At 33.2% G+C, this 248,181-nt stretch overlaps 14 protein-coding genes and 1 long non-coding RNA gene across 44 annotated transcripts; 7 read left to right on the top strand and 8 right to left on the bottom strand.

The window, feature by feature from the left end:
- Positions 1–21,526: 21,526 nt before the first annotated feature.
- On the top strand, positions 21,527–75,914 carry Sans (SAM_USH1G_HARP domain-containing protein Sans). 2 transcript variants are annotated; one of them, XM_077444192.1, is made up of 9 exons: positions 21,527–21,644; positions 71,174–71,317; positions 72,463–72,684; positions 73,043–73,272; positions 73,345–73,502; positions 73,579–73,775; positions 74,432–74,548; positions 74,620–74,765; positions 74,836–75,914. In XM_077444192.1, the coding sequence occupies exons 1-9, from the start codon at positions 21,595–21,597 to the stop codon at positions 75,099–75,101; spliced, it is 1,530 nt and encodes a 509-aa protein (XP_077300318.1). In that variant the 5' UTR covers positions 21,527–21,594; the 3' UTR covers positions 75,102–75,914. The 2 variants fall into 2 exon arrangements, with proteins under 2 accessions (XP_077300318.1, XP_077300319.1); XM_077444193.1 differs by lacking the exon at positions 21,527–21,644 and adding an exon at positions 68,590–68,922.
- A 1,614-nt stretch (positions 75,915–77,528) lies between these two features.
- Positions 77,529–132,274, bottom strand: LOC143921067 (uncharacterized). 4 transcript variants are annotated; one of them, XM_077444190.1, is made up of 8 exons: positions 131,974–132,237; positions 111,720–111,846; positions 97,154–97,162; positions 84,042–84,147; positions 83,767–83,909; positions 82,198–82,295; positions 80,614–80,779; positions 77,556–78,883 (listed from the first exon to the last, which is right to left on the bottom strand). In XM_077444190.1, the coding sequence occupies exons 1-8, from the start codon at positions 132,097–132,099 to the stop codon at positions 78,780–78,782; spliced, it is 879 nt and encodes a 292-aa protein (XP_077300316.1). In that variant the 5' UTR covers positions 132,100–132,237; the 3' UTR covers positions 77,556–78,779. The 4 variants fall into 4 exon arrangements, with proteins under 4 accessions (XP_077300315.1, XP_077300316.1, XP_077300314.1 ...); XM_077444189.1 differs by lacking the exons at positions 80,614–80,779; positions 97,154–97,162 and adding an exon at positions 81,813–81,978 and having other exon boundaries at positions 77,529–78,883; positions 111,717–111,846; positions 131,974–132,274; XM_077444188.1 differs by lacking the exon at positions 97,154–97,162 and having other exon boundaries at positions 111,717–111,846; positions 131,974–132,274.
- A 1,701-nt stretch (positions 132,275–133,975) lies between these two features.
- LOC143921326 (uncharacterized) lies at positions 133,976–135,130 on the bottom strand. The gene is made up of 2 exons (XM_077444574.1): positions 134,957–135,130; positions 133,976–134,750 (listed from the first exon to the last, which is right to left on the bottom strand). The coding sequence occupies exons 1-2, from the start codon at positions 135,062–135,064 to the stop codon at positions 134,289–134,291; spliced, it is 570 nt and encodes a 189-aa protein (XP_077300700.1). The 5' UTR covers positions 135,065–135,130; the 3' UTR covers positions 133,976–134,288.
- A 5,104-nt stretch (positions 135,131–140,234) lies between these two features.
- LOC143920864 (uncharacterized) lies at positions 140,235–143,242 on the bottom strand. 2 transcript variants are annotated; one of them, XM_077443859.1, is made up of 3 exons: positions 143,023–143,239; positions 142,618–142,751; positions 140,235–140,929 (listed from the first exon to the last, which is right to left on the bottom strand). In XM_077443859.1, exons 1-3 carry the CDS (start codon positions 143,232–143,234, stop codon positions 140,901–140,903), a joined length of 375 nt encoding a protein of 124 aa, XP_077299985.1. In that variant the 5' UTR covers positions 143,235–143,239; the 3' UTR covers positions 140,235–140,900. The 2 variants fall into 2 exon arrangements, with proteins under 2 accessions (XP_077299985.1, XP_077299986.1); XM_077443860.1 differs by having other exon boundaries at positions 140,236–140,929; positions 143,015–143,242.
- Positions 143,243–144,362: 1,120 nt separating this feature from the next.
- On the bottom strand, positions 144,363–147,466 carry LOC143921074 (uncharacterized). The gene is made up of 3 exons (XM_077444199.1): positions 147,305–147,466; positions 146,494–146,871; positions 144,363–146,411 (listed from the first exon to the last, which is right to left on the bottom strand). Exons 1-3 carry the CDS (start codon positions 147,410–147,412, stop codon positions 144,657–144,659), a joined length of 2,241 nt encoding a protein of 746 aa, XP_077300325.1. The 5' UTR covers positions 147,413–147,466; the 3' UTR covers positions 144,363–144,656.
- Positions 147,467–153,955: 6,489 nt separating this feature from the next.
- Positions 153,956–157,621, top strand: LOC143920863 (nudC domain-containing protein 3). Its single transcript, XM_077443858.1, has 4 exons — positions 153,956–154,206; positions 154,426–154,946; positions 155,020–155,211; positions 155,336–157,621. The coding sequence occupies exons 1-4, from the start codon at positions 154,097–154,099 to the stop codon at positions 155,602–155,604; spliced, it is 1,092 nt and encodes a 363-aa protein (XP_077299984.1). The 5' UTR covers positions 153,956–154,096; the 3' UTR covers positions 155,605–157,621.
- A 1,266-nt stretch (positions 157,622–158,887) lies between these two features.
- LOC143921762 ((E3-independent) E2 ubiquitin-conjugating enzyme UBE2O) lies at positions 158,888–168,518 on the bottom strand. Its single transcript, XM_077445146.1, has 19 exons — positions 168,186–168,518; positions 166,743–166,970; positions 166,409–166,666; positions 166,086–166,329; positions 164,598–165,741; positions 164,070–164,205; positions 163,911–163,997; positions 163,623–163,830; positions 163,420–163,544; positions 163,261–163,350; positions 162,858–162,999; positions 162,272–162,775; positions 162,070–162,190; positions 161,160–161,249; positions 160,501–160,670; positions 160,199–160,377; positions 159,928–160,125; positions 159,706–159,856; positions 158,888–159,636 (listed from the first exon to the last, which is right to left on the bottom strand). The coding sequence occupies exons 1-19, from the start codon at positions 168,474–168,476 to the stop codon at positions 159,254–159,256; spliced, it is 4,749 nt and encodes a 1,582-aa protein (XP_077301272.1). The 5' UTR covers positions 168,477–168,518; the 3' UTR covers positions 158,888–159,253.
- A 1,536-nt stretch (positions 168,519–170,054) lies between these two features.
- TBC1D16 (TBC1 domain family member 16) lies at positions 170,055–175,920 on the top strand. 2 transcript variants are annotated; one of them, XM_077444402.1, is made up of 7 exons: positions 170,055–171,272; positions 172,431–172,627; positions 172,706–173,207; positions 173,344–173,488; positions 173,563–173,669; positions 173,742–173,923; positions 174,539–175,920. In XM_077444402.1, the coding sequence occupies exons 1-7, from the start codon at positions 170,419–170,421 to the stop codon at positions 174,736–174,738; spliced, it is 2,187 nt and encodes a 728-aa protein (XP_077300528.1). In that variant the 5' UTR covers positions 170,055–170,418; the 3' UTR covers positions 174,739–175,920. The 2 variants fall into 2 exon arrangements, with proteins under 2 accessions (XP_077300528.1, XP_077300529.1); XM_077444403.1 differs by having other exon boundaries at positions 173,742–173,990.
- Positions 175,921–176,344: 424 nt separating this feature from the next.
- LOC143921207 (transmembrane protein 104 homolog) lies at positions 176,345–180,985 on the bottom strand. 2 transcript variants are annotated; one of them, XM_077444404.1, is made up of 5 exons: positions 180,795–180,985; positions 180,475–180,687; positions 180,124–180,404; positions 179,454–179,659; positions 176,345–179,376 (listed from the first exon to the last, which is right to left on the bottom strand). In XM_077444404.1, the coding sequence occupies exons 1-5, from the start codon at positions 180,828–180,830 to the stop codon at positions 178,601–178,603; spliced, it is 1,512 nt and encodes a 503-aa protein (XP_077300530.1). In that variant the 5' UTR covers positions 180,831–180,985; the 3' UTR covers positions 176,345–178,600. The 2 variants fall into 2 exon arrangements, with proteins under 2 accessions (XP_077300530.1, XP_077300532.1); XM_077444406.1 differs by having other exon boundaries at positions 176,507–179,376; positions 180,124–180,382; positions 180,471–180,687; positions 180,795–180,830.
- Positions 180,986–182,340: 1,355 nt separating this feature from the next.
- Positions 182,341–189,817, top strand: LOC143921365 (mutS protein homolog 5-like). The gene is made up of 17 exons (XM_077444619.1): positions 182,341–182,460; positions 184,792–184,931; positions 184,999–185,067; positions 185,189–185,423; positions 185,499–185,727; positions 185,815–185,985; positions 186,572–186,710; positions 186,812–186,874; positions 186,944–187,048; positions 187,134–187,230; positions 187,314–187,504; positions 187,593–187,638; positions 188,452–188,590; positions 188,663–189,029; positions 189,092–189,304; positions 189,383–189,538; positions 189,619–189,817. Exons 1-17 carry the CDS (start codon positions 182,361–182,363, stop codon positions 189,706–189,708), a joined length of 2,550 nt encoding a protein of 849 aa, XP_077300745.1. The 5' UTR covers positions 182,341–182,360; the 3' UTR covers positions 189,709–189,817.
- On the bottom strand, positions 189,707–193,795 carry Uba5 (Ubiquitin-like activating enzyme 5). Its single transcript, XM_077444620.1, has 9 exons — positions 193,532–193,795; positions 193,324–193,459; positions 193,043–193,239; positions 192,780–192,966; positions 192,551–192,662; positions 191,270–191,367; positions 191,068–191,194; positions 190,927–190,997; positions 189,707–190,859 (listed from the first exon to the last, which is right to left on the bottom strand). Exons 1-9 carry the CDS (start codon positions 193,666–193,668, stop codon positions 190,746–190,748), a joined length of 1,179 nt encoding a protein of 392 aa, XP_077300746.1. The 5' UTR covers positions 193,669–193,795; the 3' UTR covers positions 189,707–190,745.
- Positions 193,796–198,963: 5,168 nt separating this feature from the next.
- cd (peroxidasin homolog cardinal) lies at positions 198,964–213,251 on the top strand. Of its 5 annotated transcripts, none has more exons than XM_077444614.1 (14): positions 198,964–199,105; positions 199,800–199,985; positions 203,710–203,855; positions 204,755–204,989; positions 205,065–205,276; positions 205,349–205,519; positions 205,658–205,828; positions 206,048–206,269; positions 206,356–206,553; positions 207,837–207,973; positions 208,574–208,741; positions 210,123–210,349; positions 210,723–210,892; positions 210,997–213,251. In XM_077444614.1, the coding sequence occupies exons 2-14, from the start codon at positions 199,843–199,845 to the stop codon at positions 211,257–211,259; spliced, it is 2,463 nt and encodes an 820-aa protein (XP_077300740.1). In that variant the 5' UTR covers positions 198,964–199,105; positions 199,800–199,842; the 3' UTR covers positions 211,260–213,251. The 5 variants fall into 5 exon arrangements, with proteins under 5 accessions (XP_077300740.1, XP_077300743.1, XP_077300742.1 ...); XM_077444617.1 differs by having other exon boundaries at positions 199,009–199,128; XM_077444616.1 differs by having other exon boundaries at positions 199,009–199,193.
- A 3,294-nt stretch (positions 213,252–216,545) lies between these two features.
- LOC143921173 (dnaJ protein homolog 1) lies at positions 216,546–222,177 on the bottom strand. The gene is made up of 3 exons (XM_077444344.1): positions 221,235–222,177; positions 219,345–220,170; positions 216,546–218,511 (listed from the first exon to the last, which is right to left on the bottom strand). The coding sequence occupies exons 2-3, from the start codon at positions 220,164–220,166 to the stop codon at positions 218,278–218,280; spliced, it is 1,056 nt and encodes a 351-aa protein (XP_077300470.1). The 5' UTR covers positions 220,167–220,170; positions 221,235–222,177; the 3' UTR covers positions 216,546–218,277.
- Positions 221,462–224,864, top strand: LOC143921174 (uncharacterized). The gene is made up of 3 exons (XR_013261412.1): positions 221,462–221,581; positions 222,552–224,014; positions 224,084–224,864. It is a non-coding gene; the product is annotated as an uncharacterized LOC143921174 (long non-coding RNA).
- Positions 224,865–226,495: 1,631 nt separating this feature from the next.
- Positions 226,496–247,867, top strand: LOC143921134 (uncharacterized). 19 transcript variants are annotated; one of them, XM_077444265.1, is made up of 18 exons: positions 226,496–226,693; positions 230,071–230,262; positions 230,340–230,712; positions 231,849–232,034; positions 233,087–233,231; positions 235,426–235,536; positions 235,784–235,894; positions 236,126–236,236; positions 236,431–236,541; positions 238,621–238,704; positions 240,767–240,937; positions 243,071–243,241; positions 243,967–244,137; positions 245,354–245,423; positions 245,522–245,683; positions 245,803–245,931; positions 246,023–246,234; positions 246,309–247,867. In XM_077444265.1, the coding sequence occupies exons 2-17, from the start codon at positions 230,159–230,161 to the stop codon at positions 246,201–246,203; spliced, it is 2,391 nt and encodes a 796-aa protein (XP_077300391.1). In that variant the 5' UTR covers positions 226,496–226,693; positions 230,071–230,158; the 3' UTR covers positions 246,204–246,234; positions 246,309–247,867. The 19 variants fall into 19 exon arrangements, with proteins under 19 accessions (XP_077300391.1, XP_077300394.1, XP_077300393.1 ...); XM_077444266.1 differs by lacking the exon at positions 226,496–226,693 and adding an exon at positions 240,590–240,673 and having other exon boundaries at positions 230,228–230,262; positions 230,358–230,712; XM_077444268.1 differs by lacking the exons at positions 235,784–235,894; positions 236,126–236,236 and adding an exon at positions 240,590–240,673 and having other exon boundaries at positions 243,068–243,241.
- Positions 247,868–248,181: the final 314 nt, after the last annotated feature.

The raw sequence follows: 248,181 nt of genomic DNA, 5'->3' as shown, positions 1-248,181 counted from the left end.
AAACAGCAGTAAGAACAATATTCTTAAATACATTAAATATGGTTACATTCATATGTTCCGTAATATGTAGGCCATTGTGGCGCATTACGTTCTTCCTGTAATGCCACAATGGTCCAAAACTATAATGAATAAAAATGAATGTACATATGTGACGTGTCGGAGCAGCAGCAACCGGTACGATCTATTCATATTATACAGCAGTACACGTCACCGAAACGAATCAGCAGAACTGTTTTTTTGGCCACTGTGGAAATATTCACGCATGACGTGATGTCATAATACCGAAAATATTTATTTGAATACTTTAAGAAATGTCATATTCTAACAATATTGACTCTGCAAGGTATAGGATGTACATGAGCCGATTTTGTCTTTCACTCGTCATAAACATGTATGAACGTGCTGAAAACGGGTGGTACTGTATAGTATGAATAGTAGTATGGCGTGTAGTGCCGCATAATATAAACGGACCTTTATGAGAAAAAAATATTGAATTGGTTCAATATTTCATTAAAAAATGTTATTATGGTTCAATATGAAAGTACAGAATTTACATAATACCTTTCGAGCCTACATTTATGATAATTGTTTTATGTAAATTTTGTTAGTGTGAAGTGTAACGGAATTGTTATTGAGAATAATATTATAATTATGGCCTAAATGAGACATCCATCATTTTAAATCTAAAACACCAAAAAAACCCTATAATTATTTCAGTGAAATTTTCAAAGAGCAGAAATTAAATATCTAGTAGATATAATATACAATTTACTAGTAGACGCTTAAAATGGAATTTAGACCATGATAATTACTTTAGTGAAAATTTCTACATCTGTAAATAATAATATATTCATGTACGAGAAAATTTCATCAAAAGAATTATCCCGATATCAATAGCTCGATTCTAAAATTATATCATTATATCCACGATTTCGTTCAAACTATTACATATGTATATGTATATATATGTATACATATACATACATATTTATTAACAGAAAATGATAATTTATTTGATATACACGAAATATCGACATCCAATTTAGGAAACTCTGTTTAAAAATATCGATAGAACTGTACACGTTTCGACACAAATCGACCTACACGTCAATCGATAAATGGTCAAACCGCAAATAAATAATTTATCCACAACACAATACGCTCTAATAAACGACGAAATTGTTTATTTATCTTGTATTCAATTGGAAAAAATAATAAAGTTGATTTCGGATACATTATGAAAAATGGCCGTCGTTCGTTTTCGTGTCGTCGATAACGATGTGAGAATTTGTCATTATCGGATAATCCCTGAAGGCCATAATCAACACTTGATGCATGGGAAACATACTCAAGATTAATTTGCACCATGTCATCAATGACACCAAACATGTATGCTTATTAAATATTCGAATAGAAGACATATTGTACATCGTAAAATAAAACACACACACATACATGTACGTATGTATATACACACTTCAGTGTCGGAAAATAATATTATAAAAAGATTGTCGATCTGAGATCGCAATGCATTGAAAAAAAAATAGTGAGAACTATTTTTAAGACGTATCAAAAACGGACTATAAGTGCAATAAATAATAATGTTCACGAAATTAATAAATTTTATACATAATGAAATTTCTTAGTGCTTATACATATGTACGAGTTCATGAACATGTTTGTGTGAATAAATTGATGTAAATAGGAAAAAAGGAGTATCATTGATTGATAAGTATCGTTTTACCTGTAAAATTATACGAGCAGGTATTTTTAAAAGTGACGCACTCATGTAAATGTTCGATATTGTTTTTTTTGCAATCTTGTATAATTAATATATGTATATAAAGAGTTTTTGTTGAATTTTGATTTCATGAACTTGAATATTTTATTGTATCAAATTCAATGTTTACAAAAAAAAGAAAGCAATATTTATATTAATATATCCTTTCGACGCATTTAATAGTGAGATAATTAATTTATACAAATACAGATGTTCCATGTTAATTTATAATATAATAATATTTTATTATTTCAACTATATATTTTTGTGCCATTCATTATTTTCGTTTCTGATTATAAAAAAATAATATTATCATAAAGGCGTCTTTTTAATTATTTGTATATACAATACATATTGTACTTAAAAAATGAAGAAATATCAATAATAGATTGTGTAAAATATATCAATAAGCTTTGTTATATAATTTACACAAGTAAGGGACTATGTAATTATTTATTTATATAAATGATTAAGTTATTTTAAAAAAATAAGTTAAATAAACAATACACCTATACATAGATAGATAATGAAGTTATAGTGTAAGCGCATAGTTCATAATTCAAATAATGAATAAAATAAATTATTCTTTCCACTTCGTTTAGTGGAAAGTAAATTTGCGTCATGGGTTTCGATTATGTATATTTTGGAAGTTAATTGAAATATTATAATCAACTACCAATTTATAAGAATCGAAACCTAAACTATATCAAATGTACTTTCCTCTAAGAGAAAAGAACATGTCGATCTATATACATACTTAATTGTAACGATATCATTGAAAGATAAATTATAAATGAATAAATTAAACAAAAATACAATATTAGCCTAGTAGTCGTAATGGAAATCAATTAAAATTATTTATTAAATGAACATACTAAAAATTATCCAATTGTTTAATTTTAACCATCCCTTCACAACCCTATTTTTATATACTTCATATATGTATTATATAAAACATTAAAAAATACTCACACTTTACATAATCAACGACAATTTGTATTTATAAACGAAAAGTTGATTTAATAATAATTTACGATCAACGAAATTGTCATCACCTTTGTTAAGTTCAAGATTTATAGTTACAATCGGAGCTTGCGAAATTTTTGACAGGTAATATTTTGGAAGCTTTGTAACGTTTCAGCATTTAATAAATTGTCGATTTGTATTAAGTTTAAAAAATAAAGTATATTTATTACTTATCGAATTTATTAAATGCTTCATTGGAAATTTTACGATCGATTGAATTATAGTAAAATTCATTCATAATGGTAAATAATATTGTTAGTGGGTACAAACATACATATGTAAATGTAAATCTCAACATACAAATTAAAAATCTAATTGCGAATCTAATTTTGACTTATTTCAACTCAATCTTAGTTTCTTGATACATATCATTGTCAGCGTCAAGTCAGTAGATGATTGAACACACAAATATTATGATTTAAGTAATTGACACGTAATGAACGAAGGATCAAAACAAACGTATAAATTTTACAATCTCAAAATGATGACCTAAATTTTATAATTGCATATGCAGTAAAACCTATCAGTATTATCCACTCATTAGAACGTTATTACGTGCATTTCGTCTCGTTTCGCATGCTAATCAAACCGATAATCTAAACACATTAAATTACACGTTTTTTCATCGTCATTTCACCGTTGTGAATTCGACATAAGCACACCGTTATTGCAGCATGCCGAAAATGCATCGACATGCAACTTGCATGTGTGTGGATTCATTTAATTGCAATACGGAACACTGGCGAGTGAGTTTCGCGAGAAACCATAATTGTTTTATGTGCCGAGACGAATCGCACGTCTTTGTTCCAAACTCGACAATAGAGGGTACACCACACGACTTTTAGTATGCATTTAATATATTCACATGTAATAATATTCTAGACGCACGCTAAACGCCGAAGATAATATCTCAATTGAGAACGGGACATTTTTCAAAGGAAAATTCACTCGCGTTTGAAGTGCGTTGCGAATTTTGGCCCCTACACACACCATGCAATTGTGTTATTTTTAGATGAAGCGACTATACATACATACATTAATTTAACGATTGTTGATGACTATTTATACATACAACAAAAATCAAATAAATCTATAAAATAATCAACATTATACATAAGTAAAATAGCTTGAAAAGCATTTTCGCATTTTCATATTGCGTTTGGTAGATAAAAAAACAACGCCACTTAGAAATTGACTTTAAATTGTATTTAAATATTTTCTGGAATTCATTCCATAAGAGAAAGAAATTAGACTATGATACTTTCACCTAATGATTTGAACTTATCTTAGAAAAACAAAACAAAATTGGAATTTTTGGCAAAACAAGAACCTACGCGTCATGGTTTTTTCGTAAAAATTTATCAGAACCATAATATTTATAGCTTAAAAATACCCGTACACGCCTGCGTGGACTTGGTCCATTTTTTCAAAGGTATGCGTGCGTTCGTATTGTTTTTTCGCATGTGCGATAATCGTTTAGTCACGGAATACTTACGTTTGAACGTTATTTTTAACGTTTTCACACATCGCTGTGTGTAAAACGACTGTAAAACTTTTTTTTGTATATTTATTTATTTCGAGTATGTGTACATTTAAAATACGCATGAAACCTTATCGGTTACTATCGGAAATTTGCAATGCATTAATTAAAAAATGCACTGTAAATTGCAACTGAGCACAATCAAATATTAACTGCAAAGGTGCACAATGAATTATTTTCACTGTACATATAATTGACGCAGTGAAGAATTATATTTGCAATATAAAGAACTGACTGAGTTACATTAAAAATATCTTCTTTGTATATAGAGAAGAGATGGAATATTTGGGTGAAAAGTATGACAAGGATAGTAGATATATGTACACAGTGAAGAGAGTGAAGACATTGAAATTGCAATGAACGGATCACCGAACTAGAAGAATGGATGAAATATAGACAAAATAAGTGCTTGAATGGTACCCGAGAGAATCTAAAAGAGTGAAAGGAAGGCCGCAAAGAAGATGGATGGACGAAATTACGAAAATGTGTGGGGTAAATGGATGGGAGTTGCGCAAACCAAAGACAATTGACCTTCATCTAAGTAGTGGATGGTGAGTAGCTGTAGATGATGATAAGTTATATGTAGATGAGGAAAAATTAGCCTAAGATACATATTGAAACCATAAAAAGTGACATGAAATATTAAACTCAAAAACATTTATGAAAATCCTAATGGATATATACAATGTTTTGAACATCAAATTTAAGCTTCTTGATAAGATTTCAACGACTGTGTTTAAATGAAAATACAGGAGTTGCTGTTTTATAAAGATTAATTTATTTCGTTTATTCACCACAGTTTTACACATTTACTTTGTAAACATTTTTTAACTCATAACTAATTATTATTATAACAAAGCGCCATTCTTGCTCTATGATATTACACAAATATAAGTATTTTATGTGAGACATAATCTCGGGTTTTAAACGATTTTTAAGGAAAGTCAGCCATTAAAGACAAAACAGCATCGTAATATGTATCAATCAGTTCGAAACCATTACACAATTAATTAATAAACATTTTTAAAACATAACATATGTACATACACACATATCTATCAGGTGCAGTCCGTGAAAAGTTCTATATACAAGACCATGCGGTCAACTGATTGTGCGTAGCCTTGCATTTTGTCCGCATTTGATTTTGATTTTTAAATGCTTTTTATTATTACGAAATTATGTTCACAATACATCTTATATCTATTTTAATAGCTACTGATCTACTGATCATTTTCTATTTTACAATTTAATTTAATTTGGTTAGTAATCATAGTATTATATTATTCTAATGTTAATCTACAGCATAATAGAAAAAAAAGCTCAAAAACCTATTTAAAATCCTTATAAATGTTCATAATACATCTAATACATAATATTAATTAAAGAGTCTCTAAAGTCGATGACCTAAAGCAGATTGTGTTTAGGTAATCTGTGTTTATACCTGAAGGGTATAGACATTTTGTTGTAATCACCGAGACCCTTCACAAGTGTGTTAGTATGGTTATTATTTTGTCCGCATACATACGTATGTACATAAGTAAGATGAATTTAGAAACCTAACATACAGGTGTGTCTCAGTCACTTGCAAGTTTGAGAAGCGCCGATTTATTGGAGGAAAAGTGAGGGGAAGGAAGGGGGCACGCGTCGCGTGATTGTGCCCTCCTCGGTCCCGGGTACACAAAGGGCCGCTGAAAAAGACATTAGCGGCGGCTAATGTCACACCCGCCACTGGCAAAACGCCACTTAATCATTCCCTGAATCCGTGCCGTGTGAAAAAAATACAGGTATGTGTAGACGCCTACCTGTTCAATTTGCACCGCCACTGATGTTTCGGCGGAGTACAACTATAAAAAAGTACTGTTCAAGCGAGAAGCTCTTCTATGTACATATGTACATATTAAAATAAGAGATCAGATGTTTTGGATTTGATTCATTCATTCAGCATTTCCTTTATTTCCTTCGTAGATTGCCTGATGGAAGCAATTCATCAAATCACAAGCTGTCGCGCTCTCATATTACCCGTATTAGCTTATGATGCTACACCCAGTGGTGTAGCATCATAAGCTAATACGGGTAATATGAGATAGTACGCTTGATTTTGCACTATTTTGCATTATGCAAGAAATGTATCGAGTGTATCCTCAAAGCAATCTTCGGGCGATGAATGCATCCTTCATTTCATGACACGAAGCCGTTTGTTTGTTCATCGCAGTCCCTGAGAACGCTACCTACCCTCATGTATCGATAGCACAATTAAACATCCACCCTAGACAATGGTTTGAGCCATCATACGCGAAAAAAAGGTCCAGAACCCAATTATGTCGTTAATGGCTCCATGAATGGGGACCAATATTTAACTGTGCTAAAGACACATTTGGTGCCTCACATAAAGCCTGGTGGTATCCTTGATCCTGACAGCATTTTTATGCATGACAGCGCTCCTTGTCATCAAGCTTTGGTGAAAAATATTGCAAAAGTAGTGAAATTTTTATGCCGGGTCGCATACCGGTGCCGATAAAAGGTGGTGGGGCGCTGTAACGTCGCGTACCGGCTATTCTACAACCCTGGCTACACCTGTATGGAATAATGCTTCTAATTCTAACCAAGCAATCCAAAATAAAACATTTATTCTATCTTGAATATATGTATATATACTAACTAACCAACCTGTAGATTCTGTATATTACAGAATCATTAATTACCATGCTAATACGCCTGTGAAAAATCTCAGTGATTATAAAAAGATGGCTATCCCCTTCTGGTATAAACACAGATTACCTAAACAAAATTAGTTTTAGATCGACGACTTTATTTTGAAGACGATGACGTAGTTAAATACACACATACTAATGACTCAATTAATGACTCAACTAATGACTCAACTAATTAATCATAATTTCTATTCACTTAAAACATAGATTACTTAAATACAATTTGCTTTAAATCAGATAAAGAGTTTAAAAACAATAAACGTACATTAAATGTATTATGAACATTTAAAATAATTATTGTTAACAGATTTTTGATTTTTTTTCTATTATGTTGTACACAATAACATTAAACTAAAAATGCTCGAGCAGGGACCGTTCGTGAGTGAGGCAAGTGGAAGCTAAAGCTACTCCCCCCCCCCCCCCCCACCACTTAATACATTTTACTTTGCACTTAATATATTTTGGTAGGATTTTACCCAAGAAAAATTCATTTTCTTTTTACAAATTATCGACTTCGTTCATTATGTGTTCTAAAAAAATAAAAAAAGGATTTAAAAAAAAATAGTTGATGATAAAAATGAAAGAGCCGACATATTGTAATTGACAACTTGAGCATATCTGGCAAAATATGTATAGTTAAAATGTCGAAAATCAATGACGGAGTCGTGTATTTCGCAATCGTATAGAAAATATAGCCGACCGGGGTTGACATATTCTGCCCCAAAGAGACCTTTACGCAGCCAACTATAAGCGACCCTCTGTACAGAGAAATGTAATATCAATAGAAGTAGTTTTAGGTGTTCTTTTGTTGTCAAGTGACATTCTGTCCACGGACAGATCTAAATAATTTTAGCATCAGTCGTATTTGACGCTTGGTAATCGACGTATGTCCGATAAAAACTTCTCTGTTTGTTTATATTACTCGCAAGATGGGCAAGCATCGGTAAAAATTGCACAATACATTAAAAAACACACAATAAACAACATGGGATACATTTTTACAAGTAAATTGATCCGATTGTATTCCGTGCGATGTAGCGTATTTATAGAGACGTACCGCGTAAAATTGACAACAATTATTTATTCGTAAGGGCCCCTCTATTCTTATTAGTAATAATAATAATAAGTTATTACATCTCTCTGCCCTCTGTATACGGAAATACGGATTATTTTTCTCTGCTTCGATTGATTGTCTACAAACAGTAACACTCGCAAGTTATTGCTTTTTTAATATTATTAACGTGAGTTATCTCATGAAATGAGAAATCGTTAACTGAGTATCAGGCAAACCGAAACTGGCGACCACGGGACGATGCAGAATAAAGGAGGTTTGTAAAAACGACTCTACACAGTGTAGACTATACAAAACACAGTGTGGACTCTAAAAAACCGACTCTACAAAAAATCTATACAGTGTGGCGCTTGCTTGAGAACGCCTGAATCACAACAATGCAAATAAAACAGAAATAATTATAAAAAGTAGGTACATGCCGATTTTGCCATTTGTCAAAAACCAACTAACTCAAAGTGTTTCGTGTGAAAGTCTTTCTCGGAGAATACGAAAATAAATAAAACGAAAAGATATAAATCACATAAATTAAAATCGAATTTGTCACACATAATTCAACGAACGCATTTTTCAACAAAATAAAAAAAAATCTAATATTATTTGTAGAGCATTAAGAATGTTCCACAATTTGTGTACGAATTCGTCATAGTTCGCTCTTTGTACGAAGGCACACTATAAAAATATTTTATTATTCGCTTTGAATTGTAAATTTCGGAAGCGTGAACTCTCTTGATGCGAACGGACTATGATTCCTAACCCCCTATGCGAGTGTGTGGGTGTATGAAGTTTGACATTATTATTAGGGACAGCTAATTATATATTTGTTACGCATTCAAAATAACATTTCAACTCAGTTTTGATACAGAAGCTAGATAAAGCGCATTACCGACGTAGTGGCGAGTCAAATGTAATAATTCATGTTCACATTTTTATTATGCTTAATTATTAATTACGTCTAGATTGAATGGTGTTGAAAATTCTACTGTGACATTCTAATTGATCTCACAATAAACGAATTTGAAAAAAACTTCGACTTCATACGAATATATTACATACTTGTATTATTCATATGTTCATACATATGTACATATACACATTGGCAAAAAAAAATATTTAACATTTTATATGTGTATGTGAAGAGAAATGTTATAATTATACATTTCTCTGCGTATGTGTGTATATTATTTTTATTTAAATTTTACTCACAAATTTATGTAATTGTGAAATAAATAGACAAACATGTACTATTTATTTATTATATACGTTCATACATATATAATAGAGACAAAAATAATATTTTTAAATATTCTATATGGCTGATTTTTAATAATTATATTATTCCGACCAAATTTAAACTACACGCTGACGATTTCATGTTAAAAAATATTTTAACCCAGTCTTGGATTTTTTTGACTCCCTTCTAATAAAATTGCGTGTGCATTTCTTTTAAATTAGAATAATTAAAATTAAATTATGTCATGCCGTTCTCTACCCTCCCCTCTAGTGTATTTCTTTATCTTGATTGATTTATCAAAGCTACCGGCTTTTACACGAAGGGCTCATTTAACGGCCTGAAAAAGCTCATCAACGAAGATTGAAGAATTAAGTGGTGAAAATGTACATACATATCCCTATAGATACATTTTGAATTTATTTCAATCCATTATTTTGAAATGAATTATGTGTGATGTATTTAAAATAGTTTACTACCTAAAATTAGTATACATATAAAGTAACTTACGTACATTGTTTCAAAAGTTTCTTCGTATGTTTCATTACATTCACTTTTATAGTACCGAACGAATTTATAGTACCTACATATGAACTAATGTTTAGTAAAACGCAAATCACCTCCATCCTTTAAACACTAATCTACTCAAATAAAACATACACAAAGCGTATTTTATTTGCGCAATTATTATTCATTTTGTTTTTATTTATCGTGCGCGTCAAAATCACAATGGAGATTATTTGTATTAATCCGTCGCAAAGCATAACGGCCAATTGACACAAATGTAACTTTCGTGAATGATTAATGACCGGTTAATTTGTACATTGGGTCCTTTATATTTGGACTGTTCGGTGTGTGTACGACGTCTGTTTATATTTCAAGATTACCCACACTTTTGTAAGCGTTCTAATTTATTGCTCGGTAGAGCAATGGGCATTGAAAAGAAAGTGTGACATTTAGTTTTTTGTTTTTTTTTTGTACGTACGCGTATGTAGAAACAATCAATGATATAATTTAATAGGATAGTTACACAAGTGTACAAGCAATCAAATAAGCTATGATTTGATTTTAATTTGTATTAGATTACTCAACGCCAAAGGCGCTTAAACAATCACTCAATCAAGCTTCAAATGATACCCTAATAAATAATATATTCATATTAAATTTCTGTAATAATTAAATATTGATGCATTGCATAAATGTTATATATTTTACTCTTTTTTTACTATAGAGATCAATTTTTTACAGTAAGCTAAAATTGTCGCCTTGAATTTTGATATTCAGAAATGTAATTAAAATAATATTTTCCGGTTACACATTACAATGATGTATCCTTAATTTGATTTTTCATTAATCAATGTATTAACATATCAGGCTTATTATAATAGAACCAGCAAAAAAAAATCAAATGATTTATTAAATTATCATTTTCACATTATTATACATATCTAACTTTCATCACAAGGTAATATTTTATTTTTATAGAAATTTTCATCAATTCGATGCTATTCGAAGGTTAAAGACATATATGAATTTAATATTTAACAATTTTCATTTCAATTTAAATAAAACGGTAAAAATTTCACATTTTCCCCAACATCAAAACAATGCCGCACTTTCACGCTTCCGGGTCAAATCTGGCAAAAATTTAAACCCATCCCTCACATTAAATCCTGAAATATACACAAGAGTAACGATACATTAATAAATATACAGTTTATTATATTTTTCCCGAGCGACACAATCATTACCGCGTGATTGATGCGTCTCGAGTGCTTTGACCACCATTTGACCATCATCATCACCGATTTCAACGGTCTACATACATATGTACATACATACATACATATTCCAAAAATCCTACCCGCCTACCCTTCATCCTTACGGCTAATTAACGACCCCGGTGCGAAAGAGGGCCGAGGGGTTAATTTAAAAGGCGACGATATTTTTCGCGCGCGCGATCTCATTTTAAATAAATTACCGTACAATTTGCGGCACGTGAAGGGGTTAAATAAAATAAAATTGCAGCGACATTATAATACCGTGTAGTAGGAAAATTTGAATAAATTGTTTTCCATCCGCACACCGAAGATCGCGGCAGTGGTTTAACCCTCTTTCCCTCCCGTTGTACCTTCCAGCGGTTATTTCGGCTTATTTACAAGCGAAATGACTCCATTATTTCCCGGGGCCAAATAATATCGTATTAACATGAAATATGGTGCATGGCCTACGATATAATATAATACACATATAGGTAAGTAATATACTTACTATATACAATGGGGTGAAAATATAATATAACACACAATAGAAGAAAACACAAATAACCCCTGCGAGACTCGCGACCGAATTTTATTGTTGTTGTTGTCCACTTCCTACGTATGCAGGGTACACTTATTAAATTACATGTATATGGAAACTGAAAATGAAGGCTCTTATGTATAATAATCGCCATAGTGGACGTCAATCGTAGTAGCTTAAATGTTTGACAAGAAAATTAAAAAGCAGCATATTGGTTAAAAGTCCAAAGTTTACTATCTATAACTTATGCTATTTCATACTTTGTATTTGTAAATCAATATTCGAAAACATCGTTAGTAAAATTGACTTCATATGAAAGTGTATGCGATTTATAAGAAGAATTGAGGTGAATTCATAGTCAAAATTTCCCTTATAAACACATATGTACATATGTATATTGTAAAATTTTCTATGAATTTAAAATTCAGCACACTTTTAATTAACTTTTTTAAACGAAAACACTATCCAGAACACTATCCCAATAAACATGTTTCAATAAAAATAGTATTAACAGTGGGAAAAAATCATAAGTAAAAATACGTGCTTTTTTTTGACTTTTGATTCGAACTGGACGACTATATATGTAGAGAGATTTGAAAGCTAAAAAGTACTAAAAATAGACTATAGATTCCAATATTCATTTTGAACAGAAAATTGATAAATTTCGAGACATCGACCGAACAACACCAAGATATAGAAAAATCGCGCGATTTAAAAAACACATATATCTCCGAATCTCGAGCCAATCAACATTTTTTATTACGAGATTCGTGTTTACTGGGCATAGATCTATAAGAAAAGTCAACAGTGTAATCGACTAAAATGAGATGCAGTAAAAATTTTAATTCGTTTATTTTTTATTTTATTTTATTTTAAATATATACCAGGAAGGCCTTACAGGTAAACCCCAATGCGCCTTCCTGGCCAATTACAAATTTACAAATTACAATTCAGCATTTTTTTATAAAAATCACTGAATTACAAGACACTGTAAAACTCGTAAATCAATGTTTGAAATTAAGATTTAATTAGATACATAATTTAAAGAAAGATATGAGATCTTCTTACATGTTAATAAATTATTGTTCTTATTATAAAACATTACCTTATATTGATAACTTTATTTAAAACCTAACTATTTTCGACTAAAAATTCAACACATATGAACCCTTTTAGTTTCAAAGCAATCATATTATAACATAATAAAGCGCTCGTGAACGTAACATAAATCCATTGTAAAATACTAATGTCATAATTCACGCGTACATTATAGTTATAGGCCAAAAATGTAATTGACATGCAAATTGTACAAATCGTACAAACTTGGAGCCGAGGGGGGTTGATTGCTTCGAAATTGTCGCTTACCCAGTTTTTGTACTGTTTTTTTTTTTTACTATGTAGGAATATTTTTTTCGCCTCACGTGCCACCGGGCAGTTTAGACTCGGTATTAAAATTGAAAATGTCTTTATCGAAGTGTTGCAGAATCTATTACTGGTGGTGGGGTCACGATCGAGGCAGGTGGGGTAGGAAGGGAGCGAGGGAAAAATACCCAGCGCACGATAGCCCAGTCGTTAGAGTGGTCGACTTACGTGTCGTGCTACATGATTCTTGACCCGTTGTTGGGGTTCATTATACCGCGATTTAGACTTGGACCGCCGTTGATTATGTATTAACCACCCTCAGACACGACACGTCTAACTAGTATGGATATCTATCAAGGGAGCTTAGGTATGTCACCAGTGTGTGAGATTGAAATTCATCGGGTGAGACAAGAAGGATTTGGAATTTTCTCTGGTGGAAATATGGATTTAAAGCTGTGAGATCAAAATTTTAGCAGGCATGGAATGGAAATGAGATGTGACAAAGGTTGGTATTGAAGTGTGGTGGTGGGAAGACGATATTGATATCTGAACATTAGACACATAAAGTGAAACGATTTAAGCACAATGTTAGAAGTGGAACTTGAGATGTGGGACGGTGGTAAAAGATAAGAAGAGATGGTAAAGAATGATGGAAGTGAGATAACAGAAGTGGAAGGGTAGATGCAAGATATAAAATACAAGAAAGGAGTCGGTGGGAGAGTGATGGAAAACAAAACTGGAAGTAAGACATGGGTGGCGACAATTAATAGATGATACTTAAATCTGAGTGGTGATGATATAGGACTAGAAATAGAAAGAAAATTATAGAAATGGTACGAAGCCAAAGGACTATTGCACTTCCACTTAATAGTGAAAGGGACAATTCTGAATGAGAAAGTTATGTATCCTGAGATGACTAGATCTAGACTAGACTGACTGAGATCGCAAGAAGCATTTTAGTCACCATTGAATTTCGCAGAGCATATATATCAGTGGCGTGTGGTGGTATTTATTAAAAGAAACTCGGAATATGCCCTTGTATGGACTGTTAAGAACAGAAACTACACCCCAGTCATGTAGTCCACCCTAGTCATTAAAGATAGTAAGGAAAGGTGACAATGAGATGTAAGAAGGGGGTAAGATAAGTTGAATTATGAAAACTAAACACTCGGAACCAATGAAATAATCCTGAAACAGATTGTAACATTTTAAATGCTAAAAACGAAAGATTAAGAGAATGAGGGAGAATGAAAATCAGAAAACTGACAAAAGATAAAAAAATATATATAAAGATTGAAATATTATAGCAAAAACTGAAAACAGGATTTTTGCAGGTAGACAATGAGAGCAAGATAAAGAAAAAATGTGAGAATTTATTAGAAGAAAAAAATATCATTTAACAGAATTAATGTTTGAATTAGTCATACGAAAATCAGAAAAAAAATTTAACAAGGACGCTCATATGAAGCCATCACTCCAAAGTTATAATCATTTATTGAACTGTATCTTTCCGTACGAAATTGAAAAATTCAAAATTGAGTCATCATCATCAATTTTTTTTCCGCCGAGCTCGACGTGAAATATTTGATCTGCAAATTGAATCAATTCCCCAAATTTGATTTATCGATAAATCTCGGCACGTCAGAGCAGCGCTTCTAAAAATTTCAACCGCTTCGGGCCAAACCCCAAACTAAAACTATGCCAAATTATAGGTTTACATGCAAGAAGTACTTCACCGATACTTTGTATATTACACACTACTTTGCCGACTTCGATTTATTATTATTAAATAATCATTTTTCGAAATTCAACGCAAATTACACACGCGCAAACAACCTCCGCAATACACATACATACATACATACATACATATGTATACATATATGTTTACCAATTCTAGAAATCTGCAACCCGAATACGAAGCTCGCAAATATAATCAGTCCATTACGAACCGATCCACTACGCGGCTAAGCATTCTAATCAAGATGTCGGAACCGAGCTTCAGATTAAATTAAACAACCACTTTGTATAGTAAATACACCGCTAATGATAAACGCAATTACTGCGAGAACAAAATAATTATTGCTGCGAGCGAACTTGCAGTGGCAGTTTTTACACCTGAGGCGAACCGGTTCGCTGAATCGGTCGGCAAAATTTGCAAACATGCAACATTTAAACGGCTCCGGCGACTTCCGATGCTCGCAAACTATAATAAGAACGACGTTTCGGCCCCGATTTGACCGGAATAATATTTTTCCAATTTCGGTCGTTGCCTGTTGGATGGGGTGTATGTGGGTACGGTCGTCAGATGAGAGAGCGGAGGCACCTAATGTGGCAACACCGCGCGTGATGTCTTAATAACTCGACCTGACAGCTAAATTACACTAAATTACAAAACATCTAAATTATTTCTGCCGGCTGCAGCCAAACGCTCCGAGTGCCGCTATAGTCCAACTAGTTTGAGTGGAGTATAGTATAGTCGGACCGATGTGTTTTCCTATGTGTATTTCCCGGGCGATTTTGAAAGAACTTACATACATACGTATGTTTCATTTGAGGATTTTTATGAATTTATATTCGTTTTAATTACCGTATGCTAGCCCTATATGTACATACCTACTGATGTTATAAGAGCTGGCTTGCTTTTTAGTATATATACATAGGTACATATGTATGTATATATGTGAACGTTTTGAATTTACGTCAAATATTATGTAAAAGGACAAAAAACAAGTGCAATTTCAAATCCCTGTACAAACCTAACTGTGTTGAAGAACTGTACAAAGATACAAACATATATTATATTTCTGATACTCGAAGAGAATGTCTTAAAATAAGGTAAGTATATAAATCAGTTTCCGTCCAGTATTTTGCTAACAAAATGGTCACTATTATATTATTAAATGTCTGTATAAATAACAAATTGACAGTAAACATCTGATGTACATTCGCCAGAACAATGCCTGTTGGAAGTAGTACTGGCCATTTGTCAAAATAAAAATTTTGCAAAAATAATATTCATTTGTTTAAATACTGACCATTTAATATAAATACTGACCATTTATTATTCATACTGAACACTTGTATACTGATTGATGGATACTGGCCATTTAATATAAATACTGACCAACTAATATAAATACTGACCTTTCACATTAAAATACTGACAAAAATAAACTGAAATACTTACCAGTAAAATACAAGCCTTAGAACAATAATGGGAACAACAAATAGTCCCATAGTCAAAAAAAATCCCCTATTAAGAGGTCACAATTAATCTGACTGGGTTATAAAATAAAGCTGTAAAAAGTGTAAAAGGTCTATTTATATGTATTATCCAGCTCGGCACAACACTGCACGGGAAAGACTACTTCTATTCATACTATACAGCACCGCTCGTTTTCGGCACGTTCATTCTTATTTCGAACGATTGCAAGGCAAAATCGGCTTACACATACATTACATGGTGCGACGACACGGCGTAATATTGCTTGCGTTTTACCGTCGAGTAAATGTTGTCACAATATAAAAATATTCATACGGGCATGAAAATCACTTGTTAATACGGGTGCACTCGCCATTATGACGTCACGTCATGCGTGAATATATCCACTTGATACGTTTCACTGATATTCGATACTGCTGTATAAAAATAATAGATTGTGTAGGTCACTGCTGTGACTATACGCCACGTACATATTACGGAGCATATGAACGTGTCCATATACATATGTATGTAGAAAGTTGTAAATGAACCGTTATGCAGCATCTCCTGGAAAATATAGAGATGTTGATGCTGCAACCCAACTTTTCAGGCAACTAATTGGGTAATTTATCGTAGTTACAATCGTGACGATATCCGTAGGTAGCCGGTCTCGATGTATGTACATATTATATGTATATATTTGTATAATGTTGTTCTTAATTTCCATCGAAAACAATTCCAACAATCACACGAACACTATTCAAATTATGAATTTGACAAACCCACAACCCCAATTACCCTAATGGACCGAAAAAAAACATCCCATTTGAACCATACTATACCGTACGAAGCAGAAACAATTGCTCCGCTGTCATATTTTGATAGGTGAATGTTTTATGACTTATAAACGCTTCATGCATTTGACGAAGCACGAAACTGGTAAAGGGTTCGAATCCCGTATCGAGAAAATTGTACGTACATTCTCATATACCTACATATGTACATTTAAACAACCATTATCATTACGTTTTGCACATCTATGTGTGTATACCAGAATACCACCCCCTGATTATTATATTATTAGATTATAGTTCAGAATCATCAGTACGATAAAATTTTCACTTTACTTGTGAACAGATCTGAAAATCTCGATGACAAAAAACATCAAGTCTCCTAACACGAGAGCGTGACAGCACTAACAAGTGCATGATGGCAATTTGTCATATATTGTATATATTTTTTATTAGATCACTCAAATGATACAGTGTACCTAACAATCGCACGAGTTAACGATTTTCTAACAAGATAAAATGAAAAAGCACATCGGTAGGTAATGTAAAAGTGTGACCCCCCTCCCACACGTACTAAGTGAAACGACTTCATTATACGTAACGATATTTAAATTGATATTTGAACGATACGAATGAATCACCCAGTCACGATTTAATTTTTCGCCTTTTTTATCCATGGGGTTAAGTATTAATAATGAGTGGATTGGTGTTTGTGAGCTTGCGATGGCGATGTTGTTGTGTTTTATTTCGCGAACGCCCTGTAGAGTGGGGTAGGTAATTACTTGTCCCGGGTAACTCTCGGTTGGCGTGCTTTAAAATTTCAATTTTCCTCTGCATTCATCTATGTTTCCTATAATTACTATCTGTTAGTGTAGAACGCCGCTCGATAGCATTTAGTATACTCAACCAATCAGTGAACATATTTTAGGTTTCCTTTAAAAGGTATCATCACGCTTTATGTCACCAAAAAATACGGTAGGTAACTATATATAGCCAACATTCAAAAACTAAAAATTTATCTGTAATTTATTATAAAATACATATATTTTTTGATATTATTTTATAAAGAAAACTTTTTTTTAATTTCTAGCCTAATCTAACTATAAGATAGAAAACTCACATAGAAATTTGCCTTAACGATTGTTTATCAATAACTTGTTTTCAAACAAATAAGGATTTATTTACATATACAATATAATCAGTCGGGCTATCCTTCTTGTGATGGTCACTGTCTTTCAATATTCAAAATATTATTTTAAAAAATGGACAGTACTTGTTCTCATGATTTTCAGTTCGAAGTATGTATGTAAAATGTAAAACATGTATATGTAAAACAAAGATAAGTTTTTTGGACAGTATAATACAATTGGACAAAAGAGTTTTTAAATTTTTATTTATTTAAGAATACTTCGGAAATGTGGCATAACCGATGGACTAAATGGGTTTGTAAATTCAATTAAACTGAATAATAGAAAAATAACAACAACAAAATAAACACAAAATGGGTGAAAATAAACAATGAAAAAGGAAGCCCATTAATTTTAAGTAAATCATCGAGGCTATTTAAAAAAAAAATAGGTTACTAGAAGTTATCTACTATTCCAAATTTTAACCATTTTTTGACTAACATATATTTGAAAAAAAGATTGTCCACTTATTTTGAAGTATGAGAGTATGGCTTCTCAGGAGAGTGTTTTTGTTAAACGGAATTTTAAATTAAAAAGTTAATCGTTGGAAATTTTATTGTAATGGCTATTTATAATTGTATATGGGTACTTCAATTAGACCACCTCTCATTCTTCTCGTCTCCAAAGTGGAAAGATTCATTATTTTCAAGGCATTTTTGTAATTCAAGGTTGAACCATTTCTAAATAATTCAATATACAATTGACAAAAAATTCTCAGAAACGAAGTCTCTCAATGTGTTTGTCGTAGAATCTGTCGTGGCATCTATAGCTACGACAAATGTCATAGTCCGAAACTTTACAAGAGACTTATGTATCTGCCGACAAATCAATGCGCGAATGCCCCAATCATTATCCAGTGAATCTACATACTGCTACATAATATAAAATAATTCATTGAGCGATTAATACGAAACATCTTCCATCATTGTTCGTCGCTAATAACCGTGAGTTTCATTTAAGACTTAGAAATATGTAACGTCAAACGTACATACATACATAAAGGGAGAAATAATTTTAAAAGGCGATACTCGCAGAGCCAATAAAAAGCCGTATTTAAAAACCGACCGAACGTGTGTTATTAGACACAATATTTTTAATTATACACACGCAGAAGAGACAACGAACGAGCGGGTCTCAATTTTGTTTTCGGTCTCGGACTTAAATTAATTGATGCTCGACAATTAACCAGCGTGGAAAAAAAATAATACATCAGTGTAATTTACACCTCTAGAAAGCCCCCGAGGCTGGGAGAGTACAACTAGACAGAGAACAATACTCAAAGCAAAAACAAAACAAAAAAATCGGTAACCAAAAAACACCCATACATCAGGATATTCAGTTATGTACGTCAAAACTTATTATTGGAAATTTATGTGGGAAACAAAGAAAGATGTTCCTGTTGCTGGTAATTTTCATCACGTTTTTAAACGTTTTATTTTGACAACTATAATTAAATTTTAAAATTCAACCTTGAAATTATACGGATACATATTTTGTAATAAATGATTTTTTTTTAATATTATATTCACAAAAAATATTTGTAAATTTTCAATGTAATATGCAACCAAGTTTTATTAGCAGATACAGTCGTCAAACGAAAGAATTAATTTAAAATACAATATTCAATAAACTTTTATAGTTTTTAGACACAAAATAAAACCTAATATAGTTATAATAAACCTAACCGCATTTTTTATACCTATTAAATGAACCCCAAAATTTGTTTTTACCTGGACCAAATTTCTGTTATGCCCGTTTTACTTAACGTTATTATTATTTCTCACGTAATAATATGTTATATTTCATTACGTGGATCCTAAACAAGCGGATCATATTTATTTTTTTGTTTTATTTTTATACACATTCGATATACACATCCAATTTTATAAACATCCAACATAAGTACATATTTTTATTTTTATTTTTGCACTTCCAAAATCTTAAGCTCAAAAGCAATATGTAAATTATATAATCAAAAAAATGAAAACAAATGCTTTCATTCAACCGATTATAACCTATAAAAATTCTATAATTATTTTTTTTAAATAATTATCGTTCGAATATTTCAATCATAGAAATGGTTATTCATTTTTTACGACTGTTCTATATATTATAAAAGATTCTAGAAATGAGAACCACAAATCGAATAAAAAAATAATAAGAACGAGCCGACTCGGATCCCTAAATCAATTATGACAAAACAACCGCCCATTTTCTTTCTATCCTAATTGAGTTTTCTTCTTTCGTGATCGTTTTGAGTGGCATCGTATAAAATAGAAGAAGGCAAAAACGATGTAAAAAAACATCTACGACTGTTTTAAAACTAATTTGTAACACTTGAAAGTAATTCTATTTCGGTGCTTTGAAATAATTTAATAATTTGGTGACATCGGGGATAAGTTTAATGTGAATTTAATGTATTATTTTTTTATACAAATTATAATACTTATTATAAATTGATCTAATACGCAATCGTGCCTAGACAAATAAAATAATAATCGATCGATACAATCGATATTCAAATCACAAAATAAAAAAAAATCAAAACACTAAAAACAGCCACTTCCATTATTTAGTAGATTAAAGGATGCGTACCGAAAAACAGATATCTATTATACAAATATATTGTATAAATAAAGATATATTGTACAAATAAAGAATACGTACTCGAATTAAGAATAAGGACGGTCAAAGGAAAAAGACCAAAAATACAAACTCTACCTTTTACGTACTCGTTTTTAATTATTTATACAAATTAACTCTGAATTCCATACATTTCAATATTCAATTGAAATTTTCTACATTTATACAATTCGAAATATTGATATCAATATGTACATAGATACATACATACATATGCATATATGTATTAATATTACATTTTGACTTTGCTTTGCTTACCAGTAGATGGTTGACTTTCTTCGCAACCAGTTCCATTGTTGATATAAAATTCATCTGTTTTTATTTAATACATGTGCATTTTGTTTTCTTATTTATTTTCAAATTGAATTTAAATAAAAATAAATGTTAATTATTAAAAAAATTAAATATTAGAAATAAGTATTTGTGGGTATAGTATAAAATCTACATATGTGTGAAAGGTGTGCGTGTAAAATTGTACATACTAATTGGAACATTTAAACAGTAGAATACTTAAATGTTGAATAAATATAATACTATTATTTGTGTGATTTTTTCAATAAATATCGGTAAAATTTTTCAATCGGTAAAATATATTCATAACGTCTACTCATTTATGTCCGTTTTCAAATATTTAATTAATTTTAAATATATTTCCAATATTAAATTAATTGTTTATGTGAATATTTTGAAATATTTAAAAATAGAAATTGTTGTTATTTAATTAAATTTTACGCAATTTGAATAGAAGATGGTTTGGAAAAAACGGTTAAATATTCATATGGACAGCACGCATAATTTGTGAGTTTCGCACATTACATTTCTATTTATAATATATTTGTATAATTTACATACTTATTTGTAATCTAATGTTTATGTTTTTTTTTTTGAGCACTCTACAAAGGTAGGGACTTTATTGTCAATTATTTCATAAGCGATGGTTTTAAGTCGTATTATTTTTTTATTTATTTATTAAAATATAGATAACTGAGCAAGCAATAATATTTACCTTCATTTCGTATAACGGAATTAATCGTCACATCTTAAAAACAATTCCATTATAAAGGATTAAATTTTATTTCAATGTACAAATAACAAATGTTAGATATTTTGTGCTATAGAACGGGGTCAGTTTGATTTATCGAATGAATTAATTGAAAATGTCAGTTTTTTTTTTAAATTACACGGTTTAAATTAATCACAGAGTATATTTAAAACAACATCAAGGTCATATATTTTTTTATATATATATATATATATATATATATATATATATATATATATATATATATATATATATATATATATATGTATTTTATTTTTTTTAATTGATTTTGTTCACGAGTATTTGAGTATATATGTATATGATTCATATAAAATATGTATATGAGTATATGATGTATGTAAATACATATGTATGTCGCATACCATTAAATTTTTGTTAAAAATAATTATAAAAAACAATAACCTGTGATTACCTAGATTTTTAAGCGCTTTTGCAATAAAAAATGTATAAAACTATTTTAATAATTATTTTTGCAATTCATATTCATATATATATGCGTATATAATACAGTCATGTATAATATATAATGAGCGTAGATAATACAAGCATGTACATATATCGGAATTTTGTAACAATAATTTTTCACATTTACTTGTTATGAATGATTAATATTTTCAATCACGTATTATTAATATGTATATGTACATATATGTACGTGTTCCTAATACAAAACAGAATAATCAAAAGAACAATAACACTCATCGACCATTTAACGTTAAACGGGCGTCAATTTCCGTGTAATCGTAATGTGGCTGTCGGGACGGTTTATTAGACTCTTGTATTATTATTTTTATTTATACTTTTTTTTAGTTTTTCACCAGTGCAGTGCCGGCTCGCGCTACAGGCTCTTTATTAATTTATGGCTCATGATTGCTTATTAATTAATTCCCGCGGCGGGCCTACGAGCGTGACGTCATTTCCGAGATAGTATCATCACGCCCGGCTCGCGGCCTAAAAGCGGTGATTTATCTCCAGATTTCGATACAATATATTATACATCTATCACACACATTCGTGAGATTTGATTAAAAAGCTCGAGATCTCGAGAAATTGTATCACCATCAGCGTGATTGCAAAAACACACCTCCGAATAAGAGCTAGACTTCGATCAATTTAAAACAGTCAAATTATTTTATTATACATACTTTAAATATTAAATGCATTTTAGATAGCATATATCCATACTAAATATATATCGTAACACAATTTCCTTCCATATTTAAAATAAAATAGTTAAAAAAATATTTAAACGCTTACGTAAATTGACTTAACCGTTCCGTGTTCGCTTAATTGTTTATTATTATTATTTAAATTGGTCCGATAATATAATATGTCCGACATATTGCGGCTGATATACTTTTCGGCTTTGGTATTGATCCAATTTAGATCAAATACCGGGGAGGAAATGGCAAATTAGAAACTGGGTATACCTGCCCGCGTATACTTAATATATGTTTGTACCTATGTATGCTCGAAGCCGACAGGGCGTGACATGTGTCGGCCATAAACACATTATTAAAATACAAAACTTATATAATTTAACGTGGATATATTGTAAATGTGTACCTGCGACTATAGTGGCCTCAAGACAATCTGTTCCGTCTGTTGTATCTATGCTGAATTCGATTTTAAATAAAGTCAGTGGTATTGACGCACAGTGAGCAGTTTATTAATGAGGTTTGGATTTAATTAATACCATGTTCGATTGATGTTTGCAGTTAGTGCGCATACAACGTTTCTCATTCAATTAAGGAATTAATTGATGTTCGTTAATGGTCGGCTGTTAATTATGTAGGATGAGAATGGAGACATTGATAGCCCACGCTTTGTGCACTTGGGTGTTGTGTGGAAGAAGGACACAAGCGACTTTTCAAAAATGGATTATTTAGTGCAGGGGCATTTTATTATGTCCCACAGGTGTTTTGTTTCCCAATCGAACTTTTTTTTAATTTTTCGTCAAACGGAATACTCTTTACCTCAGTCTACTGAGCCACTTTGTACGTAATCAACCAGTTTATGCGCATAAAATCTACAGAGGCTTCCAGTATTTTGCGATCAGGTCAATAATGTAGGATCATTCGAGGTAAATTACATGAAAATAAACTGAAAAAGAAGAACTATAAAACCCATTTTTTATTTTTTTAGAAAATCTAGTTTATTTTTAAAGAAGCTTAGATTACTAAAATTTACTATTCCACATTTTAACCACTCGTTTGAAGAGTCCGAGAGAATAACTAACCTCTTAGTTTATACTCTAATACTTGGATGAATGCTTTTGCTAAACGTTAGAAGGTTGATCATAAGACAATTTTGGTGGTTATTTATAATTTTGTAAACTTTGATTAGATTTCCTTTCATTCTTCCCAAACATAATTTTTTTTTAAAATCTCATATCGGACGAAAAAAAATTAAATTTGTAAGGCATTTTTGAACCCTTTCAATACTTATAATACACTTTTAATTGCTTTTTATTTTTCATATTTTCAGAATCTTATGTTATAAAAGTATCTTCACATACACATGTAAGTATGTTTATAAAGATTACTCATATTTTAGAACAACCATTATTATTCAACGTATTTCCATACTTATCAATAAAATCTGTAACTTATGTTATATACATACATACATATGTACATATATTCGTCCTTAGAATTATTATAGCACAAGACAACAAATCTAGAAATACTATAATACTACTCTTTGTAAATAATTGTCGCAAGTGTCGTCATAAATAACGTGACCTGAAACTCAATTGGGTAAAGAGAATGATTACTTCAACGTTTCTAGACTTCTTTGGCATATCTACATATAACTACAGTCTGTTTCATGCGTTCAGATTTGGCTTATTCACATATATGTATGTATGTACAATGTATTGCAAGTACATATAGGGAGGATTAAAAGGGCGTATCGATGATCATGCACGGTCGAAAAATTAAAACAAAATAAAACAAAGCGTGTATAATATATGTAGTATACAAAAATGCCAAAACGTGTGCGGTTCAGATCCGTATCTGGAGGGGGCTCACACCGAAAATCGTGCCGTCTGAAATGTTATTGAAAACGTGATCGGCTTATCGCTCGCCCGTTATTGTTGCTATAATTGTTATTAACAATGGCACGCCGTGGGAGGGGTTGGACTGAGAGGGGATGGGAGGGGGGGTTTAAATGATATTAAATAACGAAATTAACGAGGCCGAGTGTGAATTATGGCCACGATCGCCATTTGACTGTGAAAAAAACAACAATAAAATAATGCAGCATGTGCGCTTTGCTCGACCTGTGCAATTTCTCGCACGTGTATAGGTGGTTAATACATTTGCTAATATCTGTGATGGTGATGATGATGATGATAATGATAATTGGGAAAGGGTCACGGTGGAAATGCTGCGAAGAATGCGAAAATTCGTGCCAAAATAAACGCACTATACTCATGCACATATGTACATATAATAGATGCGGTATGAATATAGTAGGAACTTTCGGGTATATGTATATTATATAATACATTTATTTAGATTTAATGCAGCGGTATGCGTGCCAAACGTGGCATGACATATAGTGAAGCATCCCACACAGAAAATCTGCTACCGTTTTGATAGCATCATTACGACTATATAAATTAGTGTCTCAGGAACGAAACAATGTGAGTATACATACATCTTGGCGTTAAACAAAACGTTACACAGAGATACACACGTGCGCGTTCAATTAACAAAACGATCAATTATATACATATCTACATACATACATATGTATGTACATATGTATGTACATGTATGTGCCTACATGCTTATACAGCAGGTGGAATGTTGGGAAGGTTCGGTCCTGGAGCGAAGGTCAATTAGATATATTATCAGAGGTGTCCATGTCTGGTTTTGCGGGCCTTGTTCGAACTAGCCTGCGGGCCCACCTTCACAACACCTGGCACGGGATAGACGAGGGGGTGGGGTGAGGAGAGGTAGGGAAGCATCGCATTGAATACGAAAGGTGTTAACCAAAGAAACAGACCGACAAAATTATTATCGTCTCGGGTCCGAGACACGCTCGTATATTTTTATGCGATGGGAACAAATTGATAATTTTACTTTTAATTTCGTACCGCGGCCCACTCTTAAACTGTTCCCATACACGCTCGATACTATTATATTGGAAAAAATTGCTGGGAATTTTTTCAGCACTTGTGTTCAAGTGGTCTGGTGTTGCGTGCGGTGGTAGGTGTTGATCCTAATTAATTTTTGCATTATTTAACTGGTCAATATGTATATTTTGAATTGATACATGTAAGATAGCAATATCACGGAAAAAGTTTCCGACGGTCAAACTCTTTTGTTTTTGATTTATAAATGTTTTTTTTTGTTCATAAATCATATTCACAATATATCTTAGGTCTCTTCTGATAGCTACTTATCCAGTGATCACAGTTTATTACACATATTATTATTTTTTTTATTTATACTACATATTATCTTATTTGAATGTTATTTTAAAAAAAAACTCAAAAACATATTTACAATTAATAATAAAAGATACATATTAAAAGGTTTAAGCTCTGATAGAATCCATTTGCTTAGATCCATTCCAAGTACATACTTTTTATGAAAATATATTCATTCTACATATAAGTAAATATATCTATTAAATATTCATTATTGTTTTTCTCATTCCTGGAATATCCTTTCCAATGCACCAAATCGGAACAATCAATAAAGAAACGTGAACTTTTCTTAAAATACTTCACTATATCTGTGAGTAAAATTCTTTAATTTTATATTGGGTTTATCATTATGAAAAGAGCTTTGCAGAATTGCTCCATATAATCCTATAAATAATAAAATATTTTTCTCTCTGATATTTCTATCATCCATATGTACATATGTATGTATGAATATATTTAAAAAATTTTATTGTTTTGAGAAGCTATTTTAAAAGATTCAATCTTCTTAGATGAAAATTTCAGCTTTTTCAATTTTTGTGAAAATACTAACATTTTTTATACAGCATTTCAATACATGACTAGATATTCATATACTGTGCATATATTCAACCTTTTGTACCTTTTATCATCAGACCATATAACGCTGAAATTCTACACTATGTGCATATGTATACTGTACGCATATTAATACTTCAATTACGAACGTACAAATAGTAGTCTGACTTATCTAAAATTGTCATCTAACGACCGCACCCCCTTTCGGTCGATTCGAATTAAAGAGGAAATTAATATGTAGAGTCGTACAAAAAAACACAAAACAAAAAGCAAAAAAACGAAAGTGAGCAACAATGTGCAATAATTGCACATTGCACCCCCTTCGAATGCGACGACGATGATGACGATCTCCATTATGTTTTATAGTGCGGAAAGTGAGCAACGGAAGCCGAACAAATGACGAAACCAATGATGCGTCATTTTCAATAGTACGGCACGGCGAAAAAGTTCAGGGATCCGTACATATGTACATATGTATATAAAAATAAATTAGCATGGAAGTTTTGTTTCAAGTTCGATACCGCAGTGGCGCATCTGTCGATCGTAATGGATTGCTTGGTAATAAATATAAAATATTAATTTGATATCTCGTACCATCGGGAGTGGGCAAAGGTGTCTGGCCCAACAAATTCGTGGGCAAGAGCCGATCACACGCTCAACAATGAGGGGGGAGGAGCGGCTTATTTATAAACAACCTATAGATTATACAGGTTGGACAAAAACTCGCTGAAGGATACTGAAAAAATATCTGTGAAATTTGCATGATGTGTGTAGTTTTCCATTAGTGCATACATTTTTTCTGGTAGCAATTTTTTGCTTTTGATCTGAATATAATTATATTTAAATTTACATATTTGATTTATTATCTTTATAACCTTTTGCACAGGATTTTACTACTTACAATTATAATTTTATTTTAATCATACATGTCTGTTTCCAACACTTATGTACATATTTTAGAATTGTATAAATCTTACAGTGCTGCAGTTTTATACATATTCTAAAATAGTATAATCGTTCTTCAATTTAAGTAATTTTGATTTGCATACATATGTCTCCATATATATATGTACTTATATGTATACTGACTTAAAAGTGGGTGATCTTTAGGTTTGCTCATTGTCATCATAAGACAAAAAGCAGTGCTTCCTAGTTTAGTTTATTTTTAAAGAATTAAAAGTTAAATTTGAGTGCAGTATTTTGATCAATTTTTCTTTTTTACTTAGAATTGTTTTCAAAGATCTACTACAAATTGTTCAATTCGCTTACGATATGAGTTTGAAATCTCTGAATCTATATTTCGATGGCAGATTTCTTCAGTGTTACTTTCATATCTGAAACCGAACGTGGCTGCACTTTCAGGTGCGATTTTAAGTGAATGAGAACTTTTTAATCTGTAATTGCTACAGTTATGATTATAAATACATTTTAATATATACTTTTCAAGATATGTACATATGCTTGTATTATTTTAATTCAGATGTATTTTTTATAGGAACTTTAAATCCGTGTATTTTTTGATTGATCAAAACGTATATAATAAGTAGAACAACTTACTATATTTACTTAATTAAAACTTTAACTGAAATTTCATACAGCTCCAATATACCTAATATCAAATCTGAAAAATTTTGTTGTAACTGAAATATTTTGCATTTGCACATTGTACTTAAAATTTTCATAAACACCATTTAAAACTATATACTTATTCATGCACGAAATCGATTCTTAATTAAAATTCGTAATAAATATTCTACATAGCTTCCGATATATTTTTTGCACATTGTTATGAATACTTGCACCCTTCGCATACTATTCGCGTGTCATATATATGCAAAACAGACACCTGCCCAACACCGAAACTGTTAAATACTGTCGTTTGAATATATAAACATGCAAAAAAGACACAGGAGATCAATTACAAGATACTAATAAGAACTAATTTAGTACCATTTTTTCACAACACTAATCCGGAATTTATCTAGTAGAAAGACGAAAAAAATAAACACCTATACATAATTTACGACATGATTGAATAATTTTTCAATTATTTACCATACGGCTAGTCGTTTTTTAATCACCCTGTATATAAGCAATAAGGCGATTGTTGTTCTGAGAAAGATGTCCGAACGTTGATAGCGAGTCGGTATGAGAAATTAATATGAACAGCAACCGTCTCAACTCGACCACAATAACAATATTAGATACCTGCACTTAAGTCTTTTTGTAATTAACCATTTTTGTTATTATTGAATACCCGTTTAATAATGTTCGATACACGATGATAATAATAATCGTATTACTATAAACGCGCGTGTTATTAACACCGAGGCTCCCCCTCCCTCTCACTCGCCCGCTCCACCCACCCATCCAATCGATTCGAATTAAGCTTCGAGAGTTAACACTGAAATGCCGCAAATCTATTTTGATAAATATTAATTAGCCCATGCCAGCCGTCGAATGATGAAATTAAAATACGAATTTATTTATTAATTGGTATATTTATAAAATCCACTTCCCGTTGAATTTATTTTATTAGATATAATAAAATTGTGCAAAATCCATTCCCATTTAGGTATTATTCATAATGATTCCAATATTTACATGAATGTTTCAAATTGATTACATTAAACTTAAAAAACGTCTGAAACGATACCTTCAGAGAATTTCTGAACGCCAATGTATGTACATATTATGTACGTGAAAACTTCAAAATACGTTTAAACTACTCTATATTAATTACGTTAACGTTAAGATAGTTAACCGAAATATTAAAAAATAACAGCCTGTAGCTTTAGAGTGGTTCGAGGATGATATATATTAGCAATAGAAGCAGGGACCTGTAAAGCTTTAAAGTTTAAAATTATGCTAAAAAATAAAACGATTAAATATAAACCCGTTGACAATCTGTACCAAATTTTGGATTCCCCACGGTGGATGGACCTATTGGAAAAGTTTTATATGTATATAAAAAAAAACAATGTTTGCCTGTCTGTCTGTCTGTCACGTATGCGTTTCTATACCATTCAACCGATTGCGATGAAACTTACAAGAGTTATTGTGTGTATGTAAAGAAAAATCGCTCAAAACCGGGAACGGGAATGAGTGGCATTGCAACGCAATAATTTCAAATGTGTTCGTGTCGCCACCTGCGTTGCTAGGGTAAAATAAACAAACAATTGAATAATTTCAAATGTGTTCGCCGCCTGCATTGTTCAGAAAAATTATCATTACTGTAATTTAATTTGATTAGTTAATTAATTTGAAACTGAAACATCTACTTATCGAAACACATCGAGAAACGGGAACGGGAATTGCATGCGTTATTGTGGCATTGCAACGCATGTCGGGTTCAGCTAGTTGATTATATATAATCTCTAATGCCTCCAACCAATCGATTTAACCAAGTGGGTTTTTTCAATTTTTTAAAAATAATTTTGATTTTTTTCTATTTAAATAATAAATAAATGCTTAATAGTATTCTACAAAGCACACCACGTTCATATCTGCCATTTGTATGGCGGAAACGGTATTTTTAGAATATCGTAATTTTTTTCATGTTCCAGTCATTATTTTGAAAAAAGTTGTTCAGAGCTTCCTTGAGTATCTATCTTCATATTAAACACAAAAAATAGCGAAAAAATAAATGAATTTCATGAAATATACGTAGGCCAAAATGTCACATTTTGACTCAAAATATCACATTCACCCAATTAAACAGCAATAGATGACTGACTATTAAGCACTTGCTTTTTAAAAAAATTTTAAATTGAAAGATTTAACAGATAAGCTGCAGTCGAGAAAACGACTGCTTAAAGTTAACATTTCCAAGTCAGTGCAATTTTCAAATTCACTTAAACACCCGCGTATTTAGAGCCACTTTGGATTGAGACGCGGCGTAGGGATGGTTTAATGTGGATTTATGACCATGAGATGGATAAAGACCTTTTAGCCATACGGCATTGAATGTCTGTGGGTGTATGTTTTTGGTTTTTATGAGTCTCATAAATCTGACAATAATGGTAAAGACATCGCGGCGTATAAGTGATCTGTAGGTGCGGTATATACATACATATGTATGTATGTATAATATAATAGTAAGTGCCAGTCTAAAACATGTGTTTAGTCAATACATTTATTACGGTGAGGTTGGCCAGTTAGCGGCTGAACCGAGAGATAACCCGGTGCGCGAGAGCTTCGTAATAAGGCAATAATGACCGCAAGATTGTGCAACTGTACAGCGTGTGATATTCATTTGTGAAAATCAACAGGATGTGTGTAGTCTTATTTCAATCACGACTGTTGGTTTTAGCGTAAGATGCACCCGGTTTCAAATATATTTATTATGTTGGGTATTATTTGAACATTACCCATCTTTTGTAACAGATTCTTCTTGAATCTATACTTAATTGAAACTTCTATACTTAAATACCATTTTTGAAGAATCATTATGGTAAAGGTTTAGCGTGCTCATCTTATATACGATTAGTGAATTTGGTGCACTTATTTATGCACTTGATAATAAGTGAATTTTTGAAATCCACAAAGTGAAAAGCTCACTTACCCGAGATAAAAAAAATCACTTGTCAAACTCGATGGTTGCCACTGTTTCTTCTTATTTCATCTGAAGAGACGTAAACGTGAACTCCAATAAGGAACTACCAAATATGGTGACGACGTTGAAGAAAATTACAAAAACAAAAGAAGAAAATAAAATTGAATAAAATAATATAATAACATCAGCGCATGCGCATTGCCAATCTGTCTGGACAAACAATCGATGAACAATAAACGAGAAGTGTAATATTTAAGCCTTTTTATATACAAAGATGACTGGTGCAATGTAATAGAATGCAAAATGTAGTACAGCTGGACAGCAACACATCCAAAATCATCTCAAACGTTCAATTGGAAGTTACTAAATCGACCTTTGATAGTATGAGCTTAGACGAAAATGAATAAATCCCAATATTTAAAAATATTTTACAGTTGCCAACTTGTCTGTCCTAAAATAGTAATAATCTTTTTCAAAGCTTTGTATATATGTATGTACATAATTAACAAAAAAAATTTTTTCGAGTATTACATTCTAACACACAATCTTTAAAAATCGCAAAATTTTGGACAATCAGTTAAAACTTTAAGTTATTATTTTTTCAAAAGCTATTATTTTCATATATGCCATAACAGGTCACCCAATTGTCACTGTGGCTAGCTGTGTATATGTATATCCAAGCACATTATACAATTTTGGTATATCTACATATATTAATTACAAACCGCAAGCATCAATCAACAAATTTGAACTAGCCGAATGTGCGAGCACCGGTAGGGGGTTGATTCCAATTTTATTGAGACCGTCACAACAATTAAGTTAGATAAATTGACAAATTCTTACAGGAGACGGTCAATCTAGATTAAATAACCGGTAAAAGTCGGAATTCTCGACAGGGTGGACCTTCTAGGCTTGGAATCGAGGCTCAAACGACCCGCTCCTTCCTGTCATTGGTTGCTCTTTGCGAGTACTTCAGTATTAACGTGCCCTGAATTAACTCGACTTTTACCTGATGAAATACTCCGACATATACTGCCTGGTTCGCATATAATTTCGGACGGTTGGGCAGCGTACGGAAATATTCCACATATTGCGAATGGAATATACACGCATTCGTTTGTGGTTCAATACAAATTCATCTAAATATGAATCAAAACGGGCACGCGTTGTGCCAAATTGACGCCTCATCTTTTTTTTCACACGCTTCCACATATTTTCCACATTTTACGTATGTATTTCACTATAATTTGGATCCACGAAATTATAACCACTTTTAACGGAATTCGGAATATTTCCATACGCTGCCCAACCGTTCGAAATTATATGCGAACCAGGCAGTATATGTCGGAGTATTTCATCAGGTAAAAGTCGAGTTAATTCAGGGCACGGCAATACTAAAGTACTCGCAAAGAGCAACCAATGACAGGAAGGAGCGGGTCGATCGAGCCTTGCTTCCGAGCCTAGAGGGTCCGCCCTGTCGAGAATTCCGACTTTTACCAAATAACCATCCAGATGTTGCCAGCAGTGATAGACGCATCGTGTAAATCGAAAAAAAATTACTTACGACCTCTCTACTGAACATTCATTGTATAAGTAAATTAGCGGAAGCTAGAGGGCATATAGGGGATGCAAATAGGGGTGCCGTAGTCGCCACAGTTTGAGCACCTCAGCCGTCCGGTGTAATAAACGGCGCGTTTGATTTGTATCTCGGCATTTCATTCGCCGGCGCGGGGTGCGGGCCACGCCCCCTCCACCTCCCCCTCAAACACCCCCTCACTCCCATCCCCCTCTCCTCATCTCCCCCTCCCACCTCCCTCCTCCCCATCTCTCTCCTCCCCCCCGTTGGCCTCATCTCGCACTTTATTATCGATTGTCCACGCGAACGCACATCATTACCTCGACGCAACTCAAACGTGTACAATGGAGGTAATGCGGGGTAACAAATAATAATCTTGACCGCAGAACAGGCGTATCGTACGCAATGAGGGCGTTTCGCACACACTTACGTTCTTACATGCAACCAACACGCGACTTTATTCGTACAAATTAATTCAAATGTACATATGTATGTATCCACAAATAAATATGTTCATCATTCATTCGCTACACTTCTTATCAAATGATTGAAAAATACGCATGGACTCGTTGGTTAAATAGAGTGGGAAGGACAATATTTTATGTATTTTAAAGTTTGTCTAGTCGCAAGATTTTAACAGAAAATACAAAGCGAAAAAATTTCTGAAAAAAATTCACCTCTGGCGCATTTTTCAATAATTAAATTTGAATAATAAAGGTTTCTTCGTTAAGTACACTCCTTATTAAGACGATTTTTAGGTTTGATAAGTATTGTATGATATGCACTAACCAGCGATGTCCGACAAGGACGGGCGTTGCTCGGAGGCATAAAAGCTAAGAAATAAAATAAAAGCCTTTTAAAACTCGTCTACAGTCTACATTATGGTCAAAATATTTATTAAAACTGTTCCTAAGAAAAATAAATAAAATATCAGAAGCTTGCGCAATGAAATTTAGTCATCAATGTTATATTTCTACACTTTCTACATGTAAAATTTCATATATACATATATACATATATACATATATACATATATGTACATGTACATACATTTTAAAATATTTATCGTAACCGTTTTTAACAAAAACAAAATAAATAAAATTATGTATTATATATACATATATGTATATGTATGTATTTATTATGTATATGATGTGTGTGTAATTGTAATTGATAAGGGATGGCGGCTGGTTTCTATTTGCACAAAAAATGGATTCACTATTGTAAATTTCTCTTGACAACCTTTTTTTTTTGCTCTCTAACTTTAAAGGACAATAGTAATTGACAATAGTCAACCCTCTTTCCTGGGAAATGGAAACGCCACCGCCGAACTCTAGTAATTGGCCAGGAAAGCAAATTGGGTTTACCTGTTACGCCTTCCTGGTATAAATCTATAAATAAAATACAAAAAATAAAAATAAAATTAGACTGGCATAAAAAAGCACATACATATGTACATATGTACTTAGGTATATCAAATTTGATAACATTAGATTGAAAACTATTAATTTGCATAGCGGATAAACATATAAACACATGTCTGACAAAAAGGGGAGGGACAAATTCCCGGGTTCCTATTCTTCTGGAAAACATCAACACAAAAATATATACATATATATATATATATATATATATATATATATATATATATATATATATATATATATATATATATATATATATATATATATAGTGAAAATAACTAATTAAAACCGATCGGAAATAACGAATCTATACTCGCTGGGTATCCCACAATGAAAGACTTTAATTAATAAAAAATTAACTTCTTTTAAGAAAATTTTGTAAAATTAAAGCATAAATTGTGCTTATTTTAACATTTAAATAATATGTAAATTAAGGGTATTCAAAATATTTTTAGCACGTTATAATATTTTATATTTGAAATTCTAAAATAAGTCTCTCCCCCCCTCACAAAAAATGTCCAGAATTATTGTTTTCCTGGAGGCCCGGGTTCACTCGTGACGGCAGATTTTAATGTAAAAAAAAAATTGTACTTTAGAATTGTCTTGAAGTTTATAAACTTATCTTAGTTCAAATTGAATTCTAATCAAATACTTTGTATTTTCCCTGTGTAGAAATCGGTGTTTCGATTTCAATTAATAACAACCCTCACATATTATTGTTCATAAGAATTAATGATAAACTAAACCGATGAATTACGCTTCCTTTTGAATTTAATATTACTATATACCTAAGTAGGTTTTCTACAATTAATTTTAAGTCTACGTATGGTAAAATTAATGCAATATTCTACTGAATTACAATTATTGTACTTCATTAAAAATATTGAATAATTAAATGGGTATTCAACAGTTAAGCCATCTAACGGATAGAGTTGTCAAAAAATTATAATTAAAATTTACCCGACATATATGTATTTAAATGACAGGTGTTATTAGTACAACGCATTTTTCTTCAACTCTTACAGATTGTTTCTTTGAATTTTTTCGCAAAAAGGTGGTTCACATACACACACACATACCTCAATTATTTTTATGATGTGCAATTACAGTCACGAGACACTTTCGCGATCGTAAAATGTATAAATAATAAGCTAGCGGTGCACGTGTAATGGCCGCCGACTTTTGATTGAGATGTATTACACAGATTAAAGCGAACTCCTCGCACTCACAAATGTAACACCTTTACACGTGTAATAGCCACCAACACACACACACAATATATGTTGAGAAAGAGGATTCTGGGATATCACAAGAGCGAGTTTGATTGTTGCCTCAAATTAACTTGTTACTTGACCGATGATGAATGGTCTTCACGGGCAAATAAGAGAGAATCTCGCTTAGAATACGGGTATGTATGTATAGTGAGTACCCGGGGGATAATATTTATTGCTCGTATTAATGTCGATCCATTTGGGTATTGGTTTCTCTCGAAGATGCTTGATTTGATTTTTCACAATTTTGAATAGATACTCAAATTTTTTTATATGTTTGTTTATAAAGGCGAATAAAATATTTGATGATTGAAATTTCAAATATGCATTCCTATTTAAAAATGGTAATCCCAATATTGGCCCGAAAAAAAATCTTCGATCAATGTGTTTTCCCAGTGATGGCATGTATGGATGTAAAACTTGGGTATTGAACGCCGAAATGTTACACAAAACCCAATGCCCTCGAAGAGTAATGAACGCTGTATACTCGGAATAACGAGGTGAGAAGAAGTATGACAAGGGTAGTTGATATAGTGGAGAGAGTGAAGAGATTGAAATAGCAATGAGCGGGTCACGTAGGTAGAATAGTGGACAAAAGAAGTGTTGGAATGGTACCCGAGAGAATGTAAAAGGGTGAAAGGAAGGCCGCAAGGAAGATGTGTCTATGAAATTAGAAAAATGTGTGGGGTGAGATGGATGAGGGCTGTTCAAAACAGAGACGAATGGAAACGTGTTGAAGAGGCCTTCGTCCAGCAGTGGATGGTAAATGGCTGTAAATAATATTTTTAGCCACAATTAGTCATTGAATATTTTGAATATAATTCGTTGTGTTAATTTCCATATTAATATTGTTATCTTTTAGCACTTAGTTTTTATTGAATATGTCAGGCAGCCATTTTGATTGCACAATCTAAAACATATTTTATACTAATCTAACAAACTTTAATTTAGATTGCATGTTCTAAATATAAAAACAATTCTTATTTAAAACGAGTTACGATTTTTTTGAAATTTGTATCGAATTTATGTACAGATGTCACGACAAATGTGATTATTTCATTCGAATAAAAATCGCGTGTTGTTCACATCGCATATTTATATTAGATACATCTAATCTGAGATTGCGACCATATAAATCACTCAATTTTAAAATTAAAACGTAATCTAATAGATTTTCATGGAACGCTTTGAATGGGCTGTGTATTTATTTACGGCTCTCGCGTCGTCGTTGTTAAAATCTTGATTTAACTTTTACGAGTTATTTATGCATATTAAATGCGCGATAATTAAACATTATTAGTTCGCGTATAAATAGCTTAATTAACTCGTATTTCATTAGTGGCAGCAGTTAAGGCTTTATAGATTATTAACATACAATTACGAGATAACAACGTATTGGTTTAAAATCTACTTTCACAAAATTATAAAAAAGAATGAACAGTGCTGCGGTTATAACAAAATAAATGCAAGCTTATGCATAAATATGGGTGGGTTTATATATTGTACATTTTATAGCCTTTTCGATTCGAGCTTTGCGGTTAAATAATAACCATAGAACCATTTAGGGTTAACGCGTTCTCTGAATGCACAATCGAAACAAACTTACGAGCTTATTGAGACGTCACAATATGTTTATGGGGGTACAATAAACCGTGCCCTGTCTATAAAAGCGAGGGGAAAATTGTTGCATCGATATGGTTATTTTCTGTTTTAAGTAGACAGTATATGTATATATGTATGTATGTATTTATGCAAGTGCGGTGCTTAAGTTCTTCGATAAACTTCCAAGAATCTTTCGAAGCGTCTTCATATTATTGTTTGTTAATTCGTTCCGAGTTTTAAGGGTTAATAAAGTGCTATATAATATTTGATTTGCATGGTTTCTGGTTTTCTATGAATTGTTATAAATTATAATATATAAATATATATGTATGTAACTATTAATTTTCTTTAGAAATATTTACCTATTTGCAAGTTTGCCAATATTTAACAATGTCGTTAAACCTTTGCTAACTTTGAGTGATAAATATAAAAATACAAATAAAATATAAAATAAATAGCTCGGGTCATATTTTTCACAACAACTATCCTATCATTAAAACCTCGTAACTTTCAAGAAAAACACTTATCTGAGAGGTCATACTCTCAGACTCCAAGAAGATATTTCTTAAAAACAAATTAGAAATTCCTCCTGCGATTGGTCTACCAAAGGAAATACTAACTTCTAGTAAATAAACTAAACTTCTTTAAAAATAAATTTTGATGATTAATTTTGATGTACATATGTAGGTATTATATTCTGGTTTATTTTTACTGTATTGTTTTTTTTTCATCTAGTTTAGATATAGATTTTATTTTGATCCATTATGTTTGAATTTATTTTATTTTTGTTACTAAAATTCAGGGGTCCCCAACCTTTTCAGGTAATCGACCGGTTCAGAATTTCAAAATATATGGAGGGCTGATGAAAAATAATCATTTTAGAATCCAGTTTGAATAAATTTGCACAATTGTAATAATTTTGCATACGGAATGTATACCTAATGTGTATTATAGTCCATCTGATTTGCATGAGACTTACCAGAACCGAGCATGCTGTCGCATGCGTGCAATGTGTTGTAACATTGTTTAGATAAAATAATTTCTTTATATTTTTAAAATTATTTCTTATTTAACTATTTAATATTATTACAATATGATTCAATGCAAAGTCTTTAATAATATTACTGTAAGTTTTTCTGTCCATAATGACAATTACTTTTATTGTCTAAAAAGGATGAAAATTGCTAACGGGCCAGATCCGGCCCGTGGGCCGTAGGTTGGTGACGCCTGCTGTAATTGACATTCATCTTCCATCTTCCTTAAAGTCCATCGACTATGCCACCTCTCCGATGTATTTTTAAATAAATAAAATGTCACTTTTTGACTGATTGGAAAATCAATCAGTGTTTGTGTCAATCTTTAATTTGTTTGGTTCACATTTTTCGTTATAAAAACCCACCCATCTTCCTTGCGGCCTCTCTTTCACCCTTTCTTCAGCCTTTCAGACTTTCTACCAGGAGAATGGCTTTCTAGGGGGGGGGAGGGGTAAATTATATTAAAAAAGAGAGTATATGAATTTTAACTATTTCTTTGTCATTTTTTTATTTATATATTTTTATCAATAAAATGAATAGTAAAATAATTTTAAAGGATAAACAGGTTTTACAAAATATATTTGGGAGTTAACATTTTTTTTCTGGGAAAAATCGACCTGACCAGTGTTCTAAAGAATTCCAATATTCTATTTTTGTTGGCTTAGTATTTTAATTCAAATTCATAAGAATATATCAACGTGGATAATCCATGCGTGCCCCCCCCCCCCCCCCCCCCCCAAATGACGCCCCTGCTTTCTACCCTTGTCATACTTCTCACCCACGTATTCCGTTTCCTATCTCTCCTCGATATGCCGAGCATACATGTACATATAGCGTTTCATAATTCTTTGAATCAATTACTCTGCATAGCTATACTGATACATACATATGTATGTATAGGTATATACAAAATGTCAATCGGTTTGTATTGTCAAGTATTATATATTTATTTATTTAATAGTAAAATCTACAGTTTTTTTCTTTTCAATTTTACAAAATTGTTAACAAAAAATAATAATTATAACAATAAAAAAAAACCATTATATGTAAAATTTTCACAAATATGTAGGTGAAAAAAAAAGAAAAATTTAAACATTAAGAAGCAAGAAAAAAAAATAACAAGTAAGATAATTATTATTATGTTGATTTTATTTTTGATTCTTACACCATTGTACATTTATTCTTTATTTTATGTATTTTATTTTTTATTTTTCTGTTTTTCATAATCAAATGTAGGCCATTGTGACGCATTAGGTTCTTCCTGTAATGCCACAATGGTCCAAAACTATGTATAAATAAATTGAAAAAACCAAAAAATAAAAATGACAATACATTAAAAATAATAAGAAATAATAAAAATGGAATAAAGTTAATAAAGATAATAAAGTAATAAAAAATAATAAAAATAACACTATAATAAAAAATTTAAAAATATATAAAAAAAAAAAAATAGAATCGCTGTTATCAATTAGAATAATGTTAATCATCAAAAAAACAAATGCGAAGCAATTATTCTAGCTTGGTTCGAATTAATAAATAATAATATGGTAAATAGATCAGTCGGTCAAGATTCTCCTAGTGGTAATTCTGAATTGATGTAAGGAAATATCGAACAGATCAACCTCATTCAGCTCCCCGTTAAACATACGATAAACACGCTGCAGATAAGAATATTTTTGGGAATTGGTATTGAAGGAATTAAGTGAGAAGAGTGCAACGTGTCTAGAATATCTAACTGTGATCCTGAAATCAACCTTACTCAGTAAATCAGAACAATCAATGAAACCATTTATGAGCTTAAAAAATAATGTAGTATCAGTGAGTCGTCGCCTGACAGAAATATTGTAGAAAGATAGGATTTTAAAAATATCGGGAACAGTATGGGTGTATGCAGGAAAAAGATAGCGTAAGGATTTAATAAATTTAAGTTGGACTTTTTCAATACAATTAATATGGGATAAATATAAAGGTGATCAGATAATTGAGGCAAATTCAAGGTGAGACCTTACAAAGGAAAGATAAAGTAATTTAAGTACATAAGGATCATTTGTTGAGCGGAGTAGAAATCCAAGAGATTTAAATTCTTTGTTGGTAATGAAGGAAATATGTTCAAAGAAGTCATATAAACATGAATGCAAATCGATTGTTTTTAGCCAAACATGATATTCCTCGTTTTATAATGGAGCCATAGCAATATATTAAAATGTATTCGAACACAAATCGAATGAATGAAAATAGCGTTAAAAATTAATTGAATTAATTCCAATGAGTTATCCCATTCGGCCCACTGTGCGTCGTACCAAAGAATAAATACAATTTTAATTTCGGTCCGATTGAAGAATCAAGGAAAGTATTTGGAAAAAACGTGATCACAATAAATATGCATATAAGCCTCGCACACATATATGTATGTATGTACATATAATAATGCCCAACGCGTTCATCCGCGATCTTAACACCTTGACCGCGCCCACGCCGACCGCGCCATATTAAATCAAAGTCGCTGGAAACGTAAACGTTGATAACCGGTGATTACGGGTTATTAAAGGATAATTTATATACGACCGGCAGTTAGTTCGTTATTATGGCTAACACCACGACGACGTCTGCACGTAACCAAAAATCCTAAACACGATTTTTTTATTATTATTTTCGTTCCGTTTTTTTTTTTGTATTTTAACAATTTCGTATCATTATCGTTGTAAGCGCGCGTTTCGTATTTCAAAAGTGTTAATTAATCACTCGCACTTTGACCTTTTTCGCATGAAAGTACATGCATATATACTGAAATTTCTCCACTTAAAATCATGCAATAACATTTTTTTTACAAAATAAAAAATCTATACTGCCAATAATTTATGTCAATTAATTATTTTTAATATATTATATTGAACGTTGAAATCAATACAATATAAATAAAAATGTATGCTATATTGTTAAGTTCTATGTGTGTAAATTATATTTTATGGTACGCACTTCAGTCTTGAGCGAAGTGTATACCTATGTATTTAGTACATTAAGTCATTTAGATTTACGATCTTTTTTTTCATATGTGACGTAACAGTAACGCTGTCTTAAAGAAAGTATGAAAAATATTTAAAAAAATGTTATAATCTATGGAATGGCTATTTTGTCACACCAACTGTCCCGTACAGACGTTACACCAACAATGCGCACACACAGCCTGTCATATAAACTGGTCATTTTGTCACACTGATTGTTCATACAGACGTCACAACGAAAGATGCCCAATCTTTTAAAACAGCGCTTACATTTTGTGAAGTGCACGAATGCGTGCACCTGGTTACTATAGTCGAACCGATCTAGCATGAGACATGTAAAATGTACATGCTAACGCATTCACCCCCCACTCGACCCGTGATGGCCAATTACATTTCGTTTCAGTTTCGCATTGCATTTCAATAAAAATACAGCATTGTTCGTGCGTATAGCGGTCGGTAGAATTTTACTTTAATTTTGAGTTCGTGTTTCGTATTTTGAATTATTTACATTTATAATATTTTAATATAAAATACGTAAGTTGTTGATATTATTAATTTATTTATGGAATACGTATATATTTTATAATAATGGAAATTTATATTTTTAGACAATAAAAGTAATTGTCAACGTCATGTTATGGACAGCAAAATTTTCAGGAATATTATTAAAGACCTTTCATTGAATTATGTTATAATAATACTATACAGTTAAATAAGAAATAATTTTACACATTACTTAAATCTCACGCTACAGTATGATATTAAAGACTTGAAACGGTTTGGAATTTTGCATAGTATTGTGTGTAATATCAATATGGTATTGACTTAAGAATGATAAAATAAATTTATATACATATGTCACAGTGAAATTATATTTTCACTGACGTTTCAGTAAAATCATAACCAGTTACATTTTCAGGGTTGGTTTTGTTCATTTAAGATTAGATTGTTAGGGTTGGTATTATTTAAGGGTTAGGATATGTTAGGTTAAGTAAGGGTTGGCCCTATTCATTTAAGATTGGGTTGTTAGGGTTAAAATTTATAGAGTTAAACGTTGTTAATTCATTGTTTGATACATTTTCACAAACACCCGAATAAGCTGGCGATCGACCTACTAGGCGAGCAGATGGATGGCTCAAGACTAAAAAGTATCAGAACATCAAACATACCAAAAAGATTCAAATAGTAAAATAAAAATAAATAAATAAACAAAAAATAATAATAATAATAAAAAACTAAAAAAATAAAAACCGAAATTGGACATTGCCAATGGGTAATTGATACAAACCAAACCGAAAAAGGAAAATCAAAAGTTTTACTCAATGTTTTCAAACAACAGATTGTAAAAAAAATAAAAATAAAATAAAATGTACATATTGTATACTGTTTGTTACCAATATTTTATCTAGGCAAATAGATGACGCTAAGTCTCTGAGCGTTAACCGCGTGCGGATCGAACACAGAACCGACACATTTCTTTTAATTTAAAAACTTAACTTAATAACACCCATGCGATGATATTTCATTGGGTACAACACTAGTGTACATATATATAAAAGTATAAATGTATGTATGTATATTAAAGATGAGTGCATGGAATGCTAAAACTAATAATAAATAAATAAAAAAAATTATCCTTGTTGATCTAATGCAAAAACTGCGTTACGTGTTGATATTTCTATTTTATATATACATATACATACATACATACATACATATGTAGACATATGTACATAAATAAAATTTAAATATTCGCTGATTAACAATTAGCATATGCATTACATATAAATAAATTATAATTCGAAACATATGTAGTATTAAAAAAATATTCATTAAATTAAATTAAAAATTGAGCTGCGTTCATGAATGTTGTGTATTCAAATTTGAATGGCATTCGTAATTTGTATTCAATGGGTTGCAGAAAAAAATTGTAATTTGTATCATAATGGATTTTAGATATATTCAATTAATGTCTATTTTTCAATGACGCCTTTGAACCTTTCAATTTGTATAAACTTTAGATCTCGAAAAAAATAAAAACGTAGATATACATACATTTTCCAATGTACTAAGAACCTCATTAGAACATGTACGTACATATTAAATGAAAGAATCGCCTAAATTTCATACCCAATTCAGCCTTGAGAAAAACAATTCAAATCGGCAATGAATACTTTGTGTATTTTGATAGATACTTCGGCCATAGAAATTTGATACCCAATTTAGTAATCATAACATCAGAATAAATTTTGATAAAGCTTACTAAAAATAAATTAACAAACAGTCATATAAGTGAGTAAGTATCGTTGACTGCATTCACGACTGAAGCAACACAATAAAAATAATTTATTAATGAATTTCATCGGTAGTTTATTAGAGAGAAGGAACACGTGAGAGAAAGAATCACCTATCAAGTACCTGGTGTATTATAAATTACTAAATTAGATCGAATTGTGGAGATAGTGCGTTTTAATTAAGCCCGAACAGATGTACGAGGTGCTACAGGAACACCCAAAACCGAAACTATCACTTAACCCATATATCAATGTTTATATTATTATTTACGACAGAACAGTTACGCCGTGAGTGTGTGTAATTAACTAATTTTTCGCTCTCAACCCATTCCCAGACAACTCGATATCTGGAAAATCATTGCATATCATATCAATTAGAATCAAATTTTCAGCAAAAAAAATTTAAATGGACAAGACTGCTATCTGCCTATCTAATTTTCTTGTTTTTTTAGCTTTGTACATACATACATACATATGTAGTCTTACATACATAGTCATACTATTACATTTCAAAGATTACGTCTCCACTACACTACTATGTAAACAAATGTGACCATCGCAACAAAGAGACCTACTGCTTTTTTACTTTAGTTACGTATGTACAGGGATGGATTTAAGGAGGGGGGGGTGTGATTTTTTGTGATCAAAATCTTCATTTTGTGCTAAGGACGAGTGATATTTTTTTTAAATACTACTCCTATTAAATTTACAGGCCAAGTGGCATATTTATATTGCATATCTTTATTCTGTATAACTATAATATAATAGATTTTTTGTAATTGTTGATTTTTTTCACGCAAATAATTATAATTATTTATATTTATTATCTGAGCATATCTTGTAAATAAACATTTACGATGTATAAATTAATTTTCCTACTGAAATAAAAAAATATTGCTACGTATTATATATTGTTCTATATTAGGGTTTCCAACGGGTCTCTTTTCAAGAGAACTTGTTTTGACAAAATTCTTTTGTTCTCTCTCTTTCGTCAAATATGCTCAAAATATTATCTTTATTCGTTTTAGCCAACTTTTGATGTAATAAGCATTTACCAAAAATTAAAATCTGATGTAACCAATATTTATTTTTATTGATTGTTTATAATTTATGAGTGTGAACTATATAATTTACGTCACACTGTTTTGTAAAACAAAAAGGATTCTCAGTTGATAAGATTTTTCTAATGGTAAAGTGAAAGTGAATGAATCAGCAAACATGAGATTTGAGATTAGAAAAATAAGATTCCAAGACTTAGGCGTTTTTAATATCAGAAATGAATAATTCCTGGATTTACATTGTATGTACATACATATGTACGTAGTAAAATTGGACGAAGTTTTATGATCACTGATCACACCTACATATAATTTTACCTCTATATTTTTTTTATTTTTCATATATTATGTTCACAATACATCTTAAGAAGTTTATTCAAATAGTTGCCGATCCAGTGAATTGGCTAGATTTTAATTTGCTTTTTATCTTACCTATCACATGTAAGAGTGCGGTGCAGGGAGATGTAAAAGGCGTTCCAGTGTTTTCGAATTAAATTTTATCTATCGAATTTTGGCAATCGAGAGGCCAAATGAGCACGATCACACCTCTCTTACAATAAAGACGGACATCATTCGGGACAGGCCTTTGCAACGAGCGGACCGCGGTCGACGGGGGGCCCCCGACCCGCCGTCTCCGGGGGGGCCTTTATTAAGCGGCTATTCTATTACGGAAAGCACCTTTGTGGGAATATTCGTGCCAAGAGAGGGATGTTCAAATGTAAGAGAGATTCAGTTTGTTGATTAAAAAATAGGTGCGATATTTCAAAAATATTACAAAAACTGTATGCACATGTCCATTAAGACATTAGGCACATATCTCTTTATATAAAAAAATTTCACAATCACAATCGTATCAGGATTTCTTGTAAATCATACTATGTGCTTCTTTGATAGTCCATAAAGAGGTTTATACAACTATTTTTATAATATATAGCTAGAAAATTTATTTGCACAACAAATTCACAACCATCACAACCAAATTCAAAATTCACAACCAAACCAAATTCACAACCAAATTTACAATCAGTGGTTAACGTGTAATGATTTCAACTGAGTGGTTATGGGTTCAATCCCTGTCCCGGTACTGCTGGTCAAACCTTGAATATATGTGAGTCCAGGTCGATCGTTTCCTATCAGAGTTTGCCAATTTATCATTGAAACGGTTCCAGCAACTTGTCCTATTCAATTGGCAACTTGTCCTATTATTCAATTGGCAACCTTGTCCTATTTAACTAGCTCAAATTTGCCGATTTATAAAATGCTGCAAAATTTTTCGTCAAATTTATTCATGGATGTATTTATGATGCTCTGTAAACTGCTAATAATTATTGATAGTAAATGAAGGCGTATTGGGTTTAACTTTAAGATCGACCTGGTACAGAAAATACATGTATGGTTCATCTACTTTAATACATGAACTCCACCGGTGTGAGTCGTATCATCATGTCATAATTAATTCGTAAGATTTTATTATTTACACAAGTTTCTCCTACATTTCTTCAAATATGGGAATTACTGTCTAACTTTTGTCAATACAAGGATAAAATGTCACGGAAAACACGCCAGGGGGTGAGACTTGCGAAGGGACGCGGCAGTACAGATTCGGCGTACCAGATTATTTCTAGCGTTTTATTTTTGCATAAGCAAAACTATCTAAAAACGTAAAGAGGGTATTCGAATTCACTACGTGTTGAACGAAATATTTACTAACATAAAATTTAAAATATTGAAACGTGTCGAATGAACCACCTTTCGATTTGCGTCAACAACAATTGCGTCGGGAATTTCGGTTAACAATTTGATTACAGATATAATGCCGAGATACATCCCAACATCTTAATTCATTACAACGACTTTTGATGTCTTTATTTTTTCAACACGAGCAATACGACTACAACATTTATTGGCCCTATTCAGACGCGTATCATCATGGTATCAGAAAATAATTAAACTCATAACATGCATGTATACATATACCATTATACCTAGCATAGTACAAAGATATGCACACTCCAAAGTTAAATCGAATAAACATATTATATTTTGCGTTTGTATGTATGTAGGTATGTATTTACTTCGAGACAGCTTACCACAGTCTGAAAGATCATTTTACTGTAATTATATTTCCAATTTTTACTTATTTTGCCATTCATCTCGCTCGATAATACGACGACATGTGTCCGATGACATATGCTCGACTTTCGCATTTTCTACATTGTACCGCACACAAAATACTGACACAAAAGTGATGTACAAATGTTGACATATGTATTTCGAAGACCGGAACGACAATTTGGAACGTGTTCCTATCTTATCTGTATGACTACAAAGACGCATTCGCACGTGCGAGAATGCAACCGGTACATACATAATACATACATACATATGAATGTACCTAAGTTTCGATCAAGATGAAGACGTCAAGACATTTTATTACTCGTTCGTAATAAAGTTGAGTTATCGAGCGTGTCCATTGTTGGCGATGTTGATTGTTGTTCCATCATCGTCGAAATGGGGAAAAGTTACCGAAGAAAAGTGCCATAATAGACGCTACCGTTCGTAATATGTTGCAGTTAGTATGAAATCAAAGGTCCTCAATTTGTTTGGTTCAACATAAATTATTTGACCTGGTTGAGCTACTGACATCAATTCCTAACACTTTGAATATATAACATACATATTGTAAATAAATATTATTATTTTTCTATAATAGAAACAACCAGATCTGCACTTCCATGATTTATATGTTACGGGTTGCCGTAGTTTTACAGAATTTATTTTTACAGAATGTTAAATTACAGAAAAAGGCGAGGTCAGGTGGGGAGTCATGGGTGGAGTCAACGAATCCCCCGTCATACCCCCCCAGTTCGAAAATTAATTAATTAATTCGAAAAATATTTTCCATTCTCCTAGGAGTAGGAGGTCACGAAGTCTGCATGTGCATATTATATATTTTAGAGAAGCCATACTATCTAAGAGTTAAAAAAATTGAAGATTTTCCTACTTTTCTAAATAATTTTAATGATCAACCATCATCTTATTTTTACACATTTGGTTTACTATTACGGTGTGTATCACAATTAATCAAGAGTTAAATTTTTGTGCTAAAATATCCATTAATGTACGAAAAATCATCATCCAACCGCAACACATTGCAAATGTGAAAACTCGTCATACAAATCACCGTTTGTATTATACTTTCGAGCGAAATAATAATAAGTGTTTGGTAAATTGAGTCAATTACCCCGGTTTTTATCCCTGGGGCAATAACGTCATCTCGGTGTGACTTATAGCCCACATCCAGACGCGAATCACGTACGTTCGTAACTTACAAACTCGGAAGAGTAATTAGCCATCCGATGATTAATAACGAAACGTGCAACACTCACCTATCTACGAGCAAGCACTTGCACATGCACATGCACATGCACATGCACATGCACACGAAGAAAATTCAAGTGCGGAACAATGCAAGGCTTTTTGCACAGGGTATGTCGGAAAGTCACTACCTAAGTAAGTGCCTTTTAATACCCATTTCCATTTTGAAGTTTACGACGCCGCTCGCACAATAATTGAGTGCCGTAAGTGAGCGTCGGCCATTGTGACGATGGCGATGATGGCGACCAAATGAAGATGTCGCTCGGCTTGCTGTAATTTAATATTCATCCTTCATGCTTTTTACGAGTCCTTTGTTGTGTCCGACGCACACTCAACTGTCAATACGTACAATGTGAAAGGTTGCGTATGAATCGACCACTGAGAGCTTTTACTCGGAATGATATTCGTAATCTTATGTACGGCGTGGTGAATGTGCATCGACCTCATCTTCACACAACTTTTTAGCAAAGTCTAATAATGCCAAGTCCAAAATTAATATTGATTTATGGATTTTAAATCGTTCCATATCTTTAAATCGGTCCATCAGGTCTGCTAAGAACATGGATGCATTCCTGCGAGGTACGAAGAGACACCTCTGTGAGGGACAGTACATATAAGTTCATTATAAATTTTAGAGTTAAGTATAATAATTAAGATGTATTTTTAAATTAGCTTGATAGCTAAAATATATATAAATAAATAAAATACATTATTTAATATTATGTTTGATTCGTCCCACGGTCCTAACCAAGCTATAGTATTCTATAGCTTGGACGACATATGTATGTGTGTACATGCGTAGAGTATATTTGGAGAAGCATTAACTTACTGGTTAGTTTGGTGATCAATCCTCAATTTTACAGATTTAGGTTTTAATATCCCCAGCCAACTCAGGCACATATGTACATTAGATTCCGCAGTATATTCTTTTTCCCTGTGCCACGTACCAATTTGATGGTTTCGTCGCTTGTTGGCATCAAGGGGCATCAAGCTCCCTAACCAGATTTCTTTTAACTTTTTTAACTAAATTTAAACATTTCTGTTGATTTTTTCAATCTAAATATGCTGATCTGATTGAGAGAGTGTTTAATTTGAGATCTTAATGTGCTCTATTGTTGTATTTATTTTGTCCTTTATTAAGTTATATTTTCTTATTATTGAACCGTTTTGCTTTTTTTTTGTTAAGCCATAGTGAAGACTTGGAACTACACTATACTTTGATAAAATTGGCAAAATTGACACTTTGGCAAAATTGTAAAATAAATAAATAAATGGGTACCATTTATCGACCCGGCAAAATAGCCCTATTTCCAAACAAATTAGATATTTATCACGACATAATATGTAAATGACCATCTCTAAAACATTTCGCCCTGCAAATAAAAGGGTGCCCCTCTCTAAAATAGCTCGCACGACCCAATCGGGATTCAAACAAACGTCAAATAGGTTGCCAGTAACAAAAAAAAATTTGACCAAAATAAATACCGACAACCTAATCTTAAATGAATAAAACCACCCCTAACTTCACCCTAAACTAACCTTAAATAAATAAGTGTTGGCTGCTAAGATATTCCGATATGTTTGTGATATTACGATACGATGTGTGGACCATGAGGAGAGTGGGAATGGACAGGAGCGGAGCGGCTCGCTATCATCCATCTGTCAAAAATTATAATTCCACTGATAGGGGCCAGTGAAAATGTAGCTGGTTATGATTTCACTGAAACGTCAAATTTTATTTTTGTTACTGGCAACCCATTTGACGTTTGATTGAATCCCGATTGGGTCGTGCGAGCTATTTTAGAGATGTTAATTTGACATTAAATGCCGTTTTGACATATGTCGTGTAATTTATTAGCCGTGCCAAAATTATTATCTCTAAATAAATAATGAAGTCACAAATATTAAAATTTTTAGACTATGAACAGTTTTTCTTAGTTAAGTTCAACTTTAATTGTATCGATATTATTTTTCATTCCCTTATCTTTTCATTGAAAAGCATATTAAAATGGTGGCATAAAACTTGAGTATTGAAAAGTTTCCAAATATAAACATTTTTTTACTATTTATTGTATTTTTCATTTAATTCAATACCTTACAATAATAATAATCTCATACGGTATATTTTTTATTTCAACACACAAGAATAATTGTCCAATTATAAATTCAAAAAACAAACAAATTCCTTATAAGGGATAGCTTTTCAAAACGTCAGTCAACTCTAAGCAAAGTAAATAGCCTTTGATAACATTTTTCGACTTTTTTTTAATTCATTCTAACCTGGAGCGTGAAATAAAATAACACTTAAACCTATTTTACGGATAATATTTGGAGAAAAAATGTGCATAGAGAGTGACCTAACGACGTAGTCAAATTATCATATTAAGCTTTCTCGTCTCTCAGGTCTTATACAGGCCCCATTACTTTACTTTTACATTGGACTTCAGGGTTAAATTAAACGTAACAAAACAGACTTAAAATGCAAATTAATTTGTTTTTCCTTTCATTATTATTAACCCATTTCAAATTGTCAAACAATGTACAGCGCTTTAACGCGTCATACGAATGCTTACTCTACAAAATGTAGCTACGTATGTACATATATTTGTAAAAAATTTACTTTTTTATTATTTTTATTTAATACGAAACGACAAAAGCAACGGTTAAAACGTTATCTGTGGAAAAATTGCCGGAACAAAATAAAACTGGAAAATGAACGTCGTACTATTTAAAAAAAAAATACATACGTATGTTTTGTATATAAACTTTTGCAAAATTTAATATTTTTTAAAGCAGAATGCGATTTGTATTGAATAACCTGTATTATTAATATCATTATTATATAGCATTCAATCGACGATCGGTCCATTTTTCGGTAATCATTCTCCGTCATTGACCGGTTCTAAAAGGAAACATAAATATAGACATTTCGATTTCATGTTGATCAACAAAATTGAGACATTATTATGAACTGTATAAAATCGTCATAAATTTTCGTTCACGATTTCTTCTACATATTTTTTATACTTATATATTAGTACGTATTTCATTATTCGACTTAAACAGTAATACACTTAAAAATTCCCTATAAAATAGTACAATTGTATGAGCCATTTGTGTGTATGGAATGAAATCAATAGTTAGCTGACTATTTATTTAAAAATTAAATTACAAAAATTGAATATATATGAATATGCCATGAAATATATCATCTAGAAATATCCTTTAGTGTTGACGTTCGCTAAATATATGTGTGTAGTTAGCCCTCGATATGTCCCTCAGTCGAATACTTGGCATTTTAATACTCTTCCGTACGCGTTTAAACAAGCCTATTCATTTATTTTTATTATTGAATTAATAACAATATAAATTATCATGTAATCCCCGATACGAATAAACGTCGCCATTGTCCAATAAAAAAGTGTAATAAATTAAACGCGTGGCCGACTTTTTTTACGCGTAGCGCGTATTAATAAATATGTATATTCGGCCATATATTAGACCGGTATTACGGTTTTATTCTATTCTATATTTTCAATATATAGGTGCCTAAGTCTTACGACTTCCTCTACCAAATAATAAATGTCGCATGAGTGAAAAGAAAATCATAATTTTACTGTGCATTTCGAACTTTTCGAGTGTAAAATAAAATAAAATAAAAAATACCGACCGACGCGACGGTCGAAATTCGTGCATGCCCGATCGGATTAAACGTGTCACAAAACGCGGATTTTATATTTGAGACCTCGCAAAAATGAACCAAGTCTAATGGAGAATATATGTATTTTAAATATGTAGATATTTGTCGTAAAAAAATCGCAGAATATTTACGACAACATTTCAATTATTTCTTTCTGACATTTGAACTGTAAAAAATCCTAATATTTCATTGTGTAATTTTTTATATTTATAATTTCGATGCAAAATTATTTATAAGAACTAATTATTAATAATAAAAATTTAAATATGATAATTATGCAATAAAAATTGTACGGATATGCCTGTTATATTGCAGCCGTCTCACTAAACTAAATGCTATATATAGCAAATATGACATTTTAAAAACAAATTTATCGTTAATAAATTGGTAAAACTTACCGAAAAAAAAATGGTACAACACCCCTGCCATTTACGCCTATTCGAATATTGAAGCTTTTTTTGTACGTGTATGTGAATCGAATAAAATAAACATAAATAAAATTCAAAGCACAATGGACAACTCATTGTGTATGAAGATCTCATTTCGTTGTATTGTACATATTGCATTTTTATTTGTAAAATAAGAAACAGTTTCAATTTTTTTCCATGTCAAATTTAAGGTTATAATGTTGTTTATATGTATGGTTAAAAAATATTTCGCCGAGTTATTATTATGCTATGAGATTTTGAGTGATTGAAGGTGAAAGCGATCGATTGATCTCACGACAGCGTCGTTAAATTAACTAGTAAGCGATCGTAAAATGTAATTAAAATTTTATAAATGTTAACAGGAATCTTAATTGAGCTTTAACCTCTTAATTACGACGATGCCTAATTTTACTTTAATGTATTTTAATATAATATAATGTGATAAAAAAAAGCGTAGATTATCAGAACATCCACCCATATAAATTTTACAACGTTGATTGATGTGAAAATAATGACTGCGTTATTTTTTTTTTTTTATTCGAAATATTGCATACTACGCGAAGAATGTATACAACGAATTAAGGCTTAACCTATTGCCGTTCATTTTAATAATTTTTTTATTATCATTAAATGTTCCCCTTTAGATTGCGTTTTACTTTACATTTTAATCCGATGAAAAATGTACGTGTTTTTTCGTCCGCGAGCGTAGGTGTACAATTGTATTTAATTAAACGATACATTTTGTTGTTGAATTTATCACCTGTGGGAAATATTAATAAAGATATTACACAGAATCATAACCGAGCGCCTTAAAAACGTGGAACTAAATCACATAACTAACAGGCTTTACTTGTTAATTTACGCTTTTACATGTGTGCGTACACACTGAAAAATATCAAACACATCACATAAGTATATCACTTTGGTTGACTAATTATTTTTAATATAAAAAATGTATCTAATTAAATAGAATTACTAATAATATAATTTCAAAATATAGGTATGTATGTATGTATACAAAAAAAAAGTTGAATTAATTGAAGTACCTACATACTTTGTTCAAAGTATTTTGTAGGATATAAAAAGGAAACAAACATTTTAATTACGTATAAATGTATTTATATATGAATTTGGTAACCTAATTCAAAAAAAAGTTTGGTATTAATATATACATACATAGGTATATATGTATACATTGTACATACACATGCATATATAGGGGGTTAGGAGATTGAAATGGAATTTATGGGTATGGAATTTAGACATTCAACGCCAAGATGTTGCACAAAGTTTAATTCACCCAAAGGAGTATGGAACGCTGTATGATCAGCCTAACAAGAAGAGATAGGCAGCGGAACACGTGGCTGAGAAGTATGACAAGGGTAGTTAATAGGGTAGTGGAAGAGTGGAGAGATTGAAATGGCGATGGGTGGGTCAAGTAGCTACAGTGAGAGACGAAAAGTGGACAAAATAAGTGCTGAGATGGTACCCGAGAGAATGTAAAAGAGTAAAAGGAAGATGGGTATATGAAATGTGTAGGGTGAGATAGATGAGAATTTTTCAAAAGAGAGACTAATTGAAACGTATTAGAGGAGCCTTCATCTTGCAATGGGTACATAAAATAAGAAATATTAAAAAATTTCAATAATTCATTATCAAAATTTGGTTTAAATAAACAGGCCCCACCGCTATTGAAACATTATAGAAATAAGCTATTTATGTGGTGTGCGCTGGAGATTTTCTCAGTTTCCTCACTACCTGTTCCTGATTGTGATGGCCACAAGCACACACCTGTGTTGAATGTAACCCGTTTAATTTATTTAACACCTATCTCACAACGGATTTCAGAATTGAATATAACAACGGGTTATTTATGGGGTATTTGGGACCTGAAAGGGACAAGGACCGAGATCCGAGCTTATTTAGCGTTTAACACCGTCGAATAAGAACTGGATTTATATCGTGCCGTCTTAAAATATTATAAGACATTCACACATACACATGTACAAAATCAAAAACGTTAAAAAATGATAGATGGTTGTGTGAATCTGTTAACAAAACTGTTTCGGGTAAGTGCATATAAAGTTTTAACTGCCGTAAACACATTCACTGGAACTGTGTGTGAATTTATTCGTTTAATTATGCACAGTTTTAACATTTTTAAGTTCATTAAGTATATATCATTGTATATGACCTTAATAATAAACGTCAATATAATTACAAAGTACTGTTGAATTTAAACGTTCGTAGTGCATGCTCGAAATGACTGGTGAATGTTAATTATTCTTTATTATTTTTATTTATGGATTTTAATATCAAGAATGAGAGAGAGTTTAATACATTTTTGTAATGCGATAGTCTTATATTATAGCGTTACAACCCTTAGCCTACGGAAATAATAATAGTTAATCACAATTAAACATTTAAATTGTTGAAAATACGTGAAAATATACTGTTGGATTTTGTATAACAGTCAAAAAATTCAAAAAATATTATTTTTCAACTTCGTCGTTTTATAATTAAAAGGGGTGATCATTTTATAAAAATAGGCGCTATTTGTAATCATTACAGTAACCTTTTTGTCTAAAATTCAGTTGAAAACATTGCATTAAAAATTATACCAAAATAAATAAGTTTGTTTCACTTTTTATACCTTTTGACTTTTGAGTTATCAATTTGAATCAAGAAATTTAAATTCAAAACACTTTTAGATGACATTTATTTGGTATAAACAAATGATAATTTTTCAAATATATTAATTTTATTAAACAAAATACTATTTACAAAAAAAAATGATAAAAATAAATCAATACATATATTTATAATATTTAGTCCAGTAAACGGATTAACTAATTGCTTTAAATTTAATATTTAAAATCACAATTACAAAATATTTTTACTGGTGAATTTTCAAAGATTCTAGTGTAAAAGTAATTTGTAAAATATTTCGACTTGGTGGAATTAAAATAATTTCAAATAAAGTGATGCATTTCGGACCACTTTATTGCGCAATCATTTTTAATCACACCTATTATGCGACACTTCAGATAATATCAATGCGAGTTTCGCACTCGAACCCCACTGTTCTCGCACAACACCTCGACTAAAGCGATAAATAATTATCATATTATAATAACGGAGCGGGGTAAAAAACGGGCCAGTGCCCCGAAAAGGGCACCGAAATCAATTAAGTTGAAAATCTAATTACGATGGTGGCAGGCCGTCTGGTCCCACAAAATTATTAATATGTCATCATTTAACCCGGCCAGTATTTTGAGTTAACTCGACCGAGCGCGGCGATAAATAACGCCGAAAGAATAAAAATAAAAATAAAACGCATACATATAAATGTGTACGGGCGTTCTAAGACCTCTCTTCGGAAGAGACGCGCGTATAATAAGATATCAGCGTTAAGTGAGCGCAGTCAGAAATTATTACAGAAAAATTGGTGTGGTTTCGTATTTTTTATTCATCTCAATACCGGAAGCCGCCGAACGAGATAATGACTTATAATCGTATACGAATTTCTCGCGGTGAGCATAGCCGCCTATTATAATCGCGGTTTTCTTTCACACCGCCGGATCGATTCTGTACAGTGCGCTCGGAATAAATTGGCAGCGTCCTCGATCATTGTAATAAACTGCAGTCGTATCCATATAAGGTTAGGTGTAAAACGTATACCCAACGATGCATGTAATTAGAAAATTTAGACGATATGTGTATCATATTGTAATACGTATACGGTATTTGAACGTTAACACAATAATATATGTATATTTTTACATTACTTGTATACAGGGCTGACGAGGTGTGGGGGGGGGGGACGAATTCTCATGGCTATTTTAAGGATTCCGATTCTGTAGAACAAGATGTTTAAAAACTAATTAAAAATCGACCGCAAGTAACCCGCTGGGTATACCTCATTGAAATCTTTATTCATTTTTTTTTATATAAAAAAAAAGAATTTTCTTTTGAAAATTTAAATATTCTAATGTCGTGATTATACATTTTATGATAATTATTTAACAAGTTTGAAAGTCTCTTTATCCTTAGAAAGAATTATTATCCTTCCCTAGGCCCGGATTTGCTCCCGGCAGCTCCGTTTTCATGTATGTATGTAAAATCTTAAATTTATATTATTTATACGATGTTAAATTTATCATACCTAACACGTACGACAGTTAAATCGAATTTTTTAATTAAAAAAATTTTGAATTTCTTCCGTCTAGGGAAAAATCCGTGTCCAAACAGCCATTTTTAGACACAATCAATTCAAATTTTTTTTCTAGTTCTCCTATTGATTTTTACAGCACTTTTATTTATAATAACTTGTAAATGTTACAGTTCTATTGTACATTTCATTTGTTCGTGAACATATTAGTTTGTTCATACTCGAATCGATCTAGCCAGTTATTTTGTGCACAAAAGAACAAATTGACGAGCCAGTTTGTTCATGCAGAAACTAATAGAAATAAGTATTCTCAATCGTTTGTCTCAACCTGTATGTACATATGTATATATGCTTACCCTGGGTTGTTATATTTTAAATATTAGCAAAAACCGGAATTAAGGCAACGTTGTTAAGTAATTTCCATAGGATTTTCATTTTAAATATGTTTTGACATGTCAAATGTTTAGATAGCTAAAAGTTTAGAGCGACACCTGGTGAGTCCATTTTAAGATAGATTTTGACTGTTAGCACTTAAACTAAAACCAATAGTTCGTGTATGAACAAACTAGTATGTTCAAGAACGAACCGGAGTGAATACTTGTACTGTAACATTTATAATAATTTAACGTGGGAACATGAGAGAGAGTATCCACTGTCTAAGTGCATTCGTGGGTGAACAATAGATACCCCGGATTAGGTTATTGGGACTCAGTGATAGAGGTAGGATAGTCACAGTGCTATCTATTGTTCGGCAAACCTTTAACAATGCATTTACAACCTTTGAACAATACACGGCCCCCTCAGGCTCCGGTGACTACTCAGTGAGTGCCCGAACAAAGGATACGCTGTAGTTCTCACAGAACAATAGACTCGCCATGGTAGACCTTGACGTGCCTAGATAAAAGATACATAAATGGATCGGGGGAAGCTGTGGTGTGCAACTTGTCTTTTATAAGGAGGTACACACGGTAGATCAGATTATTCTGGAGTGACTATTATTATGAAGAACATAAAGTCAATTAAAGTTGTCAATAATGCATTGCCTTTAGAATCGCATTGGGTCGTACCACTGTATAAGCAGACTATAAGCGAATTACAAATATTTATAACCATCTCACAACAATTGAAATTTTAATGTCAACACGTCTAAAGTACCCTCATTTAGATTTTCTTTTAAACAGTTGACACGCAACCGCGCGTGTTATCAACATATAGGTATCTACTTTAACATGCAAAAACATAATTATCTGCTTATTGATTTGAACCATTCTCTACTATGCCCATTGACTTACATATGCCCATTGAGCTTTGCAGCTTTTGAACGATTCAATGAAAAAGCCAATAGTATGCGAGCCGACTATACTAAATGGTATTGACATTGCACGCTTATTCCGAACTCATGAACGATTCGATTCGAATCAAATCTACGACTATCGATTAATCCGGAGGGGAAAAAATCGGTGTAATTTCAATCGCTCGGAATATGGCTATTATTTTTCACGGTGGATATTGACTGTACCTCGGGTGGAGCAGATGACTGGCGGCAATCCCAAGGAGTTAATACAGAAATGAAATTATCATCGGAGAGCGCGAGGATCCCTTTTTTCACCCCAGGGGGCGACACATTTCGCCTCATAAATCATAGGCATTATCGCCCTCCAATAGAGGCGCATAGCCTTCCTCCGTACCACTGCGGTGCCTTTTCACCTCACACACTTTTTATTTTCCATTTCGTGTTTATTTATTATTTTTTATATGTATTTATATTTTATGTGTGTGTAATATCATTTCGGGCGAGTGTGAGCACACCTTTACGTTGTTCGGTTCACAGTCTGTAAACGAGACAACGCGAGGGGTTCATAGCTGCTAACAATTGACTCCGTACATTTTTTATTAATTGTCTTATTTTTAATGGCGATAGAATACTTCACTTTGATCAAAAAATACACTTTTTACTGTGCAATAGTGTTTTTGAAAAAATATATGTACTTACAAAAGTAATAAGTATAATATATTTCTTAAATGTAATAGGAAGTATCCAATCGAAGTAGTCGAGGGAGTTTTTTCTTACATATATACATCATATTAACCAGCAACATGGACTAGTGCTTAGCATGTAATGCTTTCGAACGAAGTGGTCACGGGTTCGATTCCCACTGGTTGCTGCTGGCGATACCTTGGATATGTGACTCCAGGTCGAACGTTTCCTATCAGAGTTTGCCAATGTATCTGATTTTATTGTTGAAACGGTTCCAAACAAATTGATAACCTACCCTCATTTGTCACCAGTATTTAAATATAATTTCAAATTTATAATAAAGTTCATATGTACAAATTTGGTCATAGGTGTTGCCTTCGGACAAAATCAGTAATGGCACCATGGTAAATATAAATTTTAATTAAAAATAAAGTAACACGAGATTCTGAATAACTCTTTTTTTTGCGATACAGGATAAGCATGCCAATTTGTAAGTACCGGTTCAATGAAAATCTGATAAATTGGTAAACTCTGATAGGAAGCGATAGATCTGGAGTCACATAGGTATATCCAAGGTCTGGCTAGCAGCAACCAGTGGGAATCGAACCCGTGACCACTTTGTTCGAAAGAATTATATGCTTACCACTAGTCTATGCTGCTGGTTAATATAATACAGGGGTCAAGGATTGAGCCCATGACCCCTCAGTTGATTTTTGTTGTTTGCGATCAGTTTTCAATTAGTTATTTTAATATACATATGTATCATATATATTCTTATGATTTTCTCCATAAACGGGGCCCTTCAAATATCACGCCCACCCTGGAATATATCCCCTTCCCCTCTCTTTCGTCAGCCTTGGTTACAACAAAGAAATTGTGCAAATTATTAAAATATAGAATAATGATTTGGTAGTGGCAATTTTATATGATTTCATTTCGACAGTGAGATAAAATCATCTCTAACAGGAGTCGATCGATGTGAATGTATTGTCCAAATGTTAACTATTCAAGATTCTGTCAAGCAGAATGTTTTACTGATAGCTATCACTATAGTTGTTTACATGATGTCTATCAATACAAGTTTATATACTATGTTTATTATATTTCATACATATGTACATATTTACTAAAGGCTAATTTTTATTAATTCATTTGTTTTGTATATTATTATTTTGTTTTACGCCATTTTGATTTTGAAAAACATATTTACATGCAATTGTATGTAGATACTAATGTATAAAACCTGAATAGTTTTCGCATATACATGATTGAGAATTGCCAAAAATGCATCGCATAGTATTCCCAAGATATGCAGTGATGCACCCGAGCGACTCATGCACATTAAGACCTAATACATAAGCGAGTATCCCTCCTCGGAAAAGGTGCATATTAAAAAATGAAAAATGGCCCGTTTCGGTACAACTATATTATTGTGAAGAGACGCGAGACAACACCGCAAAACTCACACACGCCACGCGACACTCGCCCCTATTCACACGTGCCGTAAAGACCAAAATCGGCGAGACGATTCGTCGGCGTATGGTACCGTGTTCGTCTACCACGGTCGCAGTCAATTTCGAAATAAAAACGTGTGTAACAAATCCTCTTGACAGATAACAACGTTATTATTATCGCATTTTGGCGGGCGAACACGTTTCGTGTGGACGCTAATTCGCGTATAATTAATTTTTTCGGACCGAAGCTCAAGTCTGATTGGCGATTATGTTCTGGTGTCACTCTTGTCACTGATCGCAGTGGTCTTTCAACAGCAAGCAGTGAGCTGCTAAATTATGACTCAAGGATCATACTGACCAGTGATCACTTCCATAGGATATTTAGATGAACACAAAGAGTCGTCGTCGTCTCATTTAGTTGAGTGATCCAATAGTTACTATACTTGTTACGTATAAATTATAAGGTTTCAATTGATTACAGGTCGGTCTGGATGCAATTGCATCTCGTTGCGTGTCGGTAATGGTACCAATTGATTCGAAAGTGTTTTACTTTTGTTCGATACAATGTATGCAAGTAAAGTGTTGCACGAGTAGCGAAAATGACGTTGGCCTTATAATTATGTTGTAAATAGAAGAATGCTTCGTCTTGTGTTTAAATTGGTTGTTCTCGAATCTTTTGCATGTGGTTAGTACCTTATATATGTTCGTGAATAATATAATATTATACAATAATGAATAGCCATTATTCGAAGATACATAAGTTGAACGGGGTTGTTGGAATTATCGGAATAAAGAATGTTAAATATTGTATTTTGAGATTGTGGGATTTTTTTATTTTTTATTTACAAAGGTTTTTAGTGTAATTTGTATTTTTGAAAAATAAAATTATATGTATGATTTTTATATTATAGGGTGAGTAGATTTCTTTTTTCAACATCATTTTCACCATCGGTATATGTATGTATGTATGTGCCAGAAGAAAAAGATCTTCGATCAACGTGATTTACCATTGATGTCGTATGTATGTGAAACTTGGACATTGAACAACAAGATGTAGCACAAAGCCCAATGCACAAAAATAAGTCTGGAATGCTGTATGCTCGGCAAAACAATGAGAGATTAAAAACGCAATACGTGAATGAGAAGTATGACAAGGGTAATAGATATAGTGGAGATAGTGAAGATATTGAAATGGTGATGGGTGGGTCACGTAGCTAGAAAAATGGACGAAAGGGGAGCAAGATAAGTGCTGGAATGGCACCTGAGAGAATGTAAAAGGGTGAAAGGACGACCGCAAGGAAGATGGGTGGATGAAATTAGAAAAAAATGTGGGGTGAGATGGATGAGAATTGCGCAAAACAGAGACAAATAGAAACGGGTTAAAGAGACCTTCATCCAGTAATGGATGGTGAATGGCTGTAAATGAATATGATAAGGTGGATAGATCTGATAGATTTATCATGTGAAGCTATAGAATGCCGGATATAAGGCAGAAATTATGTCTATAGCTTTTTAAAAACTAATTAATTTTAAAAAATAATTAATGTAATTAAAATTAATTAACTCAATATGTCATTATCAGACTTAGTCAGCCAGGATGATTTTTACCCACAAAATATGGTTCACTATTGTCCATTACTGTCTCTTGACCATTATGTCAAATTTTTTTTTTGCTCTCTTGCTTTATAGCTATCGTAGCTGCCTAAGTCTGGTTATCATGCCAATTAAAATTTTTAAGTTGAAATTGTTAGCCTGAATATATGTTCTCCCTATAAAAAAGTAAAAGTTACTGCTAAAATTAAAAAAAGTTATTTGAAGATACATATGTATGTATGTATATATGTACATATATCAAAGGGATTTTTTTCCATGTAACGCGGTGGAATGTTGTTCCGGAACCTTTTTGTCTCAGCATTTTTTATGTTTCAAATGAATATTCTATGTAATACAATTTTAATATAATCTTTTCCAATAAAAAAAACTTGACAAGAAGTAAGTCCCGGCACCTTTGTTTTAAAAAAAAAGCCCTGCATATATCCAATCATATCGAATATTTATACCGAAATTTGGTATAAATATTAACTTTTTTAGCATTAGGTCTCATCAATCCTAGATAAAAAGACTTTCGTCAAAACTGTAAATATAATATGTTATATTGTTAATTGTTTCCGGTAATTTGATTGAGAATACGTACATATGTACGTTTACAAGCAACCGGAAATTAAACTCAACTTCTTAACAAAAAAAAAGTGACAACTCAATTGAATGATCGTTCACACATAAAAATTGTAAATTATACTATCAAAACCGTCGGAAATTATTAATACAATTTTTAACACATCAAATCAAACTCAATGGATACCCACACGACATTAACATTATTTAATTAACAGACTATTTATTACAACTTTCAAATTAAAATTCTAACAACATCAAAAAAAATCAATCGATTCAAAACTCAACCGCGCGATTCGAGCTACCTGAATTATTTTATTTATTAGTTCGCCTTCTTTTTAGCGTGTAAAAAAACCTGCAAATAGAGCTCTAAATTCGAACAGAAGAATGAAATCATGTTTGCCTGGTTTTTGGCTGCCTTAATTAATTCAAGTTGCGTGCTAATAAGCGCGAGCTCATAATACATCTTATCACGAAACTTACAAAGGCACGTGCTATGCTTACTGCGAGAATTAAATAAATAAATCCATCTTATATTGAATACATATGTACTTTAATTCGTCAAATCCTTAATTATGAGAACCGTTTTTGAGACAATTGCGAGAGGGAAAAGATTGAGAGTATGATTTTGTTGAAATGATGCGTTTAACAGTTTACGTTAATCCTTTGAGCGGTTAATAAACAACTCCTCAGGCCGACAATGGCCAATAACAATATAAGCGGCGCGTTATAAGGGTTAACAACAATACTTTATAAAATTAATAAAATAAAAATAATAAAATTAGTTCAACTATACCAGTGTACTCGTCGGAACGAATCTGACCAATGAAAAAATAGTCTAAATTAGCTTCGACCAATGGAATACGAGCTCATAGTACGAATCAACCAATGAGAGAACAGGTCGTGTCTAATGAGTATAATTAACGTAGTGTCATTTTATTGTTCGAGTATTCTAGTATTATTTGAAGGATATGATGATTATATCTATATATATAAAAATTAATTTCTGTCTGTCTGTGTGTCTCGAATAGGCTCCTAAACCACTGAACCGATTACAATGAAACTTTCAGAATTTGTTGTATGCATATCCGGGAAGATTGCTGTGAAAAAAAAACGGGAAAAAACTTCTTAATAGTAATATTCATAATTACGATTTTACTGACGCGAAAGTAATACGAGTGACCCGAGTGTGACAATAATCGCGCCACGCCTACCTCGCACTCTTATTGTGGCATTACAACGCATGTTGGGTTCCTTTTACAGTAACAATTACTTTACCTTTAGAATTGACGACTCTAAACTGTCAATGAATTGATATAATTACTGTTACAGTAAGAGCTTCAAATCTCGAATCAGTATACACTGACTAGTAACTGTGTACACTAGCTTTGGTTTTTAGCTAAAGCTTACGACGCTAGATTCCGCAGATACTCTTACTACACAACGTATACACTGACGCGTAAATTCATGCATTTGCTGCTGTGGACTAGTAAATCTGCTAATAAATTAAATTTTAGTGCTCTTCAAATGAATTTTATGCACAATAATATAATTGGTTGTATACAAATAACTAATTTATTGTTGAATTGATACGAAATAGACAATAATTAACAAGGTTAAATTCACTGTAGAAGTTTTACTATTACGTACGTACATTCGTATTACCAACGATTTTAGGTTAGTTTGGGTTAGGTTAGGTAAGGTAAAATTTTATTTTGTTCATTAATAATATGTTCTACGATATAATGTCGCATTCTTCCAGTGTTTAGTATACTTTTTAAGAATGTCAACTTGTTATTCATTTCGTTAACATTGACGGATAGCTAGTGTATGAATTTACTAGTAAACGTGTTCATTCATTCTCCCATGTGTACTGTTACTGGGTGATTTTGATTATGCATACACTTACTAGTCTGTGAATACTGATTCAAGCTTTACACTCTTACTGTAACATTACCAACAAACTAATTTTTAGTGACGGATATAATCTTTCATTTTTTTCGGTACTCAATCCTGTCTCTATAATTATGCTATTTATCCTAATTTCAATATGAAAACTAATTCCAGGATTCAAAAGCTTCATTTCTATATACAAACTGCCAAAACCTTTGCGATATCAAAACTCCAAGTATTTTAAAGGGAAATCCTATGGAAAACACATTGCAATGTTGCTATAATTCCTGTTTTTAATAATATTAAAAATATTGCAACTCTTACATACATAGAGGATAGGACAAACGATTGAGAATACTTAAACTTATGCCTAATAGTTTATGCATAAAAAATCTAGTTCGATGCTCAATTTGTTCTTTTGTGTACACTATAACTGGTCAGTTTGTTTTGTGTATGAACAAACTAGTAAGTTCATGAACGAATATAGATTTTTGTTCTAGTTTTCCTATTATACTTAACATTAATATTATAATAATATAATACTAAAAATACTAACAAAAAAAATAAAATTGTAAAATAGAAAATGAAGATCAGTAGATTAGTAGCTATTAAAATAAATATAAGATGTATTATAATTTAGTAATAATAAAAAGCATTTAAAAATCATGAACGAAGTATACATATGTGTATTTGACATATCTACATACATACGGGCTAATTAATATTCAATCGAATTAATATGTATGTAAACATATTTCAATTGTGATATAATAACAATGAAATGTGGCAGCCCTATTCGCAATACATATATATAAATAAGCAAAAGACGACCGCCACAAAATAAACTAATTTATCTCGCGCCCAGAAAGGTAAGAATGGCACATTAAAACCAATACCCGACTCAACCAATCAATGCGCAAACACTAACAAATTATATCCGTCTTTTTCCAACGCGCTTTTACTACGTATAGCTTTGTCTCACTCGAGAGCGTTTAATTGGCACGAATCGGCAATATGGGTAAAAAATTCGATCGGCAAAACATAATACGATAATTGAAAATGTTACGCTTCGGCAAATCGAAGATTTTATTATCGATAGTTCTAATAATAATACTTTATCCCATATAAATAAATGGTATCACTTTTTTTTACAATATCATTACAACGCGTTAACCCTTTGAAGTTTGTTAAAAATAACCACTAGCGGTCGTCATTTGAATATTTTCGTGCAAATCATTATCTGCGAAACAATGCATCGTTTCGACATTTTTAAACAAAAGTGCAAAACTTGTGTCGAATTTCAATTTAAGCATTCGTCTTCTTTTTGGGCAGCATACAATTATGTATGGGTGTTTTGTCTTTCTTGCAAAATCGAACCGAGGCATCGCTTTGTCTCTCTCCCTTTGAGCTTTCGACGTGCCTATAATTAGTGGGGGAGGCTGGGAGAGTTTTTATTCAATGCATACTTTCCTAAAATCTGAATAAATACTTAGTTTAGTTTATTTAGACCTTGAACATGTGACTCCGAGGTCGATCGTTTCCTTTCAGAGTTTGCCAATTTATCTGATTTAATTGGAAACGGCTCCAACAAATTGGCAAACCTTTCCTATTTCTCTCAAATTAGTTAACAGCATCTCATAATTCGTTGATATTTAAAAATGTTGCAAAAATTTGCCCATAGATGTCTCTATGATGCGGGAATATTGTTTGATGATCGGTGTTTGTAATTGGCTTTGAATAATACTTAGATATGTAAAATGTTGACAATATACATATGTACATGTACATACATATGTCGTGTTAGTAAAAATGGGTGTAACCTGTATAAATAAATAAATTTAATATTATATAACATTAATTACAGTGGATTAGATAGACATTCGATTATAAGAACATTAAAAAAATAAATAAACACGGCACATTTTACTAAAAACGACATTCTAAACATGCACAATGGTTGAAATGTGGAATATTTCACTCTGTATTAAGTTTCACCACAACACAAATTTCAACTATTTATTCGAATTATTTTAATTACTATTCGCCTATTTTTTGTAGTAGAATGGGCAAAAGATTTTGTTTCTGGTGATTGCTTTTCAATTTTTGGTAGAGTTTTAGTCCAAAATAGCATGATAAAACAAGTTCTGTAAGAGATATTTATAATTTGAATCCAAAAATATAAAACTCCAATCTGAGATCTTTCCAATTTAAAGATCAAAACAACTTTCCTTGAGAAAAGTGTTGTGAAACTTAAAAATAATAGTATTTTTTTTCCTCTTATAAAAAACAATTAGCAAAATTGCCTTTTATTTATTTTCCACTTGAAATTTTATAACAATATATACAAGTCTCGATTGCGGCTAGAATCCTCCAGCGTTTCGTGCTTCGAGCGCTTCGAGGTGCGAATAAAGACATCAAACGTCGCGATTCCGTGCAAAAGGCGGGGAACGAGAGAACGATTTTTTTAAATTTTGACCATAAATAAAGAAAACAATGTATATTAAATTCCAATTTGAAATTTTCTACTATACATTATAATATACAGATATAAATATAACGCACATATAAAAATATCGCGTACGAAATGTATGTACATATCTATATCCACATTATATGTATATGTATTTGTCAGTGTTAAATCTAAATAAATAAATAAACTTTTACAACCGATATCATCATTCTACATAATCGTAAACTCAATAATAGATTATCGAGTTGACGATTTAATTTAGAACCGGATAACTCACTATAATTCGTCTCGCTTACGTGCATTCAATAAAACGAATAGTTTAATTAATTTAATGATTATTGCTATTATGACACTGTCATTATGTACATGCCGACGATACGTGTAATAATAATATATTGTTTAAAATCCCATAGTCGGCAAACACACACACGCAAGAGTTTTTATTGAGCCGTAAAAGAATACGTTAATTATAAGAGTCAAGTTATACATACAATACATACATAAAATAACAAAACCTGAAATTCAATTAAGTCGAATAGTCTTTTGTGGTCGGCCCGTGTATACCTGAGAGTGGCTTATTAGATTTATGACGAGGATTTTGTAAAAGGAAAAAAATATAGACTATCATTAATCTTGTGTGCAATATTACACGGTGTGCTTGGAAATTCGGAAGTTTTCATATTTGCAACGATGTAATTTAATTCGAACGTATGAATTTATGTAGGTGTGTAGGTATGTAAAGGTCGACGAACACGTTTGTGAATAATTAGGGAAGTTTGATGAAAACGAGCGAGGGGTAGGCTGTGTTAGGAGGTGGGTTTGGATCGTTTTTGGGGCGCAGGCTCCTGTGCCGCCTGTTCCCTTCCCATCCCTCTGGAATGGTGATGCTGGTGGGTGTGGGAGGAGGGGCCCAGACCGAGCCTAGCGGACATATTGTTTTCCCTCTGGCATTAATTGCTTGGCGAGAGAAGCGACTCCAATTAGCGGGCGTCGGGGGACCTGCCAAGTGTGTGGACCCGATACACGTAGGTATAAGCGCGATTAAATTTGTTCAAAATTGATGTGTATACTTGGGTAAATGGGATTTTTTAATTAATTTTTGAGATTTCCGTATAAAAATAGACATGTGTGTATTCTATCCTTATTTAGTTTATACAATATGTAGGGTAAACTTGTATTGACATTGATTTTGTTTCTATTTGATGTGATACTCGTTGGTCTTAGTTAAACACTTAATATACATGTGTATGAATATTTAATTAAATTTGAAATCCGTTCTAAACATTTCAATTAATTAGAGACATCTATTGATAATTATAAAAAATTATTATATAAGTCAGGATATAAACCATTTCTGAAAGGGTTTTTCCTTCTTTATTTTTCTAATGATATATAAAAATTTGATATTGTGCTCATTACTATATGTAAATATATTTTGATAGCCACTTCATATTTTTAATCATAATAAAATTTTAAAATAGTACATATATAAGTCAAATTTTACTCCGAGGCAAATTTCAATTCAAATCCAAGCTTTTTTTCTTTAAATAAAGATTTTCATTTGTTTTTTATTTAAAATATTTCAATTTACAAATAAGAATTAACAACTGTACTTAAAAACATTTAGTAGCATATGTTGCTGTACATTTTCGCTAAACAATCTTTTTAGTTTTTAGATAAATACATAGATGGCAGTAGTAAGATGTTCTTTTTCAAATTAAATTACAAATATGTACATATTTGTACAATTTACTCACAAACTATACGAGCAATTATAATTAATCTTAAAGTAAAATTAAAATTTAACACCCGTTAAAAATTTCAAATTAGTCAAATACCTATTCAACAATCTTTTCTATGATGATGATTTATCATTTTCGTACATGTACATAATTGAATCAGAAGAGATAAAACAAAAAACGCAGCCGATATAAAAAAACTTAACCCAACCTAACCATTTTTTCTCGAAGGTTTCCTCGTAGAGAAATTTTCCTCGAAGGTTTTTAATTCATTTTTTGCCCTGTTATCAGTTATCATATTAAATTACTATCCGCAATTGCTCTTCGCAATAAAAAAAGTTACAACGCCGTATCACACAGTACTCAAACTCGAAATATTCGAGACCATTGTATAGTTAGACTCTAGCTTATAATTTTTCATCGAGATTGAGCACACCTGTCCACTTTATCGCTCACATTTTTGAGCGGTGTGTGAGAGAGCCACCGACCCAAGTATATTTAATAGTAGTGGGAGGTTCACCTGAACCGGACAGGTGCTGTGCTACAACAGAACAGTTATCCAGTTGAACCGCCAACACAACAACAACAACAACGCTCACACCGATTTGCCTCGTCTTCTGACTGCTTCGAATCGAGTTCAGGACCTGCAGCATCATCGACAGCGACTGTATCGAGGAAATCTAGTGTTTTAACGGCTATTGTGACTGGCTTGGCTCTGCTGCAATGAGCCAGTGAGCAACCGGCACAATGATACACTTTTAATGGTGGCTTCGGCATAGTTTTCAATACAAAATGAGCACGGATAGATTCCATAAGTGAGTATGTAGATAATAATATACGTTCACATTTATAATACAACGATTGTATTATATTTTTAACACGTGTGTAAATCTGATTTGTTAATTGTTTCACATTCGGGGGAAAGGTGAAAATTTTCGGCCCGATAACTTTCAATGCATACATTGTTGTCCAAAATGCGTATGCGTTTCTTTCGTGAGATATATATTATATTTCATATCTTATCGCAGATAAGTGGACGAGTTATCGAAACATCAATTGTTTCGCTATATTAGTCAATGCTAATACAATACGGCTGGTTGATAATCGCATATGAGTATTGGTGAATTTGACAAATTTAATAGTAAATTGCAATAAAAGAGCGACGGAGATCGGTAAACGATTGGCATTATCAGAAAAGATATTCGACGTTTGGTATTTCATAAAAGTAGTACTGATACTTCCGGTTAGATAATTTTAGTTCAATTTTTAACATATCGTCAACCCAACTATTTTCGGTCAAAAACAACATTTTTATGATTTTTTTTTTAAACTAAGTTTTACAAATCCACATCTGTTTAACAATTTTAAAAAATAACTATAAATAAAGTTAAAAAAGGGACGATAAATAGTTTTAATTCTCGTTTGAAAAAATTGTAATTTTGCATTATGTGTATATATTATATATGTATATCGTAAAATATTATAAATACATGATATTGACATTTAAATTTAAATTGACTGCTTTCCACTTTGACAATTTAGGCACTTGATGATTTTAAATTTAAAAATAAGAGAACCTACATATGTACAATGGTTCATTATTAATATGTAGAAATTACTTTATTTTCAACTTTATATAGGTACATAAGTGGCCAATTGATAAACATACATATGTAATACTATTACAGTAATAGACAGATGACAGATGACCAATAAATTACTGTGGTCTATCTTACTTGAACGATGAAAAACTTAGTTTATATTGAATTGTTATAAATATTGTCGAATTTGCTCAAGCTTGAATTACGTATGTTTTGATTCTAAATGAAGCGGATGTTTTGAGCATATTTTACTTTAGAATCATTTTTCTAGGAAATTATTACAACAGCTTTATTATTTATTGCGAAGGAAATTAACACTTTTCAAAATTTTAATCCCATTTAATCATAGATAATCTTCCAATGATTTGATGAGAATTTAGTATAATATAATATTTGATTACTACATAGTTTTTAGCTAAATTGGGAAAATGTAGAAGTGCAACAGGAAAAATGAATTGGCACAGACATTGTTCCCAAAAACAAAACAAAACGTTAACACCTTCAGCTGAAGGCTAAATTTAGACGTTCCATTGAAAATTTTTCCCATTGTAAAAGTTTTTTGTGATAATTCTACGATTTTAATTACCAAAAGGTCATTTCAATGAATGTTAATTAAATTAATTACATATTACATGCATTTTTAAAATTAATGCACAAATTGATTTTTCCGTAGAGGACTGAACTGTTGTGTATATGGAAATTGATCAACCGATATGTTTAACAAGCAGGTGAATTAGCTCAAGCATATTTCCCCTCTTCCTAGTTTTCAACAAGGGCGTTGATCCGAAACACCCTCATTTCCTTCATTATAATGACTCATACATTACAGTAAATTATAAATGAAAATAGTTTATCACAGTTATAAATGTTTAAAATTCCTGCTTTATATTACGTTTTAGTACCATAAATATTTCTCTTGAGCGATGACTAATCCTATGTACATATGTATGTATATCCAATGTTATCAACATTCGGCAATCCCCTGTCTACTGTTCTTATTACAATATATACAGATAAACTGACATACGATGTTTGAAATTAGAATGATTCTAATATAATCGATCAAGTATCGTATTCGGATTAGGTATTGAACATTTTTAGTGGAAATTATTACAATTCGATATGGAGAAAGTTTAATATTACCCATTCCATTACTATACCTTCATAGATACAATTTTGTTGTGAAGAATCAATAAAAATAATTGTTTCCGTTGTATTCTTTTTGAAGTGTAATTGGATATGTGAGACGAATCGTTCTTCACAACGGAAGCGTGCAACTTTCTTAGGCTTCAAATTGAACCTGTGATTACACGTTAGGAGAATAGGGATCGGATTTAGAGCAGTGAAAGTTGATTTGCTGCAGAGTAGTGAGAGGAAGAGTTGAAGATGCCAATGTTGATGTCATAAGATGGACTCGGTAATCGAGGTCAAAACGCTTTAATTTTTTTGCATATTCTTATTTCAGAGCCGCCAAAGATGGCCTGTTGGACGTACTCAAAGAGGCCAACAGGAAAGATTGTAACAATCGAGATGAAGCTGGGATGACTCCAACATTATGGGCATCTTTTGAAGGGAATTTGGATGCACTCAGGCTTCTTTGTGGCAGAGGGTATTAATACTGGTTTCTTAATTTTATTTTTGACTGATTTTCCCGGAATTTTTTAGTCAGAAAGTCAGATGAAAAATTATATTTTGTTTTTGAATTAAAAATCCTTAACAATTAATTTCTAAAAAGTTCTAGTCAAAATTTAAACAATAAATTAATTTGAAATTTTTGAGATGTTGAAGATTTTCTTTGGATATAATTATACCCAGCAATATTTTCCGATTTTGTTCGTTCGTTCAAGTTCGTTCGTTCAAGATATTCGTTCAAGATATACGTTCAAGATATATTCGTATATTCGTTCAAGATATACGTATAATTAACATAAATATTATAATAATAATTGTGAAATGAAAAAAGGGGGAAGAAGTTATAAATAAACAACTGCTTCTTTTGTCTTCATCAGTTCTAATTTTAATATTTTTAGCTACTGAATACGTACATGCAAAAAAAATTGCACAAAATTAATATGTAATTTTGTTTGGACAAATCTAGTCTGTCTATAAAAACTAAAATTTGTACATATATGTGTATTTATCTTACCCTAACTTTGACCATGTAGATGAGTTTTTGTAGGGTTCGGAGCCGTTAGAAAGATTTTCTCCAATGACATCCAACGATATCAGCTAGCATAATATATAATTCTGATAATCAAATGACTACTAAATGTTTAATAGTATTGGGAAATAAAAAATAATAATTTTTGCACTCCAAATATGTTCAAAGATATGATATATGTACATATCTAAGTATGTGCTTCTATTATATTCATCACATATGTATATCTTAAATTTGATTTTATTGACAATAAATTTTGTTATTATAATTGTATAATAAATTATTACAGAAATTAAAGTATAATAAACTATTACAGAAATTAAACATACTTTTTTTAGTCAAGTTTGCATATACATACAATCCAATGTATGTATTGTAAAATTAATAAAAAAAACTGACATTATATGACATACAAGATAATATTCTATACGACGACTCACACAAATCTCCAATTAAAATCCTTCAATATCGCTATTGAAAATTCCAACGACAAAATATATAGATAAGATAAATAGCATTCAATACATAATTACTTCTCCCCGAAATAATTAGAATATTACGTGCTCGAGATATCAAATTAGTGACAATTTCAGGGGTGAACCGGACAAATCCGACCACTTCGGTAATACGGCCCTACATTTAGCTGCAGCCAGAGGACATAAAGAATGCGTCACATTCCTGGTGAACTTTGGCGCGAATTTATTTGCAACCGACATCGACAATCATACGGCACAGGAACTAGCGGCGATCAATGATAGGGAAGATATTCTACGATTCCTTGATACTGCTGCGGCAAAAATGGAAATCAATGACAAGTACTTCATACTTTTTCACATATCTGATTCTCTCTTATTTATGTACACATATCTTACAAAGCTTTATATTGGGTTCTTCATACACTCATAAGTTAAATTAAACTAAATTAAATATCTTTTGACTTTTCTGTATCCTTTTGTTTACCATTTGAGTACTTCTTTTGCCCATCTATCAGGCTATTTATTTGCTCACTTGAAACCTTTCCTCATCTCAGTATGTTACTGTTTTGATATATTATCATTATTCAAATATCTTCTCATGCTTTTTTTTGTGTACAGTTAATTTAGCTCAATATTATATTTCATATTTATTTTTAATTATCAACAAATATTTCAATAATTTGTATGTATTATCAAGGAAAAAAGTAAAATCAATGAAAGAAAAAGCGAAAAAGGAATGTGAAAAGACTTTGAAAGTTTATAATAAGAGACAGAATAAATTTGATGTACAAGCCGATAAAAATATGAGGAAATCCAATAGGGAATGGGAAAATGGTGTTGACGACCACATAAAAATGACTATGCCTCATAGACCAAGCACTGTCTTGACAGCTCTAAAACATAAGATAAGCAGATCTTCCAGTCAAGGTTTAAAAATAAAGTGATTTTATATATTAGGCAATAGTCAAAATTAAATTTTCATAATATATAATGCTTCAGGTAACTTGACTGCCATCGGTGACAATCAGGCACCTCCAACTTTCAGTGCTTTAGTCGGAACCGTATCTGGAGGTCATCGAGGTAAAAGTGCAGTGCAGAAAGCCATAGCTAATAAAATGCGCAATGGTACCGTCAATAAACCAATTGATGACTTTAAGGTAACTTATATTTTATTTACAACTCTAATTTGTTCTGGTTTATTTGAGTGATGGTGTAAATAATGGTATATTTTAGATTGGAGAAGTTGAAGGAGATGGTCGTAGATCGATCAGATCCTTGACAGGATTAAGAAGAGACTCTGAAGTCATGTATGTCGGAACGTTGTCATCTCCTGCCAATCATCAGAGAGGGAAGATTCCAGATGCATTTATTGTAGAGGATGAAGATGCTCAGGACGGTGAAGATGGACCTAGAAAATCTGTCCTTATGAGGTAACTTATTTTACTAGTTTGATTCACTTACATTTATCAAAAATTTATATAAAAAGATTATTTTTTGATTTTTAAATGCTTTTTATTATTACGAAATTATGTTCACAATACATTTTATATCTATTTTAATAGCTACTGATCATTTTCTATTTTACAATTTAATTTAATTTGGTTAATAATCATTATATTATTCTAATGTTAATCTACAGCATAATAGGAAAAAGAGCTCAAAAACCTATTTACAATCCTTATAAATGCTCATAATACATCTAATACATAATATTAATTAAAGACTCAATAAAGTCAATGACCTAAAGCAGATTGTGTTTAGGTAATCTGTGTTTATACCTGAAGGGTATAGACATTTTGTTGTAATCACCGAGACTCTTCACAAGTGTGTTAGTATGGTTATTAGTGATTCTGTCATAGAATCTACTGGTTAGTTTGTTAGTAATGTCTGTAACAAACGGAATATTATATATGGCATGCAGTTTTTTCAAGTTAGTATATATGGGTGTATTATAAATTATTTTGTATTACTTGGAGCTTGGAACGGCTAGTATTCGAGGCCTTATTCCATACAGGTGAAGCATAGGTTAATAATGGTAAAAAAGATTATTTAAATATAACCTTAAAACCAACAAACTTAATTTTAGATCAGTAAGTCAACCTGAATTTTTGGCTGCTGATGACAGTGGACTTGGTCAAGACGTAATGCTGCAGGAACCGGCGAGCATATTCGAAAGACCAGGATTTGGAAGCGTAGCTTTCCGGTACTTTTATATTAACAAAAAATAAAACCATCATAACAATTCAACATATAATGAAATCAATTTCATTTTAGACGTTCTATAACGGCAACATTGAATTCGATGGGACCTGGAGCTGCATCAGTGACTCAAGGCGAAGAGATTTCAATAGGATCGGCTGGATCGCTCGCCGCACGACAACGATCAATCCAACCTCGATGGAACGACGACGCCCTTACAGGTTAACAAATAATATTTTATATTACATTTTTGTTGAATTATTATTTTAATTTTAAATTATCCTTTGATAGAAAGCTCATCGGAATCTTCGGATGAAGGAGACGAAGGTTCTGCAGCAGCGGCTCTTCAGCGATTCCTAGCAGCTTGGGGTCTTTCTCAACTCGCTCCAAAATTACTGCAAGAGCAGATAGATTTAGATTCCCTCATGCTATTGACAGAGAATGATATGAAGTCATTGGGTTTACCGTTGGGACCTTATAGGAAATTGGTGACAGCCGTTCAAGTCAGGAAAAATGGTTTGGCAAATCCTGGAGCGATGATTGACAGTCCACTTTAATTGCATATTATAAGACCAAAAAATATATATTTAAAACTTATAATATTTTTAATTGGACATTTACAATATATAATTGAAAATGTTTACATAATTTGTCAGAATTGTCGATTTGAATTATTGTTACAAAATTCTTTAGAGTTCGACTCTTCCGTATTTTTTTTTTTGTCATTCCTTCCGCCCTTTCTTCATAAGAAAATGTTTATCACATAATAAAAATTTATAATAAGTACTTACTTTAATGCATGGAAAAAAGCTTTTATTTCGATGCATTGCTGTTTGTTTCATAAAAAGATTTGTTACAATATTCACAACAGAAATTGTCAATATCATAGAAAATGGATGACCAAAAGAGTAAATAAAGTAACACTCAAAATTTCTCTAAAAAAATATATATGAAAACGCTCTTCTGTCATAAAATATATGTGTATCAGTAAATATAATATTTATGTAATTATAGTTTCGTGTTTCATTTAATTTATTTGCCAGATTATAACTATTTTTGTCTATTTCTCGACATATTTTATCAACTGACAATTTAATTTCCACATTAATCCTATGATACCATAAAAATTATCAAAATTTAATATATCTTCAATAAAAAAAATGGTTGGCACTAAATCGTGACCTAAAAATAGTCATCAGCAATGTCCTTGAAAAAGAGGAATGTTCACTACCAAGTTTTACCATTTTTCTAAATGTAACATAGAATCTATACACTTTTATATTGATATTGTAACCTGGAATTTATCTTGTATAAGATGTCAACATACCATGGATGCAAAATGAAATATCATAAAAATAAAATTCCATTTTAAAAAATGTATTTTTTTATTATTAAATAATTTTGTGTTGTAACTTAAATCAATCGTAAAATAATAACATAACCTATTTATACATACATATATGCCTTATATTCTGATATATTCATTTAAAATTTGATTTAATTCATCAGACAATAGAAATTTAAAAGCCAGTTTACAATCTCATACAGTGAGCACCATTCTTAAAATATTGATTTACTGGCAAAAAGTATTTAATTTATGCAATTCCATAACATTAATCAGTCAACGAATGCAATAAGAGAAATTATTCAACAAGTTAATTCCATTATAAATATAATATATAAAAAAAATATATGTATAGGAAGAGATTCGTTACCATGCAAATTCAATCCAAGTTATTAATAAGTATATTTATTAATATCATTCATCAAAAGTATTTAACAGACTAAAGAATTATTAAACAACGCGTGTAACTTTAATATGAAAATTAAACATTGTCGTTGTGATAATACTGTTTTTGTTTCACATAGCAGCAGAACGAATCCAAAGAGATTATGTCCTTCAGAACGGTGACATTATGTTTTTCAGGCATATAAAATACATATGGTAACAGAAATCTGTACAACAACGGAAGAAGTTTGAGAAGCGCAACATTTTCATCAACAATCGCACGCGTCTACAGCTAAAAAGATTTTTTAATATAAAAAAAATGCTACAATAACAGCGCTCATCCATTGGCACACAAAATCAACAAAAATTGAGACAAAATATATAAAAGGAAATCAAAATTATGCCTCCATACACTTTTAATTAACTGTCAACTAATGGACAAGCACTGTAACATAAATTATTATTTATTTGTATAACGTAAAAACGCACTAAATACACGCAATCACCATTCGCAACAAACACAGACATAAAAATCATTTATTTTGTCTAAAAAAAAAGTAATATCAAAATTTGTATAAGTGATGATTTCATCAGAGATTGTTGTCGACAGATCGAATCATAAGCGATTAAATGCGTAGAATAAGTTGAAAATTAAGTACAATTAATCAAACAAGCATACACACAGGTTTTAATAAATGAATCGTAAAGCTTTTCCACGTTATCACAGATTTGATATTTCTACAAAACCAACGTAAAAATAAAAAAACATCAACTTAATAAATTCGAAAAGCTTAAAACCTCACGTGTACGCTGATTTAAAATACAGAAATGGTAAAATTTGTGTATATTATTATAAAATTTAAATAGTTCAAGAATTTTACACGTGCAGCAGTCTTTGTCAATTGATATAAATTACATTTAAATTTGATTTATTTCTTAATAGCAAACAGGAGAGAGACTCCAGTAATTGGCTGGTCTATAATAGTTGATCTGGACTTTAAAACTACAAAATAACATTGGTGACAACTTTGTGTACCCACAATAGTACTCTTCACTACTAATCAATAGCAGTACATACATACATATACATATATGGCTTTAATTTAAAAATTAAAATCAATGACCAACTACTAGACTGACCAATTACCGTGGTCAGTACCCTATCAAAAACTATGACAACAACGGACATGATTTTTATTTATTATGGCGCAATTTTTCTCTCATCCAATATTATTTATTTGCATTTTACTATTTTCATAACCTTCTGCTTCTTTTTTTTTTTAATATTATTATTTACAAACAACCACCATACCAATCAGATTTCACTCATAAAACTATAGATGTCCTCGCCATGCAGTGCCAATTTGTAGAATTGATGAATGTTAACAAACTCGGAATGAAAAAATATAATCAATCCTCTAAAAATGACAAAATTTATCAACATTTTAAATTTGTCACCACATGACAAAGACAACTTGCATAGAAGCAAAATTAACATATAGCCGACTGAAAGTCTATTTTCATACGATTTAACATTCATTTCACAATATAAAATTGAGGTTATACTATATAATAAGTCGGCAACATGTTAACAAAATAATCACAATAGAAAATACAATACAAATTAAATAAATAAAAAAAATCAATACAAAATAGGTACATTGTTAAGAATGAAAAAGTTATGAATAATAAAGTGTTTACGACAGCGAACATATTCTTATACATAAAGACTGTTATAACGATTACGTATATGTTCACTAATGTAAATATCTGAAGAAACTATAATAATAAAAAAAATAATAATAAACATAAGATATGTATCGTTACAATCGATATTCTCAGTTGATTTTTTTATTCAATACAAAAATGCCAGATACAAATTGTTGTGCGATAACATCGGAGGAATATTGTAATAGAAGCCGTCACGTGGACCGACGTGCTCGTCTACATAATACAACCTTCCGAAACCATCTTCGACCAAATGCCTACGATCCATCGTCTCGTACGGTCTAATCAAATACGGACGATCGGAAGAGAACCTTCTATAATAATCTCTGCCGAGATTATCCCTAATTGGCACCTCGTAAGTGTGATGCTGGTGATTCAACGAGGCGTACGTACGATCCGTCCTGGAGTTCGAAAGACATTGGGGCTTAACAGATATCGACGGATCGCTTCTAGAAGTCATGATGAAACTGGAAGATTTGTAGTGATTAGTCAACGACGGATTTTCATCGATCATCGACAGGTTGCTGACGGGTCGGCTGATTCGCCGCCCTCGTCGGGCAGTTTGTCGTTGATCGCTGGTCGATTTGATCGATTTGAGGGTTCGGTTGTCCTCAAGGGAGTTGTCGCTTTCGAAGGAGTTCGTGAAGGATGTGTTCGATGAGCGCGAGCCAATGTCGGATGGTCGCCTGACGATGGTCGGATGATCGTGTGAAATTCTGATGGGTGGCTGTTTGGCGGTAGAGTTGTTGTTGTTTGTGGATTTGAGAAGCGCCGCGTCTCAGTAGTTGTACGGGCCATATTGGGAACCGTGGTAATAAGGTCCAGCAGGATAGTGTTGTGGTGGATAGCCAGCATAAGCATACTGTTGCTTTTGCGGATATACTGTAGTCAAAATAATAAATATATTAGTGCAAGTTTTTGTGAATTGAATAATGATATTATTAGTATTGTATTTCAATTTACTTCATTTATATACAAACACGAATCTGTAAATATAAAATACAAATCCAACATCCAAAACCATAACCGTCGTTTTAAGTTTAAAAATATAGTTAAATTGTGACTGAAAATTTATTTTCAAGTAAAATTACATGAAAGCATATTGTAAACTTCAACAAGTGGTCTTTCTATTTATTATATCAATCAATTTAATATGCAACTTTTTTAATGCATAAAAGAAAAGACTAATAACACTGTTCGACAAATGACGACTTTTAAAATGTTTCAGAGACGGGATATGACTTTTCTTATAGATCTATGCCCAGTGAACACGAATCTGGTAATAAAAAGTGTTGATTGGCTCGAGATTCGGAGATATATGTGTTTTTTAAATCGCGCGATTTTTCTATATCTTGGTGTTGTTCGGTCGATTTCTCAAAATCTGTTAATTTTCTGTTCAAAATGAATATTGGAATCTACAGTCGGGTATTTTATCTTTCATTTGTAGTACTTTTCAGCTTTCAAATCTCTCTAAGTAGTCGTCCAGTTCAAATCAAAAGTCAAAATTACGTATTTTCACTTGGGATTTTTTCCCACGATTAATACTACATTATATTGAGTATTTTCTATTGAAACATGTTTATTAGGATAGTGTTCTGGCCACACTATTTTTTGATTTCGTTTAAAAGGGTTAACTGGAAGTGTGCTGAATTTTAAATAGGTAAAATTGCGAGCAAAAAGCTCGTACTAGTGTTAACTCGTATTTACACGAATCTGAATTGAATTAATAGGGATAATATATTAAATTATCTTTATAAGAGAATTAAATAAAATTCCAGTTATAAAAATCATATTTCGACTATTCTTGTGGATTAATAACAAAAATTCGTTTATTTTATCGAGGTAAGCCAGTTATCAATAGAATTTTTGTTATTAATCCACAAGAATAGTCGAAATATGATTTTTCGAAGTGGAATTTTATTTAATTCTCATATAAAGATAATTTAATATATTATCCCTATTAATTCAATTCAGATTCGTGTAAAAACACATATATCTCCGAATCTCGAGCCAATCAACACTTTTTATTACCAGATTCGTGTTCACTGGGCATAGATCTATAAGAAAAGTCATATCTCGTCTCTGAAACATTTTTCGTGTCGAACAGTGTAATTGGTCAGTATATAATGGTTGGCTAATTGCATTTTAAAATTAAAAATCTGCTATTGATTAGTAGTGAGCGAGGGCACCATTGTGGGCACTTAAAATTTTCACTTATATTATTTTAAAAGTCAAAATGCACACAGCCAAACTATCACAGAATGACCAAGTATCGTAATCTCTCCTTTATTCAATTTCGGCCACAGTTCCATTATCATAACATTTTTACCGTTGTCATATATTGTCTTGGGAAAGACAACACCTTCAAGAAAATCATAATACAAAGTTATTTGGTAGTATTTATCTTGCATTGCACCGTCAAAGATTAACGCAATATTGATAATTATTCACATAGCTTTCATTTGTAAAACATGGTGGTGAGTTTCACTGTATGTGCCGATAAGAAATGAAACCATTATACGTAGTAATTGGTAAAAGATTCACAATAACGTTCACAATATGCTTTGTCGACGAGTCACATCCAGCATTTTATACAGATTATTTACACATACCGGGCATGAGGTATTGCATGTTGAGGGCCTCTTCTCGTTCTCGCTCACCCCGCAGACAAATGGCCGCCGAAGAGAATAAAATGGCCGACACGAGGCTGAGTCCCACGCCACACCAAGCAACCATGTACGACCAATCGTACCACACTCGGCAATTATCGCGCAGAAGCTGTTATATCCAACCCGCAATCGTACCATTCATCATTTGTTAGTGTTTTTTTGGTATTTTGAATTTTTTTCCAATATATATAAATTTTTATTTTTTTATACCACGGTTATATGTATATTATATAAAGCACAATGTACACACACAGACAGACACGCGTTTCAGATAATAATAATACAGTATTCGACGATATTCCACATTGCGATGCAGAAGTGAAGATTGAATGTATGTAGTAGTAGTAGAGAGAAATTTTTGCATGAAAAGAAAGAGAAAAAAAGCATTTGTTAGTAATATAAGGGTTATTTTTATCTATATATGTATGTATATGCAATTTAATGATGCAAAGGTGATGCTCCTTAGCGTATGATATCTACTTAGGTATGTATGTAAAATTAATACCATCACTGTTACATCATTACAATCGATTCAAATTATAGTATACAATATTGTAGATAAAAAAAGTACTCTTAAGTTGTAACAACATCCAAAACCAGGCCCAATCCTAAGCGAAAGCATATGGAAATAAGACTCAAACCATCAATTGATTCTACATACATAATTATAATTATAAAAGTCGCCAATATAATATATGATAGTCAATAAAATCAAATTATCCAATTTGAGTCCCATATACCATATGTTTTATAAACTGCCAGCTCTAGCAGTGGGCCTACTTTAGCTGTTTATATCGTGCTCTTCGGATGGCCTTGTTAGAGTTCAACAAGGAGTATTCAATTTATTTACATATCATATCTTATTATGCATAAAAATTGAATGAAATTTCATAAAAACTTAACGATAATACATAGAATGTAATTCAATAATAATGATCATTCAATTTAAAGCACATAACATTAATAAACACTAAATAAATAAACAACAACAAAAATTAATATTTTAAAATGGCATATTTTACAGCAGGCATTTTCACACCACAGTTGACCAACTACATCCGAGTCATTCGAGGCATATATAGTTATTATTTTATTTTCCGTCAGTCCAGTTTAATTGCCGTCGGCGACAATGACCAACCAACCTGGCATAATATATTGAACATTGGCCGCTTGCTCTTTACGTTTCTCCTTACTGAGACAGGAGGCTGCGCAGAAGAACATCACCGAGCTGACAAATGACACACCGACGCTCATCCAGGCCAGTATGTACGACCAGTCGTACCAAATCGAAGAATTCTCTTTCAGTACCTATACGTTTGTATTATTCAATAAAAATATATTAACCAATACATTACACAGTATGTTGTTTTTCTTTTCTTTGCCTGTTATAAAACAATTCAATACGCCCTTTGCAGGAATCGAACCTGGAGCTTTCCCGATACACTCAACGACTATATTATCTAAACTAAAAAAGATTACAATGCTTAAATTTAATGTATAAAAATCAGGAAATAAAAATAAACATACGTTATTCCATTGTTGATAATATTCCTCTCCTACAACCTTTTCTTTTTCGTAAAATTCAACACCATGCCAAAGTGCCATTGCTCCAGCAGTTAATAAACCTGAAATTAAAACAGTACAAACGTGAGTATGACAATCTAGTTTTAGATTTACCTTACATATACATACATACACATACATAAATAAATACATATGGATACGTATGTATAAATATTTTAAATAATGTTCCAATTATAGATCTACTACATACATATGTATTTAGAATTGTTGTTATAAATCACCATATTTTGCATTACCCATGACACGCTTACCATATGTCATTTTTATTAATTACATACGAGTGAAGATCACTACCTCTGTATTGATGCGAATTACTAGCGGTATGTCGTTTAAAAATGTATAAAGTCGTAATAAGAACAATACTTGCTTACAGCATACATTTCGTGTTTGGATATTATAGTGGACTTATTTATGTATGAATTCAGATTTACAGATTCAACTTTATATCTGGAAAAATGAAAAACGATAGAATTCGACATTTCATTTCCCCAAACACGTCACAGATGCTACTGTCGATATATACTTGTATTTTTTTAAACATTTTTCCCTTGATAATATTATGGGTTGCGACACCTGTGGTATTAAACTTGTATGTACATACATATGTATATAAATTTATAAATCATAAACTTTGGAATCATATTCAAATAGTGGTGACATAGTGGGTAGGATGGTTTTGCCAATTTGATGAGGAACCGTTCCAAAAATGAAATCAGATAAATTGGCAAACTTTGATAGGAAACGATCGACTTGGAGTCTCAAATATCAAATCTGACCAGCAGTACCTACTACAGAAATACTACCGAATAAATTATTTTTAAATCGAGGTCAACCCAGGGATTGAACCCGGCAACCTCTCGGTGGTTAGCATTAACGCAACCACCGAGCTATACTGCTAGCTATGTATAGAGTAAGGATTTACTATTGTTAATTTATTAGAAAAAAAAACATTTATTACAAGCCTTTTTGTTCTCTTACTTTGAACACTGATAGAACGGTCTATTTATACATATGTGAAATTGCCTAATGGGTACCCTAATGGGATCTCTAAGTCTAGTTATGTATAACAATAGTAGCGCTAAAATATCTGTATGCATTGTTGTACATATATAATGGTAGATTTATACTTTCACAAAAGACGAGACAAATGCATCATCAAGATACATCAATATTTAAACAGCTCAAGCTATGTATATACGTATGTAGATCACATATGGTTCTATAAATTGTATATTTACTCTCATCCGTTAAAATTCCAATATTTCTAAACAACAAGAGATTGACATTACATATTAGAGTTATATCGCATAATCATTATTTTTAAACATAAATAATTTGTCATTTTTTACACTTTTCAAAAAAACATTTATGAAATTGCAGGTGTTGAAATATACATAGCTCATGTAAATTAAAACTTTTTTAAAGAATGCCAAATAATTAGCCTAAAGTATAAATGAATATTGGACTTCAAAGAACCAAAACATAAACAAACAGAACAAATCAACAACATACAAGTTACGAGTAAGAGGATTGCAGTAGCGGTGACGTTTCCAGGACTCCGTTTCCAACATCCAACAACGCCAGTCCAGAAAGCAATGAACACCGTGAAGAATGCCACAATGAACAGTGCGACAGTTGATCGAGCCATGTGTAACCTGAAATCATACATAAAATATATTAATAAAATAGAATTATACGACAAATTTTGTATAAACTCAAACAAAATTGACTTAAATTAAAAAAAAGTACGTATAATAATGTAATAAATTAATAAAAACTCATAGAACCTGGCCATAGCATCTTCGTTGAATTCTTTGGTCTCGTTATTTTCATCAGGTATAAAATAGTCTACGTTGTTGCAGTGAGTTTCTACAGGCGACAAGTATGTTTCAACTGAAATGAAAAAAATGATAAAAAATATTAATAGTGTCCAAATATATTTTATATGATTATTCATATATAAAATATTCGAGTTGATTTAAAAAAAAAATCACGGATATACATAGTATACGAATGAATCAGTGTACATTTTTTTAAACGATGATCAATCATAGATAGAGATATACCTATGCACATGAGACGAACGAATGACCTTCTTATGTTATATTATATTATAGAAGATTGCAAAATTACCGCATACATATATAATGATAATAGCAGCGATGGGAATATTAGACAAGTACTAATGGCAATATATGTGGTTTACCACATGGTCGCAGATAAATATACAGCGGTATATTTTGCTCTCGATAAGTAAATCAAGATGAGAAGTTTCGCAGACGTGCTGGCGATCGAAACCATTATGTAAAAACAAGTCTTGGGCCGCTTTCTTTCTCTTTCGAGTACAAGATAGCAATCCCAAAGCAAGTAAACTTTGCAGTGATCAAATATTTATCCGATTGAGACACACACTGAAAAGATCTGAGCGAATCGATTTTCATAAATTTGAATAGGTGCTGTTATTAGCATCTTTTTGGGAACCTCCTTCAAGAAATATTAGCTTTTCGTTGGTACTAACTTATGTAGCATTTGGACAGTATATTCTCTATGGTCTTCTTTTTAAAGAGTGTATAGATTAATTATGCATTAAAAAAAATAGATTTAGTTTTGATAATTATAAAGGTGAAAACACACAGAGAGGTAAACGGCACCTTTTTTTTTAGATAGTTTTGAGATAGTGCCAAAAAGGCCTCAACGTATAAACGAGCCGTATACAATTTATAATTTATTTATTTATACAGGTATACACCCAATTATTTTATTTTACACAACATCTATGGTCAAACATTGAACATACGTATTGAAAGCATTATTTAAGGTCAATTACAAACATCGATTAACATTCACAGAGGCATATATGGATAAATTTGCAGCATATTATAAATCAGCGAATTCGAGATGTTGTAAGCTCGAATTTTCCGAGAAATACATAAGACAGGGTTGCCAATTTGTTTCAATGAAATTAGATAAATTGGCAAACTCTGGTAGGAAACGATCGATCTTTGAGTCAAATGGCCAGCCAGGGCTTAAGCCCATGGCTATACAATTGAAAGCATTACACACTAACTATTGATCTATGCTGTTGGTTGATGATGTGGGGATCTCTCTGTACGGAAAGTACCCGATGGGTATACATATTCGGCGGATTTGTTGCATGCTTCATTCAGAACTGGCAGGCTGACGGATCAAGAACGATTAACTATCTCTACCACTACATTGCGTCTTTCACTCCGATCTCAGAAACCCCTCTACACCTCCACGCTACAATACTACATATAATATATGGCCGTAGTCATTTGATAAATGAATATTTATGACCTTGATTCGAAGCAAAATTTTCCTTGTATTTAGTATGCTGTATGTGTCTTCAGTCTTACCACCAAACGTAAAAGTTGCATTAGAAATAGAAGTTATATCGAAAAATTATCCTATATATGTATGTATCTACATACATATAAGTTGACTAAAATACCCGTATTGTTGTTATAGAGGCGTGTCGTATTTCTTGTCAATGAATTTCCGCCACCATATATGCACTAATTATCTCCACATCCTCTCTCGAGATAAAAGACAGTCACGCACATGTACCCGAAGAAAACGGTTTAAGAACTGCTTATTATTAAACAGAAAAAAAAACCTTCAAATTACACAATGCGATCCGCATTCTGCAAGTGGCATTTAACTGTGATTTTGAAACTAAAAAGCGAAACGAAAAAGCAGGGTCGTTCAAGCATAGAAGAGTAAGGACTCAAAATGGAATACACGTAATCCATACGTGTGAGAATTTAACGTGATAAAATGGGGGAGTATTCAAATCTCAAATCACAAAGTATACATGTATGTAAGTGAAAGATTTTCAATGTGTATGTATTCAATATTCGTCAATAATATGATAATTTGCAGTAGAAACAGCTGTGCACACGCGCGCATATATTTAAATGAGAATTCGGCTAAATAAAAACATGGAGCAAACATATTGACGGTTTTACTACGAGTATAATAATGGCAAGAACGTATGTTGATTTAAGGGTGGTGTGAGACATGCTGCTGCTAGCTGGGATGACTCATGGCTATCAGATGTGCACAGCCGGCATTTGTATGACAGAATAAACCGTATAGCATTGAAGGTTTCGAAACTAGGAGGGAAATTCTTGAAGATAATGAGATGGTATGCATAGATAAGAATTGAGCTTCAATGTTCCCAGAGCCAACTCAGGTACATTAGGTGCCGCAGTATGTTCTCTTCTCTTGGGGCACGTACCAATTTGATGGTTTCGTCGCCTGTTGCTCGGGGGCATCAAGCTGCTCAACCAGATTTCTGTTAACTTGGATTTGTTCAATCTAAAATATGCTGATATGGTTGGGGGATTGTTTAGTTTGAGATCGTCAATATGTTCTCACATTTAATAGTTCGTATTTCATTTAATTTTTCTATTATTTTTGTTCTTTACTTTAGATTATTTTCATGCTTTGTTTTTGTTTACTTTTTATTATATTTAATTTTTATTTTTGTATATTTTAATTGTTTTTTCATGTACATATACATATAGTGACGCCCTGGAGTAATAAATAAATAAAATATTACAGCGATGAATCTTTTGAGAATTGGTAAATGTAAAAGATTAAAAATAAATATTTAGTACAAAATCGATTTCCAGAAAGAACATCAATTTATAAGGAGGAAATAATGATGTCTAATTTATGTGTATTCATCTCATGTCATCTCCTCAATTCTTGTTATCTAAGGTCAGAGTTGCAATGCTAGTTCTATGTAGTCTATTCTGGTAATACAAACTCAAGAGCACGTTCCTATTAAAGCTGCCATGCAACTGGCTCAGTGAAATTCACACAGTTCTCTTATCTACCAACTTCATGCCTTTTAACTGAATGTATTCGTCTTAAAACGTTCTTCTAACATCCCAAGAACATGCCCCAACGATGTCTAATAGAATTTTTCAATTTATGGTGGTTCAACAACTATTGAATACTGGTTCGAATGAACCTTTCGAGGTGCTACAACTATTAAACGAACATACTTAGCACCTCATAGACAAGAGGCAGGACGAGAAAATCAAGACTTGTATGTAAATGTTTCAGAACAGGAAAGACGCAAGCTGAACTGCTTCGAAGTATGTGAAGAAAGTCAGCGAATAAAAATCAAACTTTAACCACACATTTCATTGAAGAGTTGTGACAGGCTAGAAAGGACTTCCTTTATACGCACTGCAATTGACAGATTTCACATACTTGCTATGTGGACACTTGATTGAAGGGTTATTCTATTACAGGATGGGCAAGTTCTTACACACACCCAGCAATCATTGAAAGGAATCGATTATGCTGCACATACAATTAGATTACCTGCAACTTCCTAAAGCCATTGGTAAATCCCTGCAATTTGGCAACGGCCATTACGCGTGTTGGAATATAATGTTGCAACCGTTTTATAAAGACCATTTCATTTACATGCAACGGACATAAAACACCTTGGAGCAACCGACATAAAAGCGCACCGCTTCTGCGTTGCCCATCTTCTCCTTCGCTTCTTTTCAGATCTGATCTGCATCGTTGCACCATTTCGGCTCGACCGGTGGTGCATAGCGAATTACTATCGTCGAACCCGGCACTTTTCCAGCACAACAGCTGATAAGATCTGTGTGAATAGAAGAAGTGAAACGCGAGCTCGGGTACGCGCCCACCAACATTGTAAAATTTTACCTTGAAAATTAGAACGGTGCTCTAGTGCTCTCCAATGCAAGTGCATAGATTCAGATTATGATATTGGTAATACATTATAATAATACAATAAAAATTGATGACCATTCCAAACATATATTGAGAACTAGCAACCAAATCATCCATAGCCATTCGCCATCCACTGCTGGTTGAAAGCCTCTTTAACACGCTTCTATTCGTCTCTGTTTTACACTTCCATTCGTCTCTCATCGATTTTCATCACACACATTTTTTCTGATTTCATCCACCCATCTCCCCTGCGGCCTTCCTTGTACCGTTTTACATTCTCTCGGTTACTATTCGAGAATTTTTTTCGTCCGTTCTTCTAGCTATATGACCCGCCCATTGCCATTTCAATTTATTTACTCTCACCATTACACCAACCACCTTTATCAAACTTCTAACCGACGTATTCCGTTTTCTATCTCTCCTCGTTATGCCAAGCATGTACAGCGTTCTATACTTCTTTAATTTCAATGGACCTACATACATATATACTCGTATGTCATTGGCGTACCGTAGAAACCTACCTGTTTTTATCGCATAGTCTTATTTACATGTGTACGAGCAGGATACAAGGAGACTATGTTTGATGTCTTTTTAAAAAAAATGTTTTTGTTACCTAGTCCCCTTATATTCTGCTCGCACACGTGTAAGTAAAAGCTGTGCGATAAAATAGGGAAATTTCTACGGCACGCCACTGTCGTATGTATAATTTATTTTGGAAATTATGCTACTATCAATAGTAGTGCAAGCTAAGTTTTGAATAAAATGTAGACGAAAATAATTCCAAAGCTATAGAATGTGAGAAAAGAACTATTCATATCTTTGTTTTAAACTCCAAAAACATTATAAGCACATGTACCTACTTGTAATTGTAATTGACAAATACTTTCATGACGGCAAATGCTTTAAAAAATTACAAAATTGCCTTCTGCCGATTCTTAGTGGTTTTTAGTTTAATTACAGCTAATTTAAAATTGCAACATGCGCATTTCTTTGATCTAACATCAAGCTTATAAAATATGACTAGAGTAAATGACAGTATCCAAGATTATTTCATAAAGATGTGAATAGATTTCAAATCGTATTACAAAATGGTATATTTGACTGATCCAAATCACAATTGGAAAAGTATTAACACTTAAAAGTAAAAGCAGTAACTTTCTTCGTTGGAACTGGTAGTTCATTAAATAAAAACAAAAACGCCACTTTCGCACATTTTGCAACGGATTGACAAACGAACGCGCGAAATCATTGACGTTTCCAGAGCACAAGCAACAGGTTCAATTAACGAGAACTCCAATTCGAACCGATAATTCTTTTTTAGTATGTCGTTTGAAATTATTGAGATGCTTTTACTGCTCCGATTCCGAGACAGCAAAATGTTATTCATGCGAATCAAACAACCACATGCGTCATTTCCGATCACTTTCATTCGAGCCAAAGTACTACTTTCAATCATTTTTTTCCATAAAGTCCCCAACAAAAAACCGAACCAAACCGGCCTATATTAATCCATTGGCGAAAATCCACTCGTTAGCGGATTTCTAAACGACTCTCAATAAAACCGGTCGGTAAAAATACACGCAAATGTATGCATAGCAGTTTCCTTGTACAGTTAGCTGCGAAAGACTTGAAGAATTTTGAATGTATGTATGTACTTTGAACGGTAACTTTGTGTTGCTACACGACAAATCACGCGTTGTCCATTCTGAAAAAAGGAAAAGTGACATCCGCCATTTGCAAGCGATGTAATCAATATGTGGTGAAAATAACTTTCATCGATGGGCAATTTCCTGAGACGTTGTATTACAAAACAATCTGATAAACGCGAGCTGTATAATTTATGCTTTAGAACATTTCCTTTCATGTCACGTCGACAAATACTCGCAGGTATGTTAGGGGAAACTGTATTAAATGATGTGACAGATGTTACACAGGGTGTCTTGAGAAGGGGTTATTCTTTACGTGGCAGGTCGTTCGGTGCGCGGCGGCTTGCTTTTTGAAATAAACAATGAGTAAAGCGAAAAAAAGTAAGAGCGAGCAAATGCAACGACCGGCAAATATATAACTGTCATGATGATCATTGGATATTATTAATTCGAAACTGATTGTAATTTTCGATAACGAGTCGTTTTCGTTTGTCTGTTATATAATGGCATCAGCGAGGCGAGGTACATATGTACATACATATAAGCATATTGATTAAAAAGCCAGTGAACTAAATGGGATAAAATAAGTTGCGTAAAATTCAAATTGCATAAGTATTTAATATGAGGCTATCTACATAAATTGCTCTCTATGAATGGAGAAAGCAGTGAACACCAACTTCTACCCTTTCGTCTGGTATGGATACGTTTTGGACACCATCTACAATTAAGACACACTCAGAAAGTACCGTAAGGTTGCAGACACGAGTGGTAAGCGACACGTGTTTTTTTTTTTAAAGATAGTTTTGCACGTGTAAAAAACGCTGGCATGCCTGATCTATGCCAAGCCAAAACTCACCCCTGGAGTGTTTTCGGTGATATATTTTCATTGTATTGACATATATTTGACAAAGATCGATAGCGGCTATTCCCATATTTGAAGAAATATAGGAGAAACTTGTCAAAATAATGAGATCGTACGATTTATCAATGACATCAAGACACGCCCATTCACAGCTGGAGTCCACCTAGGCACACCGTGCCGTACCATTCTGTGCTTTCACCTTAAATACGCTAGTCAAATATTTCATTCGGTGAAATACATAGATTGTTTGATAAAGGTTTTTAACTTTTTAAAACAGCCTAGTCGTGGTTCATTAACTTTGCATTCCAAATATTCTAAAGTCTATTACTGAAACAACCATAGAATACAAGATTTTGATATTATTTGCTTATGGGGCATCTCCCAAGCAGGCGACTAAGATAAGCTTGCATCCGTTCTGTTAAGTTATTGTAGAAAATTGGCAGATTTTATCCTATTTCAACACATTTTTGTCTAAAATAGAGAATAATATTGGATCAACCAGCAACATAGCTCAGCGGTTATCGAATAATCCTAACAATAGAGGGGTTGCGGGTTCAAGCCCGGTATATAATTTGTGACTCCAAGTCGATTGTTTCCTTTCAGAGTATGCTAATTTATCTGATTTCATTGTTAAAACGTTTCCTACCGAATTGGCCACCTACCCCTCATTTGTCACCTACAGTGTAAGTATGGCCAACTTTGACCTTGGGTGTCACTTTGGGGCAATCCCGTATCAACACGGCAAAAATAAATTTTAAAAATATGTATGTAAATAGTTCGTTAGGTTCTGCGTTTTACTCAACACTAACCTAGCAGAATCATAAAATCGATGTTAAAATTAGGGAGCACCCACTAGTCCCAATCCATTGTCTGAAAACGTATCCGATTCATTGAATGCAAAGGATCATTGGACAACACACATCAAGTCAAACTCGTTAAGCATATCCTGTCACAGAATGTATACTGACACCGCCAAAAGCATCTTGGCAAATGTGGGGTACGGCATGGTATGCCAATTAGTTCCGATGGTTGGCAGGTCGCCCGGTGTGAAAAGTCGGTCACGGACGAGAGGAGGGTTCGCATGCAGATTCTGTTTGCCGTTAAATTTTTGGACATGCAGCACACGGCTCTTCCTTGAACTGTTGTTGCAGACGTCCTACCATACAGTCTGCGTCTTGGAACGAAGAATGGTCGGGGTGTCGGAATGCGGCACGCAAATATGCAAGTAGCTAGTCGACACGGAAACCGGTTCCAGAAGTGGTACGCGAGCTGCTTCGAAAACCACTGCAAAACCAAAGTGATTCATCTGCTTCTTCGAACCTCTCTCAGCTGAATGACATGGGAGAGATGATGATGCTCCGAGAACCCACTTTTGAACAACCTTCACCGTCGTAGCTTTCTTCGATGATGGAGTGCATGCGATAGGCGTATTTAGCAGACGCGTGATTCAGATCCAGAATTCGTCAAATTCTCATCTTGAGCTATGTACTTACGTCACTTGTGTATATTGATAGAGTATGTATATACATATACAAGCCAGACAGACAGCCAAGTGGCACCAAAATTAAGAGTGACCCATGTGGACAAAAAATAAATTTAGAAAAAAATCCCTAGGGCGCAACACAGTAGTAGGTACGCGACAAGTGTTTTTTTTTCCAGAAAGTTTTGCACGTTTAAAAAACGCAAGTACGCCTAATCTATGTATGATATAGCAACCAGGTCAAAACTCACCCTCGAAAGTGTTTTCGGTGATAATTTATCCTTATACTGACATTGTAGGTTTGACAGTGATCAATAATAGATGAAGAAATGTAGGATAAACTTCTCGAAATAATAAGATTATAGGATTTAAAAATGACCGCCGGGCCGCCGTTACATATAAATCCTCCTCTACGCTCAAACAAATTTATTTTCATTATAAATAAATAACCAATGTAAAATAAATATATCAGCATAGATGTATATACTTAAGTACAGATCAGCTGTTATTGAATGAAAATATTCTGGTACGATTGAAAAACCTTACAAGTTGAACTACGTTTGCTACTAAAAATGTCAAAAAAATAACACCACTTCAAACAGAACCATCTGCTTGCCAAGTTTTTCCAACTTCATATGTGCCCTTATCAAAAGCAAAACACATCAATTTTGAAACGGTTAAAACTAAAAGCTATAAAACATGAGCCACAAACGGATACTTCTTACTTAAAAAAAAAATCAGCAAATATATACGTTTAGAGATAAAATAAAAACGAGTCGAAAATAATTAACATCAAGATCAATGAACCACCATCAAAATCATAAAAAAAAAAAATAATATATGTAATATTCGTTGTACATATATCCGGATAACTGTAACCAAACATAGCACACGAATTATAAACTATATCAATATACTTGACACAGTACTTCACATTGAAATGTGAAACATAAACAAAATGGAGTTCGATGACCCTTAATAAGTAATTCTAACACATCTTACCGTTCTAAGTGACACACCTACTCTATCAAAAAAATAAGCATCAATACATGCATGTAGATAAATGTCGGCTACATTTGATATTGAAATGATGCACCGCGATATCGAGTAAAACTTTCATTCAATAGGGCGAAAGTGTGTCGAATTCCGAACTTTGCAAGGAAAAGGCGAAAGCGAATGATTGAAAATGGCGTTGACCGTTATCAACATTGGCCTAAAGAAAAGCAGGTGGAAAAACTTTTCACAATGGTCGTGATGTCATCGAGAATTCATGGGGGCGGTCAAGGTCGTTCTTTTTTTTTTAGCCGAGACAATTCCGCATTCGAGACCCAAAACAAAAAAAATCACAAAGCCTTGGAGATTAATTAAGCACTTTAAGAAACTGGTAGGTTGAAACTCATTGATAGACATCCTGTCATTATTAGAAGTAGAACTTGCATAATCTCAATTAATCCGTACTTAAAAGTCTGAGTTGGTAGGGCATTGGACTCGTTAGTTGAAGGTTCGTAGTTCAATTTTCGATTGCTCCTGACAATTTTTGGATTTTATTAAATTACAATTAATTAAGATACCGTCAGTTTAAAAATCTGTCCAGTCAAACTCAAGTCTGTGATTGTGGCGTACTTAATTGAATTACACTACAGCTGATATTGGATATGAACTTTCACTCTGTGACATTGATAAGTATCAATAGTGAAGATCAATTATATAGTTCACAATCATAACAGATCAAAAAGATCGAAATAGTATCCAGAAGACGAGAATATATCGTTATTTGTCCCACGATGGATTCGGCTCAGATTAGCCGCATCCATCGATTAACATACTTGAAATCAAAAGAATGACTTCCAAAAAGCAACAGGAAGCTACTTGAAAACGTTCTTATTTATGCACTCTAATATGAAAAGCAATTAGTCTTTCAAGAAGTGAAAAAGCGATTCTCCAAATAATTGATACTCAATTAATAACACTTTCAAAGAAGGCCCTTAACTGACAGTCTGTATGTTTGACCTCATATACTCTTCATATCTTCAAAGAAAAGATAATACGCACAAAAATGTATCTGTTTTGAAGTGATTAACGTCAAAATGTATAAAGTAGAAGCGGATGACATCAAACGACTCGGAAGCATTGACATTCAATGCGTTCCAAAGCACATCTCAGAACTATCAGTTCAATTCAGTTCCCTTTTTAGGTTTTTGAACGTTATTTAATTTATAGTTTTAGATCATTGTGGCATTACAGAAAGAACCTAATGCGCCACAATGGCCTACATAAGAAAAAAAATAATACATAGAATAAAAACAAATAAAAGGCCAAAGCAGAAAAATACGACAAAAAAATAGTACATAAAAAAATGAACATAAGGAAAAAATAATAAAATAAAATTTATAATATAATATATGACAAAACATCCCTGCGAAGCCCAAATGGAAGAGAGAAGATCAAAATTCCACCCATACATAACATTCAATTATGAAAATAATTATGAGCGCAGGCTACCAGACAAATAGGTTCAAATAATATCTGATAATCGACGCTCACTAATGTGGTGAATATCGCAGTCAGGCAGAGCAGCAACGATTTCATTGAGAAGTTGAATAGCTCTTGGAATATGAGTCATTCGAAAAAGCACTGTGCGAGCAGGAGGTACAACCATCAAATGATGATGTCTACCACGCAATTTTTAGGGACATACAGTCCCAACTGTTCCAACAACGACGGGAATGACATATTACCACGTAGAAGCAGAAGAACAAAACGAATTAATGAGAAATTTCTCCGTAGTTCAAGGGAATTATACCCAAGCATGCCCAAAAGGAAAGGAGTAGGGTAGAGACATGGGTAATACCCACACTCTTTCATATATTTGAAACGAAGAAATGCTTCTAATATAAATATTCCTGCTTCTATTGATTCCGAAAATGCATAGATATAAATTCCATAGTAACCATCCCAAAGTAAACCATTGAATTGTAAGAATATATAAGTGTTGGCCGATGATCGATATGACCCAAAACTACAAAAGATCTTTTGCATATGCTATCTACATACAAATACATACGTGTTTCTTGTTGTGAATCTTATCGAGAAAGAGGTTTGCTTTGACGGAAATAGATTACATGCAGGAATTTTGATCATACTGTAATATTTTCGTATGTTTATAATATGACGTTTATTATAGATGATTCGTTATTATTAGCATTTTGAATTTTATACACCAAATACAAATGGGAAAAAGTTTTGTAAAAATTTACATGTTTTCTTCTGAAATGAATTATGAAGATAAATAAATGTATAGAAGATCCACATAGATCACTTTCTATTTTTGTTTAGAATATCTATAGCTTAAAAAAGCATTACATATTATGGTAGAAATTTTCCTTGCAGGTTTAGCACTATCTGATGTAACCCAAAATATTTTTTGCAACATCTTGGTATTGCGAAAGTTAACCGAACACATGTTTATTCCACTGACAACGAATTGAATTGGCAGAAAAGTATGTATTTATCTGAACTAAGTCTATTGCAAAGTATAGGAAAAATGTAGAGGTGAGTAAGATTCATTGTGTATGCAAAAGATAACTTTTAATGTATTTATGTATATATATTTCAGAAGACATTACTATGATTTCAATGTGAATTCAAACATCCATGCATCATATATATTTGAAAAATTTCAGAACTTCATTCAATACACCCAAATCCACAATGAAAATTCACACAATCGCAACACACTTGGAAAATGCGCAGAAACGAAAATTTAAAATGCAAATGCATGCATACTACATACATATAATAGTTATTTGCGATACGAAAACAAATGCATACCAGCCGAGGCGAGTGCGATTTGAGAACGAGATCGTTACACAAGACCGCGAAATAGATTCCAGAAGTTACAAAATTAATCAAACGCGTTGCACAACGGCCATTTTCGACACGTGGTCCATCCATTCCGATCGACAGAACCCATAAAAATGATCACTGTGGAGAAATTGTTGAACGACGCAAACTTCCTTCGAACAGTTTAATACGATTTTGGTAAGAAATTAGAAGACTATTTTCAAATGATAGTTGACGATATCCATCTTACGTAATAAATACAACAATAAATAGCTTGGTCGAACGAGCTGACTGCACCTTAGCACTCGCTGGCGATGTATTTTACCGTTGTTTGACCGCGCCTCTCTTACTACTACTATAATATTACAACAGACTACGACTGATCAAACGCATGCCACACGCGCTTACATCAGTTTTACATCAATTTAATAAAATATTCCTTTGAAAAGCATGAGCGATTTAGACTTGTGCTAAATCGTCAACAAATCTTCAGGAATATCAATTTTATTTGCCTACTTCAGTTCGTATTTATAGAAAGGGGAGTATTCATTCAGTTCCATGACATTCGTTCAATTAAATATGTAGATCTTTTTCCTATGCTTTAAACACAAACAAAATAAGACAATATTATAAATACTAACAAGAAAAACAATGTCTAAAATAGATGATTGCTAGATCAGTAGCTTTTAAAATTGACTTCCGATGTACTGTGAACAGTAAAAAGCTTTTAAAAATCGAAATTAAATTCATTCAATGATTAGATTGGGAAGTAGACGCGTCGATTGATTGAATGCTTCGACTATAATAAGTGTCGTGATTGAAACACGGACTGATGATGTGATGCTCTTTAATTAGAATGATTTTTTCAAGACGAAGTGCTCTTCAGGGCATATCAATCAAGCAAGCAAAATTCACTCAGTATTTATGGATATAATCAGTGACTACTCGTGGCTTGAAATCATAGGGATGCTGCCTACGACTAGCGTCCAATAGAGATATCGTGATTGAATCAAACTTCGTCAAACGACCAAATCGTTTGCAAGCTAAGAAGAGGTTAGTAATAATCGTAAGTGAAGTATAAAAGAGGTGTGTAAATATAACACCACCCAAAGGCTTACAATTTAGCACTACACCAATATGGTATTCAACTCTAAAACAACTGTCACTCAAATTTAAAGATATTTTAAGACTGAACGAATTAGACATTGATGTATAATACAAACAGATGGGCCCTGACGTGTGATTTTGGTCGGAGATCTTGTCTTCACTAACTGAGGGGTGCGGGGGGTTTAACTAGAAGGGAAGTTGGTTTTTTTTACCTACTAAGAGAAACTGTGCATGCGCCATGTATTTTGCATGCGCCAAAAGGGAGACCAGTATAAGACGTGAGGGCGGATCTATTGTATTATACATCAATGGAATTAGACCAATTTAAAAGTCGAAAATAAAATCAAATTAAATTTTTCAACAAATATGTATGTCCATTGAGTGTTCTGTCTACTTTACAATTATTTAAAAACTGAACGTACCTACACACTTCCGAACCATTAACTGCATTCCGTTGCACAACAACACACCCACATTTACGTACAATTAGTAGTCTACGATCAAGTTCCGATACAAATTCCATCATTCGAGAAATGACTATAATTTTGAGCGGTTCCACGCATTCATTGTGACACTATCGTCCTTGAGGGAATGCACCACACCTTGAGTTTCCTCTCTGTTATTTTGTATAATCATCATCATCACGATCAAGATGTTCCGGTGAGGTAATTAACGGCACAGAACTCGTTGCATCACATTTCATCCGGTCTGGTCGGTTCGATATGCTAAGGAAATTTCACTATTATATTATATGTACACTTTGTGCTATTTAAAATGATACAAGTCGTTTTAGAAATTAAGGTAATGCTACCGTAATAGCCTGAGTGAATAATTGAATGGGTACGTCAGCATGCGTGAATTATACATATTATATTATTAGTGGTGAGTCAAGGCAAAATGCGAACAATGCTGATTAAAATTTATAATTGTACTAAATTAATATGATGATGGAATTGTTTATTATCTGCTAAGTTTAAACGATGATCGAACATTATTTCGATAACTACCTTTTACATTATACATGTACATAAATTAATTAATCATATAAAAAGGAATTATTCATTCAACCTATATAAAATCGATATATTCATATATCTAATAAAATAATAGGTTTATTTATTTATTCAAATAGCAAAACTGCTGTTTAACAAACAATTAGCCGATTTATATTAGAATCAATGAAAATTGTATGTGAACTTATCAAATAATAAGTATGTACATACATACATGTTCAAAAACCGTTACACAAAAAGCTTCTGCGGTTTAATTTTTGCCTTTTTCCAGTGTTCTTAATTGAATTTGCTTATAAACACAAAAATTGAGACCATATTGTTTGGACAATTTGATAAAGAAAACTAATATATATTATATTTAAAAAGTCAAAATGAGATCAAACAAAATCATCGGAACAAATAAATGAACCAAGTTACAAAATTTACAACTAGGGCAGTCTCTCTGTAGCTTTTCAACTGATTGATACATAACATGAGCTTTTCAACTGATCGATACATAACTTTAGGACAATACATATTGAAGTCTGCATATATCATTATCGTGATCATCATCATTGACAGCCATTAAATTAATTATATTACATTACCATCAGTGGTGTAGTGCTAAATAAAAAAAACCAGGTCGGTGTTTAATTTTTATGACCCCCCCCCCCCTACTTTTTTCCTTACTAAAAAAAAGTTGTATCCTAAAATTGGTAGTTGAAATATTTATAACAAAAAATCAAATAATAATTAACAAATATTCTTACTTGTTGAAATTATGATGTATTTTTTTATATTTTATATAAACTTCCATAATGCACCCTCTTCAACATCTTTGATTTTTAAAAACTATCAAATTTTTACATGTGAATTTATAGATTCATTTAAGCTGAGTTCCCTCATTTTATCTATCCTCAAGTGCGTATGGTCAATAGTTCAAATCATGTTTTCTTTTGGGTGGTTTTAGATAAAAAAAAGTTCTTTAAGTCCTTTAAGTTTTGAATGTGCTCAGATTACTTTTCGATTGTGGTCATCGAGTGTTAGAACGAGAGTCTACTGACAATATTTGAAATGCAAAATTTTATATGAAATTTTAGTCAAAATATTTTTTAATTGTACTCTAAAAACAATGTTTATATCAATCAAAGTACCAGGGCGGCGACCTGGCTCAAAGAGAAGTACCAAGTCGGCAACCTGGCCCGACTACACCACTGATTTCCATCCACTGCTGGATGAAGGCCTCTCAAGCACGCTTCCATTCATCTCTGTTTTGGGCAACTCTCATCCTTCTCATCCCAGACATACATATTTCTAATTACATTCACTCATCTCCGCTGTGACCTTCCTTTCATCCTTTTGCACTCTCTTGGATATCATTTGAGCAATTTTTTCGTCCATCTATCACAAGTTCTTCTAACGACGTGAACCGCCCATTGCCATTTCAATATGTTTACTCTCCATTTTACCAATTATCCATATCATACTTCTCACCTACGTATTGCATTTTCTATCTATCTTCGTCATGTCAAGCATACAGCGTTTCATACTTCGCATATACATATATATAAACGCAGCACATACATATCTGCAAATATGTACAGAACTTTTTTTTTGAAAAGCAAATGAACAACAATAGTAATTCATTACAAACGGGATCAACTTTTAAGATCCTCCATCCCAAGTCTAATAGTAAATCAGCAATTACTACAAAACCAGTTTATAAGAAAGTTACAAGTACAATTACTTTCACGTAAACGTTTAAAACAACAAATTTAATTACAGCATATAATCAGCTTGTAATTGAATACAAGATACATGATTGCAATAATATGCGTTTATCATTATACAGCCGAACCCATGCCAGGATACAGTCGAGATTTTCGGCTATTTTTCACGGCACATACATACGTTACATACATTTTGGCACCGTACGAAAAGTCGTTCGATATGCACTCGTCAATGCATTTTGCGAGATCGACGCTTTTGAACCACAAACGGCATTCCTTCGGCGACGCCTACTTTCTATTTCCCACGACCTGACGAAACGTGAACATGCTGCGATATTGTTTCATATTTCCCAGTCGAATGGGTCGATTTCGTTATGGCAATCGCGAACTAAATCGAGCGACGACGAACAATGAACGCCCTGCCGAGCGCGAAAAGAAAGTGACCCACGGTTGACGACACCTGCCCAAAACACTCGTAGCCAATATGTATCACGCGAACTATTTTCAGATTCGACATCCTTTCCCACCGAATGCAACATTGTTTTCGCCTAAAATATTATAGCTTTGAATCGACTTCGTCATATTTTCTGTGCGTAAATGAGATTATCAAAATCATTGATACGATATAGGAAACATAGAGATGTATGAAATTGTGTATTTGGGCGAATGGACGCTGTTCATATCCAAAATTCCACTTTGCACGAAGAAAAAGATCTACGATCAATGTGTCTTGTCAGCTATCACGTATGAATGCGAAACTTAGACAAACACCGGAATGCTACATAAAATTAAATATATTAAATGATTCGAAGAAGTATGAAACGCTGTATGCTCGTTATGACTAGTGGGCGGCGTTCGGACGGTGCTTTATGCACAAAAAATGGTTCACTATTTTCGACCATGTTTTTTTTACTATCTTGCTTTCTACGGTAATAAAGGTCTATTTTTATTTAATGAACACCAAGCCAACGCCCAAGTCTAATCATAATTATACTACGCAGGGTGATTAAGGCATTGGAAAAAAAATACACATTCCAAACAGAGCTGAAAGCAAGAAAGGATTTCAACGAAGTTAACAATAGCAAAACCTATTTACGAAAATCCCTATCCGATGTCTAGTCATAACGAGGGGAGATAGAAAATCGAATATGTAGGTGAAAAGTGTGATAAGAAAAGTTGATATAGTGGGGAGCATGAATGGGCGGGTCATATAGCTTGAAGAAAGGACGAAAGAAGTGGTCGTATGGTACCCGAGAGAATGCAAAATGGTGCAAGGAAGACCACAGAGGAGATGGGTAAAAAATAAAAATGTGTGGGATGAAATTGAGAATGAGAATTGCTCAAAGCAGGGCCGAATGGAAGCGTATTGGAAGAGTGGATAATGAATGGCTGTATATCATGATGATGATGTAGAAATGAGATTGACTTGATAACTTATAATTGTAAATTACTCGATACCACAAAAAAATTTGACAAAGAATACAAAGTATGTACTTACTATAAACTTGATATAAAATATACATATGTATATGTATACAGCCATGGCCAAGAGTCTGAAGCACCCTATTTTTTTGTTGATATTTTTGAAATAGGACATTTTACAAACGCTTGATCAGGATCAGGTAGTTGTAACACATATTCCGATAATATGAAACGGTAAAAATCCATTTTTTTTTTGCTTATGTGGATGAAAGCGAGCATTTCTGTACTTTGGCTCATACTAGCGAAAGCTGTCGTGGTAGTTTGTCGTGTTGTAAATTTTGACGATTTGTGTATATTCACCAAATTTTTTTTTGTTTTTTTTTAATCAAATTTATCATCAAATTTAATTAAAATGTCACAAAATCGCGTATTGGAACAATGGTTACTAGCAAATATTGTGTTATTGCACTCTCAAGGCATAAGCCAATTAAAAATTGCCCAGAAAATGAATTGTTCGCGTGGAGAAGTTCAAAGCACGCTAAAAAGCTTTAGGGAAACTGAATCTAACACATCCAAATCCAGATCAGGAGGAAAACGGGCTACAACAGTTCAAGAAGACCGCAATTTGGTTCGTCTATCGTTAAAAAACCGGAAAATGACCCAAAATTTCAGCAAGGACAGCGAGAATGAGGCTTGTAAGAATAGATCACATTTCTGATTTGCAAGGATGGAATCTGATAATCAATGAAGGATTGCGAGGATTGAAATCAATAAATCAATTGCATTGTAGCTAATGTGCATATACATACATAAGTTTACCGTAAAACCACTGTATTATACCAAATGCAAATTTCTCTAATGAATAAATCCAACGATAAAATTTGTATACGAACGATTCGACCCAATTTAGAAACGGATAAAACACGTCAATAAAAAATGCACTTTTCACATACAGATAAATACATAACTTGCCTTTAAAATTAACGAACGAAATTTTCACAGGTAATTACAGGTGTAGAGAGAAGAGCACGCCAGTTACCTACTCGCATAGAGGAAAAGTTAGCCGGCGGCAGTAATACGACGAGTCATCAATATCGCCACCATCATCATCATCATCATCATCACAGCAGTCGTCCATCCGCATAGAAAGAGATTTCGTAACCTACAATTATCACTATCTACATGCATATGTACATATGTATGTATGCACTTTCGAAACGTTTAAACGTAAACCACGCATATTTGAAATTTGAAGAATTTTCAATGTCAATTTTACATTACGTCACACCATAGTATGTACATCCGCGTTAAGTATATCCAATCTGTAATAACCCAGATGCAAAATGGCAGACGGCCAAATCGAATGCATTGAATTTACATTTGAGAATAAATAAAAAAAAAATCTGAAACATTTTTCCGATGTAAAAGTAACTGTTATTATTATTAACGTGGCTATTAGCGAACATGGCCGGCTAATGTTTTCCCGATGGCCAAATCTCGGTCGACGTGCGGTGCCTTCGCAATTATCCATACCCGTTATCGAGAAGATCAAATTCACACACAGTGTGTTACAAATGATAAATTGGCGATTTACTAGGTTATAGTTAACCCTTTCCGGTCGTCAACCGGTGGTTAGGCTAGCATTGTTCACCACTTTGTATATCGGAATACGATATTGTGAATTTGCAAGCGTTTTGCATATTTAGATGTATAGATGTATATCAGCAAAGATGATTGTCGATCACCACAAACAGCATCATGAATATTTTTTTTATAATGTAAAAAAATTTAAACTCATCAGTACGTAATAGCATATTATTAATGCTGGATATATGTACGTATTATATTTGTAATGGTTTAGTTTTCATTGTTAAAAAGTTTAATTTGAATGTTTTTATATACGTACATACATTTCGATTGACTGTCATTTACACAATTGTCAAGTACAAACAAACATACCAAAGTTCAACATAATAAATCAAACAATTAGAATTTTAAGCCGCAAAAAGTCCAAATCATGGTCAGTCTATCAGCACACTGAGTTTGCAATACAATTCAAATATAAATGAATTTCGATGTTAATACGTACGTACTTTATATGATGATCTAATTGAGGGATTGTTTAATTTGATATCGTAACGTGTTATATTATTATTCATTTCATTTTATTATTATTCATTATTTTTTATGTATTATTTTTCTTTTGTTTTCTGTTTTTAATTTTATCATGTTTTTCTGCTTTTGCATTTTTGCTTTTTATTTTATGTATTTTATTTTTGGTTTTCTTTATCAAATATAGGCCATTGTGGCGCATTAGGTTCTTCCTTTAATGCCACAATGGTCCAAAACTAACTATAAATAAATAAAATTATATTTGTTTTTGATTATTTGTTTTATATTTATGCTATTTTTGTTTTTTATTATATTTTATTTTCTTATCATTTTTTTTTCTTTTGGTGTTTAGCCATCGTGACGACTTGAAACTTCTCTGTAATGTCACTATGGCAAAATTGTAATAAATACACAAATAAAAAAGATCGGCGTGAAAAATGTGAGTTTTTGATTTAATTTAAAAAGAAAAAGTGGTGTTATGACAGGATTTAAGATAAAGCCCAAAGAGAGGTAAACTGCTTGTGTTATTTTAAATAGTTTTGCACATAAAGGTAAGCACACACTCAAAAGTGCGGCACGAGTTGTTTTCGTAGACTGTCAGAAGCGTATCTTCATTCAACATTAATTCGTACAATCTTATTATTTTGATAACGTATCTTATATTTATTTAAATAAAGGAAACACTATTATCGATCACTGTCAAATATGTATGTCAAAACAAGGATAAAATATCACTGAAAACACTTCAGGTGGTGAGGTTTGCGAAGGGACGCGACGGTAAAGATTTAGTGTACTAGCGTTTTTTTTAATAGTCTCAACTACACCCCATTTTCGTAAATGGGGAAAAGCGTGCGAAGAAAGCCATCACGGCGATAGCCATCAGTCAAAATCAAAAAGGTCGTACGAAATCGGTCGTGGAAACGTCGCTCGACACTGTTGACTGTTGCGAAACGAATTTCTTCGGTGTAGATTAGCCATTATGTTTGCAAGTGAAAATAATCGCACGCAGATAACGTCCATTTTCTATCCAATTACGTAGAGCACAATAGAAAGTCGACAAAACGCAGTACTTGTTTCACTAATTTCAACAACGTTAAAAAATTATCCATAGACTTCCCAGCACTGATAATACTCGACTAAGTGGCGTCCGGTCTAAACCCTCAAAAAAGTCAACCAATTCACAGCTTTCATCACAGCACTGCCTGGGTCGTCGTTGACATTTAAAATCACATATAAAAAGAATTGACAGTGACAGCACAACCCATAAATTAAAACCATCTTACATCTAAATAAGAATTCAATTAGCATAAAAACTAACCAACACCTTATATGGAACAAGAAGTCCTATCCGTGAATCTGTATCTACATATGTATAATATGTAGGTACATATAAAAAATAAATAATATAAGATACGTATTCCTGATGAGCATTATATGCGATATACTATCCTACGCAGTACAATAAAATAATTACAAAATAATAGCTAATTAAATAAATAGAAGCTTTTCAAACCACGAAATAAGAGATGAAACTCAAAATTACAACCACGGAATTGGGACGAAGGACTCGAGCATACATTAGAAATCGGCATATATGTACATACATTAGAAGACAAGTTAAGTTAAAATTAAGTCACTTGTAAATGGCAGCCTTTATTTGGCGCGCTCTCTCAATTAGGTTTATATACAATAATTCTTATAATTATTGGCAAGACGTCTGCATGAATTATATGTACCTTAAATGAAAGGAAAATAAGCAGACATGTTTTTGTAATTATTTTTTAATAATAAAAAACAATTTTCTCCTACTCGACAAATGTTCAAAAACTTATCGTGCCTCTAGTATTTTTTTTTTATTCTGATACAGATGCTAGTATTTAATTTCATTAGATTGAATGAACATTAGAAGAAAAAAAAATTGATACTAACATATAACTATTAACTTATGCAACAATTTCATAACTATATTTCTAAAAAAAATCTTAAGAATGAAATAAAAAAAAAAAAGAGACTTTGTACTAAAACATGTACGGCTTAAAATGTTCTAAATTATATCATCCCGTTTAAAGCTTTGCACTTCATAGCACAATGTATATGATATTTGGATAAAAAAATTGAACGTACTGTATTGTTTAGTTAACTTCACAACTACCCAAAGATATACATATTTTCTAGGAATCGAATTTTGTTTTGGAACCTGGCATAATACAGAAGATCGTACGGCAGAAAAAAAAATCCCCATCCACCGATAAAAAATTGCGCCAAAAGGTGATTTTTTTATTTGAAAATTGCTCTGATGACTTCAGAAGCTCTATTCTGTATGAATTATTACAACAAAAATACATTTTCGTACTTTAAGAATCATATAATTTAATAAGGATTTTTTTGCCGTTCGCACTGTACGTGATTTCAATTTAATCTCATAAGATCATTAAGTAAAATTAGCTATTTTTCGCATTAATATATATCACGAATCCCCGCAGGACATCATTACTTTTTGACAATTTAATTAGAGGTCTCACTTGATACACGAATGTTCATTGAGAATATCAACGATCTCGACCAGACGACCTCGACTACTGCCAAAAAGCAAACAAAGTTTCCGGGTCCACCTCTTCAACCATATCTAGTTCTAATTCAATACCCATAAACATTCTCAATACGGTTTTTTGCATTTACATTCGCTTCGGTTTATTCACATCTTAGCTACACCTGGATAGCGACATTGCTTACATTATACACATGTACGTACATGTATCATACACAGTATATGCACATTGCTTAAGTTTGATTATTATAATGTCAAGTAAAATAATTTTATAAAATTATCGCAAATCTATAAACATTTACTATCGCACAATGCTTAGGGACAACATTATATATGCCATTTTAAGAATGAATGAAAATTATTAAAACTTAACACAATCCGTTGAAGGATCAGCAACACATTTATTTTCAACTTATAAACAAATTTAAATCGACAAATCCAGGAAAATTTACTTGGAAGACAAGCAAAAAAAAATACGTCATAGTCGATACGAGTGATGTCACGGCTGATGCCAGTAAATTCACGGCCAATCTGCTACCAATCTTAAATTATCTCTACAAATAAATCATTTAACTTTCGATAGCATTGAGGAAAGAAGATATACGGAAATTTTAAATGAAACTTATTTTTATTTGTTTATTTTTAATTTACATTTTCCCTTTTTAAAGTTGCCCCTGAGCGACACCTATGGTATTAAACTTGTGCATATATAAATTTATAGATTATAAATTTTGAAATCATATTCAAATAGTGTGACATAATGGGTAGGATGGTTTTGTCAATTTGATGAGGAACCGTTATAACAAGGAAAAAAAATCAGATAAATCGGCAAACTCTAATAGGAAACTACTGACTTCGAGTCACAAATATTCAAGTCTGACTAGTAGTACTACAGAAATACTTCCGGATAAATTATTTTCAATCGCGGTCAAATATTTGTTCCCGGACTTGAACCAGGGAACGTCTCGGTGGTTAGCATTAACGCTGAGCTATTTAAAATAACCAATAATTTACGTCAATACATTCCAAATTCTGAATGAAAATGGTTCTTATAAATCTTGTCTCCATTTTTATTAGACAAACACTCAACACTCACACTTTTATTTTTTGTTTAAAAAAAAAAACAAAAAAAAAAATGTATATTTTATTCACGAATAAGGCGATTCAATATACCGTTGTACACATTATAAATATTTTATGCAATTCCGAAAATTTATTTGAATTTTAATTGGATTTATTTCAATGACCAAACAAAATCTTCACATACCGGCTCCGAAAGTTGAACGACACATTCGAATTGAAATTACGCGATACAAAAATTACAATCTCGTTTGTACGATGGTTAATAAACAAAAAGCGAGATCATTAATCAAACGCTTAACTGTGAATCTCTCCTAAGAGAGAGAGAGAGAGAGAGGGGGAGAGACTCGCCTGCCATATGTTTTACTTTTAATTATTTAATACATAATAATAAATATAATACAAACGTAAGTAAGTAATCGGTTTTGTACTACAGTAGTATTGATGCTATTAAAAGCGAATCAACAATAAAAATCAACGTGAAATGATTTTATTTCGATATTAAACACACACACACGTAGGTATGTCGGTGTGCAGCAACCATTATGATGTCAGCGATCATCGATTCAATTCGAGGCGTGGTGAATAACAATCGAATGGACATTTATTCAAACGCAATCACGATTTTTTCGTACGCGGCGTGACTTTTGTGACGGCCGTGTAGTGCGTTACGCGAAAGGACAAATGTGCCGGATAGGATGTCCTATCCTAGACACGGATCGACAATGGAATATCGATAAGCAACGCGGTCAACCTGTCGAATGTTGTCCGAGATACATATCATGCTAAAACCTCGACCAGTAAGCATATGTATACACTGGCTGTGACATCGCCAAGAACTAAATGTCAGTAGTCTTTGGACGAAAAGTTCCCCGTGTGACGAAAAATCCATCAAAGCTGAATTCAGCGATGTCGCAACTTTGATTTCGAATTATTAATCGACTTTTTCCGAATTTATACTGGATTCGTAATTTTCAAACATCAACCGTTTTGCAAAAGCCAACCAATGTAGTAAATTTACCAAGAGTCACACCCAGACAGTGGAAATATGCATTTCAAAAAAACAAGAAACAACCAGAAAGATACTGAGTCACAATAAAACATGTTTTAAATGAATGACGTTTCGCAAAACTTTTTCCATATTCTTTTAAAAAACAGTCAATGAGAATATAAATCAGAGCCGTAGTAGAGTGGTTAATAAAAAGAACACGACTCAAACTCCGACTTTTGAATGTCAATTTTTTTTTCCTATAATACATATGTAGAAGTATGGAATGATGTATGCACGGCTTAACAGAATACTTTGATGATAATTATGACAAGGGTAGTTGACATAGTGGAGAGTGAAGAGGTTGAAATGGCAATGAAAGGGTCACATGGCTAGAATAATGGACGAAAGGTGGGCAAGAGAAGTTTTGAAATGGTACCCGAAGGAATATAAAAAAGTAAAAGGAAGATGGGTGGATGAAATTATAAAAATGTGTGGGGCGAGATGGATGAGAGTTGCACGAAACAGAGACGGATGGACGCGTATCGGAGAGGCCTTCATTCAGCAGTGGATAGTTAATGACTGAAATGATGATGATACATACATACATAGGTACATATTACATTGAAAACAACACAGTGCACTATATTGCATACTAGTAGGGAAACATTATTAATAGATAATAATTCGCGAATTAAAAGATCTGTACTTGTACAGAGTGGTGAGCTGAAGTAAATTATAAACTTTTTTTTTAATATTTCACATTTATAGATAATAAAACTAATAAAATATATGCATTTAGCATAATTGTCAAATATCGAGCATTTCCTGAATTTGGACTAAACAAGAGAAAAAGACAAATATAGAAACACTGCTATATGGGCGAAATGGCATCAGGTCTATATGGGCGAAAACACACAACGATGAACGTGGCACATGGTTTTTTTTAGATTACTTTAAACATGCGATGAAATATGGAATGACTTGCACACATTCATGGAACGCCCAGCACACAGCGTTCCAAAATCAACTCCCTTGTGTTTTTTCGGTAAAATTATATACTTGCATTTATCCTTGCTTGACAGTGATCGATGACAGTGTATCCCATATTTGATGAAATGTAGGAGACCCCCCACAGCGGTGAGCCAAGCACACGACATGCGGTTCTTCCCTGTGTGATTTCGCCCTGTATCTCGTTTGCGACGAGACAATCTCGTCGCAAACATGTGCCAACATTTTCATAATTCAATATTCACAGACATTATTAATTAAATCACAAAAATAAATAAATGCGATTTGAAATCGAAACCAGAATCGCTCGAATTTAAACGACTCCTACTCCGAATCAAGAGAAGACAAGCCACACCATCACTACATCAATACCTACTAAAAAGTATTATATTGATAAGTCCATGTGGACCAGTGAGCTGAAATTCAAAATTCAAAAGCTGAAATTCAAAGCGATGCATATCCAAATATTCAAGCGTGATTTTAAAAAAAAAGCTTACAATAAATCTTAACCAAACAAGACCGCTTATTACATTCAGAATAGATAGTAATCGGATCGATACGATCAACACGGTCAGGTGCCATTGAAGAATGTGTGTTATGGGTCAAATTAAAGTGAAAATCGTGCAACACATACCCACCTATAATATAATAATAATAAGTGTCCAATATAATACGGTCGAGCTGAAAGTGGACACACCGTTATACATATCTAGTTTGCAACAAAGCCTCTGAAAAGTTATCGACCTTACATACTAACGTCACACGAAATGAATGTCGTGCGTGTGGGTGAGTCGTTGAACGAAACCCACCCACCTATCTGAAGGTATATATGTATGTACATAAGTAAGTGATTAAAAATTCAAATTGAAATAAATGGTGCTTATTTGGTGTGTTTTCAAACAAAACCGTCGGGTATGCCGGAGTGAAAGTGAATCTATGTAAAAGAAAACGGAGTAGTATAATAAAAACAAAACAACAACAAAAATGAAGAAGAGGTATAATTTCATCGGAGTGAGCAACCGAAACCATCGATCGTATCTGAAACAATCGTACGAGGAGAAATCTTCAATCTGTACCGCTGCCGCTTGGTGTATGGCCAGATCAACGGTTTCCCATTCTCGACTATTCAATACCATCACTCCAAGTTTTATGACAATCATTATCCGATTTCTTAGACATTAAGGTGGTTTCACCATTTTCGAAATCAGGGAGACCTGATAGTATTAATACTTCGGGATCGTAAACAACAATACCAACTTGCAGAAATATAAAAATCATTATACATTATTTAGATATATTGTTTTAATTTGTAAAGAATACCGATTTCATTTGTAAGAATAGATTGACCATTGTATATAAAAAAACAGTATTATTCTTCCAAAAGATATAATCACATATTTTGAGAACGACATTTGAGGTTCACTATATCATATATCTAAAAAGACATACATACGTATGTACATATGTATATCGATTCCCCGAAGAGGAGAAATCGAGGAAAGAATCGATGAATCCGAATAACAATACCGTAAGTGGAACGGCAACCATGACAGGTGAGCGTGTTATGAATGACGTAACATATCAAAATATACACGTGCTGATGAAAATATATACCTACTGAAAATTATTCGATTTTGACGTTTGTGCGTGTCACATACGATTCTAGCGATCTCGCGGAAAACGCTACCTACCATTTTTGGACCACGAAGACTCAATTTCCCAAATGTACATATATATAAATAAATGTAAACCAATGTAAAAAACTAGATTAAAATAACACTAAAAACGACAGACAGAGCAATTCAACGTGAAAAAAATGTACGTATGTATGTATGCATGTAGGTAGATTGATTGAACTACTAACTAAATCGAACGACAGACATTGAGGACAGCGTCAACGGTTAATTATTCAGACATTGTTGCCACGAAGCAGGCAAAACTTCAACCTGACCATGGAGTATAATGGCATGGTTTTTCTGGGAAAATTGCGCCCACGATGGACGATCGCCTGCCAACAGATCGACGAACCAAGTCAGCACCGGATCGACCGGTTCGTCATAAGCACGTCACAGCTGCCTTCCAGTATCAACCAGTGAATCGACAATCTTTCAAATAAAACCCATCCACCAATACCATCTAAGTAGTAATTATAATTTGAAAACGTTAAAAATCGCAGAGAAAGTGAATAAACCAAATCTAAAGGATATTAAGCGGAAAAAATAGTTCAAAGCGATTATCGTCGAAATTTAGATTTACAAGTAGAGAGCGTGAAAAAATACACGACGCTCAAACTATCATGGTAAAAATGGAAAAATCAATCGTTCGGTTACGACCTTTGACGAGTGAAGGCGAAATGTCTAAAATTTCTCCTCCCACGCAATATTATTATTACAGTAGGAAGTCATATGCGGAATTGTTCTATGAATAAGCACTTAAAAATGCTACCGCAAAACCGCATTATTTTTATACTCTTGTCAAATGTAATTAAACGTAATACTCATTTCCCGAATACATAGGTACATACCTACAGATTATTCATTAAAACTCGTCATAGTATAGATAATACATTTAATTTAATAAAATCATATCAGATATGTGTAGGTATATAATGTATACATACGTATAATATTAGCAAATATATCCAGCACCGCACAGGTTCTAATTAAGATTTCCAACTTTTACTCAACTAATAAATATTGTTCATTTTGAGAGATAGACGCAGCCGTATTCTGATATATTTTCAGAGACCAATTTTTGGACACACGGTATAAGAGAAGACGAAAATTTGCAACTTTTTGCGGATCGATTGCGTGAAAGCAATAATTCCTCGCACTGAATAAAGGTTCCCTATTGTAAAGTTTCCTATTCAAGATTTAAATACACGATAGAAACTCACCACCAGGTGGCCTTTCTTTAGGGTAGCATATCCTGAAGAGTCCTCTGGTCCTCGTGAAGTAATAATATTTGGCATTGAGGTTATCCAGCAGATTCTGCGAATTCGCATCGTTGTGCTTCGCCGCATAGCTCTGAAAAAAAAAATACAATAAATAAATTATATATAAAAGTGTACAGCAGTTAACATAATTTACAAGTCATTATGGCACTTTTCTCAGCGTATCCAATCTATCAATGCGATCTTGATAGAAAAAAAACAACACAAAATTCGAAAACGAAAATCTAGCAGAGGTGGGAAATGACCCCAACAATGAACAAAAGGAGAAATTGCGCAACGCACTTAGTATAGCATTTGAAAAATGTTCAGAACGACTGGATCAAATTCTTTACAAACGAGTGCTAAATATTCATCAACGCAAACACTAGTGTCGACTCTCGATTTCAAAACTGAATATCAAAGTGTAAAATCGGGGTTGGGCGTATGATACGACTTATGAGCATTTCATTCCGTGCACGAAAAATACTTTAATGTTACGCAGCCGCAATAATTTATAATTAATTCGTAATAAATACGTATGCAATCGCGTTACAGAACTTTTGCATTATTTATGAATCGAGAGCTGCTTTTGTCACATTTTATTCATTCGAGTAGATGCATATTCCACCAATGTTATATTTTATTGGTCCACCAATAAAAAATAAATATACTCATACAATAATTGTATACGTACAAGTCTTGTGTCTATGAACAAAAAAAGGATTCAACTTAAGGCAGTTGAAAAAAATAAGCCACACTAAAACACCGGATAAATATCTACATTGTTATACAAATTTGACGACAAAAATATAAATAATGAGATTATTGCAATCTAATAATACAAACAACGGTAAGTAAATCGTAGAAAAATGCTAATACAATATTCGTGAAATTGTATACAACACACATAATATTCAACATCGGATTCCGAATGGAAAGGGTTAAAAACGTTAGTTTTTTATTAATGCGAAAAAGTTGCTCACACACACGTACGAAATGTACATATTTATAAAAGAACGACTGAAACGTGTTTGGATGATGATATTAGTATTTCAAGGTGATTAATTTTTTTTGTGAGATCGAAACGTGTATAATAGAGCAACAAACGCTTAGCTGTCATTTCGTATAGGTTGTCAGAATAGAATTGAACGATCGCTAAATTAAAAATTTCTTACACAAATATCTATCGGTATTTTTTCGTCACAATGATTTTTATATCGAAGAATGATATGTGGATATTACGAAATGAAACATTCCATAACACAAAATGGACGATCGGTTTTTTTAATGGGTAATCGAATACATTCCATATCATATTTCACGGTAGAACGGCTTCTAATGTCGTAATTGAAGGTCTTCCTTCCGAAAAGGGAATCTTGTGAGAAAGAAATTCGTATCTTGCCTAACCGCTCGTTTGAATCTCCCGACAGAAAATTGTATAGAAAAAATATGATGCGGTCAAATTTATTTTATTTAGCGCAATGCCCGTTGACGTTCAAGACATAATTTGAACGCTTCGAAAATGGATCATAAGTTTTGGAAACTCCAAGTAGCCGTGCGATTAGATAAATATCATACAATATGCAAAGCACGTTGATCGTATCAGAAATAAAACCACCAATATTTCGGATAATTAATAAAATATTCATACATATAAATCACTACAAAGCATGACGAATAAAATGCATTAGCTTTTATATGAAAATTACAAGTGAATCAGCCGAAAAACCGGCAAAATTCTAAAAGTATTACGGTAATTACACACTCACTTGAAATACCTAGCTTACTTATTAATGATGCTAATTTTCTAAATAAATTCCTATGTTCAAACGTCAAGTGTCATGCGGCGGGTTAAGAGTCTAATATTAAAAAATAAAAGTACTTTCCCAAAATAAAATTAGTAAAAATTGCTTAAATTCGTTTAGAATCTTACGGAATGATTCGGTACCATCATAGATAGATACACAAGGAAGAAACAGGGTCATAATCAAGGCATCGATCTACGGGTGAATCATTCCAAACAGGTGAAAGATCACCAAATTGGATAATACACCAACACGTTAAAGGTCGCACTTATGTACAATCGTATACAGTAAGTAAATTGGCAACGGTTTCTCTTGACAATCCGTTTGTTTTTCGCAATAAAACGAGTGGACGTATTTTGAACGTACACACACACACAGAGTGGCCCCGAAGACAATGAAAGGTTTCGCATTCCTTTTCGGCCTCGTGACCGATTACAATAAACTGTTATTCCGATCGAATTATAAACATATAATATTCCGGTTGGAAGCTAACCTCTACTTATTTAGGTATGTACATATGTACACAAGATGCGTTATAAAAATATCATAAGCAAACCACAAAACAATCCAGAAGAACAGGTTGCATAGTTTGGGAGCCCGTATCATGCATAAAGTAACCCACAGAATTCTAAATTACAATCGAGCATGTAATTTTTATATTATTTACTAAAACGGTCTTCTTTCCCATTTCGGATGACTTGAATGCGATTTGGTAAATTAAAAAAAAAAAATAACGAAAATTTATAGAAATGTTCAATGAAGCTAAAACGACTTATTTCATATCGATTTTTGCTCTTGAGATGTCATCATTGTTCAGTCAAATATGAAGGAAGTAATCATTGTTTTCACAATGTTTGATGTCAATGATCCTTAAAGAGATCGCGTGACTATTCACATAATATATGTATTAAAGAAGTCCACGTAAAAAATGGGAGATTAAACTTTCGACCTTGAATTAACAACGAAAATATCGTCACTGAATTATTTAACATTTTCATCTAAGCCGTGTCTAGGATCCTATCTAATGTTGAATCTATTCGGTTTATTTCAGTAAAAAAGTATGGACAGTAAGAAATACCGCACGCCATTTGGTGTTGACATCTCTTGTAAAAAATAAAAATATTTACAAGAATCATATAATATGTAAGTAGAACGCATACGACAAGAACAATACTAAAAATAATGAAAAGAAATACTATATCGTTGCTGATTTTCACTATTTAAATATATTATCAATAAATCGGATGGAACAATATTCGTACAATCGTTTAGAAATCAGTCAACGGTTGCTCTTATTTTAGAACGGTCTGTACGCGGCGAGAAGAGATCGCAGCCAGTTGTAACAGGTATTTTTACCTGAGTCTCTTTTCAACAGACCGCAACTACCTGATTTACACAGCACTTCCTCTCATCGTGACTATGAAATGAAAAAAATAAAAAGGAACACTCATCTCAAAAACGACGTCAATTGTCAACTCGCTCGTGCATTGAAATTTTGTGACGTGAAGAAAACCATAAAACCATTTCTACAACATATTACTATGCGTAGTTTCGGTAGTACATATGTACATACTATGTATTAGTTAACAGTATAGATAACGTTCTAAATCCAGCACAATTCAAAACTGAGTTCATTCAAATGACGTTCATCACGAATACCGAAAGCTTAGTAATCTAAGCGTGCATCATATTCAGTTGATATTACATATTTATTATGTATATTTTTAAAACGCTCAAAACTATGAGTAATGCATCAAACAAAATAAGGAAGCATACAAATCAATCTCATCAGTACAAGAGCCGACTGACAAATTTCGGAATGCTGTGTTAGCAGAAGATTACTTACTGTAAAGTTTCACATACATCCTAATGAAGACCCAATTTTCAACTCATAAATTATACACGCATGCTTATTATGACATCATCGCAATAACTTTTACCTCAGTATAATCGACAGGAAGTGTTATCATTATAATATACAAGTATGTATCCGATGCGCCACGACTCTACTTCTCGCACGTAAAAAATGCACTTATTATAAACATGCCAATAAGTATGTATGTACGTCTATAACGTGAGGTAACGGATCGCGTAAGAAGTGCATGGCGCGTGCACTTCTCTCATGTGTGTTGCACTCGATGCGCACAATGTTCTTCTCTCGTCTATTGTGTTTTGTCTTCGTTTGGACTTGTGTAACTTAATAGACTTGACCTTCCGTTTAACCGGTTACTCGGACTAATTTTACGCAGTGATAATATTATATACATACGGTACAAGTAAATGTCACTACGGAATCATTATCAAGTCACGCAATTGAGTCATTTTGGGTGGGTATATTACGGAGCATTTGGTGATACGGAAGAACGTTGAACTCGAGCAACAAATCGACGTTAGAAATTAAATTTATTACGGAAGATATCGACAAACCAATGATAGGCGTACTTTCGGTCACTCAGAATGCAAGTATAACCATTTCAACTCACCTAATAAAAAAATAATTCACACATTATACGGTATTGAAAACTAAAAACACGTTTAAAGCGTAGAAAATTATGATGGGCTGTGAATAAAGTTCAACAAAATATGAAAGAACAGAAATTTAAATTAAATCATGTTGCAATGTTATGACGTTCAACTCATTCAGTTGATACCGTTCAGCTTAAAAAAATAGAAGTTTTCCATCTTCACACATTACTTATGAATCTGGATCTCCGATATGTAGCGTTGAATGAAGCAGAGGAAGAGGAAGATCCTCAACAAGATGGAGGGACCATGTCAGGGCTGCCACTGGGAAGATTGAAGTTGAGTGACTGCGATTTGCGGGTTGCCGAGAGGGCTGGACGACCATGACGGGTTTGCATTATCAAAGTCCAGAAAACGGAAAAGTCGCGACCTACACGCACGAAGAAAGCGACGAAGAAGAATAGCTTCAACGAAACCATCTTCAAAGAAGACAGCTTCAACGAAACCATCACAAATCGCTTCCTCTCCACAGACCAATCGGAAATCACCGTAGGATGTAAAACCATAATATAAAAATGTTATATCACTGACGAGTGAGTACATATGTACAAATGTTCCAGTATTGCACTCAAAGCAGAAGTACATGTTATGCAAATATTTGTATTTTGTTCCGCAAAAGAATAACAATTGCAGCGACTCGGCCGTATCAAAGTCGACCTTGCGAATATTTTACACAAACAATGATGAACGCCAGGCGGCGCTAGATTCGCCACGGATGACGAGGGAGACGAACGATGATTCTTCGCGAGACAAAAGGAGGAAGCACGCGCGATCAGACGACACCGTGTCGCGGAAGACTAGGCTCATCATCATTATCATAGAAAACAAACGTACAATATTGTTTGTGCATAAACTGTGACCGACGAGACATCTGTATGTAGGCATCATTTCCAAATCGTAAATTAATACACCTAAATAAATGGTAATGCAGTAGGATGTATGTACTTTCAAATTTTAGCGTGGCTCGTTTGATTTCTAAGTTCAATGATAAACATTGTCACGTTTTCGTATCTTTCAATGACAACGCGGAGACGATTTCACTGCAATTGTGAAATTTAAACGATGATAAAAAAACGAGATAAAAACAAAATAATAATCACCGGTGACACAAACGAGCGGTCAAGCGAAAAACCTGCGTTTGGATGACCGGCGCAAAAATACGCAGAGATGATTGCAATTATTTAACGACGGAGCATAAAATAATAAACCGCAAGTAAGCATCAATCTGAAATTTAATTTGTACGATATGAAATTGCTCAATTAATTTCCGAGTCAAGGGAACTCCAACGTACACAATTACGTCGACTTATCTGAAACGAATATGTACATTCATGCATACATACATACATATGCACCTACCACACATGCATGTAAATGGACAAAAAGCGTCAATTATTTACTATTCAGCCAACAATTGAAGAAAGTTTCCAACATTACATACATACGTAGGTAGGTATAGGTAAATACAAAACACATCCATTGTCCGAGTGAACGTACGGTTCATTGCTTCATTAATTTATACGCAAATCAATGAACGACTTGAATGACAACAAAGCAATACCATTACACTTTCAAACTTGAATGATTGATTTTCTGCATTTAAATTCACATTATACAAACAATCACATTACATGATTGGGGATCTGTGGTTTAACTCGGAAAAAATCACAAAAAACCAAACAGGATGCTTGCAACTATTGAACTTAAATACATAAGTGCATATATCGTGTGCTATCGTTGTGTCTGGACGTGTTAAATCGTTCGCATTCTACCATGGAGGATATTGTTACTATAAGCCAGAGAATACTCGCGGACCTTTCAAAAAAAGGATCTGGTGCCAATGTCCTTACCAAGGACAGGGTGCGATACATCAGCGACGAAATTAAAAATATAGTATCCATCGCACGCGTCGCTTTTAATAACATGGCCTCGCTAAAAATCGCTGTGGAGTCCCTCCAGACTATCCACACTGATGTCGGTGAAATAAAGAGGATGATGTGTCGTCCCTTTCCAGCAGCTCTGGCTCCAGCTGTTTTTGTTGAACCTACAACTCTGCAATCGGGCGAGGTAACATTACGAGAACTCTCCACACTGTCAACTGAATGTAACAATACTACAGTACATAAACAAACACCTGTCAGATGCCCGTATGACGTTATAGCGGCATCCTCTACCGTTTCACCTCCGCCTTATTCAGCTTCAACTTCACTCGCGTCTGCTTTAGCTTCAGCATCTACTCCTGGGTGTGCTACTGTTTCTGCTTCTACTGTTTCTGTTTCTGCTTCTCCTCCTTCTCCTATAAAACCTGCGAAATCTTACAGTCAGGTCGCAGCGCTATCTTCTACTGCTTCACCTCTGCCATCTTCATCTTCAGCTACACTTACATCAGCTTCTGCTTCAACATCTGATTATGTTCCTATCTCTTGTGCTCCTGCTTCTGCTTCTACTGTAGATCCTTCAAATTCGTTCAGTCAGGTCGCTGGGACTTCTTCCGGGAGACTGCCATACACTCGTGGATCTGGAGCACCTGATAAAACTTTACAGGTGGCCACTATTCCGAAATTGAAGAATGTACACGTTTTTAATTTGGCAAATAACTGCACTTGTGATACTGTGAAACAGTTCATATTAAATAAAATTAAAAATAAAAGAATCAACGTTTCTCAGGTTGCTAAAACTGACATGTGCTCGTCATTTAAAATTAGTGTAGATACTGAAACTTTTAATATAATTATCAATCCTGAATTTTGGCCTATGGGTACTGGCATAAGAGAATGGTTATTTCTCAAAAAAATCTCTTCGAAACCGATTGCCCAAACCCGTGACCCGTAACATTAAACTTTATTATCAAAATGTGCGGGGTTTAAATACAAAACTCAAGGAATTCTACAACAACGCCGCTTCTAGATCTATTGACGTCCTTGCTATTACTGAAACATGGCTAAACTCATCTGTACATGATGCCGAAGTACTTGACAGCAGTTTCAATATATATCGCCATGATAGATCTGCCAGAGGTGGTGGTGTTCTTCTAGCAGTTAAAAATACAAATATTATTTCGGTTGAAAGACTTAGTCATCTTGAGGACATTCATGAATGTGTATGGCTAAAACTAAGATTTGTTAACATTCCTTTTTTTATATACATATGTACTATTTATTTTCCACCAAGATCTCCACCAAATATTTATAAGCGATTTTTTGATTTAATTATATCTAATTATTCACATTTTAGTAATGGTCGCATTTTTATATCTGGAGATTTTAATCTGAATTCTTCTAACTGTTTTCCTGATGACCTTAATTTTTTTATATCTTTATTCAACTTAAAACAAATTAATACTATTCGAAACTATTTTAATAATTCCATGTTGGATTTTCTATTAACAAATTTAGATTGTCAGAATATTATTATTTCAAATTCAGTTGATTCCTTGGTTCCTGAAGACAGCTATCATCCTGCTCTTGATATTCATTTAAAATTAACTATAACTTATTCCTCACTTCGTTTAATAAATAACTGTCTTAATACCTCTGTCCTAAATGGATGGTTATTTACAAATGTTGATTTCAAATATTTAAATGATATTCTTTGTAATTGTCAATGGGAGCGAGTTTATGAGTGCAAAGATGTTAATTTGGCCCTCTCTAATTTCTATGACATTATATATTCTATTTTTAATGATTGTTTTCGGTTGAAAGGATTAGTGACGAGTAAAAGGATTTATCCGCCTTGGTTTACTAAAGAAATTATTAATCTCTTAAAAAGTAAATATCAAACACATAAACTCTGGAAGAAATCGAGCAATCCTCTTATCTTAAATAATTTCCGTATTTTACGTACGGAAATTAAGAAATTAATTAATAATGCATATAATGTTTATGTAGCTGATTGTGAAAGTTCCATAGTTAAAAACCCTAAGAAATTCTGGAACTTCATCAATTCTAAACGTGTAAATCGTGTAAAGTCGACCATTATGTACAATGATTCTGGATTGTTAGAGGGTGATCAAAACATTGCTAATGGATTTGCCGACTTTTTTAAATCAGTTTTCAATAATCCTACTGATTCCATGGAACCTACCGATGACTCGGAATTTACTTTCCCCACTTTAGCGATTAATCATCTTGACTCTTCCGATCTGAAATATGGCTTTCTAAAGTTAAAAAATATTTATTCTTCCGGTCCTGACTCCATCCCTAATTACATCCTAAAAGGATGTGAGGTTAGTCTCTTAGAACCTTTAAAATTCATTTTTAATTTAATTCTAAGGAACTCTTCATTCCCCAATTTATGGAAATGCTCTAAAGTAACTCCTATTCATAAGAAGGACGATAAATCTTGTGTAAGGAACTACAGACCAATAACTATCTTGTCAGCGCCAGCCAAAATGTTTGAGGTAATATTACACAGATACATTTTTAATCACTTTCAAAGTATGCTCATTGATCAGCAGCATGGCTTTCGTCCGGCCAGATCAGCTATTACCAACTTGTTATGTTTCTCTAATGACATAACCAGCACTTTGGATTGTAATAATCAAATGGATGTAATATATACTGATTTTGAGAAGGCGTTTGATAAAGTTGATCATAAAATTTTGGTTAGTAAATTAAGTTTTATTGGATTTACTTATAATCTTGTTGGTCTTTTTATTTCTTATTTACAGGATCGACGTCAATTCGTTAAGTTTGGGAGTTGCTTTTCTTATGAGTATGTTGCCACTTCTGGGATTCCCCAAGGATCAAATCTTGGCCCTTTATTATTCCTAATATTTATCAACGATATTCAATCTTCTATTCACCATTCTAAATTTTTATTATATGCGGATGACTTAAAAATCTATAAGAGAATAATTGATTTACCTGACGCTCTTTATTTGCAAGAGGATTTGAATTCTATTTATGAATGGGCTAATGTTAATAAACTTCCCTTCAATATCCTAAAGTGTCGGGTCATTTCTTACTCTCGTTCTCGTTCTCCTATTAAATATCCGTATAAATTTCATGATTCTCTTCTTCAGAGAGAATTATTTATATCTGATCTGGGAATAGTCTTCGAAAATAGTTGGAGTTTCAACATTCACATTGAGAATATCTGTGATAGGGCAACAAAAATCCTTGGATTCGTAATCCGTAATTCGTCTGAACTAGGGCTCACTGCCATTCGTCTCTTATATTGTACATTAGTTCGCAGTGTGCTCGAGTTTGGCTCCATTATATGGTCTCCCTATCAACTTCGTTACTCTCTAATGTTGGAACGAGTCCAAAGGAAATTCCTTAGATTTTTATATCTGAAGACATTTGGATTTTATCCATATCTGTTCCCTAGTGCCTTTGTCTTGGGATCTTTGGGTTTCAACTCCCTGGCAAAGAGAAGAGATTTATTTCTTGGGAAACATTTCGTAAAATAACTTAGAGGAGAGATTCACAATCCCACTATCCTGGAGAAACTAAAATTCTGGGCCCCGGAAAATCGTAGAGTTTTAAGAAAACATGATATATTTTTACCAATTAGGGCTAAATCAAACGTGCTCATGAACTCCCCCCTCTCGAGAGCTGTTCGACTCCTTAACTTACTGGCACAATACTTGGACCTATTCGATGCCAGTTATGTTGAGTTGGTGGAACACATCCTAAATAGCACGATATAAATTTTTCAATCTTATTTCTTTGTTTTTATTTTGTGTACATATTTTTTACTTGATTTTTATTATTTTTTTATGATGTTTTTTTTTATTTATGATTTTTATTATTTTCTTATGTTTTTTTTTATTTATGATTTTTATTATTTTTTTTATGATGTTTTTTTTTGTAATTTTTATGATTTTTATTATTTGTATTAAAATCACATTGACGCTTTGGGGCAACCTGTCAAGTCTCTGTGGTATTGATTTTTTAAAATAAAATAACTGCATACGTTACAGTCCAAGTGTTCAATCCAGTTAATTCATGAAAATACACAGATTACCTAAACACAATCTGCTTTAGATCATCGACTTTAGAGTTTTTAATTAATATTATGTATTAGGTGTATTATCCGCATTTATAAGAATTGCAAATAGGATTTTGAGCTCTTTTTTTCTATTATGCTGTACATTAACATTAGAATAATATAATACTATGATTACTAACAAAATTAAATTAAAATTATAAAATAGAAAATATAAAATAGATCAGTAGCTATTAAAATAGATTATAAGATGTATTGTTAACATAATTTAGTAATAATAAAAAGCATTTAAAAATCAAAATCATTCATGAAAATACTAGTTTGTTCATTCATACACGAACTATTTATTGGTTTTAGCTTAAGTGCTAACTGTTAAAAGCTATCATCAAATAGACTTACCAGGTGTCGCATGAAACTTTTAGCTATCAAAACTTAAATATTGCAACCCAGGGTAAGCATAGATATATGAACAAAGAAGATGAGATACAAGATAAAGAGTATTTAAACTTATGCCTAATAGTTAGTTTATGCATGGACAAACTAGTTCGTTTGTATACACTATAACAAGCCAGATTGGTTCGTATGTGAACAAAAAAGTATGTTCACAAACAAACGAAATTTATACTTGGACTGTAACACATAGATACATCATTTAAAATTTCAATGATTGGATGAAACACGCCTATGCCTCATTTCAGCTAATTTGGCAACAGGCCTTGTCCGATGAGCTTTGGTGTTAACCTCTAAATATGCGATTCCTATTATTCATCCAATATAAACCATGTATTTTGAGGTATATGAGGTGTATCATTATAACAATTCCGTCCAGTTTACTATACAATAAATAGGTCAAAAATTTTGTACCACTGTACTACAATCGAACAACGGACTAAAACGTCGAAGCAACCTAAATTCCCCCAAGTCACGTATTAAATCTTGCGGTTATCAGACAACAGTTAACAAGCCATAATAATATCTCATCTTCGATCAGTCGAAATTATCAACGCATACCTACCCATCTATGTACTTTTACAAGCGATCGACCGCCAAAGAGAAAATGTCAAGTTGGAAAGGAACAAAAAAATTAAATAAATAAAAAGTACGACGGGTAAACACACTTGATCCGATGCCAGTGAAAGTAGATAGCGAGTAGGTATGTATAAACAGTAGTGGAATCCACAAGTTTTGATCGACAGTTTTCTAATCGAGCGGACAAAGTCAAATTCGACACGATTATTTATATATATACATACATACATATAATGTTAAAGGTAAGTATAATTATAATGGCGAGTGGAATTTTCCACTCAAAGAATTGCTTCCATTTCGAAACCCAGTTCTCATGATGACGACGCCGATGATGATAAATAATAATGCAAGACGTTCGTTCGCACGGCTTTTCATCATTTTTTTGAATAATTATTGTCACACTTCCTACACAACACAAACAATATGTTTCTACAAATTGTCTTTAATTACTCAAACCTATTCCACAGCCCCGCACCGACACTCGATTCGATTTATAATCGAATTCTTGTATTATCTTATAAATAAAATCGTATATATATAACCGAAACGGCGTCTGCAATTCGTTTCTGATTGACTAGATTGGTCAAAGACGTTTGTAACTGGTCGGTCGTTAAATAATATTATTTTTTTTCGATTCAAATAAATTTAATAAAAAAACAAATGAAGATGTACCGAGCGAAGCCGGGTAGCACCACTAGTATAATATAAACTGTGAAAGCATTAAAAGAGATCATGACATTGCCAAGAGCGCAGACACACTAAATCGTACGGACCGGCTTGCTTAGGATAGACTCCAACTGTGAAAGGCGTATCTTCAGGTCATTGCTAATTCGTACGATCTTATTATTTCGATAAGTTTCTCCTACATAGCTTCAAATATTGGAATCACCATTCTAAATCAGTCAAACATATGTCAATATAAGGATAAAATATCACCAGAAACACTGCTGGGTGTACGAGCTGTGGTATGGATCATAGCATAGATCAGGCGTGCTAGCGTTTTTTTACACGTGCAAAACTATCTAAAAATAAAAACGTGTATCCTTATGGTAATATGATTTGTTTGAGAATTTCTCTAATATATGTAAATGATAATTTTAAACTAAAATTAAAGCCATAATCTGCTATCGATTAATGGTAAACAAAAGCACCATTTTACACTACAATATTGTTATATTTTTTACCTAAGCAGCCAATCAATCACTATGAGCCGAATCTTAGTACATATGTACATACAAGGAGTACGGAAAAGTTTTAGGGACTAATTTACAGCGCTTCATAAAATCATGAAAAAATGAATCATAGCGTAGTCCGATTAACCGGTCAGCCTACGAGGAAAGTGTATGCAACTTCGGAAACAATTGTAAGTAGAATCGAGGTCAGGTAGGTATATGTACATAGGTACATATGATTTTCTGCATCGATAACGTTTCTATTTGCAGCTACATAATGCACAGTTTACACCTACCCATGAATAAGTATTGACGGAAGTTGTCACACAGTTTGTAAATAGACCATTATTGATTGCCCAATGTTGGTGATTTTTTTTAACATATGTACCTACGTGAATGTTTGGCCGTGAAACTACATATAATAGGCGAAAAAAGTACACAACAGCATGTATGTAAATTTTCAGCATTTAATTTACGGGATTATGTATGCTAATCGGATGTTGATTGATTTCGTACACATTCGTTTCGCCATATTGTCTTCGTTGTTCAAACTCGACGCTTTCATTGACGACTTCGCCGTGTGCGAATTTACATTTTTCACACGGAATATTCTCATATATTATGTATGTACTAGTCTTGTTTTCGCATATTGAAGTGTCCGACGATCTATATCAGCTACACTATGTTCGTCACGATTTACATGAGCGGGCAAGCAAACGGAAAATGCATTTAAATCGTTCGTTCGAGTTAAATCGAACTTGATTGCTTTTTACGATCGGAGGTTGCAAGCATCTGAGTTATCGCAACGGCTTCGATCGAATCAATACTGCTATAAAAAAACAGTTAAATTAAAAACTACTATATATACTAATATGTATATATACAGAATATGAGCTATTTACTGGACTGGACATTCTTCTCAATCGAGGCAAAAACTCGCTTTTTTTTCAGTTTCTTTCTAACTAATAAGTACTAATTGCTAAGTACATTGAAAACACTCGCGAAACCAGTTTGCGGCGCGTACCTCAGAATTCAGTTCTCTAGAATCTAGAGAATTAATAATTAGTAAAATTATGCATGCGTTCCGTAATATTAAAATATTCCCAATAATATCGAATTTTCCAGTCGTTAGTTTCGCAAATGCGCATTTGAGTACATATTATTATTCAGAGCAAGTTTTCCATATTTGCGATTCTCGATGAGATATCACGCGATGCAAAATTTTTAATTAAACGGACGATGGCCGCAATTTAGAATATATATATATATATATATATATATATATATATATATATATATATATATATATATATATATATATATATATATATATATATATATATATATATATATATATATATATATATATATATATATATATATATATATATATATATATATATATATATATATATATATATATATATATATATATATATATATATATATATATATATATATATATATATATATATATATATATATATATATATATATATATATATATATATATATATATATATATATATATATATATATATATATATATATATATATATATATATATATATATATATATATATATATATATATATATATATATATATATATATATATATATATATATATATATATATATATATATATATATATATATATATATATATATATATATATATATATATATATATATATATATATATATATATATATATATATATATATATATATATATATATATATATATATATATATATATATATATATATATATATATATATATATATATATATATATATATATATATATATATATATATATATATATATATATATATATATATATATATATATATATATATATATATATATATATATATATATATATATATATATATATATATATATATATATATATATATATATATATATATATATATATATATATATATATATATATATATATATATATATATATATATATATATATATATATATATATATATATATATATATATATATATATATATATATATATATATATATATATATATATATATATATATATATATATATATATATATATATATATATATATATATATATATATATATATATATATATATATATATATATATATATATATATATATATATATATATATATATATATATATATATATATATATATATATATATATATATATATATATATATATATATATATATATATATATATATATATATATATATATATATATATATATATATATATATATATATATATATATATATATATATATATATATATATATATATATATATATATATATATATATATATATATATATATATATATATATATATATATATATATATATATATATATATATATATATATATATATATATATATATATATATATATATATATATATATATATATATATATATATATATATATATATATATATATATATATATATATATATATATGAGAGTTCGGTGTTTCGTGTCATGCGGGGAAGACGTGCTTCTGCGTTCTTCCCGCTATTACTCGCTTAAACCCGGCTATTGCACGAAATTTAACTTAACCATCTAATCACTTATTTTACTAATTGCATCCTAGTATAATTTAAGTGTAAAAATAAACAGCAAATCGGTCGTAAAAAGCGGTTTTATATCAGTTATTTCGAAAAATTTTGTGCTAATTTTTGTGTCAAATCGGTGTCAAACGAGATACATCTCCCTACCTGAATACAAAAAAAGGGTCCTTCGCCAGTCAAGTCGGTCCCACAGAAGCAATAAATCTTCCACATAATTGCTTCCAGCCAAAAATCTTTAACGAACTTTACTTAATAGAATAATAGCAAACAGAAACGGTGTTTCCCAACTGTCTATCAGTTCTTTTTCATATTTAAATTATATTAAAGTAATTCGTGTAATTTTATATTCTTTACTAAAGTTATTATTAAAATATTAAATTGCAAACCGCACTCACATATATAAATCCGTTGTCTCCAAAGAGGCGTCTCACGATAAAGATCTGTAAAAAAGATCTGTAAAAAAGTAGTATAACAATTGCTAATCTATTATTATCATAACTAACTACTTTCACTTACAAAGTAACCCTGTAAAATGGCATGTAATAACTCATAAGTGATCCAAGTGATACCTAGGATGACTATCTGTCAAAGCTGACCACAGAGAAGAGTCTATGGCGGTAAGAACTCACTCCTTGAATGGAAATCTCTCTCAAGTACCGCCTTTTTCTCAACACATCTTGGATAAATGCGAGAAAAATAATATCCAAACCTCCAACAAGGTAAGAGTGACGATGGATGATAGCTTAGCTAATAGAAACCTGTATCTAGCCACGTACAATGTAAGAACGTTATCGAGTGAAGGAAGTGTGCTTGCATTAGAGAATGAACTAGAAAGTATCAAATGGGATTTAGTAGGACTTAGCGAAGTAAGACGAAAACAGGAAAACCAAATAATCCTAAAAAGTGGTAACTGTCTCTACTGGAGAGGGCTACCAAATGGTAGAATAGGAGGAGTAGGGTTTCTTATCAATAAGAGAATAGAAAGAAATATTATAGAAATAAACGACATATCGGAACGTATATGCTATGTAGTATTAAGAATCTCGAGCAGGTACACTTGTCAAATCTTCCAAGTGTACGCCCCCACATCTAGCCACCCAGACGAGGAAATAGAAGACTTCTACGAAAAACTACAGGGCGCATACGATAATAGCCGCCACCACTTTAAAATAATCATGGGCGACTTTAACGCAAAAATAGGACAAAAGGCAAACACAGAAAGAGCAGTAGGCAATTTTGGTACCGGCCAAAGAAACGACAGAGGCGATCGCCTCATAGAATTCGCAGAACACAACAGGCTCTTCATCACTAATTCATTTTTCAGGAAAAACACCAACAATAAGTGGACTTGGGAGAGTCCTAAAGGAGACAGAAACGAGATCGATTTCATCCTAACAAATGCCCTGCACTCCGTTAAAGACGTTAGTGTTTTAAGTAAAGTAGATATAGGTAGCGATCACAGATTAGTCCGTGCCAAGATGGCCATTAATATAAATTGCGAACGTAGGAAATTAATAAAAGGATGCAGTAACTCTCCAGATTTCGCTCAACTAAGGTCTAGGAAAAAGGAATTCGAACTCGAACTTGGAAATCGATACGGGAAATTAAACCCAGAAGCAGACATCGAGGAATTGAACACTGTAATTAGTTCGGTTCTAACCTCAACAGGTAAGAAATTAGGTGGATTCAGGAAACAGATTAAATTAAGCAAAATTTCAGCGGAAACAAAAAACCTAATTAAGCATAAAAGGAATTTAGATAGGGATAATAATAAGCAAGAATACAATCTAGTAAATAAGGAAATTAAGAAGAGAATAGTCAGGGATGTCAGGGATTTTAATAGCAAGCTAATAGAAAATACCATTAAGAATAACCGTAGCCTGAAAAAGTGCAAACAGGATCTTTTCTTAGGCAAAAACCAAATGATCGCAATCAGATCAGAGAGCGGAGTAATAATTAGGAATAGAGAAGAAATCATAGACAGAGTTTACACGTTCTATGCAAAACTATACGAGAACGACAACGGCCAATTCCCCACTCTGGAATCGACACACATCGACACACGGCCAAAGGGTTCCTGCAGTATTGCCTAGCGAAGTAGAGGCCGCGCTAAAAACTGCAAAGAATGGTAAAACCCCAGGGGAAGATAATATTCCCATTGACTTACTAAAATGTGGCGGCCCCCCCCTAATTAATATCTTAGCTAGGCTTTTCAGCAAATGCATCCAGAACCAAGCTATACCAGAAGGATTGAATAACGCAACTATCATTTTAATACACAAAAAAGGCGACAAAAGCGATATCAAGAACTACCGACCCATTAGTCTACTTTCAGCGGTCTACAAGCTCTTCACGAAGGTTATTACAGAAAGGCTGAAGAATATCCTCGACGAGAACCAACCTATAGAGCAGGCAGGGTTTAGGGCAAATTTCAGCACAATGGACCACCTCCAAGTAGTTGGCGAACTAATCGAGCGCGCCAACGAATATCAACGGCCATTGTGCCTAGGTTTCGTCGATTATGAGAAAGCCTTCGATACAGTTAGTCATAATGCAGTACTTAACGCTCTAAAAACACAGGGAGTGCCGGAACCCTATGTGGGACTGTTAGCTGCAATATATAAGAATGCCACAGCTTCGGTTAAAATTTTTTCAGGTACAGATAGATTTAGCATAGGAAAAGGAGTAAGACAAGGAGATACAATCTCGCCCAAGTTATTCAATGCGGTGCTTGAGGGAGTTTTCAGGAAATTGGATTGGGATACAGCCGGAGTAAACATCAATGGTCGCTTTTTGAGTCACCTTCGGTTCGCAGACGATATAGTTTTAGTAGCTCGTGATTCAGCTGACCTACTTATCAGACTAACACAGCTGGATAGGGAAAGTAGAAAAGTAGGATTAAAAATTAACGTAGATAAGACTAAACTAATGTTCAATAGTTATTGCATGCCTGATAGCATCCCCTTAGATGATAAACCAGTAGAAGTAGTAAATAGTTATTTATATTTAGGTCAAATAATTGACATGTCTGGTAGTAAAAATGAAGAGATAAAGAGACGTATGAAATTAGGGTGGAGTGCATTTGGACGGATGAATGCTGTTTTTAAATCAAAAATGCCACTCTGCCTGAAGAAAAGGATCTTTGATCAATGCGTTTTGCCAGTGATGACGTATGGATGTGAAACTTGGACACTGAACGCCAAGATGCAAAATAAAATCCAATGCACTCAAAGAAGTATGGAACGCTGTATGCTTGGCATAACGAGGAAAGACAGGAAGCGGAACACGTGGGTGAGAAATATGACAAGGGTAGTGGACATAGTGAATAGAGTGAAGAGATTGAAATGGCAATGGGCGGGTCACGTAGCTAGGAGGATGGACGACAGGTGGACAAAAGAAGTGCTTGAATGGTACCCGAGAGAACGCAAGGAAGATGGGTGAACGAAATTAGGAAAATGTGCGGAATGAGATGGATGAGTGTTGCGCAAAACAGAGACGAGTGGAAGCGTGTTGGAGAGGCCTTCATCCAGCAGTGGATGGCGAATGGCTGTAAATGATGATGATGATGATGATGATATATATATATATATATATATATATATATATATATATATATATATATATATATATATATATATATATATATATGTGTATGTTATTAATTAATAAATAATGAATTAATATCAACATAAAAAAGGCCGAATTGAATAGAGAGGTCTTGGCGAATGAGCGAGGGGGTATCGGCCTATACCGGTCTCTAGACGTGAAAGCACGCAAGAATGCGGCCTCGACAACCACAATATAACACTTCTTCGTTGTTTTAGAACTCCACTTGACTGTGTTTCGTCATAAATATTGGACTTCAGAACCACTGGCTGGCCGTCTTCTTCTCGTCTTTTGCAGCCGCTGATAAGTTTGTTGGAGTTCTTATATAAAATGTGCTTACATAGGAAATTGTGGATCTTACATGGGGTAATTAATCTCATTGTTCTATATGATCTCATCCCGAAAGATGATTCCTTTGAGCAATGGCAGATCATCGCACAGGCGCACTGGGCGCTAGCCTAGGGCCCCCGATCCATGGCCCCCTCCCCCAAAGACCCCGAAAATTATAATAAATTGTTTTAACATTTTTTTTAATTTAATAAATATTAATAGTAATAATAATATTGGCTCCACGCTGTGATAGTGGGTGTACCCCAAACTGAATTCGGGTGTAGTTGCACGTGCAGAGTCCATATGTTTCTCCTACATTTCTTCAAATATGGGATTCATCGTAGTCGATTGCTGTCAAGCATGAATAAAATATACCCGAAAAAAACTCCAGGGGGGGTGATTTTTGGTACTGTGTAGCATGTATATGGGTGCTGTGTTTAAAAGTGTCTTAAAAAAACAGTGTGTTTTTACAGCATATTTTCAAATCTCTAAGGAGCCTCTTTTTTTTGTAGTATCAGATGTATTTTTCAAAACAGTTCATGTATTGATTCCATTCTTAACTGTCAAAGTTTATATCAATAAATGTAAAGATAAGAGGGGAAAATACGGCCATTTTAAGGGTTGATTGGCGGCCATTTTGAAGTCGAAAATGAAAGATACAACATGTCATGTGGGTAGAAAATAAATTGTAAGAGTAAAATTATATGTATTTTCAATTTTCATACATATATATAAATATTAACGCAAAGCCCTTGTTTTGACAAGTTTAAAAAAAAAGATAAAAGTTGGCAAAATACTCAAAAAAAACCCGTTGTATTATATACATATATATGTAGAACTCCACATAAATGTAAGATTTTCGAATAAATTTGTTTTTGAAAATTCTAGAATGGAAAATATTAAAGACAGTTACAATGATTTAGATATCCGTATTTAGCCATTTCCCAGAAGAAAACCTCACGTATTATTATTGTGTTGTTTGTAACTGAAAGACACATATTACGGTGACGAAACGTTCCAATTAAAATCGACCAACGAAAAAATTCAAATTCAATTGTTTAATTAAATATGTATTCAAATGCGTCAATAGAAATTTAAATTTGAAACAGAAAGAGCTGTCAAAAACCGTTTTGAAAGAAAGAGGTCGGAGAGTCGAGCTGAAAGAAGAAAGCAGTGAGTGGATGGATGTGCTGATGCATACCTGGATGTTGGTCCGTTTGACCTCAACGTAGAGCCAGTTGTCTGTGGAGAAGGCGATCGCCATGAGAGCCACAGCCACGATGGCCGTGATGGTCGCCAACGACAACGTCACCGCCGAGCAGGGCATTTCTGCTGTTGGTTTCGTTCTTTGCTCTTTAAGTGAGTCTGCGTCAGCGTCTGCGTCTGCACCAGCTCACTCTCAACTCTCACTCACTGTAACGCGACTACGACCGCGACCGGACGCCACAAACGCACCGACACGACTGGACTTGCAACTTTCCAACCGAGCGCCACTTGCCACTGCCACTACCTGTTGCTTTTGTCGTTCGGTTGCTCATAACATCGTCTTTCGCGGCCAGCTATTCGGGCACTTTTCAATTCGGTTCGATGATTATTCTGCACAAAGTGATCTAGCACATATCACTAAAATCTCGATCACGGAACATCTGTCACCTGAAAATTCCATCCATCGAGAGTTACCCACGCGAACTATCACAATAATAACGAAAACTCGAGTGCCAGATATTCGTATTCTATCGTATATCGTAAAGTGGGAAATAATCCGTTTACCTTTCAATTTATTCAACAATGTGACTTTTTTTCTAAAAAAATCAATCACCACGGAGAATATAAATGAAAAAAAAATTGCCCGTGTAGGAATATACTACAACTTGTGCTATCCCGAATCAAGATCAGTTATATCATATATTTCACAATACTGTACAAGTCTTACGATGGCATCATCGTGCTCCTGTACAAACATGCAGCGCTAAACTCGTCTGGAATTATCTTCGCTACTCAAGGGCATCGACCCAATTCAACTCGATTTATAAATACGATATGACCTGATCTCCATGCTTGTAGAATCTTCCAGAAGCATGCTCTCGTCACTCGGAGACAAAGGATAACCTAGAGCTCCCGAAAATAGGATGACATCACTCAACCAGTATATAATTCAGAGTAAAGATGCAGATGTCAGTTCTGCCAGCCCTTCCACTAAAGTGCGCAGCTAGCCCACTTCCCCGCGAATATACTATACTTGTAATAAACTTGTACCTTTATAGTATTTTTTAGTATACATATATGTATAGATATAAAGAAAAATATAATGAAAATGGAAATAAGGATGTTAAGATTCCATTTAATTATTTTTTTGAGCGTGACATGAATTATATGTATGTAAATACAATATTTATGTTTATAATTACTATTTTTATATACATATGTATGTTTTTATTATATTTTAGCTGAATTTAACGTAAGAAGTGGAACTCTGGCGGCTCTACGACATGGTCGAGTTTCGGTTACCATCCTGCGAGTTGGGACCAACTCGGCCATGTTCGGAACGCTATCACCACTCCGTCTCTGGCTTTCATAAATAAAGCACGTGCATCAACATCCCAGTCGTCTCATTCGTTCATCCCTTATAGAACTTTTACAAAAAAATGAATTTAGATAGTATAACCTGTAACACTACGCCTTCCTCACCGTCCCTTCATTTGGCAGCAATGCCAAAGGTTAGGTTGGTATCCTGCTACCCCCACTCCCTGAACGTAGCTTCCAAGCGTGCAATTACAGAAGTCCTCTCTTCTAATCAGCCTTTATAAACATATATCCCGTTCTAGATGCCTCTCTTCCCTCCAGAATTTCCCCTGAGGCAGTCGCGAGATCACATCTCCTGCCCAGCATTCAGCCACCCCCAGTTGAGCCTAGTAGTAGCTGTACAGTTCCTGGAGCTCCCGCCGTCTTCATACGCCACTGTTAACGGAACATCCAGAAGCCGTCTACGTAGAGGAAGGACCTCGTGACCGGGTATCCAGCTTTTCTCCCGCCAGCTCGTACAGCTGGCTGGGATTCGAGGAGCATAGAACCAGGAGAACTCCTACGACAGATAACGACATATTCCATTCCAGTCCACGGTTTACCTTTAGAACGTGTTCCTGGAGGACATCTGTACGCCACCTGCGCTTCCCAACGTGGGAATTCGTGGGTATCCGCTCGTTAAGTCACAAACCACATTTATTATTGAAAACTGGGATTTACATAGCGGGCAAACAAATAAACATTAATAATCCATACATAATAACTAATTATTTAACTTAAACTTTGAAGATTTTAAACACTTAAATCCTCAAAATTTGCAAATTCAAAAAATAAAAACCTCTTATTTATTATTCATATAGTGGGTATGTTTATATCCAAAAATCCTTAAAAAAAACAATTTCCATCATATTAAAATTGAAAAAATATCCAATGGCTTATGTCCAGTGTGAATCTTCACATGTTCCTTTAATTTCGATGGAATCACAAATGACTTTAACAGAAATCGCATTTATAAGGTCTATCTCCAGTGGGAATTTTCAAATGTCTCACTAAGATAGATTTTAATGCAAACGATTTCAAACACAGCTCACATTTGTGTGGCTTTTCCACTGAGTGAGTATACATATGTGTCTTTAATTCGGAATAAGAAGATAAGGACTTCAAACACGTCTTGCATTTGTGTGATTTTTCTGTATTGCGAATTTCTTTATCTGCAGCTTCAACATCAATTATGGGGTAGTTGTAAATGAATGCAGATGAATGAGCATTAAACTCGTTCTCCCAATTTAAATCATCTAGTATTACTTCTTCCGTTTTGATATTCAAACGTTCGGATAATCTTAATCTCAGGATTTTATCATTATGTACACAGATGTTTTTGAAACTGGTGAAAACTTTAAGATTGGATTCACACGATTGGCATATTGTATCTGGCAATCCATCATTTTGTTTCACCTGAAGACGAAATGTACAAATAAATTAGAAAACTTTAATAGCGAACAACTTTTGTGATTTACTAATTAAAACCAAACTTATCGTACATTTTTCGTTTATGTATTAAACAATTTCTCTATTAATTAATTAATTTAATATTAATAAAGAAAAAACAATAATTTCCTTAATGTGTATACGTCTTATAATAACTTAAGAGTTGAATCGACCTGTAACTGGCAGCAGTTCCAGATACGCTGCACCAGCAAATCAAGGTTATCGTAGGTGGAAACAGACGACTGGGCTGCTGCAGAATACAAACATAATCGACATTCCATTCTGTATTGTGATACTTGACCTGAAGTGTGATATTCCTCACTGACAGCAATGTCACTTCAAACGACAAAGATAACATTATTGATGCCAACCATTCAATAATTTAGATTCACTATGTCAATATCATAAAAAAACAAATAGAAAGGAATCTATGACAAAAATATGGTTAAATCAAATCAAATAAGTCTCACAAGAATGTGAAAGTCAACGTATTTGGAGACAATTAGACAGAATTCTCATTTGATGGAACATTATCTGGTTACATTTTATGTTGGTAGCTTTGATATAGGACCGCCCATTAGGGACTACTAGGCCCAGAATATTGACTTTTACAGAATATTTTGACATATTTAGCAGTCAGCTGACATTTTTATGTTGACATTAGTAATACCAAGTCTAACTATTTCATTTTTACAATCCTCTTATTGGCAGCGTTAACACTAGCGGTTGATACCGCGGTATTTGACGGCGTGGAAACATACAGCGTGTTCCAATCTTTCACCAATCGGCGAGCCACACGACGCCCCTCCATAGCTCGGGCAGTACCCCTAGGATTGCCTTGGGGGGATGTCGTCGATATTTCAGAGAGCGTGTCGCGAACATATTTACGACATTTGCTCGGCTCATTACTTTATTCAATTATCTTTCTATTTACCCGGCTTCGCTCGGTATTTGTAATATAAACCGCTTAAACATGGCCAATCTAATGTGGCAGCTCCCCAGGTACAAGGTGTGATACCGCTTCTTCTGTCATAACAAAATGCAGTGCATACCATCACCTCATAACCACTTTATTGTTCAATTATCGTACTCTACTCATAACTGGTCATCTAAACACGGAACTTTTATTGTTCGCAGCACACCCACACCCACACCCACACCACAGCCTTCTACCAATCGAAACTCCAAGCGAGATGACATGACTAAACTACACCGTCACTTCTCTCGCCCTTCTCCATATATATGTACATATATACATATATGGGAGTTCGGTCTTTCGTGTCATGCGGGGAAGACGTGCTTCTGCGTTCTTCCCGCTATTACTCGCTTAAACCCGGCTATTGCACGAAATTTAACTTAACCATCTAATCACTTATTTTACTAATTGCATCCTAGTATAATTTAAGTGTAAAAATAAACAGCAAATCGGTCGTAAAAAGCGGTTTTATATCAGTTATTTCGAAAAATTTTGTGCTAATTTTTGTGTCAAATCGGTGTCAAACGAGATACATCTCCCTACCTGAATACAAAAAAAGGGTCCTTCGCCAGTCAAGTCGGTCCCACAGAAGCAATAAATCTTCCACATAATTGCTTCCAGCCAAAAATCTTTAACGAACTTTACTTAATAGAATAATAGCAAACAGAAACGGTGTTTCCCAACTGTCTATCAGTTCTTTTTCATATTTAAATTATATCAAAGTAATTCGTGTAATTTTATATTCTTTACTAAAGTTATTATTAAAATATTAAATTGCAAACCGCACTCACATATATAAATCCGTTGTCTCCAAAGAGGCGTCTCACGATAAAGATCTGTAAAAAAGATCTGTAAAAAAGTAGTATAACAATTGCTAATCTATTATTATCATAACTAACTACTTTCACTTACAAAGTAACCCTGTAAAATGGCATGTAATAACTCATAAGTGATCCAAGTGATACCTAGGATGACTATCTGTCAAAGCTGACCACAGAGAAGAGTCTATGGCGGTAAGAACTCACTCCTTGAATGGAAATCTCTCTCAAGTACCGCCTTTTTCTCAACACATCTTGGATAAATGCGAGAAAAATAATATCCAAACCTCCAACAAGGTAAGAGTGACGATGGATGATAGCTTAGCTAATAGAAACCTGTATCTAGCCACGTACAATGTAAGAACGTTATCGAGTGAAGGAAGTGTGCTTGCATTAGAGAATGAACTAGAAAGTATCAAATGGGATTTAGTAGGACTTAGCGAAGTAAGACGAAAACAGGAAAACCAAATAATCCTAAAAAGTGGTAACTGTCTCTACTGGAGAGGGCTACCAAATGGTAGAATAGGAGGAGTAGGGTTTCTTATCAATAAGAGAATAGAAAGAAATATTATAGAAATAAACGACATATCGGAACGTATATGCTATGTAGTATTAAGAATCTCGAGCAGGTACACTTGTCAAATCTTCCAAGTGTACGCCCCCACATCTAGCCACCCAGACGAGGAAATAGAAGACTTCTACGAAAAACTACAGGGCGCATACGATAATAGCCGCCACCACTTTAAAATAATCATGGGCGACTTTAACGCAAAAATAGGACAAAAGGCAAACACAGAAAGAGCAGTAGGCAATTTTGGTACCGGCCAAAGAAACGACAGAGGCGATCGCCTCATAGAATTCGCAGAACACAACAGGCTCTTCATCACTAATTCATTTTTCAGGAAAAACACCAACAATAAGTGGACTTGGGAGAGTCCTAAAGGAGACAGAAACGAGATCGATTTCATCCTAACAAATGCCCTGCACTCCGTTAAAGACGTTAGTGTTTTAAGTAAAGTAGATATAGGTAGCGATCACAGATTAGTCCGTGCCAAGATGGCCATTAATATAAATTGCGAACGTAGGAAATTAATAAAAGGATGCAGTAACTCTCCAGATTTCGCTCAACTAAGGTCTAGGAAAAAGGAATTCGAACTCGAACTTGGAAATCGATACGGGAAATTAAACCCAGAAGCAGACATCGAGGAATTGAACACTGTAATTAGTTCGGTTCTAACCTCAACAGGTAAGAAATTAGGTGGATTCAGGAAACAGATTAAATTAAGCAAAATTTCAGCGAAAACAAAAAACCTAATTAAGCATAAAAGGAATTTAGATAGGGATAATAATAAGCAAGAATACAATCTAGTAAATAAGGAAATTAAGAAGAGAATAGTCAGGGATGTCAGGGATTTTAATAGCAAGCTAATAGAAAATACCATTAAGAATAACCGTAGCCTGAAAAAGTGCAAACAGGATCTTTTCTTAGGCAAAAACCAAATGATCGCAATCAGATCAGAGAGTGGAGTAATAATTAGGAATAGAGAAGAAATCATAGACAGAGTTTACACGTTCTATGCAAAACTATACGAGAACGACAACGGCCAATTCCCCACTCTGGAATCGACACACGGCCAAAGGGTTCCTGCAGTATTGCCTAGCGAAGTAGAGGCCGCGCTAAAAACTGCAAAGAATGGTAAAACCCCAGGGGAAGATAATATTCCCATTGACTTACTAAAATGTGGCGGCCCCCCCCTAATTAATATCTTAGCTAGGCTTTTCAGCAAATGCATCCAGAACCAAGCTATACCAGAAGGATGGAATAACGCAACTATCATTTTAATACACAAAAAAGGCGACAAAAGCGATATCAAGAACTACCGACCCATTAGTCTACTTTCAGCGGTCTACAAGCTCTTCACGAAGGTTATTACAGAAAGGCTGAAGAATATCCTCGACGAGAACCAACCTATAGAGCAGGCAGGGTTTAGGGCAAATTTCAGCACAATGGACCACCTCCAAGTAGTTGGCGAACTAATCGAGCGCGCCAACGAATATCAACGGCCATTGTGCCTAGGTTTCGTCGATTATGAGAAAGCCTTCGATACAGTTAGTCATAATGCAGTACTTAACGCTCTAAAAACACAGGGAGTGCCGGAACCCTATGTGGGACTGTTAGCTGCAATAAATAAGAATGCCACAGCTTCGGTTAAAATTTTTTCAGGTACAGATAGATTTAGCATAGGAAAAGGAGTAAGACAAGGAGATACAATCTCGCCCAAGTTATTCAATGCGGTGCTTGAGGGAGTTTTCAGGAAATTGGATTGGGATACAGCCGGAGTAAGCATCAATGGTCGCTTTTTGAGTCACCTTCGGTTCGCAGACGATATAGTTTTAGTAGCTCGTGATTCAGCTGACCTACTTATCAGACTAACACAGCTGGATAGGGAAAGTAGAAAAGTAGGATTAAAAATTAACGTAGATAAGACTAAACTAATGTTCAATAGTTATTGCATGCCTGATAGCATCCCCTTAGATGATAAACCAGTAGAAGTAGTAAATAGTTATTTATATTTAGGTCAAATAATTGACATGTCTGGTAGTAAAAATGAAGAGATAAAGAGACGTATGAAATTAGGGTGGAGTGCATTTGGACGGATGAATGCTGTTTTTAAATCAAAAATGCCACTCTGCCTGAAGAAAAGGATCTTTGATCAATGCGTTTTGCCAGTGATGACGTATGGATGTGAAACTTGGACACTGAACGCCAAGATGCAAAATAAAATCCAATGCACTCAAAGAAGTATGGAACGCTGTATGCTTGGCATAACGAGGAAAGACAGGAAGCGGAACACGTGGGTGAGAAATATGACAAGGGTAGTGGACATAGTGAATAGAGTGAAGAGATTGAAATGGCAATGGGCGGGTCACGTAGCTAGGAGGATGGACGACAGATGGACAAAAGAAGTGCTTGAATGGTACCCGAGAGAAGGCAAAAGAGTAAAAGGAAGACCGCAAGGAAGATGGGTGAACGAAATTAGGAAAATGTGCGGAATGAGATGGATGAGTGTTGCGCAAAACAGAGACGAGTGGAAGCGTGTTGGAGAGGCCTTCATCCAGCAGTGGATGGCGAATGGCTGTAAATGATGAAATGATGATACATATATGGGGGTGGTATATGAGTACAAATATATATATATATATATATATTGATTAGGTAATATCGAACCATTTACAGAAGATAGAATATGTAAAATCAAAATTGTTTTATTTTAAAAAACGGACAGATTTATAGAATTCACAAATATCAAAATGTCTATATTGAAGTACCTACCTAGTTCGTTTTGTGACCCTCATTTATTAAAAAATGTTGCTAATTTATTGAAAAATGTGATTTTCAGGAAAGAGTTGAAAAAAATAGAGCAATCTAAAAGGTCGGGCTGCGGAGCTGATGAGATATATATATATATACCATCATCCTCGACATTTCACGAACTGAGCTTTTTGGCCAACGTAGAAAAACCCGTGCTGACTATGGTAATCATCTTGATTATATTACTACTTTTAGAAAATAATTTATTTATTAGGTACTATTCGACCACATCAACTTTAGTCTCGGCCCGATGATCAAGAAGTATATAAAGGTAAAAATAGAAACCAAAGTAATATAAAAACTTTATTTATATTACTTATTATATAGTAAACATTTTACATAAACAAAAAAACAAATTATAATGAAATACAATAATAAAGGAGGTATGTAAAAAATAAATGATGACTAGATGATTATGTTTATGTGTGATGTTGTTTGATGTTTTATAAAATTTTTTGAAGCCAACCCTTCTGTTATTCATATACCTGGATTGTATTTAATATTTTTAGGAATGTGGATAATTGGCGGACGTTTGGTAATGTGTGTTGATGGTTCCAACCCTTCTATTACTTGTATTTTGGGTAAATTGAAGCTAGTATTCTCGGGTATGTGGATAACATGTGGCGATGAGTTTGATAAAGATGTGAGAGATAATGAATTATTAATTTCAGTATAATACAAATTTTTCGTTTGAGCTTCATATATTATATTGTTTATGGCATGTGCTTTATCTAATTTTAGTTTCGGATTTAAGCCTTTTAAACTCTCAATCCAGGACGCACACATTAGATCGAAAGAAGTTTGGGGAGATTCAACAATGGGCCGAGACAGTATAGTGCATGCTTGTGCAAGCAGCTCATTTTTTTTGTTCGGCCTATTCTTTGTTATTTTCGGCACCTTCATCGTCATCATTAAGAGACGAATATATCAAAGACTCTTTTTGTACTACTTCATTTTGGTGTTGTTGAGAATAATCTTCCTGAAAAAAAAAAAAATAATTTAAAATTTTTCAGATGCCAACAACAGATGCAGAATGAATCGAAATCGCAAATGCATTTCGATTGAAATTGAAATCGAAATCCCAGGTGCATTGGAAGTCTAGATGGCAAACACATTGAAATTATTAAACCTCGAATTTCAGGTCCCTCATACTACAATTATAAAGGCTTTTATAGCATTATCCTCATGGCTTTGGTTAATGCGAGAAAAGAGTTCATCATGATTGATGTAGGAACAAACGGAAAAATCTCAGATGGTGGAGTTTTATTCTATACGAAATTTTGGGAACTCTATGAACAACGCAAATTAAATTTGCCAGAGCCATGTCCATTGCCCAACACCACGACGAATTTTCCATATGTATTAGTAGCTGATGATATTGCATTAGAAGAAGACAAAGACACAATAACTAGCCTTTCCACTTCTTTTAATCGAAATGCTAAGTCAGATGCAAAAACAGTCAGAGACGAGTTTCGACAGTATTTCTTCGATGAGAAAAAAAGAACAGCCTTGTAACCTTGTAGACACCGTGGTAGGTCAACCTATATAATTATCATTATTATTTACTTGTTTTTTTACTATACATATTTCTTTCTTGCTTTTTATTTTTTTACTATCTTTGTTATTCTTTTTTATGTATATTTGTATTATATTGATTTTTTTAAATAAAATAATTTCATTTGTGATCCGTAATTATTATTTACCGTAATAATTTTTCATATTGCTATGCTACATTATATTTATATACATATATTCAAAGACATGGTTATATCTAGTCACCGGACCCAGAAGGTGCCGCGTATTGTTCAAAGGTTGTAAATGCATTGTTAAAGGTTTGCGGAACCTTTTTTACAAAGGATTTACAACAATGTATAGCACTGTGACTATCCTACCTCTAGTTATATCGCACTATCATCGAAAATCACCATAAGCTAGGGTTGCCAAGTGTCATGGACAAAAAAAGAGAACATTTAACAAAAAAATGTTTATTTTACAATTTTCTTTATAATTGTGCGGGAAAAGATTATATCTATAAGGCCGGTCATACAGTGAGTATGTACCGTTTACCATGCACCCTCTTTTTTTGATATTTCGACTTAAGATCTTTCGATTTTCGATCTTTGCGTTTTCGGTAATATCAGATTCCGGCTCGTCACGTAGACCCCCATAAGGCTAAGGTATCACAATAATTTTTAAAACAAATTTACACAAAAGTCCAATTATCTCAAAGGAAATATTATATGACTTATTCCACTTTCATAATAACCGGAATATACATATGTAGTTAGGAACTTAAAAAGTGCGCTTAAAAATTAATTGTTGAATTTAATCATCTTCATTCTCACTCAATTTCATCACCTCTGTTGCTATATTTATTTATACACTGCTAATTTGATTCAAAAGTTTCTTATTTTCTTTATAAAATTCTAAACTATCCCATGTACGCGTTCGATGAATGCCACGTTTTTTCTATATGTATCTAAAAAAACCACGTCCCACATTCACCGCTGTCTGATTTCGCCCTCATGCCATCTTCATGGTGTTTAATATTGTTTTCAGTCCATTGTCGAATTACTATCATCGGGCCGAGACTAAAGTTGATGTGGTCGAATAGTACCTAATAAATAAATTATTTTCCAAAAGTAGTAATATAATCAAGATGATTACCATAGTCAGCACGGGTTTTTCTACGTTGGCCAAAAAGCTCAGTTCGTGAAATGTCGAGGATGATGGTATATGTATATATCTCATCAGCTCCGCAGCCCGACCTTTTAGATTGCTCTATTTTTTTCAACTCTTTCCTGAAAATCACATTTTTCAATAAATTAGCAACATTTTTTAATAAATGAGGGTCACAAAACGAACTAGGTAGGTACTTCAATATTGACATTTTGATATTTGTGAATTTTATAAATCTGTCCGTTTTTTAAAATAAAACAATTTTGATTTTACATATTCTATCTTCTGTAAATGGTCCGATATTACCTAATCAATATATATATATATATATATATATATATATATATATATATATATATATATATATATATATATATATTTGTACTCATATACCACCCCCATATATATGGAGAAGGGTGAGAGAAGTGACGGTGTAGTTTAGTCATGTCATCTCGCTTGGAGTTTCGATTCGTAGAAGGCTGTGATGTGGGTGTGGGTGTGGGTGTGCTGCGAACAATAAAAGTTGCGTGTTTAGATGACCAGTTATGAGTAGAGTACGATAATTGAACAATAAAGTGGTTATGAGGTGATGGTATGCACTGCATTTTGTTATGACAGAAGAAGCGGTATCACACGTTGGTTTACGGCCAGTACCTGGGGAGCTGCCACATTAGATTGGCCATGTTTAAGCGGTTTATATTACAAATACCGAGCGAAGCCGGGTAAATAGAAAGATAATTGAATAAAGTAATGAGCCGAGCAAATGTCGTAAATATGTTCGCGACACGCTCTCTGAAATACCGACGACATCCCCCCAAGGCAATCCTAGGGGTACTGCCCGAGTTATGGAGGGGCGTCGTGTGGCTCGCGGATTGGTGAAAAATTGGAACACGCTGTATGTTTCCACGCCGTCAAATAACGCGGTATCTACCGCTAGTGTTAACGCTACCATAAACCTTCTTTCGAAAAAGATTGTTTAGAAATCGCTTTTATTCAGAGGCATAACTAGAAAAATTGGGCCCGAATGCAAATTTTAACAAAAGGACCCCCCTTTAGTAGTTTTTTTTTATTAAAATGAATTGATAACACTGAGCAACAAAAAATCACGTTTTTGAGTTACCAGAGCGGAGACTAACCAATCTTTACTAACTTTGACCCACTAAATTCGAATATGATAATGATTTTTGTTGGTTGGTGATCGTTTACGAGATATGAGCGTTTAAAAATATGAGCGATTTTTACAGTTTTTTGGCTTTTGCGGTCTTTAACTCAAAATCTAGTATTGCTGTGCTCAAAGTGAGTATTGGAATCAATAGTCAGATGTTTTTCCTATTGATTGTGATATTTCATTGCTTTAAAATACTTATAATTTTATAAGTATTTATATTATATCTTAAAGTAATATACATATTAACTGATGTAACTCAACAAAGGCTTAAATTATCGACAATTTAATTTTACTTTCGATCTAATTGTAGTTATTGAACGTTTATACATGTCAATGTGCATTACATTTCTGCCATTGGTCCTTTTTTTCCACACTTTTGAACACGAAACGTAGACTTTGGCGACGTAGAAAATTTATTTCAATATATTTTTTGGCTGTCGATATATTTTTTATATAATTTTTTACTCGTGGAGTTTGGCGCCCAGGTGTTCTGCACCATCAAATCACCCCTTAGAGCGTCCCTGAAAGCACTAACGTAATAAGGATTCGCAATAAAATATATGTTAAATATATAAATTTAGAATTTATTACAAAAAAACAAGAATAAATATTTTCCTTTGATAGCATTAACTTGAAATATCAACAAAATGTTATCTATCCATACAAACTAAATGCGTTTTATATCGATACCTTTAATTTCTTAAAGAGATCTATAACAAATCCCTCCGATATAGCAAAAAACATAATCAAAAAATTATATCATTGCTGCGAAACTGTGTGAAGTCACCATTGAGGGAGATTAATAAAGCGCGTCATAAGATTCATATATTGCTTCATCAATGTTTGAAAGTGTACATTCTTATTCTTTAAATCGAGTGTGAGTGTTTAAATGTCGATTTAATTTACTCTTGGTTCCGAAAAATTTTGAGCATATATTACACTTGTGCGGTTTTTCCCCGGTGTGAGTTATCATATGAGTGACCAACGTGGATTTTTGTCTGAACGATTTTGCACAAATTTCACATTTATGAGGTTTCTCCCCAGTGTGATTCAACATATGCACTGCCAAATTAGATTTAGAAGCGCATGCCTTTAAGCATATTTCGCACTTGTGTGGCGTATCATCGCTGTGCAGCTTCATATGGACCTCTAAATACTGTTTTGATTTGAAAGACTTGAAACATATGACACACTCGTGCGGTTTTTCCCCACTGTGAGATCTCATATGTTGCACCAGCAGAGGTTTTTGAGTGAATGATTTTGGACATATGTCACAGTTGTGCAGATTTTCGCCGGTGTGAATCCTCATATGTACCTCCAAATTAGATACGGTCGGGAAGGATTTTAAACAGTTGTCACATTTATATGGCTTTTCCCCGGTGTGATACGCCATGTGTATAACTAATCGGGATTTTGATGAGAACAATTTGAGACACATTTCGCATTTATGTCGTTTTACATTTTCACCGGAGTGTATTTTCATATGTTCGTTTAGATTGTATTTGGATTTGTATGACTTTAAGCATTTATCACACATATATGGTTTTTCTCCAGTGTGAGTTTTCACGTGTTTAACCATCGTGGATTTGGATGAGAAAGATTTGAAACATTTATCACATTTAAACGGTTTATCCTCAGCATGAATTTTCATATGTTCGTTCAGGTTGTTTTTAGATATGAACGATTTCAAACATATATCACATTTATGCGGTCGCTCACCGGTGTGGCTGTACATGTGCGTGGCTAATTTTGATTTGGATGATAGTAACTTTTGACATATTTCGCATTTGTAGGATTTTAAATTGTCCCCAGTATGAATTTTCATATGTTCATTCAAGTTGGATTTGTATATAAACGATTTTGAACATATATCACACTTGTGTGGTCTTTCCCCAGTATGACTACACATGTGTGCAACTAATTTCGATTTGGACGATAGCGTCTTTGTACATATATCACACTTGTGAGCTTTTAATCCACTATGACACAACATATGTTCCTGTAATTTGTGTTTAAAAATGAAAGACTTAAAACAAATCAAACATTTGTGTGATCTTAACCCTGTGTGAATTTTCATATGTCTCACTAAGATAGATTTAGACGCAAATAACTTTGAACATTTGTCACATTTGAACGGTTTTTCCTCAGCATGAATTTTCATGTGTTCAGCCAGGGTGTTTTTTAATGCAAACATTTTCAAACACGTCTCACATTTGTGAGGTTTTTCCCCAGTGTGAGTAAACATATGTGCTACTAATTTATAATTCGATGATAATAATTTGTGACATATCTGACATTTGTGTAATTTCAACTCGTGACCTTTCATATGTTCATCTAACAAGTATTGAGAAGTAAAAGATTTTAAACATGTATTACAATTGTATGATTTTAACCCAGTATGAGTGTAAATGTGTGCTACTAATTTGGATTTCGATGGTAAAATTTTTGAACAAATTTCACATTTGTATGGAATCAGCTCATCGTGATTTGATATGTGTTCATTTAATTTATTTCTGTAATATGTTTGAACATCTGGACATGTCCTTTCCTGACATTCTTGAGGAGAGATTTCAATTTCGATCATGTTTTGAGGACACCAACTTTCTCCACCCATCTGCAAAATAAAACAACGATTAAAATAAATTTACATAATAATCAACATTAATTGAATTAAATAACGTATTCAAACTACATACCTGCGAGTTTTCAGTATTATCTTCATTACATTCATTTACATATTTACGTTTACCTTCTTGAGTAAGTTGAGGGTCTATTATTGCTTTCCCGATAGCAGGCTTTAAGTCCCTACTATCCAATTGGCTTGATTTTCTTTCTATATATTCGTCTTCAACATAAGAGTTACGCGTAGAGGATGGTGAATTTTTACCAAGCTCACTCTCCCACTTAAAGTCATCTAATGTGACTTCTTCCGTTTTGATATTTAAACGTTCGGCTAATCTTAATTTCAATATTTCATCATTCTGAATACAGATGTTTTTAAAACTACTAAATGATTCAAGTTTGGATTCGCACAATTGGCATATAGTAGCTGGTAACCCATCTTCTTGTTTCACCTACAAAAATAATATAAATAATTATTTGAATGTAATGTGCAAGCAAGAATAATGAAGTGTATAAATATACCTTAAAAGTCAATGTTATTCACATTCAAATTATATACGTTCTATGAATAGCATAGTAAATTATATAAAAATAGATCCAAAATGTATTTCTATAAACCTGTCTATTCTTAATCAGTCGCTTAAAGATAATTTAGATGTTCGTTTTTAAGTTATGGCAACAAACAAATAAGAAATTAAAAAAATCATACACAAAAAAATTATTTCCAATAAATCTAACAAAGCATTTGTGCTGCAAATAACTTAATTTTCGTTCTAAAGTGGTATATTAAAAAACCCTAATTGATGATATAAATCAAAGAGCTGTAAATGATACACATATACATTTGTTAATAGAAATAATAGCTATTCTAATATAAGAACTAACCTGTAGTTGACAGCAGCTCCAAATACGCTGCACCAGCAAGTCTAGATTATCGTAAATGGAAACAGATAATTCGATTGGTCCAGAAGAGAGACAAAGTCGACACTCCATCTCGCTACTATCCTTAGAACTTGAAATGTCACTTGAGCCTATAAAAATACAACAAGCAGTGCTACCATCTGTTCAATTTTAACATTATTTGTTGTTAAACAGAAATAATGTATACTTCTAAGATAATAGTATGGATTTATATTTTTGCAAACTTATGTAGCATTCAACAAACCCTTAGTTGATTTCAAAATCCTATATAAATTATAGTTTACTAGTTTATACTGTAATTGTGTTGGTAGCACTGTAAAGCACCGCCCATAAGGGACCATCAGGACGTATTCCTGCTCTGTGATTGGTCAAGTTTTAAAAAAATGAAATACATATCTTTTGACATTTAAAAATGTCATACATGATATTAAATCGAAGGATGGAATTTTTGGGTGCCAGATGTTCCGTGATCGAGATTTTAGTGATGTGTGCGAGATCGTTTTGTGAGGAATAATCACCGAACCATTTAATATACATATGTACAATCATTGGCATTTTGAGCAACTTTTTTTATAGTAGATCCTTATTTATAACTTTTTATTCTATGCGACTTTTAGTACGCGGGACATATGTGTTGACCGTGTCCCGGTCTAAGAAAACACCGTTTGTGTTTGTAAGAGGATCGTTTATTTTCGTTCAATTGTTACAATGGTTATTGTATGTACGAAGAGGTTGAGCTTCGAAGAAGTGATCTGGTTGAACTCCAGAGGTTCTCTCTGGCGTTGCGTGCTGCTGCGTGGCTATATATACGTTCTGGGTTGGTGCGTGCCGTGTGCATTTGCTTTGTCTTCGTTTCCAGGACACGTGTTTGACCTATTTTCGAGGCGCGTGCTCGATACATGTGTGGTTTATGGGGTCAGCGTGCCAGGACATCATTCGTTTGAGAATGCGGGCATGTGCCACGCGTTAACGACTTTCACGTGTTTGGGTATCTTGATTACATCACTGTTGGGTTTCGTTCGTTTTTACGATCGAGCGATGAATTCTTTCTTTTGGAATGGTCGAAGGGTCGTTGCTCTTGAGTTATGCATGTTTGTTCAGGATCGATGATGAGATCGCTGGTTTTGATTCGTATTAGCACAAGTTGTGCTAGATTCCTACAGACTTTAAAAAAACTAAAATCAAATAGTTTACTTAAGTAAATATATTTGTGACAGTTTTAGTTTATTTTGAAATAACTCATATAAATTCTGTTTGATGAGCATACGAAAATAAAATTTGGAAAATCTAGTGCTTAGCCATTTCCAAAAGTATTGTAAAGTATAGAAAATTCGTTTGAAATCACTTAATTCATCCACTCTTAATGACTTTTAATTTTCAGAACAGGGACATTATTTAGAGTTTCAGATGGGGGTATTTGCACCCCCCCTCCCCTCCTAGATTTGACCATGTCAAGAACATGCATGCAAATTGAAATATTATGAATCTTAATCAAATCGATTATTCGTTACTAAAAGTTTAGGTCAGCAGAAACTGCTGGCCTAAACACTGATCTAGTTTAGGTCGTAGATCAAAATGTCGATCAAAAGCTTCTTCCAAAAAGCCAACTTTTGCCCCCCCTAAAAAACATTTATTAACAAAAAAATGACATATTAATAACTATTTGTAAATTAATAGCATATATATAAAGACGGTAATCTGTGTGTGTGTGTGTCCTAACTCTCGCCGAACATAATGAATCAACCAGTATGGTGAACAAATTTTTTTTTTCATATTTTTCATTTTTTCAGTTTTTCAGTTTTTTCATTTTTTTCATTTTTTCAGTTTTTTCATTCTTTTCTTTTTTTCAGTTTTTTCATTTTTTTCAGTTTTTCAGTTTTTTCATTTTTTTCATTTTTTCAGTTTTTTCATTTTTTTCATTTTTCTCATTTTTTCAGTTTCCCAGTTTTTTCAGGCCCCGGGGTGCCGAAGGCATCGGGGGCGCTGGGTGCGGTGCGGCCGCCGGAGGCGTCGGCGGCGCTGGGGCCGAAGGCCCCGGAGCGACGGAAGCGCCGGGGGCGAAGGCCCCGGGGTGCCGGAGGCGTCGGCGATGCACAAAATGTAATTCGTAATTCGTAATCACTTCGTAATTTGTCATTCGTAATTCGTGCATCAATTTCTTTCCGAAACCAGTCGATTCAATATCTTTAACTTTATTTTTATTAGAGTTTCAATTCCTTTTCGAAACCACCCGTTGAAATCAACGGGTCCAACACTAGTATCACTATATCGGGTAATAGTAAAAAGGAACACTTTTGATCGATCTACATATGTAAGTAATGTCACAGGATTCATGTTTTTAGCTTAATTTAAGCGGCAATTGGTATTAGGAAAGTAAAGGCAATACTTTCAAATGAATTGTATATCAATTCAAATTTATTAGGGTTCACTATAAATACTTACATAAGTCAAAATAAATTATAATATTTCTACTTTACATGTAGATAAATATAATGAGTATACAGCGAAAAATGTATACCAAATGTCGGCGAACTCGAAGACTGGGTGTATGTATTTGTAGCTCATCATATAAGCTCACCGTGGAAGACTGCAACTTTTTCTCATAGTCGATTATTAATTTTTATTGTCTAAAAAGTATTGTCCAAATGTATACAAGCAGGACTAGGATAATCACTAGGATTATAGTGATTAGTATACGCTAAAAAAGAGAGAGGACATTTTGGATGCCTTCAAAATGTGGAGCTGGTGGCGGATGCTTTTCATGGATCGCAGGACGCACTAGCACGTCCATCCTCACAGAGCTAACAGTTTCAAAGATACTCTCTACTACATGTAGAAAAAGGATTCTTTGGAACTTAAGCAATATTGCAGGGAAGAATGTGGAGAATCTAGAGAAGCTGGTAGTCACCGGAACACTAGGTAAGATGGACGGACTATGATAAGACTAGATAAGGTTAGATTAAATTAAAGAACTGACAGAGTCGTCCCTAAACGCTGCTGAAAAATTCGGCACAGGACCGGGAGGAGTGGAGGAAAATCGTCCACTGGATTCCAGATAACCATGACGCCCAGCATTAAGCAAACGAAGACGAAGAAGAAAATATTGATAGTAAAATATAAAGCTAATCAGAAAAAAATGTAAAATAACAAAATCGAGGGAGCATAACGACTCATGAAAACTAATATTAAAATATTCCAAACTATTTTACACCACCTGCAAATATAAAAATCCGAATTTCTTTTACTATTAATATCAGTCAAAATTTTAAGCCACCAATTTTAAAATACAAAAATATATATATATATATATATATATATATATATATATATATATATATATATATATATATATACACAATAGCAAGTCTACATATCTACGACCTACGATTGTGAATCTTCAAATGTTTAGTTAGTCCGCTCTTTATTCGAAAACATTTGGAACAAACATCACACTTGTACGGTCGCTCCCCAGTGTGACATCTCATATGTGCCACTAGCTGTGGTTTTCGCGCGAAGGACTTTGAGCAAATCTCGCACAACTCGGGCTTCTCTCCGGTGTGCGTGAACATGTGAGCCTCCAAATTCGACCGGGATGTGCACAATTTCGCACACACATCGCACTTGTATCGCGTATTTCCCATATGAAGTTTCATGTGAGTGTATAGATAGCTCTTTGAATTGAACGATTTGAGGCAAACGTCACACTTGTGCGACTTTAACGCGTCGTGTAGCTTCATATGTTCAACCAGGACACTCTTCAGTCTGTATGACTTGGAGCAAATGTCACAAGTATATGGTTTCTCACCGGTGTGAATGTGCATGTGATCTTCCAGCTTGGCTTTGTACATGAATGACTTTGAACATACTTCACACTTGAGCGGTTTCCCCTCAGTGTGCGTCTTTATGTGCAGTATCAGTTTGTATTTCGATTTTAAAGATGTCGAGCAAAGGTTACATTTGTACGGTCTTTCTTTGTTGTGAGTTTGCCGATGTTCTTTCAGCTTCGACGCGATGGCGAATGATTTTGTGCATATGTTACATTTGTACGGTTTAAGGCCGTGGCGAGTCTTCAGATGTGTCACAAGCATGAATTTACACGAAAAAGATTTAGAACAAGTGTTGCATTTGTACAGTTTATCACCGGTGTGAAGTTTCATGTGTTGTAATGAGCTGAATTTTGTCGGAAACGATTTGTAGCACATGTAACACTTGTATAGATTCTTGTTGGTGTGTGAATTCCTATGCACCATTAGGCTGTATTTAAATATGAACGATTTTAAACAGATATCGCAATTATGCGGTTTATCCTCAGTGTGCATTTTCATATGCCGTCTGAGAGAAAGATTATTTTCAAATGATTTTAAACAAACACCACACATATGTGGGGTTTGTTTGCAGTCTTCTAAAATGTGCGAATGTAATTCAGGCTTGTCGTAGAATGCTTCTCCACAATAATCACATTGCAGTTCGGAAGTATCACAATGGATTTCGACAAAATTCGAATTCCTGGTAAATTCTGTTGGAGAGTATTCAAACTTTTGTATAAGATTTTCAGTGTGTTCTCCTTTCACCTGTAAAATGAACCAATGAACTAACGAGGAAACCCAAAATAAATTGTTAATATTAATATAAATTTCCATCAAATAACTTATATTACATCATTATGAAAGTCTTTCTATATATTACCACAATAACAAAAAGCCAATTGAAAAAAATTCTATCTCGAAGAGATTTTGCAACCGCATTTTTAATATATTTTAATAATCTTTGATGATTTCTATTCTTTATTTCACCCCATCGAACCCCAAAGTTCCACAGAACACCATTTAAGAAATATATGTATGTAATATTTATTGAATGTACCTGTAGATTTCCTTCTGTGTTTCTGTGTTCTTCATCAGTGTTTCGAAGTTTTACATCTAGACTAAAATGAGGTCCTGTAATTTGTTTTACAATAAATTGCTTTCCATAACTTTCGTCTACTGAGCTAATTTGGTCATAATCCATGGTGGAGCGGCGGGGATGTGACGACGAATTACCACCGAATTCATCGTCCCAATTTAAATCATCTAGTTCTAGTATAACTTCTTCAGTTTTTATATTTAAATGTTGAGCTTCTTTTTGTCTTAGTATTTGATCACTTTTAATACAAGTATTTTTAAAACTGGAGAATGATTCTAATAATGAATCACACGACAAACATATTATATCAGGAAATCCATCGCCTTGCTTTATCTGCAAAGAAAATAATAATTGTATTTGTAGTAAGTTATTAACTTGTACAATAAGTAAAATGGTCTGTTTGCCTATTTACCTTAAACGCATTTTCTTCAGTAAGCAGAATTGCAGATTAAATTAAAAAACAAAATGTGAATTAATACTACATTTGAAATCGCCATAGAAAATACATAGTACAGTAAATAATCTGTTCTATACTAGTTAGTTAATTAGATTTTTAAGTTGAAAAATAAGATTACCTTGTGTACTTACAGTAGTGGTATTATCAACAACTATCCATAATATACATACATACTTCTAATGACTATAGACTAAGCTAATTACTGTAGTCCAAAACTTTGCGTGGAAAAAATTAAAATTGTATACTAAAAAAATTTGCTTGGTTGAAGTAATATTCGAATTGATGTCAACATTCTTCATTAATTAAATGTATAAAAACACTTAATCCAATTTACTTTATTTACTTATTTTTATTTAAAAATACTTGGGAAAAAGGTTTATTTTATGTACATAAAATAAACCTTTTTAAATAAGAATAAAAAAAAAAATTTAGAACTATTACGATAATTCGGAACAATTTTGCGTTAACTGTTTAAAACACATTTTGATGTCGTTAAATATTCAAGTCATTTGATTATTTCTTATGCATTGTACCTGATTTCAAAGATATAATAGCAAATAGCTCATAATTCGCAGATATATGTAGTACCTGCAAATAGCTAATAATTCGCAGATACAGTGCCTGCAAATAGCCAATTATTCGCAGATACAGTACCTGCAAATAGCCAATTATTCGCAGATACAGTACCTGCAAATAGCCACAACCATGTTTATATCGTTTATAGAAGTTTTTGTGTCCCTTAATATTAACAATAAATAAACAGACCTGTAGCTGACAACAGCTCCAGATGCGCTGAACCACATTTAGATTAGCATAAATAGAAACAGACGATCCAACTGGTGCAGCAGATAGACAGAGTCGACACTCCATCACATCCTGCAGATTTCTATCCTTCAGCTCATATGGAAACGTCACTTTGACAGAACGCACAACTGACAACCAGAGTGACCAACCTTAGCTGTTTATATAAAATACAAAAAAATGTTTATGTTTTTTAAGCCATATTATTCCAAAATCGGTTCGATGATTATTCTGCAAAAAGCGATCTCGTGCACGCCACTAAAATCTCGATCACGGAACATCTGGCATCCAAAAACTCCGTCAATCGAAATATTGTACGAGACACCCAAATTGTGCAAAGATAAAATTTTGTTGGTCACTTTTCCTTAGTCCATGGTCATTTTGATATTTCTTGATACATACAGTGTTAAATTTAAATCAAAGTAAGTTTGTTTGTTTAAGTAAAAAATATTTTTATATGAAAAGGTTTTTTAATCTTTTTTATTTTATTCTCGCAAAGCAACAGCTTCAGACTTTTGCTATGGCCAAATTGTGTTATTGTTGGGTAAACGTCAAGCGTTTTGTTTAGGTTAAGAGTATAAAAAAGTATTCAAATCATGCCAAGTTCCGTATCTCCGGGGGCAGAATCTCTACTAGCAGCACTCCAAGCTCACGAAGGTCGACCTCTTGACTTCCTTAACGATGTATTTACATTATTAGCGAATAGGTAAGCGTAATTCTAAAGAAAACCTTAAGTTATTAAGTTATTTGTTATTCGTATTGCCATTGCAAGTTGATATAGTATATCTAAAATTGTTAACTCATCACACCTTGACATTACTTTCGTATATTATGTTTTTACATCTGTAATATTTTGGTCTTTCTCGTAATATATTTTCATATCTTATCATTATGCATTATTTATTTATAACTTTAATTATTTCAGTACGAATTTTTATCACATATCGGAAGACGGCACTGACGATGCTGGATACCCACCAGGTATTGCTGAGAAAATAGTTGTTGGTATATTCCGATCGTGTAATCCCAATCGAAATTTACAAAATGGAGGCATATTCTTACCAGCCGCCATAGCCGAAGAGGTAGAGATCACCACATTCGAAGACCAAGATGTAGAGTCATTCTCCGTCGATATATCCGACGATTTAGAAAATATTAATATGGCTCTTGTAGAACAAACACCAGAAACAAATGCTGAAACTGCAGACCTTTCCTCGGAAAATATCAGCTTCCAATCACTAAACATAAACAGTAATTCCGACATCGAAGGTAGAAAATCGACTGTCGATGACAATATCAACGTACCTCCAGACAACAATGAAACATTTCCTGAAACTTCATCTGAAACAAAATCTCCAGATCATGATCATAAACAAGAAAATAGCGAATCATATAATGGTGCTATAAGAGAGACTTTCAGTTGGTCCCAAAATATTTGTGAATTAGGTAAAGGCAATGATTATGTCATCGAAACTGTTATGTTATTGGATTATTTAATTACGAAAAAAATATATTTCAGATGTTACTGTTCCATTGCCGACGGGAGTCACATCGAAATTGTTGGACGTAAACATTACAGCGGATTTGATTCGAGTCCGATATCGATCAAAAACTGAATGGGAAACTCTTATCAATGATAAATTGACACACAAAATCAAACCAGCTGAAACTCTATGGGTTATGAGTGAAGGACATATTAGAATTCATCTTGGTATGTATTATCAGACCGATACGAGTAAATACACAAATAATATCCAATCATAAAAAGTCCAATCGCTACTACTCAAGATAGTTTTATTAAATAACTTTATATGAAAGTCCAACTTTAATTTCAGAAAAACAAATTGAAAAGTGGTGGGATTCTCTCGTGGCAGACGAGCCTAAAATCAACACTACCACTCTGAACTGTTCTCGCCCAATCCACGAGCTCTCCGATGAACACATGGCCAAAGTCAGAGAAGTTCAATTCAATCACATGCAAAGACTCGCCGGCCTGCCGACTTCAGAAGATATGCAAAAAGAAGACATGCTTAAAAAGGCGTGGAATTTACCCGGATCACCGTTCGCAAACACACCATACGATCCCAACATATTCACACCCTAATTTTTCATTTTAAATATATTATATACTTACATATGTGTGTCTAAATTATAAATAATGCATTAAATTATCATCAACATTTATCGTATATAATAATTGTCTAATGCGTGTGAATGTTCGTTTACATGTTCCGTCTCTATTTCTCCCCTTGAAATCGTATATCGTGGAAAAAGACGCGGCATATGACTTCATTCACATTATCACCAACAAAAACGAGACTCTTTTCAAAAATATTAATTCCGGTGATCCGAAATGCGGTATTTTACCGAAAGCAAATTGTGTGCACACAGGCCACTAGTATTATATGACTAGTGTTGTACTCAATGAAATATCATCGCATGGGTGTTGGCATATTAAGTTATTAAATAATAAAAAATTAAAAGAAATGTGTCGGTCCTGTGCACGTGATCAAATTCTTTTCTAATACCTTTTAAATATATTTAATTGTTTAATATGAAAAAAAATGGTAAAAACCACCTACCTACATACATATAAACAATATAAATCACAAATAGAAAAAAAAAATCTTTTTTATAAATTTTCAATAGATGGCGCTAAATGCTCAGAGACTTAGCGTCGTCTATTAGCCTAGAGAAACATTTGTAGTTTTTTTCTTTTGTTATTATATTCGTACGTTTTGTTGGCAGTGTTTTAGCTGTGACGAACGTATGTATGTATGTCGAATCGAAACGACTATTATAGTACGGCGAGCGTTATCTTACACAGACCCACAGAATAGCGATATTATATATGTATATGATATGATGTTCTTTGTACAGATATTTCAGAGCTTTGAACAGTATAGGAATATTACAAGCGGTTGTGCGATGATTTTGCGAGTGATTCAAAACATTTTTGTGGGTTCCATTTTTATTTGTAATACAAACCGCTAAAACATGGCTAATCTAATTAAAGTTTAAAAACATTCATTTTGTTTTTTTATTAAATTGATTTGAATTGAAAAAAATAAATATTTAACGACAGCCAATCAGAAGCGCATTATACATACACAACTTCAACAAGATTCTCGCAAGTGAATATTGAATAGGATGGGACCTTGTTTGAATAAATTGGATAAATGAATGAAAAGACACAGTTAAATAACAACAAATTTTCTCTTTAATTTGTGCATATTTCTTAGAATAACAACAACAGGAAATACTTGGTAATATTACTTATTTAGAGATATTTCGTACACTTGCGACTTAAAAGTTTAAATTTTTATATATTATTGACTATTTGGAAACTATACGGTATATTGCGACACCTCTCGCACAGTTTTGAAAGCGATTAACTTATTACTTTTTTTTTTTAATTTATTTAATTTCTTTTGACACAAGCTATTTTATCATATGCACCGTGTATTTTATTATATGTGAATGTGTGTTATGTTTATTTAGATTTTAATAGTAACATCACATTTTTAATATAATCATTAAATAAGTTATAGTTTTACGCTAAACATTTTTCAACGATAAAATAAAAATAACATAATAAATAAATAAAGTTAAAAGCTTTGACCCACGATAACAAAAAAAAATAAAATAATAATAATCACAATAGAGTAAACTTTTTAGTCGTACAGAACATTTTTCATTTAAGTAATGGACTAATCACTTCTTCAATTTCTTTTCTAAGGCCTCGCGTAATTCCAACAACCCAAAGCTTCACGCCAAATCTCGGCACTCAACTTGACCCACTTAACCGTAGAATAAAAAAATATACAGAGAAGCCTTCGCGCGAATACACTTTCGTCACCGATGAAAAATTTTGGTAAATCTAGCAAGAGGGGAAAAAATTTACACTGGCATTGTTCACATACATACAACAATGTTTACTTGTAAACCGTTACTAACGTATAAGGAATATAATATTTTTAAATTGAATATATGTATATTACGATATAAGTAGATATATAAGTAGTATCACCTGTTTTTGTATATTTATATGCTAAATTGGCTCTAAACAACAAGCGAGATTCAATACAACCGTCATCGGGAACGAAATAAACTATCGAAGCGAAATTATCGAAACGTATTTTATTTTATTTGCTTGATAGATTAAATACTTGCGATTTTCATATAAAAATGTATAGATTGTGTACGATAGCTACGAGACTATTGCGGGTTATTTCGAGCGAATGGTATCCAACTTGAAAATTCCATATGCGGCCATCTTGAATCGGAATTAAGCGTCTTAAAGGTTAAGTACCATTTTTTCGACCTAAGGAGACATCAACTAGTGTGAAAACTCGGAATAGTCCGAACTGAGTAATTTAATATTTGAAACGTTTACAACACGAAAAGGCACTTGCAAGTATTATAATAGAAACATTCTAGCAGTTTTTTTTAGTATACTTATATAGTATGGGTATATAAATGTTATAATATTTGAAAATCCATTGATCAATACTACAATTAAGGCTAGCGCAATTTTTTTTTCAATAAGCAAGAAGGATTATTTTAGTAAGTATATGAAAATTGTTTTGATGTCTCCTTAGAGATCCCGTACAACGTTCAAACAAACCGGGTCTTCTGCAATTTCAATTCACATTAGAAATCATATTATTATAAAATCGAGCTGATAGACGTTGAATCAAATGATTGCAATGACAATCATTTTAAAATATTAAAAATGCTATGAAAATGTTAATTCAAATGGACAAAACAAAAATATCAGTACAAAGTCTAATAACACTGGACAACAATAAACGGTTGAAATTAAACCCAAAGTGATTCTGACACACTGAACAGAAATGTAATATTTCACAATTTGTCTACTAAATTTCAAGATGCCAAATTAACTAAAGTATACATGTATATAAATTCCAGTAATGTTTTGCATTTAAAAATCCTGTGTGGAATCAAATAATTAATTCAATATAGAATTTACATTTTTTTTTGCATTTTGTGACAGAAAAATAGTAAAAAATTAAACAATTTGAGCATTACATTTTTGACAGAATTTGTAAACATCTTTGCGTCGTAAAAAAGTGAAAATTTGTCATCCAGTGTAATTTGCAATAAATATGCCAAAACAAAAAATCTTTGGATAAACGCGATCTTTGAATATTATATAAGCAACATAACAATTACGCATTCATTATAATATACATATATATATATATATATAATATAATACATGTATGTATGTATATATATATATATATAATGTTATTTCGTTTACGAAATCTTTACTAAAAAAATATAAAACTTTGGCATATCTAATTAGATACAATAATACATATATACGTAAATTGAGGTGGATTAAAATCAAAAGACAATCCAATAAATATTTGTATATTGATAATTAAAGCTTTCGAATACTTCAGATCTAATTTGAACCTGCGAAAGTAACTATTTCAATGCAAACGAGGCAAAAAATAAAATAAAAATACGCACTTTGCGAATTTGTAAAAATAAAACAATCGAATCTCTTTATACGTGCCCAACACTCCGAATCAAAATTCTTCAAATAATTAATAATATGTATGTATTTAAATTTCCATTAATATATTGAGTGTTCAAATTTTGATTGTGACAGTGCCTCTCTTTCTCTCTCTTCATCTCTCTATCTATCTACCATTTAATTTTATATTTATCATATAAAATCAATTGTTAATATTGAAAAAAAGGCCTAAGCCGCATTAAGACTATAAAGTGCTTTCAAATTTGATGCCGGCTTTGGTGAGAGCGTTTCGATAGCAATCTAGCGAAGAGCGGAGCGTCAGACAGAAGCCTCTACTCGCTGGAATCAGCGGATATTCCGGCGCTTGAAGATCGTATTTAGCTGTATTTTTTAATATGGTATCGGGAGTAAGTGGACTCTCCGGGTGACGAGCGTTATGCTCCTCGGACATGTGCATCCAGCGCGTCAATCGATTGCACAGACTGTTCGCGTGGTTGCTCTGATGCGTGTAAATCTCTTGACGGAATATATCTGGAGGATGGCCGATCATTTTCGTCAGCGATTGGACTAGTTTCAACAACACCATCTCATTGTACATGCGAGAGTTTTCCCTACCTTGTTGAGATCCTAAAACAGCAAAATGATTATAACAAACAAAGTTAAGATATAAAATGCAAAAATAGCATAAAAATATACCTTTTTGCTTATCGAATCCAGCTTCATTAAAATACGGCTCGGCGCACAAAATGAGACCTTGCAACGATACTATAACTTGCAGAAGGGAACTGTCTTTTCCCCATACTTCGACTCCTCGTCCCGACCATGTGCCTAATAATGATACGCAAACCTGCAAACAAATCCTTGGAATAGTACAATTTCGCATTAAATACGACACTACAAAAACACAATTCCTCTAACCTTTCCGTCTTCATACAGATTTGGATTGAGTCTATCGGAGCAATACGATATATAATGACACAAAGGTGGCGCACGAGGATACTCTCCGCCCAATTGCACGTCGAACATAAACAAGCCATCTTCATATGGCGTTTTAGCGGGACCGGCGATCATGATCGATAACAAATCCATGCGATCCTCATATCCCCTCACCCAAACCTTAACGCAAAACATAAGAAAATAAATATGGACAACTAATGGGCGCAACTCAAAGTAATTTTCCAATACTCACTCCTTGCGGAAGATCAGACTTGAGCAATTTAATTTCCCTTCCGACGGCTTGATGGAACACCCGAGGTTCACTCGGCTGCAGCAGTGATAGTCGGAAACGATGCGAAGTTGGTGCTGATTCTATTACCGTAAAACCTTCGCCAAATTCGCCCACCATTGCAGGAGGAACTGAGATCACTTCTGGAATAATAATATATATTTATATATTGTCATCCGTATGAAGCAAGGTATGTACATGAATAAAATCATTAATTAAGTAAATGATGAGCAAACCACTTAGTCGTATATGACAATTAAAAGTACCATTTGTTTCTTCGGTCTTTTCAACGTTATTATCGGTCAATGAAGGTAAAGTGGCAGTTTCGGTTTCAGTCGTCTCCATTTTTTCGCTTGGATTCTCACCAGAATTCTCACCTTTATGTTCATCATCTTTCTCATCGTCGGTCATTGTCACAACCAAGTCATCAAATTGCCTAAAATACAATTAAACTTATTGTACTAAATATTCAAAGTGGATATTTTAAACATATACACATCATATTATTCAATGAATACTTTTAGCAACTATGTGAAGAAACATTAATTTGAAAGCGACTATTAAGAAAACAAAAACACTATAGAAGTTTTTTTGGACACATACAATAGTTTTAAATAAACAAAATATTTTGAAACTAAGAGTGATACGATTTTTTAGAACTAGACTTAATAAATCAAGCACATTCAAATAGATGATTCGTTACATAAAAGAAGAGAACTAATGATGATGATAATACACATATAAATTAATTGAACTCTTTCTAGTTTAGTAGAAGTTTTCAATCAATATTAAAATATAAAAGAAAAATTGCTGTGTATTGAGAAAAACTTAGTCACAGTTAAATTAAACACATACACACACACACACATAGCCATACACACGACGTCAAACAATTAAGCTTCAGAAATAAAAAATAAATGCTCACACAGAAAAGCGGTATGGCAATTTGGCCCCTGCAGTATTTTTTTCATTCATTAATCTGTTAAGGAATGGTACGTACAATGAATTTCTCCTCCTGAAATCGAAAAATTAAAAAAATAGCTACATGCAAAAATTTTCGAAATAAAGACGGCATGCAAAAATAAAGTTAAGATTAATATAGATCGATCAAAAAATCAATGAAAATTCGACCAATGTAAACAAATTAACATTAATTTCGAATTATTCGCATTTTTCTAATTGTGAATCAAAATAATGAAAAAAAATAAATATATATATATAGCTTAAATTAACAAATTAAAATAATAATAATTCAAATCAATAACGTTTGATCTATGTATAAAAAGTAAGTATTCTTCTTTAATACTAGGCCGAATCAAAGGTGAAAAAATATGTTAAATTACACTATATTCATCGAAAGTTCATTTTGACATACAAGTGAGAGACATAAAACTGGTACGATATCTAATATACATATATCACCAATACTTCCATAATTAATATAGGCGTCAATTTATAGGCAACTAGCCGAGGCCATATAGATTTACCATATATTTTAAAAATTAACAATTTAAGGAACATATTTGCCTTAACTTTTCAGTTTTCTATATACATACGTATATTATGAGCGTTAACATTAAAACAACTTCTCAAGCAAAACCATTAGAAAAAATGTATCAAGGATACCACTTTATAAATGAATAATTCAAATTGCGACATAAATATTAACAATTGATTATTTGTTGTAATTTTGAATAAAATAAATAGAAAACAATAAACAAAACATCTAATTAGTGTAAATATAGTGAATACAATGTTGACGATGATGAAATAAGCTGTGTGTGATAAATACATATATGTATATATGATTAAATAACGAAATTCACAATACTGACCTACTAACTTCAGCGCAAGCTTTCATTAATTGTAATGTTATTAATGAGCATAGTTTTAAACACACATTACGATTAGAGAGTTGACTGTCGGACGTTGAGTTGCCAGCATGCGATTTCACATCTGAAATGAAATACATTTCAACATAGAAACACAACAGGTTACAAATCGAAAGATTAATAATGAAAGATGAACATTACATACCTTCCGAAGATGATTTGCCAGCGACCGAATGCTTGGAAGAGCTCTCATTGTTTTCGCATTCGATTTGAGTTGCATTCGAGTGCGAAATTGACAGTGATTGACTGTCGACACCCGAGTCTTCGTTTTTATTCTTGTCTGCGGTGCAATTGAGACTCCTGTCGAACGGTATCGTCAGATCACCCATGCTGCCGACGGGCGTTACGTACTTGCTGAGGGAGTCCTCACTGGACGGAGACAACATTTTAACATCTAAAGACGGTTCCTTCAAATTTAAATTTCCTTCGGCGCTCTTGTCATTGTTGACTTCAGAGGAATTTTTAAAATTGGACAACGGTGAGCCTTCGCGTGATATTGAAGCTTTCGGACTCGACGACGCATTCGGATTCAGTTTGACATTATTGATTTCTACACTTGTGGGCGTCGGCGAAAGACTTGTCATAGCCTTTGATTTTTTTGAGATCAATGAGTTATCTATTTGACTAATTTTTGAACTTTCGACTAAATCTACAAAATGAATAAACAATTTAATACAGGATGTCGAAAATATGCAGTATGTGGCTGTGGCACAAATGGCATTGATTATTACCAGTATTTATAGGATTATCTAAACGGTCAGAGTCGTCTTTTGAAAACAACCTCAAAACTTGATTTTGAGCCCGACGTACACCAGCCCCACCGCTAACCGACTCACGAGTGCCCCCACGCTCTCGAACTCTTTCGAGCAATCCCTAAAAACATTCAACAAATCATAATACAATACAATTGAATTTATATTATTAAGGTGAAGGCAGATAAAACTGAAAGCATTATAAAATAGATAATTTGGCAGACCTCAGTCAGATCGGTAATGAAATTATAATTCTAAATATTTTGTATCAAATATGCACATATGTATAAATTTACTGGTAACTCTTTGTTCACAGAAGTCTAAACTATTTAGCACACATTCAATCTTGGCAATCTTCAACACCAACGAAATATAAAATTACCTGAAAATGGTCTTCGTGGAAGAAAGACGTACCCATTAATCGATCCAAAAACCGACAATCTTTATAGAGAGCTAATAGTTTACGCATTATCTAAAAAAAAAATCTCATTAAAAAATTACTACAATCATATAATTTATTATATAATATAATCTCATTTACTTCGTGACTCTGAAGTGACGGATTCTGCGAAAGGATTTCTTCCATTCTCGCCATCGCATTTAAGCCTCGTTCAATATGTATGGCGGCTCTCGGCTCAAGTCCTCGAGGTACTTTCGGAAGCTCTCCTAAAAATAATTTTCAATTAAAGTAACTAATCAGTAAAAACAAATCACATATATACATAAATACAAATTTCAAAGCACCTTTAATCGAACTAGATGTAGTGGCTAAAGAAGAATCGGTGGTGACGTCCGGCAAAAGAGGACCTTCGTCGGAATCGTCCTTAATTTTTTTACCCTTGTGAGAGCCGGCACCCGAATCGCCAGCCGACGATTGCGTCTCCCAAGAATCGTCCGAACTGCTCCCATCATCAGCCCAAATATCACCCTCATCAGAATCATATTCGCCAACCTATCCAACACGAACATTTCAATGCAAACTCAAACTCGAAACAAATAATTATATTTTTATTTGTTTCAAATACGTTCTACCTTATATAGATCTTGAGGCCAACACATACTAGTATGACCGTCGACCCAATAGACATTAACTTGACCAGATGGGAAATTATCCATAACCTAAACCAAACGAATCTTACTATATTTCACGTCCATTACTATGTTTTAAAACAATATTTAAAAGCGCCATACCTGTCCAGCCGTGCAAGTGGCTTCACTTCCCGTAAAATTGGCCACTCTTATAACGACCGTTCCAGGTCTGTATTGAAAGTCAGGATGATCTTTGAGATCGTATACGCTGACTTCACTCTCTAGCACCATCTGAGGACTATAACACTATTGTAAATATAGTGTAACAAATAGGCATATTTAAGAATTTTTCTTTCTCTTTGATTTAAGCTGCCTATTCTTTGGGGAAAGAGAATTTGATGCACAAGATTTGTTAGTAAACTTATCGAGGAAGATCCCATACAACACAAAAATATTGTTCATCTTCCAATTGTAATTGAATCAATGACATACATAACTACTATGTATTAGGAATATGTATAATATACAGTCCTTTCCCATCAACTTCAAACCTTCAATCAAATCGATACAAATCAAACCTTGTACAACTTACAATCAAATACAAAGTATACAATTTTAAGTGATAAAGCTTCTTGCTGACAAAAAAGGCAACATTCAAGTTTGTACAGTAAAAAAAAAAAAAAAACTCACACTGGATCCTGGCAATTTGTATATGTTCGGAACCATTTAACAATCGCCGTTCGTCCATAATGATCCACATTCTGAACGACGCCGTAGTCTCTATGTGACGGAGATGCTTCGGAATTTGCTCCGCTTATTACAAAATCGCCTGGAAAGCATTCCTGTCCATCCAAATGGTGGATGGGATACAATTCAGTCGAAGGAATGCCAAATTCAATGGTGCCGTCTTGCCATACAACGTTAGCTTTACTCTTCGTACAGAGAGTCTCCACAACGACCCTATCGCCGGGTTTTGGTTGAGGTGTGACTGAATTTCTTCGCACCGTCCTTTTTAACCTTTTGCCCTTCAAGAACTTTGTCACTAAATGTGGTGATTTCTTACCTCGACCGGAAGTCATCGAATTATTTGTACTAGATGAGCACTGTGAAGACCACGTTGCACAACTGTCGGTGTCAGTACCTTCGTCGGAGCTTGTATTGCACCAACTATCTGAATCATCCAAGTCGCCATGTTCTGTATTCTTTTGTTCGCCATTGAACACAGCCGGACTATTGCTCCTAGAGCGATTGCTGTTAGAAACCTTCGTCTTCCTCAGTTTCTTTTGTTTTTCTAATACTTCGACGATTTCCGGAGAGCATGAACGATCCGAAGGCGAGCTCTTACCGTTGCACGCCTTGTCGGGAACGTCCAAGTGTGAGCCTTCATCACTACGCTGTGGCAAAATCGAATTTTTCATATTGGAATCCTTGTTTAATATGTCTACGTCGATTTTATCATTAGTTCCACTATCAACATTTTTGTATACGGCTTTTTTTTCGTCATCGACAATCACAATGTCGACATCCATTTTTGTCTGGGCGTCCAGATCATCTTTATTCGAATTTTCCGTTGTCACTTCTTTGGAACCAAGGCAATATTGCTTAATTTCGTAACCGATCGGAACTTGTACAGTGTGCGCGCAAATGATTTTTCCCTCTCGGTTATATGCCGAGAGTCGTCTCTTCGGCTTGGAGGGCAATCTGAATGAGTGTGCGCCCGTGGTATTCGATTCTGATATTGCAATTGCATTATTAGATTCTTTCGTTACAGACTCCTTGGATTTACTAGAACGGGGTGGTTTAGTTTGTTTACGCAGAGCTCTATATAATTTGTCTGAAAAAAAAATTAATCCTATGTAGAATTGTATACCAGAATCCATTATTGGAATAGTGTTTTTCAACATTTATAACAATGTAGGAATCCTAAAAGATTATATGGTATGTCATTTTTTTGTTATTATTGAAATTTTAAGTTAACGAATTTAATTTCAACATCAAAGGTTTAAACAGTAGTAGTAAATTAATACGTATATGTAATTTGAACTGCAGTATCAGAGGAACACTAAAACAAGACGTCATAAAACAGAAGTGCAATTTTTTCTTAATTTTTCGATTTTCGGCTTAGAAAACTTTTAGGATTCCTTAAATAGTAATTTAAGAAACGATAAAAAATCTCACTCTGAGTCTTTTTCCATTGAGCTTTGGTACAAAAATTGTCTTCAGCGGTTAATGTGAGAAAATTTTTAGCACCCACTTGAAGAGTGCACGGTTCAAACAAATTCAATAGTTTCAACCGGCGAAGATCTTCACCCTCTACGAGGAAACGAGGCTGCTGTGGTGGTCCAGCTCCGGCTTGTTCCCCTAGAGCCCTACATTGCCAATGAACTCCGACGCTTTCAGTTTCGACACACTCAACAGTAAACTGAAAATATAAAAACATTAATTAACACTACTGCCATTACGGAAGATAAATTTGGTGAGTAGTGAAACCAGAAAGAAACCTTATGCTCTCTCATTTTGTGTTTTTTAGCTGCATCCATTTCTTTAGTGGTATTAAGCCAAACGGCATGATCGAGAGCCCCCAGTGGACCAACTACAGTTTGTCCCGGATAAAATTCACTAGCGGCGTGATGTTCCATTCCGGTACAAACAGCTCTACGGCGACGTTGCACACAATCCTCTAACAGACACAAATTTACATCTGGAAATTCTAGGCGTGAACCGTCACTCGACACCAAACGCAATTTGCTATGAACGATCTTAAAATAGAAGAATAATTTTTATTTATACTAAATTTACAACAATACTATTTGAACAATTTTATACAATTTATACCTTTGTAGTTCCAACCCAAGAATCTAAGCATACTGCCAAATCAGCTGTAAACTCTTCCAACGGTTGTAAACGTTCACTAGGTACAGTAGATAAGACGAAATTGGTACCGACAACTTGGACTGCTCCGGTCACGACTATATCTCGGCAATATCCTCGTTGAGTATCTTTTCCCTTTATCATACGCCGGACTACATCTCCGGGCATCAAAGCACGATCCGCCAAACCAACCTGATAAAATTAAATGACATTGAAAACAATACATTCGAAATTTAATTCCATCAGGACAAATTTATGACTAGTCATTAATTTAGTCATTAATTATTATGATGTTGATTACATAATAGTCATTAATTATTATGATGTTGATTTAAGTGTGTATAAGAAAAATTCTTGAGGAGAGACAACAGCAATTGATCAATCAATAATAATTGGTCACATGTTTTTTAAAGTTATAAATATACATCACACATGAAATCCATTTATTGTACAAACTGTATCTTTAACGTTTTTCACTACATACATAGACATTGCATCAAATTATATTGGTAGATGAAAAAAAAGGAAGGTTCCAAAGATACGATTTATTGTATTTCAAAACTATTGATTAAATGAAAATAATAAAACCATACGAGGGATGCTATGAAATATTTTAGAATATTAAACATTGAATTTCACCATATATTTTTAAATATGCAAATTTTTAACATCCAAAAACAATTTAATGGAATCAATTCATCAGACTTACAAACAATCAATTGAGCAAGTGATCACATTCTTAGCTTAAAAGCCAAAAAAAATTAAAACTTTTATAGAGAAATATTTAATATGTGAACTATTAACCAGGGCCTAAAAACGAAAATAGCTTTGTTCATTCTGTTTAGAAGAAAAACCAAATTTTTTGATTATTTAGTTTTCGTTCTTCCAATTATTTTCCTTCCGTTTTTAGTCACTGCTATTAAAAGACATAACCTTTTGAACTGTTAAACTATTCTCGCTCGACGAGAAATTTAGAAGACGAATATCTTTACAATTGTTTTAATACAAAATAAATAATGTCGACTGGTTTGTAATATAGATAATTGGATACAAAAAAAAAGACTAATTTAAGATTGGATTGGAACAAATATGAAAAGTACATAATATTTTTTTAATAGCACATACAGAATCAGACTAAGCAATTAAAGGCATATGATGCAATTTTGAGAGTCCAAAATATTTCACCATATTCCACACCTGAAAGTTTTCACACATTTCAGCCGGCTATCAAACGCGAGTACTAAAATTGCAAGTCGACAAAAAAAAATTAACGATTTTTCAATGCCAGAAAAAAGTTGGAAAAATTTGATTAGGAAAGTTGGTAGGGCCGATATCGTCGGTTGCGCAATTGTCAAGTTGGAAACGACGATCAGCTGACGCTGAGGTGACGAGGTGAGGAGTGCTCACCGATCTGTCGGGGACGACCCTCTCCCGGCCCGAAGGATGCCACACGACGCGAAGGTCTCCGCGCTGCAGCTGCTCGCCGTCCGAGTCGCTGGAGCTGCCCTCGCAGTTGTCCAGCACCAGCCCGAAGCCCACTTGGCCGCGCGCACTCACGCGGTACACCTCGTCCTCGTAGAAGTACGTGTGGTCAGCCGGCTGCTGCTGCTGCTGCGGCTGCGGCTGCGGCTGCGGCTGCTGATGCCGAGGCTGAGGCTGAAGCGCCCCCGCCCCCGCCACCGCCCCCGCCCCCGCCATCTCGCCGCCTCCGCCTCCGCCCCCGCCGGCTCCGCTCCACCTCCGCCCAGCCATGGCTGCGTCGAACCCCCTTTCGGCCAACGAGCTCACTTGCCGCCTACCGACACTGTATTGTCAAAAAAGGTCGACACGATCAACCCCGATGATTCGAATTTCGAAATCCGCCCAAATCACTATTACGTAAAAGCGAGCTTGCACTTTACTAACAAATATTTTCACAGCCTACCCCTATCAAATTGTTCTCGCAAATCGAATTATAGTTACCATTGATCTAGAATGTTCAATTTACGGCTGAAAATCTGAAGAGATAATTTACAACTAAGTAGGGCCATGAGATGAACATTAGCCGCTTGGATTAAATTAATACATTGACGCCAATTAGCAATTAGTAAGGTAGAGTAAGAATGAGAAAGACAGCTGGGGGTGTCTTTCATAGGGGTGTAAAAAATGTATAACGCCCTCCCTGAGTGCATCAGGTCTTCTAAGACCATGGATGCATTCTTGCGAGGTGCAAAGAGACACAGTACACAGACAAAGTTAAATATAGAATTTTAGATTTAAGTTATTGGAATGTATTTTTTTTTTTTTTTTTTGTAAATTAGCTAATAGCTAAAATTATATATAAATACATAAATAAACTAATTAACAGTGAGTGCCCAATGTACTCAGTAATGTTACCAAGTTCATAGTTTTTCATTTAAAATCCGAAGGGTCGTCGACTTTAGCGCGGTCAACGACTGTAGTGTTTTTTTTCCTATCTGTTAGTGGTGAACTGGGGAAAAAAAATTCCAGAAATGTCACTGTATTCTTTCTTAAAGGTTTTATTTTCAATTTTAAAATCTAAGTAGACGATGAATTTAGCACACATATATTATATGTACATATATACGTCTGTGTTGCTTCTTATTGTAACGTGATACTAAAAAAACAATATTAGAATGGAACATTTACTTTTGTTTGCTACTAATCCATTATCCTTACTTTTAGTTTCAATCCCAAATATTTAAATATATCACTGAATGGCTACTGTGATCTTATTTTTAATTATTTTTCGAATATATTTGCATAATTCACTTCTTCGATGTAATAAGTATTTTTAATGTTTTTGAATGTCTTGAGAATATCTGCTTCTTATTTTTTTATAAATTGTCATTTGGCTTGCGGTAGTTAAAATCGGTTATTTAATTTAAAAAATAATAAAATTATTTATCATTTATTAAATTTAACTATTTTTTTTCAGATTTTGGAATCTATTAGGTCTGTTCATACTTATCCAGAATGTACCAAAGAATACTATCCGCACTTGCATGACACCTGCAGGATACGGGTCGTGCTGGATAGGTATGAACAGACCTTTACACAACAACTTTGCGAAAACGTTGAATACCTACATAGAAACTGATTAGATTCTACCAAATTTCCCATCAGAACATTTCTCTGATTTTTTTTCAAATTCTCAGAAAAAAGTCGTTTGTACTGATCACCAAAATTTATGTCAAGCATAAAGTTGTAACTTACAACAGTAATACCAACAATAATTTAAAAAACCTTAAGCTATCCGCCAACAATATCATTATCAGTTTATAACATACGTATACGATTCGTCCAAAATTTTGCTGAATTGATAAGAAATCATTAAATATGTGGTTTATGTTTGTACTTTATCAAATCAATTAATTAATTGCGACGATTACGCATTGAATGTAGTTCACACACGTGCCAGCTGCGATAACAATTGCTATTTATTTAATTGTAATTATTGCTCGTAACGCACAGTATGGGACGCATGTGCAGAGCGTAGACTGAACGTCAAATTTTACAGCGATCAATATTCTTATCAAAGGCTCTAGTGGCATTCTGACCGAGTAAACCCGTTAACCTGCTACCAGAAGGACTGCAATCGTCGGAAGCATGGACACTTTCTAAAACATCAGACTCCAGGATGCCTATCAGTAATATTTTCCGAAAGGCTTCCCACTACATACTGGGTGGCGAACCAGAGGGCAAACAATTCGACGATTACGTGGACAACGAAACACTATTCTGCAAGAACAATGTCTGCGTCCATCCTCCAACTCTTGTTAGGCAGGAGTACGACATAGTCCACCATCCTGGCTATCTAACCGTCAACACTAAAATCTTCACAGATCAACACAACAACGTCAAAAGACCAACACTCTATCTGAACTGGATACCCAATTCGACACTTAGAAGATGTCCATCCACCGTGGAGAAGACTCCTGGAGTGGACATCAGAATATTCAACGATCCAGACAACAAATTTACATTTTCAGAATCGTATAAGAACAACGAAGAAATTCAAAACAATCGTAAAAACTACAATGAATTAAGCAACAACGCTTTTTCAGACGCTTCAGAATCGGCTAGCCTCAGCTCAAACTCGGACAAACTCAGCCTAAACTCGGCCAATAATACGATCCAACCTGAAAAGTGTGAAAGTGAGTGTAATCAGAAGGAGAATATTGATTCTGAAATTCAACCTCTTCTCTCAGATGAAGCTAAAGTGAATAGTGTGGAAAAATGCACCAGATCGCACTCGATGACGTCCGTAAACATTACCATAGCGAATCCCACGATCGAGAATGTAGACTTGACACCAGATGGACCCATGTGTGATCGTTTCGCTCGATCTTTGTCACTCAGCTCATGCGATGAGACTAATCCCAATTGGATGTCAACACCTGAATTTCTTGCGCTGAAACACAATCTAACTTTTCCCGAAAGTGTGACCGCATCGCCGATTGTACATCGAAAATCACCGCCGAAATGTCGAAGGTTATTATAATATTGTTTACAAAATAATTCACCGTCAATAAATATTTATTACATTATTGAAAGATTACTTAAATTGAACTCATTTATTTACGTACATTATTTAAATTAGACCATATATGTATGTAGTATTTCTATGACATAAGCATATTTGAATAATTTCGAGTTTCACTGATATCTTTTGAAAATTGCACAAAATCTCAGTCATTTTCTAGGTGAATTAATCATAAAAAAAATCATACACATATGTACTTGCTATGTCATTCAAATGCAATTTGCTTTGTCCGCAAACTTAAATTTTCTAGTCATAAAAGATAAAAATTCGGTAAATGGAAATTCAATAAGATCGATGTCGCAAAATAGTCATGTACATTTTTTTATATGATAATAAAAATTAAAGCAATTTTACTAGCGGATAATCTAATATTTATATACATATATTTATCTATTTATCAATATTTCAATCAAAGATAAGATTTGCATAATTCAAAGTAAATTTACACAAATGGATAGTACCTATGATCTTTAGTAGACTTGAATCAATTAATTTAGCATCATATTGCTTGACGATTTTAATATTATACTAAAACAACTTTGGAGAAGCAAAATAATTAATAATATCATATCATATATATAATATCGCTATTCTATCTGTGCGTCTGTGTATCTGTGATAACGCTCGCCGTACTTTAATAGTCGTTTCGATTCGACATACGTATGTATGTACGTCACAACTAAAACATTGCTAACAAAATGTATAAATATAATATCGAAAGAAAAAAACTTCTATGTATACTGTTTGCCACCAATGTTTCCTCTAGACTAATAGACGGCGCTAAGTCTCTGAGCATTTAGCGCCATCTATTGAAAATGTATTTAATTAATTAATTTATCTATTGGTGTTTTATATTGTTTATATGTAGGTAGTTAGGTAGTTTTTACCTTTTTTTTTTCATATTAAACATTTAAATGTAAATATTAAATTAAATATATTTAAAGGTTTCTTGAAAAAAATTCGATCGCATGCGAACCGAACACAGGACAGACACATTTCTTTTATTTTTTTAAAATTTAATAACATAATATGCCAACACCCATGCGATGATATTTCATGGGGTACAACACTAGTATATTACATATATATTAATAATATATTTTCAGGTTTTCAGTCGACCTGAGCCAAATGAGATCCCTACGGCTATTTTTCAACGACGAAAGCTGCACATGTGGACAATTAGTAGTAGCATCTCGAGAATCTCAGTACAAAATTTTACATTTTCACCACGGAGGGCTCGATCATTTAGCTCAAGTTTTACACCAGTGGCACTCACTTCTTCACAATATAAGACTGACCCCAGGTTACTATTTAGTATTATCGCAACATTATAAACTATTAAATATAAAACGATCTAATCGTATAAGAATATTGATTTCAGGATGCGATGAGCCGAATTTGCCTTATCGTCATTTCATGGTGTGCCGCCCGGAGGTTCAAAAGTCGGAATTGCACCCCGAAGAGGGCAACGTCATGAAAATAACTACAGATGTATTCTTTGGATCTTTATTAAATATCGATGGACAATTAGAAGACGATCTATCATTAAGGAAAGGAGTGTTCTTTGGTGGCCTTGAAAAAGACCTGCGTTCATTTGTATGGCCTTTGCTCCTTCATTGTTTCCCAGGGAATTCCACGTACAAGGAGCGAGAAACTTTCGCAGAAATTAGACGCAAAGAATATTATGAATACAATAAGAAAAGAACAAAGTTCATGAGTTTAGAAGAGCAAGCTGCCTTTTGGAAGTCAGTGCAATGTGTTGTTGAAAAAGATGTTGTGCGAACCGACCGTGGTAATCCTTACTATGCCGGAGAAGACAATCCAAATATTGATACCATGAAAAATATACTTTTAAATTATGCGATATTTAATCCTAGATTAGGGTAAATATAGTTTATTTACTCAATATAACAAGTCTAATTTTAAAAATTGTAATATCATAATTAGTATGAGAAATTCCATTTAAAAACCTTACTTATATACTTTTTTGTATAATTATAACTTTTATAATTTTTTTAGATATACACAAGGAATGAGTGATCTACTTGCTCCAGTACTATGTGAAATAAAAGATGAATCAGACGCATTTTGGTGCTTCGTCGGATTAATGCAGAGAACAATCTTTGTTTGTACCCCTACTGATAATGATATGGACATAAATCTGGTAAATTTACATTGTCGGGGATTTTTTGAAAAAAAAAAATTTATTGTCTTAAATGTTTCATAATATACTTGCAGAGTTATCTCCGGGAATTAATTCGAGTGATGGTTCCTCACTTTTACAATCACTTGAAAAAACACACTGATGCATTAGAACTACTTTTCTGCCATCGTTGGATCCTACTGTAAGATTTTAACATCATTAATGGAATATTCAATGTTGGAAAATGTTTTTTAATATAGACATTATTCTTCAGTTGCTTTAAAAGAGAATTCACTGAAGCCGTAGCGCTACGAATGTGGGAAGCTTGCTGGGCAAATTATCAGACTGACTACTTCCATCTTTTCTTGTGCTTGGCCATTATTGCTGTCTATGCTGACGATGTGATTGCTCAAGATTTGAGAACTGACGAAATGCTGCTTTATTTTAGTTCTCTAGGTAATATTTTCAAGATCAGCTCGAAAAATAAACTGTAGCACGACAAGAAAATGCATGATTAAAAAAGGTAGAAAAATATATTGCAATTTGCAATATAGAAAAGAGTTTTCAAACGATAAAACAATATTAATGAATCTGTAAAAGTTTCATTCAACATCCAATCTACTTTAATGAGATATAATTTTGTAGGATTTCAATATTGAATATTTATGTAATAGAAAAAAGATCCTAGGAAATTTTAAATGAATTGTTTAATTCAAAAACCAAAAAAATAATTTGTCCAATTTAAAATTGTATCCATTTTTTAATTATAAGCACAAAAATCATTATGAAAAATAATAATAACTTACTCTGTAGAGCTAAAAATATTTAAATATTCACTGAAAAATTATCAAACTAAGCCATCAGAATAAAAAGAAATTCCAAATAGACTATTATCAAAAAGTGCTGAAGTTCGATCCATTTATATTGAAAAATGTCAATGGTTTCTCACAAATAAGGAAATTCCCAACTTCCTAGTATTCTGATTCACCCCAGCTTGTAAATTATTTTTTTGAAAATTCTTTTCAACACAGCAATTTATTTTATGGTTTTTAATATATTGTTAATCTTCAGCTATGTACATGGACGGACAGCTGATATTGAGAAAAGCAAGAGGTCTACTCCACCAGTTCAGACAGTTGATTAGGATTCCATGCTCATTGGCCAACTTGTGCCAACGCTGTGGTCCTGGAATATGGGATTCTACTCACCAGCCCAGTATCGAATGCATAGGTCACTTGAATGGTGTAAACTGCGAGTATGCAGTGCAATAGAATTTAATTAAATCACAACTTGATGAACCGAACCGCATGAGATAAAGTATTAAGAAAACGTATGCATATTCTGATATAGGGGAGCACAAATACATATTTATGAATATTTAGGTATTACGAAAGGTGATACGAAAATGTTACAAAATATGATATCGTAGAAATGTAGTTAGATTTCAATTCTCATTGTATTTATTATATTCGAAACTAGGAAAAGGCAAATAATGAATGTTCAGTATGATTTGATAAACTTGCCGTGAAATCGACTATAATCGAACGACGACTCTTGGGCTTGACTGTCACTATTGGCTCTAATGTATTGAATAAAAGCCTGTATTAGCTAATTTGTAAATTCAAAAGAGACAAAAATCATTTTGCAAGCCTTTAATTACGTAGTATTATAGAAAATTAATACATATTATATATTGATTAATTATTTTTATATTTATTACGAAGATGCGAAGACAATTTAGACTATGTATTCGCATGCCTGTGTTATTATATTACATATTCCTGATGTTTGCCTTACTTTGAATTAAATTTAAAATGTACACCAGTTTAAATCTTATGCAAGTGTAGCTACACATATGTATTTGTAATTTTATAAAATGTTTATTAATTTTTAGCAATTTTTCTATGAATTAAATCAAGATCGTATATGCTACTTTTATCGACACTAAAGGTTGTTAAAATGTTTTTTGGTAATATGTATATCTATGTATGTATAGGTATATTAAATATTATTTTTGTTCATAACATCCTTGGACACTTTATAAAACTAATAATACCTGCTAATTTACTAAACACAAAATGCTATAATATTTTTAAAACAGTGATTTAGAGAAAATATATAATTTGATTTAGCTTTAGATTTTTCACTTATTCTAATTGGATTCGTGTCACCTTTGTATGTGAGGTTTGATCAGAAAGTTCTACATAGTTTTTAAATCAATCGTGAACTGTATATTATATATCTATCAAGTACAAAAAAAATCTGATCATTTTCAAAGCTCTAAAATGTAAATAATACATTTTATACAAACTTGTAGCCTTTACTGAACGCTTAAATTCAAATATGTACAGAAATTTGTAAAATAAATACGTAGTTAGAGCTCAAATTTCAAAATATATTTATATTTACATATATCAAGTAAGTGCTTTTACTCTTAATCAAATGTATCAATTAAAACAAAAATAAATAGAAAGTAAAAAAAAATATTAGCAATTAATATGTGTCAAAATTAATAGTACATATGTATGTGTTTGCACATTGAAAGGATAATATTGTTACGCTACATACATATATAAAATACTATATACTTATGTAATAGAATTGATATTTCACTAAAATATGGCTTTGTGATAAATATTAATTCATGTGTACTTATAAATTGATGTAAAATTATAATATATGAACAAAAATTATTTTGGTATGATGTATAAAATCAATGTGAGTGTTGTCCGTGTAATCATCGTGTAAATAAAATAATACGTTGAACGTTGCCTGTTAAATTTGACATTTTTGAAAAGCCTAATTAATTAATATACAATGAGGAATATAAAAACCGCTTTTGTTGAATGCATATGAAATAAATAAAAAAATTGATTTAATGCGTATTGTATAATTTTTCAAACTTTCAAGTGAATCTCTTTGTCATAACGTCAAAATAAAAACAACTGTTATTCAAATTGTATGAAATATTTAAATGTATGTAATAAATGAGCATTATTAAATGTTTATGTTCTTAATTTAAACGAACTCATTTTATTTAATGTAAAAATATTTATTTAAAAATTATTGTTCATCAATGGACACAAAAATATGATTATACATAAGTCATTTTTCTATCGATAAAATATATAATACACACACTGGAAATAAATATAAATAATTTTAATTTTATACAAATCAGACTTTACCAATACTAGATAACTGTTTGTTTAAATTCATTAAAACGATTAGTAATATGAAATATATGTAATGGTTTACATTTAAATTATAGATCCATCTGAAAAGTGATAGAATAACATTTGACAGCCAATGCAGGCCTACACTTACGTTCATCAGTTTAAAAAACATGGTAAATCAGACGCAAAACTTGGGGCAGACCTTGCAACATAGAAAAACAGACTATCTTGCACATATTAAGAAAAACTCCATTCATACAATATTTGGCAATTTAATTTTACAATATATAAAACTGTTATACATATTGCATTGTAGTAACAGCAGAAAGGAAATTATTAAAAACGTCAAATAGAACATTTAATAAATCCATATAAAAACTTATGTTATGGAAATTTTTTAATTGTTATAATAAGTATATTGTCAATTGCATTAGTATTCCAATTATCTGACATATTTTTATGAAATACAAAGCGATGTGATCTGATCAAACAAATTATATAAAATGTGGAAACAAACAAAGAACGAAAATAGTGACACAATCTAGGTTTCTAGAATTTTAAAATCAAATCTTACCGAGTGTAAAAAAACTGATTTACTAGTATTTTGAATCAATATTAGTATTTTCAGTTATTTTCATATATATTACAATGTTCCCATTATATAATTTCGCTTTGAATTCCAATCTTCACCATTTTCCACGTCAGATAATTGAAATTAGTTTAAGTTAAAGTCGCAATAAATATACATATAAAAATATCAATGCACTACCAAAGACGCAGCAATGAATTCTGCATACGTTCATGCATTTTTATGCAGCTTCGGCGATAATTTGATATATCACAGTATAAATTATAAAATTTTCAAAATTTCAACACCATTATCATATAATTTATAACTACATATCTCATAATAAATTTTCATAGTACATTAAACACACATTATTATCTTTGATTAATGGAACACTTTAAAATTTTTAGTCTAACAACTAGTACCGCTAGGAACATTGTATGAAATATCACTATTCATGCTTGTCGATTTCATTAACGTTGTCTAGTAGAATAAAATTAAAATCTAATAATTAGCATCTAATCACATGATTCAAAACATTGTGCCATACAGAATATTCTCTTTATATATCTAATCCATATTTAATTTCACATACTTTAAGAATATATGTCATGTTAAGTAAACAGGTTTAGCATATCCAAATACATACACAGCTGTTATGAAAACATTTAGTTTCTTTATACAATTAATATCATTATTTATGGCCATTTCAAAATAAATGAAAAACATTAAAATAAAATAAAGTATCCAATGAAAACCTTTGTTAATTAACACACCTAAAACAGAAAAGAAATGGCACGTCATAAAATAAAAAAGCTCAAACGATAAACATATGGATAACAGAGAAAAGATAAGGTTGTAGTTTCTGTTTCACGAAAGCATAAAGGACCAATAGAAAAAAAATTTGAGCATATTTAAGTTTCAATGACATCATTTCGATTATATGAATAAATACAACATTGAGCATAAAAAATAAACATATACATACATATATCAGACAAAAAGGTATTATTATAGCGTGTAATATTTTATATATGTATGTACATACGTACTTGAATTGTACATATATACCAGGAAGGCCTAACAGGTAAACCCCAACGCGCCTTCGTGGCCAATTATAAACAATGCAGCATTTTATATTACGAGACACTGCAAAACTCGAAATTAACGAGAGTATTGAAAATTAATTGAAAGAAAATTATATATGTACGTAATTTGTCATCAGATTTATTAACAGAAAATTTATGAAATATATAAGCCTAAAATCTTAGGATGAAAGAATGAGATATTTCAAGTACCAATTGAATGGCAGCGAGAACACATTATAGAAGCACAAAAAAAAAACAGTACAAGGCTTAAACCTTTGAGATTGACAACGGCTATACAAGTTTAAAACAATAACTGTGCTGGATGTTTTTGGATCATGTTCACAGAGACCATTACTACGCATATAACAGACCATGCCAAAACGAAAAAAGCCCAATATCTATTCTTAAATGGACTCTCGTATGGATTAGAGACATTCAAAGCGAAGACTTCAGCACACTCCTTTCTGGCACATAAAACCAAGAATGTCGGTATAACATACTGAATACCAGCACCTGCAAACGATCCTGTGAAACTGACGAGGATGGAAATGTCTTCGAAAAACATTGTTATCAAAATAGGTGGAATGACTGTAAGAATTGGAAATAGCAATTTACGCAGGAACAAATTATACGAGTCGAGACGAGACACGTCTAAGAATACACCTTGAATTGTGTTCCTCAATGTGATGGCCATAACAGGAAAACTAGTTGAAAGTGTAAATACGGGGAAGAGGGCTAGGAAATATTCAGTCATTTGCAAGACGGCGCCATCACCTTTTGTTGGAATAAAATTCAGTGTATATAAATCTTCCAAATGGGTAAAAGCGAATATTCCTGTCAGAGCCAATAATAAATAAAAGGTTCCTATCAAGATAAAATCTAATGAAAGATACGATCCGATTGATTTCTTCGACGTTATTGGAGCTATCATTCCGGGTAGTGAATGATGACACATAAAAGAATAGACACAAGCGCCGAATAAAGCTGGAATTCCCGCCATGTCGAATACGGGAGGTTTTCCTTTGACACCATTGATTATTAGCATTCGGAACGCTAATGATATCATTATAATAAAGGCTGAAAATAAAATAAAAACGATTAGTTACATATATATTATATACAGTTATTATTGAAATATGAAACAAGCTTATTACCCAGCCAACGCATTACAGTTGTTATCATTTGAAGATATTTCGTTTTTTGAACGTTGAAGAACACAAATGGTCCTAAAACCATCAAGAATGTCACTAAAGCCACTCGGTAACAATCAAGTCTCGTAAAAGACGAGTGTCTTATGTTGTGATTGAAACAATCGCTGTTGTCGGGGAAACTAGTTCTCGAAAGATTTGCGGATTCCGAGCTGAAAATTGTGGGTTTAAATTAGAATACTTTTAATGCAAAAATTAGCCAAGTTGAAAAAAAATCTAATATTTTGATTTCGAAACATTCATAAGAAAATCAGCGTCAAAAGTTGCAAAATTAAATACAATCGAATGAGAAAAGCATTTATAATAAATAAGTATATATATAAATAAGCTTCTTTATTTATATATATACATAGACACATATGTACATACTATTTTGATAAAATAAATTTCGTTCCTGGAAATTATTACTCATTTTGATAACAGCGCTTTATGTTTTTATAAATATAAAATATATATTATAATATATATATTTTATGTTTTTATAAGATTAACAATATCGTTAAAATAAATTCATAGGTCAGAGCTTGAACGTAATGACTAATCTTGTTCACACAAACAAGAAATCAGTTTAACGCATCCTCGAAAACGTTTCAATGTTAAAATTTCATATAATCACCATATGACGTCCATAGCAGACTTAGCCACAGCCGCTGAGTAAATGCTCAGATCTCCAAACAGATAGACAATCATCGTCACATAGAACGCCACCTTTCCAAAGCGAGAAAAGAATAATACAGCCATCTCGCCGAGCTCTACTCGATTGTCAAGCGCATAGTAACGCGAAGATACTGTGGATATTAGCCTTTCTATTTCATTAGCATTGCGATCGGGACGATCTTGATTTATTGGAGTATTTTCGTCTGCACTCTCTTCAGCTTCAGCCGCGTCTTGAATCGACTGAAATTAATGTGACATCGATATAAATATGTATATATGTAAATATAAAATAAGAAATCATTCGACATACGAAAGGTGAGTTTGCTAATCCGGAATTCCTCCACTTAATAATGGCATTAGCGCAAGCCATACATTCTATCACATACGTAGCTGTAATAAAACTCATGAAAGCTAAGAATATAATAGATATTGTCCCTAACAGCCATCCTGCTTTGGAAAAAGCACCGGGTAACGTCAAAGCGCCAGTTCCAACGATTATATTAAATATGAAAACAAGTCCAACCTAAAATAATACACAAATTCAAAGAATACTGTAATATATAATTCGGTTAAGAACAGATGACTGTCAATTTATATTGAATATTATTTCAAACAAAGAAAACGTCATACTAGCATGGAGTATCGAGCCCCCGTTTCAGATGGCATCTTTCTGGAGAGTCAGCTGATCACTGACTCTCCTGTTTTACTGATTGACTAACCGTACACTATACAGACTGACTCACAAACTCAATTGACATTTGACAGCAGCATCCACATAAACAGTGAAACACCCCCACCTCATCAGAATGTTTTGTTGGCCTAATCAACACATTATACTACTATCAACTATATAAATATTGACAGAAAAAAATATATCTAAAGGGATTTGGTTTATTCCAAAAATTAGTGTCGCACATTATTTACTACAATAATTTATCTTAAGCATAATAAGTTTTTGAGAAAAACTAAATGGAATTAAATATTTTTTATCCCTTTATCTGAAATGTTCCATTCCCCATTGATGAGCAGTAAATCAAAAGGTGACGTCATCTATTGTCCATCCGCTGTAGGAAGACACTTAGGTAAAATGTACATGCTGTCCCTTACACCGCTTCTCTACCAATAGCATTTTGTGCGGACAATATAACATTGTACGTATCTTTCTACAGCAGATGGAATTTAACGAAATCTAGCCTAGGTACTGTGGCGACTCGCTATATGACATGGTCGAGTTTGGTCTCCTTCCTGCGAGTTGTGTTTCAACCAACCAACAAAAAGACCAACTCGCCCGTGTTTCAGAATTGCTACTCACTCCACCTTCGGCTTCCATAATAAAATCACGTGCATCAACATGCAAGTCGTCTCATTCGTTTTATCCCCTATAGTACTACGAAATTTAAAATAAATGAAAGCCTAATCCGTATCATATCAGTAATTCATAGACTTGGCCAATTTGTTTATATTATAATTTTGTGTAGGGGTGGGTTGATTGAATGATTCAGGAGGTTCACGCGTAGCCAGGGCTCGTTCCAGAATATCCTCTGTATCAAGTGTACCTCCTTTTAAAGGGCAAGGTGCTCACTACATCTTCCCAGATCCGTTTGTTTATCCATTGTTTAGGCACGCACAGTTTTACAGTCTCACGTTCTCGTCCGGATTCTGAGAACTAGTGGAAAGTGCCGTTCGGCCTAATCCGAGGGTTTCCATCGTTCACCTCCAAATGTACTTTAGGCGGTGGATAATCCCTATAATGTTCCCACGTTACAATAATTACAATTAGATCAGGTGACTTTCAGCAAAATATATGCATTTTCCCATTATTTTATCAACCTTACTTACTTGAATGAATGGACATATCTATAAACGACTAATTTTTATATAATCAAATAAAATCTCCTTAAACGACTTTCTTACAAACTGGTAAATAGGACCATTTATATTATTAAATTCTTAAAACCAACTACTAATTGATATTTTTAATATTTGAGATGAGAGAAACTGAAAAAAAATCAAAATTTTATTACAATTAAATAAGGTTCATAGTCGTTTATTAATTTCTTAAGATCAATTTCTGTAGAATTTTACTTAAATTTGTATCACGTTCGATCATTTGGGTGAAAAATGTCTACCGAAAATGAGTTTCCAACATGCGAAGAATCTCAAAGAGAAAGGGAGTTGGCAGTCACACAGGAAAGAATGGAAGTAAGCCCAGACTGGAGCCATGCTCAAAGTACAGAAGATGTTGCGTCCTCATCATCAACAGCAACACCAAAAAACGTATTTCAATTGCGCAAAGGTACAAAACCATCTAATACATCTAATCTATAATTTGGAAAGAGACTTTGTATGTATCTAATCTATAATTTGGAAAGAGACTTTGTATGTATGTAAATATCCTTGGTCGTCTTCGTCGTCTTCGTCGTCGTCTTCGTCGTCGTCCGTAGATCGGTGACGTCATCGAACACGTGATTCGATTTTTTTTTTTTTCGATCCATGGGCGCCGATTTTTTTTTTCGATTCAATGGATTCACCCCCGCGGGGGCGCAAGGCGAGTAGTTTCATGGGGCCCCGCCAGGGGCGCCACAAGGGGCGCAGCCCCGTGGGGCCCCGAAGGGGGCCCGGGGGGCCCAGCCTCATGGGGCGCAGCCCCATGGGGCTCAAAAGGGGGTGCCACAAGGGGCGCAGCCCCGTGAAGCCCCGAAGGGGGCGCGGGGGGCCCAGCCTCATGGGGCGCAGCCCCATGGGGCTCAAAAGGGGGCGCCACAAGGGGCGCAGCCCCGTGGGGCCCCGAAGGGGGCCCGGGGGGCCCAGCCTCATGGGGCGCAGCCCCATGAGGCTCAAAAGGGGGCGCCACAAGGGGCGCAGCCCCGTGGGGCCCCGAAGGGGGCCCGGGGGGCCCAGCCTCATGGGGCGCAGCCCCATGGGGCTCAAAAGGGGGCGCCACAAGGGGCGCAGCCCCGTGGGGCCCCGAAGGGGGCCCGGGGGGCCCAGCCTCATGGGGCGCAGCCCCATGGGGCTCAAAAGGGGGTGCCACAAGGGGCGCAGCCCCGTGAAGCCCCGAAGGGGGCGCGGGGGGCCCAGCCTCATGGGGCGCAGCCCCATGGGGCTCAAAAGGGGGCGCCACAAGGGGCGCAGCCCCGTGGGGCCCCGAAGGGGGCCCGGGGGGCCCAGCCTCATGGGGCGCAAGCCCTAATAGGCATTAACTAAGGGGGGCGAAGCCCTAGACGGCAATTAATCATGAGGGCGCGGAGGGGCGAAGCCCTAAAAGGCAACTGATCATGGGGGCGAAGCCTTAGACGGCATTTAATCATGGGGGCGCGGAGGGGCGAAGCCCTAAAAGGCATTAACTAAGGGGGGCGAAGCCCTAAACGGCAATTAATCTTGGGGGCGCGGGGGGCGAAGCCCTAAAAGGCATTAACTAAGGGGGGCGAAGCCCTAGACGGCTTTGAATCATGGGGGCGCGGAGGGGCGAAGCCCTAAAAGGCAACTGATCATGGGGGCGAAGCCCTAAACGGCAATTGCTCATGGGGCGTGGAGGGGCGAAGCCCTAGAAGGCAAAGGCTCAGGGGGGTGCCGAGGGCGAAGCCCTAGAAGGCAAAAAAAAAAAATTGATTTTTTTTTTATTTTTTAAAAAAATTTTTTTGATTTTTTTTTTGATTTTTTTTTTTATTTTTTTTTATTTTTTTTTTAATTTTTTTTTAAAATTTTTTTTTAAAATTTTAAAATTTTTTAATTTTTTTTAATTAATTTTTTTTCATGAGGGCGCAGCCTCATGGGGCGCAGCCCCATGGGGCTCAAAAGGGGGCGCAGCTTTATGGGGCACAGCCTTATCGGCCGCAGCCTTATGGGGCGCTGTCTTATGGGGCGCAGCCTTAGGGGCGCAGTCTTATGGGGCGCAGCCTTAGGGGCGCAGTCTTATGGGGCGCCGCCCTAGGGGCGGGGGGGCGAAGCCCTAAAAGGCATTAACTAAGGGGGGCGAAGCCCTAAACGGCAATTAATCTTGGGGGCGCGGGGGGCGAAGCCCTAAAAGGCATTAACTAAGGGGGGCGAAGCCCTAGACGGCATTTAATCATGGGGGTGCGGAGGGGCGAAGCCCTAAAAGGCATTAACTAAGGGGGGCGAAGCCCTAAACGGCAATTAATCTTGGGGGCGCGGGGGGCGAAGCCCTAAAAGGCATTAACTAAGGGGGGCGAAGCCCTAGACGGCTTTGAATCATGGGGGCGCGGAGGGGCGAAGCCCTAAAAGGCAACTGATCATGGGGGGCGAAGCCCTAAACGGCAATTGCTCATGGGGCGTGGAGGGGCGAAGCCCTAGAAGGCAAAGGCTCAGGGGGGTGCCGAGGGCGAAGCCCTAGAAGGCAAAAAAAAAAAATGATTTTTTTTTTTGATTTTTTTAAATTTTTTTTTTTGATTTTTTTTTATTTTTTTTTTGATTTTTTTTTTGATTTTTTTTTTATTTTTTTTTTTATTTTTTTTTTTAATTTTTTAATTTTTTTTTTTTTTTTAATTAAATTAGCTTAGTCATGTTTAAGCGGTTTATATTATAAACACTGAGCGAAGCCGGGTAATACAGCTAGTTCTTAATATTTCATAAATTTCACTTTATAAAAAATAAATGCAAATCACAGATGATATACACCGACAAACATCAAGTTCGACGAAAGTTTCTAGAGATCAAGATTTAAATATTATTGTTCTGGACCATAATTCAAATGATCAAAATCAGCCATTAAATACTGAAACTGATAAAGACACAGAATGCGATGAGGTAAAATAGTTATTTAAAGGAATTCTTATTTGGTTAAATAGTGTTTATAATGTAACTATTGATTTAGATTATAATGTCTGCATTTTGGAGAAATGGAAAGTTTGCAGCCGCCTACTACAATATAGAAACTTCTGAGGTTTAATATAATTAATGTATATTATATATATAATATACATATATACATATAAATACATACATATGTATGTGAAAGAAGATATTTTCTTTTATGAAATTTATGCAAACATCTTTAATTGCAGATACATATTCTAAATGAGATAAACGATCTAAAACCTGATCACAAAATGTTAATGAATTTATACAAACAAGCTCAGCCAGTAATTGTGATTACCGACTCACGCACACCGGCTACATTCATTGACACATTAAAAATGTTAATTTTGGAAAGAAGCTCCATATCACCAATCACTAATAATACTAACGATAGTATGAAATTGAAATGGGGTTTAAATTTTATACCAAAAAAGGAATACAGTAATAAGAATTGTGCAAATATAATTAAGACTATATAAATTTTGAATAGATATTATTTGGATATATGATTTTTAGATTTTGAATCATGCAAACGTCGCATTTACACATTGAGTTTGCCGAATGAACCGAAAGACATATCTGAAAATAATCGGGAACTGTTTTTACATTCTGTTATTGACTTCCGCTATCCGTTGACGGTATATGCTTTGGGGGCTTTACTCAAATATTTGGATAAAAATTGGTCCAGTCTTAATGTTGACTCTCGTGTGACACCACTCGTTTTAGGAATCAATATAATTTCACTGTAAGCAAATATTATATATATGGAATAGATTATTATTATATTTGTAATTTTAAAAACAAATTACATAAATAAATATTATATTTTTAGAGATGAAATTGTGTATATGGATGATGAGAGCTATAAAGCTTTACAAGTATTTAATAAATTTCCTCATCCTAGCAATTTTAAACTTGGTACAGCTCAAAGTGCCAAAGAAGGCTTGAGTCTATACGGAATTTTCAATAGATGTTGTTCTAAAATCGGAAATCAGTATTTAAGGTCAAATTTTAAAATGCATAGCGAATCCTTAGAACACAAAAGTGACATTTCCACGATTTCTTAAAATATAAGCTAAGCTTTGAACATATAAATACAATATGGGGAAAAAAACTTTTGCTTTTTACTGCATAACCAAAAACAAAAGACCTTTACTAATATAGGTGTACTAAACATGAATACATATAATACATTTTTTTGATACTAAGTTTATATTTATTATTTGTAATTTAACTTTAAATTTTTTGTAAGTTTTGTATTGTGCTAGGCATGATCGATTTTAAAATCGCAAAAAGAGATAATAGCTTGGATGATACATATGTAGTGCTCCAAAAAAATCATTGGAAAATTCAGTGGAAAAATCATCGAAATTTGTTCCAAAATAAATTTAATCACAATAAAAAAAAATCTGAAAAATAGTTGTTACAAAAAAGACTTGTGGTTTATGATAATGATTTTAAGCTTTAAAATTGGTCCCATGAACAATGAATATGTCATTTTTGTGTTTTGACAATGAGATTTTGAGTTCTAACCTACAACATATTTACATATGTACAAAGTTAATCATATACAATTTTTATTTATAAAGAGTGATGCTGCTAAATCCAACAAAAAACATGGAAATTTTAATTAGAAGACAGGACACAATTGAGTTCTGCAACAAACCTGGGAATGAAGAAATCGTTAAAAATATATGTCTATCTTTAAGATATATAAAAAATGTTAACGTTAGTGCATACGTATATATTATATCCATGAATTTAAATCTTACAAATACTATTTAACGGAAATAAATAACAGTTTATTAATATTACAAATACTTTAATAGAGAATAATGACAAGAATCAAGTCATTACGAGCCGCATCATACGAATGGAAACTATTATTCAATGTATGTGCATTGAATTCATATCCTATAAAATATTAAGTAGATAAATTAAAACTTTTTTTTATTATTTAGACATTATACAATGCTATTTTGATTTGCGACATATGTGAAAGTCAAAGTGAAAGCTCTGGGTTGATAAGTGATCTCGGGTCAAGAAATAATAAAAATTTATTCCAAGTATAAAAAAAATTGTAATAAAAACAGCATGCATTTCATATATTAAGTTGAATTGTAAATACATTCATATCTATCATTTAATTAGGTCGCTCATCACATGAATCGTGTGATCGACTTTGAGCTGACTAATACCCAAGGAAGATTCACCGTAAACCTCGGAATTGATCCGGAACTTGATAAGAGTTAAATTCATGACAGCTCGTTTTTAAATAATTAATACAAATTAGTTTTATATATTTTTACTTTCAATAAAATTATTTTTTAGAGAAGCAAATAATGATGGGTTTGCATGAGTTGATGTCGACGACAGCAAAATTTGAACTTGAACGGCTTCCGGAATACGTCGGAGAGTGCACCATGGTATACTTGCCGAATCTGGGATATCTACTCGGTGTCAAAGCGTGGAGTGACAATTTGAACGACCAAGAAAAATCAATTCCAAATTTGAAGTTTGTGGTATAAGAATTCATAGTCAAATATAAAAGATACAAAAACATAGTCAAAGCGACCTTAAAAATAAATAGATTAATCGATGTCATATTAGTTTCAGAATAATGACTACATATACTATAAAAGTAAAGGATGCGATGGTTTGTTATTTTTTTATTTGTACATATAACCAGTGGCGGCTCGTGCATAGGAACTGCAGCGCTGCAGCACCCCCAGAAAAATTACAAAAAAATCGCATTTACAACTTGTATTTAGATATATTTGACATACTCATTAATAATGATTATGTCAAATATCTAATCATTCTTATTTCAATTATATTCACAATGTATACAAATATGATTTTTTTGTATTTTTTCTGGGGGTGCTGCAGCGCCGCAGTTCCTATGCACGAGCCGGCCACTGCATATAACTTACATTATCACCTATGGTGATCAATGATGGATGCACTTTGCTAATATGAGCCAAGGATAATAAAAAAGTAAAAACCTAACTTACATAGGTGATTCGGTCGTACCGTCTTTCCCCGAAAATACGACCTACCATGATTTTAAAGAATTTTATGAGAAATCGGTGTATGTAAATACCTTAAGGTTAGAAAATAAGCCCTAGTGTAGTTTTTGAGTGTAAAATTAATATAAGACCGGGTCTTATTTTCAAGAAAGACGGTACCTTTAAAAAAAAAGTCAATTGTAATAAGTAGAGGTAGGACCGGAAGCGTGCCGTTTATTGTTCAATTGTTGTAAATGCTTTGTAAAAAATGTTCGGCAAACCTTTAACAATGCATTTACAACATTTGAACAATAAACGACCCCCTCAAGGTCCGGGCTTTAGTAATAAGCCCATTCTTAACTCGTCCTGTAAGTGTGCACCCACCATTATAACTTTAATTGTTGGATATTTTGATTAATAGCTAAATATGAAAATCAATTACTTTTTATGCATATACATAGAACTAGATCGTTGTATTGGAGATACACATCCGGAAATATTGGCCCACGAAATGCGCATAATGATGCGTTTGACCCAATTCATTTTGCAACATCTTGATTCATTATCCATCGTCGTCAAACTGTGCGCTGAATTGGATTGGTATTATATAATTGGTATTTAATAAAAATATAGACCAAATTGATATTTTCAAACAATCATAAAACATTTCAGCATATTAAGTCTGGCTAAAGTCTGCAAGGACAACGATTACAAACGCCCAGTCCTGACTTCGGAAAAAATAATCAAAATAAAAAACGGAAGACATCCACTGCAGGAGCTGTGCGCTGATTACTATGTGCCGAACGACACACACTCAGATGTGAATAAAAACTTGATCTCACTGCTGACGGGGCCGAATTCATGCGGCAAATCTATTTATTTGAAACAAGTAGCTCTGGTCGTGTATATGGCACACATCGGCTGTTTTGTACCGGCAGAAGTGGCCACGATCGGTTTGATAGATCAAATATACACAAGAATTCAAACAGTAGAAGATGTATCGACGAGGATGTCGGCTTTCTTGATAGATCTAAGACAGGTATAAACAGTTTTATAAACATTTTAAAAAATATTATAAAATAATGTGAACTTTTTTTGCAGATGTCTAATGCAATTAGGGGATCTTCTTCATCGTCGTTGGTTATAGTCGATGAATTTGGTAAAGGTACTTCTGAAGTCGATGGAGTCGCATTGCTAGCTTCGTGTATTAATAATTTCTTATTCCGCGGCTCTCAATGTCCACATGTGTTTGTTTCAACGCATTTTCACGACTTGATTCATGTATTGAGGCCATCTGCTTATATAAAAATGATGGTATATTGTAATTTTCATTTTAAATGTAATGGAAGTATTATTGTGCAGTGTTTAAAATATAATCAATTTATTTTACAGTCTCTCCAGTACATATATCATGAAGATAAATTAATATTTTTATATAAACTGGTTGACGGTGTGATGGAAAATAGTTATGCTCGAGAAGTCGCTCAAAACACTGGAATAGATGAGTCTATTTGTGATAGGGCAAAAATTATTTTGGATAACTATTTAGTATTGAATTATATTAATAGTACTATTTAAGTCATATTTTGAAGATATAATTGTAAAGTATTAATTATATTATATTTCAGGATTGTTATCCGAAAGCTGACGAAAAACTTAGGCGTTGTTTGAATAAAGACAAGTATATAAATTTTGCTAAAAATGAGTTAAGAAAATGAAAATATTACATATGTATTTAGGAATAAGAAAGTCAATTTATTTTAAAGATTTAACATATAATACACATGTGTATATTTATTTAAAATTAAATGGAATTACAAAAACTTCAAATAAAAAAATTATAAATTACATACATTGTAATACTTCAAAGTCATATGGAATGATAAATGAAAAAGCAGACAAATTTAATAAACATTCAGAAGTAAATTTAGTACCAATTTAGAACAGCCTCACATACATATATGTCATGATTATGATATGACACCACTGAGTTATTTTATTTTAATAATTTGAGCGATTCCGGAAGCATTATTCTTTTTGAGCCCAGGTTGTATATAGCTTATACATATAGTGAGGGTGATTTAAAACAGTATATTTCTTTCTTTTTTGCAACACATTTACCATTTAGTTAGGGTTTCTGCTCCTAAACCTGTCAACTTAGAAAACATGGAGAATCGGGCCTCCAGCTCATATACAGCTCATCATCAGTGTTCTATAATATTTATCTATTTTTATATTCGTTTACCATTGTCACACAATGGTCTGAAGTTTTGTACGAAATTTGTTAACTAATCTCAAAACATATATGGAATAGGATAGTAATCATGTTATTTCTCAAAATAAAAACTCGCTATTAAAATATTTGGCAATTACACACAAACACATACTCTCGCAGAATCCGATTTGTCATATGTTTTCTTATAGGAGCAGACCTCATATTAAATAAGACCAATCACTAAATTGCGATGGTCCCTATCTACGTAAGTAAATATTATAAATGCACTAAGCTTTGGATTTACTTCTTGATAAAAAATATTTAAATCGCTTAACACAACATAGAGATTACATCAACATTAAATTCATCATCATAATATTTAAATTTTCTTACGTAAACATCGATATTTTCATTGACATTTAATAATACATTCAATAAATAAGCTTTCAAAATATTTCATCCATTATAATATACCCTGAAATTAAACGTGGACCTGATTTTACAACGTACAATTCTTCTTTAATGTCGATATTAGTACTCTTAAATACTCTTCATTTGTGCTATCAGTTCTTCTAACGACAATTCTGTCGCTGCCGTTGCACCTCCAGTGCTAGATTCGGGTGTACAATCATCGACAGGTAAAAGATAAGCAACCTATAAATTTGATACATTGAAACGATTCTTACAATATATTAATCATTTATTGGTTAAAAATTATTACCTGAATGCCTTCGGCAACCTTCATCGAGGACTCGTCAGATTCATCCACAGTTTCATCAACTAAAGATATCCCTATAAAAATAAATCATATTAGCCATTAATTATTCATTTTATTCTAATAAATTATTTATCATCACATTACCCCATTCATTTTCTTCGTGAAGTGGCGTATCATCTTCTTTTACTACTTCTACGACCTTTTCTATGGGGCGAGCTTGAACTTCTGTCTGTCGTTTGACGCAAAAACTATCGTCGCATCCTGAATTTGGCTATTTATTAACATGAAAAAATATTTAATTAATTTAAACACTTAATATGGGATAGATTGAATCAGAAAGACATACCTTTAACGACATAGTTGGAAAGAAATCAGTCAATGCGCTGTAGCCCAAATAATGTGTGACATTTCCAAATTTAAGCAAATACTTTAACGTATTCTGAACTGAAAACAAATTTCAATAAAAATAAAAATATATATTTTTATGATGTTATGTAAATTCAACGATGAATAAACATTTTGAGAAATTTTTTTATTGAAAATGGATTTAAAAAAAAATCAATTGTATTTTCTACAGGACAAAATGAAAAGAATTAATATTTATTGGAATATTTCGTAATATTAACCTTATACATATGCAACCATCTCAAATTACATATATGTTCATAGTTATGTATGTATGTAAATTAAAAAGGATATGTTATATGGTTGTGGCTATTTGCAGGTACTATATCTGCGAATTATTGGCTATTTGCAGGTACTATATCTGCGACAGGCGCAAAGGCTTCTGCGCATGCGCGTGAACTTAAAATCCGATTATAATTTATTACATTTAATGTATGCTAGACTTGTTTAATCAATCGTTCATTATACATGAGGCAAATAAATTTCGCACGTTATTATAATAGATTTATATTATATCATTTAGCTAGTTCGCGGCTTGTACTTGTATGTAGGTATTATTCGTTGAACATATATGATAATAATTTTTCAATAATTAATAATATTAACTAATTTGGATTATATTTTTTACTCTACGTCACTTTACGAGTTCGAACTAAATTTTGAGAGATTTAAAACAAAATTTTAACAGTAAACACGCTAACAGTGACAGTTCACGCGCATGCGCAGAAGGCTTTGCGCCTGTCGCAGATATAGTACCTGCAAATAGCCATTAGTTTGCAGATATAGTACCTGCAAATAGCCACAGCCTATGTTATATAGCATGGGAGTGAAAAGGACATGTTAGATGCCTTCAAGATGTGATGCTGGAGGTGGACAGAGGAACATCTCCATCCTCAAAGAGCTAGCAGTTTCGGAGAGACTCCACAACATATAAAAATTAGATTTTTATTAACTTTGGCCATATTACCAGGAAGAATGCGGAGAGTCTAGAAAAGCTGGTAGTTATCGTACAACTATAGGGAAGATGAGCAAGAGGTGGGTCTCCTATAAGATGGTCAGATGAAATAAAAGAACTGACGGGATCGTCCCCAAACGCTGTTTTCAACTTGGCATAGAACCGGGAAGAATGGAGGTGGATCCAGATCCCAGATGATAGAAATGACCACGACAAATGGTCAGCATTGAGCAAACGAGAAAAAAGAAATTAAAAATAATGCTAAACCTAAAAATCCTGCTACTATTCCCATTGTTGTTGGCAAACTTGCTGCACATACTCCATCCCTTTTGAGTGTTTTCTCATCTATATTAGAAGCTACCACTAATGGAGGTGCACACTATAATAAAATTAAACACTTGATTAAAAAAAGGCATTATTATATTAAAAATAATTGTGCAAAACCATGTATTCGATATATTGATATGATAAATAAAAATAAAAAAAAACTACACACGGCAAAACAAGCTGTCTCTCCAGGGGAAATGAACTGGATATGTCCTGATACGGCATTTTCAGATACGCCCGATTCGAACCACTTTTGATTTAATTCGTTACATGCTGCATTAATGGCCATTCGTGCTTCAAAATTATCGACACAACTCAGTACTAAATCCACAGCACTTCCGGTCTTGCTGCCAGTTCTAAAATTAAATAATCACATATGATATATAAAATATTATCTTTACGCAATAGAAAAAACTTTTCAAGATGCGTTACCTTATTGTATTCATAAATTTATCAAAATTGTCCATAGTGGTAATGTTGTAGTTGTGCGGTTCTAATATAACATCTGGATTAATGTCTCGAAGGGTATCCGCAGCAGCTTCAACTTTGTTCAAACCTGCTTGATGTGGTTGGAAAAACAATCTGTTCATGTTTGCTAATTCGACCTTATCATAATCGAATAGTATGAGCTGTTGAATGAAATAATTGTATTCGAATTAGATTCATATTGGATTTCAGAAGATTTTTAAACATGAGAATATTTCATATATTACCTTTCCTATTCCACACCTTGTCAACATCTCGGCAGTTACACTTCCAACACCACCAACTCCAACGACAGCCACAGTGTAGTCACGTATTTTTTCATAATTATCGACAATACCCATACGTTTCAGTGCCATCAGCCGACTAAAAGAATGATTTATCGTTCGAGATTAAATGATAGCGATATTTTAACAATTCATATTTTCCAAAACCCACCTGTAAGGATTTGAGTCTATGACTTCTGATGAAATTTCGTCGATTTTTTCCCTAATAGGACCTTTTCTTTGTTTTTCTCGAGCCAACTGATTCTCCAGATCTTTTATTTTGTTCAATAATTCTTGAAGAGTAGGCATTTTAATAGTTGTAATATATATTTATTCTGAAAAACAGCTGCGAGGAGTTGACTCAGTACATATGGTACCAAAGACACGACACCACGATCTGTCAGTTCACTTTCACGCGGCAATAAAACCTATATATACGGCCTATGTCTGATTTAATTTCTTAAAACTATTATATTTTTATTTTACAATGAATTTACGGTTCGGTGATTATTGCTCACAAAGCGCCCGCCCAAAAATCACTAAAATCTCTATAACGGAACTTCTGGCAGCCGAAAAGTCCATCATACTAACAATAACTATCATACTAACGAGAACTCTGTTGCCAAATATTCCGTATTCGCGATTTTCATGGCAAAAATCGTCTTTTGGGCGATCGCAATGTGAGTAATAATCCAATTACCGAATTTACACTACCATAAAAGTATTTATTATTAATATTTATTTTTTAATTTTCTTTCATTTTCATGAAAATTGAACAGGAGAATTGCCGTACAGTAAACTGCCCAAATATTGCCCTCGTAAAAAAAGCATTTGCTGAGCAATATTTGGGCAGTTTTCTTTACGGGAATATTCCTGTGCGGTGAATTTTCATGCGACAGGAGTTATCCAGGTAAGGATTAATATTTGGGATATAATCACCGAACTGTATATATATTCACTTAGCGGTTCACATTTGGGATCTAACCCGTTTATCAAATATATGTACATATGTAATTTATGGTTCGGTGATTACTGGTCACCAGTGGCGGCTCGTGATAATTTTTAGTGGCGGGGCTGCACTGAAAAGATGTCTAAAAAATGTCACCATAATTATTCTATCATGTCATAACAGGACAAAATAAGCACAATTTTTGGCGTTCGACCACTTACATGTGGATTTAAGTATTATTGAAAAAAAACTACCAAAATTCACCACCCATTAAAGGGGTGCGTCCAAACGCGATGAAGATTTCGAAAAATACGCTGGTACTCCAGTAAGATTGCTAAAAAAAAATCGTGCTTGCTGGTTTCGCGACGCGGATTAAAAAAACCCCAAAACCTTTCAAAAACTTAACCCCCTAATTCGTAACGAAAAACATTAACCTGTTGACAATGCATCGATACATCGGTTGTTTCATCTGCCATAACAGCTAGATAAGTTGCTTTTTTTATTTCAGCACTTATTTGTTCCCTAGACACGTTCAAAATACAATCTAAAAGTTCATTTTGAATAGTTTTTGATGTCCCTTTAAAAACCGAAGAAGTTTGAAAATGTTTTTTTAAAGAATCGTCGAAATTTTGTGAATATTCTAGAAGCCCCCGAAAAACTCCTGGATTTTTTGAATTATCTGTTTCATCGTGTACCCTCATTGGCATTTCAAATTTAACGCAATCAATAATTTTAAATAAAATATCCCGATTTTTTTTGACGTTTTCGTTATGCTTATCTATTTCCCGCCGACAAGCTTCGCTTAAATGGGTTTTTATGTTAGCCGATCCCAAAATCGTGAGATTACACACATTTTTTAAGTGTTCTACAAGTGTTTTTTTTTTTATTTTATCGTTTAAATGTTTTAAGTCAATAACTCCTGTTTTCGTCCAAGATGCTTCGCCTGGCGACTCGCCTCCAAACAAAAGACACGGATAACAAAATAACGAGTTTTTTTCTGTACATCCCTTTAACCAATTGTATTTTTTATAAATGTCTGGATTAAATTTTCGCGAGTAACTAAAAGATCTACTAGTTGCAGGCTGTGAAATAATTAAATTGGGCGTGAGGCAGCCTAATGCTTTTATAGCGACTTTTTCGGTAAGTTCTAGTCGCGAAAAGTGCAAATTTTGTAAATATTTTACTGAATTCTTTTTTCTTACATTTTTAAAAGAAAAAAATCTTAATATATTTAAATAAAAATTACGAGAAAAAGTTAAACAGATTTGAAAAAAGTTTGCTGTTATCAAAATGAAAACGACTCACCGAAGTTTTGACGAGGGATCGTACATAACCAATTAAGAGTAACGAAAACGAATAAAGCTGTGATCGTGCGATTCAACTAATCGCGCGAAATCTTACACAAACTGACAGATGAATGTCGTTTAACAGGCGAAGACTGCCGACTATCCAGCCCAAAACGGCAGAGTGAGTGAAAGAGAAAGAGCTATCTGCAGTTGCAAATAGCTCTTTCTCTTTCTCGTTCCGAAACTCCGGGCTGCGTGGCGGCACTGTAAAACTTTACAGCCAGTACAGCAACATTTTAATTCATCTGTTACCATACAAGTTAGTGGGGTCTTCGAAACGGTCAACATTACTTACAATATCACCCTTTTGGATATGGGTGATATTGTAAGTAATATTTACTCTGTCGAAGGCCCCAATAGTTCGTCCATCCAACTAATAAAAAAAATATCATTAATAAATAAAATATTAAATGTATAATTAAACATATATTTTAGAATTTTATAGGAGGGGCTGCAGCCCGGCAGCCCATTAGGACGAGCCGCCACTGCTGGTCACAAATTACTCGTCACAAAGTCACTAAAATCTCTATAACGGAACATCTGGCAGCCGAAAAGTCCATCATACTAACGATAACTATCATAGTAACGAGAACTTGAGTGCCAAATATTGTGTATTCGCGATTTTCATGGCAAAAATTGTCTTTGTGACCACCCCAATGTGACGAATAGTCCATTTACCGTAGTTTATAAAGTGTATAAAGTTAGGTAAAGGATTATTTTGGACATTGCGATCGCGTGCATGACAATCGTTACCATGAAAATCGCGAATACGGAATATTTCCGCATCCGAATTCTCGTTAGTATAATTAATAGTTCGCTAGTTCGGGTAATTCTCGATAGATGGAATTTTCGAGTGCCAGATATTCCGTAATCGAGATTATATGTAGTGTCGTGTGCGAGATTGCTTTAATTTAAAATTTAAAAAGCATGTTTCAAAATCAAACTTTTCAGTTCTCACCATAAAGTTCATACAACAGTAATATTTTCTTTTGAAATATATCAATATTATCAAATGATAATTACGACTATTCGATATAGTGCACGTGCATTTACATTTGTAATCGTTTTAAAATCGAAGCGAAAAGCTGAAGTGAACTTTTGATGAAATTTTTAATGAGGTTGAGTTCTCGTCAAAATATGTACTAATTTGTAAATTTAGATACAAAATTAGCACCATCAAAAAATTATTAAAAAATATTTTATACACAATGTATTTCATGGTAGTGCATTTGTTGTGCTCGAAAAAAGTCTCCACCAATATGTAATATTTAAGATTTTTAAAATTATTGATAACTAATACAGTTTCAATGTAGAAATTTGCGTTTCTTATACATTTAAACTACTCGTGAGATAAAAATATTGTTAAATTACCTATTCGTGATATGAAAATACTGTTAACTGAAAACGTTTATTTTTGAAAGTTATATGAAAAAATACATCTTAAAAGACTGAACATTGTATATAGTATATATCCCTTGTTAATGCATCATTGGTTGATGTATTAACTATTAGCATCACCGGGGCTATCAAAATACAAGGAAGCCCTTTTAGTGCATCACCTTACACACCTGGATAATCAGCCTAAAGTGAGAACGCATGTACATATATAATTCAGTGGTGTCACCTAGGGCTTCCAAGCTGGTTTAGACCGAAACCGAAAAGCCGGCTTTTTGACCATTTTTCAAAAAACCGAAAGCTGGCTTTTTTGGCTCGATCAACCGGATTTTTAAGGTTTTCTATAATTAAGGTTTTCTTTAATAAACAAGCGAATCTCAGCAGTGTTCTTAATATCTATTCACGATTCCACAATTAATTTTTTTCTGCGAGGTAACACATTATTTTTTTAATAACAATTTCTAGATAATAGCTTATTTAAATCATTTAATTATTTGTACGTACTTAGGATCTGCCATTTTACGACTTTTATATATAATACAAATTGTATTATTTGTAATATTTGTAATAATAATAGATAATAATGGTCTATTATTATTACATAATAATAAAGTTCGTAATGGTCATATGTAACTCAATTTAATTTATAAAAAACTATATTTTTGCATGTAATGTAATGGATTTTTTAATATAATGTATATTTAAATTTTTATTTCGATATAAAAATTTTAAACTTAATTTTCTGAAGCCGGTGAAAGCCGGGCAACTGGCTTTTTATTTGTAAAAAAAACGAAAACCGGCTTTTTCTTTCGAGCGGTTTTATGGAACCCCTAGGTGTCACCCTAATGGTTTCCATGGGTTTCCATAAACCCGTTTTTAAAATTCAGATTTTTTCAAAATATTTCGAAAAAAAAATTGTCCAAAATTAGGGTGACACCACAGTACATACTATACAATTTGGTATCTACGGACTGCATAAAATGTCCAATATGTTTATAAATTTCTATGAAATTTACTACCAGAATAGATAATTCTAAATTACATAATTGAATCGAAATTATGGTGAGAAATTTTAGTAAAAAAGTGATCAAGTCAAAAATCCCTATAAGTATATATTTAAGTGATTAGGAAGCCACACACAATTATGTATGTACATATGTAATATAAATAAAAAACTTTTGGGGTGAAAAATATATTTATTTTCGGTTAAAAAAATTATATGAACATGTAAATATGTACTATGTATGTACATTCACATCACAACGTAATATATACAAGTTTTTTACATATATGTTTTTAAAAACGTCTCAATCATTAACCCATTGTCTACTTCAAGATCAAGGTAGATATCGTAATTTGATACACGTGAGTAATTTAAGTATTACGATTTCCACACAATATACTATTACTCGTAGAAAGTAAATGGTTATTTATATAACATATACTTAAATTATTATTTTTTATTAAGGATTAAACTATTAATGATTTGTGAAATTAATTACACTAATAGAAATTTAAAGTAGTAAATTGTTTCAATATAAGTTTCCTCAAAACATGGGGAGAAATCATTTAATATTTTGATTATTACGTCTGAAAATAATCATTTTATATTCTCACTTACCATAGATTTCTAAATAACAACAAAACCATTTCTAAACTCGAGACTTCTGCTTCACCTTATCTATACTTATCTCTCTCTTCGGTTGTGGTTAAATAAACAAATTATTCTCAACACCTCTATTATTCTTTAAAATTTGAATAAAACTATAATAAATAATTTATGTTCACAATGCATAAAATGAAATATATATATTACAAACGTTACAATAATATTTTTCTTATGCATTAAATAAGTAAATTAATATAAATTTTCTATATAACTATTAAAGTTTGAGCATCACTGCCGTCAAGTTTGTCGGTAACCTGATGAAATCAAACCGAGTCCTTTGTGGCTTCTTCGTCAGTCTTGTGTAAATTATCATAATGTAAACACGTTTAAATTCCTCTTGATTATCATTTGATATTCGGTATTTAATTGTAATTTACAAATTTATTTGTGAGTATGATTTTATGATAAACGTAAAAATTTCATTTAAAATATTATTAATACTAATAAATAAAAAGCAGACGTGCATGTATCTGGTGTAAGTACATGTATTTAATTAAATTTTAATTTCTTATTCAATTTGTATTTTCAATAATTAATCTCATAATTGGGAGGAATTACATTTTTAATAAAAAAATATTGAAAACCTATATATTTAATGATAAACTTGAATAAGAAATGTGTTATATAAGCTTTATATAATAGTTGAATCCGGCTTAAAAAAACTGGTTTCATGTTGAATTAATTAAATTTTTTGTTTGAATTTTTATCAAAACCGCATTAATAGCTGATCGTTTGCATTTAAAGTGTCTTTATGTTTTCTTCGTCAAAGTAAAACCACAAAATAGAATTCCAGTATATTTAAACATATCACTATAACAAGTTGACGATTTACATTTTTATAGACCGAAGTTTCATTTATATAAATCTAGAATATTCTAAATTCATGCGAATCCACTATAAGAAACGTAAGTTAAAATTTTACAATTAATTAAATAAATTCAGAACTGTTCGGTATTTAACGGGTTAAATCACATCAGTCAAGTGATGTTGCTTCATTGAACGGTTTAATGTCCCCTCTACGTATATACATTCTGGCATAACAAGAACACATTTTACTGTGTCTTTTTAACCCCTTTTTCAGAAATGAATACGTAACGTCTGAGAATCGATCATCCTGAAATAACATGGATCAGCAACAACCTTCAACGTCTGAACAAACACCGCTCATAAGGCCAAGTGCTCCAACATATGTGTTTAGCTCGGTATCTGCCCGTCAGCGAAGGAGTCGACTGAAAAAAGTTCAATGCTTCATTTGTGGAACGTTCATGTAAGTCTGAAAATTATATGCTATGAAGCTTTAACTATACAAACATACATATATGTATATGTATCTGCCATTAAAAACCATCATCAAAATAATCTATTTATAATCTACTGTGAAAACTTAAGCACGACTTTGCTGAATCTTACCGCTGAACCAAGTTGTAGAAATATTCGTCGAATTCTAATTGGTTAAATTAATAATTCACCAATAAAGATATTCCATTACATGTTGGTGTTAATTTTCGACTTACGATCTTTCCATTTTCGATCTTTGCCTTCCGATATTTGCATTTTCGGGCGTTTCACTTTCGGTTCCGTGAGGTAGACCCGTATTATGTATATGTAAAGTTACGTGGCTTGACAAAAAAATCTATTGAAATATTATACATACATGTACATATATGAAAGGGGAAGATTACAGTATTTGGCACGACAGTTGGTTTAATGGATTTTAAAGCCAGAAGTAAATTCATAATCTGTTATCGATCTTTAGCGATCGAGAGAACTATTTTGGACATACATACATATGTACAAGGTTTCCTAGTGGGTACATGTATTGGTATATTTTTTGTTAACTTTAAATCTAAGCGGCCAACTACTATGAACCAGGATATTTACTGTTGTCTCATATGTATATCACATTCAAGTATATAGGTATTTAATTTCACTATATCTAAATGCGTAAATATGTAGTCATCTTTGGTAGTCATCGTTGGAAAGTCATAATATGTAGTCATCTTTGGAAAGGACATACATTTTCTCCAGTAGTCTGGCATTGCCTTCTATGTATGGGCAGATAGGAGGGAATGGAATATGGAAAAGACCCAGACATTTTATTAACAAAAACGTTTCTATTGTATCTGCAATGCTTTTATACAAAGTCAATTACATGCAGAGATTTGTGATGTCTAGGTTATCGGGGAAATTGAATTGGGTGGTAAATATAATCACCAAATATGAAACGCATCTACATACATCAGTGGTGTCACCCCAATTTTCAATGGGAACAACTGGTTTCCAATTTTTTTTTAAATAAAATTATTTTGAAAATATATATGTATATACATTTTTTTTTCGTCCAAGGCACTAACTATTACATGAGAATTCATTAAATTTTCAAGATTTACATATATGAATTTTTAGATAAAAAATGGGTTTCCGGAAACTTTTGATTTTTAACAACGGGTTTCCGGAAACCCATGGAAACCATTAGGACATTAGTGGTATCACCCTAATGGTTTCCATGGGTTTCCGGAAACTCGTTGTTAAAAATCAAAAGTTTCCGGAAACCCGTTATTTAATCTAAAAATTCATATAATTTTTGTCAAAAATTATACAAATCTTGAAAATGTAATGAACTTTCGTGTAATAGTACCTTGGACGAAAAAAAATGTATATACATGTTTTCAAAATAATTTTATTGAAAAACAAAATTGGAAACCCGTTGTTCTAAAATTGGGGTGACACTACTGTCTACATTTACCTACATATCACTTGATTTTAAGAATCGCCGAACATATACATACATATACTGATTATGTATATCATGCAATGAGATATAATGATGAATTTATTACTAGTATGGCGGAGTAATATATATATTATTAGCCAGCAGTATGGTATTGTAATTAAGTCTCTAGGAAGGCCTATTTGGGTCCTACCTGTTAGGCCTTCCTGGTATATATCTATGTAAAAATTTAAAATAAAATTAGTACAATTTCTCTAGCAACATAAAATAAAAATAAAAATAAACGAGAGATAAAACCACTCAACCATAGAAAGATTTTCGCATTCAAACACTGAGGTTCACATGTCCTGTCTTAATATAATACATATATGTGACTTTTAGCGCTCATTGCGTGTGAAACTATCTGTCTGGAAAACTGACATGAAATTTAATACAGACATATTGAGAAATTTCCAGCCGAGTTCGAATTTTTTCGCGGTTTCTCAACACACAATATTATGTTACTAATACCGCCTGAATAGGTAGCCATAATTTAATTCCGTATCGATTTTGACTTACTTATATTTTACTAACATACATACATATCTATAGACTGTTCAAAAATAGGCACTGGTTTCGCCGAATTTTTATTTTCCACGGCACACGACGGAGACACGTCATTTATATGAATCAAAAATATTCTACTAATCCTCGGAAGTATGTCAGGGGCTTCCAAAACCAAAATAATGGCACACTTTCCACTCCAGATTCACTTGCAATTTTACCTATACATATACATACTAGTTTTACCTTTTTGGATCTCAAAAAACTACATATGAAAAAAAACTATCAAATATGACGTTCGATTTTCTTAAAAACACGTGTACTTTCACAATGCATGTCAAAATAATGCACTTTACGTCAATAAGTCAAAAAATATAAATACGAGCTGTTCTTTGAAAAGAGTAGATTGTCATGCCAACAAAAATAATAAATATAAATTATTTTAAAGGGTTTCATGACATGCCTTAATTGTTTTACTGATGCACTTTAATCACTCTGTTTATATTTACATAGTATGTAGATACCATTTCATATTACATACAGATAGATACACATATGTATGTAGATACATATTTAAAATGTTACGAACAATTTCCAATGGCGTTACTAGAAAAAAATACAAAAGTCCCCTTTAGTATTTTTCTTATTATAATTAACTAACATTGTTTAAATATTCTTTTTCCTCGCCTTCAAAGTCGCAAATTCTGCAATTACATCTTTTAAAGACATTTTAGAAGCTTCTTCAAGTTCAATCGATAATATTTCTAATTTACTGAGCCAGAGTTGACTCATTGAATTTCTTTTATAGTCTTTTATTGATTCGAAAAAACACTATAGTAAATCACGTTATCAAATATTTCATTTAAGATAAAATGACTATCCGAAAATCTCGAATAGAAAAAGTTTCTGACAGAAAACTGAAGATACACAATACAAAAATGAAACGAAAATATTTTATTATCCTTTATTTTTTTAATTTAACATCGAGTTTATAGATCATCGCAGACAATTATTATTACTGTACCATAACGGAAAAATATTAAATGTTGTTAGAAGGAGTACAAAATCGTAAAATCCGGCACGAAATTTGGAGTATAAACTTTTAACTCGGGCTCCACTAGTGCTTATGAATAATTCTAAGATTTTTTTTTACTTTTTTATTTAAAAACCTTTTTGGCCCCTACATCTAAAAGGTCTGCAAGCACCGCATGCTCTTGCGGCATAGTAGCTCCCTCGCTTGACAATTTTACACTCAATGTTCATAATCTTAAATACATATGTATTATGAATGTTAGTCAACTTGACCAATGGACTGCACCACAAAGTTCATTTCTCTAATTGGAAACAAATTCATATTAAAATTAATACATACACATATGAAATATGTAATGAAGCAAAAAAAATCCATCAAATTGTGGAAAGTTGTATAGAATGTATTAAAGCTCAAAAGAACACGGCCCATATATGTACGTAGGTGTGCCTACTAAGTCAGAGTGATATTCAGCTGAAGAATTTGCAGTGGCTGTAAAAGTATCAAAGGGAACGAGGCGCAGTCTCGCTTTTGGATTCCCGTACACTTATTTTTTTTCTTAAAAATAGAACTGATGTAACGGATATTTCCGTGAAAGTTGATGCGTGCACCGTTTCATCGATGAAACGTTTGACGTTTTGTCTCAACATCGTTTCATCGCTCTGTTTATGTTTATTTTGCTTGCAGATTAGTCTTCACCGTCGCTCTGGTTATTACGATATCGTACGACATCGATCATCCGAATAAAATTGATGAGAATACAACTTCTGGAAATTTGTCCCAGGCTGATTTCACCCTGACTACGTTACTTGCTCTATCATGGCCGCGGACAGGTATTAAAAGTATTGTTATTATTGTGATAGTGATACTAAGTATTGTAAAAGTGATTCTCAACAATAAGTATAAAAGATACTTTCTATATATACATACATACATACATATGTAGCATTTTCAAATTCATCATATTTTTTTATACCTAAAATTTAACTAAAACCTTACACAGAATCAATTCCAAAAACAATTTGCATATAAACGCGCTGACCTTGACCTTGGTCAGTTCAATCCGTGCAAAAAATATGCTGTTTTGAACGAGACATGACAAAGGGGTGCGTGATGTTAAGCTATGAACAATGCATATATAAATGTACATATATATTATGTATATATATCCAGGGCCACCGAGAGAGGGGGGGGGGGGAGCTGGGGTTAAAGTTCCAGGGCCCGGACTACTTGAAGGGCCCCGTTTTGGGACGTTCGACTGATCGAAATTGATATTTTATACTATTCTACATAAATATACATATATTTCTTTAATGCTAAATGTTTATTATTACTTAAATGTTTATTATTTCTTTAATGCTAAATGTTTATTATTACTTAAATGTTTATTATTTCTTTAATGCTAAATGTTTATTATTATTTTTTAATCTGCGCATTCTTTGTGTTCATGTGAAATAGTACCTGTTAGATCATACTTTCTTATTCGATTATTCCAAAAAATAACAATTAACATATAGTTATTTTTCTAATAGTTCTGATAGATTTTTCGCATATGAAAAATATATATATAAGATTTTTTTTTGGTTTGTCATAGAGCACAGGGTATTATAAGGACTTATTCTAAATAACTTCAGTCCCTGATACGACTTTTTCAACTTTTACGACCCTGATGGTTTTGTTTAGGTAATATCTCATTTTTGTCAACTACTACAGGTATTTAATTACATTTCAGACGTCAACATGTCGGATTGGTCGAACACCAGTCTAGACCAAGATCTGAAAGAAGCTGAAAAAGCGGGTACCGAAGCGATTGAAGCTAGAACCAGGTTTGAGAAGAGCGCCAGCTACTTAACTCCCGGGTCACCAGCTCAGCTCGCCCAAAAAGCTTTAGCAGCTACACCACCTTCAGCTCTGTTGGCCAAAGCTGGATATGCCAAAGATTACGCAACCAAATATTTCGTCAGAAAGTGTGTGTTTTGGCACTCGACATCGGGTAATAGTTATTGAACAATTGTTAAATTTTGCTTCCGCTTTCGTTCCAGCAAGCCGTTCAAGGTGGATTGGTGCATAGGTAGAGGACCGACTCTAAATGCTTCATGGACACTTCCTGAATGTTTTGAAGACCCGAAAATATCATGTCCTCCATCTAAGTACAGAGCCATAAATGGCACGTGCAATAATAAACAGCATCCTCTCAAGTGGGGTGTTGCATTTGTGCCGTTCAGGAGAGCCATACCTCCTTCTTATGCTGATGGTACGATAATCACAATATTTTTAATAAAGTATGTCTATTGCTCATTCTCTATTGAGAATTTTATGATTTTAGGTGTATCTTCTCCAAGGGTGGCCAGTGATGGATCAAATCTACCCTCGGCTAGGCAGGTCAGCATTCAAGTTCACAGACCTGAATATAGAGAAGACCCAGAGTTTACCGTAGTTTTGGCTGTTTGGGGACAATTCCTCGATCACGACATCACAGCTACGGCGCTCAGTCAAGGTTCATAAAAATAATTATGATTACGACTGCGAGAACAACCCAGTTTTTCTTAAGGCATCACCTTATATGGTGATCTTACCGACAACACTCTCTCGAATAGGAAATACTATTAATTCATGTCAAATAATTTATGTTTAGGTGCAAACGGAGGTGCAATATCATGCTGCGAAATATTTGAAAGTGCTGGTCTCTTATCTCATCCTGAATGCTTCCCGGTTAAATTGGAACCTGGAGATCCAAACTACGACAAGTACAATGTAACGTGCATGGAATTCGTCAGATCTGCGCCGGCTCCCTCTTGCACTCTGGGTAAAATTAAATATGTATTATATGTGACTTGATTACTATTAAAGATATCAAAGTCTGTTGCGAAATTTATATACTTGCATCTTTCATAGAAACTGCCTATCTCCGCGTGCTTCTCATAAAATAGGCATTCATATACCCATAATATGTCACTTTCCCTTTCAGAATCCAGATGTTAAAATAAATGTAGAAGTAAGCCAAATTAAACTTTGGAATTTTTAGGACCAAGGGAACAGTTGAATCAGGCATCGGCTTACATAGACGGCTCCACTGTTTATGGACCTTACGACAACTTAACGATATCTTTGAGAAGCTTTGAAGATGGCCAATTGAAGATGATGACTACTCCTGATGGCAGAGAGCTGTTGCCAGCTTCTCACGACCCAAATGACGGCTGTAACGAAGCAAAAATGAATGCTTTGGGAAAATATTGCTTCCTCTCTGGTACATAATGTGACTTCAATTTGATTTCATAGTACATATGTAAGATGTGATGTAAATAGATTTTAGTACTGATTTTATAATTCAAGGTGACATAAGAGCCAACGAAAATCTCCATTTGACAACTATGCATCTGTTGTGGGCTCGTCAACACAACCGATTGGCTAGATCCTTGCACAAGTTGAATCCTAGTTGGAACGACGAGGCACTTTTCCAAGAAAGTAGGCGAATTTTGGGCGCCCAAATGCAACACATTACCTATAATGAATTCCTTCCCGTGTTGATGGGTGAGTGTGTAAAAATAAAGTTGAAATGTCAAAATTAGGAATTCAGCCAAAAACGCCAGCTCCCTATCTACGAAAACCAAGTAAATTGTCCATTGAAATCAGCGAAATTATTAACCAACGAGCTGATCTTTTAGGTCACAAAAGCGAACCAAAAAAAAGTATGTGCAGGCGGGTATGAATCATCAAAGGCGGAAAAAATCTTGATAATTTACCGCCCACCATAATGATCTGAATACTATCTATTTGATTTGTCATGAAGCCTAAAATATTGTTACAAAAGTTGGGTGTGTGTATGTGTATTTTTAGCATCTTATACATCAAAGAGGTGGATCAACATCATCATCAGAATTTCTCATAGGTTTTCTTTTTGTATTTTTGGTCTAACAATCATCAAACATGATGAATAGTAACGCTAATTTCTGTCTTTACACTTTTTTATTTATGTATATCTTCCATACCTCATCCATTTCAACTATTTATTTTATTTATACTACATACTGCCCGCCAGTTACTTTATTCTTTATTTTTACTTTTAAATCTTATACATCATATGTACATGTTATTGTTAATTGGTGTCCATAAATTTTGAACGTATCAGAACGTAAATGACAAAAATTCAGTGTAATATACCATTTTATTCTTGTCATAAATTAACTCGTTGATAATTTGTTACTTCATAAAATAAGCAACCCATAAATCTTCAAAAAAAAAGTTATATTTAATCGAAAAACAAATATTGACTTTTAACACGATATTCAAAATATACGATTGGGTACTATTGTACCATCCTAAAATGGAAACGTTGATCGCTCGACCCACGTTCAACGCACTTTTTCACTCCAAAAGTTTTTATTATTATAATCAAAACTTGATAGCGAACTTTTGTAGCTCTACTGCAAAAATACCAATGTCAAATTTTAGTCGAATTAACAGTTAGTTAAAATGCTGACGTGTATGTGTACTTGGAACACAATAGCAATTATAATGTACTAGTGGCCTGCGTGCACACACTTGTGTACTAGGTAAAACATCGCAATTCGGATCAAAGGAAGCCGCCATTTGGTCGGCCACACTATGCCGCGTCTCTTTCCACGATATACGATTCCAAGGGGAGAAAGGGAGGCGGAGCATGGTTTAAACGGACAGCCTACACACACACGCATTAGACAATTATGATATACGATTATTAAAAAGCATGAAGAGTAACATCGTAGACATAAACGTTTTTAAATGATCTCAAATAATATTGTGTAAATTGTAATATTATAAAATCAAATCAACAGGCTCGCAGCTAATGGAACGATTGGAACTGTCACCAAAAAGTGAAGGCTACTACAGTGGTTACAATGCATCATTGGAGCCAAACATTGCAAACAATTTTGCAGCTTCAGCTTTTCGTTTTGCACATACTCTGCTACCAGTAAGTTTTAGCGCGGTCTCCCTCACGGGCCCGAAAGTGAAACGCCCGAAAACGCAAATACCGGAAGGCAAAGATCGAAAATCGAAAGATCCTAAGTCGAAAGATAAAAAAAGGGTGCATGGTAAACGGTACATACTCACTTAATTTGCGCGAGCAGGAAACAACAGGAACAAGAGGAACAGGCTTTTCCTCCCGTATTCTGCGCGCGCACATTAAACAAGGCTGTATGACAAAAAGAGAGATAATTTCACCGCATGCCACTCGTATATATTATATATACATAGTACCGTTTACCATGCACCCTTTTTTTGATCTTTCGATTTTCGATCTTTGCTTTCCGATATTTGCGTTTTCGGGCGATTCACTTTCGGGCCCATGAGGTAGACCCGTTTTAGCGCTACATATGACCCTTTTGAAAATTTTTGTTTTGAGAAACTTAAGCTGAATTTGCGATACGATCGATGTTTGTGTGATTTATTTTGAACCACGCCTGTCGTACTTTGTGTAAGAGTATAAGATAGAAGTAAAGCTCGCCGTTACGGATGAAGCTTGAAAATATTGATTTTGTTTTTTGAAATTGTGAACACACTTTATTCCTAGACGCTGATGAAGGTGGCAAACAGCCAATCTAACATGCCGGAGTACGTACATCTTCACAAGATGTTGTTCAACCCGTACTCTCTTTACAACCAAGGGGGATTGGACAACGCTATCAAAGGTGCCATGCAGACGGACATGCAAAGGGTTGATGCATATTTTACACCAGAGGTTTGTATTATACTATCATTTCAAATTAATAATAGTTCAGACTATTCAATAGAAGTTGATATATACATACATACATACATATGTATGTAGTTGTAGATGCGTTGATTCGATTCCAGACTGGAATTTAAATAGAGGTGCAGATATTATATTATTTTTAAAACGTTCACGCTGAACATATGCATTAATAGCACGGCGAGGTTCCGAAATAGAATCATTCTTCGGGTAAAGAAAAAATTGAAATTTGTAAAAAATTAAGAACCGTGATGATAAACTGGACACTCTGTTTGTGTGAAGTAAGTCGCAATAGATCTGAATGAGTTTCCACGCTCGGAGAAGTTCGCTATCTACATACATTCATTGGTCACTTGCCAATGGCAAATTATCCGAAAACGAAGTAAAAACAGATGTAGTACAACTGAATGACGCGTGTCGTTGCCGATGTATTTGCACAAAGTTGTAGTAAATAAATAAGTCTTAATAAGAGATATAAAAAATTACCACTTACACGAAAACCATGTGAACTGTATAAGAGGTATGTAAAAATAGATGAATTAATCTAGCAGCGGTACTCAAAACCAACTATTGCAAAGGTCACCAAACTCCCAGTCTAATAGAGATAAGTTTGACTATCATAATGATTTTGAGTTTTTTGAGTGACATAAATACATATATTTTGCATACGTAATAGCCAGATCTGCTGCTGATTTTTGTAAATTGGCAATGTTCATTGACTCTAGTAGACGGCCACGAAGCTAAAAGTTTGCTAATCTATTGTATTTGAAACAATAAAATGTTTAAAATCTTGTTAATCTGCATTTTCAATATGTACTATTATACTTGGGTACCTATCATTGTTACTCGTATTTTCTTCATTCAATATTTACATTTTTTTTGTCAGTTCATTTAAAAATAAAATATTTAAACCTCCTAATGACATTCCACTACTTTCGATATTGGGTCTTGTTTTGTAACTTCCTTAAACTCTTAAACCCTATCTGCTGCTGGATCTTTCACTGTTTATTATTTTGGATTTAATTTTGCAACTTCTTTGGTGTTAAGTGTTTTAGTGCTATTTATTTTTTATAAATAAAACAAATATTTAAACAAGATATAAAATAGTTTCATTGTGAAAGTACATAGATTATAAAAATCGTGAGCTGAATTATTCTTACTGATCTACGTGTCGTAACGCTTTTTTATAGCACACACTGGGCGTCTCGTAACGAAAAAAGTGGCATAAGTTACGCTCAGATGTAACCACTTTACATACATACATATGTATGTATATCATTCACGTTCTGGGAACAAGAGTTCAACGTTTTTAGAAAATATGGGTCATTTAATATGAAACTTTAGGAATAACCATTTATTTGCGTTTTAGTTAACGAGCCACCTGTTCAAGCGGGATAACCTGACCACTTCAGAGAAGAAAGTGTCTCCATGCGGTCTGGACCTGGTCTCCTTGAATATCCAGCGGGGCCGAGATCACGGTTTGCCCTCATACCCAGCATGGCGGGAATACTGTGGCTTCCAAAGGCCAACCAGCTTCGAAGACCTCAACGGTGTCATAGACCCAGCGTCGCTGTACAGAATCTCCTCAATTTACAAGTAAATTTTAGAATATTTTCAAGTTCAAGAGCAACACGTCTGTCTTATTGAATGGGCCAATCTTATTTCGGGAACGAGAATTGATTGTGGACATATTTTGGCAAAAACATTTCCTTCTCGTGTAGGCAGAATGGTCTTTGATAATTTTAGACCGTATTTTCGATGACCGAATTTGACCTCTGATCAGGGCCGGAACAGTTTTACGCCGACTTTCAGCTACTACGCCGAAGCATTGTATATGTTTCAGTCAATATGAGTAGGTGGCGAATGTGGGAAATGTTATAACTAGTCCTGTACTTTGAACTTCTCGAACTGCTAATTTCACTACATCAGACCGTTGAACTTTTATTCAAATGTATTCTTACAATTCTAGGAGTATCGATGACGTTGATCTGTATACAGCTGCGCTTAGCGAAATACCCATCCAAGGTAGGGTTCTGGGTCCTACTATTACTTGTTTACTTGTGGATCAATTTACTAGATTGAAGAGGGGTGATAGATTTTGGTACGAGACCTCAGAAAAACCGCAAGCGTTCACAAAAAGTAAGCCAATAAACAATGAACGTTAAAAACCTTGACTTTTTTTAATCTGGTTTCCAAACACCAGCACCCACTCTTCTATTATTAAAAATTCAATATTTTTTCAGAGCAACTAAACGAGATCCGGAAGACCACCCTCGCAGGCATAATTTGTCGCAATGGAGACGCTCTGGAGGATGTGCAACTGTACGTGATGAGGAGCGTAGGAAGTGACAATCCACTGATAAAATGTTCAACGATTCCCGAACCCGACCTAGGTCACTGGGTGGTAAAACCATTAGTTAAAATTGGACTGTCATCTGGTTTAGGGACTTTGGTAACTATTTTTAAGCCATCAATAAACAATACAATGAACCAAGAAAAATCATAATCAAAACATATCTCAATTCACACGTTTTGTAATAAAATACTCGAATAAAAAGCATCTTTCAATGGTTTAAATATGTTATTATTTTTTTGATACAATAAACTATCTTCGATTAGATAACAACAACGAAATGATTTTTTTTTCTAATATTTTATAACTTTTGGTCTGATATTCCAACCTGCCTGAAAAAAAATTCAAGCAACTTTTAAAATTGAATCCGATTAAAAGAAAAATCACAATGATCAGAACATTCTAGTATTGGCACCAACCCCTAATTGTAGTCTAAAAGTACGCTTTTTTTTCAACATGAGCAAAAATTATTTTATTTATACCACCGGTCTCAAAAAATGCAATTATTAATAGACACAAACAAAAAAATTGGCATCTAATCGCAATACAGCGTCACGACGAATAAAAATGCTCTACGGAAAAAAACAGTTGATATTACGGATCATTTAAATAACATTTTGTTTATGGCCGTTCATTGCTCTTTTAAAATCACATTACTTTTCATTTGCCTGCCATTTTAAATATTCTGAACAACAGTTCATTTAGCAACGCATGAAAACACGTCAATACCAAAAATGTGCATATTTCCGTGCAATTACGAATAGAAAAAAATAGTGACGTGTTGTCAACTGCGTTTATAATTCGTACAAACACATTGGCTACGTCCATACTACCGATATCTACACCCGATACACCCGATATTTAGGATATTTAGGATTTTTTCCATAACCAGTTCCTAAATAGCAACCACAGGTTGCAATATGGGAACTGGATATGGAAAAATTCCTAAATATCGGGTGTATCGGGTGTAGATATCGGTAATGTGGACGTAGCCATTAAGTCATTTGTGACCATAACATATATTTTTACACCCTTCAAATAATTTAATTTGACCTACATATATAATATCATTCGAAAACATATCATGGATGCGTATTACAATTCTCTTTTTAGATCAAGGCGTGATTTTTTAGTTTATTTATATGCAAAATACTATTCTTCGCGTGTCCCAATTAATTTGTGTATGCAAAAGTACCTACGTATATTCTTGTGCGAAGATTCCGTTGACGTTTCACGGTCCTCGCTCAAAACGTGGGCCACGCGAACGCCATGACCTCGCGGTCGAGGTGCTCCATAAAGTCCTCCACAGTTTTCACTTTATGGTGCTTCCCATCGTCCCACGCCAATTTAATTTCATACGCGCCAAAAGCAAAAAAAATATACATATATTCAGCAACCGACCGATATCCGAAGGCCGAGGATCGCGTCCAATTTAAAATAGCGACGGTCGACACTAACGCCCCCAGATACACCGTCGAAACAATCACTAAACCTATAGTCATATAAGCTCTTAAAATCGATTCCCCTTTCGAATAGAGCGAAAGAAAAAAATACAGCATATGGTCGACAAGTTGCAATTTATGTGTAAAAAATCCAAAGTATGTACATAGGAAAAAAACGGCACAATTCAATCAATGAAAGCAATTATTTATGCGCATCAACTTGAAATGCCGGTTTATCACTGTCAACCGGTTCAGTACATGGAATGTCATGTTCCGTATGAGACGTAGCTTATCAAAACTCGTTAAATCTTTGTCTAAGATTAGATTACGTAGGTATTACGATTTTAAACATTCCCAAGTAATTAATAACTCAAACAAAATAGTTGTTTATTTCTTCTGATCATTCATCATTCTATGAATAATAACTTTCAATACTTTTCCCTTTCACAATACGTTTCTGTTTGTTTTGAAAAATGAGCTACCCACAGACATGAATTTATACATAATACTCAAATTATCTCACGAAACTAATGGGATTTTTAGAAACTATCGTAAATCTGAATATTAATGACAAACAATAAATATACACGAAAAGTAATGGCTACAAAAAATGAAACATAATCTTCTAAAAATGTGTAAAAACTATGTAGATCCAAATTCAAAACTTCGTATAAAAAATATACAAATATAATTTTTTGGACTGGATTGTAGCTCCTTTTCTTTACCATATGTACGTATATTCTTATTAAACCATTTTACGTCAAAAATGTCAGTTTATTGAATATCAACTGATTCTTTGTAATTCATCCTGGCTACTACAAACATATGCATAACATAAATTTCAGTTTTCTAGCCATAGTGCGAGTGAGTACTCGATATATGTACATATATATTAACATCTACACAACAGCTGTGTTAATATACTTTATTTTGAAACCAATAAAATTTCGCACACTAGCTTTTGCATCACTGCAATAAATAAGAAAAAGACCATAGTGAATTCGAATTGTTCGTAGTGGACGAGGACAGCATTATTCACACAATGCATATACGACAAGTCGAAAGTAACCAAGAGGGATCATTGAGACATCTTCCTCAGATAATTTGACTGCCTAGGAGGAACTATGGAGATACATAAATTTAAATCAGAACCACGTTTTACAATTTAGGGTTGTCAACAATAAAATTTTATCAATTTCGCCTAGACATTCAGTTTGGTGACATTCAGTCTCCAGTTTTACTGACTAAATTCTCTAAGAATATAATAAGTAGTCTTCGGCGGTGGCGTTTCCATTACCCAAGAAATAGGGTTGATTACTATTGTCCTACAAAGCTAGAGCAAAAAAAAAGGTTGACAATAGAAATTGACAATAGTGAACCCAATTTTTGGGGCAAAAGCACTCTGTGTGCCGATCTTAGTAATGAGCATTATCTTTTAATACCGTAAACTCAAAACGTTTTTGAGTATTTTTAAGTAAAAATAAAAAAATATATATTTTTACTTTTAATTTTATTGACGAAAACACACAAATGGTTAATAGTATAGCCATAAAAATATTTTTTTATAATAATTAATCAATGTAGAAAATACTTCCAATGAACACCCATAATTTGAAAAGTTATGTTTGCTTGAAATAATGACAATTTCTTGCCAGTAGAGCATTCGAAACACAAAACAAATAACCTAATGCCTGTAACACTGTATTGATGGCAAGTGGCATGGACTCAAATTTTAAATTTTATGACCCGTAAAATGTTGCAACATTGCACTTCAGTGACGACACGTTTTATATCTATACGAATTATCAACTTATTACTATGCATTCATGCTAAAATTATATTTGTTATCAATATATAATGGAAATTCAAAGATTTAGAGTAACCGATAAAAGTATAAATGACTCTAACGTAATATGCTCGAAGCGGCATTCGAGTAAAGGTCTGACCGCACTATGCGACAACCGAACGATCCGACACTTCACAACAGTACGCTACCAAATATAGTTTATATGAAATTGTACGAGACATAACGCACTGCGCGACAGTCGCATGACGTAGAACGACACCGTGCGTCAAAGTTGACTTTCCGACCAACTTTGACGCAAGGTGTCATTCGCGACGTGATGCAAATGTCGTTGAGTGGGGGTTGCCTTGCGACAATTATTCTCCTTCTTCATATCGTGACTTTGAAATAACATGCAGCCATAATCTTTTGGTTTGTCGCATCGCTGTCGTTCAAGTGCTGTTTACCTAATATTGTCGCACACTGTTGTGAAGTGTCGGATCGTTCGTTTGACGCATAGTGCGGTCAGACCTTAATACGACAAACCTCAATGCCGCTGATATGGCCAGAGAAATGTAATAATATTAATAGAAGGGCCCTTATGAATAAATAATTGTTGTCAATATTACGCGGCACGTCTCTATAAATACCCTACAACGCACGGAATACAATCGGATCAATTTACTTATAATAAAAATGTACCCCATGTTGTTTATTGTGTTTTTGAATGCATTGTACAATTTTTACTGATGCTTGCCCATCTTTCGAGTAATATAAACAAACAGAGAAGTTTTTATCGGACATACGTCGAGCACCAATCATCAAATACGGCTGATGCTAAAATTATTTAGGATTGTCTGTGGACAATCGTCCCTTGACAACAATATGACGCCTAAAGCCACTTCTATTAACACGTTCAACCCGGCGTGTACCACCGGTGGCCACGCGGATAGTGCTATAGCAGACTATAATTTTACGGTTCCACTTCATTGAGCACCCCAACACTAAAATTCCTATAAAATTCTAAAGATTTAGGGACAACTCATTATATAAAGTGATTTAATGCCGTCACGCGTAAAGGTCTGTTCATACCTATCCAGCACGACCCGTATCCTGCAAGAGCGGATAGTATTCTTTGGTACATTATATGGACGTATTCATACTCCATTAGCGCATGCGCATTTACGCATTCATGCGCGTCCATATAGAATGTACTAAAGAATACTGTCCGTACTTGCAGGATTCAGGTCGTGCTGGATAGGTATGAACAGACCTTAATTGGGTGCCGATACGCGTGACAGTGTCGCCACATGGGCAAATGTATGAAATCATGCGCCGGACTGAATGTGTTAATATAACATTTCTCTGGCTATGGCGGCATTCGAGTGCAGAGTTAATATTAAAAATCGTATGTAATTTTTTTATTCTTGATAAGAAAATCTCTTTTCTTGGATCTTTCTTTTGCCAATGCCTTAAGTGGGAACTGGTCAAACTTTGATAACCATACTACAACTTGCTTCTGCCAATAGAGAAGTGAAGGGTTGTGTGCAACGATGGCGGGAGTCCACACCCACGTGGTCGAGCCAACAGACGGGCAGCCGTCAACTCCAAAAATAGTAATGGCGGGGCGCAGCCGCTATATATAGGGGGCGGCGGCTCCCACGCATAATCTCCGACACCAGCCATCATTACTGATGCTGCATCAACAACCGACGGAAACCATCATTGCACGCTGCAGCCGAGGAAACTTGCTAATCGAGATGGGGAAGAAGCGCGGCGGGTTCCATTTGACCTGATGCCAGAGTCTATTTCCGGGAGACCAGACTCCTCGAAGGTCACCAACACTCCTAAGGGCTATCGACATAACAAATTATGCAACAACAAGCGGTGACAATCACCTCCACTCCACTTTCAACAAGGATAACAGCCGACACGATGCGAAATTTTAGCAATTTTACAATGGGTAACGCAATGTTTATGCATATGCAACAGATCCATTAGAGAAGATGATGTAATCTATGTATGTGTATTATAATAATGGCTCGTTTAAATTGTCAGTACACGTGATGTAACATAGACACTCGCTAATCCAGATTGATGCAAGCTTATAACTATGTAAATGTGTACATACGCCAATATAAAAATGGCGTAACCCAGACATTGCTAATTTTGTATTAAAAAATGAAATTTCTCCAACCTATCAATATTGAATGTTGATTTTTTGAATGCTTTTTATATTCAAAACAGTGTAAATAAGCAATTATGATTATTTAAACGTATTTATAGTCTACCTATGTACGTATATTCATCACCTACTATATAAATAAAATAAAAATAAATATCTAAAAACCTTGAGACTTGGTCGTTACTTTCCCTTGACCTGACAAGCGATTCCCAAGAAATAATTCAACGTCAAGTTTAAAAAAATAATTATTTGAACTTCAATATAAAAATAGTATTGAAGGTTAATTTCACTGGCGTCTGACCTAAATTCAATCAAGAAGTAAACACTGCATTCTGAAATGTTTGATTCAAATCAAAAGCTAGTATCGTTTTGGGAGAAAAAAATCTAGTCTTAAAACAGACACGACAGAGCACAATTGGCCATATTATTATAAAATGGACCAGCCAATTATGGTAATATCTGATATGTATGTTAATGTTATCCAGGGTAGTGAAGGATCACATGAAACGTAAGTATGAATAGGAGAAAGTAAAGAAACACCGTATAAATAAAAATGTTTTAATTAAAATACTAGCATATATACATTAAAAATATTATCTCACGTCAATTGTGCAACAGTGGTAATAAAAAAATAATGTTTTAAATAAATAAAATAAAAAACCACAAACTTCCAACCAGACGATTTCAGACTTTGGAAAAGCTTGGTGGCACAAAATAAAATATGTTGTAAAAGAAATTAAAGTCATAAGCAAATTCAAAAGTAACTTTCGTATATCATCTACATGCAAATACACTTCCGATCTTTATTTTTTAACGTATAGGAAATTAGCCCTCAAATATCATCCAGATAAAAGAAAAACGCCTGGCGCCGAGAAAAGGTTCAAAGAAGTCGCTGAGGCTTATGAAATTTTATTGAATAAGAAAAAGAGGGAGATCTATGATACCCAAGAAGGATTGAAGGGAGGCAAGGGTTGCGTTAAAACTTTGAGGCGAGTAGTGCAACCTGATGGGACAAAGTCACATCAAAATATTCCCTGATCCCTTTCTTTCTGTGAAAGGGATCAGGGAAGAAATTAAATACTCGCCGATATTGTCTTCTAATTAGAGATAAGCCACATCCACTGTTCAAAAGGGAAGGCAGTGACATCACATAGAGTACTAAAGTTTCACTCAAATATGTAAGTATAGTATTTTAATATAACGTTTATTTAGTCAGTTAGAAATAAAATACTTTCTTTCTTCTTCCAAGCTTTCTTCAAACACACTCATCTCGGAACTTCTCAATCTCATCTCGATCTATTATGCAAAAGCGTTCACAAGTCGACAAAAAGACCGATGAATTCTAAAGCTAATTCGCTTTGAGTCTGTTTCTAGATAATTCTTTCAGCACTAATATCTTTACAGTACAAATAAAAAAAAGAACTCAGATCCCAACACAAACGTATTGTCTATGTATGTTTCGAATATATACAACAGCAAATTGATTACAATAATAATAAAAAAAAACTTAAACAGTCACACTTCATCACAAAAGTTGAAAATATATAGATTTATTAATATATAATATAATATATTTTTTGTACTAAAACGTACAAAATACTTTGAAGATTTATCATCATTATCAAAACTTTAATCAGAACAACCTCTGGATGCGCGCAACATAACATCATCAACGTAGATATTTCTCTTTATAAGCACGCATCCCTCGATTATACATCAATTATATAATATTTATATTCCGATCGTTTATCACACATCGCATCAATTAGGTAACGTATCCGAGAGAATTTCTTTCGCACTTTGACTTAATCTATCGGGGAACTTGATTTCGAATCCAACAAGCAGGTCGCCCTTTCTCGACGGCTCCTTTGGGAACGGCAGCCCGTAACCATTAAACCTCTTCACAGTATTCGGCTTGACGATTTCACTCATTAAATTCACTGCTAACTTTTCACCGGTCATCGTCGGCACTTGGAGAATGGTACCACACAAAGCCTACAACAACAAAAACACAATCACATTATAGACAGATGTTAATTGAGAAAAAGAAATTATTTGATACGTCTACAATGAAGATGGATACGATCGTGAATACGTTACATATTCGACATTGAATATTATAATAAATGACAGAGATCATGACTGAGGAGAGATCCCTATTTGGACAGGCCCGACCATATGCTCTATCACCCGTGACAAAACCATAAATAACAAGGACAACTGCACACCTCACACACCGAGAGTTCCTACTAGAAACTATCACTTTGCATGTTAGCTAAATATATGCCCAACACACGCACACTACCAAAACAATGCAAAAATAGAACTATGACATTGACCCACATGGATTCAGACACATTTTCGGCCGATTCCATTAAAACTTTGATTTTATGTAAGGAATAGATGCGTGACTTTAGGTTTGCTAAATACGACGACTTCTTCGGTGGTTTCTTTCTACTCATTTAAAGCAACGACAGGTAACTGACTGCTTTCTTGTTGCCTGTAAGAGGAAAGATTTGAAACCTTAAGTTTGTTTCATCTATTTGCCTAATGCATAAGAAAATTTCGTTACTGATTTTATACCCTTGATTTTGGCATTCGACCATTATATTGCTACTAGTTTTATTTTTGATTACGTCTTATGATTATGTATACTCTTTAAAACAAAAAACATTGATCCTACATTGATTATTGCCTCTTTTCCTTACATCACTCCTAATAATCACGATCTCTGAATTGTTTGAAGAAATCAATCGAAAACTTGATATTTTCCTATTCCATTTTTTTTAACTGACTAAATAAACGTTATATTAAAATACTATACTTACATCTTTGAGCGAAACTTTAGCACTGTATCTGATGTCACTGCCTTCCCTTTTGAACAGTGGATGTGGCTTATCTCTAATTATAAAGACTATATCGGCGGGTATTTTATTTCTTCCCTGGTCCCCTTCTTTCTGGAATGTAATCTTAGTGCCAGATTTCCAGCCAGGTTTGATGTGTATTGTCAAAACTTTGTCCTCTTTCTTGGACGACCCATCAGGTTGCACCACTCGCCTCGATATCTTCATCTTTTTAACACAACCCTTGACTATATCATCCAACGTCACGTACAGATCGTGCTCGATCGGTGGATCCTGTTGTGATTTGTCTTTACGATTCTGTAGACCGTGCACATTGAACGAATGCGATCTGAAAGCGCCACCGGGTCTAGCAGCGCCCATTCCCATAGAGGCGAAAGGATCCATGTCGACGTCCATGTCATCGTCAAAACCAGAAAAAAGCCTATCAGAGTTGCCTCCATTAAGATTGAAGAAAGCTTGGAAAGGACTGCTGCTACCGAAAAATTGAGCAAACGTCGCACGTGGGTCACCGTGGAACGTGTACGAAAAGTCAGATGCACCTCCGGAGTTTCCAGTACCAAAGCCTCCCTTCAATCCTTCTTCTCCTTGGGTATCATAGATTTCCCTCTTTTTCTTATTGGATAAAATTTCATAGGCCTCGGCGACTTCTTTGAATCTTTCTTCGGCGCCAGGCGCCTTGTTTTTATCTGGATGATATTTGAGGGCTAATTTTCTATACGCTTTTTTGATGTCATCGTCTGTAGCATTTCTGGGTATTCCCAGTATCTTGTAGTAGTCTTTTCCCATGATTCTGTCAAAGAAAAAAAAAAAGGTTAATTTAAATTTGTGTTAATTTCAAACCAAACGAAAACTAAACTAAGACAAAAAGAATACTATCAAATGTAATCGTTCGCCTTGGAATAGAAAGGTTTACAAAAGTTCAAGGGGAAAAATTCAATTCAAGAACTCACTTCCAGATTCTTCTCTATCCAATGACCTTAACAAGAGCACTATCGAGTTGCAATGAATATAAGATAAAACACTATGATAACGATCGATAATAATCACATATTATAAAGCGTTTCCAAGTGTTTTTTTTTTTTTTATCAATAATACTAGAGTGCAATTAAAAATCTAACAAATTTTATAAATTGACTCTAAAACCATATCAACTCTACTCAGCATTAATCTCGTTTTGTATCCGAACAAAGATACAAATATCATTACCCTCCCACTATATGTACAATACTGAAAAAATATTCCCATTTCTATCTGACTTGTCCAACTTTCGTCCATCTCGTCTTAACACATTGGTCCAATCAGTTCGACACTTTCACCAGTTCAACGAAAAAAGCCGTAATGGTTTCGGCCATACTATTACGTCGAGCTTGCTCAGTTACAGCCCTGACTTCATACTTCATACAATAGATCACACAGGAAGTACAACGACCGATCAAATCAAATCCGACAACACAACACAATGCAATCCAAGGTTTCGACCGTCGACCGTCATAATAAACGAGCACCACTTTCACCCCACGTACGTACTGATAGTTGTACTGTAATCTGAACAAAGCGAGGAATAATCTGAAAGGTCATATCACTGACAACACGACAAATCACAAGATCCAGTGACGCGTCATCAACCGAATGGTTAACTGGGAACAATCGCGCACTTGAACACACTTATGTGGAGCACTGAAGGGGCACAATCGAGCACAGGGAGCACTCACTGGTCTATTGACTAATTCGACTGAATCTGGTGAGGCGGGGCAAGAGGGACGAGGGACGAGGATGGGAGTTTGCGGGGATGTCGGGGTGTCGGGGTGTCGGGGTGTCGGGGTGTCGGGGTGTCGAGCGATCGGTGGGGCTCACCTGAAGAGTTCTCGAGCGTCGTCGTCGTCGTCAGAAGGCTCGTCGTCGAGGAAAGCGCGGACGAGAACGAGAACGAGAGCTAGGAGCCCGAGTGCAGCGAATACGCAACGCAACGCAACGCAACGCAAACGCGCAACGAACGTCCGACACGAACGCAATTAGGCGCGCGACTGCCGCGCCCCCGCCACCGCACACCTATTTATACACAGCGCATTCCAGAACATTCTAGTCTCGCCTGCGTCAACGCCAGAAGACATTCAAGGATACCAACGTTCGCACTTTTTCCCCATTATTAAGGAAATTTTCCTTTTGGATTGTTCTAGAATTTTCCTGAAGGCTTCAAACTCGTAAATATTACCTGCTCGAATCTTCTAAATAAGTTGATCCACTTCGACCCAATTATAAAAGGAAAATAATTTCACCCTTTGAATGCTCACCAACGCCGATCGGCGTTTTGCTGACAAGTCCATAGGCCTGCAAAACGCCGATAGGCGCTGTACATTTTGAATGTGCAAAGTAATCAAGAATACTATCTGCTAAACCTTTAAAGGTAACATTGAACATGGGTCGTGTAAGCTATGTCATTCATTTGTCAACGTTTATAAAGACTCGCTTACACCGGAATTTCTGAATTTATAACCATAGTAGAATTACCCGATGGAAATCCCTAACTGCCGAGTATTTTAGATTGTGAGCATTACATTTAAACATCAATGATGAAAATGGAACTAGTTTTGGAAAAATATATATTAATTAATAGACTTCTTTTGTCTTTTTTTAATTGTTGCAAGATATGTTAGAGAGTCTAAACACACCTTTACAAAACTTGAAATCCTCGGTGGTAGTTATCTAGGGTTTGTTTGGTTTAGCTACAATTTTTATACCTGCATTCTATTGGATTTCTAAATAATTCTAGTTGGAAATGTTGACAAAATTTGTTCACGAAATTGCTCTATGTACAAAAAACCACAATGTACATACCTATAAGTACAAAATAAACAATAAAGCATGAACACATAAAGGTTTAATACATTAACCCTTTACTTATTAGTATTACATGTTGTCTTTTCAAGAAATAATATACATTTACATATATACATGTTTACCAGGTCAGCCAAATTGGAGAGGCCGAAAAATTGAAAAAGTTGTAAATAAGTCCAATACCAAATGATTTTTTTTTAAAAGAAATAAAATTTCAAAAATTATGTGGGTACTTACTTAATATAGAAACAAAAACACTTGCATTATCGTCTCGGGTAGCAGGTTTGTTTGTATATCGCATTAAATTTGTTTCAATTGCACATATGTATGCTTTAGGCGTATCCTCCAGTTCTTTGGACACATTGCTAGGCGAGACCTAGACCCCTAAAGGGAGAGGACGATCCCCAAGAAGGTGGAGTGATCAGGTCGGGCTGCCACTGGGAAAACTGTTGTCGAATTAGAAGACAGGAAAGTCACGACCCTCAGGCATGGGGAAAGCGACCGGAAAGAAAGAAGAATTCCAATACAATTCAAATTCAGGTTTTTGGGGCTCCATTTTTTTTCGCAAGAAGATTCTCATCTGGAGAAGGCCCCATTCTGATATTTACAAATGGTGTCCAACTAATATGCATACAGGATTTGCATCGTAAAAAGTATAACACTTATTTCAAATATTGAATTTTGGGTGAAATAACATAATACAATTTTATATAAAAATTGATACAGATCCAGAGGAATATATTATAGAATCAGTTTGTATATAAATATGTACTAGCACCATATATATTTATAATTTCCAATTCGCAGTTCAATGTCATCAACCATAATATTTTGATGTATCATTTGTAATTTCCAGTAGTAATGATATATGCGTAATGTATTGAACAAGTTTCGTCACCTTGAAGGACTGAGAAGAAAGTTATGAATACCTACTGTAAATCAACGAAAGCTATATGCTTAAACACAACGAATATGACAATAAATTAATAATGTTTAATTCATCAAATGAAAGTATTTTAAATTATAAATTTGTCTAGTGTGTGTTTTGGCTAGTTGGAATCTAGTTGGGATTTTGAAATTGAAACTCTGGCAACAACGGAAATTAAAGAGTTCTTCAACTGACAGGTCGTTTCCGACGGCACGTACATCCACTCTTCTCTTGCCATTTTCAAATTTTTTTTTTTCAAATGCGTAACGAATTTAAACAAGAATATATAATGTATTTCTAATTTTAGCACTAGTCACAAAACTCAAGTTTTTGCATTTTTTCCACAAAAAGAAACACGAATAACATAAATACAACTGCTTATTTTTATTTAACAATTTTATTCACTGCACTAGTCCTGTAAATTGATGTTATCGTACTACGCATCAATTGAAATCCAGCTATGTAAACACAATTTCATGTTTGATATCAAAACCTAATTAGCATAATGTTCGTCATACGAAACATTTTATACAAAAATTCCAACACATTCAGCTTCAATTTATTGCATTAATAAAATGCGGAAAATGTGCTATTTTCATTATTTTTTTTTGTAAAATTTAATCAGTCGAAACCAAAACTTAATCGAAATAAAATATTTTCTAAGCACAAAGTAATTCTTGAAATAATTTATATGAATGTATTGCAAATCTAAATAAAAAAAATGGCATCAATGCATAGAGCACGCGTTTATTATTTATTGATTATGGCAACGATAATTAGTCCTAAGGGCGTATTTCACATTATTGTGAAATAGTTGCACGTTGCTATCGATCGAGGTCTAGATCGGTCCACAACCTTTGTAATTCGAAAGGTATGTAATTTCACCGAATTGTATTTAAACAGTCATTTGTCGTAAATATTAACAAATTGGCCGTTTCAGAAATCGAATGATCATGTCGAAGAAAATTAAAAAGGTCGAAAAACCGAAGACAAAAATTTCCGAACAGATGAAAGCACAGGCAATCCAGTCGTCGACTATCGTTTACAAGTGTGAAATATGCAATTTGGAGAGCAATTCACTGTTTCAGCTGAGAGAGCACTTGCGAGGAAAAAAACACAAAATGAATATATGCGGAAATGTGACAACCGTGAATGGAAACCTCCGAATGGAAATCTACGAAGATGCTAATTACAATCTTAAAACTGTAATCGTCGCTTTCTTGACGCTAGGCTTTACGTTGATTAGTTTTCTTTATACGTTTTTTGTTTTGATCGACGCAAAGCGAAACCATAATTTATTTTATTTATAAAATCGTCTTCTTTTTTTTTTTTATTACTTTCGTATAATTGATTGTTTGATATTTTTTTTGTTTGCTCTTCATTGAGATTTTCGAGCGATACCTCGAAGTAAGATATATGAAAACTATCTTGTAATTTTTGGTTGATATTTTTGTGCTCACGTTCACGATTATTTTCAAGCTGTTTTCTATGCGTATGTACTTTACTTTGTAGTTAGATTGAGACTGAATACAATTAGGAAGACCATAAAAAATTTTAAAATTAATGAAACGATAGACTGAAATTATATATAAATTTACATAGAATTGTGTATTTTTGTTTACATACATATATTCCGATCGATACGATGATCTATGTTGGCATTGTTAATTAATTCTGTAATTGTAAGATTTTGACCTAATAAATGTTTGACTTACACTTGGACGCATTTTTTCTAGATTCTAATAATCCAATACATGTATGTAATTCAGAGTGACGTCTCAAAATTATTTGACGACTTTCGTTTAGAAATATGATACAATTGAACAATTTTTTTTCATAATTATAACAGTAAAGATGAATATTTTAAATTGCACTTTATTTTGAAACATGAGAAGTCTTCAAATTTATTTGAAATGTATACACGTTTTGATGGAAATAATTACTATGCATTCATCTATATGTAGATCGGACGAAAATGACGATCCATTCTTGAATACAAATTGTTTACGGGTAATTTATATTTTAAATGTTAAAGATTCCTGTACGGGGTTAATTTTATTTAATTCAATATAATAATAAAAGTTATATATAATATAATTGAGGTGACCATTCCTACTAGTTCTTTGGGTACCTGTCCTAGTAAGTTGTGAGATAAAACCAGTACACTTTTTTTAATAGATGGATTAAAATAATCAAAGCCTTCAGTAAAAGTGGTGTCTTCTACAAAAATATTAGCAAATTAGTCGAAAATTATATCCGATTACATCTCCTGAACGATTTTTTCTTCGATGAACAATAGGTATATGGTCCAGTGGTAAAACGCATTTGAAAACTCAACTTTAAAATGTTCGCTCATCATAATTATAACCAATCTTCATTTTTCAATTTTTGATTTTTTTCATAATTAAGTGTCCATGATTATTTAATACTAGTGGTTTTACCCGGCTTCGCTCGGTATTTGTAATATAAACCGCTTAAACATGGCCAATCTAATACTAAAAACTTCATTACGTTTATTTGAATAGTTTTGTTTTATTTGAATATTCATTTGTTTTTTTATTAAATTGTCAAACAAACAAAGTCTTTTTCGAAATTATATATTAGAGAAGATACCTTTTTAATAATTGAAGTATTTAAAAAAAAATTTTTGGAACAAATGTTCCGGTTTTGAGTTTGAAAAAAATGGTCGTCTTATATATAATTTTCCGCTCGTCAAAGTATGCCGCCGCCATTAGGCGTCACCTTACTTCCCCATCCCTTCGGTACATCCCCGAAATTAAAAATTAACGATTTCATTCGTTGATTTCAAGTCTGAAATGAAACATTGAACTGTGTATATTGAAAACACATAAGCAAGTACATGCATAAGTACGCAGAAAGTTATCCCATATAGAATTTTTCATAATTGTAATGAAAACGAGATAAAATTTGTCGCGAATCGAACGAACGTACACAACGTGCGATAAATCTCATTCGAATGAAGTGCACATATGTGCATGCGATGAAGAAAAAAAAATAAAGAGTGGTCGCTCTGTGTGCGGCGTGTGCATACATATGTGTACTCGTGTATGTGTGCTCGTACATGTGTTCGGTCGTGTTCGGCGCGATACACTAGCAACTGTCAGTGGAGCGTTTTGAAATTTGGCGCGCACCCTTATCATATGTTCACATGCTCGTACATATATATTTTGCATAATAAATGTAGTAATGTGGAAGAGAGGAGCGGAGCGGAGTGTGGACACGTGCGTGGAGGAGACTAGGGTGCGCGCGTTCGCGCCGCCCGTTTGAATTTGGCGGGCGGCCGCGATTGGTCGGCGAGGCGGCGGGGGGCGGAGCTGCGTGCGGTCGCCGCGCCGCCGCCATCTTGGTGGAGTCGCCGCGGGACGCCGGCCGTGCGCGGGGGACGCCAGCGCTTCCACTTCCACTCCACTCCACTCCACTCCACTCCGGGACGCTTCCTCTCGGAGGGCCTTCGCCCTTGCCTCGCCTCACCGCGCCTCGCCTCGACTCGACCCAGCGCTGCCCGACGCCGACGCCGACGCCACACACGGTAAACACTCTGACGGACGTTGCATTCGCTCGTCGCATCGCGCGCGCCATTTGTTCGTCGGAGCCTTCGCCCCGTCACCCCCCCCCCCCGCCCCCCACCCCTCCCTGCCCCCCGCGCCTCACGGGAAGCGCTTCGAATAGTCGCTTCAGCGACGCTCGAGGCGACGGCGAATCCGACGAAGCTGGCCGACTTCCCGTCGGCCACTTCCGCCCTTCCGTTTCCGCTTTTGTTTTTTATATACCGTTCGCTTTTTTTTATTTTTCATTTGTTTTCGTCGTCCGTGCGCTATGCCGTGTGGTTTTTTTTTTGTTGTTTTAGATTTTGAAATTGGCATTTTTCGCGTCGGTCGGCGGCGTCTTTCGAAGCGAGCTCGCCGAGTCGCTGATGAGTGTCGGTAAAATTCAATATTTCGATTGGCCATTTTATTGACGGGGGTGGTGTGGGTGGTGGGCGGTGGGTGGTGGGTGGGAATGGGGTTGGGGGTGGGTGGGTGGGTGGGTGTCCGTCCGGCCGCCGCCGCCGCTCCCTTCCTACTTCCGGTCGGCCGCCGACGCGAGAATTAAAATTTATCCCCGCGCGAACGTTTCGTCTCCCCCCCGAGTTGAAGTTCGCCGTGCCGACATTTTTCGTCTCGATTTTCGATCGCGGATCTACCGTAGCCGATGGCGATCGACCGTAGGCGATCGATCGCTTTGTGGCCTTTTTTTTATTATATCGTCGGTCTAATTTATGCGGCCGCTCGAAGCTATTTCCCGAAAACGGCCGATCTTCGCAACGATCAATTTGTATATCGCAGCCTATGTATATGACGCATTAACGAGAGCTCTTGAAGTCGAATTTAAATTTCCTCTGAGAGAATTTTAAAATTTCGATACGCGCGTCCGTACTAGCGATTGTTTAAATATGAATATCGTCAGTTGCGAATATATTTGACTAATGTAGAATTCGCACTGTCTACAATGAATACTATCGTAAGTTATGTAGAATCAGATATAGCACATTGTGCAAATAGTAAAAAAAAAATAGCACATTGTACAAATTTGTTTTCGCAAATTAAATGTCATTTTGGACTTATGGTCTCTTTTCTGAACGAAACGTAAGCTCCACCGCGAACTGCCCAAAACGGTGAAATTTAAGAAAATTACGAAAACAAAAGAAATTATTTCATTTTATTTATTTTGTTATTTTTTCAAATTTTAATTGTAAATGTATACACGTTAATTCAATTTTTATTAAAAATCTCATTCTTTGTTTTCAGAGTAAGTAGGAGTTCAACTACATAATGGTTTCAAAAAACTTCGATCGTAACTGCCAAATACGAATGAATTTTGCGATCGGAAAATGCTAACAAATTTACGAAATAGTTTGTATGTTTGCATATATACATATATCATTAACATTTTTTTTTTCGTCTTAAAAGTTATTATTTTAACGTGTGATTGAATTAAACTTGCTAATGTAACTATTTAAATTAACACTTATTAAACGTAGTTATTTTTATTTGTCGAATATAATTATTATTGATCTGTGTCCCTCGCGGTTGGTTAGTAATTTTGCATGTAATTTTGTTTTAAAATTTTGGAATTATAATTCAATATATCGTTTTTTAAAGCTTTTTATTAGTTTCACTTAGTTCATTATTTTTATATTACAAATTGATTGGAGTATCCCTAAGGAAAAATAATTTGAGAACAAAAGATTTCTTGGAAAGTTGTCCATTTCAATACTTTTCCAGTTAAAGAACTTAAAGTAACTTTCTGGGGAAGTACACATTTTAATCACTTGGGAAACTCTGAAAAATCATAAATTATGAAATCATCAAATTATATACATTTATATATTTATTACTTATATTTCCATTAGTAGTTTTAATATTTTTAATTTCCTTGCATTGTAGTATTTTTTGTTGAATTAATATTATGTAATTGCTTTTTTGTATAATTTTGAGCTTACTGTAATCACTAACTATTATTTTGTTTCTTTTTTATTATTATTGCCCTTTAATAAGGTAGTACGTGCACAAACACCAACATACATATAACAGTCGATCTCAAGTTAACACGAAACTTAATCTCACTAGTAAAAGTTACTAAGTATTTGTGTGTGTATGTGCGCGTGTTTCCAAGTTTCTTATATTATTTTGTATTTTTATGCACGCTTTTTTTGTATTATTTTTGTTTTATTTACTTTTTAATTTATTTATTAAATAATAAATGCCTTTTATATAAGACGTATCTGTTTCTTTTGCTTCCTTTTACACACCTGGTGATTTTATTATTTACATTCTCAACATATAACTAAACATAATTATTAATTTAATCTTTGTGTTTTATTTATTAATTTAACTGAGCACTGTTATTATTTCAGTAGTAAGAGTATGTATCGTTAGATGGTTTCTCGAAGTATACAAATATTAACTGGGATTGAAAATGAAACTTTGAGCTTATAAACAAACATCTACGATGTGTACTTTTATTCTGCACATTAATTTATTTATAAAGCGAAACACAGTATTTTGGAAATTATACTTTATTTACATGCACATTTCCTTTTAATGCTTATTAGATATTATTTTATTTGTATGTTGGTCTGTATAACTTTCATTTAGAACAATGACAATGTAATTATTAGAAACAACTATTATGTATATATCTGTATCAAAAGATATTTTTTTAAGTAGTATTAAAACAACTATGATAACTTGGTGATCAATTGATTTGTAATTTTGATTCTATGTACATACATATATAATTGTCATACTGGGAATGTACTCTGTTTACTTCAGCGATTATGAAATTTTTTCAAGTTACAAAGTTATGAAATTGCTATTCAATACCTGCAATTCGAATGCACAAGTTTTAAAGTTTCAACATTTCGAATTCAAGGTCATCTGTTTTGTTTGCTAACATATTTCAGCAACTCTACAAAGAAATTCCCAGTTTTGGATATTAAGATACAATCTGAAAATGTATCTGCCGAATTTCAATCAATTAATTTTATAAGTTCTTAAAATAAGTAAATAAGTTCCTGGACTTATGGGTTCCCGAAGATACACCATACATTTTTCGTAACATTGGAACTTTTTTAAAACTAACACCTGTTGGTCAATCATTTTGCTTACTAGAAAGTATGATACTAACATATAAAATATTACTCTCATTAGTTTCTTAATTTTTTGAGTGTGTAATGTGGGCTCGGTTTTTATTAATATTGTTCAGAATAGTTTTTGTATAATCAATTGAAATTGGCAGCTACTCTTTTTTTTAGACAGTTTAATACGGTGAGAAGTTTTTGAGACCATTATAAACATTACAAAGTATGCAAAATCATCGTCAATTGTCTTCAAGGTCTTAAAGAATATATTATATCTTTTCCAGGTGAATGGATAGGGCATAGTTATGCCCTGGCAGTCATGGTGTAAGCCAGGCATTCATCATTAGCTTTCCGGCCCATTGGGGCGTGGGGATGGGGGGTATGGCACGGGGGGTGGGGGTCCCCGTGCCACCCCCTGGTGACCTACTAGCCACCATTTCCATGTTCGAGCAGCAAATTAAATCTGAACCAATGGGGTAATTAAATATCCAATTATACATTTGAAAGTTGTAAAGCAACATTGTAGTTACTAATGGTCACACATCGGTTCCAGGTTCAACATGTTTCCTAGTTTTTATTCATCTCATCCACATGTGCACTCGGCTCCCCCAGCTGTTGTGCGCAGTGAAAACTCAAATCATGCCATCATCAATATCAATAGTCAGTCGCAACACCAGCAGCAACAACAGCAGCAGCAACATCAGCAACAGTTGCAACAGCAACAACAGTTACAGCAACAGCAATTGCAACAACAGCAACAGCAACAGCAGCAGCAACAACAACAACAACAACAGCAGCAGCAACAACAACAGCAACAGCAACAACAAGATCAATTAGACAATCAAGAGGATAGTAAAGACAGTTTAATCATTCAGCAACAAGTTGGCGTTATCGGTTCAAGTCAATCAGTTCAAGATGAAAGTGAAGTAAGTGATCCCCATTGTATGGAAAGTTTTGGGGTATTGTTCAAATATATAATCTGTCGACCATTCACATGCTTTTTTGAGACACTGGTATCTGTATATTTTGCGTACGAACTTTTCATATATTTTCTTTGTTGTTCTAAAACTACAGTAGCATAGACGGCATTGTAAGTTGAAGTATTGATTGAGAAGTAATAATTTCAAAAATTGTATGTATGAAAAGTCTGTCGTATAACTGTACGAGAGCTGATAAGTACTTTCATGTGTGTGATTTCCATTGATCAAATTTACTACTGCTTGAAATTTACGCTGTTAGTGATTGTTGTACACAACAAAAGATTCGCGGTTTGCATTGACGGTATATACCCGATTATATCTCGGGAGAGCTAATGTGGTGATTCAATTCCAATCGTCTGGAACGCTATTGTTCGAACTTGGAATGTCGTCGTTTTAGTCTGAAAGTCCTTTTATGAGCGCTAATTTCAGGTATTGGTAAAGTTTCATAGATGCAAATAACATAATATTATGTATTATTGTTTTATTTCTAACATTTAACCACAACATCATTACATGAGCTTTAACTTTCTATTCATAACTCGATCATAATAATTCATTTTCATTTGCCTCATACAAATCAATTTTTTATTTTTCGTAATATCGTACCATATGACGCAATTTCATGACCAAATTTTGTGTGCTAAGATCATTTATTAATTCAATCATTTTAAGAGTTATTTGTTTAATTTGTCTATTAATTTTATTATTTTAATTCAGGAGTGTGCAAAAAAAAATCAATAATAATTTAAAAACGTTGCACACTTCTGTTTTAATTAAATATAATAAATCACGTTATAAAAGCAGAAGTTTTCGTTTCGTACAGTACAATCAAATATTTGCTATTTATACAGTGGGTGCTGGCTATTCGAATGCTTTGACGAGCGAGAAGGTCTCGCATACCGTTTCTTCACAAGTCCCTATTTTGGTGAAGAAACGGTATTGTATTTAACATTTTATGTATAAATAAAATCTCAATATAACGAATCGATTGCACATTGAGGGTTCGTTATAAGGAGAGTGTAGATTATTACATATTTAGTAATGGTAGTTGATAAGTGTATATGTGATGTCCCTTGTTGTAGGGACTTGAGGTGGGTGGGTTGGGCACCGTGCAGACTAAGCTGGAGCTTGGGAGCGTGCTGCCAGGGGTGCCTCCGCCTCGATCCAAGCCTCAAGAGTGCAAACTTTGTGGCAAGATGCTCTCGTCAGCCTCCTCTTATTACGTTCACATGAAACTGCATTCAGGAGTCAAACCTTTTGCTTGCACGGTGAGATGATGTTACACTTTTGAAAGATAAACGTCGGTATATTTAGTATTTGTCAGCGTTCGTTTATCAGGGGAGAAATGCTCGTTTTACTGTTTTAATTTTTGTTTAGAAAACTCTCCTTATGAAATTTTCATCTCCGATAAGCGAGCGGTGATCAGTTTGAAATGTGTGTATGTGTGTGTGTGTGTGTTCATTTGTTCAAAATAAGATTGGGTTTGATTAAATAAATAAATGTAAATCTAGTTGAATTTATAAATGATAACTATTAGTTATTGTATTCAAAATTATCTTTATGAGGTTTGTTTGCTGAATTAATTTTGAAATGTTTTTGTGGTAATTGAGGAATTTTATATGAAGTAGTCGGCTGAATAGTGGTTTTGTAACATGTTAATGAATAATAAAAGAAAATAATTTAAAATCACGTTTCTATTGATTACTTCATTTGACGGTCAAATTGAAAATAAAACTGTCAGAATTTTTATCAATCTTTTAATCATTTAATAATTTGGTAAATATTTTTTCAAAATAAATAGTTGTGTTATATGTAGTTGAGATAAATAGTAAGACTTTGTTTTTTAAAACAATGATTATATTTTTTATATTGACCGTTTCAATGCCCCAATTATCATAGGCTCAGTTTTATAATAAAAACGGTTACAATTTGATCAACTGGTCAACTTCTGTTTAAAATTATTGTTAAATGTAAGAAATTTTTTAAATTACTGCACATGTCTTGATTATTATTTTTTTCTTTGTTTATAAATGATTGAAAATTAATATATTAACAAAATTTTGATTCCAAATTTTGGTCATGAAATTGCTTTTGATTTGGCTGGGATTTCAATAAAAAATTGTTATCATTTTGAATTTGGAGCTGGCGCTCCCGAATAGTTGGAAATGGTAAAAGGAGTGCTTGTCGCGTAGTTGGCTAGATTTTTAGTAGATATTACTTTTGTTTAATTCTTGCTTGGTGCAAGTTATCTTTGTTGTATATAATGAACTCTGAGCTTTACAAAAACTCGAATATAATTTTCAATATTGTATATTTTCAGGTGTGTGATGCGGCTTTTTGTCGTAAGCCTTATTTGGAAGTTCACATGAGAACCCATACTGGTGAACGCCCGTTTCAGTGTGAGCTTTGTCTCAAAAGATTCACACAAAAATCTAGTCTTAATACGCACAAGAGAGTACACACAGGTACGATTACATTTTTAGAATAAAAATAAGTATTTTGAAATTTTAATATGAAAAAAATTCCATTTATTTTTATATGTGAATAAAACACAGAAAAAGTTCAAAGCAGGGATGGCAAAAACTTGGCATATTAAGAGAATTTTTTCTATACTTTTAAATTAATTACAACACACCTCATATAGTTGATTTCTTAATGTATCTAATATCTATTCCATCTGCTATCCCTGATTGAAATATATATTAACTAAATAATGAAAATTAACAAAATTTAATATTGGTTTTTATATTTTACCATAATGATTGGTCGATGACCCTTACCACTAAGATTTGATTATTTAATGTATAATAATATATATATATATATATTATTTTATTTACTAATATTTATATATGATCGATTTAAGTCTTAATTTTATATATAATTTTGCTTATTATAAACTTATAAATTTAAGTTTACAATAAGCATGATGATGTTAAATTTTGAATATCTGAGTGATAAGGGTTTCTTCTGTTGCTGAAAATTTATTTTATTTGATCAATTTGTTTCTCGAAAGATATTTGGAATACGTAGTATTAATACGCGGTATATGTCATAACAATTTCATAGGGTTCTTGTATAGTTGTCGCGTGTAAAGAAGAAAATCCTATTGATTCGATTAAAGTATGATAATTTTTTTTCATATTGGCATTCCGTAACGTACACGAAACACAATACACATCTCCATACAAACACTCATACACACATGCGCACTAAAAATAAAATATTACAGTTCTGGCTAATGTATAAAAAAATCAAATATAATAAGAAGTGAATAAGAAATAAAAAAAATCGAATATGAAAACCAATATGATGTAATAATAGTATTAAATTGGACTTAGAATTATAATGATATTTATAATACTTCATCGTTCGATAGTGGAAAATGTATAAAATAGTAGTGGTTGTGATAGTGGGTGAATCTGTATTTGATTGTGATTTTTATATTGTATTGTAATTATACATGTTTGAGTCGTGGGCCCATCTTAAAAGCAATGAACTATTCAATTATGTGTTGTATATTTAGCCCTTTTCAATTACACAATGCTATTTTGATATTATCAATTAATTTTTGGGCTATTACTAACAATTATTACTCATCATATCACATGAATGCTTCAGGCATGTTTTCCGGCTAATGGGTTGCAATTCTCACACTTAGAATGGTGTAAATTTTTCTGACTGGAATATGGAATTAATTTATAATACTATCTTTTTTTTTGTGAATTTTTTAATAAATCTTTGTTACTTATGAGTTCAAATATTTGAAAGCGATGTAACTTCGTGCTTTTTATTTTGTCATCAATTCATACAAGAAAAAGCAAATAACTTAATATTTTAAATTCTTCTTTGTACGACTAATTATTGACAGATTTTATTGCTGAACTATGTATATTATATTTAACTTAATTTGAATTTGTTGAGAATCTTTTTTTACAATTTACAAACATTTTTTATTGATGGAACAAAATGAGTTTATATATCAATCTCAAAAATTTGTATATGAATTCATTTACAAAGTACTTAAGATTATAAGTATTATTTACATCACTGATTGGTAGGTAACCTTTCATTTATGTATTTCATATTTTAGGTTGCCAACCATTGATTTGTCTATTACTTTTTTTTTAAATATTTTGTACACAAAAAAAATTTTATTCTTTTTATATCTTTACATATCATGCTAGAGTTTGTATATATTTTTTAATGTATAGAATATTATACTATTATACCATTTCTGATCAAAATTGACATTTTGAAAATAGATTCTAATTTTTGTTATTGTCTCATCTTTTATTTTATTTTATAAGATGACATATATCTCATAAAAGTACTGTTATAAATTTATAATATTTTACTTAATTACTATGCTTGTGCTCGACAATAATACGTGAAATGATGAAAAATAATGTTATAATCTTATAAGTGAATAGTTTTTGGGTATTTTTTTTGCTAATTTTATTTTTCAATGACTAACTAGCATTGGATAGGGCTCATTGTTTGATTGAAGAATGAATGGATTTCTTTATTTTTTTAAATATAATTTTTAAATAAGAATGGATTTGTTTGTGCATGTTTTATGAGTGATTCAAATATGTGTTCAGCTGGTAAGAGTTTAGTGATTTTTTTCCATCCCCGTTGGCCGTGATCGGCTTATAGATGAGCACATGCGGGCTCTGCTGTTGAAGGACCGGCCTTACCAGTGCGACATCTGTCAGATGAGATTCACCCAGAGTTCCAGCCTCGGCCGCCACAAGAAAATACATACTGGTGGGTTGTTAAGCAACACATCCCTCCACCCCCTTTGTTCAATATTGTATTCTGAAAGGAAAATAACTTAAAGCTAAAACAATATAAATAAAATGCAAAGAAAAAGAGGGACACTTTTATTAGGATTAGTAAATTTTTTGAAGTTTTTTTTGTTTTAGTAGTTGAACTTTTTTCTTTTTTTTTTTTGGGGTTTATTTTGTATCATAGTAGTGTTGTCATTTTCATTTGCGGTGATGGTTTGGTTTAGAGGAACACAGGCGAGCGCTACTAGCCAAGGAACGCCCCTACCAATGTGACATCTGCTTTGTACGATTCACGCAGAAATCCAGCCTGGGTCGTCACGGAAAAATACATACTGGTGGGTTAAAATTCTAGCCTACAAGTGCATGATGAAAGATTACGAGGCAGTACGGTTGAATTTTGACAATAAATTAATAAAGAAATGAATAGTTTTTGAGTATAAATCAATTCCTCTTTTTTTTTTGAGCTATAAAAGTCATAGAGTAAGTGCAAGGGTTTCTTTTTCTGTTCTGTTCTGCTTTCTTTCATTGTACCGGTAATTTTTTGTTTGGTAATGTGTCCTTTATAGAGGAGCACAGGCGAGCTTTATTAGACAAAGTGCGTCCCTTCCAGTGCCACATCTGTTTTTTGCGGTTCACTCAGAAGTCCAGCCTCAACCGTCATGGAAAAGTTCATACGGGTAGGAATTTTCTATCTACACAACGTGTTCCATATCTAAGAGAGCATTGGTCGATCGATCTGTCGTGTTTTTTTTCTTTTTGTTGCCCGAGCGCGGACACTTGATGAAATTGATCCAAAACAAAAAAGAAAAAAGAAAAATTACTGTGTGCAATAATTTAGGAGGTTTGAGCAGTTGTTTTGTGTTAATTATAGAGGAACACATGCATTCGCTGATCAACAAAGTGCGTCCTTACCAATGCGACGTCTGTGACAAGCGTTTCACTCAGAAATCCAGCCTTGGCACCCACGCTCGCATTCACACCGGTGGGTTCATCCATATGCTCATTATCGTGTACCGGCTTGTGACTATTTTTTATTTTTATTTATTATTATTTTCTATTTGGTTTTGTTTTTTTTTATTCATAGAAAGAATTAAATCAAAATTAACTTTTCTTATTTCGTACAAATATATATATCTACTATATATATTATATTTTCTTTATTATATATTTATATTTATATTAAATTCTTTTCTATTTAAGTATCAATCTTAAAATTCAAACGTTTGGTGCCTTGCGGTGACGTGAATAGTTTTTGAGGGTGTATGGTTGTACATATATACATATATATCGGTGGTGGCCACGTGAGCATATTATATATTTCAATCATACATATATTCAACACCATCTATGAAACTAAATTAACCAATCAATATCTTATTCTGTGTATAGTTATAGTATCATTTTATATTAAGTCAAAAATTCTTTGTACTAAGATTATAACATTTTGATCTTTATTATTGGAAGATTACTCAGATTGAGGCCATCATGATATTATATTTTTTTAAAAAGAAAAATTGCATTTTAACACAATGGTGGCCGCTGACTCATATTTGTATCATGCTGGTTGCACAATGCTTAGTGGCCGCTGGTACATATATGATTTACGACTGCGCGAACTGTTTCAGTCTGCTGATATATTTTTGTATCTCGTTTGCGTCAATCGGTCGTGGCCGATGATACAATTATGTATCAGTGGACTGAAAAATATATTCGCGCAGTCGTGAATCATATATGTATCAGCGGCCAGTAAGCGTTGTGCACCCAACATGATACAAATATGAGTCAGCGGCCGCCATAGTGTTAAGTTAAATGACAAGTTAATTTATTTGAAAGAAGTACATATAAAATATGGACTAGATAAAAATATAAAATGGTTTATCAGACTCAAATCAACAGATGATTCATATCACAAGATTTTGCTGCTGAATATCTCGCATTTTTTAGTCTATGTATGATTTCACCAAATGCAACTTGTGATCATAAGCAGCCGGTGGCTTGAGTTTTATTTACCATAGGTTATTTCTAGAAGTAGACCTGTTTTAGGACTCGCTTCATTATGATGGCCTCAGTCAATAATGAGACATAATTTAATATTGGCTGTTTTAAAAATGAACATCTATTTTGTTTTATATGTAGTATAGAAGGTGTTGATATGTTTAATTTTTGCGATATTAAACAAATATACAATAAATTTATCCCTTGATCTTGAAAGAGAGACGTGCCTGGTTTTGTATCTTCTGTTTTATCAATCTTGAATATCGTATGACAAGTGTGATCGTGGAGTCGGCAATCCACCGCTATATATCATATAGAATACATACATTTATAGTGTGTGAATGTATTTTTATTTTTAATTTCGTGAATTGGATGTTTTTCTAGAATGGAATTAATTATGCTAGAATATGTATGTGTGATGTTTAGCTTTTTTTTTTTTAATTATTTGAGAATGCGCATGAAAATTTACTTATTTATGTATGTAACTAACACTTGACAGAACGATTAATTTTCATTTGTTCTATATATTTAATTACATATAGTTTTTTTTTGATTTATGTATTATTTTCTGAAAGACTACTTTAGAAGACATTTTATTTGATCCGTTCAAGGTTTTTTTTATTTAGTTATTATAATTACAATACTCAAAAACTATTCACAATGAAGCACACAAGCATGCAGCGGAGATTCCAATTTAATTTCAATGTATCTATTGAGAATAATGTATTATATTTTATTCTATTTATTTCTTCATCAATCGGTAATGGACGAATAATTCAATTTTTGAATTACGTATTTATTTGTATATAATTCTAATCAAGCGAGTCTATCTTTAATTGATGATAAATGGTTGTTTACTATATACACATAGTGATGATCTTATCTATTGATTTTTGAAGTTAGCTACTGTTTGCTTGAGAAATTCCATTTGATATGTTGCTTATTTCATCGGAACTGCGTTAGTGCTGTGTCCGATCATGTTATTCGTCCATCAAAGATTGATTATTGGGTCTGGTTGTGTGCCTGATGTGTAATATGGATGGGTTGCTGCTTGCATTATTTGCAGGAGAGCGCCCATTCCAGTGCACCGTCTGCCTCAAGTCCTTCACACAGAAATGTGCACTCAATTTGCACGAAAAGATACATTCGGGTTAGTAGCCCACATATAGTATGCACTAATAATTGCCTTCATCTATATATATAAATATAATATATTTATTTAGGAAATTATTTCAATACCTCAATGGCTTTCAACACTAATCAATATTAAACAAAAAGTTAATTGTTCAGTCTTCAAAGGTACTAATTTGGCTTTATTAATTTGGGCAATTGTATGTATTGAAATATTTAAAGGTATGTTTTTATTTTTATTTTTTTTGAATTGGTAAGTTTTGTATTTACATATATATTTATATAATTTTTAAATATCACTTAACATTGCTCAAATGTCCTTTGAAAATTTGTGAGCGATTGACTTTGTATTTCTTTGATATGATACCTTTTTTTGGTACGTTTAGTACGCAGATAATTTGCTGTAAATATTATCACTACTTTTTTATTAATAAAAAAGAAATTTAACCTTTGTAGTGCCATGTTGAATCGTTACATTTTGAGGCACAACTAAATTTTTTTATGTACGTATCGTGTGGCACTAAAATGGTTAATTTTGATTCGGTCTTGCATTGATGGTTTTATATTATTGGTTACGTCCTCAGTATCGGTGAAGCAAACCCTCGACCACTATCGATAATGATTAAACACACTTTTGATACGTTTTAGTTGCAAATAATAATCTGGGAAGAACAGCATCATGAGAATGTTTGGAATGATTTATGAGAGACGTTTAATAAATGTGTAAATGAATTTATAGTGGTCGTAGACAATTTGCTGGATAGTATTATCGGTCTTTTGTGTAAATTTTTATTGAACGTCTCTCGTCTTGGCACATGGAATGAACGACAGTTTATGTTTGTATTATTTGTGAGTACTTTTTCCAATCGAATACAAAATTTGAAGAACAGTTTGTCATTTCTATACATACATTTGTAGATATGTTGGTGTATCTTGGCATAAGTCTTTGACATGATTTATAAAGCATTGAAAATTAAACAATTTTTTAAAATATTTAATTATATAATATTAAAATTATATTAGAAAAAAAAATTCTTTTCATGAAAAAACTTCAAAACGTTTTCAGAAGAACCTTTTTCACATCGTAAAAACAATCATAAAAATTCAAATATATAAATTATCATTTAAAAATAAGGAATCAATACTCAATATTATTAATATCAAAATGTGCATACTTGTGATGTTTTCATATCACATGTATGTAGATTTAATATGAAAAAAAATATATTGATTCATTTCACAACTTAATGATGTCCTTACAATAAAGTCCTGATATCAGGACTCAAACTAGTAGCCGATTAAAGTTTTAAATAGAATTATTGCAAATACTCTTGACATGTCAGTGCGTGTGTTACAAATTTAACTTATAATCAGCAATTGGCATTTTTTTCTGAACTGACATCTCTAGAAGTAGGCTTGTATTGAATATCATCATTATATACAGTTATTGTTTTGCCAAGATACACTTGAGACATATTTTTGAAAAGAGTCGTAAGTTTTTCATCAATTTAATTATATATATTTAGACAATAGCAGTAGATTTTTATTACATTTGTAACATGTAGCAATTTTGAAATCGTTATACTAAAATCTTTTTTTTTCTATTTATCTTTAAAAATCAAGTTTAATTTTTTGACTACGCACATGCGCATGTGTACACAAACACACACACACACTCACACATTAATCCTAACAAAAAATTTATCTCAGTGTAAATATTTAAAATCAAACGTATTTCTTTATACAATAGTGGTGTTATGAGGTGTTATGCGTTACCGAGTCGTTTTTTGATTGCTCAATTTTTCGGGCTTTTTTCTAAATAAAAAAAATTCGAGTATCAAAAGCAAAAGCCATCAATTCATGTTTGAAACCTATCTCTCACACGCGCACGCACACGCATATAGGGGAGCGGCCCTACCAGTGCGAGATCTGCGTCAAGCGCTTCACGCAGAAATCCAGCCTAGAGGTGCACGTGAGGACGCACTCAGGTAGGTGCAAGCTCCGAATGCGAAATACCTTAGTGAAGTGTGTGCGGGCGCGGTGATTCTTGCTCTAATTCCAATTGTGTGGGGGGAGGGTAGTCCAGGGTAGGCCGTTCCAGTGTACCGCTTGTCCGGCCGCGTTCACCTGCAAACAGTACCTGGAGATACACAACCGCACGCACACCGGGGAGCGGCCGTACGAGTGTGATCTGTGCCTGAAGCGTTTCACCCAGAAATCGAGTCTCAACATCCACAAGCGGACGCATTCAAGTGAGTTGACACGTTTACGTCTGCGTGCTCCATCCGCACACCCTTTGATTTTACGTATATCGTATGATCGCCGTCGTTACGAGTCTTCGGTCTAAAATGCTGCCGATCACTCTTATTTCAATATTATCCCAGAAATCACTACTGTCATGTCATGTTCCTTCATATTAAACAATTTTTTTTTCGAAAACCTTACATATGTGAGCCGTTATTTGAAATTGGCAGAAGTCCAATTTTCAGTTCCAAAAACACGATTTCTTAACCTTTCCACCGCGTACGACTACTATACATGTCCTAGCGAACATGCCCTCAGCGCGCGAGACACGCATAGATGTCTTGGAAGTTCCAAACTGTATAAGAGCCGTCTATTGTGTTAAAATTTTATAACTTGGTTGAAAATATTACTAAATGTATATTTTACCAAATTCAATAGATGGCAGTAGTCAAAAAAAAATATATAGGTTGTAAAATTCAAAAAAATATTACAACCTATATTTATAGTCGAAAACGCGATAACAAAATCCGCAAAAAAGCAGCCGCGTACAGGGCATGTTCGCTAAATTTGGTGATGCGGGCAAAGGGTTAACGACTTAATTTACAAATCGTTATCACTTCTTTTAATTCGATATGTCCAGAATCTCGGAAAAACAGAATAAACGTATTACAGGCCACCAGTATTTTTTTTTTAAATATTGGTAAACGCAAAACATTATATTTAATGTTTTGCGAGATATTTCTTGAAATGAAGAAAAGTGGACTTATGTCACTATCAAATATAACGGCACGTATGTTGGCATGCAAAATAGATATAATCCAATATTTAAAAAAAATACTGGCAAAATATTACAAAATAATTTATCGATTTTTTATTATCATTCAATAACAGTCTTACTATGTATATTTATATCTATCTAATATATAATTTCGAAAGAGACTTTGTTTGGTTCGTAGAATCCGTGAGGTTCAATTTAATAAAAAATAAATTTAAATGAAATAAATCTTCAAATAAATTTATTCAAATGTTTAAGCGGTTTATATTATAAATACCGAGTGAAGCCAGGTAAAACCACTAGTGTACAATACATATGTAACATGAAATATGTGTATGTGCTCTATATATGTACATATGTTCATATTACTATATATAAAAGAATTTACTTATAATGTATAATATAGTAAAATGTTCCTTTTATAAGTCCAGGAACGTTATCGACAAGACAATTCAATGACTTATGTACATTTTAACATGGAAAACGAAATTACGGACTGTAATTGGATAAATATAGCCCTTGGTTAAATTTGAAAAACAAAATTTACTTTAATAAATAATTCAGTGTCCCTCTTTTATGCTTCTAGTTGGTAGTATTTTACATTGAAGACTCGGTACTTGCTTCTTTCGCTTGTTATTATATTTTTAATTTTATTTATTGTACTTGTATCTATATTCAATTTGATAATTATTTCGTTGAGTTGCATGTTTACATGTTCAAAAGGGGTGGTGGAATTGCACATTTTGGACTTTGCATATCGAGATTGTATATTTTCAAGGTTTTAATGATTTGTCACAGGTGGGTGGTAGGATTTGTTGCTGGTTTAATAATGCTATTTATACACATTGTGTTCAATAGAATATTATACGTCCCATTATTGATTTGTTGATGAATATTTAAGATGTCCACTAAACAGAATAGAAATTGTGTGTAAAATGTGTTATATAATGTTCTTTATAATATACAAATCTATGTATTAGACTTTAATTTGATTGAAACTGTATATTTTTTGTAAACGTTACTTGTTAAACACAATTTAAAAAAATTTACACCATGATAATTTTTTTATTGAAACTACGTTTTACAATCTACGATTCAGTTGTATTTGTTTTCAGCTTATTCAGTACTATAGCTGAACATTTCAGAAGTCCTAAATGTGTTACATTTTAGTGTAACGTACTACAATCTATATTCCATTCAACGTATTCTAACTTTACTTGGATGTATTATAGAGTTTATTATGAATGTTTTTGTATACATTTTTGAATATATACGTGTGGGCTACATTCGTTAGAAAATGATTCACTTTAAAGCCTTTCGCTCACATTGAAATTCATTTTTATTATTTTCTTCCCACCACAAGCAGTTCAAGGCAGACCGTTTCAATGTCTCCAATGTCCGGCAGCGTTCACGTGCAAACAATATTTGGAAATACACAATCGGACGCACACCGGCGAACGGCCATACCAATGCGACGTGTGTCTGAAAAGATTCGCCCAAAAGTCTACGCTCAACATTCACAAAAGAACGCACACAGGTACATATAATATAAATACGAGATGATCAAAAAATACGGTGAACGTATACGCATTTCGAGCTGGTATAATTAGATTTTTTCTACGTTTGGACAATCAGCGATATACTTCATTCCAACGGTCTTGCCATCTTCGAAGCTGCTCTAAAAATCTTTTTCCGGTAACGCTTTGTCGTGGTCACTTGGATCTCCGGAAACAAGTTCAAATTAATTAAATTTTTTCCAAAGTATTGTATTACATTATTCTTTTCTGCTAGATAGAGTATGTCGTCAAAATTATCACACGATTTATGATTTAGAATTGGTTTTTAATCAATTGAACTAGTGTCTTTGGATTAGTTAGTTTTCATCATCAGATTGGTTTGGAAATCTTTCAAACAAGTTTTATGACATGTATATATGGTAACACTGGAACCTTTATTGGTTTGGTTATTAGTTTTATAAATGCGTAGTGCATGCATTCACCGTATTTTTTGATCACAGCTCGTACGTGTCGATTTATTTGTTATTACATTAAGTACAATGAGAATAATCCAATTTTCACATTTAGTCAGAGTCAACTTTCTGGACAATGCTCATGCTTTTTGGTTCTTTGTTTTTTTTTCTTTTTGATATGATTTTCATTTAATATACGAAAAAAAAACAGTTTGTATTGTATGAATATGAAACTTAGAAACACAGAGCTAGAAAATAAACGTTGTTTGTTTGTGGTTTGAAATCGTCAACAGTCCAGGGCAGACCGTTCCAATGCCTGCAGTGTCCAGCGGCGTTCACTTGCAAGCCTTACCTGGAGATACACATACGAACGCACACAGGAGAGCGGCCTTATCAATGTGACCTTTGTCTGAAGCGATTTGCCCAGAAGTCAACACTCAACATCCACAAGCGAATTCACACCGGTATGCTTAACTAACACTTCAGACACATCATCATATTTTAATTTTGTTATTTTTATTATTAGTTCTTTAATTTATTGTATGTATGCTTGTCAGTGTGTATGCGTGTATTGTCCAGAAAGACAGATTACTTTTATTCATATTTTATTTTATATATTATATTTACCATGTGTTATAAAATACATATATTGATGATATCATATTATTGCCGACTTCTGGACACGTAGTGATAAATAATTTTCATTCAGGAGCCAAAAAATATATTGGTAAATGTAATGTTTTGTAAGTGTTTGATATTGGATTATTCTTATTAGTCTATAATTCGTTGATAGTGACCGTTTAGGCAGGTCCTCTCGGCTTAGAAAACATATGTAGACTAAAACATCATATACATATATAATATTATAAAGCTCAGGGCCAACGAAAGGGGGGGGGGGGGGAAGCTGGGGGTAAAGTTCCAGGGCCCTGACTACTCAAGGGACCCCATATCGGGATATTCGACTAATCGATATTGATATTTTATATTATTCTATGTACATAAAAATACATATATTTATTTAATGCTAAATAAACGTTCATTATTTTTCAATCCACGCATTCTTTGTGCCATGTGAAATCGTACCTATTATATCATACTTTCTTATTCCATTATTTAAAATAAAGGAGGTATGTAAAAAATAACCAACATATAGGTATTTTTCTAATAGTTCTGATATATTTTTCGCATATTAAAAATATATCTATAAGATCTAGTTTTTTTAGTTTGTCATAGGGCCCGAAATTCTTTTTCCAGGGCCCGGGATCTCTCTCGGTGGCCTTGATAATGCTCGATATGAGAACTGTGCATGTATTAGAGGCGTACTAAAAATACAGAGACATTAAGGTTGTGAGTTATACGTTCATAGCTTATACATCAATATATGCACATGTAAGCACTTATATTGGCACAGCCTTTGGAGTTGGAGATGATCTGTAGCTCTATCGAGATGGGCTTGATCGGATTTCAAAAAGTAATCTGTCAAATTTTCAAACGTTTCTGCAAATATTGGGTCATGTCAAGATAGCTACTATTAAAATATTAATTGATTCAATTGAATAGTCTGTAAATATTTTGGTTGGTGTTTCCAGTATTAATTTTACACTATCTTAGAATAATTTATTTTGATAATGTGTGAAACTTATTTTCTATATTAATATGTATTTGATTATTTTGCTGTAGGTGAGCGTCCGTATGCATGCGACATTTGTCAGAAAAGATTTGCAGTCAAGAGTTACGTCACGGCACACAGGTCATACTGATTTTTTTTTTCCAATACATACCCATGTATATAATATGTAATATAAATAAATTCCAGTGTTGAAATAATTATTTTGTTTTTTATTCTAGGTGGTCACACGTTGCAGAAAAGCCTTTAACTTGTGACCGTTGTTCGATGACGTTCACGTCCAAGTCTCAATTTGCAATACACATTCGCACACACACAGGCGGTCAATGTTTTGAGTGCAGTGTCTGCGGGCGAACCTTCATGAGAGATAGTTACCTGATCAGGTATTTAATATTGAACAGCTAATTTTTTAATATAGAGTATAGTGATCAGACAGAAAGCAAGTAGCTTTTCTTGCTACATATTTGATGGTCATCAAAAAATGTTTATTTCGTATTTTCAGACATCATAATAGAGTGCATCGAGAAAATCATAGCAATGTCTCAGCGAACAGCATCACTCCCATCAACAGTGTCGCTACTAATACAAACACATCGAGCGCTTTCGATTCGCCTGGCGTTTGCGATTTAAGGTTTTTTTTTTTATCGATTTGTTATTTTTTGTTTTTATTTTGAAAATGTTAATTAATATATTATTCTGAATTTTCATTTAATTCGTTATAGTTTTGTACCGATGGTGAATCGTTATGTGACGGGTATCACTGCTGGAATGACATCCCAGGGAACTCAAGTGTCACTGCAGGATACGTTAATTCAACCTAAGTCACATCCACTATCACCTTCATCCATAGGCTCGCCACCGCCTCCTCATACTCCAACTCCGGGTCCACCGCAATCCATGTAGCAGCCATATCTATGCATAAGTTCAACTCATAGTCAGTATGATTTTAAGTTTATTTTATATAAATGTGTTTGTGTTAGTGTATTAATTTTTCAAAATTTCTTGCAGGTATATAACTGACATTCATCATTATCATACACGGTTGCAAATTCAGCAATGTGATTATTAATGTTATCACAGTTATATTGTGATTGAAATACTTTTTAGAAATGAAACAAAGATACAAATATGTGATTAAAAAACTCCAAAGCTGCACGATTTTTACGTTGTGCTGTCTTTCGGGGCTGGAAATAATAGTGTCCCTTTTATTTAAAATTTGTTTCGAAGATTTGGTTTTCTTTTAATTTAGGTTGTACATTTTTTGGGTAGTATTGTGAATTTTTTTTGCCGCATTTAGTTTGCATTTTAATACTATTAATTCTTTTGATAATAGTGTATTTTTACACACATTTTTGAATGATCCTAATAATTTTGCACTTTTCAATTTTTATTTTCGGTGAGATTAATTCGCAATGCTGCTGTATTTGTATACTAACTTGACGGAAATACATTCTTGCATACATTTTCACACACAAACACATGTATTCACAAAAAGTACGACTATTTATAATAACATAGTTTAAATTATATTAAAAATGTATACCAGAAAGATCAGATAGTAATCAAAACACTAAAACTCTAAGACGCATCAAATGGACAGCACAATTTTGCTAATTAATAATCACTATTTGTAAGTAGTAGATGTAAGGTATGTTTTTACGTTGAATGATTATATATTATATATTGTAATAATCTCACTTTTTAGGTGTGTTTTGTTTACTATTACATTAAAAAACTGTTTTATACACCTAACCATGTGCATTATAAGAAAGAGGCAGTCTTCCAATTTCACATCGCCTCGTTCGACAAATTTGTATGATATATATATATATATTTATATATGTGTGCATTTTGTAATTTAAAATTGCGATATATGTTAAAGTTTTAACGTCGTCTTTCTAATCAACGCCTGTATATTCGATAACGTCAGTATTATGTATTTTTTCTTTTTCGTGTTTGTTTTTCATTTATTAACTATTTTTCAAATGTTCTCTACATATAAATATGCGTTTTAGTATACTCTTAGAAAATAATTGATGAAATGCCTCTTTAAGGATAAGAAATTTCGATGGTGGTGCGTCCATGGGCTGCGTCATTGTTTTGAAGGTGTTCTTTCAAACTGTTGCGACCGTCACTCTTTTGGTTGAAGCCATTTAAATGTATATATGAATGGTGTTGTATACCATGCCCATGTATTTTTTAATACTACTTTATCAGTTTTAGTTGCAATGGTACATACGAAGCATGCAGCGAAAAAATGACGTAACACATTTTACATTCTGTATGATGAGGATGAATAAAGATGCCTTGCTTTTAGAGTTTCTAAAATGTATTTTGGTTATGTCACTTTTCTGCTGTTTGCTTAATATACATATTAATATATATTTTTAAATATTGCTATTGCAGCTTACTTCGCCTAAAAAACAAACTAACGTCGTTTATATATGCATGATCTCATTCGTGATCAATGGATTGATGGTGTAGTCAAAACAGCTTGAACTTTTACCTTTTTTTATTTTGTGTATTTTTTTGGTTTTTAAATGTGCTAGGAGTGTTTTTTGTATGTCAAAAAAAGAAAAAAGAAATTAACGTTGACTGATGCATATTGAGAGAGAGCGAGAGAGAGAAAGCGATTTTTAAAAATTAAGGAAGCCTATTTCGGATGAATGCGGAGAGCCAAAATATTTTTTTTGTTTGGCCAAGAAGAGAAAACAGTTAGTTTTAAATATATCCAAAACAGACTATTAGAGTTTAAGAGTGAATCATGAAAAATAAAAAAATAATATTCGCGTGAGCAAGACTAACCAACATACGTGACTATATACATATATGCGTACTTATTTATTTTCTATTGCATTAGAGAGTACTAATCTATCAATAA

This window comes from Arctopsyche grandis, chromosome 13, assembly GCF_051622035.1.
Source record: "Arctopsyche grandis isolate Sample6627 chromosome 13, ASM5162203v2, whole genome shotgun sequence".
NCBI lineage: Eukaryota > Metazoa > Arthropoda > Insecta > Trichoptera > Hydropsychidae > Arctopsyche > Arctopsyche grandis.
This window is presented reverse-complemented; position numbering and strand designations above follow the sequence as displayed.

What these genes read in the sequence shown, in the direction of transcription:
- Sans (XM_077444192.1), top strand. Translation starts at nt 21,595, where the DNA reads ATGGTTTGGAAAAAACGGTTAAATATTCATATGGACAGCACGCATAAT. An exon ending in ATGGACAGCACGCATAATTT is followed by an intron (nt 21,645 to 71,173) that starts GTGAGTTTCGCA and finishes TTCTTATTTCAG; the next exon opens with AGCCGCCAAAGATGGCCTGT. An exon ending in AAAATGGAAATCAATGACAA is followed by an intron (nt 72,685 to 73,042) that starts GTACTTCATACT and finishes TGTATTATCAAG; the next exon opens with GAAAAAAGTAAAATCAATGA.
- LOC143921067 (XM_077444190.1), bottom strand. Translation starts at nt 132,099, where the DNA reads ATGCCCTGCTCGGCGGTGACGTTGTCGTTGGCGACCATCACGGCCATC. An exon ending in AATCCTCTTACTCGTAACTT is followed by an intron (nt 82,296 to 83,766) that starts GTATGTTGTTGA and finishes TTTTAATTTCAG; the next exon opens with GTTTATTAACTGCTGGAGCA. An exon ending in ATTATCAACAATGGAATAAC is followed by an intron (nt 80,780 to 82,197) that starts GTATGTTTATTT and finishes TGGATATAACAG; the next exon opens with CTTCTGCGCGATAATTGCCG.
- LOC143921326 (XM_077444574.1), bottom strand. Translation starts at nt 135,064, where the DNA reads ATGGAATGTCGATTATGTTTGTATTCTGCAGCAGCCCAGTCGTCTGTT. An exon ending in GGAACTGCTGCCAGTTACAG is followed by an intron (nt 134,751 to 134,956) that starts GTCGATTCAACT and finishes TTTCGTCTTCAG; the next exon opens with GTGAAACAAAATGATGGATT.
- LOC143920864 (XM_077443859.1), bottom strand. Translation starts at nt 143,234, where the DNA reads ATGCAGTGCATACCATCACCTCATAACCACTTTATTGTTCAATTATCG. An exon ending in TCTCCATATATATGGGGGTG is followed by an intron (nt 142,752 to 143,022) that starts GTATATGAGTAC and finishes TGTGATTTTCAG; the next exon opens with GAAAGAGTTGAAAAAAATAG. An exon ending in AAAAACCCGTGCTGACTATG is followed by an intron (nt 140,930 to 142,617) that starts GTAATCATCTTG and finishes TTTTTTTTTCAG; the next exon opens with GAAGATTATTCTCAACAACA.
- LOC143921074 (XM_077444199.1), bottom strand. Translation starts at nt 147,412, where the DNA reads ATGGAGTGTCGACTTTGTCTCTCTTCTGGACCAATCGAATTATCTGTT. An exon ending in GGAGCTGCTGTCAACTACAG is followed by an intron (nt 146,872 to 147,304) that starts GTTAGTTCTTAT and finishes TTATTTTTGTAG; the next exon opens with GTGAAACAAGAAGATGGGTT. An exon ending in ATAATACTGAAAACTCGCAG is followed by an intron (nt 146,412 to 146,493) that starts GTATGTAGTTTG and finishes TTTATTTTGCAG; the next exon opens with ATGGGTGGAGAAAGTTGGTG.
- LOC143920863 (XM_077443858.1), top strand. Translation starts at nt 154,097, where the DNA reads ATGCCAAGTTCCGTATCTCCGGGGGCAGAATCTCTACTAGCAGCACTC. An exon ending in CCAAAATATTTGTGAATTAG is followed by an intron (nt 154,947 to 155,019) that starts GTAAAGGCAATG and finishes AATATATTTCAG; the next exon opens with ATGTTACTGTTCCATTGCCG. An exon ending in ACATATTAGAATTCATCTTG is followed by an intron (nt 155,212 to 155,335) that starts GTATGTATTATC and finishes CTTTAATTTCAG; the next exon opens with AAAAACAAATTGAAAAGTGG.
- LOC143921762 (XM_077445146.1), bottom strand. Translation starts at nt 168,476, where the DNA reads ATGGCGGGGGCGGGGGCGGTGGCGGGGGCGGGGGCGCTTCAGCCTCAG. An exon ending in TACATCTAGTTCGATTAAAG is followed by an intron (nt 163,545 to 163,622) that starts GTGCTTTGAAAT and finishes AATTATTTTTAG; the next exon opens with GAGAGCTTCCGAAAGTACCT. An exon ending in GCTTGCGCTGAAGTTAGTAG is followed by an intron (nt 161,250 to 162,069) that starts GTCAGTATTGTG and finishes TTTCGATTTCAG; the next exon opens with GAGGAGAAATTCATTGTACG.
- TBC1D16 (XM_077444402.1), top strand. Translation starts at nt 170,419, where the DNA reads ATGCCTATCAGTAATATTTTCCGAAAGGCTTCCCACTACATACTGGGT. An exon ending in ATATTTAATCCTAGATTAGG is followed by an intron (nt 173,208 to 173,343) that starts GTAAATATAGTT and finishes TAATTTTTTTAG; the next exon opens with ATATACACAAGGAATGAGTG. An exon ending in TGCCATCGTTGGATCCTACT is followed by an intron (nt 173,670 to 173,741) that starts GTAAGATTTTAA and finishes ATTATTCTTCAG; the next exon opens with TTGCTTTAAAAGAGAATTCA.
- LOC143921207 (XM_077444404.1), bottom strand. Translation starts at nt 180,830, where the DNA reads ATGCCATCTGAAACGGGGGCTCGATACTCCATGCTA. An exon ending in GGGCTCGATACTCCATGCTA is followed by an intron (nt 180,688 to 180,794) that starts GTATGACGTTTT and finishes GTATTATTTTAG; the next exon opens with GTTGGACTTGTTTTCATATT. An exon ending in AACTGTAATGCGTTGGCTGG is followed by an intron (nt 179,377 to 179,453) that starts GTAATAAGCTTG and finishes TTTTATTTTCAG; the next exon opens with CCTTTATTATAATGATATCA.
- LOC143921365 (XM_077444619.1), top strand. Translation starts at nt 182,361, where the DNA reads ATGGAAGTAAGCCCAGACTGGAGCCATGCTCAAAGTACAGAAGATGTT. An exon ending in AAGACACAGAATGCGATGAG is followed by an intron (nt 184,932 to 184,998) that starts GTAAAATAGTTA and finishes CTATTGATTTAG; the next exon opens with ATTATAATGTCTGCATTTTG. An exon ending in TCTTGATAGATCTAAGACAG is followed by an intron (nt 189,030 to 189,091) that starts GTATAAACAGTT and finishes CTTTTTTTGCAG; the next exon opens with ATGTCTAATGCAATTAGGGG.
- Uba5 (XM_077444620.1), bottom strand. Translation starts at nt 193,668, where the DNA reads ATGCCTACTCTTCAAGAATTATTGAACAAAATAAAAGATCTGGAGAAT. An exon ending in ATAGACTCAAATCCTTACAG is followed by an intron (nt 193,460 to 193,531) that starts GTGGGTTTTGGA and finishes TCATTCTTTTAG; the next exon opens with TCGGCTGATGGCACTGAAAC. An exon ending in AAATTTATGAATACAATAAG is followed by an intron (nt 192,967 to 193,042) that starts GTAACGCATCTT and finishes ATTTAATTTTAG; the next exon opens with AACTGGCAGCAAGACCGGAA.
- cd (XM_077444614.1), top strand. Translation starts at nt 199,843, where the DNA reads ATGGATCAGCAACAACCTTCAACGTCTGAACAAACACCGCTCATAAGG. An exon ending in GGCTCCCTCTTGCACTCTGG is followed by an intron (nt 205,829 to 206,047) that starts GTAAAATTAAAT and finishes TGGAATTTTTAG; the next exon opens with GACCAAGGGAACAGTTGAAT. An exon ending in AGAATCTCCTCAATTTACAA is followed by an intron (nt 210,350 to 210,722) that starts GTAAATTTTAGA and finishes TTACAATTCTAG; the next exon opens with GAGTATCGATGACGTTGATC.
- LOC143921173 (XM_077444344.1), bottom strand. Translation starts at nt 220,166, where the DNA reads ATGGGAAAAGACTACTACAAGATACTGGGAATACCCAGAAATGCTACA. An exon ending in CTAAAGTTTCGCTCAAAGAT is followed by an intron (nt 218,512 to 219,344) that starts GTAAGTATAGTA and finishes TTGTTGTTGTAG; the next exon opens with GCTTTGTGTGGTACCATTCT.
- LOC143921134 (XM_077444265.1), top strand. Translation starts at nt 230,159, where the DNA reads ATGGGGGGTATGGCACGGGGGGTGGGGGTCCCCGTGCCACCCCCTGGT. An exon ending in AGAGATAGTTACCTGATCAG is followed by an intron (nt 245,684 to 245,802) that starts GTATTTAATATT and finishes TCGTATTTTCAG; the next exon opens with ACATCATAATAGAGTGCATC. An exon ending in CCTGGCGTTTGCGATTTAAG is followed by an intron (nt 245,932 to 246,022) that starts GTTTTTTTTTTT and finishes AATTCGTTATAG; the next exon opens with TTTTGTACCGATGGTGAATC.